The sequence below is a fragment of the Rhamphochromis sp. 'chilingali' genome, assembly GCF_963969265.1.
Source record: "Rhamphochromis sp. 'chilingali' genome assembly, chromosome: 18".
Taxonomy (NCBI): domain Eukaryota; kingdom Metazoa; phylum Chordata; class Actinopteri; order Cichliformes; family Cichlidae; genus Rhamphochromis; species Rhamphochromis sp. 'chilingali'.
In genome coordinates this window covers 4,822,117-5,110,474 of record NC_137945.1, presented here as the reverse complement: position 1 = coordinate 5,110,474, position 288,358 = coordinate 4,822,117, and the positions used below count along the sequence as shown (strand labels likewise).

The window sequence follows — 288,358 nt, the reverse complement described above, 5'->3', positions numbered from 1 at the left end:
TCTTCTTCCTTATCATCCCAGCAGGTCTCTGAGGTTATGTGACCAGGGCCTATGGGCAGAAATCTGTGCCATCAGAAACTGAATTTGAATAAGTTAAATTTGAATTTGAATTCCTCAGATTGAATCTGAATTGTAACTTGAATAAATGCTTTTGAAAACTGAATTTGAATTAGTCTAATTTGAAATTGAATTTATGGTTTGAAAATGATCATCACTAAATTGAAATTGCATTTTATATTTTGAAAATGAATTGATTTGCTTTGAAACTGCATTTTATCCTTTAAAAATTCAGCTCTCGAATAATTTCAGTTTCGTTTCTCACCATTCAGTTTCAGTTCTACAATTCAATTTCAGTTCCAAAATTCAGTTTTTTGGAACTTACATCCGGTTCCGGTTCAAGCGCAGATTAATAGAACAACGTTTTACTAGCGGACCGAAAGTGTTACTGACGGGAATCTACAGCATCTTGAGCTGAATTAAGACTTCAGAAGTCATTCGTCATGTCGAATGACCAGCGGATAAACTCTCAGGTTGGTAATAAATGTATTACATGTATAAGAACAAGCGTCATGTTAACAAATGATAGCCGTAAGGTAACTTTTATGCTTATTGTAGCTGTTAGCTAAAAACGCTAATTTAGCGTAGTTTGCCCTGAATTCAGCTTTGACAACAAATATGATCGACAGTTTCTAGTAGAATTCCAAAGTTGTCAACTTGTACCCTCTCAGAGCTCTGTATGCTTGCAGAGACCCTACAGTAGGGAAACATGCAAAACGGTGTCCAAACCTTTGTATTTTAGCTTTATGTCTTGCACAGCATCCCAAAGAGTGTCAAAAGGACCCCCTGATGATCCTCTACCTAATCACATGAGCCAAGGTGTGAAAACGGGTGTGGGTCACAATCAGCCGAGGTTTTGGGTGATTAGGTAGAGGATGTACATGTCAGTTCCCTGAATTGTTTGTTGTGGAAAATTTAACAATAACCTTCAACACACCCAGTGAGCTTGATTTGAAGTGGGTTTAATAAACACATTGCAATGTGGAGAGAGCATCCCAGTGAAACATCAGGACCACCTCTGAATTGTGGCCACCGTCCTTACATCTTATATACAGAGACACAGACAAAGAACATTCCACAAACTCTTACATGTTGGCCCCTCTCACGGGGGGGCTATACCTCCTCCTCACAGAGAGAATTATGACCTTGTTTTCTGCTTAGCCTTCACCTAAGAATTTACATCCCTGATAAGCAGAAGGAGTCTCACTATCTGTTTAATGTCTCCCATTACATTGGCCTCACTGTGTTAACTTTCCACATGCATGTAAACTAGTGACAGGAGTGCTCTTACTATGGTAAAGTGAGAAAGTGATATTACATAACTAATGTGATATGACAGAGCTGGGCGATAGAACGATAACGATATGTATTGCGATATAACTTTTTCTCGATAGAAAAATTAAACTATCGCGATAGACCTCGCCGCTCTTGTCCTCTTAAAAAAAAAACAAAAAAAACAAAAAACAAACAGCCAATCCAAATTAAGTAGCGCAGAGCCGAACCAATCACAGCCGCAGCGTCACGTCACGTGACTTGTTACGTACAGCACAAGTGCCAAGCCGCACATGTGTATTTGTTTGGGAAGCAGCCAGCCACCGTACCGCCCGGGTAATGGAGGAAATGAGTGTGCCGACTAGAAAAATCAACCGAGCGTGACCGAAGAGAAAACCGATGATGGTTCCAATGCCGGAGAGATTGTCGAACGGAAGAGCCATAGAAGTTCCGTAGTGTGAAGGTATTTCGGCTATTTCAAGTCTGACAAAAAACAGAGTAGCGTGCACTGTAAACTGTGCCGAAAGCAAGTCTGGAAATACAATAAACTGGTGCATGCACTACGTCCACACGTACCCGGGTATTTTTGAAAACGCAGATTTTTCTATGCGTCTGCACCTTTCGTCCACACGTAAACGGCGTTTTTGGTCACTGAAAACGAAGATTTTTAAAAACTCCGTTTTTGCATTTACGTGTTGGACTAGAAAAACGGAGAAAACGCAGCGTGAAAGGTGTGCGCATTTTTTGACGTCACACTGTGCGCCACGTTATTGTGAATTTCTACAATACTGTTAATTCTACTCTCTGCAGTGTTTAAATGCTTACATATACACACAGTTACTGTCCGTCCACACATACGACTCGGTTCTGCTTCTATGACCCAGCTTTGTTTACTTTTTCCCACCGAGGCTTCTAGACTTCTGATTGGCCAACATTTCTGCACGGTTAGGAATCTAGCGCCACCTGCTGCTTTGGCATGTTCATAGCAGCGTTTTCCTTCATTTCTCCCTTTATGTGTGGACGGGATTATTTTTTAAAACGAAAACGGAAAATCTCCGTTTTCAAAAATACCCGTGTACGTGTGGACGTAGCCTCAGTCTCTGACTGGAAGCGCTAATTCGTCATTCGGCTTTTGTCAGACTAAAGTAACTGTTAAAACTGTTTGAAAAGCTCAGCTATACAACAAGGAGAGATTGAGAATTTCCTTTTAGTTCTCAGTTTATTTGATATTGACAAAAGTTAGTCAGTTTTGTCTGTTCTTCTGTAAAACAAACTAAGATTTATTTTTAGAATTAATATTTTGTTTCTAAGTGGAATTGACAATTTAGTCGTCTGTTTCGTTTGTTCTATTTTGAAACTTAAACGCTTTAGCGGCTGCCTTTTGTGTAGTTTGCAATATTTGCCTTTATTTATCTGAAAACGTCTCATGTTCCTTAAGTACATCTACCCTGTTGAACTTATTATGGGAAATAAATATTTAAATAAAAACAAGCTGCTGATTATTTCACATTTTACTTGTGAGCAACAGCAAATTTAAATCTTACAAATTAGTTATTTGGCTTATATCGTGATAGATATCGTTATCGCCTGAAATGAAAAAAACATATCGTGATATGAAAAAAATCTTATATCGCCCAGCTCTAATATGTCATAAAAAGTCCACAACACTGTCATTGATGGCTTTTTTGCATTCAGCAGTTGCCTCATTCTTCTGACAGTGACTGCTGGCGTCACTCCTAAAACTTCCCCATCTTCCTAAACAACCAAATGCCACATGTTGCCATATAGTTTTTTATTGATTGACGTGGTTCACTTTAACACAAATAGGGAAGGGGTGTTCTTTTTATTTATTCATTTCTTTGCCTGCAAGCGGAGAGTGTTTGCTAGTGCCTTCCTTAGAACATGCCGCTTATACCCTTTCTTCGTGCTCTAAATACAATGCTGTTTTATTTCTTTTTTTTTTTTTTTAAATTGCGTGTATTTTTTTTTAAACATAAATCTGGTTTTACATGGCCTGTCAACACAATTTAAAAACTGGTACCGTATTTTCACAACCATAAGGCGCACTTAAAAGTCTTAGATTTTCTTCAAAAAGTGCGGCGCGCCCTATAGCGCAGTGCGCCCTGTGTGTTGTAAGGAGGACGTAGTAGAGAACACCATGAGAACGCTAAAGGGTGAAGTGTGTGCGTTGACTTTATTGCACATACCTGTATAAAAGAACAGGTATGTGCGTTATGCAGGACATCGTTGTTTTAACAACCCTGAAAATGGCAAAGAGACACGCTTACGAAGCACAGTTTAAACTGAAGGCCATCAGCTACGCGGAGGAACATGGAAATCGAGCAGCGGCGAGAGAATTTAAGATTAACGAATCGATGGTTCGCAAGTGGAGGAAGCTGGAAAACAAGCTCCGGCAGGTCAAGAAGACGCAGCTGAGTTTCCGCGGACATAAGGCGATCATCGAGCAAAGAACGAGCGGGAGAAGCGTTTCGACGGTCACCATTCGGCTAAAAGCAGTTTCACTTTCACTTTTTATGAAACGGTGCCATTTTTCCATCCGGACCAGGACTACGGTAGCGCAGCAACTTCCAGCGGATTATAAGGAAAAGCTGGCCATCTTCCGCTCCTACTGCAGCAAACACATCGGCGACAAACACATCCAGCGATGGATGACCGATGGAGACCACAGTTTAACCAAGAGTGGAAACCAGCGCCGGGCGAGTTACGCCACAATTTGCCAATGGATTGTAGATGCTTGGGCTAACATGTCTGCTGGCACTGTTGTTCGAGCTTTCGCAAAAGCCGCCATCGTTTCCGAGGAGCCGCACGGCACGGAAAGTGACTCTGACAGTGAAGAAAGTGAACCTGGCATGTTTGATGAAGATTTAGCGCAGCTGTTCAATTCAGACACAGAGGATGAGGACTTCGATGGGTTTGATTGATGATAAAAATGTGAGTACCAAACTTTGTTTTGCTCCTGCTTTATTTTTAAATACGCACACTTGTATGCTTGTGTGTTGTTGATGATGACGATTACTGGTAATAAAAATGTGAGTAAGGTACCGAACTCAGGTTTGCTCCCGCTTTAATTTTAAATACGCATACGGTACTTGTATGCGCCCTATGGTCCAGTGCGCCTTATGTGTGTGTTAAATACAGTAACGGCACACATAACTGAGACTGCGCCTTTTAGTACAGTGCGCCTTATGGTCGTGAAAATACGGTACATAGTTTGAAGTCCACACTTTCGACTCCAGTTGAAATGGAGACTCTGGGTTACTGCATCTTGTTGCTTTTAAATTGGTCATGTGATTTTGACATGCCGGTGACCCCTGTTACTAGAGGAACATTTTTGTTCACAGCTGTCTCATCAGATTTTTACATCTGAACTCTGTGGAGCCCGATCTCAAGGATTTTAAGTTTGACCCTCAAACTAGAAAAGGATCTTTCTGTCTCTTCAGAGTTACTGTGATCCTGTGATGGGAGTGATTTCAGCCCTGAGTGATCACGTTGATGTTTGCACAGAGCAGATAATGAATTGAATGTTTTGGCACATTGGTAACAGTGAAACAGTTTATTAGTAACGTGGGATCGTTTGTGTTCGGAGTATGAACTGAGATTCCTGAAGCTCTTGTCACACTGGTCACAGCTGTAGTTTCCTTCCATGTGTGTACGTTCATGAATGTTACGATTACCTGAATGTGTGAAGCTTTTGTCACAGTGTCTGCACTTGTATGGTTTCTCTCCTGTGTGGACACGTTTGTGTTTTTTAAGCTGACCTGCAGTAATGAAAGATGACCCACACTGATCACAGACGTGCTTTTTAACCCCACTGTGAATCAGTTCATGTTCTTTTAAGTGATGTGATGTAGGGAAGCTTCTCCCACATTCTTTGCAGTTTTTCAGTTCTTCTCCAGTGTGTCTACGTTGATGTCTTTTTAGGGCGCATCGTTGACTGAAAGTTTTTCCACAAAGGTCACAATGAAACCCTTTCCCACATTGATGACAGGGTTGAGAACTGGATCCATCTGTGTCGCTCTGCTTCTAAACAAAGACACAAAGACAGTGTAAGTCAGTCCTTCAACATTTTTATCCTGAACGTCGCCTGAAATAAAGAGCATCTCTGCAGACGTCCAATTACATTTTACTGTTTCAGTTAACAGTTTACTGGGCTGCAATAACTACAGTACTACCAACATAATACTACAGTAATACTAAAATCATAACTGAAATGAAAATCTGAATAATCACTCAGAGCTGCTTTTCCATGCAGTAGAATTGCTAACATGCTAACACAGTTTAATGAGCAGAGTTGTTCCAAACAGTCAGGCTAAAATGACAAGATAAAAATACAAATACATACCTCACAGTAACTGCACTTGTAGAGTCTCTTTCTGGTGTGGATCTGTTGGTGTCGTCTCAGGTCATGTGGAGATTTAAAAGTCTTCTCACACAGGTCACATTTATAAGGTCTCTCCTCAGTGTGGGTAAACATGTGTTGTTGTAACTTTGTATGTGTTATAAACGGTTTGCCACACTGTTCACAGCAGTACACATCATGTCCGGTGTGAATGCGTAGGTGTCTATTTCGATTCCGTATCTGGCTGAAAGTTTTACCACAGATGTCACAGCTGTATGCCTTAATTCCAGAGTGGGTAACTAGATGCTTCTGTAAGCTGCTACTGTGAGCAAAAGCTCTGCCACACTGATCACAGCTGTGTGCTTTAACTCCACTGTGGATGAGTTGGTGTTGTTTTAGGGAACGCTTCCAGGAAAAAGACTTTCCACACAAGTCACAGCTGAACGGTCTCTCTCCAGTGTGGATGACCTGATGCTGTTTTAGTGTAGACTTCCTAGCAAACTCCTTCCCACACTTGTCACAGGTGTGTTTTTTCTCTCTCTTTCTTCTGTGAGGTTTGTCGGCCTCCTGAGAGCGCTGACTTCTCGCTCCATGTTGGTCCTGCAGTGACAGAGATACAAACAGAGGCAGTGAGTGAAATGCAGTCGTGGAACAAACTCAACCTTCAAACTCCCTCCATTAACACTAGTTTTAAACCTGAAGGTGTAGTGTGGCACCAAACACCTAAAAGGTCTCTTATCCCCACCTGCTGGTAGTTCTAACACATTACATCCAACCTGGTGTTAAAAATAATTCATGACTGTTCAAACCAATGACTGTAGAAAACGTTGTCTCTATCGCTCACTAGTGTCTGGCTAGATCATAAGCCCCGCCTCCTCTATGTTAGCAGACGGGAGTGGGGTCAGACAAAAAATAAAGAAATCTGCTCAGATAACTTTTCAATCATTAACTATAGATTAAAATAGTAAAGCCCAATATTTATGCATGAAACCAGCTACAGCTGTTTGGTAGCTTACGTTAAAATAAAGTTTGTTTCAAATATTCTGGTTAAAAGAAACAGTCTGGATGATTCTTAATAAGTTATTGTTCACAGTTACATGGACATTACTCTGTACAGCTTACATGCTCTGAGAGAAATAATTTGAAGCTTTAATATTTCTTGTCCAATACCCAGGCAACCGCTGAAACACCAGTTATAATGCCTGCGTATGTTGGTGACCACAATGCAGCAGCAGACTGAACAAGGACTGAAACCTGCTCCATCTCATTTTTATCAATTTACATAGCACCTACAACTCAAAGGTAAACATATTGCAAAATCTGTTAGTATATAAGGCTTTGTCCTTATCTAATAAACAGCTCATATGTCAGCTGTCAGCAGAGCTGTAGAAAGGAAAATATGTAAGAGAAGAACTTCAGATCCCGAGTGTGTGAGGACAGAGAGGATCAGCTTTATTTCAGATTTGAGGGATAAACTTTATTTTTCAGTTTGTGATGGTTCTGTTGTCTTTGTGATTCCAGGAGTTGCCCTCAGATTCAGACCTCAGCACCACCCAGTGACAGCAGACAGATCATCCAACATGTTCACATGTTAACTGCAAAATTAATTGATGAAAACAGTACAAAAGTTAAAGTACCACATGATGTGCTGTCAGTGAAAGCTGCAGCTCTTTTATTGATACAAGTAGTGCTGTCAATAGATTAAAAATAATAACCTAATAGATAATCTAATAAATCGCTCAATTTTCTGTATTTAATTGCAATCATTGATCAATATGCCAGAATGCAATTACACTTTTTGAACTTTATAGTTAAGCATGTAACAGACATTCATGCAATATAATGAAATAAATAAAGAATATTTGCGTCAATCTTTTAACACAGGTTCTCTCCTGTGAAATACAACTTTTTAAAAAGCCTATTTACTAATATGTAAGTATACATTAATATATAATATATATGAGTGCTGTCAAACAATTAAAATGTTTAATCATATTCATCACAGGGTTACTGTGGATTCATTTATTCTTTATGTTTCCTTTTATATATTTCCATAAATTTCTAATTTCTTCAATGATAATAAACTCAATGTAACAGTTACTATTTTGGATTAATGAAGTAAAATATCTGTTTGTAACCTGAGGGTTTTTACTTTTACTCCTTACATTTAAAAAACAGATGAGTTACTTTTGGTCTGAGGAATTTAAGGAGAGTTATTTCATCACTGCAGGCATCAAACATCAAACCAATATGAACCTAAACAGTAACACATGAAAGACAATCCTGATCGTGTACTAATCACCAGGGTTTGAAACATAAAAAGAGATGAAAGAGGCAAAACTGTGAGTCATAGTCAGGAGTTAAAGTGAGACGTTGTTCTTCTTTCTTTTTTGCACAGCACCTGAACAAACAGGTAATTTCAAATGCAGCGTTTCTATCAACAAACATCAGCAAACACACAAACTGTTTGTGTGCAGTTTGTCTTACAGTGTGTTGCTGGCTAAAGGTCCAGCTGCTGCACATCACAGGGAGAGAAAAGAAAGAGAGCTAACTTCACTCAGATGGAGAAAGATAAGACACACAGGACAGGAGAGGAAGAAGAGAGGTTAGATTTAAAGGGAAGGACTGCTCAGTGGGATTTGATCAACTGGAGATTAAAGCTTACATGTAAGTCCTCATGTGTTGAAATCAGATATTGGGTCTGTACATGTGACATTGTGTTTTTTCAGGTTGTGAAAGATGCTGCAAAACAATCTGAGGCAGATTAACTGTGTTATTTAAAGACTGCATGAAGATCCTCTGCAGGTTAGTGCAGGATAAACAGGTTCGTTTGTATGGAACGCCAGGACTGCCATAATGAATTAATTAAATACACCATTAAATAATTAATTAAATGTGGCAATAATTAATTAAAATTGGAATTAATTAATTAAATAAATAGTTATGACACATGTAATTAATTAATTATTGACACATTTAATTAATTATTTAATGATATATTTATTTATTTCATTTTGGCAGTCCTGGCGCCTGGCTCTCATCATGAAATAATTTTATCTGTCAGCCTCACCCATCAAACTCAGGGGGCGGGGTTAACGCTGCCCATGCAGCTTCTCTAACATTTGATTGGTTGCCGTGCAAAGTAAGTCAAAACAGGTCGATCCTAGATTGTGATGGACCGCGTTGAAGAACAGGAGGAGCCCAGGAATTATTAGAAAAATATAGTTTCCATTTATTTAACCCCCAAAAATTATATTTACAAGACTAATAAATGTTGAGCTCATAAAAGAGGTCAAAGAAACAAAACTGAACTCAGGCAAAGACTGCAACCTTAACAAACCAAATGACTGCCCAAACGTACATAATTGACCTAAACATGAAATGACATACAAGGGTATATATAATGGCTGATCAGACCATTGTGACACATGAGGGGTAACAAACAAAACACAATCATAAATCACAAACAGCAGTACAATCTAGTTTGTTAATAAACTAAACACTAAAGAAGAAAATCAAAAAACCCCATTAAACCCTAAACTCAAATATTTAATTAAATACAAATACTTTGTTTTTAAAGTAAAGAAAACACACATTCCCCCTTCAGCAGGAAGTGGTGGTGTGGTCCAATTATCTTCCTTCATATTTAATGGTTTCAAACCCTGGCTACCATCTTTTGTCCGGCAACTCCCAGGGATGATGGCAGGTAAGAAATAAAAAGACAAAGGTTAGTCAGAAAGCAAAGAAATGAAGTAGTATGAATACATAAGTAAACTAAATGTGCGCGCTTACAAATAGAACAAATGTATCCAAACCAATCAATGAAGTTATTGGCAACTAAAATGTATTACTATGTTCAAAATGAAGAATGAAAATACAAAAGTTACCGACTTTAGAGTGTGGCCACGGGTTTGGCCATCACATAGATAATCGATTGCTTGTGTAGACTTGGGGCAGCCAGGTATCCCAGAATGCAGATCAAATCACAAGCAGCAATGGTGGTGGTGTAGTTTTAAAATACCCCGTTTTTCTGTCACCAGCTACACTTTTAACAGTGTTTTAGCCGCGAATGTCGCGCCGTATGTCTGGTCAGGTTGTCAACATAGAACATGTTTGCAAAAGTGCTCAGATGTTTTCAGAGATTTCACTAGCTCTGCTAACAGTTAGCATGCAGAGTGCACCGAGGGGGTTACGTTAACCGGTTTGTTTACATATTCCACTCTCCGTGTTCCACATGTTGCATTCGCAGATTCTCATTTTCAACGAACGATCGTCTCTTTCCGCCTGGTCTTGTGTCTCTGTGCTTCTGTAACATAAAGAACGAGCTGACATTTTTCTCACGAAACCAGCGATCAGCTCAACAGACCCTCAGTTTACCTGCATGCATCCTCCTCCTCATCTGTCAGCTGTTTAACACCTGCTGCTAATTCAAGAAACACGCCTACGTTACCTGGTGATAGTCACAGTTTAACTGGGCAGCCGGTGCTCGATATAACGCAATGTCAGCGCATTTTTCTGCACAAGATAAGTAAATATAGTGTTTTCCCCGAGCGCAGAGCTGCTGGAGCTCGTTTCCTTACAGAGCACTTTATAGGCGAACAGCTTTATCAGCGGCTGATGTCCAATCACCGGCACACAGCTTTCAAACCTCAGCTGAGTTTTAGCTCTCAGTGGTTAAACGCTGGACTTCATTCACTCAGGTTCTGTCTGTCGGGTCACGTTTACTTCGCTGTTTTATTTACAACTGAGCAAATCGGTTTGGCTGAGGTTAAAGTTACGTTTCATAACTGCATAGTTTCACAGACGTTTAATGGTTCACTGGCACATGTGTTAGACTGAACTATCATCTAAATATCATCTGTTTTTTAATAGTTATTCAACTGTATTCTAAGCACCAGCTGTCTGTTAGAATGTGATTTTTTCTCTCTCTCTGTTGGCAGAGGTATAAAAATGTGCAGGAAAATCTGACGTGCATGGCAAACTTCACCGACGATATTTAGGGAGGAATAAACACACAAACATAAATGAACCATTTGCCTGTCTCCATAATTGAGAGCATTTTCTCTTCTTATGTCAACTCTCTCTCTCTCTCTCTCTTTTTTTTTCTTTTTTTTTTTCTTTTTCGGTCATGTTATGTTTACCGGTCAAAGGCTTGTTACAAACTATGAAACACATCGTGCAGACTTCTGGATGTTAGAAGAAAACTAATACCGCTCATGAATGAGACTAAAGGCAGGAAGGTGTCCTTTAAAACTAAACATGTTAATAGGACCTCCCTATTTATATCATAGTTTATGATATAGCACGTGTATTTCAGTAATAGCCTGCTGAGGCCACTATACGTGCTGGCCTCATATCAAATGTGAAGGCAGACTGAGTCTATGTTTGACGTTTGTTTATATCTAATCTTCCTTTTCAAACATTTAAACAGCAGCGAGTCTGCAGCTGAGGGAATACAAACTCAAATTGTCGGAACAGGTTTGCTCGTTTCTTGGATTCATTTGGTGATTTATTAAATGTATAACTGTTATTCTAATCTGCTGCTGAGTCTCTTACACTTTTCTTTATGCTGTATATTTTCACGTCTCTGGAATAGTTGGCAGTTAGATAGTCAGCTGTGAAACTCTGTGTTAACTCATGGAGCTGAGGATATCGTGGATATCGTGGATATGCTGACCTCTCTGCGTGGTGTACAGAGCGAGGTCAGCATGATTAATATTCACAATAAAAATATTAGCCGAACATCATGAAGTCTGTATGTGTTTCACAGTGTCGAACAACCTTTGTACAGTTAAAGCCAGCAGTTACTACATGACGGAAACACCAACGTTATCTCTTTTATGCGTTTATACACAGGTCACGCTGATTACTGAACAAAAACCCAAAGATCAGATGTTAAACAGATTTATTTGCTCTCTCTCCTCCTTAAACATGTTTTTAATGTTAGTTATAATTCAGAATTGGCGACTGAAACACGTAGGACACATAAGAACATCAGGAAATAAAACATCGATAAATATAACCTCAGTAAAAGAAGTCAGCGGGGGTTACTACAGCTGTGTACCGGGGCCTGCGCTTTGTCGGTGGGATTGCTTGCGAGGCGAGCGGGTCTATCCCACGCTTTGCCGTGAGACTGGGCAGACATCTCCGAAATCATCGAAGCACTTTTGCAAAGAGGCTGTATCTTGACAAACCGACCAGACACATGAAGATTAAACCACTACATGCTTGGCTAAAAAATATTAAAACGGTATTTGGTGACACACAAACAGGGTTTTTCAAAGTTCAGTTCTGTTAGCTTCCACATGCCGGTTGTTGTGTGCTAGAAACAATGGCCACCAGGCCAAAGCAATGGTTTTGACTCGATCAGCGTTAACCCCGCCCCCTGAGTTTGATGGGTGAGGCTGACAGATAAAATTATTTCATGATGAGAGCCAGGCGCCAGGACTGCCAAAATGAAATAAATAAATATATCATTAAACAATTAATTAAATGTGTCAATAATTAATTAAAATGTGAAATACATAAATAATTAATTACATGTGTCATAACTATTTATTTAATTAATTAATTCCAATTTTAATTAATTATTGCCACATTTAATTAATTATTTAATGGTGTGTTTAATTAATTCATTATGGCAGTCCTGGCGTTCCATACGTTTGCTGAACTGTGATGGATTTAAAGTAAAGGACAGTGTGTGACTGGTGCACAGTGACTGTGGTGCTCATGTCAGAGTTAGATTACATCAAGTGTAGCAGAGATTCATTTAAACTGAAGCTCATGATGCTGACATTCATTCACTGAGTTCCACCTTCATACCAACAGTATAGTGTCTAATATAAAGACAGTGTACTGTCAGTGTAGAGGATGGAAATCAGCCAGGACAGCTCATGAAACATCTGCTGACATCTGGTTGAATTCAGTTGTGTACATCCACAGAGAGCAGCAGGTCAGCTGATCACAGCCTGTACTTGAAGAAAATCTACTGGAGCTCTCAACAGAAATTATTGTGAGCTGTGATTCTTTTCCCCACGCTGAGCCACTACAGCTGATTTTAGGGTTCCCACCTGCTCAATCCCACTTTAACCTCTTCCCTGCTCATGTTCCTGTTTAGAGGCAAAGTCACCCTCTACAATGTAGGCAACAGAAAATACACACATGTTTTATTTTCCTTCATTTTCTACTTAACTGATTCAAACAGAGAACCTTTATTAAAAATAAATAGTTTGCACTTCATTTACTAATCTTATTTTATTATTACATTAATAAAGCACAAGGTTCAGTTAACTTTGGATAAAAACATGTGGTTAAAAAGTTCTTCAAGGAGCTACTTTTACTTTCTTACTCTGATTACATTCCAGAGCCTGTACTTTTTCACTGTTAATTGAGAAAAGAAGGCTCTGTGAGCCTGGTTCTGCTGGAGGTTCCTTCCTGTTAAAAGGGAGTTTTTCCTTCCCACTGTCGCCAAAGTGCTTGCTCATAGGAGGTCATATGATTGTTGGATTCCCCCCCCCCTCTGTATGTATTATTGTAGGGTCTGCCTACAATATAAACCACGTTCAGGCAACTATTGTTGTGATTTGGCACTGTATAAATAACATTGTATTGAGAATTGAATTGATAATAATACTACTAATATTAACGAAGGATAATTGATTGTGATTTCTTTGTGTTTGTAAACATAATTTAAAAATACACAATAATATACAACACAGTCATATAACAGGTTGGGAGGATGAGAGTTTTAGACGTGACTGATTATTTGGTGAAACTGTGATATTTTCCTCACCTCCTGTGTTGAGCTCATTGTTTCCTCTGTAGTGACTCAGCTGAGTCCAGATGGCTGAAAATGTTCCTCTGCTGCTCCGTCAGACTCTTCTCCTCCTGCTGATCAGCTGGGACACAAAACAGATCTTTGTTAGGCTCCACACTGCACTGAAGAGTCAAAGTGTCTCATATGTTCATCTGACAACACAAAGTACAAATTTCACTCTGATTGCTTGTAGAAATCTTGTGAGACGTGTTGTGCTGCAAAGTGAGGAAACTCTCTCACTCACTTATACTTCAGGAGGAACTTTGTGACATTGGCTCTAATATTCTAAGCAGCCCTTTACTATGACAGGGCCAGAAAGTCCTATTTGAAGGTTTGGGAGAAGGACCATGTTAAAGGTGGATTGGGGTTTATACACTTTGTTATGATACAGGTAAGGCTGTAAGAGCCTGAGAAGGTGTCCTGAATGAACCTCTAAAACCAGTTTTCAGCTAACGACTCTGCTTCAGTCTGGAAAACAGCAACTACAAGTTTAAAGACTCCATCAACAATTCACACCCAGCAACAGCCTGAACAGCTCCTCCTGTGGTTTCCACAAACAGGGACAGACCTGTTACTCCCCCACCCCACACTTTCAACTCCTTCAGCCCCCCAGTTCCACCCCCCACCCCGACCATTCATAATAACAGAGGCCCACACCTGATCACCACTTCACAAGTCTCTCCAGCCCCCATGGTGCCGCTCTCCAAACTCCACCATTCCCCAAACTTTGATTCTGTTCATCTGGACGTAGCTTTTTGTGGGAGAAACATTTCGTGACTCATCCAAGTGAATTCTTCAGTCTCAGCTGACTGCAGCTTTCCCCAATCTTCAACAGTGCATTTGCATAATGACTGAAACTAGAACCACTGAAGGAACAATGGGCTGGGAGGTCAGTTATTGAGCATTAATATGCAAATTCTCATGATCATTGATCAACAACCACTGATCCCTTGCAGCGGGAATGGTACTCATTGCCATTGATCAGCAGTCTTTGATTAATGAGCTTTGATCAGTGGTTTCAGTGCTTTCCTTCCTGCTTTGACTGCAGCTGTGTTTGACACAGGAAGACATTTTTACATTCTTCACGATTATACTTTATTCTTTTTGGGGGAAGTGCAGCTTTAAACCTTCACATGATTCAAGTCAACCCAACAAATCAATTTGAACAATCACAAGTGGGACAAACTTCTGTAGATAAAATAAAATAAAAATTCAATCCACAACATGATTAAAAACATGATTTCTCCAAATCACCAAGAGCTGCACATTAACCACCACAATATATTTTTATTCTCTGTGCTTTCAAATATGAACACTGTTTACTTTCATCTCTGTTTCATTAGTTTTTGTTAACATCTTCCTGTGCATCACTTTACAGCAGCCACACTCATTAAAATGAGCCTTTGTAGGAGTTCACTTCCTCTCATGTGTTCATCCACATCCTGGACAATAAAGTTTATTGTGACCCTGATACTGCAGCAGATCGCTCTCATCCATTTCCTGTTATCACTTCAAATAGAAACGAGGCTGTAGAGGTTTGGTGCAGGCAGAAAAACAGCTGCAGGGACAATGAAAAGACTTTTCTGCTCCAACTTCTCCCAGCATGCTGAGCTAATGATTAGTTGGTGTTTTTCTCCAAACACTCTCTCACTCTTCTCTCAACGTGTTCACAATAAACTGTGAACAGACACCGAGGAGAGCAGCAGAAGACCTCATTCAGGAGCTAAACTCAACATGAACTGAACTCACAGTAAAGTTAGCTCGGTGCTTACCTTTAGATGAGCCCACAAACCGAGAGAAACTCCGCGATGAAGCTGCAACTCTTTCCAAACACAGGAAACAGATCAGGGAGCAGAGACCCACGTGGTTCACGCTGATCTCAGCTACGATCCAGGAGACAAGGGTGGGCTGATCGATGCAGATATCGATCCAAACGGTGGTTCTACTTTAGTCTCTTTGAATGAAAAAGCAGCTCTCTCTGCAAACGCCTCCTCTCGTGGAGCGTCCTCACTTTGCTCCGCCCCTTCTTCTTCTTCTTCTTCTTAGAAATTGTATTTGTGGTTGTCAAACAACAAAATGGTGAATTACCGCCACCAACTGGTGTGGAGTGTGAACTGGAACGTCGACCAGCAACTATTTTCTCTTTTAAAAACTGGAATAAGGCCTGATAACTTTCACTTCTTGAGCCCTTTTGCAGTAAATCAATAAGATCCAGTTTCATTTTTATGTTACTGAGGTTTTGGATCAGTTACCTTCTCACAGTGTAATATAACATGTTCTACAGTTTTCTTTTCTCTTTTTTGAATGATTTGAAAAGAGATTATAATCCACCATCACTGAACTGAAGAGATCTCTAAATAAGAATTTATCAATTCAGTTTTTGATCAATTTAAGTGCATTTTATTGTGCTGGCTGAGTTTGATTAGTTGATTTTAGATGATTTTTTATTAATGTATTTCCTTTTATATATAGCACTTAATCACAATAGGACAGAGGTCCCCAACTTTTTTTGTGCCACGGACCGGTTAATGCCTGACAATATTTTCACGGACCGGCCTTTAAGGTGTCGCGGATAAATACAACAAAATAAAACTAGTACCGGTACCGAAAAAAAGAAGAATTATTCATAACACACGTGAAAAGATCCAGGAAAAAACGATAAAAACGATAACAAAATAACGCTGAAAACTGATAAAAACCCTGAAAACCATACATTTCAGATCTGAGCCTCAACTCTCGCAGTCCGGTACCAAACGACTCACGGACCGGTACCGGTCCGAGGCCCGGGGGTTGGGGACCGCTGCAATAGGAGTTTCCAAGGTGTGTTATTGCAAGGTAAAGGTCATTTTCAGCTTTTTGAAAGTATTCTAATAATATCTCATCTTTTAACAGGAGTGACTGATTTTAAAAATGGGATTCTGTATGTCTGTGCAATGTTTCATCAGTCTCTGTTACTCTGTTATTTCTCTCCATACGCACACTTGTTTTGTTTTACATTGGGATTAAAGTTTCAGTTATTTGATATCTAATATGTCAGTTTTATCTGAGGTAGACGTCTCTGGCTGGACACAGACTTTGATGCTCAGCGTTTACGGTACAGAGCAGCTTTTCCTACACAATATACAAAATACTTCTCAAATCACATCTCATGGCTATATTAAGTTTTTTATGTTCTGTTTTGTCAAGATAGTGAAAACACACTAATGAAAACACACTAATGAAAACAAACAGCTGCTTATGTTGATTATGAGGTTAATATCCAGCTGTTGCACTAAATGAAAAACACTTAAAATGAGCAGTGTTACAATTTATGAAACTGATCAAAGATTTTATTACTAAAACATGCAGGAGTGGTTTTTAACTTAAAGGAGCCATAATAAGTCATGATACATTCATACAATATGCATAAGAGGGCAGACCATGTTTCATTCATACATCCTTCTACCAGTAATCTAGTTCATCAGTTTGTAGCTTCACATAACAAAAGTAATTTTTGTTACAGGTTTTTCAATCACGTTTGTTTTTGTGTGAAGACGAACTACACGTACCAGACCTTTCTTATCTGCAAAGGTTGTTATGATTTTTCAGAATACCCAAGACCTTCGAGATTTTTACATTGGGATCTAACCATGACAACATCTTCAGGCACAAAACAACTTTTTATCCATTTCTGTCATTCTTGTAGCAATGGTAAATATTCTCAAATCCACAGTTTCCTTAGAGGTCTGTAATGTACTGGATTTGTTCCCACCTTCTTTTCTGTCAAATAGAACACCTCCCACCTCTGCATGAGACGGTACAAGCACTGAGCAGCTCGTTCAGCAGTACTTTTACACCCACAGTGTAGGAAGGAGCGTTACTGCAGGTCATTCTTACCAGCAGCTGTCAGACTCTAACCAGGGGTGCACATAACTTTTTAGTGAGCTACTCAGGTGAGTCCCAGGACGGTTTTTAGTACGCATTGAAAACGCTCTATTGCAGATATGCTAGGAGCGACTTCTTAGAACGGGCTCATTGAAAGCAGCATGGTTAAGACCTTGGAGACGCTTACAGCTGCCCTGAAGACTCAGAATAACACCTCCGAGTGTATACTGGGTTACATCAAGGAGAGGCGTGCTCAAAATGACACCTTCTAGCAAAAGTTGGATCACATCGCAGAACAGCTCACTCACACTGCAGTTGTGAGTTCTCAGAATCGGCTATCTGAGCAAAAGAATGACAACACCACGGAACGGAAGTTTGATACCATCATGGGGAGGCTCTCCAACGGGAGATTGAGAGACCAGTGTCGGAGTGTTAAAGAACAGCTTTGAAATTCTCCTGAGCTTTTCGCATAAAAGAAAAATCAACATCATAATGCGGCTACCTCCTCGGCGCCAGCTGTGGGCTCAAGGCTGGAGCCGAACAAAAACACCCTGATAACGACTGTGTGTTGACTGTTCTTCCCACTCCATGCAAGGCCACCTGGGTTGGCTGGCAGACTGTTTACTTAGCCTGATAGGGCAGAGGACACTGTCTCAGCTGAACTCTGGACACACATACACTAACACTAATAAGCACTCACTCATTCCCTTTCCAAATGCCTTCGATGCTTGTCCTCTCCTGGAGAACACGGCGGGTCTGGGTCCACGCTGGAATAATAGCGCAGGGCAGGATGACTGCTGTGTTTCCTTCGGATTAGTCCTCACCCTCTACCCAACCCTGTGGCTTGTCATGTGTTCCATAATGTTGTACTGTGGACATTTATGTGCTCTCTGTGCAGAGGAGTTTTTTTGTTTCCTGTTCTCATGCTGTCCTCTATAGGAGCCCAGCACGAGTAGAGGTCTCTTTTTCCTCTTCTACTTTCCCATTGTCGTGTACTTTTTCCGTGTTTTTCTGTAACGCTGCCGATCTCCGACCTGTATTCCCATGTGATGTCTATGTTGTGTGTGTAAGTTGGGGGGGGGGGGGGGGGTTTCTATTCCACTGCGGGGCAACCTGCATGTTGCCAATAAAGCCTTGATTCATTCATTCATTCATCCCTCTGGGCTCCACGCAGCAATACTACACATGAGGGAGGTATGCCCTCAGGTGTCGGTGCGTTGGTGGTTCTTGGTGGTTCTTCGTGTCCGGGGCTGGGCGCTCTGATATATACCAGATCACTCCCGGTGGCTGCTCAGCAGGGCCTGGGTCCGGGGCTTGGTCAGGCCTCTTCTGGGGAGTGCGGGGACCCTTAGGTTTACTCTGGGGCTCTGTTGGCTCTCAGGTGACTGTTTCCTCGCGGCTGCGTGCAGCGGGGCTAGGGGAGGGTCTGTGCTGACGGACGTGGGTTACTGACCTGGTAGCCTGGCTGCCCCTGGGTGGGTCCGGGATGGGCGTGAGGTTCTGGGGGCGCTCCGTCTCTGGGCTGGGACCCGGACCGGGCCTCGGGGGCTTGGGTCCTGGTTGGTGTGTTGCCGGGGTTGTGGGCGGGTGGGTGCATGGGGGCCCAGCCCTGGAGCAGGGTGCCGCCGGTGCGTCGAGCCACCTGGGGGGCTCTTCAACTGGTGGGGGAGATTGTCACATCTTGCAGGAGCTTTCCTCTCCTCAGGAGCTCCCTCTGCAGGAGGGGGAGATACAGGAGAGGTGGAGGAAGATCTCAGCCTGGGCGTTTATTGTCTTATGTAGTCTGGAAGATGAGTGGATGGTGGGGTGGGTGCAGTTTTCTCTGTGGTGGGGTTGGGTGGACTGTCCCGGGCTCTGTGGGGCCGGGCGGCGCTGCTGCACTGGGCCCCGGTCTGGATGGGCCTGGGCCCCCTTTCCCTGGCGGGTCGCGGAGTATGGGGGTGCCTACTGGGGTCAGCGGGGGAGCTGGCCCCAGGGAGGGGTCACTTGCCCCTCCCTTCCTTCCCTCCCCATCTCCAGCTGCCTCCCTCTTCCCGCTCCACCACAACCACCCACACATGCAGGGCCTTGGAGTAGGGGTATGTCACCAGGGTGCAGAGGAGGCTACCCCCCCCCCCTCTGTCCCCTTCTGGCTGCCTCTGCCTCAATTTTATCCCACAACTTAGACATTCACATTACTCACACTCTCATTACACATACATATAGGATCTTGGGGGTGGGCACGATACACGGAGTCCAAAGTACCATCAGGGTGTACACCCCACCCCTGGCATCGTTGCCCACCTCTCAATTTTAAATACACATAGACATTGAGGGCTAGCAGGAGGGATCATGCGCTTACCTGCTGCTCTCTGGCAGGTAGCTCCATGCCCTCCTGGGTTTTAAATGCACCTTAGAACACACATGCATCAACACTACAATGAGCGGGTGGAGGGAGGTTTGGAGTCTTCTCTCACCCCCATTCTCTGCGACCTGCTGGAGCAGGGGGGCTAGGACTAGGAGGAGGAGTTGGCCGTCCGACTGCGGTCTGGAGTGTGGAGCCTTCCTGCTGCTGCGGAGTCGGGGCGGTCTGCCTCCCCCCACCGCAGGGAAAAGGGAAACACCACCTGGGTCTGGGTGCAGTTCCCCCCTCCAGGGGCGGGGGCACCTAGACCCGGTTTGTAGAGTACGCTTGGGGAGTGTGATCGTGTGTACAGCGTCTCTTTATGTCTGTCTCCACGTTGGTTGAGTGTGGAGTAAGTGCATATGAGAGCATGAGGGCGGGAATGGATGTTTGTGTCTGTGTGTGCCTGTATGTCTGTGTCTATATGTCAGGTTGGGTGTCAGGCGCCACCTCTCTGGGGACATCTCAGGCCCTCCAAGGTTTGGAGGCCTATCTCCCCCTACCACCACTTCCCCTGCCAGTGGCGGACCCCCTCAGACATCGGTGCGTTGGTGGTTCTTTGTGTCCGGGGATGGGCGTCCAGGTACACACCGGCTCACTCCTTGGCGGCCGCTTATCGGGGCCTGGAGCCTGGGGCTCGCTCGGGCCACTTCGGAGGTGGGGTGCCCCCGGCCTCTCGGCCTGGGGCTCGGTCACTCAGGCGCAGCTGGCTGCCGGCGGAGCTCATGGGCGCGTCACTGCAACTCCCCCTGGCTTCTGCTCCGCGGCTGCTGAGTGAGCCCTCATCTGGGACTCTCCTCAGCTCTTACTGGAACAGTGGCGCAGCTGCCCCTCTGTTGGTCTTCCTTGGTCTCTTGTGTTCTGGGGGCCTCTGGATGTCTGGAGTTTTGATCTCCTCCACACCTGCTTCATGCCCTGGAGGACGGGGCTGTGGCCCCCCCACACCCTCTAGCAGATTATTACATGAAGGAACCTTTTAAAAAACAAAAAACAAGCGCGTCCATGCTCACAGGTGTACACACGGGTGATCACACCCACAAACTACACCCTTTTTGGCTCCTACCTCAAAGCACACTGTGTTCTGTTGATCTTATGTGCTGCACAATAATGTTTAACATTTAGTATTTACTGTCATATTCCCATATATCATTGTGATGTTGTTTATTCTATTACTCTTGTTCTCTTCTGCTTGCTTTCTTTTTTCTTTCTCAGCAGGTGATCCAGGTGATTGATATATGCATTTTTTTTTCTCTGCCCGTTCTGTTGGTTTTTGTCTTTTGCCCTTCTCCCCCGTCCCTCTTCTCAGCTGTTTCTCTTTCCTTCTTTCTTTCTCCCCTTCTTTCCCCCAGTCAAGTCCGTCCCGTATTCAGTAAGTGAAAATAAAATAAACAATAAAAGGTGAATCAAATGGACCATTACGGCAAGGCTGGGATGGTCAGTTTGGTAAAGTAAATCCGTTGGGCATCTTTCTTTGCCTTTAGACAACAATTCTGATGGCAAAAGAGCCAAACGGGACAGGCCAAAAAAAAAAAAAAAAAAAAAAAAAAAGGTTTACTCTGGCACAGCTGGATGCCGGCAGAGCTGGCGGGCATGCTACTGCAGCCCCTTCTGGCTTCTGTGGCCGCTGGGTGACCCCTCGTCTGGGAATCCTCAGCTCTTCCCAGAGGGTGGCACGGATGCCCCTCCAGTGGTCCTCCTTGGGCTCTCACACTCTGGGGCCTCTGGATGTCTGGGGCCTGGATCTTCTCCATGCCTGGAGAAACCTTTTGAAAACAAGCGCGTTGATCCACACAGGTGTTCACTGTTCATAGACAAACTAAATCTTTCTTGGCTGTTACATCAGGTTGACTGTCACTTCAGTCTTTACTCTGAAATACAGGAAGTGAAATCAAGGCTCAAACTGTTTCTTAATTTAACATTTTAAACTTTTATTTAATTGTTGCAGAATTTCACAACACCAAAAACCTTAACAAGAAAACATCTGCAGAACACGTTTTTAAATACATTCAATAAAAACTTGATAACACGACAAAAGATTTCTTCATTCAACTGCTAGAACAAAGCGAACCACTCGACATGAACACTGAAGCAGAACAGTTTAGAAAGCGTAAAATGTGACGAGCAGAACATTTTCATTCATAGCTGCCTCATCAGAACAATGTTTGTCACAGTTGGATATTCAACTGCAATTTGAAGAATTCTCTCCTTCAGGTTGTTGACCATATCCTTAGGAAAGCAGAGGACTTAAGAGTTCTTACTGCACATGCTTTGTACATCCTTTACGGCAGAGTCACCCACAATCAGAGTTTCAGGCCTAGCCTTTAGCTTTCCCTGTGGTCTTCTACTTTTCAACAGATTTTCAGACCTTACTTCGCTGCTTTTAGATGGATGGTTGTCCGATATAGATCCAGGGTCCTTTGATAGTGGAGCAAATCTGTTCTGCAGTTTCACATTCAGTTGTTTTGGAGGTTTGTTGTTAACCATCCTATTCACGGTTGTCCAGTCCTGTTTCCTCCCGTATACAGGGGTAGAAGAGCTTCTCTGTCTCGTAGGAAGTGAAGGCCAGTCGGTTTCAGAGATTTCAGCTCGCTGTGCCCTGCCTGTGATACGTCCTCCCCCTTTCTTGAGACATGATTTGTGTCTTGGTTTTAAGACGCGCATAAGGGGGGGGATTATCGCTTGAGGATTTATTATAATGCGGTTAGCACCTTTCCAGGCTATTGAGGCTGTTCGGTGCCCAGACGCTGTAATCAGGCTTTAGCTGTGTCTAGGCCACAGACACACGGAGCGCTGAAGATACGGTAACTATAAAAATGTTGCTGTTTCTGTTAAGAACGCTTTAGTCCTAATGATCTATAAGTTTCCAGAAGCTATCGCAGGTAAGCTCATACGGAAAAAAGGGAAAAACCAGCATAAAAATCAATAAAAATCAATAAAAGAAGCAAAGCATTTAAAGAGCAAAGACAGGAAGCGTCCACACTCACAAAAGGGGGAGGAGGAGATTCTATCTGAACTCTGTGGAGCCTGATCTCAAGGGTTCTCAGTCTCTGTTCTTTCTCTCTCTTCTGATTCACTGTGATCCAGTGATGGGAATGATTTCAGCCCTTCATGATCCTGCAGATGTTTGCAGAGAGCAGAATATGAAGTAAATGTTTTAGCACACTGGTAACAGTGAAACCGTTCATTTGCCACATGAGATTCCTGAAGCTCTTGTCACACTGGTCACAGCTATAGTTCTTTTTTTAATGTGTAGCTTCATGAAGGTTACGATTACCTGAATGTGAGAAGCTTTTGTCACAGTGTCTGCACTTGTATGGTTTCTCTCCTGTGTGGACTCGCTTGTGCCTTTTAAGCTGACTTGTACTGATGAACGATGACCCACACTGATCACAGAGGTGCTTTTTAACCCCACTGTGAATGAGTTCATGGCGTTTTAATGTACTTGGAGTGGGGAAGCCTTTCCCACATTTGTTGCAGTAGTTCAGTTTGTGTCTAGTGTGTCTTCGCTGGTGTGTTTTGAGGCTTGTTTGCTGACTGAACATTTTTCCACAAAAGTCACAAAAAAATTCTTTCCCGCCACCACAGCAACGACAGAGTTGAGAACTGCATCCATCTGTGTCGCTCTGCTTCTAAACAAAGACACAAACACAGTGTAAGTCAGTCACTTCAACATTTTTATCCTCAACGTTGCCTGAAATAAAGAGCATCTCTGCAGATGTCCAATTACATTTTACTGTTTAGAGCGCAGGTGTCGAACTCCAGGCCTTAGATGTGTCCTTGATCCAAATCAGGGGAGTTTGACACCCCTGATTTGGATCATAGCACTTACCTTACTGAACTACTATAACTAAAATTATACAAAAAAGTATAAGCACGTCATATTCAAGAGGCACACGCGCTTAACTTAATGTTACCCCAAATTTGTATCCAGAACAGAATTTTGTTTGACTCACTAAATAAAGAATGAAGACTAATATAGTGCTTTAAAGCTGGCAGATGAACAGTGTTGGGCAAATTACTTTGAAAAAGTAATTAATTATAGTTACTAGTTACTTCTTCAAAAAAGTAACTGAGTTAGTAACTGAGTTACAATATTCTAAAAGTAATTAATTACTTGAAAAGTAACTATTGCATTACTTAAACAAACAAACAAAAAAACGTTTAACCCTCTGGGGTCCAGGGTATAATTGGCCATTTTTTCTAACTTTTGATTTTACCTCCACATTTCACCTTGAAAAACTTTGCCTTGTTTGGTATCATCCTTTTCAGCACAACCTCACGTGTCTGAATTTACAGTTATGTTTTCATTTTGACATACTGTATTAACACAACTGATCAAAAATCAGACAAAAAACATAAAATCAGAGTAGAAAAAGTGATTTTTTACTGTAACAACCACAAACATGTTTAATGAATCATATTTCATAACTTTAAATGCAAATATAAATTGTCAATTTTAAAATCATACGCACAAGTTTTGCAAACAACAAAGTTATTTGCATCCATTTACCTTTTATCTTGATTTTTTAAATAACCACTTCAAACTATTTACAGAACAATCAGCTGTTCTTCAATAAGATGCCACACAAATTATTTGTGCCACTCCAAAAATTTCTGTCCACTATAAAGGAAACATCACAGCCTGATACCTGCAGGTCTGACAGCAGGTGTATCACTCCTGTTTCTACCTGGAGACAGTAGTCACCTCATTGTTCTGACACACAACACAAAACTATCCACAACACTACACACTAACTACACAATTCAACACATTAACTACACACTCCAAACACGCTAAACATCACAAATCTCTCACGACTCAAAACTCACTTTCTCTTTTTCTGCTTGTAACGCCGTTATTCCCATCACTGCAGATGACACATTGGAAACTAAAGCAAAAGCTTCTTACTATTTTGTGTCACCTTGACCTTTGACCTAGGACCTTGATGCATTACATACTAAAATTGTGTATTTTATTATCTTTACCATATAATTGGAGAAGTATTGGCTCAAGACTTTTGTCAAGCTGTAAAAACTTCCAGTCTCCCAATAGGATGAGTCCACAGGGTAGGGCTGAACGATATATCGCATTTGCGATAATATCGCGACATGATCAAGTGCAATTTTCTAACCGCAAAGGCTGCGATTATACTCTGGACATGTCCAAATTCATGGGCTGCATCCTCCTGAGGCCGCATTTGTAGACCGATTACGTCACAGCGACGCGCCGAAGGCTGTCCAAATTACTACCATATCCCAGAATTCATAGCGCGGCCCAGCCAAACTCCAGTTTCCAGCAATGGCGGCCGCTACTAAGTTTTAAAATTACTCATACTAATCTTTCTGGGTCACAAAATAAACTTTTAACATATTTTCAGGCGAGAAAGTAGTTGTGTAAACATCAAATATCTGCTCGGTTTATCAAGATATCCCATATTTGCAAAAGTGCTTCGACGTTTTCAGAGGCGTCTGCTACCCACCAGCTCGACAGCTAGCCGGGAGCTCGAGTGTTACTGATGCGGCCGAGAACGGCACAACTCCCGGCACATCATTTTCAGATCACCGCGGAGTTTCGCTGCTCGGGTTAAACGTAATATATAAGTCACTTAGACAACCTAAAAATGTTATTGTTGGGCTTTTTTCAGTGTTTTGTTTGTTCGTGAGTAAATCGGTTTGGCTGAGATTAAAGTTATTAGATTAGATAAAATAAAACTTTATTAATCCCCCGGGTGGGTTCCTCCTTGGTTTTCACACAGCTGACTAAACGTCAAACAGAAAACTTATTAAACAGAAGTATGAGACAGTCGAGAATTTACACCAGTGTCTGGTTATATTTTAGATAGCAAGAAGCAGACGGCCGAGTTTATTAAACTCCACCGAGACAGCGGTGACGCTAATCAGAACTAGCCTTCTGATTCAGAAGGCTAGACCGTCCAATTTCACGCCTTTAAACTTTAAAGGCGTGTTTGTGTGTGTGTTTATACAATTGCTATTATGTTTGCACTTTATGTGTAATGTTACTGACTGCAGAGATCAGTAAGATGTGTGTATTTTTTATTTATTAGTTTTATTTATTTAATATTATTTTTTAATTGAATGACTGTCTAGTAGTTCACAGATGTCGAAAAACTGAGTGTGGTAAAGCCACTGATTTTTTTTATGTATATTTCTGCAATCTGCACATTGTACTGACTTTCATTTTAATGTTTACACCAGGGTTCCTTGTCAGCACTTTATGCTCAGATGTTTGTAAGCTAAAAATAAACTATTGTGTATGTTCAAATATACTGTTGTGATTGAAGAAGTTAAATAAAAATGTCAGTCATCAATTCATGCATCACCTCATGTCATCATAACAGAGGTCTGTCTTCCAGGAAAGAACAGTTTAAAATTAATGTAATATAGTATTGGCCATACTATATGATGTATTGCTTGTCTTTGTTTAATAATACAGAAGACAAATACCTTAAAAAATAATCGCATATCGCATCGCAATCGCAATATTGGGGCAAAAAATCGCAATTAGATTATTTTCCATAATCGTTCAGCCCTACCACAGGGGGAGCACCCTCAAGCACCCCAACCACGGACTCCAAGAAGGCTGAACACTTTAAACCACAGTTGTCGAAATCCAGGGCTCGATGGGTGGTGTCCTGCAGGTTTTAGATGTGTTCTTGATACAAGACAGCTGATTTCAATGGCTAAATTACTTCAACATGTCTTGAAGTGTTTACCGTAACAGTAAACACAGCCGGAATTCATACATAAAGTACACCGGATTATAAGACGCACTGGCGATTTTTGAGAAAATTAAAAAGAATTGTAAGTCTGACTTATAGTGCAGAAAATACGGTAATCACATAATTCATGTTATGGAAAACCTGCAGGGCACCAGCCCTCAAACCCTGGAGTTCGACACCCATGCTTGAAGCTGCCAATCGGCCCATAAGCACAGACGACTGTCGGGACCTATTCAGTGACAAAGGAATAGGGAACAAACCCTCTCATTCTGGAGAAACTCCACCATACCGGCAGCAACCCGAAGGGATACTAAGGTACCCAGCCAAGGCCGACACCTCACACAAAGGGCAAATCCAGACTGGTTCCAAGCCCAAGCCTCACGTTCAGATGAGCCTGACTGTATGTAGCTGGTACCTCTGAACCAAATGCAATAACTAAGGCTCCTTTATAACCAGAGAGGTGTTGTTCAATGTCCCAATCACTAGCCTGGGTAGCCGGGGATCAGTCCACCAGAGTGCACTAAACCCAAATGCAGTGTGGTGCCTCCTGCAGGTGGTGGGCCGTTCTTTGAGCTGTGGCCTGTTGGGTCCCAGCAACTAAGGCAGGGGTGGCCAACTCAAGGCCTCGAGAGCCGGTGTCCTGCAGGTTTTAGATGTGTCCTTGATCCATCACAGCTGATTTAAATGGCTAAATTACCTCCTCAACATTTCTTGAAGTTCTCCAGAGGCCTGGTAATGAACTAATCATTTGATTTAGGTGTGTTGACCCAGGGTGTTATCTAAAACCTGCAGGACACCAGCTCTCAAGACCTGGAGTTGGCCACCCCTGAACTAAGGCTTGGACGCCAGGTGCTAACCCTCAGGTACCCTCCCCAGGCCTCGGCCAGGGTGATGCCCCGGTAACCCTATCCCAGGGCAAGGTGAACTGTTCCCTAGATTTTTCTTTCACACAGATTTTTTTGAATCACTCTTTGCCTGTCCCTCAGTCAAGGACCAATTTGCCATGGGAGACTCTACCAACATAGCACCTGGGATCTCCAGGACACACAAAACCCTTCACCATGATAAGGTAGCAAATCATAGCGAAGGGTTTTCATATAAAAAAAAGAAAAGAAAGTGTGATGTACAGCTCTCTCCATGCCCTAGCATGTGATATAATACTCAATATAGTTTCTTGAAACTTTAACCCTAGGCACAAAGAATGAAGGTCAAGTTCAAATGCTTAGCCAACCTAGACGCTCATGTCCTCCAAGGCCTAGTATTGTGGATAATACAAATTGTGCACAATTTAAAGTTTTCACTGGTTTTCATGTTCGTTGTGACCATGACCCAATTTTTACAAAACTAAAACTTTTCAAGCAGTTATCAGTGTCTACCATCACACAAACTTTGAAAACGACATCATGAAAACTGTGGATGATACATTGGTGACAAAAAAATAACCTGAATTGATTAGATACTCTGTCGCATCGAAAGGAGAGGAGGAGAGGAGAATACAAATACATACCTCACAGTAACTGCACTTGAAGAGTCTCTTTCTGGTGTGGATCTGTTGGTGTGCTTTCAGGGAATATGGAGCGTTAAAAGCTTTATCACACAGGTCACACTTATAGGGTCTCTCATCAGTGTGAGAAAATTTGTGGATTTGTAAATGTTTGTATGCTACAAATCGTTTGCCACACTGATCACAGCAGTACACATCCTGTCCCGTGTGAATCCGCTGGTGTTTGTTTCGATTCTCTATATGGCTGAAGGTTCTCCCACAGATGTCACAGCTGTATGCTTTAATTCCTGAGTGGGAAACTTGATGAATCCTTAAGTGGCTACCTTGAGTAAAACTTCTATCACACTGATCACAAGTGTATGCTTTAACTCCACTGTGGATGAGCTTATGCCTTTCTAAGCCTTGTTTCCATGTGAAACTTTTCCCACACTGATCACAGGTGTGTGCTTTAATTCCACTGTGGAGGCTTTGATGAGTTTTTAGGGCACTCTTTTGAGTAAAAGACTTTCCACACAAGTCACAATTGAATGCTTTAACACCACTGTGGATGAGTTGGTGTGTTTTTAAGTTTCCAGGCCGAGTAAAAGCCTTCCCACACTCGTCACAGGTGTATTTTTTCTCTCCCTTTCTTCTTTGAGGCTTGTCGGCCTCCTGACTGCTCGGACCTCCTGCTCCATGTTGGTCCTGCAATGACAGAGATACAAACAGAGGCAATGAGTGAAATGCAGTCGTGGAACAAAATGAGCCGTAAATTAATACTATTTTAAAATCCGAGGATGAAACAGCACGAAGGCTTGATAAAAAGAAATTATAATTACATTTGAATAAATCTAAACATATGTTATTTGGAAATAGTAGTTTAAATACAAATGCTAAGATTCATATAAAGGGTGTTGATATTGAAAGAGTCAGTGCGAATAAATTTCTGGGGGTAATAATAGATGAAAAACTTAACTGGAGAGCTCACGTAAGATATATTCATTACAAAGTATCACAAAGCATTGCAATAATAAACAAGCTAAAGCAGGTATTAGACAGAACATCACTTCATATTCGCTACTGTTCACCGGTTTCACCATACTTAAGCTATTGTGCAGAGGCCTGGGGCAACAACTATATAACCACACTACATTCACTTTTTACTCTTAAAAAGAAAAAAAAGAAGAAAAAAAAAGCAGCTCAAATCATCCACAATGCAGGTTACAGGAACATACAAACTCACTATTCTTGCAGTCTGAAATATTGAAAGTTGACGATCTAGTGAAATTCCAAACAGCACAAAGTCTATTCAAAGCAAAAAATAAAGAACTGCCACATAATATTCAGAGCATGTTTTTTTTGAAAGAAGGAAGTTATTATTTAAGGGTTTTTTGTAACTTCGAAACAGGGAAGGTACGCACTACAAGAAAAAGCTTTTGTGTTTCCGTGCATGGAGTGAAACTGTGGAACAGTTTGAATATGGAATTAAAGCCATGTCCGAACATAAACCAGTTCAAAAAGAGTTATAAAAATATGATCTTCTCGAACTATAAAGAAAGGGAAAAATATTGAAATTAAGTGAATGTCTCTATTTAAAAAAATGTCATGATGTGATATTAGAGTATATATTATATCAGAAATCTGTTCACTATTTAAGCTGACTAAATATTAACTGATAACTTATGGCAAAGGGGTGGGATTAAATAAGTGTGTACTTCTTCCCACTCCCTTTGAACATGTAAAGGAATCAGAATGATAGCTATATTGAAATATATTGACTTTTATGTAGTATTTTTTCTCTCTCTTATTTTCTTTACTAAAGGTACCTATATATTGTTTACATGTTTGAAATATAGTAACAACAACAACAATATGCAGTCATGTTAGCAACAAGGCTGCTTAATAGAAAAGAGAATTTCAAGCAGATCAATTTTTAGTTCCATTTATTTCAATTTTATTTACACAGCGCCAAATCACAACAACAGCCACCTCAAGGTGCTTTATATTGTAAGGTAGACCCTGCAGTAATACAACCCCCCCCCCGAAAACCTAACAATCATATGACTCCCTATGGGCAAGCACGTTGGTGACAGGTGAAGGAAAAACTGTCTTTAAACAGGAAGAAACCTCCAGGAGAACCACCTGTGAGAGACAGGACGAAATGCATGCTGTGAAAGAGAGACAGAGATTGATAATAATTTATTTATTTATTGGAATATGACTCAATGCAGAGAGGTCTATTAACACATAGTGAATGAAAAAGGTGACTGAAGAAGAAAAACTTGATGCATCATGGGAATCCCCGGCAGCCTACGTCTATTGCAGCATAACTAGGAAAGTTTGAAGCCTAATCTTGAAAGTAGAGATAGTGTCTGTCTCCTGAATCCAAACTGGAAGCTGGTTCCACAGAAGAGGGGCCTGAAAACTGAAGGCTCTGCCTCCCATTCTACTTTTAAATACTCTAGGAACAACAAGTAGTATTTTTAGTATTTTAGTATTTTAGTATTTATTTATTTATTGTCATTGTCAGAGAACAATGAAATTGCATTTGGGGCTTCCGTACAACCCGTAAATAAAATAATGAAGAAAATAATAAATACCCCCTTAAAACCCAAGTGTAAATATTTAACCCAGTGTGACTCCAGTGCAATAAGACAATCCTTAGCAACAACATGAGAACATGACAAGTAAACATGAGAACCTGACGGCCTGCAGAGCGAGAGCGAAGTGCTCTAATAGGGTGATATGGTACTACAAGGTCATTAAGATAAGATGGGGCCTGATTATTTAAGACCTTGTATGTGAGGAGCAGGATTTTGAATTCAATTCTGGATTTAACAGGAAGCCAATAAAGGGAAGCCAAAACAGGAGAAATATGCTCTCTCTTTCTAGTCCCTGTCAGGACTCTTGCTGCAGCATTTTGGATTAACTGAAGGCTTTTAAGGGAGTTTTAAGGACATCCTGATAATAATGAATTACAAAAGTGCAACAAAGAAGTAACAAATGCATGTACTAGTTTTTCAGTCTCACTCTGAGACAACATATTTCTAATTTTAGGAATATTGTACAAGTGGAAGAAGGCAGTCCTAGATATTTGTTTAATATGTAGAAATGTTTAGTATGTGGTAGCAGCACATGAAATCCCACCAAGTGCGAGTGCAAACCAAGACAAAACTTAATGGGCTGAAAATTGAAGCTGGCACAGAAGTGCCAAATCCTGCAGTTCTTCTAGAGGCCACTCGAGGGGTCTTAGACAATTATCTTAACATGACTGAATATAAAAAGGGCATCTTAGATAGGCAGAGTTTCTCAGAAGTAAAGCAAGCAGATGTTCTTCAAAATATCTGCATATACAAATTCTGAACATGACATCATCAAATATTTCAGTAATTATGACAAGTATGCTCAGTGTAAACATCCCATTTCCTTACTTGGAGATAATTGTGGCTGATGCTTCAAAATGTGGAGGTCAAATTCAAAGGGTCGCATCACAATGGATTAGTCCATCTTTTATATTGCTCAAAAAATTGAAAATATATATCTTAGATCAAAAATAGCCAATAAGCCATTTGATTTTTTTAAAAGTAACTCAATGAGTCCTTATACACAAATGTTAATATTAACTCAGAATGGCACTAAATATGTAGCAGGTCTATACTTTTAAGAGATAAGATAAGACTTGGCGACCGTGGCTCAGGGGGTTGGGAATCGTATCTGTAACCGGAAGGTCGCCGGTTCGATCCCTGGGCTCTCTGTCCTGGTCGTTGTGTCCTTGGGCAAGACACTTTACCCTACTTGCCTACTGGTGTTGGCCAGAGGGGCCGATGGCGCGATATGGCAGCCTCACTTCTGTCAGTCTGCCCCAGGGTAGCTGTGGCTACAACTGTAGCTGCCTCCACCAGTGTGTGAATGTGAGAGTGAATGAATAGTGGTATTGTAAAGCGCTTTGGGTGCCTTGAAAAGCGCTATATAAATCCAATCCATCATTATTATTATTATTATTATTATTATTATTATTATTGATCCCACAACGGGGAAATTTTTGCGTCACCTCAGCTCAGGTACAGATATCAGAAGGAAATACAAAAATACAATTGAGTACAATCAATGAAAAAAACTAAGATAATACACTATATACAATGGTAGCATACACAGTATGTAATTATGGATATAGTTGGAAATATGGAAGACAAACTATATAGCTTGGAAGGTCATGGAAGGTCCATTATGCATGAAGTGGTGACCGTGGATGTTCACAGTGTCCACTGACTCATGACATCGTGATTGAGGAGTTATAGAGTCTAACTGCTGTTGGGATGAATGATCTGCGAAAGCGCTCCTTCCTGCAGCAAGGGTGTTTCAGTCTCTGACTAAAGGAGCTGCTCAGCCCACTCACATACTCATGCAGTGGGTGATGTGGGTTGTTCATGATGGATGTCAGCTTTACTAACATCCTCCCCTCACCGACCATCTCCACAGACTCCAGGGGACATCCCAGCATGGAGCTAGACCTCCGCACCAGTTTGTCAATCCTGCTTCTGTCCCTGTCCGTGCATCCACTCCCCCAGCAGGCCACTGCATAGAAAAGGGCAGATGCTACCACAGTGTCATAGAATGTCCTTAACAGAGTCCTGCAGACTCCGAAGGACCTCAGTCTCCTCAACAGGTGGAGTCGACTCTGGCCCTTCTTATACAGGACGTCTGTATTTGTAGTCCAGTCCAGTTTATTGTTGAGGTGAACACCCAGTTACTTATAAGAGTCCACTATCTCAATGTCTTTCCCTTGGATGTTCACCGGTGTTGCAGGGGGGGGACTTCCTCCTGAAGTCTATGATCATCTCCTTTGTCTTGCTGGCGTTGATTTGGAGTACGTTGGTCTCACACCAGCCAACAAAGTCACTGATGACCCCCCTGTATTCCTGATCATTCCCGTCTGATACGCATCCAATGATGGCTGTATCATCTGAGAACTTCTGTATATGGCAATCGTCCGAATTATAACAGAAGTCTGAAGTGTAAAGGCTGAACAGGAAAGGTGAGAGAACCGTGCCCTGTGGTGCCCCCGTGCTGCAGATTACCACCTCGGACACACAGTCATGGAGCCTCACATACTGTGGTCTGTTGGTAAGGTAGTCGATGGTCCATGCAGTCAGCTGTTTGCCTACTCCGGCTCCCTCCAGCTTCCCTCTCAGTAGTGCGGGTTGGATGGTGTTGAAAGCACTGGAGAAGTCAAAAAACATGATCCTCACAGTGCTCCCCGCCTGCTCTAGGTGAGAGAGGGATCGGTGTACCAGGTAGATGACAGCGTCATCCACCCCAATTCGAGAACGGTAGGCGAACTTCCTTGCCTTCGTCCTCTTGAGCTGATTTCTCACCTGATCAGCTGTGAAGTAGATGTGAGGCTGGGCTGGAGTGGGGGGGTGGGGCTTGCTTTGTTGTGGATAGATGTGTGGATAGGGGTGAAGCAGGGTTGTGGTGAGAGGAGAGCTCAGGTGACAATGGCATTGCACCCGGAGGGGGGGGTGGCAAATGGAGGGGGGTTAATGGAACCTGGGGGGTGGGAGAGGTGATAAGTGGGCCATATTCAAATGTCAAAGGAGCTTGCAAAGAAAAGTGTCTGGACTTCTTTAAGTTACTTGAAGACGTTTCACCTCTCATCCGAGAAGCTTCTTCAGTTCTAAGGTCAAATAGTGGAGAGTCCCAGATATAAACCTAGTGGGAGTGACCCCCCACAGAGGGACAAAAGGACCCCCTGATGATCCTCTAATCGCCTAGATTCAGGTCGTTAGCCCACCCCCGGCCAGCAGACACTGTGGCTCCTCCATTGTCCTGGAAATGTCCAGAGATTTGTTTCATGTTCCTTTAGACTTCTCTGACGTTTTTCTGTTGGAGTTGGTTTTCCATCTTCCTCCTGAAGCACTCCTTGCCTTCTCGGATCTTGTATTTAAGATCCTTTTGGACTTTCTTAAGTTCCTCCTTGTCTCCCGACCAGAAAGCACTCTTCTTCTTGTACAGCAGGGCCTTCAGTTCTCGGGTGACCCACGGTTTATTGTTTGAGAAACACTGTATCTTCTTGGTAGGCACAGTGTTCTCAACACAGAAATGTAGTCCGCGATGCAGTGAGTGAGGGCGTCGATGTCCTCACCGTGAGGCTTGCAGAGTTCCTGCCAGTCTGTGCATTCAAAACAGTCTCTTAAGGCCTCAGTGCATTCCTCAGACCACACCCATATCACCTTCTTCGTGGGGGGGTTCCTCTTCACCATAGGAGTGTAGGTGGGGTGGAGAAGGACCAGGTTGTGGTCTTAGTGGCCAAGCGGGGGGAGGGGTGATGCACTGTAAGCCTGCTTTGTGTTGGCAAACAATAGATCCAGGGATTTGCTGTCCCTTGTATGGCAGTCAACGTACTGGAAGAAGTTTGGGAGAGTGACAGATAGTGAGGCATGATTGAAGTCCCCAGAAATAATAATGAGGGACTGCGGATGTGCCATCTGTAGCTGAGAGACAGTGGAGTGAATGTAATCACAGGCTGCTGTAGCGTCGGCCGAGGGTGGGATGTAAACAGTCAGCACAATAACGTGTGAAAATTCCCTGGCCAGGTGGTATGGCCGGACGCTAACTGCCAACAGTTCAATGTCTTTGGTACAGCTCTGTTCCTTCACAGTGATGTGCTCCGAGTTACACCATCTCTCATTGACATACATTGCTAGTCCCCCACCTCTCCTCTTACCACTCTCCATTGCATTCCGGTCCGCTCTAACCAGTTGAAAGCCATCCAGACTTATGACAGAGTCCGGTGTGTGGTCCGTGAGCCATGTCTCAGTGAACAGGAGGAGGCTGCTCTGCTTGAACTCCTACTTTCCATGTTTTCTTTTATTTGTTTGTAACATTTATTAGCACAGCGTGACAGTTCATGATTTAATTACTTTATCTGGTCATCCTAAACATAATTTCAAAGCATTATTTGAACATCCTGATAAGGAATTACACTTTCTTAGGTATACGTTGATAATACAGGGTTAGATTCCTCCTGCCTTCAGAACTCTCTCAGTTCTTGTTATCAAAACGAAATGTCCTGAATACTGCTCACTGAAAAAAATTATTCAATGTATGAAAATGTGTGGTTTTAATTTTAATCTTGATTTTTAAAGACTTTGTTTCAGTGTCCTGTGACCTTTTATTTTGTCTTTTAACATCAGTTTAAAAAAAATGTAACAGCAATATTTTCCTCACCTTCTGTGTTGAGCTCATTGTTTCCTCTGTAGTGACTCAGCTGAGTCCAGACGGCTGAAAATGTTCCTCTGCTGCTCCGTCAGACTCTTCTCCTCCTGCTGATCAGCTGGGACACAAAGCAGATATTCGTTAGGCTCCACACTGCACTGAAGAGTCAAAGTGTCTCACATGTTAAAAGTACAAATTTTACTCTGTGACTCTTTGTAGAAATCATTGTACTGCAAAGTGGGGTAACTCTCTTATTAAGTAACACTTCAGGAGTAACTGTGACATTGGTTCTAAGCAGCCTTTTTACTATGACAGGGCCTTAAACTCATGTCTCAAAGGATGGATTTGGGTTTATACACTTTTGTGGGATATGACTAGTTCTGGCCTATTATGCTAGGGTAGGCATCTAAAACTCTCATTCTAATGTGCACTAAAATATGTATTTTTGAATAAAAACAACATTTATTATATGAATGTCTGTATTTGATCCCTGGAAGAAGAAAAAGGAAGCAGAGCAAACAAAGACCTGAGCAAAGCAACTTTTAGACCATTAATTTGTTCCAGCAGCTGCAGGATGAATAGAAGCAGTCAGTGCATGAATAAACATCTGCACATTGATTTTCTATTAGAGGAACAAAGTGAATGCAGACACTGACAGAGACAAACTCTTTCCAAACCCTCAGAACAAAAGCTGTCCATCTTTGTGTGACTGTCAAAATGCTTTTTACAAATCCTGCTTGAAAAGATCTTCCTCCCCTTGACTGCAGCTACAGCATCTACTCTTGACAATAGATTGCTGTTGCTGACCAATATTAGCCCCTTCCACTACCACCTACTTGGCTCAGCTCGATTCAACCTTCAGCATTCAGGTATTAGCTGGTACCAGGTAGTTAATTTTTTACCTAGTCGATGCGAACACTGTGGTCCAGAGGTGCAGATGCTTACCCTCAGTTCAGCAGCAAGTACCACCGTCTCAATGTTCTCCATTGTTCTGTTGTTTTTGATGTATACGAATTATGTCATGGGACTTTTCTCCGTGTTACTGTAACGGTCCTAAGTACACTGAGTTGGTACTCGACTGTAATGAGTTAAGAATTGAGTCGACTTGACTAGGAACTATTGGAAAAGAGGCATGTGTGGACCCAGTAGAGAAGCCACGGTGCCTTTAGGTGCATCGGAAACTCAAGCCAGAAAAGTTTTTTTAAAACAGTTTCAGGTTTCCTGGTTGACATAAAAACATTCTCATTACTTTCTTATAATTTTTTGTATTATTTTAAGTAATTAAGAGCTAACATTATATCAATATTAAAGTTATCAAAACAACCTCATTTTTATTACTAATTCAACAAAGTGTTTGTTAAACAGGGCCAAAACTAAGGTGACACAAAACATATGCATTGCTTTACAGGCATTTTTTAATAGGTTTCTACTTATTATATTCTACCTCAAAAATATTACGTTGTAACCAGTATACTTCATCATATGCTTGCTCCAAATGTCTCTGTGAAAAAGACAAACTAATTTAACCTTGTGAAATTCTTTAATTATCAGATAAGTCATGCCCATTATGATATCTACATGGAATCATTTAGATTCCAGCAGCACCTTTTCATCAACATGTCACACAGACAGAGATTTTTAATTAGAACTGTAGTAAAGAAATGACCTGAGCATGTAACCACTATTAAAGTGATTACACAGGTACTTGAGGAGCTTTCATTTATTTATTTTTAAATTTGTAACATCTGTTAATGTAGAAGTGAATGGCACATGCTGACTTTAGGATTTAATAACTACATGTCTTCAGTTAAACCAGCTAATCATATAAAAACACACAAATATCGTGGAGGTTTAGTAATCATACCCAAAGTACAGGGCATGTATAATGCACAAGTCTTTGTTATATAATTATTACAAAAGGTTTCATTAATGCGATCAGAGAAAGGGTTAACAACAATCTGGTGGAGCTTGCTGATTAACACGTGGTTAAATATTCAGATCATAAGAATAAGTGGTTTTAATAAATACCTGGAGTGAACTCCTGTGGCTTTTGGAGTGTAGACTGCTGGGTATACGAGATGCACCTAAAGGCACCATGGATTCCTTACTTGTGCCCACTTGAACAGTAAATAAGGATGTTGCAGTGACCGAGTCACTGCTGCATGTCTTTATCTTTTTGTCCTGTGTGTTCTTGTTGGTATCTCCATGCTCCTCTTTTCTCTTTTGCAATCCTTTTACTGCCCAGCTGCTGTCTGCAGATCATTTTAGGAGTTCACTTCCTCTCATGTGTTCATCCACAGCAGCTGGATAATAAAGTTTATTGTGACCCTGATACTGCAGCAGATCGCTCTCATCCATTTCCTGTTATCACTTCAAATAGAAACGAGGCTGTAGAGGTTTGGTGCAGGCAGAAAAACAGCTGCAGGGACAATGAAAAGACTTTTCTGCTCCAACTTCTCCCAGCATGCTGAGCTAATGATTAGTTGGTGTTTTTCTCCAAACACTCTCTCACTCTTCTCTCAACGTGTTCACAATAAACTGTGAACAGACACCGAGGAGAGCAGCAGAAGACCTCATTCAGGAGCTAAACTCAACATGAACTGAACTCACAGTAAAGTTAGCTCGGTGCTTACCTTTAGATGAGCCCACAAACCGAGAGAAACTCCGCGATGAAGCTGCAACTCTTTCCAAACACAGGAAACAGATCAGGGAGCAGAGACCCACGTGATTAACGCTGATCTCGGCTACGATCCAGGAGACAAGGGTAAGAGGATCGATCCAAATGTAGACGTTAACGTAGGTATGATATTGAATCGACGTTTTTTATAATTTCTTTCCTCTAGGTTCAGTACTTTGCCCCCGTTTCACGAAAAAGCTGCTCTGTCAGTGCAAACACTTCCCCTCCTGCAGCGACACTTTGCTCCGCCCCCTTCTTCCTGCTCCACATTGGTTTGTTGCTGCGCGGTCACGTGACTAGGCTTCCTTTAAAAAAAACAAAACGTGAGTTGCCGAGAGTGAGAAATGTACGGAAGCGTAGAGCTGCCACCCAGGCAAAAGAAAAACACAAGTGTATCACGTTATAACGTGAAAAGTTTATTGTTCTAACAATATACCATCACGTTTGTACAATTTAGTATTTAGTATTTTAGTATTTATTTATTTATTGTCATTGTCAAGAACAATGAAATTGCGTTTGGGGCTTCCATACAACCCAAAAAAAAGAAGAAAATAATAAATACCCCTTAAAACCCAAGTGTACATATTTAACCCAGTGTGACTCCAATGCAATAAGACAATCCTTAGCAATAATGTTCGTAGAAATTCAGACAAAGACCTGAGAAACATGACAAAATACAACAATGCAACCCATTCAATATTATTGTACTGTGAGATATGATATCAGATATGATAGTTATCTATTTAAGAAAGAGGGGGGGGGGGGGCAGGAGGGGGAAGAGGATAAAGATATGATGCACCAATGCAGACCAGTTCATTGCTATTAAGAAGTTGGATATGGTTATTGTCCGTGAGAGGGGGGCAGAGAGTTCAGGAGCCTCACAGCCTGTGGATACAGGCTGTTGGCCAGTCTGGATGTTCTGGCCTGTATAGACCTGTACCTTCTCCCTGAGGGCAGCAGATGGAAAAGGTGGCGCGCAGGGTGATGTTGGTCCCGCAGGATACTGTGCACCCTCCTCAGACAGCGAGTGGGGAAGATATTACTGATCTCTGGCAGACTTGTTCCAATAATTCTGCCAGCTTCTTTCACCACCCGCTGGAGTGCTTGCTGATCGGCCTTGGTGCAGCTGGGGAACCACACTAGAAATCCATACGTCAGAACGCTGCTGATGGCACAGTTGTAGAAGTTCAACATCAGAGATCTGGGAATGTGTGCGCTCCGCAGTCTCCTCAGGTAGTAGAGGCGCTGTTGGGCCTTCCGTACAACTGAGGTGATATGGTTGCCCCAGGACAGGTCCTCGGTCACAGTTACCCCCAAGAATTTAAAACTGCTCACCCTCTCCACCGCCTCACTGCCAATGAAGAGAGGCAGATGGTTGTTATGACCCCTCTTCCGGAAATCTACAATGATCTCCTTGGTCTTTTTGGTGTTTAAGACCAAGTTATTGTCGTGGCACCATGACTCTAGTTGTTGCACCTCTGTCCTATAGTTTGTCTCATCATTGTTGGATATAAGTCCGAGCACTGTAGTGTCATCTGCAAACTTAACAATGAGATTGGACGCGCAGGAGGAAATACAGTCATGGGTGAAGAGAGTGTATAGCAGAGGGCTCAGAACACACCCCTGAGGGGCACCGGTGTTGACCACAAGGGTGGAAGAGGTGTTCTTACCCACTCTGACACTCTGTCTACGGTTAGTGAGGAAGTCCACAATCCAGTTGCACAGAGAGGAGTTAAGTCCCAGTTGGTGGAGTTTGGGACGGAGTTTGTATGGCCGGATGGTATTAAAAGCCGAGCTGTAGTCTACAAAGAGGAGCCGTGCATAGGTGTTCCTGTGTTCCAAGTGCTTCAGTAATGTGTGCAGCACTGTGGCGATCGCATCCTCGGTTGACCGGTTCTCCCTGTATGCAAACTGGTGCGAGTCCAGGGATGGTGGAAAAGCAGCTCTGATGTGTTTAATGACCAGTCTCTCCAGGCATTTGGCGGGAATGGGGGTGAGTGCCACAGGTCTGAAATCGTTCAGACATGTGACATTTGACTGTTTTGGGATGGGAACGATGGTTGCTGCTTTGAAACAGGATGGTACCAGTGAACAGGACAACGAGGTGTTATATATAGAGGTGAAGACGTCCGCCAGGTCCGCAGCACAGTCTTTTAGCACCCGGCCCAGCACTCCATCCGGCCCGGCCGCCTTCCTGGTGTTAATGCTCCGGAACACACGCCTCAGCTCATGAGTGCTCAGGACCGGAGCAGGGTCGGTTGAGGGGAGAGGGGACAGGACAGGGTCGGTGTTCTCCCTGTCAAAACGGGCATAAAAGAGATTTAGATCCTCAGCCAGAGTAGAACTGTCGGCTGAGGGTGATGGTGTTCTTCTTTTGTAGTCCGTGATAGCCCTGATGCCCTCCCAGACCTGCCTTGGGTTTGTGTTGTTCTCAAACCTGGCCTCGATACGCCTCCTGTGCTGCTGCTTGGCAGTCTTGATGCCTCTTCTCAGGTTGGCCCTGGCAGCACTGTATGCCTCCTGGTCCCCGGATTTGAAAGCGTTGTTCCTTGTTCGAATAAGTTGTTGAACTCCGTGTGTCATCCAGGGTGGATTATTAGGGAACACACGGAATCGTTTCCAAGTTGTTACATTGTCCACACAGAAACAGATGTAGTCCAAGACAGTGGAGGTGTAACTGTCCAATGCGACACGATTGTCAGTGTCCTGATAATTATGTATATTGTAATAACGTGATATTATGTTGTTCAAACGTGAAAAGTATATTGTACAAACATGATGATATATTGTTAGAACAATAAACTTTTCACGTTATAACGTGATACACTTGTATTTTTCTTTTGCCTGGGTGGCAGCTCTACGCTTCCGTAGTAAAGGGGAGTATATGGAGAGATCTTACGGCTTTAAATTAAAACACTGCAAGTAACAATGCGTGTACATGAGACTTTCTTACAAGGATATCCTGGCCAATAACAACAGCAAAATAATCAATGGAGCTGCATAAACACACTCACATAGGCGAACATCCAAATACACAGGAAAAAATAACAGAGATTATACTAAAATAGAGACGATAAAAATTAGATACCAAAGTAACCAAAACATAATTTTCAGTGTCATTAAAGAATTAATACCTTCATTATAATTATTTTCTTATTCCAGAAACAAGGGTAATAAACATTTGCTTCAACTATCTAAAAGTCTGAAGGACAATATAGAGACAATAGCTGCATTTTACAGCATAAAACAAAGTCCTTGTCATTGTTTAGCAAAATATTAGCAGAATAAACAATACTGTGCAGAAAAGTCAGAATGTATTTGCATTGACTCTTTATTTTGAACATGTGTATAACACGTATTAAAATAGTACGACAACAGAGAAGAAAGGGAGGGACAAACAAACAAAGCAAAACAAAAGAAAAACAAAGCAATAATAATCATAAACAACTTAGAAGCATAAACTCATTTAATCCCACCCCCTTTCCACTGTTTAGTAATTAACATGTATTTTTATTCACACACACACGCATGTACGCACACACACACACACACACACACACACACACACTTTAGTGTTATACAGATACAGGGAAGCTTTAAATTTAATTCCCCCTTCAAATTGTATCCCTGTTCTTTTTTAGAATTTTTTTTTTTTTTTTTAGAATATTGGCAGGAAGTAGGTTGTTTATTGCTTTATACATAATTTGTGCAGTGAGAAAATAAACGTAAAGTCCTCATATGAGGATGTAGGATCTTAGGAGGCCACTACAACTAGATTTATGCACATAAATGTCTTCATTTTAGGGACTATGTTGTGCTATGAGCATGTACATGGCAATAGTGGGAAGGAAAAACTCCCTTTAAAGGAAGAAACTGTTAGTCACAGTTGAAGCGCCCTACTGTCAGATGGCTGCTGTTAAAGCTGCAAACTGTGCAGTAGTTTGGTGGTGGTGGTCAGAGGGCTCGGTGGCGCCAGTGTCCGGCAGCCTCGCCTCTGTCAGTGCGCCCCAGGGCGGCTGTGGCTACACTGTAGCTGCCATCACCAGTGTGTGAATGTGTGTGTGAATGGGTGGATGATTGTGTATAGTGTAAAGCGCTTTGGGGTCCTTAGGACCAAGTAAAGAGCTATACAAATACAGACCATTTATCATTTACCATTTTAGTTTGCGCTTTGGTGGAGCTGAAATGCATTAAGTGCCTTAGAAGCACAGAGATACTTGTTTTAATGTGTAATGCAATTAAACTCACAATGTCTTATAACAGCACTGAAATGACAGGATATACTGTGTCCATCCTTTCTTTCTCATTCAATAACTGAAAAACTATTTTGTAATTAAAACCTTACCCACCAGGGGGCAGCGCTGTTCCAGAAAGTTTTACTTTGGTTGCCAACCCTGCAATAATAAGAAAAGCAGCAAATATTCTGCCACGAGGAATTTGAGGCCCCATAAAAAATATCACTTTGGACCCCAGCACTTTAAATTTGCAAACCATGACAGCCTTAAAAATATTACATTAGACAGACATGGATCCATATTCTGCTTCGTTAAATCAGTGAGTCTTTCATCCTGTGTTCTGTTTTTCTTCCTGTCTCTTTAGGGAGTAATTCATTCCAACTGTGTTCCCACCTGTTGCCCATCCTCTCGTTATCCTTTGTCTTTGCCAGTTTCCCGAATCACCTGAACTGGTTCCTTTCAGTGTAGAAGTTTACTCTGAGCCCGTTTCAGGGCTCAGAGGGGGGCAGGGGGCAGGGATAGCTCAGTAGGTAAAGTGGTCGCCCTATGATCGGAAGGTCGGCGGTTCGAATCCACTTAACGGCTACCCTGAGGTACCCCTGAGCAAGGTACCGTCCCTACACACTGCTCCCTGGGCGCCTGCTTAGTGGGCTGCCCACTGCTTCACTGAGTGAATGGGTCAAATGCAGAGAAAAACAAGTAATTTCCCCATGGGGATCAATAAAGTATCCATTATTATTATTATTATTATTTTCGGATGGCTGAAGTCCTCACCATGTCTGTAAGGGAGAGGCCAGCCAGCCTTCAGAGAAAGTTCATTTATGCTACTTGTCTCCGTCTTTGAGTCACTATTCAGAGCTATGACCATAGGCGAGGGTAGGGACATAGATGGACAGGTGAATCATGACTTCACTTTCATGCTTGACCCTCTCTTCACTAAACCGACAGATGCAGCGTCTGCATCACTTCATCCATGTCCACAATCTCCTGCTGCCCTCACGAGTGAAAAACACCCCGAGATACCTAAACTTCTCCACTTGGTGCAGCAACTTGTTCTTGACCCTGAGTGGACTTGTCACCTCTTTCCAGCTGAGGACCACAGTTTCAGACCTGGAGGAGATGTTAATTATCATTCTGCTGTGTCCACCTGATGTAACCAACATAACCTCATCATCTACAAAAACCAAAGATGAGCTTCTGAGGACACCAAAGTGTAAGACTTTCATGACATGGTTGAAGAAAAAGCCAAATTTACAGTGTGGCACCATCATGACTAGAGATCATCTTCTTAGTGCAGGTCTTTGGTTCTTTTGACACAGGGAACATGAGACTCCTGGGTTCTGGATCAGCTGGTTTGGGGACCTCTGGATACTGAGCCCCTGGATCAGTTGGATAAGGACACTATAGCTCTGGCTGCAAAGGTTCAGGCTCAGGATTTGCAGTCTCAGACATGGTCCTGGTGTTGGTAACACTCTGCGTTGACTGATGAAAAGAAGCAAAATCGCTGCAGTGAAAACAGGTATTGAGTTGCTGCAACGACAAACAGGAGCAGAGCTGCAGTAATGAATAACAAATCAATGACAAACATAAAATAGCTGTTAGATTATAGCATGGTCACAATCATTGTTGTACTGCTGAAATTTACCTTTCACTCTGTGAATCTAACTTAAATGTGTTTAGTAACAGTAGTTCAATAATCATCAACTCCAACATGAACAGCAAAGTTTCCCTCATGATGGCAGAATGATGCAGACAGACTAGCTCAGCGTTTCCCATCTCCTCAGTTACCTAATGTGTAAATATTGTGTAAGTTTCTCACTCTCCTTTGTCTCATTGTCCCTCACAGTTGTGTTCTCCATCAAAGTACATTTTCCCTGCTGAGCTGAAGTTTTAATTTTCCTCGTTTTGTTACTCATGTTATATTGTACTTTGTTTCAGTTTAATAGAGACACCTTTTTATTTTATTCACCTGTGTTTCCGAGTCCTGTGTTTGAGCCCCACTCCAACTACTCAGTCAGCCCATTCAGCTTTACCTTTTCAGTTTCGATGGTGCAAGCTAATAAATTATGAAAAGTGCAATACAGGCCTCTTACCCTTCTCTGTGTGCTGCAGATTGCAGCAGTTGTCAATAGGCCGATCAGTACAATTCCAGACCCCAAAGCTGTGACAATGGCTACAAGGTTAATGTGACGTCCTGAAACAGAAGAGTCAATTTCTACTAATAAATTCCTCAAGGAATCCAGTTCAAATCCAGTATAAAACTTCACATTTAAAATACAGTTTCTATATTTTTTCCTCTTTCTTTAAAACTTTGTAAATACAATCCAGTAATGATGCTGATATTCTACAGTTTCCAGTGCAGAAGACATTTTAAAATCAACAGAACTGTAAAATGCCCTCAAACGGTCATGGTCCCTGTGCGTTTTGTATTCTCTCTCCCTCCTCTCTGCCTGGATTTCCCCTTTCACTGTATATATTCTGCACTGATGTTGTAAATAAACTTTGGAAACGTCAACCTGCTCTGCGCTTGAGTCCCTGCTATCGACCCTGACACAAACTACCTTTGTTCATTAATTAGTTTTGTTAAAAAGCTTGTATACATTTGTATGTATGCACTTAAATGTTGAGTGTTGTTTTTGATTGAACAGACAATATCAGTAAAAATGTGACATTTGCTGCACAAAAAAGAATGGTTGAGATGCTCATAGGGCCCTATTACATTGTTTAACTGAAATACTCAGAAGCATAAAGAGGTTCAATCCAAAAAGAATTGCGAAAGACAGCTCTATTTTTAATAATCTTGAATTTCTCTTTATCAATGATCAGATTTCCTATTTTGAATATTGAAACATTATCATTTCAAAAAAAACTATTAATATTAATGCAAAAATTTTTTTTTATTGTTAATAGTCAAATAGAAGTTTGAAGGTGATATCTTTTCATTAAAAGGTTTTCCCTGCAGTGGGAACTTCCAAAAAACTCACTTAAGAAATAATAATAATAATAATAATAATAATAATAATAATAATAATAATAATAAAACAGATGAATCAAGTGGACCAATATGACATTGCCATATTTTCTCCACTTGAAAAACTAAATCTGTTGGGCATCTTTCCTGGCCTTCAGACAACAATTCTGATTGGTAAAGTACCACACGGGACAGGCAAAAACAAACAAACAAAAAGAACCCCCAGCACTTATTTTCTGACTTTTTAGGTTAACTTAATCTCACCTTTGATTATTCTCAGGTGGATGTGGGTAATGTGAGTCCCCTCAGCATTACTGAGCTTACAGGTGTACATCCCCTCCTGTTTTGTAGATAAGTCCTTTAGCATGAGACTGCCTGACTTGGACACATTCTTCACCTTCTCCCTCCACTCGTCTGACACAGAGTAGGTAAAGTTGGTCCCAGTCTGGTTCACGATGGTCTGAGTCTGGTTGAATTTCCAGACGAGGCTGAAGTTGGTGAGTGAAGCGTTTGGCGAGGTGCAGGTGATTGTTACACCAGTACTGGGACCACTGATATGAGCTGAAAGACAACGAAAACCACAGTAGATACTCCAACTACAAGGAAGCCCTAAGCAATCGGGTCCCCACCAATACTTTAACCCGAACATTCCCACACAATTCAGACCCAGTTACATGTATCCAAGGTAAACATCTGCATGCATATAATCACAGTGAATTTATTACAAGTGATGCCATGTCCTTAACTACACAGCTCTTCTCAGGCAATACTCGAGTTTGTTATTTTAAACCGAAAGCACAAGTGACGTCTTGTGTGTATGTCGTACTGGGCCTGAGTAGCTGATCCACCTACAGTTGCTCTGCACCAAAGTTTGAGAATCTCAGTTGGTTGAAATACTCACATAGTCTCTGCAGAGTGGCTCTCCTCCTGTTCCTGCGAGTGCTGATGGTGCAGATAAAGAGCAGGTCATAAACACCGGCTGAAAGCATCAGAGAACTGCTGATGTTGTAAAGCAGCTGCTCAGTCCTCTCAACTGTGGTGGTGTTAGTGAAGGTGATGTTGGATGGAGGGCTGGTGGACCAGGAGAGCTGAGGTTCAGGGTAGATCCCCTCTGAACGGCAGCTGATCCAGTTTTCAACCTGATCAAGACTGACTTCTTTAACTGGAGCTGAAATAAATGAAGATTACAAGCAGTGAGCAATCTTTATAAATGAGCTGATGTTTACTGCAATTTTCTCATACCGTCCACTTTTAGGTTGACAAATGACTCCTGGTTTCCCATGATGGTGCTGGTGTGGCACTTATATCTGCCCTCATCCTGAACCTCCACACTTGTCAGCTGGAGTGAGGAATTTCCACTGGAGATCTGGTCCTTGAACACTGAAGTCCTGTTTCTGAAGCACTGGTCTTGGTGTCCAAACTGGTTTTTGCTGTGGTAGTACGAGTGGACACGAAGGTCTCTTGGTGTCTTAAACCAGTGGATGACGATTTCTTTCCCAATCTGGGAACTGCATGGTAAGATGCATCTCTCCATAAAATTACAGGATTCCTCAGTATCTGAAACAGACAAACACAAGAAAGGTTCAATTTGGGGAAAAAGCATGCTAGAAGAGCTTCTGCTCTGAGCAAATATATTGGCATGATGCGTCTTAAGAAATGAGACCAAGCATTTATTTATGACTTCATCTAAAAATAGATCTGCCCGTTTTATTTCAAATAAGCATCTTTCTAAATCAGTTTGATAAGCGTCAGTAAACTAAACAGGAGAAGATGAATAAATCTTACATTTCTGTGCAAGGCACTTGAGGGTTGGCACACAGATAATGTACAAGAACTGAAGGGGATGCACAACCAGGATGCCTGAAGAAGGTGAGATCCCTGACTGCTAACATAGCTTATTGCAGTCAGACAGCAACAAAAACATGTAGAACTACAGGAAAAAGGTGCTAAATGAGACAAACTGGCAGAGCAACATCAAAAGGGTCTGTAGCTTCAAATTTAAAATGCAGAAACAACATCCAAGCTATTTTGTATTATTTTGCAAGCAGAATTAACACACCAATTAGAAAATACGTTTAAATGTTTAAATGAAATCAGCTTTCTGAATCTAATAGTATTGCTGGTAAAATTTCACAAATATGTTCAGATCTTCACACTGACAAAGGAAATCCTTTCCTGGTTTGGGAGACATTTCTTTAAAATCTTTCTTTAAAAGGCAAAAGCCTGAACTCATTGTCTCTTCTGCTATAAAACAAAAAAACAAAACAAAACAAAAACAAATGTAAAGTGAACTAAACTAACCTAACACATTTTGCACTTTGTGATTTTGCACACCTGTTGAATTACCTGAAGCAAATATTACTCAGCCAATCAAATCACATGATGGCTACTTTAAATGAGCAACAGCATTCAGGGAGAAAGGTGCTAGACAGGCTGGTCTGAGTGATTCATACAGAGCTGATCTACTGGGATCTTCCCACACAGCCATTACGAGGATTTACAGAGACCTGTCTGAAAATGAGGACATATCAGTGAGTGCACAGTCTCTGGGCGAAAATGCATTGTTGTTGTTGATGCCAGACGCCAGAGGAAAACGACCAGACTGCTTTGAGCTCATAGGACACCAACAGCAACTCAAATAACCACTTTTTTTTTTTACATCCAAGATAGAAGACAATCTGTGAACACACAACCACAAGTGTAGTTCTGGTGGAAGGCAGTGTTAAAGACCTCTTTTTCTCTGCACTGTCAAAAGAGGAAACAAAATGGGTTCAATTTAGTTTTAGTCTTATTTATATGAGAAAACCTCCACAATCAGATGACCCTCCCCCATGAGCAAAAACTCCCCTTTTAACAGAAAGAAGCCTCCAGCAGAACCAGGCTCAGGGATGGGAAGCCATCTGCAGTGACTGATGGAGGAAGACAGGACAAAGACTGTGCAAGAGAGCCATGGATTAATAATGACTAATGTTTAAAAGCAAAATGATGTAGAAACACACAGTGAATAAAGAGAAGAGAGTGAAGAAAAAAAAACTCAGTGCATCATTGTAATGTCTTAGCAGCCTGGACCTATTGCAGCCTAACTGAGGGAGGATTCGGAGTCACCTGATCCAGCCCCAACTATATGCTTTAGACTTAAAACTTTACTTTTTGCTAATCTTAATCAAGGATCAAGGAGACAGAGATAGTGTCTGTCTCCTTGATTCAAACTAGCCTTCTACTCCTGTCTTCTACTTTTAGATACTCAACGAACAACATGTAAGCCTGCAGTGTTAGTACAAAGTGCTCTAATTGGGTAATATGGTACTATAAGATCTTTAAGATAAGATGGGGCCTGATTCAAGACCTTATAGGTGAGGAGAAATTTTACATGTGATTCCTGATTGACAGGGAGCCAATGAAAACAAGCTAAATATGCATTCTTTTTCCTAGTCGCTGTCAGTGCTCTTGCTACAGTATTCCAGATGAACTTTTAGAAGAACGTGACAATGAATTAGTCCTGCATAGAAGTAATAAATGCATAAACTAGTTTTTAGCATTACTCTAAGACAGGATGTTTGTAACTTTAAAGATAGATGTGGGACTGCTCTCTTTGACAAACGCAAGAAAAAGAGTCCCATGTATTTGTTAAATGTGCGCATGAATTACATATTCTCCTCAAAAAGAACTCAAAGACTGCAACAATTTTGCTGGAGGCCAAGATAATGCCATCCAGAGTAAGCATCTGGTTAGACAAAGTGTTTCTGAAATACAATAGCCTCAGTTTTATCTGACTTCAGTGCGAGGACCTAATTTAGAAACAGTCAGTGTCACCGTGTCAAAAAGCTGCTGCCGTGGTTTGCCGAGTAAGCAAACTGCCATTTTAGTTGCTGAACTGTTGGGAATCATTTGAGCAGACTAATGAGTCTGAAAACTTGCAGCGTTTTGCACATGCTTTTCTCTGAAAACAGTGTGGCATACAAGCTAAAGCAGAGGAGACTGAAGATCAATATGTTTCTTTTAGTAAGGGTGAGCTTATCTGTTAGAAATTGTGTTGCTGAGGCATTTATCCAAAGCACAGCTGTGATATCCTGAAAACTGAAGTCTGTGTGTAACAGCTGACCTGTATGATGTAACATCAACCATTACTTTCCGCCTTTTAGTGTTAGACAGACGTCTAAAGATAGTTTTGCTGTGGTGCAGAGTGCTAGGAAATTTGGTCCAAGGACTAAGCTCTTTGTGCAGCTGACCTCATTAAATATGTATGAAGGCTTTCTTTAGTGTTATCGATATATCTGAGGGCTTCTTTATTACGACTAGTCCACCTTCTAAACCTGAAATCTCTGACATAGCTCACTTGTACGGTGTGCAGAACTACACAAGATATACATAAAATATATAATTTACTGTCAGATCCTGACTCATCAATACACTGAAATCTAATAACCTGTCTTTTTATTTTGACCTCTTTCTTTAAGGATCACCACAGCAGCTCACCTGCCTCCATCTTATCCTAGCTTTGTCCTCTATTACCTGATATCCTTGATTCTAATCCTGTCCATCCTCATCACTCTCACTGAAAATCTCATTGGGAGATCTCTTTCTGTCACAAGTCACCCCTCCTCACACTCATCTCTACTCACTACACCCTGCCTGTGCTCTCTTCTTTCACCAAAATAATCTAACGTCCCACCTTGAACCAGTCTGTCACGCCTACTGCACACCTAACCACTGTCTCTCCGTCCTCATACATGTCTTACACCAGCCTCACATTTCTGTCACTCCTGACTTCCTCATGCAGTGCTGCACTTCCTTACTTAACACCCTATTACACACTTTGTCTAGATCCACAAAACACAATGCAAGTCTTTCTGGCCTTCTCTACACAAAGCAAAAATCACATCTGTTGTGCTCCCTCAGCATGAAGCCACACTGCTGCTCCCGGATTCTTTATTGTATACTGCAAGATTCAGACATTGATCTAAAACACTGCTGATCTTCCAGAATCAAATTACTTGCCGTATTTTGACACAGTTTTATGCATCATGGATCTGAGCGGTGTTGAAGAGCTGTAGGACTGCATTTGTGCTCGACATGGACTGATTTGTGGCTAACAATGTCAGAGACTGAGAATACTTGGGGGGGGAATCACATTAGGTTACATATTCACTTCATCTTGTGGTTCCCCTGAGGCGCTCTGAAAGGGAATGCAAATATATTTTTAATTAGGTTAATGGCAGAGATAACTGTGCCCATGGGCCAGATTTACTGATGCTCTGCACCACAACAAAACCTTATTTAGATGTTAACAAGCTTCTGTCAGAGTTTAAATGAGACATGCAGCATGTGTTTGTCAGACTTACTCTTTCACAACGCAAAGGTTTGGCGACAGAATATTATGAGAACAAGCCGCACAAAAGGGTTGCTGCACGCAGTTTAGTGTTAAATGTTACGATGAAAAAAGCAAGTGTTATTTTGGTTAAGAGATTTGTGATTGTTGGAGAGTTTGTATGACGCATAAACACCGTTTTAAATTTACAGGACTCCTCAGAATCTGAAAGTTTAAAACCGTAACACTTGAAAGGTCCAACTCAGGAAAAACAGCTTTTAGCTGAACGAGCTCGTTCTCTGACAGAGATACTGCAACATGACGAGACTTCAGAAATTCGCTCAAACGTTTATTTATGACTTCTTCCTCTGAAAATATGTTCAACCATTTTATTTCAAATATGCATTTTTTCCTTCATCAGTTTTACACACTAACATTTTTTAAAACTAGAAGAACAAGAACACATATCTCTGTGGTGAAGCTGGAGAAGACAAAAGAAACAAGGGATTTCTTTCTCTGAGGCATACTCATCATCAACATCAAGTCAGTGTGTCTCATAGAAACCCTGTCAGACACACAGGTGTGATTTTGAACTGCTGAAAATCATCAATTCATCGTATCATAAAGGAATTCTTTGCACCCAGAAACACTGAGACATAAGAAGTCGAATAAAAACAACCCGTTCTGATAGCAGCTGACACGGAGTCCAGCGGCAGTTATTCAGGTTAAATTATCAGCACCATTAGTTAACGTGGGCGGTTTTTTCAGAATCAGCAGCAAATGTCAAAAAGCTGACAGGGTGACCATGTACGCAGAGAACCCGGAGTTTCCACGGGAGCTGATAGGTTATGCCACAGAAACACGCTGGAATGAATCCAGGCAGATGGCCTTTATTTATTTATTTTTACATGTATTAATGTTACTCTGCATTATTTACAGATAACATTGACACGCATCTGCATGAGCTGTAGAAAAACCATTTCTCTTTCCTTCAGCGAGGCTTTTCGTTTTGTCAGATAATTTGAAACACCGGCAGTGTTAAAACTCCTAGACTAGACACCGGATAAATTACCGGGACAACCGGTAGACCGCGGAGTGGAGCCACCCGCATTGTCTGTGAAAGGCGACAGAGATCGTGTACGAAGTCAAAGCGAATGGACCTGGGCCATAAAACAAAAACGAGCAGAAATTTCTTACCTTCCATTGCGAGAGTCCACAAGCTCAGGAGGGACAGGGCAAGCAGACACCGCTTCATCGTCCCCTCCGCGTTAAAGCTTAAAATCGTTCAAAACTTTATTAAAATAAGAGGAATGTTCACGTTTCTCCATGCATGCATCGCAGCTCTCACAAGAGGTGCCCTGTAAAGTAACCATCCAGTATCCAATAAAAACGACTTCAATCAACTCCGTTAACAATATATCATATGGATACAAGCACGTCCAGGCCTATAAATATGACCCATCACCCGCACTCCCAGCAGTCCCGTGGATTTCTTGAAACCATGCAAGCCATTACGGTGCAGAAGGTCATTGGACTGACGGGGAGCGGCAGACTGCTCCTGTTGTAGTTCTCCCCTGACGACAGCATCCTGGTCAAAGGTCATTTTATTTGCATATTTGATTGAACAGCACTGATAAAACAGAAAATATTTATGCCAGTATCGGGAGAAATGTGGATTTGCATATGCAGTGTGCAGATTGTGTCCACTGTGATTTTCTTACTGCACTTTAATGTAACCTCTTCACCCCACAATCGCCTTGATCTCTGCACGCACACAAACACGCAGACACAGAGGATATGACGATGCCATCTGTCTAAACTAATAGGAAGGTTACACCACGTTATAAGCTCTTACTTGCTGGTGTTAGTTGCAGATGTTTTTCCTTTCAGAAAGCATTTTATCTCATGACAGCAGGAACATTTCGACGGTCATTCATACATAAAAATAGATGACTTTCATATATTAAGACTGAAATGTCAGTTAGTGCAGTTTTTGACATGTCTGGTCAAATGCAGTACAGGCACAGCTAATGCAGATTCAGTTTTGCTTTTATCTGAAAATAAATCAAATTAAAAATCCTCTGAAATGATGACATAGTGAGTTTGGATATTACATTTGTGTTACTGGGGCGATTGTGGCTCAAGAGTTGGCAGTTCGTCTTGTAATCGGAAGGTTGCCGGTTTGAGCCCTGGCTTGGACAGTCTCTGTCGTTGTATCCTTGGGCAAGACCCGTTGACTACTGGTGGTGGTCAGAAGGCCTGGTGGCGCCAGTGTCCGGCAGCCTCGCCTCTGTCAGTGCGCCCCAGGGCGGCTGTGGCTACTATGTAGCTTACAGTCAGTGTGTGACTGGGTGGATGAGTGAATGTGTAAAGCGCTATACAAATACAGGCCATTTACCTAAACTGTGCTGTTTGTCAGGAACACTTGAGGCCAAAATAGATAACTGATTGTCACAGCTGGCAAGAGTTGGTAGTTATATACAGTCTGTGTAAGCTTGGTTAATTTAACAAACATTTTTGAGGAGATAGTTGTTCCAGTAGTTTACAGTAGTTAGTTAGTGATTAGTAATCAGAGCCAGTGTGACTGAGCAGAGCGTGTGAGCGCGAGTGGATTTATGAATGTGAGTGGCTCAGACAGGGCCTGTCCTGGTCTGTTGGGTGGCCTGGCGAACCCTTCCTCTGCCCATAAAGATAAAACTTTATTGATCCCACCGCGGGGAAATTTGTGCGTTACCTCAGCTCAGGTAGAGATAGCAGAAGGAGAATACAAAAAATACAAATAAAATACAACAGATACAAAATAAGTAAAATAATACACTATATATTTTATATAGTGAGAGACAGTATGCAAATAGCAGACAAATCAACAATACATCTCTTCCAATTAATGGCTAATTATTATTATTATTATGTTAAACATGGTCCAAAACATTCAATAAGCCAGCGGTCCCCAATCCCCGGACCGGTTGTTTGGCACCGGGCCACAAGAGTTGAGGCTTGGGTGTGAAATGTGTAGTTTTCAGGGTTTTTATCAGTTTTCAGCGTTATTTTGTTATCGTTTTTAATTGTTAACTCGGTTTTCCTGGGTCTTTTCACGTGTGTTATGAACAAATCTTCTTTTTTCGGTACCAGTACTGGTTTTATTTTGTTGTATTTATCCGCGACACCAAAAAAGCCAGTCAATGAAAATATTGTCGGGCATAAACAGGTCTGTGGCGCAAAAAAGGTTGGGGACCACTGCAATAAGCCACATCAGTGTCAACCATCTGTCTACTGCTTACTCTACCATAGCCAAGTGGCTAACAAAGGTAAAATGAACCCCCAAAAGTTGATTCTGTTCATCCGGATGTAACATTTTCAGTGGGAGAAACATTTTGGCGGTCATTCAAGTCACTTGAATGACCGACGGCTGTCCCGGGCACTGTGGGGCCGGGCAGCGCTGCTGAACTGGGCCCCGGTCCGGATGGGCCTACAGAAAGTAAAAAAATGGTTGTTTTTTTTTAGCTGAAATAATAAAGGATTACTTTTTAATAGACTAATTAATATAGACCAAGGGTGGCAAAAGTACAGACATTCTGCACTTAAAAGCACAGATAATTCTGTTTAAAATACGCTGATAAAAGGTCAAGTACTGATTCAACTTCTTTACTCAAGCAGAGATATTTGAAAGATCTACTTAGGTGAGAAACAAAGTATTTGTACTGCATTTCTTCCCACCTGTGAAATGCACAGAAAGATGTAAAAATATTTTTAACTCAGATTGTTGTATTGGACCGCTAAGGTTACAATAATATGACTGGATGTGCATGTTTTGAGTAGGTGGGTACTTTGTCCCTGGCCTTCTATAGGATTCAAGCTCTGAAGTCATTCAAGGTAAATTAGAAACAATGATGAAACAAGAACAATGAGGTAAACACCAATGTGAAATTAAAACGTTATTTATGTTTATAAAAAAGATGCACATAATATACAATGAAAAAGCATGATTGAAAATTAACAATGCAAAAACAGAATGTAATCAATTTACTAAATTTAGTAAAAACTGTAAAAAAAAAAAAAGTTTCAGTATTAGTTGAGAATGTGAAAGAGACTTTGAGTTAAACATGATTTATATTTCAGAGATTGTCACGGTTCTGGGTCGGTTTGACCCAGCATTTTAAGTTCTTATATTTTGGTTTATTTTTGAATGATGGATCGTATCGTTTCCCTGGTGCCTTGTTGATGATGATGATGATGATTATTATTATTATTAACCTATTTTCAGTGATTCTGGTTTAGGGGTTTGTCTCATGTTTAACATAGTTTGAGTTCCATGTGTTATATTCTGTCTGCCTCTTTGTGTCTGCGTCCTTGTGTGATGTTTTCTTGTTTCCTGTTTTATTGTGAAGGTCTGCGTCTCATTTGAGTGTATTCAGTTTTACCTCCCTTGTCTCGTCTCGTTAGCCTAATTTCCCCCAGCTGTGTCTCCCTCCTGTTGCCCATTCCCTGATTACTTCCCAGTGTAGATTCAACTCAATAGTTTAAAGTGGTTATAACTGCACCTGTAATAAAGGCTAATTGGGTGCCAATATGTTTAAACATCTAACTACAATATCAATACTGTAGATTATATTATTAATGCAATGGTAATGATGATTATTAACAATAGCAGCAAAATAATTTCCCTGTTCTCCACACAAGCCGTGTGGAAATTATTAAGGGACCAGAGATGCAGGCACCCCTGGCCACTGTACCAGTGTATTTCCATTGTGGGGGTGTTTACTGTAGGGGGAGGAGACCAGAGGTTATAACTAACTGTTGTGTGGAATTCTTTAGATCAGCCTTTAGAATAGGACTGCAGTGTGCTGATCTCTGAATCAGAGAGAGACCAGCATTGTCTCCTAACACAAGACTAAGTAGAGAAGTAAAGAATACAATAATCTGAGACACTGACCTTCAAAATATAACAGAAACTCACACATTCAAAGACACAGACTAAGAAATATGGAGTTGACACAGAGGAACACAGGCAGGAATGACTAAACTGAGGAATGGTCCTGGGTCGGTGAGTTTGTTATTTTCTATTTTCTTCTGATTTTGTATTAGTTGTTAGGATTTGGTTCTGGTGTTCAGTGTTTTATTATCCCTATCTGTGTTCTTCCCCCTTGTGCCTTGTCCGTGTCCCTGAGTTTGTGTTTGTAAAACAGTTTGTGAGTTTTCTGTTTTACTTTGAAGTTCTGTGTTTCGTCGTGTCTAATTAGGTTCAGCTGTGTTCCCCTCTGGTGTGTCATTCCTTCATTACCTTGTGTGTATTTATAGTGTGTGCCTGCCTGTGTTCCTCGTCACTCTGTGTGATTTGGTATTCCCCATTTCTATCTACTTTCCTTTCTCCGTGTCTTTCCTGCATGACTCCCCGCGTCCTTATGGTTTCAGGTAGTGATGGCCAAATGAAGCTTTCTGAAGCTTGTATTGAAAAACGGTTCATTAACTCAAAGCTTTTCAACACAGTCCTCTCTGGTGACATCTGGTGGCCAAAAATATGAAGAGCAGCTTGAATCTACAAAATAAAACTAACTGCTTCATTATGATTGCCCACTCACTCTACAGAGTGGAATTCTGTCTGATATTGGGCCGCCGTTGTGTTGCTTTATACATGTATTTTTTGGGGTGACAAAAATGTTGTTTATTACTTTAATAAATAATTTTGACCAGTAAACTTTCCTTGTTTAAGTATGCACCGTGGTTTGGTCTTTCTTTGCTTGTGACTTCTTGATGTTGGTACATACAATAATTGAAAAATACCACGTTACATATAATATACATATAATAATGTACAACACATTATGGAGTATGCTTCTGCTGTGAGGTCCTGCCTCCATGTACTTATGCAGTTAATCGCTAGACAGGTGTATTTATAAATAATATTACATTAGGGAAATTTCCCTATACATATTTTTGACCTGGGGGTAGAATTGATTGTGAACTGGAAAGGGAAAGTGCTTATAAACTTGCAAATTAAAAACATGATGCATTTAAGGTAACCCTTTTCCATTTGTATTTAAGAAGATAATTTGTTCCACTGTGCGATGGCCGAACCTGTTCCTTTTCATGGAGATAATTTCTCCTGCATTAAGGAAAATCCCTTCACATGGAACAGAAGAGGCTGGAGTGCAGAGAAACTGGTAGAGATGCAGTTATACATTCTAACTGGGCCCCACCAACTATCACCTAAAGAGAATAAATAAATTAAATTGCTGCACATTTTGCAGACTAACATTTTAAAATTATTTAAAACATAAAATATATATTTTTATAACATTAAATGTAAAGAGTCAAATAGAAGTCTTTCTAAAGTTATTTAATGATATTTATATTATGAAAAGCAGATTTTTGACATTTGAAGTTTTTCCCGTTGTCAGATAAAATAAACACGCACAAAACAAAAGCAAACAACAAGAACACAAAGCTGGAAAACCCACCGAATGACCAAAATGAACTCAAAATACTCTCACACAACAGAAACTCCTCTCTTCCTCGCTGGTTCCAAATCTCTCAATAGAAATATCAGTGGTTTGCTATCTGTAACCATCAAAACACTCCACAAATCCCGCGAATGGTTCACCTGCTTATAAACCACTGAATCAGATACCGAAGCAGTCACGTTCTAAATGAAGCTTCGGACGTCACTGATCACGTGACTCTGGCCAAACGAATCAAGCTTCGACACAGAGCTTCTGAAGCAGTGTGTTGGTTTTTGTGACACACGCACCGGAGCTTCAGCTTCAAGTGGGCCATCACTAGTTTCAGGTTTGTTTACTAGTTTACCCAGTATAGGCTTTAGTTGCTCCCTGTTCCTCATTTCCTGTTTTGTACTGTGTTGTTGCATTTTGGATTCTTTTCTCACTTCACCACACGACTGCTGCCCCAGCGTGACAAGAACAGAGCCAAAAACCAAAGCGTTAGAAAACCACAACCAAAATACATCACAATAATAGAAAACAACGGTGGGTCAAAAGACCCAGGAGCATGTACAAACACTCCTCATTGTCCAGGTATGCTAGTACTAATCATTTGAATTGAACTGGACTTTTACTTTTGCTTTGTGATGATGTTTTGCCTCCTGGACTATTGTAGACATTGTGTGTGCATCATATTCCAGTGAAATGTTTTTATCCATTATTAATCATTTTGGACTAAAGTGAGGAACTGACTCTTTTTTTTCAGTGTGAACAGCCCGACATCAGTTGGTTCAGAAGTGAATGTCTTGCTTTGTTACTTCTTGAAATTTACAGGAAAGAACGACGATGCTTTCAGACATACGAGAGGGAAAAAAAACTGAACACTGGTGCATTCAGGCAACAGTGCTTTACTTTTGGCAGATTCTTGTCTCCATGATAAGAAAGTCACATGTCACATGACTGTTTCACAATATTATCTTAATTAAAAAAATGTAATTTGTCCTTAGAGAACTGGACCTTTCCTGGGGGTTTCACCTTCACAGCATTGCTGTGGTCATCTCTTTGCCTTGGCCTTCTCTGTCTGGTTCAGAATTTTCTCTGCAAGCAAAAAGGTGCTAACGTTTAGCAAACTCAAACTTTTTCCTTTCATGTGTATTGTTGTTCACTAATCAAAAAAACTCAATGGATCTTTCGTAACAGTTGTTCTGATCTTATCTTGACTTTGCCATACAATTTTTCAGAAGCCCTGCTTCCGAAAAATTTTCAACTTCATTTAGTGAAACTCAGCACATTGCAAGAGGTTTTATGACACCAACATTAGTTTTGAGTCAGCATCTGTAAGCAACTTACCAAGTTTTGAAATAGATCTTTAAATATTTAAAAATATTTGACACTTACATTTAAAAATGATTCTGCAGAAAATAATAATACTCTATATGTTTTTGAAGTTTCAATTCAAGTGATGAAAAAGGCTGCCAAATGACTAATTAGACAGTATATATTGACTTGCTTCAGTGCATTCCAATACAAAAAGAAAAAGGAAAACTGCCGGCTTACATCCGAGTCACTTCTCACCTCTTTGCATTTCTCGCCTCCTTGCCTGTCTTCTGATCTGAAAAAGGAGAAAAACCATCAGTACAAACGGCTTATACATCAAAAGTTAATTCTTAATAAAGTGAAGGGAGAAGATTATTTTACCTTTCGTTTTATAGTACCAGATTAGAAGCACTACTAGTAGTACTACTACTATAGTAATGATAAGCCACACTGGAATGACTCTGTTGTCTGAAGATTGGAAGACAAAAATACATTTAAAACAACAGTACCTAGAGCCCACATGATGCTTGTTTGCTAATGTTTTTATTTTCCACAGATTTTACAGTTAATAACTTTAATACTTACCTTTAATACTGTCTAACTTGAGAAAGGTGTTTGTAATGTGTGTCTCCACAGCGTCACCGATTTCACACGTGTATGTTCCCTCCTGATCTGAGGATAAGTCCTGCAGTGTGAGGCTGCCTGACTCTGACACATCCTTTACATGCTGCTTCCACTCCTCTGAGACTGTGTAGCTGGCATCAGACCCAGTCCAACTCAGGATTATTTGACTGTGGTTGAATCTCCAGACAAGATCGGTTAGTGAAGAGTTTAAGTTGGAGCAGGGAATTGTTGTTGTTTCAGAGTAGGTACCCTTAACTGAAACTGAAAAACACAAGCAAAGACAAAAACAAAGCAAATTAACTGGAAGAAATCAGGGATTCAAGGAGCTTTACTGTCATTTGCATCACATGTTAATATGAGGTGGAACGAAATTATGGACACACGGTCCCGGAGTGAAAAGACGCAAAAAAAATTCTGTTTCTTCATTATTAAATCTAAAGTAATAAGTAATAAATAAAATGAAATGACAAGTAACAAAACAATACATTAAATATTACTATAAATACTACTATAACTAGAGTGCAACAACCTTAATACTAGTATGGAGTATGGGTATAACGTGTATGTATAACTATAGGTGTAGATAAATACTTTAGCACCAAATGGGCATGATGACCAGCACTGATAAAGTGATGGTGTCAGTAAGTGTCAGTAGTGATTAAGGTGCTATAATAGCAGTTCTTGTCCATTTATGCATTCAGAAGTCTCACAGCTTCTGGAATGAAGCCGTTTCTTAGTCTGGTAGTTTTGCATTTGATGCTCCTCAGCCTCCTGCCTGAGGGGAGCGGGACAAAGAGTGTGTCTGCTGGGTGAGTGGGGTACTTAATCATACAGGTGGCCCTCTTCCTGCATTTGGATGTGTGTATGTCGAGGCTGCCTCCGACAACTCTCTGTGTAGCGTTCACCACCCTCTGTAGAGCTTTCCTCTCTGCCACAGTGCAGTGTCCATGCCACACGTTGATGCCAGAGCACAGAATACTCTCCACCACACATCTGTAAATGGACATGAGGACTGAGCGCTTCAGCCTCCTCAGGAAGTAGAGCCTCTGGTGAGCCTTCCTGATCACCTTTTTTTCCCGGGTGAGGTTGCTATCTAAGTATATACCCAGGAACTTGTAGCTGGATACTACTTCGACTGCAGATCCTCCAATGTGCATGGGTTTGTGTGTGTGCACGTCTTCCCCTCCTGAAGTCCACGATCATCTCCTTCGTCTTCTTCTCATTTAAGCAGAGATTGTTTTTCCTGGACCAGTCCTCCAAATGTTCCACCTCCTTCCAGTACATATGCAAATGTACTGTTTATAAGATTGGGGAAACCCACAGTCAGCTGAGACTTAAGAAGTCACTCGTATGAGTGACGAAATGTTTCTCCCATAAAACGCTACGTCCAGATGAACAGAATCAACTTCTGGAGCTTTACTTACCTGGATGATTAAGCATGCATCAAGAAGTGGACATCTATGTCACTGCCTCTGTTCAAAGATGCTCGTTCACAGTGGACAGAGAGGGCAGTTCACAGTTTGACCCTAGAACATTTGACCCTAGAACTGAAGAAGCCTCTCAGATGAGAGATGAAATGTGTTCAAGCAACTTAAAGAGGTTCAGGTGCTTTTCTTTCCAAGCTCCTTAGACCTTTAGCAAAGTTGATGAAAACTTACATAAAGTCCAGAGGGATGAGTCAAAGAAAACAGGAATTCAGAAAAGCACATGAAACGCATAAAGGACAAGGAGCAGAGACAGAAAAAACACATTATGAGAAAGAGAAATATAAATACACGGAATAAACTAGGAGCAGGAATGTGTGGACATAGGTGCACAAAGCTCTGATGACGTATCCAAAGAAAGTGCTGACAGTTTGTAATGGAGGAGCGAGCCTGACATGAGGGTCAAACGCCTCCATTGTTTGTATTCCTCTGCAAGCAGGTGTCCTCAAAGTGTTTCGCTCAGCTGTTTCTGATCTCTCCTCATCAAGGCGCAGTACTGAAGACGCAATCAGTGTAGCAATTCTTCATCAGATGATTATTGTAGCCTTTGTGATCTCAGTAGCACACTAAAACTCTGAAACTTTCAACTTTATTAGTTTAAAGATTTAGCTTTTCAGTTAATTAAGATCTGACACTATCCTATAAACTAAATAAATCCTAAAGAAACCCTAACTTTCCTGTGTGACTTCCATAACATTAGTTCTGCATGTTACATACAGTGGTCCCTTGCTATAACATGGTTCTGTCATGGTCCGGAGTCTGACGACTCAGTGTTTTGTGTTTCTTTATAATATTCTGTGTTCTTGTTTATTCTGTTATGTCTTTGGGTTCCGTTTGCCATTCGTTAGGGTTTTGTTTTGTGCCTGCCTGCTCCTACTGCTCTGAGTTCCCTCTGTCTATGGTGTCACTGTGTCTGCTTGTGAGTCTGTCTGTTCAGTTCAGTGTCTTGTCTGGTTCTCTGTGTCTGTTAGTTTCTGTCACGGCGAGTGAGATGAGCCGTGTGGAAAATAAAGGAGGATCCAAACGCAGGCACTTGTAAAGGTGTGAGGGTGGTTTATTAAACACAAAATTAAAATGGACAAAAGGTGAACGGAACAAAGACTAAACTATACTGGGAACAAACTGACTACAGAACACGAACAGAAACAGCTGGCGGTTGACAGCAGGGAAACACACAGATGAAGCAGGGTTGATACACAGACGGACCAGCAACTACAACGACAGAAGACGCGACTTAAATGCACACAGAGAAACACAGGGAGATTACACACAGGTGGGAGACACAGCTGGGAGTAATCAACGAGACAAGAGGTAAAACTGAACACACTCACATGAGACGCAGACCTTCACAATAAAACAGGAACAAGAAACCATCACACAAAGACGCAGACTCGACACTGAGAGACAGACAGAAAATGACACATGGAACTAGAACTAAACGTGCAAAAAACATGAGAACACAAAACCTACGAACAACTCCCTAAACAAGAATAACTGAAACATAGATTCATAATCATCATCATCATCACCATAAGAAAAGAATCCAAAATGCAAAAACACACCAAAACATGACAACTCAAAATACTGGGTCAAACTGACCCAGAACTGTGACAGTTTCCTGTTTTATTCTGAAGGTCCGTGTCCTTTTGCAGTGAGAGGTTTTACAGCCATAAAACATCAATAGTAATTGTAAAAAATTTAACTACCGCGATAAATGAGGGACCAGAGTATATAAAAAGTTTTCCTTCAGCAGAAAATTTATAACATGCTGAATGTGTTGGAAAAATGAACAAAATGTTTGAAAATACTCACCTTCCAGCTGATGTTAAATTAAATTTGTGAACATAGCATGTTGTGTGTCCAGCCGGGCTAACCACCTTAATAGTGCTGTAAACTCTGACCTTGAGCTAAACTCAGTTAACTAACCCATTAATCTTGGTTTATAGTTGCTCCCATCTGGTTTGCGACGGGTTATTCCACATAATGAAATATAATCTGTTCTTTTTGCATTCTCGAAAGAAAATTTCAGAAGTAAATAGTTTGTGGATTTGGACTCAATACTTACTCAGCTGCCTCCAAGTTGCCCTCCTGTTGTTCCTGTGTGTGCTGACTGTGCAGATGTAGACCAGATCTGTATCAGTGTGTGGAAATATCAGGAAACTGCTGATGTTGTAAAGCTGCTGTTCAATCTGTTGGACTTTTGTGTTCTCGGGGGTGATGCTGGATGGAGGCCTGGTGGACCAGGTGAGCTGAGGTTCAGGGTAGATCCCCTCTGAGCTGCAGGTGAGTCTGTTCCCTACCTGCTGGATAATGATTTGACGCACCAGAGCTGTAAAACAAAAGAGAAACTTGATTCGCCAATAACTGGGGTTTGAGGACAAGGGTGTATGCACCATTCAATAACAGTTGTTGTTTTTAGTTATTAGAAGGCCAAAGTTAGGCCCACTATCTACTCTTCCCAGACTTAAAAGGTGAACTGTAAAGAAAAAGAACGATTCTTTAATTCTGTCACTGCACAGAATAAAATGATGCACAGCTGTAATTAGACTCCATTTTGCAGTTAACTAATGCTTCAGTATAGCCAACGCATGTTGTTCGTGATCAGCTATTTCTTCTATTGCATATTACATTTAAACGTCAGCCTCCTCTGGGAGCTGTTACTGATGTCATTGCTGTAGATCCTGGTGGTGTGGTCTGGATCAGTGAGCTGTTTCTAGCCCTGTATTCTCATCCCTTATGTTCCAGGAGCTTTTCTCAGTGTGTCCTGTCCATGTCAACTGACATGGACCTTGTTAATCTAGGGGACATAACTAGTATTGTTTCAGTTACATATCTCTTCTTATTCCGAGGTAGGCTTCAACGGAATGCACACCCATCATGTGGCCCCACTGCACTATCCACCCATTATTATATATCCACAAAATGCAAGTCCTGAGTATATATTGGTCTGAGGGAGCCTTTTGTGTAATACCTGACTAGATCTAAAAACTTCTTTATGCCTACCTTTTTGACTCTATAGTTTTAAGTTATACTGCATATTTTTCATACCATTCACTTTCAGGTTAACAAATGACTCCTGGTTTCCTTCGATGGTGCTTATGTGGCACTTGTATCTGCCCTGGTCCTGGATTGTAACCCCTGTCACTTGGAGTGAGGCATTTCCAACTGAGATCTGATCCTTGAACAGAGAAGTCCTGTTTCTGAAACGCTGGTCCTGATCTCCAAGTTGGTCTTTGTTGTGGTAGAAGGAGTGGACAAGGATTTTTGCTGTCCCCTGAACCCAGTGGATGAAAACATCAGAACCACTCTGGAAACTGCACGGTAAGACACATCTCTCCATAAAAACACAGGACACCTCAGGATCTGAAACATCTGGTAAGAGGACACAAGTCCACAGCAACCTCTTAATACAATTCAATTTTATTTATATAGCGCCAAATCACAACAGCAGTCGCCTCAAGGTGCTTTATATTGTACAGTAGATTGTACAATAATAGATAAACCCAACAATCATGTGACCCCATATGAGCAAGCACTTTGGTGACAGTGGGAAGGAAAAACTCCCTTTTAACAGGAAGAAACCTCCAGCAGAACCAGGCTCAGGGAGGGGCGGGGCCATCTGCTGCGACCGGTTGGGGTGAGAGAAGGAAGACAGGATAAAAGACATGCTGTGGAAGAGAGACATATTTAAAACAGATATGACTCAATGTAGAGAGGTTTATTAACACATAGTGAGTGAGAAAGGTGACTGGAAAGGAAAAACTCAATGCATCATGGGTAGGGATGGGTACCGGTATTTATGTCAGAACCGGTGCCATCATGGCACCGGTTCTGACATAAACGGTAGTAACCAGACTTTATTTCGGTGCTTTTTTTCCCCCTGAGATGTCATACACTTTGAATTTTAGCCAATCATTTTATCTTTCCGAGGATAGTAGGCGGGCCCAGGTATGTACATTCTTTTAGAGCAGAGCTACAGATTAAAAATGCCCAAGGCGAAGCGGTCAAAAGTCTGGCTGTACTTCACAGCAAAAGATGCAAACTCAGCAGCCTGCAACAAGTGCTTTAAGGTGATACTGTGCAAAAGAGGTAACACCTCGAATCTGATGAAACACCTGGTGATGTATAGCATTTTGTTAAAAGCCGAGAAATTCGCCCTACTTGATAGCTTGCTGCGAGACCTCACATCGAGCACATCTACTGCGGGTGGGTTGCCTGTTATCGGACCCGGAGTTGCAACATCCCCCAAAAACCCAAAGAGTAGAGTCCTGGCCCCTAGCCCTGCCAGTGTAGCAGAAATGATGAGGATGATGATGCAGCAGCAGCCGTTCTTCTCTGCGTGAGTAGCTTAATGTTCCTCGTGTGTAATTTACGTTGAGTAGGCTAACCACGTTATTAAATTAATGCATGTAAGGTGAACTAGCAAACATCATCATAGCTACATGCGGCTGTCTTCTTGTTTGATAGCAGGTACTCCCTTCACCCTGGCCAAAAAGGCTAAAATGACTAAAGAAAAAGAGGGAAACAGCTAAACATGAGAGGTTGTTGGATAAAGTTTGTGTTTTTTTCCATTGTTTAAGCACTGCTTCCAGCCAAGAGTGATACCATATATGCCCTATAGCTGCAGAAAAGGCTAACATTGTTATCTTTTTACAAAAACCAGCTGAACATGAGAGGTTTTTGGACAAAGTGTGTGTTCTCCATTCTTTAAGCACCGGTTCGAGCACCGTTTAAGCACCGGCACCATTTCAAAAGTACCGGTTTGGTACTGGTATCGGATAAAACCTAAACGATACCCATCCCTAATCATGGGAATACCCCAGCCGGACAGATAAAAATGTGACGAAAGTAAAACTTCAGCTCTGAACTTTCAGTTTTAAAATTACCTGCTTTGCCTACTTCTCTTTCTCCACATGAACTGGTATGCAAATTATATGCAAAATCAGAAAAGCCCTGCACCCACATCTCTCTCACTAACCCCACAGTCTCAGTAAGTCCAAGAGTGGCCAGAGCTCTGCTCCAGAAAGCAGATTTACTGAAAACTAAATTTGTCCATCCTGGAGTTTGGAAAATTCAGACAGAAAGCTCATTTAACCTCTGAGCAAGTCACTGGAATAGCAGACTCTGAACCTAACCTACTGACAGGAAGCATCTTTTCAATAGTTCCCCTCCCCCTCCTGCTCCATCCACAGGCCTTTTACTTCCTCATTCAAAGTCAACATGAGTAACAGCTGTTAGATGTTAGTGATCATATTTACAGCACAGTGACAAAAGTCACTGGACATTGTTGGTCACTGATGTATTATCATCCTTATTGTGAAGCTTTAAAATGTAAAGTTTGTATCTTGACACATTTTCCTCTGTGCTGCAACATTTACTGTACATTATTGTCTTAATCATTATTTAAATGAAAAACAAGGCAGGAACAAACTCACCTGCTCTGCCAGGAATGATCATCCACAGAAAAGAAAAGACCCTCAAAAACACGGCACAGTTGTTACGGGTCATGCTCCGGCTGCAAGTCACACATCCGCATAAACAGTCACTAAAAGATGAACTGATACTGAAACAAGTTGTATTTTTATATCCAGTGAGGCAGGATGGACTCAGATGCAGGAGTCATGAAGTGGAAACTATTTACACAATCTTCAGGCAGGGATAAATCCACAGACTTTATTAACAAGGTCCTTGGAAAGTTTGTCAATGAATCCAGAGTTTTAATTTCACAAACAGGAACAGAATCTCCTCCACAGCTCTCTCACACATTTCTCTCTCACATGGGAAAATGGCAGGACTGCTGCACAGAGGAGAGAAACAGGTAAGTCATCATCGAGGCAGCTACAGGAACACAGACTTACTGATGGGAGATTGGATGGGAGGTTTCACTGACGTGGCTGATTCAGCACTCAGGCAAAGACTGAATGTTTGCTCCCAGCATAAACAGTTTCCAACTGATCAGCAGATGATAAAAAGTTGAAGTTGACCGTTTCAGGTGTGGTAGAGAGGAGGGTGGAAGAGAGAGTAGAGTGACTGAAACAAGGTCGCCTCTTTCTTTGTTTGCTTAGCTGGAAAAACAAACACCTGCTAGGAACCTACCAGAGATAAGGGAGGGGCAGGAGGAGGAGCTTTTTCTACCTTATCTATAAGCTGAGGCTGATGAAAAAAAATCCAATTGCAAGGCTCAGTACAATAATTGGTGAAGTCTAGGTGAATTGTAAACATTTAATGAATAAATTGCGATAATGAGTTCTCACATTAAACTGAGATGTCATAAGATGCGTCCTTATGAGGAGCAGCACAGGAAGCTGCTCCTCATAAGGATAGTTCATGCATTCATTACTTCCAGGCTGGACTACTGCAATTCATTATTATCAGGATGTCCAAAAACTCACTGAAAAGCCTTCAGCTGATCCAAAATGCTGCAGCAAGAGTACTGACAGGGACTAGAAAGAGAGAGCATACTTCTCCTGTTTTGGCTTCCCTTCATTGGCTTCCTGTTAAATCCAGAATTGAATTCAAAATCCTGCTCCTCACATATAAAGTCTTAAATAATCAGGCCCCATCTTATCTAATGACCTTGTAGTACCATATCACCCTATTAGAGCACTTTGCTCTCACTCTGCAGGCCTACTTGTTGTTCCTAGAGTATTTAAAAGTAGAATGGGAGGGAGAGCCTTCAGTTTTCAGGCCCCTCTTCTGTGGAACCAGCTTCCAGTTTGGATTCAGGAGACAGACACTATCTACTTTTAAGATTAGGCTTAAAACTTTCCTTTTTGCTAAAGCATATAGTTAGGGCTGGACCAGGTGACCCTGAATCCTCCCTTAGTTATGCTGCAATAGACGTAGGCTGCCGGGGATTCCCATGATGCATTGAGTTTTTCCTTTCCAGTCACCTTTCTCACTCACTATGTATTAATAAACCTCTCTACATTGAGTCATATCTGTTTTAAATATGTCTCTCTTCCACAGCATGTCTTTTATCCTGTCTTCCTTCTCTCACCCCAACCAGGGAGGGGCAGATGGCCCCGCCCCTCCCTGAGCCTGGTTCTGCCGGAGGTTTCTTCCTGTTAAAAGGGAGTTTTTCCTTCCCACTGTCGCCAAAGTGCTTGCACATAGGGGGTCATATGATTGTTGGGTTTTTCTCTGTATCTATGAAGCGCCTTCAGGCGACTTTTGTTGTGATTTGGCGCTATATAAATAAAATTGAATTGAATTGACGAACTGATGAGGAGAGACCAAAGGAGCAGCTGGAAAGGAGAAAACTCAAATTGTACTTCTGTGAAAACCAGCCTCACACCTGATGCACTGTGTCTGTTAATTAATTTAACTGGAAAATGGTTCAACGGTGGAAAAATGTAAAGATTTTCACTTGACTTTCAGGAGCTCCTGACTGAATATATGATCCAGCAGTTAGTCTGTGAAGGTTCTCAGTCATCCAGGCTCCTTCGATCCAGCAGTTACATAAACATGACTCTATTCATCGAGCTCACCTGCTGTGCCTCCGTGTTCAGCAGCCTTTCCTCTGTTTCTTAGGTTTTGTACTTTAAATAGTACCTGCTTCTGGGGTTCATTATGTGTCAGTCATCATATTTGAGCTTATACATTTAAGATGTTGTGAATAAGTATTGTGGTTGTATCCTGTAGTTGTGTGTCTGGATCCTTTCGAGGATCAGCCTGACTCAGCATTCATGCGTTCAAATGTTGTTGTTTCACAACAGCAGAGCGCACACACACTGTAAGTAAAACTGGTTCTATAACTGCAAACACTGAGCTGTGCTGACTGCCATAGTGGAAAGTAAAGAAGTACTAAGTTTAATCAGGTTGGTTGAATATGTTTGTACATTTCTTAATACTTTACTTGAGCATTTTCTTTTATATTCATTTTTATCACTGTACACTTTTTATTGCATTAATTGACAGTTTATTACTTTTCAGATTCTTCATATACAACATTGTGAGCTGTAATGAGACATAAATTATTCACGCTGGACTTAAACCATATAGATGTGATCAGAGTATGAACCATTTCACAATCAGGTTAACCCTCGTGTGACCCTAGTGAAAAATGGGGCCCGTTTGGGTCCCAAGGGCAAAGGATGGGTATAAATTTTGAGGGATGCTCAAGTAACCCTTGAGCATTGTTAACAGGTTTTTACTGTAGATGTGGTGTTATTGTAGTATGTGGTTTCACCACTATGTGAAGCCACTTTACTTTGTGAGGGGTTGGAGCTACAGGTGGGTGTGCAGACTGTAAAATGTCCACCATTTAATGATATTTTTGAAATAAACTCTGGTTTTAAACAAACTGCCCGCTCAAAAGGAGATTTCACTGTCAGCTGTTCCTGATTGTTGCAACATGAAGACAAATTCCATCAACTAAATATGAAAATAAAACTTATAATTTAAAAGTCACTGATTAACCATTTAATATGATCATTTAAAGTCATCATCTTTGCATTTTTTAAAACGTGCTGTACAAACACTACATCCAGTAACTGTATGGAAGACAAATGAATTCTCTGTTATTCAGTGCTCATTAAACCATCATTGTTTCTCATCCTCCGGTTACTACAGTCTTCACCCAGAGATCATGCTTCCTTCCAAATTTGAACAACTTGAGTTATTGCTCAAATATATTTATTTTTGTTGCCACACCTTCATTTTCCACAAAGATTTTATTTTAAAAACACTCCTTAATTTTTTTAATAATAAAATCTTTCATCAGTTTATAAATTGTAACACTGCTCATGTCCAGTCATCAGAGGCATACTGGATTTATGTCACCAGTTATCCTGATAGCGTTATTGTTTTATTATTGTTTTTGGAACTGACCTAAACTGACCTGTAATGTTGCAGGGCTCTAGACTAACTGTTTGCCATGGGTGCACCGGCACAAAAGGCGCACTTAAATTTTTCAACCGCATCGCTTAACACCGCAGTTTTACATGTGCACTTTTTTGGGAGGGGGGGGGAATTGCAGTCCATACAGACAATATTCATTTCTAAATTATTAACTAACAATCTTGTGCTTAAAGTGCTTTGTCAATATTGTAGAAAATGTTAAACTTAATCATCATCTCGGCTCCTCTGACGACCTGTTTGCTGTTGCATGCTGCTGAAAGGCAGTGGGGAGAGGGGACACTTGGGCAGTGCATTTATTGCAGCATATAATGTGTTTTTCTGGATACACTGTGCTTTTTCAGCATTATTCAAAGATTGATGACACCGTGTCAGAGCACTGGCAATGAATTTCAGACGGATCAGGCCTTAACTTAACAGAAAAGTTATCAATAGTTCTTTTCCTATTACAGCTACATCCACTTCTGTTGTGCCTAGGCTGCTCACTAGGGCTGGGTATCATCACTGATTTCTATAATCCATTCGATTCTGGTTCTCAAAGTCCTGATTCGATTCAATTTAGCCTCAGACAGTCAGAAATATTATAATTCTGATCATTTATCAGTACTGATACATGTGAGACTTCATCAGAATTGTGAACATCACAGCAGATGCCTTTGTGTCAAAGCAACTGAGAATAAAACACAGAAAAACATGAAGGAGATTTTCCTGGTCTGGCTTTTTATAGCAGATAACCTTAAAAATATTCTGCAATGTTCTGCATAATTTTAAAAAGTTTTAATTTCTTCTGTATTGAACAACAGCAGAAAAAATAGGCTTTCTTGTCCGAGGTCATTTAAGTGAAAAAAAAGAAAGAAAAGAAAAAGACAGTGCTGTAAACAACGGTAGACTGATGGGTAATAAGCGAATGAAAAATGCAGAAAACAGATTTGAGACGGGAAACTGTTCTTGAAGTACAGAGAGAGAGAGAGAGAGAGAGAGCTCTGCATGAAGTATGATTTTTATCGTGGTGGAAGCAAAACAGCAAAGCTCAGAGGGAATTCATGATGACATTTATCAAATGTGAAGCGCAGTTTGCTGCTTCTTTTGCTGCTGGCTCGGTGAATTTTGGTTGGAGAGACAAAACCTGCAGCTCAGAATCAGCACAAAAAGACGTAAACACAGAGCTCCGACAGCGTGTCCGTCTACGGGCCGTCGGGTGAGAAAGCCGAGAAAGACAAAGCTGATTCTGATGCGTCGGGTCTGTGTTTACGTCTTTGTGTGGAATCCGTGTACCTGCTCTCATTTGCTGGTTGGTGGTTGTTGAAATTGTTTTGTGAGCTTTAATCTGAGAATCTGGTGTTTCTGGCAAAACACAGTTATATTTAAAAGTCGATTCAGGATTTAATGAATCGATATCGCTTTATTCAAGCTACTCACCTCCCACTTCCAACTGCACTTTCAACTGGACCACGGCCAATCAGAGAGGTCCCGCCCCTGACTATCTCTGATTGGTTTAGTCCACGATAGGGGCATAATGTGTGTCTGTTGCTGACCACACAGAGAGTTGCAGAGATTTTTATTTTATTTTTGTTACCCGAACAGTCACACCACTGAAAAATTTGGTCGCATTTGTGACCAAATTGTTCGCACTCTAGAGCCCTGTGTTGTCTGTCATCACTGTCAGTGCTGTATGTTTAATATCACTGTGGCTTCAGTGTATCTGTTCTGTTTTACAGTTCATAAACTTTTGTCTTCTGTTTACAGTCTTTGGTTAGACAAGCGCTTTTAGCAGCTATTCAGAGGAGAATATACTTCCTGAACAACAATGTCGCCTAGAGGCTGAAGACAGTACTGCATATATCATGTTGTTTTTGGTTTTTCGTTTCTGCTCATACATAACAGTAAAAGTTTAGGATGTTGTGGGGATAAAAGCAAACACTTCAGTCAACCCACACTTGGACCCTGAAATGTATGAAGATCTAAATATTTATCAAAGTCAGATTTATAATATGTGATGCATAACTGTGTGTTATAGGGGAAAAACAAAAACAAGGTTGAGTATGGAGAGAAACAACAGAGTAACAGAGACTAAAGAAATATTACACAGACGTAAAAAATCCCTTTTTTAAAACCAGTCACTCCTGTTAAAATATAAGATATTAGTAGAATATTTTTACAAAGTTTAAAATGACCTTTACCTTGCAATAACACACCTTGGAAACTGCTATTGTAAATAAGTGCTATATATAAAAGGAAATGCATACATGCATTAATAAAAAATAAAATCAAAATTGAAGTGAAATGAATATAATTGTCACGGCTGTGGCAGCAGTCGTGTGGTGTTGTAAGGAAAGACCCAAGATGCAGATCAACGCAGAGATGCGAGTGAGTTTTAGTGCAGGATAGGAAAACTGAAACATTGTGGAGGTAAGCACAACGACACAGAGCTCTCAGTTCTCACTCCTTCTTTATTCGTCTCCAACATCAACTGCGCATATCGCGCCACAAAACACAGGAACACACTTCCTATACACTGGGTGTGAGTGGAGCCCTCTAGTGGTCCACCACACATGTCCCCCCCCGAACACCCAGCAGAACTAGTCCAGGACCCGGGGCTTAAGCAAACGGCCGGAACGGCTGAACTGGGGGGGTGGGGAACTGACAGAGGGCAACCCAGCCCGGGAGCGAGGCTGGCACTGGCGGTCAGAAAAAGCTTCAGACGACTTGGACTCCGTTGATTTTGGGTCACTCCTGGGGGAAAAAACAGAATCCATCAGCCCGGTGGCAGGTGGGCGGCCGCGGCGAGGGGCCTGGGCCGGGACCACCTGATCCTCTTGCATAACATGTTCAGGCTTAAGTCTGTCAACAGAGACAACTTCCTGCCGACCGCCAAAGTCCAAAATGAAATGTTTGTTGCCTGGTTTAAGAACCCTGTATGGCCCGTCATGGTGGACGCAGCGGAGTCCTATGGGCATCGTGCCTGACGAAAACGAAACGAGCAGAGTCCAACAAACTCGGAACAAAAGTGTCAGGCAGGCAGTGGTGCACAGGACCAGGAACAGGAAATGAGTCTCTTGGGGGGCGAAAAGGCAACAAAGAGGTATCGAAACATGGGGGAGGGCTCTCAGGTAAGAATTCCCCAGGGACCCGGAGAGGCTGGCCGAGGACCAGTTCAGCCGGGGAAACCCCGAGGTCTTCTTTAACCGCGCTACACAATCCCAGCAAAACCCACGGAAGACGCTTCCTATACACTGGGTGTGAGTGGAGCCCTCTAGTGGTCCACCACAAAATAACCTAAACTGGGGAAAAGTAGTAAACAAACCTGAAATCATACGAACACGGGAAAACCGCATGGAGAATGTTGGGGTTAGAGACACAGCGATACACAGACAAACCAACGACAAGCAGAGATAGACACACTATAAATACACAAGGTAATCTGGAAAAGAACACAAACCTAGACTGAGACCTTCAAAGTAAAACAGAAAAATTCAAAAACAAACTCAGGGACATGAACAGAGCACTGGGGGAGGACATGGGTAGGTATAGAAAACACTAAACACAAAACCCCCAAGAACAAGAAAACAAGAATTAACCCAAAACACAAGATGATACCAATATTAAACACAAAACTCTGGGTCTAAGGACCCCGGACCATGACAATATCCATTAAGAAAAAATTACCTCCTATTAAGGTCGTGTCCAAATTCATGGGCTGCATCCTCCTGAGGACCCGGCCTTCGCGGTATACTTGGGCCGGGTCCTCAGAAGGTCGGGTAGGCTGGAAGTAAACGGCCGTGAAATTGAACGGTCTAGCCTTCTGATTAGCGTCACCGCTGTCTCGGTGGAGTTTAATAAACTCAGCCGTCTGCTCCTTGCTATCTAAAATATAACCAGACACTGGCGTAAATTCTCGACTGTCTCATACTTCTGTTTAATCAGTTTTCTGTTTGACGTTTAGTCACCTGTGTAAAAACCAAGGAGGAACCCACCCGGGGGATTAATACATTTATTTTATCTAATCTAATCTAATAACTTTAATCTCAGCCACACCGATTTACTCACGAACAAACAAAACACTGAAAAAAGCCCAACAATAACATTTTTAGGTTGTCTAAGGGACTTATATATTACGTTTAACCTGAGCAGCGAAAGTCCGCGGTGATCTGAAAATGATGTGCCGGGAGTTGTGCCGTTCTCGGCCGCATCAGTAACCCTCAAGCTCCCGGCTAGCTATCGAGCTGGTGGGTAGCAGAAGCCTCCGAAAACGTCGAAGCACTTTTGCAAATATGCGATATCTTGATAAACCGAGCAGATATTTGATGTTTACACAACTACTTTCCCGCCTGAAAATATGTTAAAAGTTTATTTTGTGACCCAGAAAGATTAGTATGAGTAATTTTAAAACTTAGTAGCGGCCGCCATTGTTGGAAACTGGAGTTTGGCTGGGCTGCGCTATGAATTCTGGGATATGGCAGGCCACGAAGGACACACCCGACCCATCCTTCAAATTTGGGGAAAAGGAGGACGCATTTGTCGGCTGCATTCGGAGGAGTCTACGAATTTGGACAGCCTTCGGCGCGTCGCTGTGACGTAATCGGTCTACAAATGCGACCTCAGGAGGATGCAGCCCATGAATTTGGACACGACATATGAGTTTCATTTTAGTTCAGTGATGGTGGATTATAACCTCCATTCAAAGCATTCAAAAAAGAGAAGAGGAAACTGTAGAACATGTTATATTACACTGTGAGAAGGTAACTGATCCAAAACCTCAGTAACATAAAAATGAAACTGAATCTTATTGATTTACTGCAAAAGGACTCAAGAAGTGAAAGTTATCAGGCCTTATTCCAGTTTTTAAAAGTAAAGTAAATTGTTGCTGGTCGACGTTCCAGTTCACACTCCACACCAGTTGGTGGCGGTAATTCACCATTTTGTTGTTTGACAACGACAAATACAATTTGTAGGAAGACGAAGAAGAAGGGTTGCGAAACAAAGTAAGAATGTTCCATGAGAGGAGGTGTTTGCACAGAGAGCTGCTTTTCCATTCAAAGAGAATAAAGTAGTACCAACGTTTGGATCGATATCTGCATCGATCTGCCCACCCTTGTCTCCTGGATCGTAGCTGAGATCAGCGTGAACCACGTGGGTCTCTGCTCCCTGATCTGTTTCCTGTGTTTGGAAAGAGTTGCAGCTTCATCGCGGAGTTTCTCTCGGTTTGTGGGCTCATCTAAAGGTAAGCACCGAGCTAACTTTACTGTGAGTTCAGTTCATGTTGAGTTTAGCTCCTGAATGAGGTCTTCTGCTGCTCTCCTCGGTGTCTGTTCACAGTTTATTGTGAACACGTTGAGAGAAGAGTGAGAGAGTGTTTGGAGAAAAACACCAGCTAATCATTAGCTCAGCATGCTGGGAGAAGTTGGAGCAGAAAAGTCTTTTCATTGTCCCTGCAGCTGTTTTTCTGCCTGCACCAAACCTCTACAGCCTCATTTCTATTTGAAGTGATAACAGGAAATGGATGAGAGCGATCTGCTGCAGTATCAGGGTCACAATAAACTTTATTGTCCAGCTGCTGTGGATGAACACATGAGAGGAAGTGAAATGGCCTGTATTTGTCACAATGGCTGTGTCCCAATTCAGGGTCTGCACGCTTGAAGTACGCGCACAACGTACGGTGCGTACTATAAGTACGAGAAGTGCGGAAGTGAGAGGCTTGTGAAATGGGACGGTATACGCTTCGTCGCGCTGTTCAGGTTGCCTAGCAACCATGATACTAACCGCGAGACACGTTACATACAGCTTTTTTTGACAGAAATGAAGGAGAAAAATGTTTTGTTAGTCATTCATTTTTGTTATGACATCACTTTGATTAGTTGAGTATCTGAGGCTGAGACCACGGGACTGTAAAACATGATTGTTGGGCTTCATTTCTGTGCTGAACAGTCATTTAAGATTAGTTAGTAAATAACAATTAGCTAATGTTGTTCATGAGACTAAAGTCATCTCACTGCGGTAATGTAAATATAATATGGCCAATATTATAGTATTGTCAGATCATATATATATATATATATATATATATATATATATATATATATATATCACTGACTTTCAGCTTGTTGTGTTTGTGCATATATGACTGACTTTAATTATTAAACATTCGCACATAAATAAGTGACGTCATATTCAGTACTTTTGACAGTTCACTCTTCGGCCGCTCCATCTTATTAGGGAAATTCCACATACATAAATGTAAGTTTCAAAACTCAACCCCATCATTTAATTTGTTTTTGATTGAAATTGAATATTACTCAAACTCTCTTAAATTAACTTCCAATAAAAAAGGTTTATCATTGATTGAAATTCATTCAGAAATGTTTAACGAATGAGCTGTCACAACTTTCAAGTACAAAGTTGTTATGAAGTCTGTCACATATTCCCCCCTTTTTTTTTTCTTTTTTTTTTTGTCCTTTATTTATTTATCCTTCTTATTTCATTGTACTGTATATTGTTACGCTTATTTGCCTTGTATGTCTACTGTACAAACTGAGCTGGAATGACTGACTGTTCACTTTATAATTTCAATAAAGTTTGGAAATAAAAAAGAAACCTCTTCGGCCGCTCCCTTCTGCCGTATTTTGCGGCAAAATTATCCACACTCACCACCGCGCTATGAATTGTGGGATATATGGGACCACGAAGCGTGCTTGATATTTGGGGAAATCGACGGCGCATTTGGAGTATGCATTTGAAGTACACTTCGAATTGGGACAGCCGTCGTCGCGTGGCGGTGACGTAACCGCACTTAAAATGCGTACTTCAAGCGTGAATTGGGACACAGCCAATAAACTTTATTGTCCAGCTGCTGTGGATGAACACATGAGAGGAAGTGAACTCCTACAAAGTCTCATTTTAATGAGTCTGGCTGCTGTAAAGTGATGCACAGGAAGATGTTAACAAAAACTAATGAAACAGAGATGAAAGTAAACAGTGTTCATATTTGAAAGCACAGAGAATAAAATATATTGTGGTGGTTAATGTGCAGCTCTTGGTGATTTGGAGAAATCATATTTTTAATCATGTTGTGGATTGAATGTTGGGTTTTATTTTATCTACAGAAGTTTTTCCCACCTGTGATCGTTCAGATTGATCTGTTGGGTTGATTTGAATCATGTGAAGGTTTAAAGCTGCACTTCCTCCAAAGAGAATAAAGTATAATCATGAAGAATGTAAAAATGTCTTCCTGTGTCAAACACAGCTGCAGTCAAAGCAGGAAGGAAAGCACTGAAACCGCTGATTAAAACTCGTTACTCAAAGATCACTGATCAATTTCCATGAGTACTATTCACAGAGAGTTGGGGAGTCGCTGCAATCACAGCATTTGATCAGTGAGCTTTAATCAGTGGTTGTTCTTCAATGTTCATGAGGATTTGCATATTAATGCTCAATAACTGTCCATTGTTCCTTCAGTGGTGCTAGGGTGCTAACATGCTAAAAGCAGAGTTACTCACCCCTAGGGTTGCCAACCGTCCCTTAAAAAATAAAAACGTCCCGTATTTAGAAACAAAAGTACACGTCCCGTATTGAGCTAATAAGGGACGCACTTTGTCCCGTAATACAGTGATAATCAAAAGTAGTCTATAACTTTTAATGGAATTAATGCTTTGTTTGAAAACATAATTCCCAGCCCCTCTCCTGCTTTGTGACCAATGAGCTGACAGCACACTTATGACAATTCGAGTATGACAAGTCAGATTACCGCTTATCTCATTGGTCGAGGAAAGGTCGCTTACGGAGAAAATACCGGAAGACAACAGATGACCACAACAAGAAGCATGGCCAACAGGGAAACAAACGCCAACACTGCGGTGCAAGTCTCGGACGACAGTACACCTAAAGCTGGACATACACTGTGCGATTTTCAAACTGCACGATTGACTCGCAGGGGTTAGAAGTTGGTAGGTCACGATGCAGGGTCTCACCCGATGCTCTGATGCGACCCGAGTGCTCACACTGTGCCTCCATAAAATGAAGGTTATAACAGAAAATCTGTCGCTCGCTCCCTCTCTGTCTTTCACTCACACAGACACACCACCACCATCAACTTTGCTAAATTGCTAATGAAAACCATTAATCAGGCAGCTGTGATTGAGCAGCAATGTAAATCCAACTATTTTCACGGTTGTTGTGGTCGTGACATTGGCTGGTTGGCAGCCAATGTTAAGGAGCATTACCGCCCCCTGGCACACATCTCAGTGGACATTTAGATGAGAAAATATATATTTGACACATTTTAGGAAAATAATAATAAAATAACAATAAATAAAATGAATGTTCCCTTTAGAAATCTTTTCTTTTTTTGGCTCTATAAAAATAGTTGTTTTTCATTTTCTCAGGCTCTTACAGCCTTACCTGTATCATAACAAAGTGTATAAACCCCAATCCACCTTTAACATGGTCCTTCTCCCAAACCTTCAAATAGGACTTTCTGGCCCTGTCATAGTAAAGGGCTGCTTAGAATATTAGAGCCAATGTCACAAAGTTCCTCCTGAAGTATAAGTGAGTGAGAGAGTTTCCTCACTTTGCAGCACAACACGTCTCACAAGATTTCTACAAGCAATCAGAGTGAAATTTGTACTTTGTGTTGTCAGATGAACATATGAGACACTTTGACTCTTCAGTGCAGTGTGGAGCCTAACAAAGATCTGTTTTGTGTCCCAGCTGATCAGCAGGAGGAGAAGAGTCTGACGGAGCAGCAGAGGAACATTTTCAGCCATCTGGACTCAGCTGAGTCACTACAGAGGAAACAATGAGCTCAACACAGGAGGTGAGGAAAATATCACAGTTTCACCAAATAATCAGTCACGTCTAAAACTCTCATCCTCCCAACCTGTTATATGACTGTGTTGTATATTATGTTGTTTTTTTAGACTATTATGTTTACAAACATTATTAAGTCACAAGCAAAGAAAGACTACACCACAGCACATGTGTAAGGCTTATTCATCGAAATTATTTAATAATCAAATGGACATAACATTTTGTTCTTCACCCCAAAAATACACATTCAAAGCATCACAACAGCAGCCCGAATGAAGGAAAATGAAGGAAAATAAAACATATGTGTATTTTCTGTTGCCTACATTGTAGAGGGTGACTTTGCCTCTAAACAGGAACATGAGCAGGGAAGAGGTTAAAGTGGGATTGAGCAGGTGGGAACCCTAAAATCAGCTGTAGTGGCTCAGCGTGGGGAAAAGAATCACAGCTCACAATAATTTCTGTTGAGAGCTCCAGTAGATTTTCTTAAAGTACAGGCTGTGATCAGCTGACCTGCTCCTCTCTGTGGATGTACACAACTGAATTCAACCAGATGTCAGCAGATGTTTCATGAGCTGTCCTGGCTGATTTCCATCCTCTACACTGACAGTACACTGTCTTTATATTAGACACTATACTGTTGGTATGAAGGTGGAACTCAGTGAATGAATGTCAGCATCATGAGCTTCAGTTTAAATGAATCTCTGCTACACTTAATCTAACTGTGACATGAGCACCACAGTCACTGTGCACCAGTCACACACTGTTCTTTACTTTAAATCACAGTTCAGCAAACGAACCTGTTTATCCTGCACTAACCTGCAGAGGATCTTCATGCAGTCTTTAAATAACACAGTTAATCTGCCTCAGATTGTTTTGCAGCATCTTTCACAACCTGAAAAAACATAATGTCACATGTACAGACCCAATATCTGATTTCAACACATGAGGACTTACATGTAAGCTTTAATCTCCAGTTGATCAAATCCCACTGAGCAGTCCTTCCCTTTAAATCTAACACCTCTTCTTCCTCTCCTGTCCTGTCTGTCTTATCTTTCTCCATCTCTGAGTGAAGTTAGCTCTCTTCCTTTTCTCTCCCTGTGATGTACAGCAGCTGGACCTTTAGCCAGCAACACACTGTGAGACAAACTGCACACAAACAGTTTGTGTGTTTGCTGATGTTTGTTGATAGAAACGCTGCATTTGAAATTACCTGTTTGTTCAGGTGCTGTGCAAAAAAGAAAGAAGAACAACGTCTCACTTTAACTCCTGACTATGACTCACAGTTTTGCCTCTTTCATCTCTTTTTATGTTTCAAACCCTGGTGATTAGTACACGATCAGGATTGTCTTTCATGTGTTTCTTTTCAGGCTCTAATTGGTTTGATGTTTGATGCCCTTAGTGATGAAATGACTCCTCTCAAATTTCTCAAACCAAAAGTAAAAAATCTGTTTTGTAAATACAATGAGTAGAAAGTCCTTTTTTTCTGTGGGGAGTAAAAGTAAAGAAAAAAAGGAAAAATATTTTAGTGTTTGAACAGTCATGAATTATTTTTAACACCAGGTTGGATGTAATGTGTTAGAACTACCAGTAGGTGGTGATAAGAGACCTTTAAGGTGTTTGGTGCCACACTACACCTTCAGGTTTAAAACTAGTGTTAATGGAGGGAGTTTGAAGGTTGAGTTTGTTCCACGACTGCATTTCACTCACTGCCTCTGTTTGTATCTCTGTCACTGCAGGACCAACATGGAGCGAGAAGTCAGCGCTCTCAGGAGGCTGACAAACCTCACAGAAGAAAGGGAGAGAAAAAACACACCTGTGACGAGTGTGGGATGGGTTTTACTGGGAAGGCTAAACTAAAACGTCATCAGGTCATCCACACTGGAGAGAGACCGTTCAGCTGTGACTTGTGTGGAAAGACTTTTTCCTGGAAGAGTGCTCTAAAAAGACACCAACTCATCCACACTGGAGTTAAAGTTTACTGCTGTGATCAGTGTGGCAAACAGTTTACAAACAACACATTGTTACAACGCCACATGTTTACCCACACTGAGGGGAGACCTTACAAATGTGACCTGTGTGAGAAGACTTTTAAAGCTCCACGTTACCTGAGAGAACACCAACAGATCCACACCAGAAAGAGACTCTACAAGTGCAGTTACTGTGAGGTATGTATTTATATTGTTGTCATTTTAGCCTGACTGTTTGGAACAACTCTGCTCATTAAACTGTGTTAGCATGTTAGCAATTCTACTGCATGGAAAAGCAGCTCTGAGTCATTATTCAGATTTTCATTTCAAATTCAAAAATTCAAATTCAAATTTTATTTGTCACGTACACAGTCATACACAGTACGATATGTAGTGAAATGCTTGGACAACTGCTCGTGACCTAAAGAAAACAAAAAAGGAAAGGCTATGAATAAGATAGGAAATAAATATGAAAAATTAAAAAGGGTAAATTTAACTAGGAAGGAATAAAATATAAATTAAGGTTAAAAATGAAATAACTGTACAACACAAATTAGAATGAAGGGTAAATTTAACTGGGAGAATAAGATAAAATATATAAATTAAAGTTGAAAATAAAATAACTGTACAACAAAATACACAATATAGAACTATATAAGAATGTATGAAGAAATATAAATAAATATATACACAATAACAGCAGCGTGATTTAAGTAATGAAGTGATTTCAGTTGTGATTTTTGTTTACAGGATCATGAAAAACTAAAAGTGCTGAAAATTAATATGATGGTGTTATTTAATGTTCAGGCAGTTTCCTGGTATATAATGACATTTTTATTATTTCCACATAAAAGGCCTTTTGTTTACAGAGCCTGATTCCTCTGTTAGGAGTACATGGAATAAAATAAAACACAAATGAAAATAAGTACAAAACCAAACATTCAGTAATCTTCTATTATGGTTAACAAAGTTGTGTTGTTACGTAATAGTATTTTAGTATAGTAGTAGTGTTAAAATACTCATTTAATATTATAATTGCAGTGTCATGGGGGTAGTAGTGTTTTTCTTGTGTCCCATTCAGCTGAGTGTTATAACTACACAGTTAGTGTTATTAATGCAGTATTAAATTAGTATTATTGCAGTGTTACATTAGTAGTTTTGCACTGTGTTGGTACCCTGCAGATATTAGGATAGTAGTACTTTAGTGCAAGTCAGATGTTATTGTAACATATTAGTAGTATCAGTATTAATGCAGCACGGTGGCACGGTGGTTAGCACTGTTGCCGCACAGCAAGAAGGTCCTGAGTTCAATTCCACCATCAGGCCGGGGTCTTTCTGTGTGGAGTTTGCATGTTCTCCCCGTGTTTGCGTGGGTTCCCCCCGGGTACTCCGGCTTCCTCCCACCGTCCAAAGACATGCAACTTGTGGGGATAGGTTAATTGGATAATCCAAATTGCCACTAGGTGTGAATGTGCGAGTGAAAGTGAGTGCGAATGGTTGTCTGTCCCTGTGTGTTGGCCCTGTGACAGACTGGCGACCTGTCCAGGGTGTACCCCGCCTCTCGCCCTATGACAGCTGGGATAGGCTCCAGCGCCCCCTGCGACCCTGAAAAGGATAAGCGGAAGTGAATGGATGGATGGACAGTATTAATGTAGTATTATGATGGTAGTATTGTAGTTTTTACAGCCCACTAAACTGAGTGTGTTAACTGAAACAGTAAAATGTAATTGGACGTCTGCAGAGATGCTCTTTATTTCAGGCGACGTTCAGGATAAAAATGATGAAGGACTAACTTACACTGTGTCTTTGTTTAGAAGCAGAGCGACACAGATGGATCCAGTTCTCAACCCTGTCATTACTGTGGTGGTGGGAAAAACTTCCTCTGTGACCTTTGTGGAAAAACTTTCAGCCATAGAAAAAACCTAAAAACACATCAACGTAAACACACTGGAGACAAACTGGAACACTGCAAAGAATGTGGGAGAAGTTTCACCACATCAAGTAGATTAAAACGCCATGAACTGATTCACAGTGGGGTTAAAGAGCACCTCTGTGATCAGTGTGGGTCATCTTTCACCACTGCAGTCAACCTTAAAGAACACAAACGTGTCCACACAGGAGAGAAACCATACAAGTGCAGGCACTGTGACAAAAGCTTTTCACGCTCATGTCATTGTAACAAGCATGAACGTACACACATGGAAGGAAACTACAGCTGTGACCAGTGTGACAAGAGCTTCAGGAATCTCAGTTCATACACCACACACAAACGATCCCACGTTACTAAAAAACTGTTTCACTGTTACCAATGTCCCAAAACATTCACTAAATTATCTGCTCTGTGCAAACATCACCTTGATCACTCAGGGCTGAAATCGCTCCCATCACAGTGAATCTGCAGAGACAGAAAGATCCTCTTCTGCTTTCAGGGTGAGACTCAAAACTCCTGAGATCAGGCTCCACAGAGTTCAGATGGAATCTCCTGTAAAGATCTGATGAGGCAACTATGAATGAAAATGGTTCCCTAGTTCCATTTTAAGCTTTCTAAACTGTTCTACTTCAGTGTTCATGTCGAGTGGTTTGCTTTGCTTCAGCAGTTGGATGAAAAAATCTGTTTTCATGTTATCAGTGACCTCCTGACCCAGTATGAACCTTCCAGATCCCTCAGGTCATCTGGATCCGGTCTTTTATCAGTTCCCAGAGTCAGAACCAGACACGGAGAAGCTGCATTCAGCTTTTATGCTCCATATATCTGGAACAAACTCCCAGAAAGCCTCACATCAGCTGAAACACTGAGTTTATTTAAATCCAGGTTGAAGATTCACCTGTTCTCAGCTGCATTTGAATAAAACACCAAATCCACACTTTTAAGCTTAAATTTCAAAACTTACATTTTAACTACTGATTTTATCTACTGTTCTGATTTTATCTACTGTTTTTTTTAATCCATTTTAAATCATGCTTTTCATTTTATTTTATTTTTCTAATGTCTCTGTAAAGCACTTTGAATCACCTTGTTGTTGAATTGTGCTATATAAATAATCTTACCTTATCAAGTTTTTATTGAATGTATTTTGAACGTGAAGTCTTGAAAATGTTAAATAAACATTTAAAATGTTAAACAAAGAAATAGTTTGAGCTGTGATTTCGCTTCCTGTTTTTCAGAGTAAAGACTGAAGTGACAAATGGAAACATGTTTACAGTCACAGTCAGATGAACTGTTTTCAGTGGCACAGATGGAGGTTTATCAGAGGAGGAGACTTGGCTGTTCTCCACTCACACTGAACAGGGTTCCTGCAACTTATTAAAAATCTGAAATGTAAGAACCTGAAATGTAAGAAAAATAAAATATTCAAAACCTGACTTCCGGTAATGGCGGCAAAGTGAGGAGACCCGTGCTTCGCGAGCTCAGTTGTCTTTTTCGTTAAATACTCTCTGTAAATCCAAAATAGAACTTACGTTTTGACATAGTTCGTTTGGGAACATATGAGAACGCTAACATGCCTAAAAAACTGAACAAGGACAAACAAAAAACTACGTCTGAGGCACAAGACGAAAGCGGGGTGGAGGAAGGGCAGATGGACGCTATGCATGAACACGAGCAAGAAAAGCAACCTGCAAACCCAGAAATGCCTTCTACCTTGGACCTTTTAAACGCTATTCGATTGTTCAAGCAAGAGTTCCATACTGAAATGGGTGGTATTATGTCAGCAATAGGAGCTGTTCAAGCTGATATACAAAAATGTGGAGGGCGAATTGACGAGGCTGAAAAAAGAATCTCCAACGCGGAGGACGAAATCACCTTATTGAAAAATGATATGGAATGCCTTGAAAGACAGGCCAAATTTCTATCTAAAAAGGTGGAGGATTTGGAAGGAAGAAGTCGGCGTAATAACATCCGAATCCTCGGCATCCCTGAGAAAGAAGAAGGTACAGATCCACGTACTTTCATGGAGAAGTTTATATCGGACATTTTGAAAATTCCCCCTCCTGTCCTGGAGAGAGCGCACAGGATAATCACAAAGCAAAGCTCCATTGCAAACCGATCGAGAACTTTTATAATTAAGTGCTTAAGTTACAGAGATCGAGAAGGCATCATGAAAGCCACTAGGACGACAAAAGAACTGACGTATAAGGACAATAAGATAGCCTTCCTGCCGGACCTGCCTGCAGAGACATATAGACAGCAGCGTCAGTATGATGGTATGAGGAAGAAGCTGCGGGAGATTGGATCGTGGAAACATCGGATCATTTATCCAGCGAGGCTGCTTTTGACCAACGAGGAACGTACGCATGTATTCGATACACCAGCGGACGTGGACGCCTACATTAAGAGCCTCAATCAAGTACAAGATGTTTGATAAGGTATATGATGGTAGATCACTAACTCGTAAATACACTAAGTGTATTTATGAACCATAATGGACAGAACAATTTATTATATTGCCAAAGGGTTGTTATACAATGCTGGGTTAGACATTGGTTGTTTTGTTCTCTTAATAAGAGTTACTAGTAATTTCACTTATTGTGTCAAATGTGTGAGAGTAAAAACTTGACAAGGTGGATTTATTTCTATTGTTATTATCTTTTTTTTTCTTTAGTTAAATTCTTTTAATCAATTGTAATTACTTTAACAACTGTTGCTAAATGCAGGTGAATAGTTCCTCGGTTTAGGGTGGACATGTTCCAAGAAGAGGGCGGAAGTAGTTTTGGGGTTAAGGGATGCCTGTATGTTCTTACACAGGCTGGGGTGTGGGAAGGGTTGCTCTCTCAAATCGGTAAATTCTCAACATGGTACAATACTTTTCTTTTGTGTATATACAGTGGGGCAAAAAAGTATTTAGTCAGCCACCGATTGTGCAAGTTCCCCCACTTAAAATGATGACAGAGGTCAGTAATTTGCACCAGAGGTACACTTCAACTGTGAGAGACAGAATGTGAAAAAAAAAAAAAAAAAAAAAAAATCCATGAATCCACATGGTAGGATTTGTAAAGAATTTATTCGTAAATCAGGGTGGAAAATAAGTATTTGGTCAATAACAAAAATACAACTCAATACTTTGTAACATAACCTTTGTTGGCAATAACAGAGGTCAAACGTTTACTATAGGTCTTTACCAGGTTTGCACACACAGTAGCTGGTATTTTGGCCCATTCCTCCATGCAGATCTTCTCGAGAGCAGTGATGTTTTGGGGCTGTCGCCGAGCAACACGGACTTTCAACTCCCGCCACAGATTTTCTATGGGGTTGAGGTCTGGAGACTGGCTAGGCCACTCCAGGACTTTCAAATGCTTCTTACGGAGCCACTCCTTTGTTGCCCGGGCGGTGTGTTTTGGATCATTGTCATGTTGGAAGACCCAGCCTCGTTTCATCTTCAAAGTTCTCACTGATGGAAGGAGGTTTTGGCTCAAAATCTCACGATACACGGCCCCATTCATTCTGTCCTTAACACGGATCAGTCGTCCTGTCCCCTTGGCAGAAAAACAGCCCCATAGCATGATGTTTCCACCCCCATGCTTCACAGTAGGTATGGTGTTCTTGGGATGCAACTCAGTATTCTTCTTCCTCCAAACACGACGAGTTGAGTTTATACCAAAAAGTTCTACTTTGGTTTCATCTGACCACATGACATTCTCCCAATCCTCTGCTGTATCATCCATGTGCTCTCTGGCAAACTTCAGACGGGCCTGGACATGCACTGGCTTCAGCAGCGGAACACGTCTGGCACTGCGGGATTTGATTCCCTGCCGTTGTAGTGTGTTACTGATGGTGACCTTTGTTACTTTGGTCCCAGCTCTCTGCAGGTCATTCACCAGGTCCCCCCGTGTGGTTCTGGGATCTTTGCTCACCGTTCTCATGATCATTTTGACCCCACGGGATGAGATCTTGCGTGGAGCCCCAGATCGAGGGAGATTATCAGTGGTCTTGTATGTCTTCCATTTTCTGATGATTGCTCCCACAGTTGATTTTTTCACACCAAGCTGCTTGCCTATTGTAGATTCACTCTTCCCAGTCTGGTGCAGGTCTACAATACTTTTCCTGGTGTCCTTCGAAAGCTCTTTGTTCTTGGCCATGGCGGAGTTTGGAGTCTGACTGTTTGAGGCTGTGGACAGGTGTCTTTTATACAGATGATGAGTTCAAACAGGTGCCATTCATACAGGTAACGAGTGGGGGACAGAAAAGCTTCTTACAGAAGACGTTACAGGTCTGTGAGAGCCAGAGATTTTCCTTGTTTGAGGTGACCAAATACTTATTTTCCACCCTAATTTACGAATAAGTTCTTTACAAATCCTACCATGTGAATTCATGGATTTTTTTTTCACATTCTGTCTCTCACAGTTGAAGTGTACCTCTGGTGCAAATTACTGACCTCTGTCATCATTTTAAGTGGGGGAATTTGCACAATCGGTGGCTGACTAAATACTTTTTTGCCCCACTGTATGTAACACCGGTGAAATTGAATAAATATAATAACAGAATTCCAGATACATGTTTTAAATGTGGAGAAGCCCGTGGAACATTTTTCCACTGTATATGGGAATGCAGAATTGTCCGTGCATTTTGACCGGACCAGGCGGAGGAGCCGGTGGTGGCTGAACGGCCTCGCCAGAACCATCAGCAGACACTGGGACGTGCTGGCTGGGTCCTCCCGGACCCCCAGCTGACGAGGCAAGAGGCTGAACGGGCCCCTCGGACCCTCCAGCGGAGACAGGTGGCTGACCAGAAGATTGAGGAGAGGAGCGACGGTGGCGTCGTTTCCTTCTGAAGGAGGGAACTGAAACTGGCGGAGAAACGGAGACCTCCTCCTCGTCCTCCGACCACATGGCCACCAGGAAAAAGGCAGGCGAATGGGCAGGCGAACAAGGTCCCGGCTGGTGTGAGGAAGGAGAGGCAGTCTGAGGTAGCGACGAGGCAGGTGGTGAGTGTGTGTTGTCCTGGAGCGGCGGTAAAGAAGTGGAGGTGGAGGTAGAGAGAGCAAGCTCGCCAGCCCTGACTTGCTCCCTCCAGGCAGCTATGGAGCTGCCCAGCACAGTGTCCATAGAAAGCTGAGTAAGCCAAGGGTTGCTCCGAATGATGGCATCTACAGCGCTTAGCCCAACTGCCATGGTCCTCAAATCATTGGCCTGAGCAATGCGGTCAAGGAGCTTAATCATCCGCTCCATCTCAGCGTTTAATCCAAAAGCTAAAGAGTCTGCGGGGTCCATGTTCTGGTCGTGATCTTCTGTCAGGTTAAGGCTGTGTGCAGGTAGGAGTGGAAGTAGAAGGACCCAAAGTGCAGACACTCGGAGGCAGAAAATGGCTCAAAACTCAGCTTTTATTGCTGGATGGCAAAAAGTAGTGATGGCCCGCTTGAAGCTGACGCTCCGGAGCGTGTGTCGAAAAAAAAACAACACACTGGTTCAGAAGCACTGTGTCGAGGCTTGCTTCGTTTGGCAAAAGTCACGTGACCAGTGACGTCTGAAGCTTCATTACGCACGTAACTGCTTCGGTACCTGATTCAAACGGATATAAGGAAGTGAATCATCCACGGGATTCGTGGAGTGTGTTGATGGTGACAGATAGCGACGAGGTGATCATTCCACTGACAGATATGGAGCCAGCGAGGAAGAGAGGACGTTCTGGCGTGTGGGAATATTTTGAGTTGATTTTGCTCAATTCATTTTATCTGCCGAAGTGAAAAACTTGAAATGTCCAAAATCATGTTTTCATAATGTAAATATCATTACAGCATATGACTTTAGGAACACTTCCATGTGAATTAAAGCTGATGAAGACTACAAAAATGTATTTGACACTATACGTACATGACATTGCTACAGTTTAGAAAATCATTTTGTTTATTGTTTTTAGGTGATAGTCTGCAGGACCCAGGAATACCTGCATATCTACCAGCTTGCAGTGTGGTTCCTGCACTCCACAGCCTCTTCTGTTCCATGCAAGTGGATTTTCTCCAGGGCAGGAGAAACTATTTCTAAGAAAAGAAACAGACTCAGCCAGCGCACAGTAACACTAATCCTCTTTTTAAATGTAAATAACAAAAGGGCTACCTTACATAGATCATGTTTTTACTTTGCAAGTTCTTGATTAGGGGTGGGTTTTGATTATCGCTTTTCTGATTACAATCCATGCTAAATTGAATAAAGTGATATTGATTCATTAAAATCCCGTGTCGATTTGTAAATTAACGTTATTATGCCTGAAACGCCAGCATCTCAGGTTAAACCTCACAACATGTCGTCAAACACCATGCAGCTAAAACAGTAACTGGGAGCAGGTTTACGGATTCTGCATACAAACGTGAACACAGAGCGCGGACCCGACGCGTCAGAATCAGATTTTGGTGTGTCGTTGGGTCCGCGCTGTGTTTGCCTCTTTTTTTCCCGCTGGCTTCTGCAGCTGCAGGTTTCATAACTCTCTGTTTACATCTCTAATTAAGTCTCACATGTGTCAGCTTTCTTTTAATAGATACGAAATTATGGATATATACTGATACATGACCAGAATTGTAATATTTCTGACTGAGGCAAAACTTTCCAGATTCCAATCAAATTGAATCGGATCCTGTATCGAATCAAAATGATTCTACAAATCAGTGACGATGCAGCCGTACTCAGCCCCCTAAGCATTTTCCCTTTCCAGTTCACAATCAATCCCACCCCTAGGTCAAAAATATGTATAGGAATTGGCCTAATCTAATATTTTGTATGAACCTGTCCAGCTGTCCAGTGATTAAACGACAAGTAGATGGAGGCAGGACTTCACAGCAGGGGCATACTCCATAATGTGCTGTGCATTATCATATGTATATTATATATATTGCTCACTTATTGTATTTACCAACATCAAGGAGTTATGAGCAAAGAAAGGCCACACCATAGTGCATGTTTAAATAGGGAAAGTTTATTGATCAAAATGTATTACGCAGATACGCATTACATTTTTTTCAGCCCCCCAATCGAGAAAACAAAACCAATTACATGTTCAAAGCAACGGAACGGTGGCCCAATATCAGAGAGAACTCCACTCTTGAGTGAGCAGTGATAATTGAGCAGTCCGTTTTATTTTGCAGATTCAAGCTGCTCTTCAAAATTTTCACCACCAGATGTCACCGGAGAGGACTGTGTTGAAAAGCTTCGAGTAATGAACCGTTTTTCAATACAAGCTTCAGTGCTTCGGAAAGCTTCATTTGGCCATCACTAGCAAAAAGTAACAGAAATCCAAAATCCAAATAAACTTACATGACCAGGCAAACGGAACACACAGCATAAATGAGAGTAGATCACGACACAGACACAAAGAAACACGGGGCTTAAATACACAAAGGGAGCAATCAGGGAATGGGTAACAGGAGGGAAACACAGCTGGGGCAAATCAGGCCTAACGAGCCAAGGGGAAGCAAAACCAGACACATTAACATCAGACATGGACTTTCAAAGTAAAACAGGAAACATAACACAGACTCACAGGCAGGCACTATAACAAAGGGAACAAAGACGTGGGACTAGGGTAGACACAGACACTGACTGGATGTGGGGATACAGCAGACAGGGGAGACAGCAACTATGGAACACAGACAGAAAACCAGAACACTAAAACTCTAACCAAACCCCACCCAGAGAACCTAAACTAAGAATGATCCTAAAACCCATAAAGCAAAGCTAGAAAATAATGAAATAACAAAATCAAAGAACCAAAAACACAAAACACTGGGTCAACGACCCAGGGACCCTAACAATTTGCCATCATACGGTGATTGTCTAGCAGTATTTGGATTTTACAGACGGAGGGGCAGCAGCCGCAAGTCAGCGCTTTTTGAATGGCTGAAATCCAAACTGTCCAAAAGAAAATTATCTGAAGAGGATGGCAGTAGCACACGGCAAAAAGAACATTTCCAAACAACCCATAAAAGAAATGCTCTGAAGAGAAATAGAAAAATAGAAATAGGATGGATGCATTATGATGAAGACACTGAGGTTTTCAAGCAGGTTAGAGCTAGACGAGGAGGAGGAACAAGAAAAACAGACATTTGCAAGGATGCCAAGAAAAAGGACATATTACAGGTTGCAACAGGCCTGTTCTTTCCAGATGGAGAAAATCATTCAGGGGCCCTTAAGAGCTGGTTTTCACTTCATGACGAGGAAGTGGTTCGGTGTTAATGCTTGGAGGTCATTTGTGTCCTGTGATAGCTTTTCTGATGGTGCATTAATGCATGAGTCAGTATCTAAAAAGTAATCCCCTTCGAGGTGCACGGCTCTGCTTGTTATGCAAGTGAACGCTACTACATACCGTTTTACAATACTGCGCCCTCTTTTCACAACAAGTGGACCAAAATAATCTAGACCAATGTTTCTGAAAGGTTGCAGATCTGGAACCACTCTTTCCTCTGGCAGGTCTGCCATCTGTTGTTGGCTGGGTTTTCCTCCATTCAGTTTACAGAATAAACATTTTGCACAGCTTAAACTCCATTTGTTATCCGAAACTTTCTTTCTAAAACAATATCTGGGAAACATGCTCTTTGGCCAGTCTTCTCGAGAATCTCATTTGCCTTTGTTCTCTATTTTTCTCTCAGTTTAAATGAAAAAGTTTGAATCAGAAGTTTAATGTTAGCTGGCATTATTAACTCCTGCAAATACTGCAGTTCCTCCATAGCATTGCAACACTCCTGAATATATAGTCAAGTCCAGTCAAGTCAAATTTATTTATATAGCACATGGAAAACAGCAACTGTTGACCAAGGTGATGGACATTTAAGATCATAAAAAGAGATAAAAGAGATAAAAGAGATAAAACATAAGAAGACATGAAAGAATCATAAAATTAGAAGATTTGAGTAAGAAGTAAGATAAAAGTAGTACAAACTCATCCTGATTTAAAAGCCAAGGAATATAAGTGGATTTTTTAGACGGGTTTTGAAAGTGTCCAATGTTGGAGAGGTCTTCGTGTGACAGTTTGTTCCACAATTTAAGAGCAGTCACAGCAAAGGCCCGGTCTCCTCTGTGTTTAACCTGGACCTCGGGACAGCTGAGAGCATCCACAGACCTCAGTGATCTTACAGGAGTGTACCAATTTAGAAGATCAGAAAGGTTGTTTTTTCCTGCCTTGCTTTGTATCATTGTTTGTAGCTCAACCTCACGTGTCTGAATTTATTTGTTTTTTTATTGACACACTGTATTAACACAAGATTCCTGAAATCATACAAAAGACTACCCTAGTAGTATTTTTTTACTGTAAAAACCACAGACATGTTAAATAAATTATTTTATAATTTGAAATGGTAAATGGACTGGTTCTTATATAGTGCTTTTCTACTCTTCTGAGCACTCAAAGCGCTTTACACAACTTGTGCATTCATCCATTCACACAAGCACATTGTTCTAGTTGCTTTCTAAGTAACATTCACACACAAGGATATTTGGCATGCAGACTGGGGAAAGCCAGGAATCGAACCACCAACCTTCCGATCAGTAGATGACCTGCTCTACCACCTGAACTACAGCCACTCACATGCAAACCTACAGCCACCTACAGCCATGCAAATATAAATTGTGTATTTTGAAAACTTATGCACACATTGTGTAAATATATACAATTATTTATCAAAAAATGGAGCCAATACACCAGGGTTTCTTTGTTTTTGCTTTTGTTTTGTTTTTTGGCCACAACTAAGGACCTTACACACCTGCAGCTGATCTGACTTGTCAGGGGAGTAACATAGGAGTGTAGCTTAGAGCTCCTCGACGCTGGATCGTTGAGTTACACTCCATAGTTAGTGTGTGTCTAAGTGTAGTGTCATGCTGGTCATGTATGCCCGCGGGAGTTAGTGTTTCCCTGTAGGAGGAGCGTGGACGAAAAAGGAAAGAACACACAGGGAGTTTGGGAAGACGAGAGCAGAGAGCACGAACGTTTGGGTGAAGACATGACATGGGAGTCTAGTGAGCTCACAGGGATTTGTGTTCTTGGTATTTGCTCCACTGTATATAAAATGCACTCATCAAAGAGTCCAGCATTTGGGTCCTTCTTCCCCACAGTTGGCCAGCGCTAACCATGAGAAATTATGGTAAATTGCCACATGGGAAGGACAATGTATCAAAAGGAGGGATTTCAGGTTTACTCTATAACTATCTGGTGATTTTTCTACAGTTTTCTACAATTTTCAGTGATTTTTCTATGATTTGTGTGACTAACAGTTAATGTACAGGTATTAAACCCCTACAGGTGCTATTAGATAAGTTGTTGATAACCTACAAGTTCACTGAACAGAAAGTGGAATGCTGATTGATGATGATTGATATATTTTCAAAACGGTTAGAAGTTTTTCCTTCAAGTAAGGAAATACAGGTGCAGTATCAAGAGTATTGCTGGGAGAAATCATCCCAAGGGTGGAAGCTCCAGACTGAAACTGGGTGCTGATCAGAAATCTTCAGAGAGCGGGAAGCAGGGACCAGTCCAGGCACAGCCGACAGCCCAGACAGCGGTCAAGGGCCCAAGTCATGTCATTTGGGGTCCTGCTGCTCATCACAAGAAGATTCCAGAGCACACAGAAAAAACCGCAAAGGTTAAGAAAGATCCCTGCGTTAAGACGCTGAGGAAGACAACAAGGGTGTACAACGTGCTCTGCCCTTTCAACCCACAGCTGCGTTAGAACGAGAGAGTGAGGGGTGAAAAAGCGCCCTCCTCCAACAAGAGTGTGCCAAGCACCAACTTAGTGACGTGCAGGTTGAGGCTCTGTGTCACTGATGAGGGATCAGCGATGGAACGCAGACAACACCTGATAAAACCGCCAGGCAGTTTTGCCTGAAAAGTTCAGTGTGTGTTCAATAAGGTGGTTATTGGTGTGACTTTTTAATTGCGTCACAAAATATTTAAATTTACATGACTCTCCAATTATCAAAAAAACAGGAAAGGTGTATATGAATTGCTTGGTTTCAAACTTTTCTCTAGTTCTGATGTGATCAAAAATAATATGCAAATTTCACAGCCATTTGACTAACAATGACTTGTGCACGCTCTGCATGGCAGGTAGACTGCTTTGTGGGCTGTGCATTAGATCCTAAATACCACAGTAAATATATCAACAGCAGTTTGTTAAACTGTAGCTCCTTTGACATAGCTAATTTGTCCTGACACATTATCTGACACCCTAAATAGGATTTTGGGGTCATTACACTTTATTAAGGGATTTTACGAGACCTGAAACATGCTTTGAGGATCTCGAGAATGAACTTGTTCTTTCAGAGCTAAATGTGACTGATTGTTTGGAGCACTGACTAGTTAGAATCTAGATCTATCAAACTACTGTAAACCTTAGATCAGAAGTGTTTGATGTATGGTGGTTGTTAGAGTAGGGGGGGGGGGGGGGGGTATTATTTGATTCTTATTTAAAGTATTAGATAAAGCTGTTTTGTTATATACATAATGCGAATGTGCTCATAACTGAGTCGGCGCTCCGTATTTTGAGAGTTAAGAGCTTCATTCAGTGTTACTGTCTGTATTGATATATTGCAGGATGACGTAGAGTGCAGAAGGTTTTTTTTGCAGCATGCTTACACATACACATGATGTACACGAGACAAGGTCAGGACGCGGACAGAAGAGGATTAACTAAAGAGTTCAAGCTCTCATTTAGCAGGTGAACAACTAAAGCTCTTTCATATTTCCACGTGTAATCTGTTGTTTTAAATTTTTTTCCTTATTATTATTACTAATATTTTGCATATAAATTTCAGATGAAGAAGAGACGATAGTGAGAGTAAGGATGACCACTAAGTGTAAAATTGTACCTCTAACACTGTAATGATGCACATAATGAACCTCTCTGAGTATTCATTGTTGTTGATGTTACTTGGTGTTGAAGTAAAACTCTTTTAGTGATTTTTGTATGATAAACAATAATAAAAGTGATGTAATGGGAAAATGATCGTTAATCCTCACATTTAGATTTTGTGTTTAGAATCGCACTGTATGATTTTTGTATAACCTTTGCCTGCTTAAGAAAGTGTACTTTATTGGTCCCCGTGGGGAAAATCCCTCTCTGCATTTAACCCATTCACTCATTCATGAAGCAGTGGGCAGCCACTGGGCGCCCGGGGAGCAGTGTGTAGGGACGGTACCTTGCTCAGGGGTACCTCAGGGTAGCTGTTGAGGGGAATCGAACCCCCGACCACGGGGGTACCACTCTACCTACTGAGCTATCCCTGCCCAGCGATGAAGCAAGTATGTGTGCAGACTTTATTTACAAAATTCAAAGACAGACTGCAGCCATGACAAACAGGCAGCGTGATGCCATTTTGCCAGTCATTGGCATCACTCTGTGAGTCATGAGAGCGACTCATTCATGAAAATCAAAACCGCCATCTTTGAAACCCAGCAGTTTCAACCATATTGCTATAATGACTCCACCCACATTAGTTGGTAGTTAATTATAATGGAAAATGACCAAAACTGAGTAGGTACTAGTGTACCTACATGTATACAATGCTTCCCCCAGGTAGTATCATTAGAAGACATAGCATACATTTTCACTGCTATGCTGATGACACCCAGCTCTATCAATCAATGAAGCCAGGTAACACACACCATTTAGTTAGACTGCAGGAATGTCTTAAAGACATAAAGACCTGGATGGCCGCTAACTTTCTGCTTGTTAATTCAGAACAAACTGAGGTCCTGAAAATCTTAGAAATATGGTATCTAACCAGATTCTGTAAGGAGTAATTTTTGACCAAGACATGTCCTTCAATGTACATATTAAACAAATACGTAAGACTGCTTTCTTCCATTTTCACGACATCTCTAAAATTAGAAATATCCTGTCTCAGGGTGATGCTGAAAAACTAGTTCACGCATTTATTTCTTCCGGGCTGGACTTACTATCAGGATGTCCTTAAAACCCCCTAAAAAGCCTTCAGTTAATCCAAAATGCTGCAGCAAGAGTACAGACAGGGACTAGAAAGAGAGAGCATATTTCTCCTGTTTTGGCTTCCTGTTAAATCCAGAATTGAATTCAAAATCCTGCTCCTCACATACAAGGTCTTAAATAATCAGGCCCCATCTTATCTTAATGACCTTGTAGTACCATATCACCCTATTAGAGCACTTCGCTCTCGCTCTGCAGGCCTACTTGTTGTTCCTAGAGTATTTTTAAAGTAGAATGGAAGGGAGAGCCTTCAGTTTTCAGACTAGAGATAGTCTTGATATGCTAGATAACATGCTTTCTTCCATCTTTAAACAACTTGTGTAATTGCTAAAATATATTTGTTTGTAGCCACAACTTCATTTCCCTAAAGGTTTTAAAAAAAAAAAAACCCACTCCTGCATGTTTTTAGTAATAAAATCCTTCATTACTTTCATAAATTATAACACTGCTCATGTCATGTCATCAGAGACATCCTGGATTTATGCCATTAAAGTCACCAGTTATCTTGATCTTAATGAGGACTCATGTCATGATTTACAGTCGGTATCTTTGTCATGTTTTAGCTTTATTGTTTTTGCAACTGACCTGTAATGTTGTAAAGTATAGGAAAGTAAAATTTAATTTATAGCACCTTTCAAGATAAAAATCACAAAGTGCTTCACAGAAGCAGAAATGGACATACAACCTCAAACAAAATCAACCAAAAGCAAGTATAAACAGATACATTTTTAACTGCTTTTTAAAAGAAATGACTGAGTCCACAGATCTCAAACTCAAAGGGAGCGAGTTCCAGTGTCTGGGAGCCACTGATACAAACGCTCGGTCACCTTTTGTTTTTAAACTTGTATGCTGGACAACCAGCAAGCCCTGATCACGAGACCTCAGGGACCTGCTGGGGCGATAAGGAAGAAGAAGATAACTGATGTAAGTTAGAGCTACACCGTGCCAGGCCCTATAGGTCATGATTATAATCAGTACCAGTACCAGTAACAATGATTGATCTTTACTTTATTTTATTTTTTGCGGGGGAGATGAATACCCAAAAAGAAAATCACACATGGTATGTTAGTGGCCAGAAAGGCAATTTAATGACCAAATAACCATTGAAATGACCACTAAAATGATCAAAATTTATATTCCAGTGTGTGCTTCTGTGTGTATGCTCATTAGCAGCATGATGTGCTAACCACAGTAGAGTGGTTTTTGTACACTTTCTACACCTGGTGCATGGGGCTGCTGTTCCAATCCTGGTGGTGCGCCTTTTGCACCTTCTTCTCATTTCGTTGGTGGAGTGTGGATCACACTCTGGTTCAGACTACTGTATCTTGAGATCAATGGCAGAAGTGGCTGAGAATCAGGGACAAGTGTGTCTTGCAGTTGTTGAGGTCACCAGCATGTGTCCCAGCTCTCCCAGGATCACTCTTCATTTGTAGGCTGTAGAGGACTCCCCCACTTCAGTGAAGTTGTTTCCAGCTGGACAAAGGCATCGTATCCCAAGACATCCAGGAGATTGGAGAAAAGAGCCATCAGCCATCAGTTAGTTTTCCTTCTACAACTCGAGGTGCCAACATCCTCTCTAAGTTATCAATGTGTATTTGTGCCTATTGTAATCCAGGATTGCTTCTTGCTTTCACGCATCCTTTATTCCCCATCACTGACTGGTTCCTTGTGTGCTGCTGTCAAAAGAAGCACATTCCTCTGTTGCTTTGGCATGTGGGATATCGCCGTGGCAGTTTCGGTGAAGCCAAAGACAGACAACAAAATCTTCCTCTGTTGCAACTGGAGGAGCTGGGGAGGAAGCTCTGGGTTGTTTCCCCTGTGCCAGTTTTCATATAAAGAGTTCCTCTTCCAAAGTGACCGAAGTAAAGACATTGTCCTCAGAGCTCCTCCGTCAGTTGGAGTCTGAACCCTATGCCATTTGTTACTTCCTGAGAACTTCCAGTGTTGTCATCCAACATGCTATGTATTGGTTTCTTCTGGTGTAGTCTCCACTTCATCTATAATCCTCCAATCCTTGCACCTTCGCCCCCTGTGCAGGTTTGTGAGGGTGCACAGCAGCTAAATCTCCTTTATTATAAAAAGTTCAAAAGTAGATCTCAGGTGATCCACTCAGTCACCGGCTCCTCGGTCTCAGAAAATGCCCCTATGTTCTTTTCCATCAGCTGCTCAGCCTCCACCTCCATGCCCCCCAACACCAATCCTCCCCCAAAGAAGAGGATTCGGGCACTGGCTAGTACTCATCATCAGTGGTGAATGATGCAGTCAGCCTCTTTGCAGATTCTCCCCTCATCTTCTGGAGAGGAAGTTTCTTCATCTTGGGCAGATGTCTTTTCTTCAAGGGCAGAGGACTGCTTGCTGTCCTTGCTCTCTGACCAGCTCATATAGGCAGTGCTTGAAGCAGTGATGACCTTCTTGCTGTATTGTCAGAATAAATGATCTGGAAGCTGTTAGGCTTACAAAAAGTGTTTGCTGTCATTTGCGCTGCAGCTGCACATTTGAACTCTGTAAAATGTCCTGTGATTGTTGTTTTTTGAGAGTTAATATTTTGGGTACGGTCTCCTTTTTTGAAAAATACACAAGTAGAAGTGCTTTTAGCATGTGCTTCGAAGCTAGGTTTGACTGGGATCCTCAAAGCTCAATACCCTGCACCTAGAAGTAAAAGAAGAAGAAGGGCGGAGCAAAGTGTGGACGCTTCAAGAGAGGTGTTTGCGCAAAAGGAGCTGGATTTTCATTCAAAGCGAATAAAGTAGTACCAACGTTTGGATCGATATCTGCATCGATCTGCCCATCCTTGTCTCCTGCATCGTAGCTGAGATCAGCGTGAACCACGTGGGTCTCTGCTCCCTAATCTGTTTCCTGTGTTTGGAAAGAGTTCCAGCTTCATCGCGATTCAGCTTCATGCATGATTCAAAGGAGAGGAGGAGAGATGAGAAGCACAAGAAGGAGAGGAAAAGAGAGGAGGTGGTCATATCTAGAATAAGATTTGGATATACTGGTTTGAACTCTACACTATTCATGACAGGGAAATATAATACAGGTAAATGTGATTCCTGTGGAGAAGAGGAAACTATAGAACATGATATATTATACGGATCCAAAAACTCAGTAACATAAAAATGGAACTGGATCTTATTGATTTACTGCAAAAAGACTCAAGAAGTGAAAGTGATCAGGCCTTATTCCAGGTTTTAAAAGAGAGTAAACTGTTGCTAGTCGACGTTTCAATTCAATCTCCATACCAGTTGGTGGCGGTAATGCACCATTTTGTTATTTGCCAAACGTATAAAGAAGAAGAAGCATGCTCGGTGGTGACATGCCGTGCGCAGTTTGCACAGACGGAGCTACTTTTTCATCCAAAGCGAGTAAAGTAGTGAACTTAGAGGAGAAAACAAACCAAAGTATCGATCATATACCACTACCAACGTTTGGATCGATATCTGCATCGATCTGCCCACCCTTGTCTCCTGGATCGTAGCTGAGATCAGCGTGAACCACGTGGGTCTCTGCTCCCTGATCTGTTTCCTGTGTTTGGAAAGAGTTGCAGCTTCATCGCGGAGTTTCTCTCGGTTTGTGGGCTCATCTAAAGGTAAGCACCGAGCTAACTTTACTGTGAGTTCAGTTCATGTTGAGTTTAGCTCCTGAATGAGGTCTTCTGCTGCTCTCCTCGGTGTCTGTTCACAGTTTATTGTGAACACGTTGAGAGAAGAGTGAGAGAGTGTTTGGAGAAAAACACCAACTAATCATTAGCTCAGCATGCTGGGAGAAGTTGGAGCAGAAAAGTCTTTTCATTGTCCCTGCAGCTGTTTTTCTGCCTGCACCAAACCTCTACAGCCTCATTTCTATTTGAAGCGATAACAGGAAATGGATGAGAGCGATCTGCTGCAGTATCAGGGTCACAATAAACTTTATTGTCCAGCTGCTGTGGATGAACACATGAGAGGAAGTGAACTCCTACAAAGTCTCATTTTAATGAGTGTGGCTGCTGTAAAGTGATGCACAGGAAGATGTTAACAAAAACTAATGAAACAGAGATGAAAGTAAACAGTGTTCATATTTGAAAGCACAGAGAATAAAAATATATTGTGGTGGTTAATTTCTCCCAATTCTTTCGATCTTTGGGCTGAAGGAAGGACAATACTCGGTGTATAAATGCTCAATCAACAATTACTTCATTTCATACAATTCAACACCTTTGAGCACAAACCATCCGGATGGGGAGACATCAAATCTCCAACTGGTGGAGGGTTACTCAAGCTCTTATAGCCTCTAGTGGCCCCCACCGAGTCGTAAAAGAATGTAAAAATGTCTTCCTGTGTCAAACACAGCTGCAGTCAAAGCAGGAAGGAAAGCACTGAAACCACTGATCAAAGCTCATTAATCAAAGACCGCTGATCAGTGGCGATGATTACCGTTCACAGTGAGTGAGTCACTGCAATCACAGCATTTGATCAATGAGCTTTAATCATTGGTTGTCGGGGAATGGTGGAGGTGGTGGGACTGGGGGGCTGAAGGAGTTGAAAGTGTGGGGTGGGGGAGTAACAGGTCTGTCCCTGTTTGTGGAAACCACAGGAGGAGCTGTTCAGGCTGTTGCTGGGTGTGAATTGTTGATGGAGTCTTTAAACTTGTAGTTGCTGTTTTCCAGACTGAAGCAGAGTCGTTAACTGAAAACTGGTTTTAGAGGTTCATTCAGGACACCTTCTCAGGCTCTTACAGCCTTACCTGTATCATAACAAAGTGTATAAACCCCAATCCACCTTTAACATGGTCCTTCTCCCAAACCTTCAAATAGGACTTTCTGGCCCTGTCATAGTAAAGGGCTGCTTAGAATATTAGAGCCAATGTCACAAAGTTCCTCCTGAAGTATAAGTGAGTGAGAGAGTTTCCTCACTTTGCAGCACAACACGTCTCACAAGATTTCTACAAGCAATCAGAGTGAAATTTGTACTTTGTGTTGTCAGATGAACATATGAGACACTTTGACTCTTCAGTGCAGTGTGGAGCCTAACAAAGATCTGTTTTGTGTCCCAGCTGATCAGCAGGAGGAGAAGAGTCTGACGGAGCAGCAGAGGAACATTTTCAGCCATCTGGACTCAGCTGAGTCACTACAGAGGAAACAATGAGCTCAACACAGAAGGTGAGGAAAATATCACAGTTTCACCAAATAATCAGTCACGTCTAAAACTCTCATCCTCCCAACCTGTTATATGACTGTGTTGCATATTATGTTGTTTTTTAGACTATTATGTTTACAAACATTATTAAGTCACAAGCAAAGAAAGACTACACCACAGCACATGTGTAAGGCTTATTCATCGAAATTATTTATTAATCAAATGGACATAACATTTTGTTCTTCACCCCAAAAATACACATTCAAAGCATCACAACAGCAGCCCGAATGAAGGAAAATGAAGGAAAATAAAACATGTGTGTATTTTCTGTTGCCTACACTGTAGAGGGTGACTTTGCCTCTAAACAGGAACATGAGCAGGGAAGAGGTTAAAGTGGGATTGAGCAGGTGGGAACCCTAAAATCAGCTGTAGTGGCTCAGCGTGGGGAAAAGAATCACAGCTCACAATAATTTCTGTTGAGAGCTCCAGTAGATTTTCTTAAAGTACAGGCTGTGATCAGCTGACCTGCTCCTCTCTGTGGATGTACACAACTGATTTCAACCAGATGTCAGCAGATGTTTCATGAGCTGTCCTGGCTGATTTCCATCCTCTACACTGACAGTACACTGTCTTTATATTAGACACTATACTGTTGGTATGAAGGTGGAACTCAGTGAATGAATGTCAGCATCATGAGCTTCAGTTTAAATGAATCTCTGCTACACTTGATGTAATCTAACTGTGACATGAGCACCACAGTCACTGTGCACCAGTCACACACTGTTCTTTACTTTAAATCCATCACAGTTCAGCAAACGAACCTGTTTATCCTGCACTAACCTGCAGAGGATCTTCATGCAGTCTTTAAATAACACAGTTAATCTGCTTCAGATTGTTTTGCAGCAGCTTTCATAATCTGAAAAAACATAATGTCACATGTACAGACCCAATATCTGATTTCAACACATGAGGACTTACATGTAAGCTTTAATCTCCAGTTGATCAAATCCCACTGAGCAGTCCTTCCCTTTAAATCTAACCTCTCTTCTTCCTCTCCTGTCCTGTGTGTCTTATCTTTCTCCATCTCTGAGTGAAGTTAGCTCTCTTCCTTTTCTCTCCCTGTGATGTACAGCAGCTGGACCTTTAGCCAGCAACACACTGTGAGACAAACTGCACACAAACAGTTTGTGTGTTTGCTGATGTTTGTTGATAGAAACGCTGCATTTGAAATTACCTGTTTGTTCAGGTGCTGTGCAAAAAAGAAAGAAGAACAACGTCTCACTTTAACTCCTGACTATGACTCACAGTTTTGCCTCTTTCATCTCTTTTTATGTTTCATACCCTGGTGATTAGTACACGATCAGGATTATTTCATGTGTTACTTTTTAGGTTCATATTGGTTTGATGTTTGATGCCCTTAGTGATGAAATGACTCCTCTCAAATTTCTCAAACCAAAAGCAAAAAATCTGTTTTGTAAATACAATGAGTAGAAAGTCCTTTTTTTCTGTGGGGAGTAAAAGTAAGGAAAAAAAGGAAAAATATTTTAGAGTGTTTGAACAGTCATGAATTATTTTTAAGACCAGGTTGGATGTAATGTGTTAGAACTACCAGCAGGTGGGGATAAGATGCCTTTAAGGTGCTTGGTGCCACACTCCACCTTCAGGTTTAAAACTAGTGTTAATGGAGGGAATTTGAAGGTTGAGTTTGTTCCACGACTGCATTTCACTCACTGCCTCTGTTTGTATCTCTGTCACTGCAGGACCAACATGGAGCGAGAAGTCAGCGCTCTCAGGAGGCCGACAAACCTCAACCAAGAAAGAGAGAGAAAACATACACCTGTGACAAGTGTGGGAAGGATTTTACTTGGAAGTATGAACTAAAACAGCATCAGGTCATCCACACTGGAGAGAGACAATTCAGCTGTGACTTGTGTGGAAAGTCTTTTTTCTGGAAGAGTGCTCTAAAAAGACACCAACTCATCCACACTGGAGTTAAAGTGTACTGCTGTGATCAGTGTGGCAAACAGTTTATAAACAACACATTGTTACAACGCCACATGTTTACCCACACTGAGGGGAGACCTTACAAATGCGACCTGTGTGAGAAGTCTTTTAAAGCTCCACGTTACCTGAGAGAACACCAACAGATCCACACCAGAAAGAGACTCTACAAGTGCAGTTACTGTGAGGTATGTATTTATATTTGTATTTTGTCATTTTAGCCTGACTGTTTGGAACAACTCTGCTCATTAAACTGTGTTAGCATGTTAGCAATTCTACTGCATGGAAAAGCAGCTCTGAGTGATTATTCAGATTTTCATGTCAGTTTTGATTTTTGTTTACAGGATCATGAAAAACTAAAAGTGCTGAAAATTAATATGATGGTGTTATTTAATGTTCAGGCAGTTTCCTGGTATATAATGACATTGTTATTATTTCCACATAAATGGCCTTTTGTTTACAGAGCCTGATTCCTCTGTTAGGAGTACATGGAATAAAATAAAACACTAATGAAAATAAGTACAAAACCAAACATTCAGTAATCTTCTATTATGGTTAACAAAGTTGTGTTGTTACATAATAGTATTGTAGTATAGTAGTAGTGTTAAAATACTCATTTAATATTATAATTGCAGTGTCATGGGGGTAGTAGTATTTTTCTTGTGTCCCATTCAGCTGAGTGTTATAACTACACAGTTAGTGTTATTAATGCAGTATTAAATTAGTATTATTGCAGTGTTACATTAGTAGTTTTGCACTGTGTTGGTACCCTGCAGATATTAGGATAGTAGTACTTTAGTGCAAGTCAGATGTTATTGTAACATATTAGTAGTATCAGTATTAATGTAGTATTATGGTGGTAGTATTGTAGTTTTTACAGCCCACTAAACTGAGTGTGTTAAATGAAACAGTCAAATGTAATTGGACGTCTGCAGAGATGCTCTTTATTTCAGGCGACGTTCAGGATAAAAATGTTGAAGGACTGACTTACACTGTCTTTGTGTCTTTGTTTAGAAGCAGAGCGACACAGATGGATCCAGTTCTCAACCCTGTCATCACTGTGGTGGTGGGAAAGAGTTTCATTGTGACCTTTGTGGAAAAACTTTCAGCCATAGAAAAAGCCTAAAAACACATCAACGTGAACACACTGGAGACAAACTGGAACACTGCAAAGAATGTGGGCGAAGTTTCACCACATCAAGTAGATTAAAACAACATGAACTGATTCACAGTGGGGTTAAAGAGCACCTCTGTGATCAGTGTGGGTCATCCTTCACCACTGCAGATGGGCTTAAAACACACAAACGAGTCCACACAGGAGAGAAACCATACAAGTGCAGACACTGTGACAAAAGCTTTTCACGCTCATGTCATTGTAACAAGCATGAACGTACACACATGGAAGGAAACTACAGCTGTGACCAGTGTGACAAGAGCTTCAGGAATCTCAGTTCATACACCGAACACAAACGATCCCACGTTACTAAAAAACTGTTTCACTGTTACCAATGTCCCAAAACATTCACTAAATTATCTGCTCTGTGCAAACATCACCTTGATCACTCAGGGCTGAAATCACTCCCATCACAGTGAATCTGCAGAGACAGAAAGATCCTCTTCTGCTTTCAGGGTGAGACTCAAAACTCCTGAGATCAGGCTCCACAGAGTTCAGATGGAATCTCCTGTAAAGATCTGATGAGGCAACTATGAATGAAAATGGTTCCCTAGTTCCATTTTAAGCTTTCTAAACTGTTCTGCTTCAGTGTTCATGTTGAGTGGTTTGCTTTGCTTCAGCAGTTGGATGAAAAAATCTGTTGTCATGTTATCAGTGACCTCCTGACCCAGTATGAACCTTCCAGATCCCTCAGGTCATCTGGATCCGGTCTTTTATCAGTTCCCAGAGTCAGAACCAGACACGGAGAAGCTGCATTCAGCTTTTATGCTCCATATATCTGGAACAAACTCCCAGAAAGCCTCACATCAGCTGAAACACTGAGTTTATTTAAATCCAGGTTGAAGATTCACCTGTTCTCAGCTGCATTTGAATAAAACACCAAATCCACACTTTTAACCCTCCTGCCTTCTTGGGACCTTTTTGTGCCACTGCTATGTGTTAAATGGCTGCCATTTCCACTGTGTTCAGTGGAATATAACCAAACTTGCCACAGGATAGTTTTTACCTGTCAATGTTAATATTCCAGTGTGAATTCCTTAAATCAGCCTAAAATGGCTGAGCAGCAGAAACCCCCACACCCATCACCCTGGGGACCATTTTCTGCCCATTGACTTCCATTATAAACGCTATTTTTCAACCCCAAATTATCATCATATGATTTTATTTTTTCTTCTTTTCTTGGATGTCAATGAAGACTCAGGGCCTTGAAGTTTTAATTTTTAAATTGCAAGAAAAATGCAAAAGAAATAATGGCAGGTCAAAATGTATGTTGGTGCCAATCTTTGGTCCATCTAAAGGCCTACTTATAATGACAATCACATATTACTTAAACTGGTTTTTTGTGGAAATATTTAGTTTCGTTTTTTGGTTTTTGGGGCTTATAACACAGGGCGCTCATGTAATAACACTGGGATTTGAAGGGTTAAAACAACGAAAATATAATTAAAACTTTACATGAATATTTCAGGGAGAAGTAGTTTTACAAGGTTGGCTAATTTAAAGTGGAATAAAATATGGATATATGGTCTTTTTATGCCGTGGCTGAGAATGGTCCCTAGGGTGATGGGTGTGAGTTTTTTAAAGGATGGCAGGAGGGTTAAGCTTAAATTTCAAAACTTACATTTTAACTACTGATTTTATCTACTGTTCTGATTTTATCTACTGTTTTTTAATCCATTTTAAATCATGCTTTTCATTTTATTTTATTTTTTTTAATGTCTCTGTAAAGCACTTTGAATCACCTTGTTGTTGAATTGTGCTATATAAATAATCTTACCTTATCAAGTTTTTATTGAATGTATTTTGAACGTGAAGTCTTGAAAATGTTAAATAAACATTTAAAATGTTAAACAAAGAAATAGTTTGAGCTGTGATTTCGCTTCCTGTTTTTCAGAGTAAAGACTGAAGTGACAAATGGAAACATGTTTACAGTCACAGTCAGATGAACTGTTTTCAGTGGCACAGATGGAGGTTTATCAGAGGAGGAGACTTGGCTGTTCTCCACTCACACTGAACAGTAGTGATGGGCAGATGAAGCTTCATGAAGCACTGAAGCTTTTCATCCAATTGGTTCACCCCAGCACAAAGCTTCTTGAAGCTTCATTTGCTCTAGTAGGACACCTACTGGACATAAAAATATTAGTTGGCAAGAATTTGAAGTGTGGCCTTTTGCACACAGTCAACAACAAAAGGAGTGTGTAAAACATCTATATTGTAGTGATGGCAGCATACTGTGTATATTTATACTGGCAGTATGGAAAATGATCATTTGGAAATGCTTAAAATGGAAATGATCATTTACTGTGAGGTGAGGACAGTGGTTGTGCTTTTGTAACGTTGAGGTATGGACAGCTACACACTGAGGCCTCAGTCCTGCCTGTTCACATTTTATTCTGTAAAAACTAAATTTTTTTATGACCTTTTTGGTGGGGAGAACATAGCTAGGATTTAATGATTTAACAAATCTTTTAAATCCTTTGTCCTCCACAATGCTAAATGGCTGGGAGTCCTCGATCACCATGCTGACCAGGTCTTCATCTATTTGAGATTGTTCTCCTGAGGAAAGACAATAAAGACAAAGCACAAATATAAATATCACACACGTAACTTATTACAGTTGTATAATATTGTTATATCATTTAGTAACATTACTGCATGCTATATTATCATGGCATTTGATGGCTCACCTCTTGCTTCTCAATCGGTGTTCCCCTTATTCTCAGGCAAAGCTCTGTAGTGCCTAAGCATGGATGAGGTGTTGTTGTTATATCCCAGCTCCCTGGCACATAGCAAACACTTCACCTTGTACAAAAGTAAAGACAGCTTAACATATATTGTATTGCACCATCAGTATTATGAAAATACATCTTCTGTAGAAATTTACATACCTTGTTGGGAGGAATAAGATCAAAATGTTACCACACAGGGGAGGACATCCTCCTCTTCTTAGCTGGCTCCATTCTCTCCTGACTTTCTCTCCTCACTCTCATAAACCTCCAAACTGTCTCCAAACTCTCACTAACCGCAACTCTCCATCAAACACCCACATTTTTGAATGAAGTCTGAGGGGTTTATATCGCTGTCATATCTCGCGGCAAAGTTTGAACCACTTCATGAACCAGTCACGTGGTACAGCCGGGCAGCGAGGCTTCGGACGTCATCATTTTCAGCTCCTCCCATAAATGAAGCAAGCCTCGATATGCGCATCGCGGAAACGCCCCCTCCATTACTCGACACAAGCTTCGAAGCCTCGATACAGAACGTCACATCACTACTGAACAGGGTTCCTGCAACTTACAGTAGGGCAAAAAAAGTATTTAGTCAGCCACCGATTGTGCAAGTTCCCCCACTTAAAATGATGACAGCGGTCAGTAATTTGCACCAGAGGTACACTTCAACTGTGAGAGACAGAATGTGAAAAAAAAATCCATGAATCCACATGGTAGGATTTGTAAAGAATTTATTCGTAAATTAGGGTGGAAAATAAGTATTTGGTCACCTCAAACAAGGAAAATCTCTGGCTCTCACAGACCTGTAACGTCTTCTGTAAGAAGCTTTTCTGTCCCCCACTCGTTACCTGTATGAATGGCACCTGTTTGAACTCATCATCTGTATAAAAGACACCTGTCCACAGCCTCAAACAGTCAGACTCCAAACTCCGCCATGGCCAAGAACAAAGAGCTTTCGAAGGACACCAGGAAAAGTATTGTAGACCTGCACCAGACTGGGAAGAGTGAATCTACAATAGGCAAGCAGCTTGGTGTGAAAAAATCAACTGTGGGAGCAATCATCAGAAAATGGAAGACATACAAGACCACTGATAATCTCCCTCGATCTGGGGCTCCACGCAAGATCTCATCCCGTGGGGTCAAAATGATCATGAGAACGGTGAGCAAAGATCCCAGAACCACACGGGGGGACCTGGTGAATGACCTGCAGAGAGCTGGGACCAAAGTAACAAAGGTCACCATCAGTAACACACTACAACGGCAGGGAATCAAATCCCGCAGTGCCAGACGTGTTCCGCTGCTGAAGCCAGTGCATGTCCAGGCCCGTCTGAAGTTTGCCAGAGAGCACATGGATGATACAGCAGAGGATTGGGAGAATGTCATGTGGTCAGATGAAACCAAAGTAGAACTTTTTGGTATAAACTCAACTCGTCGTGTTTGGAGGAAGAAGAATACTGAGTTGCATCCCAAGAACACCATACCTACTGTGAAGCATGGGGGTGGAAACATCATGCTATGGGGCTGTTTTTCTGCCAAGGGGACAGGACGACTGATCCGTGTTAAGGACAGAATGAATGGGGCCGTGTATCGTGAGATTTTGAGCCAAAACCTCCTTCCATCAGTGAGAACTTTGAAGATGAAACGAGGCTGGGTCTTCCAACATGACAATGATCCAAAACACACCGCCCGGGCAACAAAGGAGTGGCTCCGTAAGAAGCATTTGAAAGTCCTGGAGTGGCCTAGCCAGTCTCCAGACCTCAACCCCATAGAAAATCTGTGGCGGGAGTTGAAAGTCCGTGTTGCTCGGCGACAGCCCCAAAACATCACTGCTCTCGAGAAGATCTGCATGGAGGAATGGGCCAAAATACTTTTTTCACATTCTGTCTCTCACAGTTGAAGTGTACCTCTGGTGCAAATTACTGACCTCTGTCATCATTTTAGGTGGGGGAACTTGCACAATCGGTGGCTGACTAAATACTTTTTTGCCCCACTGTATTAAAAATCTGACCTGAAATGTAAGAAAAATAAAATATTCAAAACCTTTTTTTCCTAATCTTTTTATTTAGTGTTAGACAATAAAACATAAAAGGTAATGCACATACACACCCAACACATACACAAAACTCGTTTGGCTCTCGGTGAAGGCGGTCGCACTTTTTCTCCTCTCCTCTCCCTTATCTTCCCTGCTTAGCTTCTTATGTCCTTTTCTTGTCTGGTGTTTTTACTTTTCCCTGGAACACTCTCTCACAGTCTGTTTCTAAACTCAAGGCTGGAGCTGAACAACAACACTCTGATAATGGACTGTGTTTAGACTGTTCTTCCCATTCCATGCAAGGCCACCTGGGTTGTCTGGTAGACTGTTTACTTAGCCTAGCAGGGTGAAGGACACTATCTTAGCTGAACTCTGGACATGCACACACATACATATACACTGATAAGCACACACTCATCCCCCCTCCCTTTCCAAATGCCTTCAATGCTTGTTCCCTCCTGGGGAACACGGCCAGCGGTGAGCCCGCGCTGGAATGGTAGCACTGGGCAGGATGGCTGCTGTGTTTGCTTCGGATTACTCCTCACCCCCTACCCAACCCTGTGGCTTGTCACGTGTTCCATAATGTTGTGCTGTGGACATTTATGTGCTTTTCTGTGCAGAGGATTTTTTTGTTTCCTGTTCTCATGCTGTCCTCCCAGGAGCCCAGCATGAGTAGAGGTCTCTGTTTTTCCTCTTATACCCTCCCATTGTAGTGTATATTTCAGTGTTTTTTCTGTAACGCTACCGATCTCCAACCTGTATCCCTATGTGATGGGGGGGGGGGGTCTCATTTCACTGCAGGGCAACCTGCACATGTCGAATTGATTGATTGATCGACTGACAATGAAAAAAAACTAAAGCAGACAAACTTTCAGTAAGTCACATAGTTAATCCCTCATATAACGGCTACACATACGTATATATATATATGGAAGCCGGTTTCCGCCACTAAATAAAAACCAAAAAAATAGTATCCATAACTCAAAATTTCGAGTTACTTTTCTCAAAATTTCAAGTTACTTTTCTCAAAATTTCGAGTTAGCTCTGCCAATCAAAAATCTACGTGAATGAGGTCGCTTCCTTGTTACCCGGAAGCATATGGCGCAGAGGAACGCGCACTCAAAAATGGATCCCAACAAATTGGTGCTTTCGCGAGTACGTTTGCTGATAGTAACACCATGTGATTCAGCTAATAACACAGGGATTTTATCATTTGTGAAGCCAGGCTGAAAACACTCAGCAATCTGTGCATTCACGACTGGATGTAATACCGGTAGCTTAGCTGTAGCATTTGTAGCTGAGGGCTTCAGCTTCCGGGTAACAAGGAAATGACGTCATTCACGTAGATTACTGATTGGCAGCGCTAACTCGAAATTTTGAGTTACTTTTCTCAAATTTTTGAGTTAATAAATCAAACGGGTGCGCACTCAAAACTAGATTGTGTCGTGAGCTACTGTATAACAACAAATGGCGCCAGGCTCTTCAGCTTTGAATACCTTCCTACAAATGATAACTGGATAAAAGGTATACAAAACAGTGTGACAGCGATTGTTACATACAAAGTTGAATAGAATGCAATGTGAAGGTTAACCAAAGGTACCTATAAGGTTTCTGTTACACGCTAATGACACCTGTTACGTCTGATGAAACAGACGTTTTGCTGAAAGCATACGTAATAAGTGTACAGCACTATATAAAACAAAACCACAAATCACCCAAAACAGGGAATATGACTGAAAACTATATAAATAAGGAACAAAACCAATAAAAATGTAACCAGGCAAATGGGAAAAGGTGGGATTGACTGTATTGTGATGCTGATTGTAGTTACAGTGCAAATGGACACTTAAAAATGCCATTCCCACTTCCCCACCATAGTCAGAGCTCATAATGTAGGTAGGCACAGATACTTTGATGATAACATGGTGGCTTTATAATAGGTAATTTTAATTTACATCCTTCCTTACAGCATGGGAGACTTGACTGAATTCTTGAAACAAAGAGAAGTCTCTGAGGAATTTATACAGACCTTGGAGAATGAGAAGGTACTTAATTCCAACAAGATACTGGTTGAAATGCAACTTTTCCTCATTGTTCTTAAGTTAAAAATAGGATTGTATTTTCAAGGCTGGTTGTTTTAATAAATTAAATTATTTTTCCATCTTTAGATTGATGCCAGTGTCATAAGTCTAATGACAGATGAGGAGCTGAAGACTTATTTGCCATCATACGGTGATTGTCTAGCAGTATTTGGATTTTACAGACGGAGGGGCAGCAGCCGCAAGTCAGCGCTTTTTGAATGGCTGAAATCCAAACTGTCCAAAAGAAAATTATCTGAAGAGGATGGCAGTAGCACACGGCAAAAAGAACATTTCCAAACAACCCATAAAAGAAATGCTCTGAAGAGAAATAGAAAAATAGAAATAGGATGGATGCATTATGATGAAGACACTGAGGTTTTCAAGCAGGTTAGAGCTAGATGAGGAGGAGGAACAAGAAAAATAGACATTTGCAAGGATGCCAAGAAAAAGGACATATTACAGGTTGCAACAGGCCTGTTCTTTCCAGATGGAGAAAATCATTCAGGGGCCCTTAAGAGCTGGTTTTCACTTCATGACGAGGAAGTGGTTCGGTGTTAATGCTTGGAGGTCATTTGTGTCCTGTGATAGCTTTTCTGATGGTGCAATAAAGCATGAGTCAGTATCTAAAAAGTAATCCCCTTCGAGGTGCACGGCTCTGCTTGTTATGCAAGTGAACGCTACTACATACCATCTTACAATACTGCGCCCTCTTTTCACAACAAGTGGACCAAAATAATCTAGACCAACGTTTCTGAAAGGTTGCAGATCTGGAACCACTCTTTCCTCTGGCAGGTCTGCCATCTGTTGTTGGCTGGGTTTTCCTCCATTCAGTTTACAGAATAAACATTTTGCACAGCTTAAACTCCATTTGTTATCCGAAACTTTCTTTCTAAAACAATATCTAGGAAACATGCTCTTTGGCCAGTCTTCTTGAGAATCTCATTTGCCTTTGTTCTCTATTTTTCTCTCAGTTTAAATGGTAAATGGCCTGCATTTGTATAGCGCTTTTCTAGTCCATAGGACCCCAAAGCGCTTTACACTACATTCAGTCATTCACCCATTCACACACACATTCACACACTGGCGATGGAAAGCTACATTGTAGCCACAGCTGCCCTGGGGCGCACTGACAGAGGCGAGGCTGCCGGACACAGGCGCCACCGGGCCCTCTGACCACCACCAGTAGGCAAACATGGGGTTAGTATCTTGCCCAAGGATATTTGGCATGCAAAAGTTTGAATCAGAAATTTAATGTTAGCTGGCATGATTAACTCCTGCAAATACTGCAGTTCCTCCATAGCATTGCAACACTCCTGAATATATAGTCAAGTCTAGTCAAGTCAAATTTATTTATATAGCACATGGAAAACAGCAACTGTTGACCAAGGTGATGGACATTTAAGATCATAAAAAGAGATAAAAGAGATAAAACATAAGAAGACATGAAAGAATCATAAAATTAGAAGATTTGAGTAAGAAGTAAGATAAAAGTAGTACAAACTCATCCTGATTTAAAAGCCAAGGAATATAAGTGGATTTTTTAGACGGGTTTTGAAAGTGTCCAATGTTGGAGAGGTCTTCGTGTGACAGTTTGTTCCACAATTTAAGAGCAGTCACAGCAAAGGCCCGGTCTCCTCTGTCTTTAACCTGGACCTCGGGACAGCTGAGAGCATCCACAGACCTCAGTGATCTTACAGGAGTGTACCAATTTAGAAGATCAGAAAGGTTGTTTTTTCCTGCCTTGCTTTGTATCATTGTTTGTAGCTCAACCTCACGTGTCTGAATTTATTTGTTTTTTCATTGACACACTGTATTAACACAAGATTCCTGAAATCATACAAAAGACTACCCTAGTAGTATTTTTTTACTGTAAAAACCACAGACATGTTAAATTGATTATTTTATAATTTGAAATGGTAAATGGACTGGTTCTTATATAGTGCTTTTCTACTCTTCTGAGCACTCAAAGCGCTTTACACAACTTGTGCATTCACCCATTCGCACAAGCACATTGTTCTAGTTGCTTTCTAAGTAACATTCACACACATTCATACTCCGATGGATGCATCGGAGAGCAATTTGGGGTTAATATCTTGCCCAAGGATATTTGGCATGCAGACTGGGGAAAGCCAGGAATCGAACCACCAACCTTCCGATCAGTAGATGACCTGCTCTACCACCTGAACTACAGCCACTCACATGCAAACCTACAGCCACCTACAGCCATGCAAATATAAATTGTGTATTTTGAAAACTTATGCACACATTGTGTAAATATATACAATTATTTATCAAAAAATGGAGCCAATACACCAGGGTTTCTTTGTTTTTGCTTTTGTTTTGTTTTTTGGCCACAACTAAGGACCTTACACACCTGCAGCTGATCTGACTTGTCAGGGGAGTAACATAGGAGTGTAGCTTAGAGCTCCTCGACGCTGGATCGTTGAGTTACACTCCAAGTTAGTGTGTGTCTAAGTGTAGTGTCATGCTGGTCATGTATGCCCGTGGGAGTTAGTGTTTCCCTGTAGGAGGAGCGTGGACGAAAAAGGAAAGCACACACAGGGAGTTCGGGAAGACGAGAGCAGAGAGCACGAATGTTTGGGTGAAGACATGACATGGGAGTCTAGAGAGCTCACAGGGATTTGTGTTCTTGGTATTTGCTCCACTGTATATAAAATGTAGGGGTGCAACGATACACAAAATTCACGGTTCGGTTCGGTTCGATACTTTGGTGTCACGGTTCGATATTTTTTCGATACAAAAAAAATGTTCATGCCTTTTTAATTTGTCATTTATTAAAATTATAAATATATATTTTAACTCAAAAGTACAGTTTTTAAATTTAACCCTAACCCTTGTGCGTGTTTTTTATTTTGACAGCGAATGCGCACCTGCGGACCACTTATGTGCAGCCCTGGTTATTTAGCTCGTCATATTGCAGCCGTTTTGTGGTAAGCTTTTCTTTGGCTGTCACTTTTTCACCCTGACCTGTCTTATTTGGCTCAGCAGAACTGAAATATATATCTGTCTGTGAAGGTTCTCAGTCATCCAGGTCATCGTAGTCAAATATAAATCCTGCTGCTTTTACACACTCACTCACATAAGCTCAGCGATTCTCTGCGCGATCAACCTCTCACATGTTTAAGCTGCGGGAGATTTCACTTGTCATGTTTGCATAGTAAGCTAACGATTAATAAGACGATGTCAGAGGAATTGGTGCACAAATTATCATCACTCACAGATCAGTGCTGTCGCTCTCTATACACAGTTCGCACGATTGCAAAGTGAAAGCAAAAAAACAAGCGCAAATTCAAACGCGATTTCAATATGTCACATATTGACAGTGGCTCACCGATGCCAATGACATAATTACCCAGCTACATTTCTGAAAGAATGCAAAAGCATTGACATATATTTTTCCTTCCTACAATAGCCCGACGGGCAGGGAAGAGATAGATTTTGGTAGCCCGACTGAAAAAATCGCTAGCCCCAGGACGTCAGGCTAGCGATATTGCAAGCCCTGTATCTGATTGAGGAATCATGCATCTTTGGAAAAGAGAGTTTATTACAGAGAAATGTCTCTTTCCAAAATAAAAGCTATACTATCCGCTTCTTCTGGGCTATATTCTCAGCAGCATAAGGAGAATCATGTGCTAACAGCTGTCTAAATGACTTGGCTAAAGTTAGTAGCATGCTTGTTGTTTTTGTCTTTGCACTAGGATGATGTCGGCGTAAATGTGCAGTCATATTCGTTGTGTTCCCACTAGTGCTTTCAGGTTAATCTCGTTGAAATGACCTTAACGCCACAACACGGCAAATCTCCGTTAACGAGCTACCGCCGATCGCCCCGTGCATGGGGCTAGACGGCCAACACGTTAACGAGCTAACTGCGCTAACACACTAGTTCCCACCCATGTAATTGAGCATTGCATGGCACATCCAACATACTGTTTTACTTTAGTCCATGACTCGCTTACCTTCAGGGTCATACGTCACATGAAAACCAAAATAATTCCAAACGCCAGATCTGAATGAGGGTGGGGGAGGTGCCCTGCGCTCTTCCTTCTGACTATGCTGTCTGTGTGGAGCACTCAGTGGATCTGCGCTCGACAGTGCAGCCTAGGCGGAGTAGTCGAACGCAGATTCACTGAGCGCTCCACACAGACAGCATCGTCAGAAGGAAAGTTGATAAAATAAATTACAAATGTTGTATTGTTCGATACATATGCGTAACGAACCGAAAGCACTGTATCGAACGGTTCAATATCGATACGAATATCGTTGCACCCCTAATATATATATATATATATATATATATATATATATATATATATATATATATATATAAACGGAGCTATTTTTTCATCCAAAGCAAGGGCGTAGATTTGGTTTTGGCATTGGTGGGGACGGATTTTGATTTTAAAAAAAAGGAGAAATATACTTGCCTACATATGCTATTCTACGTGTTTTTAAACCATTTAAAAATACAGTCATGACAATAAAAGAATATGACTTTAAGGACTTAACAACATTACTTCAGTTATAGGACACCAACATCTCTGAATGACCTGCTGGTTTTTGTCCATAAAACTACTCATCTAAGATTACCACAAAGTAACAGATCTCTTAGCAAAATTATGCAACATTTTAGGCACTCTTGCCCCTATCTGTCAGGGTCCTGGGTCTCTTGACCCAGTGTTTTTAGTTCTTTGTGATTTTTGTATTATTGTACTTGTGTGTGTGATTTATTCTATGTCTGTGAAGGTTCTCAGTCATCCAGGTCATCGTAGTCAAAGGAGCTTGCAAAGAAAAGCGTCTGGACTTCTTTAAGTTGCTTGAAGACGTTTCACCTCTCATCCGTGAAGCTTCTTCAGTTCTGAGGTCAAATGGTGGAGAGTCCCAGATATAAACCTAGTGGGAGTAACCCCCCACAGAGGGACAAAAGGACCCCCTGATGATCCTCTAATCGCCTGAGCCAAGGTGTGAAACTGGGTGTGGGTCCCAATCAGCCAGAGTTTCGGGTGTGTTCATTGTGAAACCTGGCCCCACCTTATCATGTGAATTCCTGAGATCAGATGGCCCAGGATGTGAGTGGGCGTTAAGGCGTCTGGGAAGGGATCTCAAAACTGGATTATAGATGGCAGAGAGTTGGTGTCGTAAACCCCCGCCTCTGTTCAAAGATGGTTGCTCACAGTGGACATAGATGGCTTCTTTCACTCCTCTTTCAAACCATCTGTCCTCTCTGTCCAAAATGTGAACATTGGCATCCTCGAAAGAGTGTCCTTTATCCTTAAGATGCAGATGGACTGCTGAGTCTTGTCCTGTGGAGGTGATTTATTCTATGGTTTCTAGTTTTGATCCCTTGCCCTTCATGTCTCTCTGTGTCCCCTCTGTTCTGTGTAAGTCTGTGTCAGCATGTTTGAGTTTCCCTCTGTGTCTTTTGGTTCATCGAGTCCTCTGCCTTACTGGTTATGTCTCTGTGTTTCTTAGTTTCTGTCTCCACCGTGTCAAGTTCGCGTCTCTGTGTCATACTTCCTGTTTTACTTTGAAGGTCCGTGTCTTATGTGAATGTGTTCAGTTTACGCTTCCTTGTCTCGTCAGTTCTTATTTCCCCCAGCTGTGCTCTCCTTCTGTGTCTCATTCCCCTTGTTACTTCCCAGTGTATTTAAACCCTGTGTTTCTCTGAGTCAGTTTTGCGTCGTACTGTCGACAAGCTGTGTTGTTTCCCCTCGGTCTCCCTGCGTCTCGCCGTATGTATTTCCCTGGACCTCCCTGCATCTTGGTTTCTGGTTTGTTTTGTTAGTTTTACCCAGTTTAGCTTCTAGTTTTATGTTCCCAGTGCCATTGTTGTTTGTATTTCCTTTTGGTTTAATAAATACTCACCTGCACCTGAGCTGCCGCATTTTGGGTCCTAATATATTCCACATGTCTGCCACACCGGACGTGACACTATCAAGTCAGTGAGCTGGGATGTTTTACTCTAAACATGAACTACTGTCGCAGCAACAGACATGCACTACTGGTGTCCCACACAACAACTCAATAAGATAAGATAAGATAGAATGTCCACTATGTGAAGCAGCCAAACACATGCCTTCTTCTCTCATTAACTGAGATAAACTGCTGGCATATTTGTTTTACATCTATACTGTCCAGTCTCTCCTGGTGGACATGGCAACACGTTATTCATGGCTACATACAATTTTAGACTGATGTGAGACAAAGCCTAAAACGATGTGCCGGGAGTTTGCTGTTCTCCCCGGTTCAGATATTTGAAGTTTGCACAGCTACATTCTCGCCTGAAATTTTTTTTAAAAGTTTATTTTGCAATCCAGAAAGAGTAATAAGAGAGGCACTGAAATTCGGGATTGTCCGAGAAATCGGGAGGGTTGGCATGTATTGCCTTGCATAGCCTGTAATGTTATTATGATGGACAGATTTTATGAGTGAACTTAACTTTAAATGAATTACAGGTTTCTTTGAAAAATACTAGTGATGGGTCCAGCCAGGGCCGGCCCGTGGCATAGGCTGTATAGGCAAATGCTAAGGGCGCCGTCCATCATTTGTGGCACTGGCGTGGCGCCAGTGCCACAAATGTTGAAAAATAAAAAGTTGGTACTATTATTTCTAAATACAAAAAATAATCCCACGTTAATTAAAATGCAAAGTAAAGCTTATTTAATAGAAATATTATTTGTTACAACATTACACTACACTGCTGATGTAGGGGGGCGCCACCTAAAATCTTGCCTAGGGCGCCAGATTGGTTAGGGCCGTTTCTGGGTCCAGCAACACTGACACACCGACGCATGTATCAAGCTCACCTAGCGATGCCTGTATCGATGCGTGCGTCGCTTTAAGAAAAAGTCACGTGATCGACACAGCTGCTGTATCGTTCATTGCCAACGACCCAATCTGTGTTTAAAAGGTACCGCATCTGCATCTGCCAACGGAATGAGTCGCTACCAAAAAAACACAAAATTACTCTCGCAAAGATTAAAAAAATAATAATAATACACATCTCTCTCCATAACAAAATGGAGCCCGAAAGAAAAAGAAATGTTTCTGCTGTGTGGGATCATTTTGATCTTTTAACTGCAAATAAGGTAATAGTTTGTCTGTCTTTGTTTCAGTGTAATCTATCATTCTTCAAGGTTCTTCAAGGTTCTTTATTTGTCACATGCATAGTTATACAAGTATAACATACAGTGAAATGTAGCCTGACACGCTCCTCGACATGTGCAAAAATTGTATATACTATATACATATAGTATATACATATAGTATATACACTGGGTGAATGTGCAGTAGTAGCAGCAAGCAGGTGAATTCTGTACATTAATATGAATAGACATCTGACTATTTTACAGGATAGACAATATAAACATATTTAAAATTAAAGGAATTGAAATGTACATTGTGCCTTGGTTTAGAGTGTTTGGACGAGAGTCCTGTCTCAGTCAATTATAGATGATGTGAGAGGGCGGGTGTGTGTGTTTAGGGCACGGATGGCTTGGGGATAGAAGCTCCTCTTGAGTCTCTCTGTCCTTGCCCGGAAGATGTGGAACCTTCTACCAGATTGCAGAAGTTGGAACAGTTTGTTGCCAGGATGGGACGGGTCCTTCAGTATCTGCGCTGCTCTAGTCCGGCATCTCCTGGTGTAGGTGTCCTATTTTCCATAATAGGAAAAACAGCAATGTGACTTGAAGTGTAAATTATTTATTTCATTTTATGCAGGTTAAATGTCGCATCTGTTCTGCGGAGCTTTCTTACACAAACAAAAGCACCTCCTCAGTGTTTAGGCATTACAGAGCCAAACATGAAAATGAGGAGACAAACACACCGAGGATGAACACTGGTGGGCCTATATAGACACTGAACATCTTTATCATCATTTGTTTTAATTAATATGTGTTTTATTATTTTCATCTAGGAAGACTGTTCTGGACCAGGCAGTACTGGATTTTATTATAAAGGACTGCCAACCCCTTAGTATTGTGGAGATTGAGTGTAACGTACTGAGGGAATAGGAAGACATATTATCAGAACCTTATCCACCTGGCTTTACAGCTTTTGTGTACCCCAGCTTCATCTGTTCCTGTGAGTTTTCCAAAGCTGGGGAAATGGTGTAAAAAACAAAACAAAAAACGCAATAGACTGAATGCAAATACATTGGATAAACCTAATTTTCTGAATACAAATTTATAATAAACTCTGAGTCAAATGGGTAATATTACATTCACAATACTTTCATTTTAATTTTCACTTAATGTCATTCATAATATGTTTTAAAGATGTCTACAATATTTGTAATATAGATGTAAAATGATTCCATGGAAAGTACAATACCTTACAGTGTATACAGTGTATATAAGTATGACTAGGTCATTGAATCAGTGTCTGTTGTGAGTCTCAAGTCAGTTGCCTGCAATGATATTTAAGGTCCAGCAGGTGCCAGTATGGAGCAAAACAGCAAAACTGTGTCGACACAGCATGGATACAGTTTGTGCTAAAACGCTTCATGAGGCCTCATCTACCCATCATTAAAAAAATACTTTCTTATATCCAGGATCTTTTTGCTGCCATCCTCCTCTCCTCCTCACAGCGCAGGCTTGCCGCTGCTAAAACTAAACAGACCTCCCTGAAAGGCTCAGCCAATCACATTGGCCATATTTGTCACATGACGTAGGACTGCAGTAGAGAACGTAATTTAACTCTTTCTGCACCGCTGGGTGAATGAGACGCTGACAGATCGTTTTTTTTTGTTTGTTTTTTTTTTAATTTCTATCGGTTTTGTTTTTCTTTACTCGAAGAGATCAAATTATTGGTGGGGACATGTCCCTTCCGTCCATCCCAAATCTACGCCCTTGATCCAAAGTGAGTAAAATAGTGAATTTGGATGATAAAACAAACTAAACCACCGTTTGGATCGATATCTGCATCGATCTGCCCACCCTTGTCTCCTGGATCGTAGCTGAGATCAGCGTGAACCACGTGGGTCTCTGCTCCCTGATCTGTTTCCTGTGTTTGGAAAGAGTTGCAGCTTCATCACGGAGTTTCTCTCGGTTTGTGGGCTCATCTAAAGGTAAGCACCGAGCTAACTTTACTGTGAGTTCAGTTCATGTTGAGTTTAGCTCCTGAATGAGGTCTTCTGCTGCTCTCCTCGGTGTCTGTTCACAGTTTATTGTGAACACGTTGAGAGAAGAGTGAGAGAGTGTTTGGAGAAAAACACCAACTAATCATTAGCTCAACATGCTACTGGTGTCAACCCAGCCTCCAGTTTGGGAATTAAAGTCAAGTCAGCCTCCACCATGCTTTGTGTTTCCTTTGTATTCTAAGTATTACGGCAGGATGCGCGGACACCTGATTTCAAAATAGAGACCAGCTTCGACTGAATTAACAGATATGTCAAGAACATAAAAAATATTATTTAGTCTTTAGTCAGCTGCTGTGGATGAACAGGATGTACTCAGGATGTGTCATATACGATCATGGGGCCTCACAACGAGAAACAGGAAACAGATGGAGGTGAGAGAGTGCTGAAACCGTTAGTGAGGAACAAACATCAATACTATAAAAGGAGTTGCAGACAACTGTAACTCACTGGCGCATGTTATGTTATCTGCTTAGGCATGAAGGGGCGTGAACCCTGACATGTAAAACTGTGTATCGAAGTGCTTCCTCTTTGAGATCTACTGGACTACGCTGAGGGTGGTGTCGTGTACATCTCCCACATATGTGCTTAATAAATAATTGTTGTTGACTGGACAAGATCTGAGTAATGTTTTTTTGTTCTCAGCCCAACATCAAAGAATCAGGACAGTACCGTTCACAGACAGTTGGGGAATGGCTGCACAGAATCAAACTTTTAGGAGTGGTGGAGGTGGTGGGACTGGGGGGCTGAAGCAGTTGAAAGTGTGGGGTGGGGGAGTGACAGGTCTGTCCCTGTTTGTGGAAACCACAGGAGGAGCTGTTCAGGCTGTTGCTGGGTGTGAATTGTTGATGGAGTCTTTAAACTTGTAGTTGCTGTTTTCCAGACTGAAGCAGAGTCGTTAGCTGAAAACTGGTTTTAGAGGTTCATTCAGGACACCTTCTCAGGCTCTTACAGCCTTACCTGTATCATAACAAAGTGTATAAACCCCAATCCACCTTTAACATGGTCCTTCTCCCAAACCTTCAAATAGGACTTTCTGGCCCTGTCATAGTAAAGGGCTGCTTAGAATATTAGAGCCAATGTCACAAAGTTCCTCCTGAAGTATAAGTGAGTGAGAGAGTTTCCTCACTTTGCAGCACAACACGTCTCACAAGATTTCTACAAGCAATCAGAGTGAAATTTGTACTTTGTGTTGTCAGATGAACATATGAGACACTTTGACTCTTCAGTGCAGTGTGGAGCCTAACAAAGATCTGTTTTGTGTCCCAGCTGATCAGCAGGAGGAGAAGAGTCTGACGGAGCAGCAGAGGAACATTTTCAGCCATCTGGACTCAGCTGAGTCACTACAGAGGAAACAATGAGCTCAACACAGGAGGTGAGGAAAATATCACAGTTTCACCAAATAATCAGTCACGTCTAAAACTCTCATCCTCCCAACCTGTTATATGACTGTGTTGTATATTATGTTGTTTTTTACAGACCACAGCACATGTTAAAATAAGGAAGGTTTATTCATCAACATTATTAATAATCAAATGGACATTTGTCAGAGTTTTACCCCTGATACTGCTGGATAAACAGAAACTCACTCAGGAACGAGGTCACACAGAGCTCAAGTTTTCACTCGCGAGGGGGAAGCAGTTGTCTCCAACCCACTTCAACTTGCTTTCCCCCTGCAGGTTGTTTTTATTGGTTACACACATGAAGCATAAAGCTTGTTGCTGTATTACCTATGAGAAACTACTATAACTGGTTACGAAGTGATTGTGCTGTGCAAGTGTGATTATACATTGTGTGTGGTTATATGATGAGAGTGCAGCTGTCCCAGATTGTTGTTGGTAGAATCTGTTCTTCTCAAGGCTGCTTGTTCCCCTTATCAATGTCATGCATGTAGTCATATGCGTAGGTTACCTAGATAGCAAACAGAAGCATTCTAGCTTTCTAAATGGCATTGTGTAGCTTTTTAAATGGCAACCTACAACACATACATTAAACCTAACAGTTTTTTCATCACCCCAAAAAATACACGTTCAAAGCACCACAACAGCAGCCCGATATCAGACAGAAGCTCTCAGCTGAGCTCTGTAGAGTGGGCAATTATAATGAAGCTCTATATTATAATTTGTAGATTCAAGCTGCTCTTCACATTTTTGGCCAGCAGATGTCACCAAAGAGGACTGTGTTGAAAAGCTTCGAGTAATGAACCTTTTTCAATACAAGCTTCAGTGTTTCAGAAAGCTTCATTTGGCCATCACTGATATAAATAATATTATAGAAATGATCAGAGGCGGCAAAAGTACATTTACTCTATACTTAAGTAGAAGTACAGATATTAGTGTTATAAATACTTCAGTAAAAGTATTCATTCACCTTCTTTATTTAAGTACCAGTGAAAAAGTACAGGCTCTGAAATGTAATCAGAGTAAACAAGTAAAAGTAGCTCCTTGAAGAACATTTTAACCACATGTTTTTATCCAAAGTTAACTGAACCTTGTGCTTTGTTAATGTAATAATAAAATAAGATTAGTAAATGAAGTAAAAACTATTTATTTCCAATAAAGGTTCTCTGTTTGAATCAGGTGTGAATGTGCGAGTGAATGGTTGTCTGTCCCTGTGTGTTGGCCCTGCGACAGACTGGCGACCTGTCCAGGGTGTACCCCGCCTCTCGCCCTATGACAGCTGGGATAGGCTCCAGCGCCCCCCGCGACCCTGAAAAGGATAAGCGGAAGCGAATGGATGGATGGATGTTTGAATCAGTTAATTAGAAAATGAAGGAAAATAAAACATGTGTGTATTTTCTGTTGCCTACATTGTAGAGGGTGACTTTGCCTCTAAACAGGAACATGAGCAGGGAAGAGGTTAAAGTGGGATTGAGCAGGTGGGAACCCTAAAATCAGCTGTAGTGGCTCAGCGTGGGGAAAAGAATCACAGCTCACAATAATTTCTGTTGAGAGCTCCAGTAGATTTTCTTAAATTACAGGCTGTGATCAGCTGACCTGCTGCTCTCTGTGGATGTACACAACTGAATTCAACCAGATGTCAGCAGATGTTTCATGAGCTGTCCTGGCTGATTTCCATCCTCTACACTGACAGTACACTGTCTTTATATTAGACACTATACTGTTGGTATGAAGGTGGAACTCAGTGAATGAATGTCAGCATCATGAGCTTCAGTTTAAATGAATCTCTGCTACACTTGATGTAATCTAACTGTGACATGAGCACCACAGTCACTGTGCACCAGTCACACACTGTTCTTTACTTTAAATCCATCACAGTTCAGCAAACGAACCTGTTTATCCTGCACTAACCTGCAGAGGATCTTCATGCAGTCTTTAAATAACACAGTTAATCTGCCTCAGATTGTTTTGCAGCATCTTTCACAACCTGAAAAAACACAGTGTCACATGTACAGACCCAATATCTGATTTCAACACATGAGGACTTACATGTAAGCTTTAATGTCCAGTTGATCAAATCCGACTGAGCAGTCCTTCCCTTTGAGGAATTATGGATTTGATCAACTGGTCTGTGAATGCAATTGACACCCCTTCTCAACAAGAAGTCTGGGCTCGGGTGAGCCTGAGTGCTTAAGATATCTACCTATTCGGAACCATGATAACAGGGTTCTTGCTGATCGGAGCTGGCTTGGCCCTGGCTTATCGCAGAATTAAGGAAGTGGAACTGACTGTTCAAACCCCCACAAGGCTGCCCGCCGGGATTGAAATGATGGGACGAGGCGTGAGTTTCTCAAAATGGGCTCATTGAGTGCAGCACGGAGAAGATCTTGGAGAACGCATGGCTGCCGTGAATACTCAGAACAAGACCTCTGAGTGAAAAACTGGATTACATCTGGAGGGGCTAGCTCCAATAACACCTTTGAGCGCAAATTGGATCAAATCTTGGGAAGTGCACTGCGGTCGTGAGTTCTCAGAACCTGCTCTTTGACCACAAGAATGACAACATCACGGAGCGTAAGTTTGGATAACATCATGGAGAAGCTCACGGCTCTCCAACAGGAGATTGAGAGACCAGCGTTGGAACAGCTTTGAAATACATATGAGTTGTTCGCACTAAAGTAAAAACCATCATCACTTCATGCGGCTACCCCTTCGGCGCCAGCTGCGGCCTCAAGGCTGGAGCCGAACAAAACACCCTGATAACGACTGTGTTTAGTCTGTTCCTTCCCATTCCATGCAAGGCCACCTGGGTTGGCTGGAAGACTGTTTACTTAGCCTGATAGGGCGGAGGACACTGTCTCAGCTGAACTCTGGACACGCGCACACACATACACTTACACTGATAAGCACACACTCATCCCCCTCCCTTTCCAAACGCCTTCGATGCTTGTTTCCTGTTTCCTGCTTCCTGCGGGGGAACACGGCGGGTCTGTGTGCTGGAATGGTAGCGCTGTGCAGGGCGGCTGCTGTGTTCGCTTCGGATTACTCCTCACTCCTCACCCAATCCTGTGGCTTGTCATGTCTTTCACAAAGTTGTGCTGTGGACATTTATGTGCTTTTTGTACAGAGAAGTTTTTTGTTTCCTGTTCTCATGCTGTCCTACCATGGAAGCACAGCACGAGTAGAGGTCTCTTTTTTTCCTCTTGTACTTTCCCATTGTAGTGTACATTTAAGTGTTTTTCTGTAACGCTACCGATCTCCAACTTGTATCCCCATGTAATGTCTGTGTTGTGTGTGTAAGGTCGGGGGGGGGTCCCATTTCACTGCAAGGCAACCTGCATGTGGTGAATAAAGCTTTGATTGATTGATTAAATCTAACCTCTCTTCTTCCTCTCCTGTCCTGTGTGTCTTATCTTTCTCCATCTCTGAGTGAAGTTAGCTCTCTTCCTTTTCTCTCCCTGTGATGTACAGCAGCTGGACCTTTAGCCAACAACACACTGTGAGACAAACTGCACACAAACAGTTTGTGTGTTTGCTGATGTTTGTTGATAGAAACGCTGCATTTGAAATTACCTGTTTGTTCAGGTGCTGTGCAAAAAAGAAAGAAGAACAACGTCTCACTTTAACTCCTGACTATGACTCACAGTTTTGCCTCTTTCATCTCTTTTTATGTTTCACACCCTGGTGATTAGTACACGATCAGGATTGTCTTTCATGTGTTACTTTTCAGGCTCAAATCAGTTTGATGCCCTTAGTGATGAAATAACTCCCCTCAAATTCCTCAAACCAAAAGTAAAAAGTCTGTTTTGAAAATGTAATGAGTAGAAAGTCCTTTTTTTAATGTGGGGAGTAAAAGTAAGGAAAATAAGGAAAAATGATTTTAGAGTGTTTGAACAGTCATGAATTATTTTTAACAGCAGGTTGGATGTAATGTGTTAGAACTACCAGCAGGTGGGGATAAGAGACCTTTAAGGTGTTTGGTGCCACACTCCACCTTCAGGTTTAAAACTAGTGTTAATGGAGGGAGTTTGAAGGTTGAGTTTGTTCTACGACTGCATTTCACTCACTGCCTCTGTTTGTATCTCTGTCACTGCAGGACCAACATGGAGCGAGAAGTCAGCACTCTCAGGAGGCCGACAAACCTCACAGAAGAAAGAGAGAGAAAACATACACCTGTGACGAGTGTGGGAAGGATTTTACTGGGAAGGGTTCACTAAAACATCATCAGGTCATCCACACTGGAGAGAGACCGTACAGCTGTGACTTGTGTGGAAAGACTTTTTCCTGGAAGGATGCTCTGAAACAGCACCAAGTCATCCACAGTGGAGTTAAAGCGTACAGCTGTGATCAGTGTGGCAGAGCTTTTACTCACAGTAGCAGCTTACAGAGGCATCTAGTTACCCACTCTGGAATTAAGGCATACAGCTGTGACATTTGTGGGAAAACCTTCAGTCAGATAGGGTACCGAAATATACACCTACGCATTCACACCGGACATGATGTGTACTGCTGTGAAAAGTGTGGCAAACAGTTTACAACCAACACGCAGTTCCAACAACACATGTTTACCCACTCTGAGGAGAGACCTTATAAATGTGACCTGTGTGAGAAGACTTTTAAATCTCCACATGACCTGAGACTACACCAAAAGATCCACACCAGAAAGAGACTCTACAAGTGCAGTTACTGTGAGGTATGTATTTATATTTTTATCTTGTCATTTTAGCCTGACTGTTTGGAACAACTCTGCTCATTAAACTGTCTTAGCTAGGGTTGGGTTTTGATAATCGATTTACCGATTAAAATCGAGTCTGGCATGGATAACGTGATATCGATTCATTAAAATCCTGAATCGATTTTTTATTATAATTTTATTTTTTCCCGAAACGCCCGAATCTCTGGTAAAACCTCATACAATTTCGACAACCACCAAACAGTAAATGAGAGCAGGAACACGGATTCTGCACAAAGACGTAAACACAAAGCGCCGACTCGCAGATCAGAATCAGTGAGATGTCGCCTTTCTCACCCGACAGCACAGACACAGTCGGGGCTGAAAGCTTGCAGCTCACTGATTCTGATGTTTCGGCAATTCTACTGCATGAAAAAGCAGCTCTGAGTGATTATTCAGATTTTCATTTCAGTTATGATTTTTGTTTGTTTTTTATTTGCTCTTTATTTCAGGCGACGTTCAGGATAAAAATGTTGAAGGACTGACTTACACTGTCGTTGTGTCTTTGTTTAGAAGCAGAGCGACACAGATGGATCCAGTTCTCAACCCTGTCATCACTGTGGTGGTGGGAAAGACTTTCATTGTGACCTTTGTCACAAAGCTTTCAGTCGGCAAGAAACCCTGAAAATACATCAACGTAAACACACTGGAGACAAACTGAAATACTGCAATGAATGTGGGAGAAGCTTCAGCACATCAAATGGATTAAAACGACACGAACTCATTCACAGCGGGACAAAAAAGCACATCTGTGATCAGTGTGGGTCATCTTTCATTGCTGCAGGTGGGCTTAAAACACACAAACGAGTCCACACAGGAGAGAAACCATACAAGTGCAGACACTGTGACCAAAGCTTCTCACAATCAGCTAATCGTAACTATCATGAACGTGCACACATGGAAGGAAACTACAGCTGTGACCAGTGTGACAAGAGCTTCAGGAATCTCAGTTCATACTCCAGACACAAACGATCCCACGTTACTAATAAACTGTTTCACTGTTACCAATGTGCCCAAACATTCACTAAATTATCTGCTCTGTGCAAACATCAGTGTCATCACTCGGGGCTGGAATCACTCCCATCACAGTAAATCTAAAGAGACAGAAAGATCCTCTGCTTTCAGGGTCAGACTCAAAACCCTTGAGATCAGGCTCCACAGAGTTCAGAGTGAATCTCCTGTAAAGATCTGATGAGGCAACTATGAATGAAAATGGTTCTCTAGTCTCATTTTAAGCTTTCTAAACTGTTCTGCTTCAGTGTTCATGTCGAGTGGTTCGCTTTGTTCCAGCAGTTGGATGAAGAATTTTGAGCTGTGATTTCATTTCCTGTATTTCAGAGTAAAGGCTGAAGTGACAAATGGAAACATGTTTACAGTCAGTCAGATGAACTGTTTTCAGTGGCACAGATGGAGGTTTATCAGAGGAGGAGACTTGGCTCCTCTCCACTCACACTGAACAGGGTTCCTGCAGCTTATTAAAAATCTGACCTGAAAGTTATGAAAAATTTCCTTGTAACACTGAGTTACAGTAGCGGGGCTGCTCCGTAATCCAGTTCAATAACACATCTCCTGACATTAAACATAAGCTTAATTTAATAATGTGGATCTCTTTTTGTCCAGATTTTTATTCAGAGGCAGCAACTGTGGCAAGAATTGACCCGGATCTTTACAGATCTTACAGTTTAGTATCAAGTTCATTTCCTTGTTGATGCAGAGCCAGAATTTAGATATTTTTAGACAATTCCATAAAAGACGCATGTAAGTTCCATCTGCTGTTTTACATTTGAGAAGAAAAGGTTGAAAGATCTTTAAAATCTTTTATTTTTCCCTAAACTTGCTGTAGGTATTAAAACTTATGATTTTGTGTTTAAGATGTCGAAACAATTAATTTTGGGAATTGATTTTTTTAAAGTTGTGGTTTCATTTGCTCAGAGTTCATCAATGTTTTCCTGATACAAGGTGGGATGGATCCATGCTTTTATGCTGTTTAAGACAAATTCTGAAAGCTGAACGTTGCAGAGATTGAGACCCATTAGACCAGGCAGCATTTTTCAATCTTCTATTGTCCTGAGCTGTGGCCTCAGTTTCACTGGAAGTTGAACCCAAGTACGGTGTTCAGCTGTGGACTGGTCCATGGACCCGCCTGTCCTCCAGGAACACAGGTACACATCCTGGACAGGGAGGAACGCCTGTTTGAGACCAGAGTCAAGGAGACCATTTACATGACAAGGGAAAGACTCTGAATCAAGGAGGGGGCTTAAAGGTGCATTTATTTCCTTTGCAACGTCCATTTAAATTTCCATTTAAACACAGACAACAAGTAACTAGGCTAAGCACAGTAGGAAATGGTTTGCCCCTTCTCATCAGCAACACCTGGACAGAATTACCCTTGACCTTAAATAACCCCGTACCTACCTCTGTTATAACCAGCAAGGTGTTCAAATAGCGCACCACTTCAGTTTTTTTATTATATGATGACTTCTGCATTATTAAGTGATAAGAACAAGTAGTCTGATGTCCTGTAATCATGATGACGCTAAAATTGGAGATACAATAGAAGATACAATAAATAAAATAATTTTTTGTACAAAGTATCAGTATCGGTTCAGTATCATCGATACCAGCCTGAATTTTACTTGGTATCGAATCAGAAATGAAATCAGTGGTATCCCACATTACTAGTCATGATACATCTTTACAATATGCATAAGAGGGCAAACCATGTTTCATTTATAGGCAAGGCAAGTTTATTTATATAGCACAATTCCACAACAAGGTCATTCAAAGTGCTTTACAGAGACATTCAAAAACAAAAACAAATAAAAAGCACGATTTAAAATTGATTAAAAAACAGTCGATAAAATCAGTAGTTAAAATGTAAGTTTTGAAATTTAAGCTTAAAAGTGTGGATTTGGTGCTTTATTCAAATGCAGCTGAGAACAGGTGAGTCTTCAACCTGGATTTAAATAAACTGAGTGTTTCAGCTGATCTGAGGCTTTCTGGGAGTTTGTTCCAGATATAAGGAGCATAAAAGCTGAATGCAGCTTCTCCGTGTCTGGTTCTGACTCTGAGAACTGATTTAAAGAAAAATGGATCCAGATGACCTGAGGGATCTGGAAGGTTCATACTGGGTCACTGATGTATTTTGGTACTAAACCATTCAGAGCGTTATAGACCAGCATCAGGACTTTAAAGTCTATCCTCTGACGGACAGGCAGTCAGTGTAAGGACCTCAGAGCTGGACTGATGTGGTCCACTTTTTTGGTCTTAGTGAGGACTCGAGCAGCAGAGTTCTGAATGAGCTGTAGTTGTCTGACTGATTTTTTAGGTAGACCTGTAAAGATGCTGTTACAGTAATCAAGCATACTAAAGATGAATGCATGGACTAGTTTTTCCAGGTCCTATTGAGACATCAGATCTTTTATCCTTGAAATATTCTTGAGGTGATAGTAAGCTGATTTTGTTATTGTCTTAATGTGTTTTTCTAAGTGTAGGGCTGCATCCATCACTACACCCAAATTTCTCGCCTGGTTGGTGGTTTTTAGGTGTATAGATTGAAGTTCTCTGGTGACCTGTAATCGTTTTTCTTTGGCACCAAAGACTATTACTTCAGTTTTGTTTTTGTTTAGTTGGAGAAAATTGTGGCACAACCAGTCATTAATTTCCTCAATGCATTTACCAAGAGCCTGTACAGGGCCTCGGTCTCCTGGTGACATTGTGATATATATTTGTGTGTCATCTGCATAGCTATGATAGTTTATTTTGTTGTGCTTTATAATCTGTGCCAGTGGGAGCATGTAAATGTTAAACAGAAGGGGTCCCAAGATGGAACCTTGGGGAACTCCACATGTGATACTTGTCTGCTCAGATGTGAAGTTACCTATTGATACAAAGTATTTCCTGTTTTCTAAGTATGTTTTGAACCAGTTTAGTACAGTTCCTGAAAGACCTGTCCAGTTCTCCAGTCATTTGAGTAATATGTTGTGGTCAACTGTATCAAATGCTGAACTGAGATCCAGTAAAACTAAGACTGACATTTTTCCACTGTCTGTGTTCAGACATATGTCATTGAACACTTTGGTCAGAGTGGTTTCAGTGCTGTGGTTCTGTCTAAAACCTGACTGGAAGGCATCATAGCAGTTATTCTGTTTTAAGAAGTAATTGAGCTGTTGAGAAACTGCTTTTCAATGATCTTACTTAAAAATGGGAGATTTGAGATCGGCCTGTAGTTGTTCATTTGTGTCTTGTCAAGATTGTCCTTTTTTAGTATAGGTTTGATTACAGCAGTTTTTAGTGGTTCTGGAAACACACCTGATAATAAAGAAAAGTTGACGATCTGTAACACGTCTGACTCCAAAGTCTTTGAGACCTTTTTGAAAAAACCTGTTGGCAGGACATCTAAACAGCAAGAGGAGGAGTTCAGTTGACCTAAGATGTCCTCCAGGTCTTTGCTGTTAATCGGGTGAAACTGTTTCATGGTGTTTAAACAGTTTTTCGGTGGACACAGTACATATCCTGAATCTGCTGTTGATGTACCAATTGCTTGTCTAATCTTTTGGATTTTTTCTGTGAAGAATTTGGCAAAGTCATTGCAGGTCATGGTCGAATGAAGTTCAGCTGCCACTGACACAGGAGGGTTTGTTAGCCTGTCAACTGTAGAAAAAAACATCATTCTATACATCATTCTACCAGTAATCTAGTTCATCAGTTTGTAGCTTCACAAAACAAAACTAAAAGGAATTTTTGCCACAGGTTTTTCAATGAATTTTGTTAATTTTGTTTCCAGATAAGAGAGGCCAGACCTTTCTTATCCTCTGTGTTTAATCTGGACCTTGGGACAGCTAAGAGCATCTGATCCACAGACTTCAGTGATCTTACAGGAGCGAACCAATTTAAAAGATCAGAAAGGTTTGAGGGTGCTAACCCATGCAACGCCTTAAAAACACATAATAAAATCTTAAAATTAATTCAAAACCTAACTGGCAGCCACTGTAAGGATGCCAGTACGGGAGATATGTAGTCTTGGTTGCATAAAATAAGATAACCTTTATTAATCCTTCGTGTGGGAAATTTTTGTTACAGCAATGGACAGTGCAAAGTTGCATAGAAAATTTTGAGAAAAAACACTGGAATAATACAGTGGGGCAAAAAAGTATTTAGTCAGCCACCGATTGTGCAAGTTCCCCCACTTAAAATGATGACAGAGGTCAGTAATTTGCACCAGATGTACACTTCAACTGTGAGAGACAGAATGTGAAAAAAAAATCCATGAATCCACATGGTAGGATTTGTAAAGAATTTATTCGTAAATCAGGGTGGAAAATAAGTATTTGGTCAATAACAAAAATACAACTCAATACTTTGTAACATAACCTTTGTTGGCAATAACAGAGGTCAAACGTTTACTATAGGTCTTTACCAGGTTTGCACACACAGTAGCTGGTATTTTGGCCCATTCCTCCATGCAGATCTTCTCGAGAGCAGTGATGTTTTGGGGCTGTCGCCGAGCAACACGGACTTTCAACTCCCGCCACAGATTTTCTATGGGGTTGAGGTCTGGAGACTGGCTAGGCCACTCCAGGACTTTCAAATGCTTCTTACGGAGCCACTCCTTTGTTGCCCAGGCGGTGTGTTTTGGATCATTGTCATGTTGGAAGACCCAGCCTCATTTCATCTTCAAAGTTCTCACTGATGGAAGGAGGTTGTGGCTCAAAATCTCACGATACATGGCCCCATTCATTCTGTCCTTAACACGGATCAGAATAGAATGAAATAAAATACTACATACAATCGAATAAAATAGACTACAAATGCTATATAGAATTGAGTATAATACAACGATGCCAGAAAGAGTATTGCACATGTGTGGATGTGTGTGCTTAGTCAGTTGAAGTCTTTCTTGTGCTGTGGAGTCTGATGGCAGTGGGGAGGAAAGACCTGCGAAATCTCTCCGTCCCACATCATAGGTGCCGCAGCCACTGAAGGAGCTGCTCAGAGCTGTCAGAGTCTCCTGCATGGGGTGGGAGATGTTGTCCAACAGGGATGACAGCTTAGCCACCATTCTCCTGTCACTCACCACCTCTAGGTCCAGAGGGCATCCTAGAACAGAACTGAAAGTAGAGATAGTGTCTGTCTCCCAAATCCAACCTGGAAGCTGGTTCCACAGAAGAGGGACCTGAAAACTGAAGGCTCTCCCTCCCATTCTACTTTTAAATACTCTAGGAACAACAAGTAAGCCTGCAGTGCGAGAGCGAAGTGCTCTAATAAGGTGATATGGTACTACAAGGTCATTAAGATAAGATGGAGCCTGATTATTTAAGACCTTGTATGTGAGGAGCAGAATTTTGAATTCATGCCAGTATATGACATCCCCTCATCTCATCTATCACTCTCCACTTGGTGTCCATCTGAGAACAAGGCACAACTTGCTATTGCAATAAACTATTATGTAATTATCCACACCTAACAACTCCTGCACTTAATCTATAATAAAAATTGTGACAGCAGCAAAACATTCCAGTTGTGCTTATTATTATTCTTATACTGGAATACCTCTCCAACAACTGGTCCATGTGTTAATGTTACCTGTGCTCTTTGTAATCCAGCTGCTGAGGAATCCTCTGCCTTTAGTAGCCTCACACAGCTCTGTTTCCTCCCCATGTCCTTACCAGCCATGTCTGGACATGTCATATCATGAATAATAATTTTAAAAATCTATATACATAAAACACACACAGTGACATTTTAGACCTTCTTCAGAATACTGGATATACTTTGGGCATCATGGTGCTGATCCAGAATCCTTCCCTTATTATTTATTACTAGAGCTACAATAATAAGGCAATGAGGGGGGGAAAGTAATAAATATGAAATATTGTATTCATGATGTATTCGTTTCACTATTCACTCTGTGCAGGCAGAAAGCTTATTACATGTTTAAACTGTAGAGATACAATCATTTTACTGCTGTAAAATCAGCATTTTGTCTTATTTAAAATATAAATCTAATATGATCTGCTTCTTAATGTATGTTCTTTAAAATACAGCGTGTGATTTTTAAATATTAATTATATATAATATTAATTATAATCATCCATAATTATGTGGACATGAATATTAGATAGCTTTTAGTGAAATACAAGCCCTCGCGGAAAGGCAGGAGAAGCCCTGTAACTTACTTTAAAACTAAATATGTTCCATAAAACGGTGACAGAGCTACAGACCCATGACAGCCTTACCCAGTTAGCCAGCAGCTACGACCAGCACTACTTGTACAGTTAATAAAAGGACAGGTAATGTGTGTCGCGCTGTTGCACACACAGCACGCTCAATTGTTTCAATTCGTCAGTTGCCACAAGACAACTTACCAACGTGTACGTAATAAGCTAATACTGTGTGCTGTAGACTACAGTGTGCACTGTACACCTACTTACTGGTTTTGTCGCATCAGTCTGTGGCTACGTCCACACGTATACGGGTATTTTTGAAAACGGAGATTTTCCATTTTCGTTTTAAAAAATAATCCCGTCCAGACGTAAAGGCAGAAATGAAGGAAAACGCTGCTATGAACATGCCAAAGCAACAGTGCAAAAATATTCCTAACCGTGCAGAAATGTTGGCCAATCAGAAGTCTGGAAGCCTCAGTGGGAAAAAGTAAACAAAGCTGGGGCATAGAAGCAGAACCCAGTCGTATGTGTGGAGGGACAGTAACTGTGTGTATATGTAAGCATTTAAACACTGCAGAGAGCACAATTAACAGTAATAGTATTGTAGAAATTCATTTCACCGAAACAATAACGTGGCGCACAGTGTGACGTCAAAAAAGGCGCACACCTTTGACGCTGCGTTTTCTCCGTTTTTCTCGTCCACACGTAAATGCAAAAACTGAGTTTTCAAAAATATCCACTCTGGCCGGAGTTTTTAAAAATCTCCGTTTTCAGTGACCAAAAACGCCGTTTTCGTGTGGACGAAAGGTGCAAACACATAGAAAAATCTGCATTTTCAAAAATACCCATTGGTTAATGGCGATCATGTGACTGATGCAAGTCATTTCCTTTTATTTAGCAAAAACTAGGATTGATAGTTAAATATTATTTTTGAGGGGCACAGACAGGACTCCACAAGTACACACACATAAAAAAAATGCCTCAACAAACGGGCACTTTGGGCTCCCATCAGGAAAGGGACGGGTGCTCAAGCCCCTTCCGCCCCACACCCAACCAATCCTTGAAATCTGTGGAAAAGTAGGACACGTTCGTCACCACATTTGGAGGACTCTTCGACTTTGAAAAGCCTTCATCGCATCACTGTGACATAATTGCCTACAAATGCGGCATTTGAAGTATCAATCCCCTGAATTTGGACACAGTCTTCCTCTCCTGGTGCATGCTCACTTTTTTTTCGTGGTTTGCAAATAAGGAGGTGGGGCATTGCCGCCACTAACTAGTGTGGACCAGAATTCACTCTTGCCTGTGTGTGCGCGTACCCGTGTGTATGTGTGTGCACGTGAGTGAGTGTGCATGTGGGTGCGTAACAGTTAAAGCACTGTGTGTGTGTGTCTCTGTGACTTCCTGCCGGTCAAAAGTAATCTCCTCACCAAGCTACATCAGATTACTTTAGACAACACACAAAACAGAGTTAACATATTACAAACACTGAGACCCCCACTCTGCATCCACTGGGCCAGTGGCCTCTTGTTGTCTTACATTTACAGATAAGCATGTGGAGAGTCTCCTTCAAACCTACTTCTAACTTATAACAATTATGAGTTTTTATTAAAGGTACAAGCATCAGCATCAGCAACCCCACACTGTAGCTTCCTGCCTCCATTTATGACAGCAGACCCCCAGTGTCCATAAATTCCTTTCTCTCTAAACAATTACACACTCTCAGGCTACAGCTAAGCCAAACTAAAACACAGACAAATCCTTCCTTATTCCTATAATCTAAACAAGTTTAACACATCATATTATAATAATTTTTTTCTTGTACTCACTCTTAACAAATAATAAAAAATAGATGTTAAAAAAAAAACAACCAGACAGAAAGATGATAAATTCCCCTCTTGCCCGTGCAGGTGGTTTATCATTCAAGCTCAGGTCCTCTAACAGAGGCCTGGGGGCTTGAGGGTCCTGTGCATCCTAGCTGTTCCTAGGACTGCGCTCAAATCTCCAATGTTGTTCCTGGGATAAGCTGGAGCCAAATATTCTGATGTCACAGTAGATTTCACATTACACGAAAAGAAGAACAAGAATAGGGAATTTAATTTAAACTTACATACAGTACAGACTTACATTGATCAGTATTATAATTATGTACAAATATATACAGGTGCATCAAAGAATACAGCCAGTCAAACCGGGGTAGCATTTGTGGTACCTGAAAAGGATCAATGGTGGACCGTCAGTACACACTGGAGAAATGCTTCCAGTACTGTCAGCTGTTCAGTGGGTAGAAGACATGTGACCGTTACAATCAGGCATTTGTTCAGACTGAAGCTCTTCATTGGCCAGTTTACAGTGTAGCCACTCAGAAAGTAGAGCAGATGTACTAACAGAGGTTCAGCAAACATTTAACGAAATACACATGATGGGACTTATAGTTGGCTTTTTATGGATTCCAGCTCACTATGGAGTCAGAGGAAATGAAATGACAGAGTTGTGAAGAAAGCCACAAAACATGGGTTAACTGAACTGGCTATTAACTTCTGTCAGACAGAGATAACGAGTATAATAAGGCGAGAAATAAAGGAAACATGACAAAAACAGTGGGAGGGAGAAAGAAATTTAAGGAGGGTAGGAGAAATGAGAAGCACAGGAAGGAGTAGGAGAGAGGAGGTGGTCATATCTGGAATAAGATTTGGACATACTGGTTTGATCACTACTATTGGTGACTGTCAAACCTTTGAGTCGCCGAGAAGCTGAATAGGGGGATAATGTTGACGCGCCCGCTGTTCAAAACGTAAGTTTACTGCAAAAGGGTTCAAGAAGTGAAAGTTGTCAGGCCTTATTCCAGTTTTTAAAACAGAGTATACATTGAGGGAGGATTCTGGTATCGACGTTTCACTCCACACCAGTTGGTGGCGGTAATGCACCATTTTGGTGTTTGACAACCGCCAATAACCAATACAAAGAAGAAGAAGTCTGTTCCGGGATCACATGCTGGACACAGTTTATGCAGACGGAGTTACCGTTTCATCCTAAGCGAGTAAAATCCTGATTTTGGATGATAAAACAAACTAAACCAGCGTTTGGATCGATATCTGCATCGATCTGCCCACCCTTGTCTCCTGGATCGTAGCTGAGATCAGCGTGAACCACGTGGGTCTCTGCTCCCTGATCTGTTTCCTGTGTTTGGAAAGAGTTGCAGCTTCATCGCGGAGTTTCTCTCGGTTTGTGGGCTCATCTAAAGGTAAGCACCGAGCTAACTTTACTGTGAGTTCAGTTCATGTTGAGTTTAGCTCCTGAATGAGGTCTTCTGCTGCTCTCCTCGGTGTCTGTTCACAGTTTATTGTGAACACGTTGAGAGAAGAGTGAGAGAGTGTTTGGAGAAAAACACCAACTAATCATTAGCTCAGCATGCTGGGAGAAGTTGGAGCAGAAAAGTCTTTTCATTGTCCCTGCAGCTGTTTTTCTGCCTGCACCAAACCTCTACAGCCTCGTTTCTATTTGAAGTGATAACAGGAAATGGATGAGAGCGATCTGCTGCAGTATCAGGGTCACAATAAACTTTATTGTCCAGCTGCTGTGGATGAACACATGAGAGGAAGTGAACTCCTACAAAGTCTCATTTTAATGAGTGTGGCTGCTGTAAAGTGATGCACAGGAAGATGTTAACAAAAACTAATGAAACAGAGATGAAAGTAAACAGTGTTCATATTTGAAAGCACAGAGAATAAAAATATATTGTGGTGGTTAATGTGCAGCTCTTCGTGATTTGGGAGAATCATGTTTTTAATCATGTTGTGGATTGAATGTTGGGTTTGATTTCATTTTGTCTACAGAAGTTTTTCCCACCTGTGATCGTTCAGATTGATTTGTTGGGTTGACTTGAATCATGTGAAGGTTTAAAGCTGCACTTCCCCCAAAAAGAATAAAGTATAATCGTGAAGAATGTAATAATGTCTTCCTGTGTCAAACACAGCTGCAGTCAAAGCAGGAAGGAAAGCACTTAAACCACTGATCAATGACCATGAGTACTGTGGGAAATATAAATGTTGTAATTTAAAATAAGTGCCATACTAATCAAGAGGCGATAGAAGGTTTAAACTGGAAGACATTTAAAGTAGTGTTTTGCTTGTAACTGCATACGTGCCTGCGCAGATTAGAACAGGATGTACTCAGGATGTGTCATATACGATCATGGGGCCTCACAACGAGAAACAGGAAACAGATGGAGGTGAGAGAGTGCTGAAACCATTAGTGAGGAACAAACATCAATACTATAAAAGGAGTTGCAGACAACTGTAACTCACTGGCGCATGTTATGTTATCTGCTTACGCATGAAGGGGCGTGAACCCTGACATGTAAAACTGGTTATCGAAGTGCTTCCTCTTTGAGATCTACTGGACTACGCTGAGGGTGGTGTCGTGTACATCTCCCACATATGTGCTTAATAAATAATTGTTGTTGACTGGACAAGATCTGAGTAATGTTTTTTTGTTCTCAGCCCAACATCAAAGAATCAGGACAGTACCGTTCACAGACAGTTGGGGAATGGCTGCACAGAATCAAACTTTTAGGAGTGGTGGAGGTGGTGGGACTGGGGGGCTGAAGCAGTTGAAAGTGTGGGGTGGGGGAGTAACAGGTCTGTCCCTGTTTGTGGAAACCACAGGAGGAGCTGTTCAGGCTGTTGCTGGGTGTGAATTGTTGATGGAGTCTTTAAACTTGTAGTTGCTGTTTTCCAGACTGAAGCAGAGTCGTTAGCTGAAAACTGGTTTTAGAGGTTCATTCAGGACACCTTCTCAGGCTCTTACAGCCTTACCTGTATCATAACAAAGTGTATAAACCCCAATCCACCTTTAACATGGTCCTTCTCCCAAACCTTCAAATAGGACTTTCTGGCCCTGTCATAGTAAAGGGCTGCTTAGAATATTAGAGCCAATGTCACAAAGTTCCTCCTGAAGTATAAGTGAGTGAGAGAGTTTCCTCACTTTGCAGCACAACACGTCTCACAAGATTTCTACAAGCAATCAGAGTGAAACTTGTACTTTGTGTTGTCAGATGAACATATTAGACACTTTGACTCTTCAGTGCAGTGTGGAGCCTAACAAAGATCTGTTTTGTGTCCCAGCTGATCAGCAGGAGGAGAAGAGTCTGACGGAGCAGCAGAGGAACATTTTCAGCCATCTGGACTCAGCTGAGTCACTACAGAGGAAACAATGAGCTCAACACAGAAGGTGAGGAAAATATCACAGTTTCACCAAATAATCAGTCACGTCTAAAACTCTCATCCTCCCAACCTGTTATATGACTGTGTTGTATATTATGTTGTTTTTTAGAGACCACAGCACATGTTAAAACAAGGAAGGTTTATTCATAAAAAATATTTATTAATCAAATAGACAAAACATTTTTTCATCATCCCCAAAAAGACACGTTCATAGCACCACAACAGCAGCCCGATATCAGACAGAAGCTGTCAGCTGAGCTCTGTAGAGTGGGAAATTATTATGAAACTCTTCAAACTCTCTTTACTCTATACTTAAGTACAGATATTAGTGTTAAAAAATACTTCAGTAAAAGTATTCATTCAACTTCTTTACTTAAGTAACAGTGAAAAAGTACAGGCTCTGAAATGTAATCAGAGTAAGAAAGTAAAAGTAGCTCCTTGAAGAACATTTTAACCACATGTTTTTATCCAAAGTTAACTGAACCTTGTGCTTTATTAATGTAATAATAAAATAAGATTAGTAAATGAAATACAAACTATTTATTTCTAATAAAGGTTCTCTGTTTGAATCAGTTAAGTGGAAAATAAAGGAAAATAAAACATATGTGTATTTTCTGTTGCCTACATTGTAGAGGGTGACTTTGCCTCTAAACAGGAACATGAGCAGGGAAGAGGTTAAAGTGGGATTGAGCAGGTGGGAACCCTAAAATCAGCTGTAGTGGCTCAGCGTGGGGAAAAGAATCACAGCTCACAATAATTTCTGTTGAGAGCTCCAGTAGATTTTATTCAAGTACAGGCTGTGATCAGCTGACCTGCTGCTCTCTGTGGATGTACACAACTGAATTTTGCTGATGTTTGTTGATAGAAACGCTGCATTTGAAATTACCTGTTTGTTCAGGTGCTGTGCAAAAAAGAAAGAAGAACAACGTCTCACTTTAACTCCTGGCTATGACTCACAGTTTTGCGTCTTTCATCTCTTTTTATGTTTCATACCCTGGTGATTAGTACACGATCAGGATTGTCTTTCATGTCTTACTTTTCAGGCTCAAATTGGTTTGATGTTTGAAACCAAAAGTAAAAAGTCTGTTTTGATAATATAATGAGTAGAAAGTGTTTTTTTTTTTCTGTGGGAAGTAAAACTAAGGAAAATAAGGAAAAAATATTTTAGTGTTTGAACAGTCATGAATTATTTTTAACAGCAGGTTGGATGTAATGTGTTTCCACTACCAGCAGGTGGGGATAAGAGACCTTTAAGGTGTTTGGTGCCACACTCCACCTTCAGGTTTAAAACTAGTGTTAATGGAGGGAGTTTGAAGGTTGAGTTTGTTCCACGACTGCATTTCACTCACTGCCTCTGTTTGTATCTCTGTCACTGCAGGACCAACATGGAGCGAGAAGTCAGCGCTCTCAGGAGGCCGACAAACCTCACAGAAGAAAGAGAGAGAAAACATACACCTGTGATGAGTGTGGGATGGGTTTTACTCTGAAGTCTAATCTAAAACATCATCAGATCATCCACACTGGAGAGAAACCGTTCAGCTGTGACTTGTGTGGAAAGACTTTTTCCAGGAAGGGTCACCTAAAAACACACAAAGTCATCCACAGTGGAGTTAAAGCGTACAGCTGTGATCAGTGTGGCACAGCTTTTACTCAAAGTGGCCACTTACAGAGGCATCTAGTTACCCACTCTGGAATTAAGGCATACAGCTGTGACATCTGTGGGAAAACCTTCAGTCAGATAGGGCACCGAAATACACATCTACGCATTCACACCGGACATGATGTGCACTGCTGTGATCAGTGTGGCAAACAGTTTACAGGAGACGCACAGTTACAACGCCACATGTTTACCCACACTGAGGAGAGACCTTATAAATGTGACCTGTGTGAGAAGACTTTTAAATCTCCACATTACCTGAGACGACACCAACAGATCCACACCAGAAAGAGACTCTACAAGCGCAGTTACTGTGAGGTATGTATTTATATTTTTATCTTGTCATTGTAGCCTGAGTGTTTGGAACAACTCCGCAAATTAAACTGTGTTAGCATGTTAGCAATTCTACTGCCTGGAAAAGGCTGCATCTGAGGCGGCACAGTTAATCTGCCTCAGATTGTTTTGCAGCATGTTTCATAATCTGAAAAAAAAAAAACGTGTCACATGTACAGACCCAATATCTGATTTCAACACATGAGGACTTACATGTAAGCTTTAATCTCCAGTTGATCAAATCCCACTGAGCAGTCCTTCCCTTTAAATCTAACCTCTCTTCTTCCTCTCCTGTCCTGTGTGTCTAATCTTTCTCCATCTCTGAGTGAAGTTAGCTCTCTTTCTTTTCTCTCCCTGTGATGTACAGCAGCTGGACCTTTAGCCAGCAACACACTGTGAGACAAACTGCACACAAACAGTTTGTGTGTTTGCTGATGTTTGTTGATAGAAACGCTGCATTTTAAATTACCTGTTTGTTCAGGTGCTGTGCAAAAAAGAAAGAAGAACAACGTCTCACTTTAACTCCTGACTATGACTCACAGTTTTGCCTCTTTCATCTCTTTTTCTGTTTCATACCCTGGTGATTAGTACACGATCAGGATTGTCTTTCATGTGTTACTTTTCAGGCTCAAATCAGTTTGATGTTTGATGCCCTTAGTGATGAAATAACTCCCCTCAAATTTCTCAAACCAAAAGTAAAAAAGACTGTTTTGAAAATGTAATGAGTAGAAAGTCCTTTTTGTTTGAGGAGTAAAAGTAAAAAAAAAAAGTCAAAAATATTTTAGAGTGTTTGAACAGTCATGAATTATTTTAAAACCAGGTTGGATGTAATGTGTTAGAACTACCAGCAGGTGGGGATAAGAGACCTTTAAGGTGTTTGGTGCCACACTCCACCTTCAGGTTTAAAACTAGTGTTAATGGAGGGAGTTTGAAGGTTGAGTTTGTTCCACGACTGCATTTCACTCACTGCCTCTGTTTGTATCTCTGTCACTGCAGGACCAACATGGAGCGAGAAGTCAGCGCTCTCAGGAGGCCGACAAACCTCACAGAAGAAAGGGAGAGAAAAAACACACCTGTGACGATTGTGGGAAGGATTTTACTGTGAAGGATAAACTGAAGCAGCATCAGGTCATCCACACTGGAGTTAAAGCGTACAGCTGTGACTTGTGTGGAAAGACTTTTCCCAGGAAGGATTCCCTAAAGAGACACCAAGTCATCCACAGTGGAGTTAAAGCGTACACCTGTGATCAGTGTGGCAGAGCTTTTACTGACAGTAGCAACTTAAAGGCTCATCTAGTTACCCACTCTGGAATTAAAGCATACAGCTGTGACATCTGTGGAAAAACTTTCAGCCTGATTGTGAGCAGAAATACACACCTACGCATTCACACCGGACATGATGTGTACTGCTGTGATCAGTGTGGTAAACACTTTACAAGAAACCAGCAGTTACAACAACACATGTTTACCCACACTGAGGAGAGACCTCATAAATGTGACCTGTGTGAGAAGACTTTTAAAGCTCCACGTTACCTGAGACGACACCAACAGATCCACACCAGAAAGAGACTCTCGAAGCGCAGTTACTGTGAGGTATGTATTTATGTTTTTATCTTGTCATTTTAGCCTGACTGTTTGGAACAACTCTGCTCATTAAACTGTGTTAGCATGTTAACAATTCTACTGCATGAAAAGGCTGCATCTGAGGCGGCACAGTTAATCTGCCTCAGATTGTTTTGCAGCAAGTTTCATAATCTGAAAAAAAGACATAAAATCATATGTACAGACTAGAGATGGACCAATCCGATATTATGTATCGGTATCTGTCTTATACTGACGTAAATTACTGGATCGGATATCGGAGAGAAATAAAAAATGTAATCTGATCCATTAAATATCAAAAAAGCACTTCACAAAACTTGCGACATGGCGTAACTCGGCTCATAACCGTAGCACGTGGCAGCAGTATGCATCACGTGATAAAGTGGTTGTGGCGTGCGGGACCTGTCTGCAGTCTGTTTGAGCATTTGGAGCCTTGCTACCAATCCGGCATTTCATCTCCGAGGAAGTTATCCCCGAGAGAAGTAAAGCAAGTGTGTAAGTTCATCTCTGAATGTTTGTAAAGCATTCCTGCGTTAAGCTTAACAACCGATATATGGAGCGACTGCCTCTTCTCTCTCTCTCCCTCTCCTGCTGCTACTTCAATCATGAAACTGCTTAATGATCAGCTGATCGGCTTTTCTGTCGCGAGTCCGTCTCTCTTGTTTGTTTTTGGCCCACTTCGCACCAGAAAGAGGAAACCAGCGGCTGAACAACTGCAGCACGTTTAAGCTTGATAAGCTGTTGTTAGAATTTATTTACGTTCCACACCAGGATCTTTTTCTACGTAGCTGACGCTGGTAACTGTGCAGGGGCTGATCTAGCAAAGTTTAGCCAGGGGGGCCGATAGGGCATTAACAGGGAAAAGGGGGCACAAAGACATATTTTTCTTTCATATTCTCATTTAAAATGTCTAGCTTTTAATAAATAATTATACGAAGCTTACACCCAAAGTTTTAATCTGATGTAAAATGTATAGAAGTTCATTACTGTATATAGTAACTGTTAAGTCTAATATACCCTAGTAAGCTATAGTACTTTTTCCTTTGGGAAGATACCATCTGTGCAGTCTGCAAATCTGTTGAAGATGTTGAATCTATTTAAATGTTCTTGAAAAATAATTGATTTCCTTGCAAGTATCATGAGGTGGAGGGTGGGTGGTTCCCATTTTTTTTGGTTTTTTTTGCTGGGAGTTTTAGAGCCCTATTAGTTAGGTTGCTTACTCTTTAAAATACCAGAATAGGGAGGATGGAGTAGGTTTACATTCATTAGATTGGTCAGTATTGCTGAACTATGAAATATTTTGGGTGCAGTGTATTTTTTGCATACAGGTATAACAGAATAGCTTTAGTTTTTTTTTTTTGTTTTTTTGTTGTTGTTTTTACTTGAGCATGAACTTATACAAAAAGCAGCAAGATATTTAAAAAAACAGCTTTATTGATTAAAAACACACTATATGTCAAGAGATGTTTGTTTTCATATAATTTGATCAGCTTCATGAAATGTGCTAAACGTCTATGTGACTTTTCACCCAATAACCTTGTGATGAATTTATCCAGCTACTGAACCATTTCCTGTTTTTTGAGTACAAATGTAGAAAAGGGAAAGAACCCGTTGCTTTTAGTACACTCTGTACAAAGTGTAGACAGGAAACTGCAGGTTTGCAGAGCATGTTTTTTACAGAAGTGAAACTATAATCTTAAGTGTGTATGTGCTGATTCTGTTGCTCTGAGTGACGTTGTTATTTTTGTACACACACACACACACACACACACACACACACACAGACATGTATAAATGTACCACGCAGGCAGATCGCAGATCTCAGAAGTGACTACCCACGCGTGTAAATACGACTGCAGTCTTTGTGTTTTCTAACTCAGGTGTCTTAGCTGAAGAATTACAGGGTGATTTAAAGAAATCCCCTGTCACTATATCAGATTCATATCGACAGATATCCAAATTTATGATATCGGTATCGGACATAACAAAGTGGTATCGTGCCATCTCTAGTACAGACCCAATATCTGATTTCAACACATGAGGACTTACATGTAAGCTTTAATCTCCAGTTGATCAAATCCCACTGAGCAGTCCTTCCCTTTAAATCTAACCTCTCTTCTTCCTCTCCTGTCCTGTGTGTCTTATCTTTCTCCATCTCTGAGTGAAGTTAGCTCTCTTTCTTTTCTCTCCCTGTGATGTGCAGCAGCTGGACCTTTAGCCAGCAACACACTGTGAGACAAACTGCACACAAACAGTTTGTGTGTTTGCTGATGTTTGTTGATAGAAACGCTGCATTTTAAATTACCTGTTTGTTCAGGTGCTGTGCAAAAAAGAAAGAAGAACAACGTCTCACTTTAACTCCTGACTATGACTCACAGTTTTGCCTCTTTCATCTCTTTTTATGTTTCATACCCTGGTGATTAGTACACAATCAGGATTGTCTTTCATGTGTTAATTTTCAGGCTCAAATCAGTTTGAGTTTGAAACCAAAAGTAAAAAGTCTATTTTGAAAATATAATGAGTAGAAAGTCTTTTTTTCTGTGGGGAGTAAAAGTAAGGAAAATAAGGAAAAGATTATTTTAGAGTGTTTGAACAGTCATAAATTATTTTTAAGACCAGGTTGAATGTAATGTGTCAGAACTACCAGCAGGTGGGGATAAGAGACCTTTAAGGTGTTTGGTGCCACACTCCACCTTCAGGTTTAAAACTAGTGTTAATGGAGGGAGTTTGAAGGTTGAGTTTGTTCCACGACTGCATTTCACTCACTGCCTCTGTTTGTATCTCTGTCACTGCAGGACCAACATGGAGCGAGAAGTCAGCGCTCTCAGGAGGCCGACAAACCTCCCAGAAGAAAGGGAGAGAAAACATACACCTGTGATGAGTGTGGGAAGGGTTTTATTTCCAAGTGTCACCTGAAACGTCATCAGGTCATCCACACTGGAGAGAGACCGTTCAGCTGTGACTTGTGTGGAAAGTCTTTTTCCAGGAAGGGTTCCCTAAAAAACCACCAACTCATCCACAGTGGAGTTAAAGCGTACAGCTGTGATCAGTGTGGAAGAGCTTTTGCTCAAAGTGGCCACCTACAGAGTCATCTAGTTACCCACTCTGGAATTAAGGCATACAGCTGTGACATCTGTGGGAAAACCTTCAGCCGGTTAGGGAACCGAAATACACACCTACGCATTCACACCAGACATGATGTGTACTGCTGTGATCAATGTGGCAAACAGTTTATAACCAACAAACAGTTCCAACGCCACATGTTTACCCACACTGAGGAGAGACCTTATAAATGTGACCTGTGTGAGAAGGCTTTTAAAGCTCCACATTACCCGAGAGTACACAAACAGATCCACACCAGAAAGAGACTCTCCAAGTGCAGTTACTGTGAGGTATGTATTTATATTTTTAACTTGTCATTTTAGCCTGACTGTTTGGAACAATTATGCTCATTAAACTGTCTCAGCTAGGGGTGGGTTTTGATAATTAATTTACTGATTAAAATCAATTCTGGCTTGGATAACGTGACATCAATTCATTAAAATTCTGAATCGATTTTTTTAATATAATTTTATTTTGCTCGACATGCCCGAATCTCAGGTGAAACCTCACAAAATTTTGACAACCACCAAACAGTAAATGAGAGCAGGTACACGGATTCTGCACAAAGACGTAAACACAAAGCGCCGACCCGCAGATCAGAATCAGTGAGATGTCGCCTTTCTCACCCGACAGCACGGACACGGTCGGGGCTGAAGGCTTGCAGCTCACTGATTCTGATGTTTCGTCAATTCTACTACATGAAAAAGCAGCTCTGAGTGATTATTCAGATTTTCATTTCAGTTATGATTTTTGTTTGTTTTTTATTTGCTCTTTATTTCAGGCGATGTTCAGGATAAAAGTGTTGAAGGACTGACTTACACTGTCTTTGTGTCTTTGTTTAGAAGCAGAGCGACACAGATGGATCCAGTTCTCAACCCTGTCATCACTGTGGTGGTGGGAAAGACTTTCGTTGTGACCTTTGTGGAAAAAATTGCAGTCAAGTCAAGTCAAGTAGTCAAGTATTTATTTATTGTCATTGTCAAAGAACAATGAATTTGCGTTTGGGGCTTCCGTACACCCGTAAAAAAAAAACAAAAAAAAAAACAAAAAAAAACCCTTAACCCTTTAGAGCCGATCGGAGCGGGAACGCTCTGTTATGCGTAACTATTTTTAAATCCCAGTAGCTCTGCAACCACGTAAGCTAGCGCAAAAATTTTTTTTGCATATGAAACCGGAGGAGTTGTACTTACATATTGTGCCATCAGCTTGTCCTAGGTCACGGTTTCCTTCCACATAAAGCTTAGCAAAAACTGCATAAAAAGCGCTTGCAGGAACAAAAACATAATATTCCAGAAACACGCTTTGCCGGTCTGATCAGCTGTTCAAAACACTTCCTACGTTGGAATAGACGTCAGCGCGAACTTTTGCATTTCCGCCATTACCTGGCCGAAACCGGAAGTGACGTCATTTTCGCGGAAATGTAGTCTTTTTTGCGATCAGGGCCTCAGGGCCTATACTGCTCTTTTTAAAAGTTATCTTTGACTTTATGACTTTCTGTGTCGTTTCTGGGATGCTTAGGACTCATATTGCACTGCTGGAAATAGTTTATTTTGATGCATATGCTGCTTTTTTGCAAATTTGCACTATAATATTTATTTTCGTTTTTCCTGCAGTGTATAAAAATTGGTGTATTTCAAAAATAAAACTATGAAGACACTCAAAATAAATTTCCTGTGGTGGGAAACTATTTTGTGCAACTTTTTTGTATTTACAGTTTTGAGGGATAAGCCTCTTAAATTTCTCTAACTACAAATATATGTTAAAAAATCAAAAACGATTTTCAATTTTTTTGTAGTTTATTGCACTTTTTTTGCAATTTATGTAATTACTATGCACTTAATGAATACATATTATTAAAATCTGGGCTATAATGGTTGTATTGATATATAGCAACTTGAAATGCTCCCAAAAATGGCTCCACAGCATGTAAAAATATAATATAAGCTCTGGCGGACTTGGTTCTATGGTAGGTCTTAAAGGGTTAAAACCCAAGTGTAAATATTTAACCCAGTGTAACTTCAGTGCAATGAGACAATCCTTAGCAACAACATGAGAACAAGACAGGTAATGTTCATAGGACATTCAGACAAAGAACTGAGAAACATGACAAAATGCAACAATGCAACCCGTTCAATATTATTGTACTGTGAGATATGATGGTTGTCTATTTAAGAAAGAAGGGGAGGGGGGGGGGGGAAGAGAGAATAAAGATATAATGCACCAATGCAAACCAGTTCAGTGCTATTAAGAAGTTGGATATGGTTATTGTCCGTGAGAGGGGGGCAGAGAGGGGAGGGGGGCAGAATTCAGGAGCCTCACAGCCTGTGGATACAGGCTGTTGGCCAGTCTGGATGTTCTGGCCTGTATAGACCTGTACCTTCTCCCTGAGGGCAGCAGGTGGAAAAGGTGGCGCGCAGGGTGATGTTGGTCCCGCAGGATACTGTGCACCTTCAGACAGCGAGTGGGGAAGATATTACTAATCTCTGGCAGAATTGTTCCAATAATTCTGCCAGCTTCTTTCACCACCCGCTGGAGTGCTTGCTGGTTGGCCTTGGTGCAGCTGGGGAGCCACACTAGAAATCCATGCGTCAGGACGCTGCTGATGGCACAGTTGTAGAAGTTCAACATCAGAGATCTGGGAATGTGTGCGCTCCGTAGTCTCCTCAGGTAGTAGAGGCGCTGTTGGGCCTTCCGTGCAACTAAGGTGATATGGTTGCCCCAGGACAGGTCCTCGGTCACAGTTACCCCCAAGAATTTAAAACTGCTCACCCTCTCCACCGCCTCACTGCCAATGAAGAGAGGCAGATGGTTGTTATGACCCTTCCTCCGGAAATCTACAATGATCTCCTTGGTCTTTTTGGTGTTTAAGACCAAGTTATTGTCGTGGCACCATGACTCTAGTTGTTGCACCTCTGTCCTGTAGTTTGTCTCATCGTTGTTGGATATAAGTCCGAGCACTGTGGTGTCATCGGCAAACTTAACAATGAGATTGGACGCGCAGGAGGAAATACAGTCATGGGTGAAGAGGGTGTATAGCAGAGGGCTCAGAACACACCCCTGAGGGGCACCAATACACCTTAAAAAGACATCAACGTAGACACACTGGAGAAGAACTGAAATACTGCAAAGAATGTGGGAGAAGCTTCACCACATCAAGTGGATTAAAACGACATGAACTCATTCACAGTGGGACAAAAAAGCACATCTGTGATCAGTGTGGGTCATCTTTCATTACTGCAAGTGGGCTTAAAACACACAAGTCCACACAGGAGAGAAACCATACAAGTGCAGATACTGTGACAAAAGCTTCTCACAATCAGCTAATCGTAACTATCATGAACGTGCACACATGGAAGGAAACTACAGCTGTGACCAGTGTGACAAGAGCTTCAGGAATCTCAGTTCATACTCCGAACACAAACGATCCCACGTTACTAATAAACTGTTTCACTGTTACCAATGTGCCCAAACATTCACCTCATTGTCTGCTCTGTGCAAACATCAGCGTGATCACTCAGGGCTGAAATCACTCCCATCACTGGATCACAGTGAATCTAAAGAGACAGAAAGATCCTCTTCTGGTTTCAGGGTCAGACTCAAAACCCTTGAGATCAGGCTCCACAGAGTTCAGAGTGAATCTCCTGTAAAGATCTGATGAGGCAACTATGAATGAAAATGGTTCTCTAGTCTCATTTTAAGCTTTCTAAACTGTTCTGCTTCAGTGTTCATGTCGAGTGGTTCGCTTTGTTCCAGCAGTTGGATGAAGAATTTTGAGCTGTGATTTCATTTCCTGTATTTCAGAGTAAAGGCTGAAGTGACAAATGGAAACATGTTTACAGTCAGTCAGATGAACTGTTTTCAGTGGCACAGATGGAGGTTTATCAGAGGAGGAGACTTGGCTGCTCTCCACTCACACTGAAGAGGGTTCCTGCAGCTTATTTAAAATCTGACCTGAAAGTTATGAAAAATTTCCTTGTAACACTTGAGTTACAGTAGCGGGGCTGCTCCGTAATCCAGTTCAATAACACATCTCCTGACATTAAACGTAAGCTTATTTAATAATGTGGATCTCTTTTGTCCAGATTTTTATTCAGAGGCAGCAACTGTGGTAAGAATTGACCCGGATCTTTACAGATCTTACAGTTTAGTATCAAGTTCATTTCCTTGTTGATGCAGAGCCAGAATTTAGATATTTTTAGACAATTCCATAAAAGACGCATGTAAGTTCCATCTGCTGTTTTACATTTGAGAAAAAAGTTTGAAAGATCTTTAAAATCTTTTATTTTTTCTTAAACTTGCTGTAGGTATTAAAACTTATGATTTTGTGTTTAAGATGTCGAAACAATTAATTTTGTGAATTCATTTTTTTAAAGTTGTGGTTTCATTTGCTCAGAGTTCATCAACGTTTTTCTGATACAAGGTGGGATGGATCCATGCTTTTATGCTGTTTAAGACAAATTCTGAAAGCCGAACGTTGCAGAGATTGAGACCCATTAGACCAGGCAGCATTTTTCAATCTTCTATTGTCCTGAGCTGTGGCCTCAGTTTCACTGGAAGTTGAACCCAAGTACGGTGTTCAGCTGTGGACTGGTCCGTGGACCCGCCTGTCCTCCAGGAACACAGGTACACATCCTGGACAGGGAGGAACGCCTGTTTGAGACCAGAGTCAAGGAGACCATTTACATGACAAGGGAAAGACTCTGAATCAAGGAGGGGGCCTAAGGGGACTTTTATTTCCTTTGCAACATCCATTTAAATTTCTATTTAAACACAGACAACAAGTAACTGGACTAAGCACAGTAGGAAATGGTTTGCCCCTTCTCATCAGCAACACCTGGACAGAATTACCCTTGACCTTAAATAACCCTGTACCTACCTCTGCCATAACCAGTACATAAAATGAAATACAACCCTCTAGTGGTGATAAGGACAGGGAAACAAGAAAAATGGCTGAGGCAGAGGACATAGGCTGTGTCCCAATTAAGAGACTGCACGCTTGAAGTACGCATTTTAAGTGCGGTTATGTCACCGCCACGCGACGACGGCTGTCCCAATTTGAAGTGTACTTCAAATGCATACTCCAAATGCGCCGTCGATTTCCCCAAATATCAAGCGTGGTCCGGTGCACGCTTCGTGGTCCCATATATCCCACAATTCATAGCGCGGCGGTGGGTGTGGAGAAGTGTGCCGCAAAATACGGCAGAAGGGAGTGGCCGAAGAGGTTTCTTATTTATTTCCAAACTTTATTGAAATCATAAAGCAAACAGTCAGGCATTCCAGTTCAGTTTGTACAGTAGACATACAAGGCAAATAAGAGTAACAATATACAGTACAATGAAATAAGAAGGATAAATAAATAAAGGATAGAAAAGAAAAAAAGGGGGGGATATGTGACAGACTTCATAACAACTTTGTACTTGAAAGTTGTGACAGCTCATTCGTTAAACATTTCTGAATGAATTTCAATCAGTGATAAACCTTTTTTATTGGAAGTTAATTTAAGAGAGTTTAAGTAATATTCAATTTCAATCAAAAACAAATTAAATGATGGGGTTGAGTTTTGAAATTTACATTTATGTATGTGGAATTTCTCTAATAAGATGGAGCGGCCGAAGAGTGAACTGTCAAAAGTACTGAATATGACGTCACTTATTTATGTGCGAATGTTTAATAAGTAAAGTCAGTCATATATCCACAAACACAACAAGCTGAAAGTCAGTGATTATATATACACACATATATATACACTGAACAAAAAATATAAACGCAACACTTTTGTTTTTGCTCCCATTCCCCACAGGATGGACGTAGAGACCTAAAATTCATCCCAGATACACAATATAACCATCCCTCCCAAACAGTGGTCACAAATCAGTCCAAATGTGTGGTAGTGGGCACATCTGCCATATTGAGATAATCCATCCCACCTCACAGGTGTGCCACATCAGGATGCTGATCTGACATCATGAGTAGTGCACAGGTGTACCTCAGACTGCCCACAACAAAAGGCCACCCTGGAATGTGCAGTTTTGTCTCACAGCAAAATGCCACAGATGCCACAAGCAATGAGGGAGTGTGCAATTGGCATGCTGACAGCAGGAATGTCAACCAGATCTGTCGCCCGTGCATTGAATGTTCATTTCTCAACCATAAGCCGTCTCCACAGGCGTTTCAGAGAATATGGCAGCACATCCAACCGGCCTCACAACCGCAGACCTCATGTAACCACACCAGCCCAGGACCTCCACATCCAGCAGGTTCACCTCCAAGATCGTCTGAGACCAGCCACCCAGACAGCTGCTGGAACAATTGGTTTGCACAACCAAACAATTTCTGCACAAACTGTCAGAAACCGTCTCAGGGACGCTCAACTGCATGCCCGTCGTCCTCATCGGGGTCTTGACCTGACTCCAGCTCGTCGCCGTAACAGACTTGTGTGGGCAAATGCTCACATCCGATGGCGTCTGGCACGTTGGAGAGGTGTGCGCTTCACGGATGAATCATGGTTCACATTGTTCAGGGCAGATGGCAGCTGAGAATGTCCCAGTTCTTGCATGGCCAGCATACTCACCGGACATGTCACCCATTGAGCATGTTCGGGATGTGCTTGACCGGCGTATACGACAGCGTGTACCAGTTCCCACGAATATCCAACAACCTCGCACAGCCATTGAAGTGGAGTGGACCAACATTCCACAGGCCACAATTGACAATCTGATAGACTCCATGCGACGATGTGTTGCACTGCATGAGGCAAATGGTGGTCACACCAGATACTGACCGGTTCTGGGTCCCCAGACCCCCAATAGCGCAAAAAACTGCACATTCCAGGGTGGCCTTTTGTTGTGGGCAGTCTGAGGTACACCTGTGCACTACTCATGATGTCAGATCAGCATCCTGATGTGGCACACCTGTGAGGTGGGATGGATTATCTCAATATAGCAGATGTGCCCACTACCACACATTTGGACTGATTTGTGAACCACTGTTTGGGAGGGATGGTTATATTGTGTATCTAGAATGAATTTTAGGTCTCTACGTCCATCCCATGGGGAATGGGAGCAAAAACAAAAGTGTTGCGTTTATATTTTTGTTCAGTGTATATGTATATATATATATATATATATATATATATATACCGTATTTTCACGACCATAAGACGCACTGTGCTAAAAGGTGCAGTCTCAGTTATGTGTGCCGTTACTGTATTTAACACACACATAAGGCGCACTGGATCATAGGGCGCATACAAGTACCGTATGCGTATTTAAAAATAAAGCGGGAGCAAACCTGAGTTCGGTACTCACATTTTTATTACCAGTAATCATCATCATCAACAACACACAAGCATACAAGTGTGCGTATTTAAAAATAAAGCAGGAGCAAAACAAAGTTTGGTACTCACATTTTTATCATCAATCAAACCCATCGAAGTCCTCATCCTCTGTGTCTGAATTGAACAGCTGCGCTAAATCTCCATCAAACATTCCAGGTTCACTTTCTTCACTGTCAGAGTCACTTTCCGTGCCGTGCGGCTCCTCGGAAATGATGCCGGCTTTTGCGAAAGCTCGAACAACAGTGCCAGCAGACATGTTAGCCCAAGCATCTACAATCCATTCGCAAATTGTGGCGTAACTCGCCCGGCGCTGCCTTCCACTCTTTGTGCCAAGCACAACAGTAAAAGAAGACTTTTCATACCCCGTTGTGCGTATCGCTACCGTGCTGGTCCCCTTCTTCTCCACAGTGTGACTCACTGGGATGTCAAAAGTGAGCGGGACCTCGTCCATGTTAGTGATGTGGCTGGGCTGGATGTGTTTGCTGCAATAGGAGCGGAAGATGGCCAGCTTTTCCTTATAATCCGCTGGAAGTTGCTGCGCTACCGTAGTCCTGGTCCGGATGGAAAAATGGCACCATTTCATAAAAAGTGAAAGTGAAACTGCTTTTAGCCGAATGGTGACCGTCGAAACGCTTCTCCTGCTCGTTCTTTGCTCGATGATCCACCGCTCGAGTCTTTCCTCCAACTCGGCCACACTTCACCCTTTAGCGTTCTCATGGTGTTCTCTACTACGTCCTCATTACAACACACAGGGCGCACTGCGCTATAGGGTGCGCCGTACTTTTTGAAGAAAATCTAAGACTTTTAAGTGCGCCTTATGGTCGTGAAAATACGGTACATATATATACATACACATATATATACATACATACATACATACAGTGGGGCAAAAAAGTATTTAGTCAGCCACCGATTGTGCAAGTTCCCCCACCTAAAATGATGACAGAGGTCAGTAATTTGCACCAGAGGTACACTTCAACTGTGAGAGACAGAATGTGAAAAAAAAAAAATCCATGAATCCACATGGTAGGATTTGTAAAGAATTTATTCGTAAATCAGGGTGGAAAATAAGTATTTGGTCAATAACAAAAATACAACCCAATACTTTGTAACATAACCTTTGTTGGCAATAACAGAGGTCAAACGTTTACTATAGGTCTTTACCAGGTTTGCACACACAGTAGCTGGTATTTTGGCCCATTCCTCCATGCAGATCTTCTCGAGAGCAGTGATGTTTGCAACACGGACTTTCAACTCCCGCCACAGATTTTCTATGGGGTTGAGGTCTGGAGACTGGCTAGGCCACTCCAGGACTTTCAAATGCTTCTTACGGAGCCACTCCTTTGTTGCCCGGGCGGTGTGTTTTGGATCATTGTCATGTTGGAAGACCCAGCCTCGTTTCATCTTCAAAGTTCTCACTGATGGAAGGAGGTTTTGGCTCAAAATCTCACGATACACGGCCCCATTCATTCTGTCCTTAACACGGATCAGTCGTCCTGTCCCCTTGGCAGAAAAACAGCCCCATAGCATGATGTTTCCACCCCCATGCTTCACAGTAGGTATGGTGTTCTTGGGATACAACTCAGTATTCATCTTCCTCCAAACACGACGAGTTGAGTTTATACCAAAAAGTTCTACTTTGGTTTCATCTGACCACATGACATTCTCCCAATCCTCTGCTGTATCATCCATGTGCTCTCTGGCAAACTTCAGACGGGCCTGGACATGCACTGGCTTCAGCAGCGGAACACGTCTGGCACTGCGGGATTTGATTCCCTGCCGTTGTAGTGTGTTACTGATGGTGACCTTTGTTACTTTGGTCCCAGCTCTCTGCAGGTCATTCACCAGGTCCCCCCGTGTGGTTCTGGGATCTTTGCTCACCGTTCTCATGATCATTTTGACCCCACGGGATGAGATCTTGCGTGGAGCCCCAGATCGAGGGAGATTATCAGTGGTCTTGTATGTCTTCCATTTTCTGATGATTGCTCCCACAGTTGATTTTTTCACACCAAGCTGCTTGCCTATTGTAGATTCACTCTTCCCAGTCTGGTGCAGGTCTACAATACTTTTCCTGGTGTCCTTCGAAAGCTCTTTGTTCTTGGCCATGGCGGAGTTTGGAGTCTGACTGTTTGAGGCTGTGGACAGGTGTCTTTTATACAGATGATGAGTTCAAACAGGTGCCATTCATACAGGTAACGAGTGGGGGACAGAAAAGCTTCTTACAGAAGACGTTACAGGTCTGTGAGAGCCAGAGATTTTCCTTGTTTGAGGTGACCAAATACTTATTTTCCACCCTAATTTACGAATAAGTTCTTTACAAATCCTACCATGTGAATTCATACTTTTTTGCCCCACTGTATTATGTGGTAAGCCTTGTATGACTGCAGACGAGTCAGAACACTTACAATCTTTGTAACACCAGCTAGATAAGGTGTAGTTGATTAAGGCCTAAAGCCAAGTGGATTGAGCATGGGGGAAAAAATAAATTTTATTTCTATAGTCTAGAGATGAAAGATTTGTTATTTAATGGCTTTTTGGATTGTTTAAAAAATGAAGAACTATCCCCAACAATGAAAACAGGATTAATAACCTTATTGCCCAAACCAAACAAAAATTTACAAGTGCTACACAATTGGAGACCCATAACACTTTTATGTAATGATTACAAATTATTAGCCTTAGTATATGCAAATAGGATTAAGAGCATCTTAAACAAATTAATTGATGAGTGCCAATCAGCGTTTATTAAAGGAAGGCAGATTCATAATAGCATAAGATTAATATTAGATATGATTGACTACCGATCCGTTATTAATTCAGAAAGTTTAATATTATTTATTGACTGTTTTTTTTAAAGCATTTGATTCAATAGACCATAATTTTTAATTTAGATCTTTAGAACTTTTTGGATTTGGAAACAAATTTTGCAAAGTGATCAAACTGTTCTACAAGCAGATTTATAGTTATGTTTCGCTCAATCCAGGCATAACACCTAGGATAGACGTATTCCGTGGAATTCGACGGGGTTGCCCAATTTCTCCAAAATTATTTATTCTTTGCACTCAATTAATGGCTTACCTCATTGTGAACCATTCAGACATCGAAGGAATAAATATTTTTGATATTGAACTTGTTAGAGGATTTTTAAGTTTTATTGTCATGAAATGCAACTGAGTTGTACTGATAAGTGTTTACTATTTCTGCTTATGCAAACGTCTTTCTATCATGAACTCTCTGAACAGTCACATCACAACACCACAATGAGTTGTGAAAACAAGCTGTTATTGTTAGATTAAGTTCCAGAAACTGAATGTAATTAAAATTTTTTCTAAAGCTTCAGGCTTGTGTCTGAATCTAAAGAAGTGTGAACTTTTGCCACTTTATGATTGTTTGGAAAATAGCATGAGGACGATTCCAGTGAAAAATAAAGTCAAATATCTAGGCATTTATTTAAACAAAGACATCAACACTAGAGAATCAAAAAACCTAAAAGACAAAATTGATGGTATGTCCAAAACGCTAAATCATTGGTTAACAAGAGATATTACAATTTTTTCTTTTTTTTTCTTTTTTTTGTCCCATTTGGATCTTTAGCCATCAGAATTGTTGTCTTAAGGCCAAGAAAGATGCCAAGCGGATTTATTTTACCAAGTGGATCATCATGGCCTTGCCATATTGGTCCATTTGATTGACCTTTATTATAATTATGTATTTATTTTAATTTCGGTTGCTACAAACAGGACAGGCATGACTGGGGGATAGGACAGGGAGAAAGAGTGAAAGAAAGAGAGGGAGAGAAAGAAAACCAAAGGGGAGAAGAGACGGTGAGAAAGGGGGAAGAAAGAAAGAAAAACAAGCCAGAGGCCCCAGAGTACGAGGACCCGAGGAGGACCACCAAAAGGGGGGGGAACCGTGCCACCCTCCTGGGAAGAGCCGAGTAGAGTCCCAAACGAGAGGTCACCCAGCAGCTACGGAGCAGAGGCCAGAGGGGGTTGCAGTGGCGTGCCCGCGAGCTCTGCCGGCAGCCAGCTGTGCCAGAGAGGACCGAGCTTCAGGCCCAGAGGCCAGAGGACTGAGGGCACCCCACCCCCCGGTAGGAGCCCAGCCGGGCCACAGGCGCCAGGCCCCGCCAATCGGCCACCAGGAGTGAGCCGGTACATACATGAGCGCCCAGCCCCAGTCGACAAGAACCACCAACACACCAACATCTGAGGGCATCATCCACCGGCAAGGAGTGTGGTGAGGGGAGATAGGCCTCCGTCCTTTAGAGGGCCCAAGATGTACCCAGAGAGGTTGAGTCTAAGACCCAACCTGACATATAGACACAGACGAACAGGCGCACGCGGACACAAACATGCATTCCTACCCCCATATACACAACCAAATACTCGGCACTCACCCAACGTGTAGACAGACACAAGTAGACACTGCACAGACAGTCACACTCCCCAAACATACTCTATATCCCAGGTCCAGGTGCCCCCAGAGGGGCAAGCCGCACCTAGACCCAGGAGATGTTACCCTTGTCTCTGGGGTGGAGGCAAGCGGACCACCTCCTTATCTGCAGTAGCAGGGAGGGCCCGCATCCCAGACCCCAATCTGACGGCCAGCACCTCCTCCCAGCCCCCCAGCCCTGATGGCTAACAGAAGCGGGGTGAGTGAAGACCCCAAAACCTCCCTACGCCCGCTCATATGTAGTGTTGCTGTGTGCTGTTCTAAAGTGCCTTTAAAACACAGGAGAGCACATCCCGGACCCACCCAGGGGCAGCCAGGCTACCAGGCCAGTAACCAACGTCCGCCAGCACAGACCCTGCCCCATCTCCGCTGTACGCAGCCACAAGAAAAACACCATCTAAGAGCCACCAGAGCCCCTAACCAGGTCATGGCCACATCCCCCGGGTTAGGCCCTCCAGGGAAAACGTCCCTAGGGACTCCCCAGACGTCCTAAGGCCGTCCCTACCCCCATATCAACTACAATAGCGAAGGCAGGACCAAACCATGACACCCCACCCCCACTAGGTGATGGAGCCCAAAGGGATTGATCAAATGTGATGGCAGAGGCTGTATCAAGACGAATGTGATCTATTAGAGGGTTTTTATATTGGTTACAATTAAGATTATTTTTATTTTTCCAGTTAATGAGGACCATTTTCTTTGCAATGCATAGGGCTGTAAAAACAACGTGTTTATTTCTGCAGTGACCTCATCCAAGTTGCCCAGCAAGCACACTAAAGGGGAGGCTGGAATGTTACATTTCAGACACTTTGATAAGTCTTCACATATCTCACGCCAAAACTTCTGAACTGGTGGACAGAACCAAAGAGCGTGGATGTAATTGTCCGGTGTATTTGCTGTGCAGTGTGAGCAGTTGTTGGAAGGCGTATAGCCCATCTTGAACATCCTATGACCAGTATAGTGCACTCTGTGTAATATTTTGTATTGTATTAATTGCAAACTGGGATTTCTGATCCATTGAAAGGTTTTTAAGCATATCTGAGACCAAAGGTTTGGGTCTAAGCTGATCGATAAATCTGCTTCCCATTTTGCAATAGGAAGGGATATTGATTCATCTATTTTAGAAAGTGTTCTGTATATTTTAGACAATAATTTGGGGGGTTTTAGACTAAAAAAATTGTACCACACTTGGTGGTGTTTGTAATTCAGCTTCACTGGGATTAAATTTCTTTTTTACTATGGGTTTAATTTGTTGATATTCCAAAAATCGTTTCTTGTTGATCCCATATTTTGTCTGTCAAACGAAATAAAGTCTGTTCCTTCCAATATATGTTCCAAGTATTTAATTCCTTTGCAACTCCAATCTGGAAAGTTTATCATATTATTGTTTTGTAATATGTCCGGATTGTTCCAGATAGGTGTACGTTTGCATGGGATTAATGAAGACTGTCATTTTTAGAAACTCCCACCATGCTGTCAGAGAAGAGCTGATGCTGACGCTTTTGAAGCATTCATGTCGTTGGATGTTTGAGATTTCTAGGTTATTACAGTGTTCTACATCTATCCAAGGTTCATCTAAGAGGGTGTGTTTAAACCATCTAGAGATGAACTGAAGCCTGTTGGCTAAAAACTAGTGATTAAAGTTAGGCAGATCTAATCCTCCTTTATCCTTGGTCTTTTTCAGTGTTTTTAAGCTGATACGTGGGGGTTTATCTTTCCAAAGGAATTTAGAAATATACGAGTCTAGAGATCTGAACCAATCTTGTGATGGCTTATTTGGGATCATTGAAAATAAATAGTTTATTTTTGGCAAGACCATCATTTTTATAGCAGCGACCCTTCCCATGAGTAATATGGGTAAAGATTTCCATCTAGCCAGATTGCCTTCTACTGTCTTTAAAAGTGGGATGTGGTTTAATTTAGTTAATTCTGAAAGCTTAGGAGAGACATTAATACCTAAATATTTTATATTTCCAGATTGCAGTGGGGAAGGAGAGGAATTATGGAAGGAGCAATTAATCGGAAGAACTGTAGATTTTGACCAGTTAATTGAATAATCTGAGACACTTGAGGAAGAATTTATTAATGCAATTACCCCAGAGAGATTGGTTTGTGAATTTTGGAGAAAAAGTAACACATCATCTGCATAAAGGCTGATTTTATGTTCTACATTCTTACATTTTCTGCCCTAAATTGTTGTAGCCTGTCTAATTGCTGCTGCTAGTGGCTCAATAAAAATAGCAAACAGTGAAGGGGAGAGTGGGCATCCCTGCCTGGTGCCCCTCAAGAGACAGAAGCTGGAGGATGTTTGGTCATTTGTTCTGACACAAGCTGTTGGGGAATTATATAATATTTTTAACCAGTTTATGAAAGAGGATCCAAACCCAAATTTGTGTAAAGTTGCAAATAGAAATTTCCAGTTAACTCTGTCAAATGCTTTTTCTGCATCTAAAGAAAATATTACGGTTTCAATGTTTTTACTGCATGAGTAGTCTATTAAATTAAGTAATCTACGTGTATTTGTTGATGAGTGCCTACCTTTTATAAAACCAGTTTGGTCAGGATGAATTAAAAGGGGGGTTATTTTCTCTAATCTTTTTGAGAGAGCTTTGCAGATTATTTTAAGGTCTACATTAATAAGGGATATTGGACGATAGCTTGAAGGAAATACAGGGTCTTTGCCTGGTTTTAGTAAGAGACTGATATTTGCAGAGTTCATATTTGGTGGTAGTCTACCATTTTCTTTGATTTCCTGCAACATCTTGTGAAAAACTGGTGCCAGAATCATCCAGAATTCTTTGTAAAAATCTGTTGAAAAGCCGTCTGGACCTGGAGCCTTATTATTGGGCATACTTATCAGAGCTTCCTGGAGTTCACCTGGTGTCAGTGGCGAATCCAGTGCCATTGTTTGGGTGTCTAATAATTTTGGAAGAGTTATGTTGTCGAGAACTTGATCAATTTCATTTTTAGATGGGTTTATTTGTGGTGTATATAAAGTTTCATAGAAATCCCTAAAAAATTTGTTTATTTTTTTAAGATCATATATTGTGTTCCCAGATAAATCTTTAACAGCACATATAGTGTTTTTTTCTTTATTGATTTTTAACTGGTTAGCAAGAAATTGTCCGGATTTGTTACCGTGTTCATAATTTTGCAGGCGAAGTCTTTGTACTAAGAATTTAGTCTTTTTATTAATAATTTCATTTAATTCTAGTTTTGTCTTGCGTATTTTGTTTAATATTTCTTGATCTTGGTGTGACACATAGGCTTTTTCTAAGAATTTGATGTTTTTTTCTAGTTCCTGAATATTTTTGTTTTCTTCTTTCTTCTTATGTGATGAGAAAGAGATTGTTTTACCTCTCATCACGGCTTTCCCTGCTTCCCAGAGGACAGATGCTGATGTTCCAGGTATGTCATTAAAGCCTAAATATAGAGTCCACTCCTTTTTAAAGTATTTGATAAACTCTTTGTCTTTGAGCAGTGATGTATTAAATCTCCAGTTTTTACTTGGCGTAGTATTATTCATCTGTATTAGTGTTAAAGATACAGGACCATGATCACTGACAGCTATAGGACGAATCTCAGTGTCTGAAATGTTACTCAGCAGTGAGCTGCTGACTAGAAAATAATCCAGACGAGAGTAGGAGTGATGGACATGTGAGAAGAAAGAATATTCCTTACTGTTGGGGTGAAGGAAACTCAGGCGTTTTAAGTTTATTCAAACCTGGGACAGGCATGTGGGTCTCTTGTAATAAAAAAACGTCTGCCTGTAATTTTTTAAGTTGGTTAAGTATTTTTAACCTTTTTTCCCTAGAGCCAGCTCCATGCACATTACATGTGACAAATCTTAGCGTGCCCATAGTTGTGTGTTTGTGGCTAATGATGTACGCTGTGTGTCTCGCTTAGACGGGTGAGGAAAATGGAAACACATAATTTTTTTGTAAATAAAGAGAAGAAAATGCGCGGCGAGAAGCTCCATAGGTCTGACTATGTGTGTGCATAATAACTAAAATGAGCAAATGTGTGCGTGTGTCCTATATCTGTGTGCGCTGTGTGGCTGTTGTAAATGTGTTGCCTTTAAACGCATGTGTGTGCGTGATCGTGCAGAGTGAGCATGTAGAAATAGACAGTGTTGTTTGTGGATGGATAGGGAAACAGGTGATCGACATAGTGATAGAAAAGAGAAGCAAATAAACCAAAGAGCAAGAGAGAGAGAGGGAAAAAGAGATAGAAACGGAAACATTCCAATTAAGGCATTGGCGGAGAGTGACGTTATACTAAATTAGCAAGCTGATATTACATAGTTAAGCAAAAGTTAATACAAGAGAGTGTGAGTGAAGAGAATAGTGCAGCGGATTCTTATTTGGTGTGCAGTCAATACAGCCATGGAGTGGTGCCGGGGTCGCGGTAGAGTTGTCCGTCCACGTAGAGCCGGTCCACGGCGATGACAGCCCGGGAGCCTTTCTGGATAAAACTACGTCGGACTGGGAAGAGGACCCTGCGTCGTTCCAGGATCTCTCTGGGGAACTGATCGTTCATGCTGAAATCCGTTCCTCACAATTTTTGGACGCAATCTATTATCCAAATCAGAGGGCGTCTCAAAGATGGTTTATCCAGCTTACTCATTATACATTACCCCGAAAAGTATTAAAAAGATTAACTCTATAATCTATCAATTCATTTGGCGCAATAGAACACATTACATTAAAAAATCACAACTCGTCAAAGATTACGCTAAAGGTGGTATAAAGACAATTGATTTTCAATTAATGGTTGGAGTATTTAAAATAAACTGGATAAAAGCCTTCCTCTTGAAACCTGACTCCATATGGTTCCATATCCCAAAAAATATTTTCAAAAAGGTGGGAGGGTTGGATTTTCTCCTGAAATGTGATTTTGATATATTGAAGTTGCCTGTGAAACTGTCAGAATATCATAAGCAGGTCTTGTCTTATTGGAAGAAGGTTTTTGCCCATAACTTTTCACCACATTGCTCCACCTTGTGGAATAACAGGACCATTACAATTAATAGGAAGTCATTGTTCATTAAAGAGTGGTATGAAAAAAACATTATCTTTATAACAGATTTACTTGATGAAAGGGGTCAGTTTCTCTCAGTGGGTGTTTTTAATGCAAAGTTTAACATTCAGTGTTCCCTTAGAGAATATGACAAGGTTTGTAAGGCGATCCCCTTACCTCTGTTGAGTTTGATACAAGGCTATTTATATTACTCTAAGGGACAAATTAGTTTACCTTCTCTACAGCTAAATCAGATTCCTTTGACTGATAAAAACTGTAATAATAAAACCATAAACAAAATATTTAAAAATGAATTATTTCACGATTTTAACAGTAACACAAAATTAAAAGGGAGTAATATTAAAATAACGAATAAATATACGCACTTTTTAAAATGGCCTATCCCCCCCCCCCCCCCCCCCCCAAAGTCAAAGAAATGCAATTTAAAATAATTAATGGATATTACCCAGCAGCTGAAATGCTTAGAAAAAGGTTTGGGTTTGAGGTAGAGCCATGTGGATTTTGTTCACAAAATGTGGAAAGTATTGATCATTTGTTTTTTTTCCTGCTCAGTAACAACTGACTTTTGGCAAGATCTAGTAGACTGGTTGAGTATAAGAATAGATGGGATGACCCCACTGACTCTAACACAAGTTTTATATAATAATGGTGATCCATCTAAGGAACTGTCCATGCTACACAAGGTGGTGATAATTATGGGCAAATACCACATACACAAATGCAAATGGCAAAGTAAAAGACCTTCCCTAACTGTATTGAAAATTGAATTAAAATCTTTTTTGTCATCTTTAGAATTACTGAGGGATTCATGTAAAGAGGCTGCTTTGATATGCGACAATGGGACTCAATCTCTATCCTTTTAATGATTGTGTTTTTGGTGTACTAAGTAAGCCACATGTATGTTAAGGTGTTCGCAGAAAGGAAACTGTTATATGTCATAAAAATGGCCTTCATATATTTATGTATATGTATATATGTGGGGTTTTTTTTTTCCTATTTCGTTTGGTTTCTTATTCAACCTTTTCAAGATGTTGTTGCACTAATTTTGTCTCCCAACGAGAGATTGTAATATGTGCATAAATTTAATTAAAGTATGAAAAAAAAACCACGTGTAGATTCATCAGCAAGGTGAAGTGTTTACTGACAATTGACAGTGATAGCGCACATCATCATCACTATTCCAGCAATCCTCTCCTCACAGACAAGCATAAACACACTCGACTATCGCTAAATCAGATTTAACACACGTTTGTAATGACGATAATTCAGTTTATAATAGGGTTTATTCGCACGGTCAGCAGGTGGCGGTATCCTCGTACACTGGGGAGTAAACTGCCATTAAACGAACAAAAGAAGAAGAAAACATCTGCACATGCGCGGTACGGATCGGGTAGAACCGATTTGTACGGTCAGACTTTACACATGCGCAGTAAGGATCGGAGAGTCCTGATCCGTAACGTTCTTTTTATTTTTCGTTTTTGTCTACATTGTACTGAAATGCTTCATTATTGCAAACATTTTAAGATATACTTGTTATTCTTAACATCTTAACAGATACTCTGACCCATAACTATCGAAAAACGCTACGACCGGAAGTAGAAACCTTTTGCGCATGCGGGGTACCGATCGGGTTTCCGGTGTTGTGCCAAAAAGTGATTGTCTGCCAAAAACTGATTTCCGGTATTTGCCAAAAAGCGATTGCTCATATTTAAAGTGCTATAAGTAACTTGTTGGGCTATAATATGTTAAACATATGTCAAATGCATCCCTTATGGATGACATAAAGTCATCTTGAGCCACAAACAACATTCGTGTAGCAAGATACAAGCCGCAATCAGTTTTTGGCAGCGACTTTTATATAACCTTTATTTATGCAGTAAAAAAAATCTCATTAACATTAAAAATGTATTTTGTAAGAGTAAGTTGCCCAACAGGACAGCAGAAATGTCAGCAAATATTACAGTAGTTCTGTAAAAATATTTTAAGTGGGGATAAAGGACCGGATTGGTTATAATGTAAGTACAAGTTGTAAAGATACTTAAAAAACAGATAATTTTTTAATTCTTTATGTAACCCCTTTGTATCCCCTGTTCACCGAAGTCTATTTACGAACATACGTAAAGATATTACACATAAAAAATACACAGAAACACTGGAAATCAGTTTTTGGCAGACAATCACTTTTTGGCACAACACCGGTACGGATCGGGTAGTGACAGTGACAACTCAGACGGAGCTACCGTTTCTTCCTAAGCGAGTAAAAGAGTGAATTTGGATGATAAAACAAACTAAACCAACGTTTGGATCGATATCTGCATCGATCTGCCCACCCTTGTCTCCTGGATCGTAGCCGAGATCAGCGTGAACCACGTGGGTCTCTGCTCCCTGATCTGTTTCCTGTGTTTGGAAAGAGTTGCAGCTTCATCGCGGAGTTTCTCTCGGTTTGTGGGCTCATCTAAAGGTAAGCACCGAGCTAACTTTACTGTGAGTTCAGTTCATGTTGAGTTTAGCTCCTGAATGAGGTCTTCTGCTGCTCTCCTCGGTGTCTGTTCACAGTTTATTGTGAACACGTTGAGAGAAGAGTGAGAGAGTGTTTGGAGAAAAACACCAACTAATCATTAGCTCAGCATGCTGGGAGAAGTTGGAGCAGAAAAGTCTTTTCATTGTCCCTGCAGCTGTTTTTCTGCCTGCACCAAACCTCTACAGCCTCGTTTCTATTTGAAGTGATAACAGGAAATGGATGAGAGCGATCTGCTGCAGTATCAGGGTCACAATAAACTTTATTGTCCAGCTGCTGTGGATGAACACATGAGAGGAAGTGAACTCCTACAAAGTCTCATTTTAATGAGTGTGGCTGCTGTAAAGTGATGCACAGGAAGATGTTAACAAAAACTAATGAAACAGAGATGAAAGTAAACAGTGTTCATATTTGAAAGCACAGAGAATAAAAATATATTGTGGTGGTTAATTTCTCCCAATTCTTTCGATCTTTGGGCTGAAGGAAGGACAATACTCGGTGTATAAATGCTCAATCAACAATTACTTTATTACATACAGTTCAACACCTTTGAGCACAAACCATCCGGATGGGGAGACATGCATGCAGAGGGTCACAGCAAATCTCCAACTGGTGGAGGGTTACTCAAGCTCTTATAGCCTCTAGTGGCCCCCACCAAGTCGTAAAAGCCTAAACATTCACATTCTTTCTCTCTCTCAGTGAGTTATGACCTGTTTATCTGCTTCCAACAAGGGGTGAAGCTCCTGTGGAATGTGCTTTGTGCTCTCTGCACAAGGTATTCTCTTCTTAACTCAGCAGTATGAAATGTCATGAGACAGTGTAGCTCATTCACAGTAAATCAACAGTATAGGATAATACAAACCTATCTGATAAATCTAGTGATTCTCACATTCTTTTTAATTCAGCAGTATAATGCAAACTAGAACTACAGCTACATACTAATTATACTCTCTATAATAAGAAGTATGATGCGGCTTACAGCAGTATAATGATTCACTCATTTCGATTACAGGCATAGGATAACATATGATAGAATAATAATCTCACAGTGGTTAATGTGCAGCTCTTGGTGATTTGGGAGAATCATGTTTTTAATCATGTTGTGGATTGAATGTTGGGTTTTGTTTTATTTTGTCTACAGAAGTTTTTCCCACCTGTGATCGTTCAGATTGATTTGTTGGGTTGACTTGAATCATGTGAAGGTTTAAAGCTGCACTTCCCCCAAAAAGAATAAAGTATAATCGTGAAGAATGTAAAAATGTCTTCCTGTGTCAAACACAGCTGCAGTCAAAGCAGGAAGGAAAGCACTGAAACCACTGATCAAAGCTCATTAATCAAAGACTGCTGATCAATGGCCATGAGTACCATTCACAGAGAGTGAGTCACTGCAATCACAGCATTTGATCAATGAGCTTTAATTAGTGGTTTTTGGGGAATGGTGGAGGTGGTGGGACTGGGGGGCTGAAGGTGTGGAAAGTGTGGGGTGGGGGAGTAACAGGTCTGTCCCTGTTTGTGGAAACCACAGGAGGAGCTGTTCAGGCTGTTGCTGGGTGTGAATTGTTGATGGAGTCTTTAAACTTGTAGTTGCTGTTTTCCAGACTGAAGCAGAGTCGTTAGCTGAAAACTGGTTTTAGAGGTTCATTCAGGACACCTTCTCAGGCTCTTACAGCCTTACCTGTATCATAACAAAGTGTATAAACCCCAATCCACCTTTAACATGGTCCTTCTCCCAAACCTTCAAATAGGACTTTCTGGCCCTGTCATAGTAAAGGGCTGCTTAGAATATTAGAGCCAATGTCACAAAGTTCTTCCTGAAGTATAAGTGAGTGAGAGAGTTTCCTCACTTTGCAGCACAACACGTCTCACAAGATTTCTACAAGCAATCAGAGTGAAATTTGTACTTTGTGTTGTCAGATGAACATATGAGACACTTTGACTCTTCAGTGCAGTGTGGAGCCTAACAAAGATCTGTTTTGTGTCCCAGCTGATCAGCAGGAGGAGAAGAGTCTGACGGAGCAGCAGAGGAACATTTTCAGCCATCTGGACTCAGCTGAGTCACTACAGAGGAAACAATGAGCTCAACACAGGAGGTGAGGAAAATATCACAGTTTCACCAAATAATCAGTCACGTCTAAAACTCTCATCCTCCCAACCTGTTATATGACTGTGTTGTATATTATGTTGTTTTTTAGAGACCACAGCACATGTTAAAATAAGGAAGGTTTATTCATCAACATTATTAATAATCAAATGGACATTTGTCAGAGTTTTACCCCTGATACTGCTGGATAAACAGAAACTCACTCAGGAACGAGGTCACACAGAGCTCAAGTTTTCACTCGCGAGGGGGAAGCAGTTGTCTCCAACCCACTTCAACTTGCTTTCCCCCTGCAGGTTGTTTTTATTGGTTACACACATGAATATTCATAAAGCTTGTTGCTGTATTACCTATGAGAAACTACTATAACTGGTTACAAAGTGATTGTGCTGTGCAAGCGTGATTATACATTGTGTGTGGTTATATGATGAGAGTGCAGCTCTCCCAGATTGTTGTTGGTAGAATCTGTTCTTCTCAAGGCTGCTTGTTCCCCTTATCAATGTCATGCACGTAGTCATATGCGTGGGTTACCTAGATAGCAAACAGAAGCATTCTAGCTTTCTAAATGGCATTGTGTAGCTTTTTAAAGGGCAACCTACAACACATACATTAAACCTAACAGTTTTTTCATCACCCCAAAAAATACACGTTCAAAGCACCACAACAGCAGCCCGATATCAGACAGAAGCTCTCAGCTGAGCTCTGTAGAGTGGGCAATTATAATGAAGCTTCATTATAATTTGTAGATTCAAGCTGCTCTTCATATTTTTGGCCAGCAGATGTCACCAAAGAGGACTGTGTTGAAAAGCTTTGAGTAATGAACCTTTTTCAATACAAGCTTCAGTGTTTCAGAAAGCTTCATTTGGCCATCACTGATATAAATAATATTATAGAAATGATCAGAGGAGGCAAAAGTACATTTACTCTATACTTAAGTAGAAGTACAGATGCTCTATTGACGACTCTGCAATAGTCGGTCTCATCACTGATGGGGATGACAAGGAGTACAGAGAACTGACCAAAGGTTTTGTTGACTGGTGCCAGCAGAACTACCTCCAGATCAACACTAGTAAAACCAAGGAGCTGGTGGTAGACTTCCGCAGGCACAAACATCCCCCACTGCAACCACTCAACATTCAAGGTATGGACATTGAGACTGTGGACAGCTACGGGTACCTTGGTGTTCATCTGAACAATAAACTGGACAGGTCTCATAATTCAGACGCCCTCTACAGGAAAGGGCAGAGCTCTGTTCTAGGATGCCCTCTGGACCCAGTAGTGGTGGTGAGTGACAGGAGAATGGTGGCTAAGCTGTCATTCCTGTTGGACAACATCTCCCACCCCATGCAGGAGACTCTGACGGCACTGAGGAGCTCCTTCAGTGGCTGCGGCACCTACGATGTGGGACGGAGAGATTTCGCAGGTCTTTCCTCCCCACTGCTGTCAGACTCCACAACAAAGACTTTTGCAGCTGATTTGCAGCAGTTGTACTTTTGTATTTTCTTATTCAGTTGTATATAGCATTTGTATTCTATTTTATTCTATTCTATTATTCTATTGTATTTTATTTCATTTTATTGCATTCCAGTGTTTTCTAATTTCTGCTACATAACTTTGCACTTTTGCTGTAACGAAACAAATTTCCCACCTGTGGGACTAATAAAGGTCATCTTATCTTATCTAACTGTGACATGAGCACCACAGTCACTGTGCACCTGTCACACACTGTTCTTTACTTTAAATCCATCACAGTTCAGCAAACTAACCTGTTTATCCTGCTAGAGCTGGGCGATATATCGAGTTTTTAAAACATATCGATATATTTTTATACGAGATATAAGATGTGACAATATCCTTTATATCGATATAGTCTATGTTACGTTATAATTATAGTTGTGGAGCCGCAAGTTTGCCTCTCTTTCGTCCACTTTTGTCTCTACGCAACGTTCCTCCGCCTCGCCTTCACTGAAGACAACTCCCCCTCCTCCCCCATCGCTTCACATGCAGGCAGCGACAAGACGGACACGGCAAATCTCCGTTAACGAGTTACTGCGCATCGCCCCATGCGTGGGGCTGGACGGCGTCAACGTGCTAACGAGCTAAACATGCTAACGAGCTAACACCGCTAACCCTAAAATCCTTTCATTCTCTCAAAAGTTGATAGCGCGCCTTATGTATGAATTCTGGTTGTGCTTGATGGCCGCGAACTGATTTTATGTGGTACACGGCGCTCAGCAATCTGTCAAAAATGTTTGAGTACGACTTTGGTAAGCTACGGAGCTGCACCGCTTGATAGATTGTCGGCGCATTACGGCTACCGAGGAGCTTCGCGGAGTGATACGTACTGTGCATCAACGTAATATTACCGTATTGTGTGTGGATAAGGACCATAAATGGCACCTGTAAGAGACGTGGTTATGAAGCGGATTTCAAACTCCAGGCTATCAGTCACACAGTAAAACTTGGGAACAGAGCAGCTGTGAAATCTGTCTGTCTTTGTTATTACGCTCAGCGTCTTTTAGTTTACATTTTGACTGCACAATTGTGAGCTCTTTGTTTAGCACAAAAACAACCTTGTTTTCTTTTATTTATGGAGCATTATTATTTAATGAATGCTCATAATTTAATTTTGAGTAATTTTTCATGTACATCTGTGCTGTATGTTAATAAAAGTGCCTGTGTGACATCTGGGACACAGCTTTGACTAAGAACTCTCTTTTTGTTCTTACTTTATGGCTTAAAAAAAAAATCGAGATATATATCTTATATCGCCATCCAGCTAAAAAATATCGAGATATGAATTTTGGGTCATATCGCCCAGCCCTATATCCTGCACTAACCTGCAGAGGATCTTCATGCAGTCTTTAAATAACACAGTTAATCTGCCTCAGATTGTTTTGCAGCATCTTTCACAACCTGAAAAAACATAATGTCACATGTACAGACCCAATATCTGATTTCAACACATGAGGACTTACATGTAAGCTTTAATCTCCAGTTGATCAAATCCCACTGAGCAGTCCTTCCCTTTAAATCTAACCTCTCTTCTTCCTCTCCTGTCCTGTGTGTCTTATCTTTCTCCATCTCTGAGTGAAGTTAGCTCTCTTCCTTTTCTCTCCCTGTGATGTACAGCAGCTGGACCTTTAGCCAGCAACACACTGTGAGACAAACTGCACACAAACAGTTTGTGTGTTTGCTGATGTTTGTTGATAGAAACGCTGCATTTGAAATTACCTGTTTGTTCAGGTGCTGTGCAAAAAAGAAGGAAGAACAACGTCTCACTTTAACTCCTGACTATGACTCACAGTTTTGCCTCTTTCATCTCTTTTTATGTTTCATACCCTGGTGATTAGTACACGATCAGGATTGTCTTTCATGTGTTACTTTTCAGGCTCAAATCAGTTTGATATTTGATGCCCTTAGTGATGAAATAACTCCCCTCAAATTCCTAAAAACAAAAGTAAAAAATCTGTTTTGTAAATGCAACAAAATACAGATTTGTTTTGTAATGTGGGGAGTAAAAGTAAGGAAAATAAGGAAAAAATATTTTAAAGTGTTTAAACATTCATAAATTATTTTTAACACCAGGTTGGATGTAATGTGTTAGAACTACCAGCAGGTGGGGATAAGAGACCTTTAAGGTGTTTGGTGCCACGCTCCACCTTCAGGTTTAAAACTAGTGTTAATGGAGGGAGTTTGAAGGTTGAGTTTGTTCCACGACTGCATTTCACTCACTGCCTCTGTTTGTATCTCTGTCACTGCAGGACCAACATGGAGCGAGAAGTCAGCGCTCTCAGGAGGCCGACAAACCTCACAGAAGAAAGGGAGAGAAAACATACACCTGTGATGAGTGTGGGAAGGATTTTACTGAGAAGTCTACACTAAAACGTCATCAGGTCATCCACACTGGAGAGAAACCGTTCAGCTGTGAGTTGTGTGGAAAGTCTTTTTCCTGGAAGCGTTCCCTGAAAAATCACCAACTCATCCACAGTGGAGTTAAAGCGTACAGCTGTGATCAGTGTGGCAGAGCTTTTACTCACAGTAGCAGCTTACAGAATCATCTAGTTACCCACTCTGGAATTAAGGCATACAGCTGTGACTTTTGTGGAAAAACCTTCAGCCAGATAGGGAGCCGAAATATACACCTACGCATTCACACTGGACATGATGTGTACTGCTGTGAACAGTGTGGCAAACAGTTTATAACCAACACGCATTTACAACAACACATGTTGACCCACTCGGAGGAGAGACCTTATAAATGTGACCTGTGTGAGAAGACTTTTAAAGCTCCACATCACCTGAGACGACACCAACAGATCCACACCAGAAAGAGACTCTCCAAGTGCAGTTACTGTGAGGTATGTATGTATATTGTTATCTTGTCATTTTAGCCTGACTGTTTGGAACAACTCTGCTCATTAAACTGTGTTAGCATGTTAGCAATTCTACTGCATGGAAAAGCAGCTCTGAGTGATTATTCAGATTTACATTTCAGTTATGATTTTTGTTTACACGATCATGAAAAACTAAAAGTGCTGAAAATTGATAATTCATGTGTTATTTAACGTTTCCTGGTATATCATAACATGGTTTTTATTTCCGCATAGATGGCATTTTGTTTACAGCGGCTCGTTCCTCTGTCAGGTGTACATGGAATAAAATAAAACACAAATGAAAATAAGTACAAAACCAAACATTCAGTAATCTTCTATTATGGTTAACAAAGTTGTATCGGTTTTGTAATATTGTAGCAGTAGTATCATTGCTTGTTTTTAACTTTAGTACTTTTAGACACTAGTGTTAAAATACTAATTTAATGTTATAATTGCAGTGTCATGGGGGTAGTAGTGTTTTTGTTGTCCCAGTCAGCTGAGTGCTTTAAATGCACAGTTACAGTGTCATTAATGCAGTATTGTCAGAATCAGAATTTATTGATCCTATGGGAAATTATGTTGGTTACAGTGCTCCAGTACAAGCAGTAGCAAAAACAGACAACACAAGAAGAAAGAAATAGCACAATATACACACACACACACACTATTGCCACAAGCAGGAATGACTTTCTGTGCCATTCAGGGGTGCTCTTTGGTAATGTCAGTCTCTCATTGAACGTGCTCCTGTGGCTAGCAAGCATGTCATGGAGTGGGTGGGAGGAATTATCAATTCAATTTCAATTAGATTAATCAGATATTAATAACACATATGATTCAGTGCAGAGAGGTCTATTAATATATAGTGAGTGAGAAAGGGGACTGGAAGGGGAAAACGCAATGCATTATGGGAATCCAACATTGTCTTTATCCTGGATAACATTCACCTCTCCGACACTACCCTAAGGGAGTCCAGCTCCATCCCAACAACATTGCTGGCCTTGCAGCAACTGTAACATGCGCTGGTTGGCGCATGCACACAATTTTTTTTTTTTAAATTTTAAATTAGTATTATTGCAGTGTTACATTAGTAGTTTAGCACTGTGTTGGTAGCCTTTAAATTACCCTGAAAATATTAGTGTGGTAGTACTTCAGTGTAACTCAGATGTTACTGTAACATTAAATAAGTATTACTGTAGTATTATGGTGGTAGTATTGTAGTTATTGCAGCCCAGTAAACTGAGCATGTTAACTGAAACAGTAATTGGACGTCTGCAGAGATGTTCTTTAGTTCAGGCAACGTTCAGGATAAAAATGTTGAAGGACTGACTTACACTGTCTTTGTGTCTTTGTTTAGAAGCAGAGCGACACAGATGGATCCAGTTCTCAACCCTGTCATCACTGTGGTGGTGGGAAAGACTTTTTTTGCGACCTTTGTGGAAAAACTTACATTCGAAAAGACGGGCTTCAAGAACATCAGCGTAAACACACTGGAGATAAAATGATAAAATGCAAAGAATGTGGGAGAAGCTTCACCAGATTAAGGGACTTAAAACATCATGAACTCATTCACAGTGGGGTTAAAAAGCACCTCTGTGATCAGTGTGGGTCATCCTTCATCACTGCAGGCAACCTTAAAACACACAAACGAGTCCACACAGGAGAGAAACCGTACAAGTGCAGATACTGTGACAAAAGCTTCTCACAATCAGCTAATCGTAACTATCCTGAACGTGCACACATGGAAGGAAACTACAGCTGTAACCAGTGTGACAAGAGCTTCAGGAATCTCAGTTCATACTCCAGACACAAACGATCCCACGTTACTAATAAACTGTTTCACTGTTACCAATGTGCCACCACATTCACTAAATTATCTGCTCTGTGCAAACATCAGCGTGATCACTCAGGGCTGAAATCACTCCCATCACTGTGAATCTGCAGAGACAGAAAGATCCTCTTCTAGTTTCAGTGTCAGAGTTAAAACCCTTGAGATCAGGCTCCAAAGAGTTCATCAAAGCTATCCAAGTTACATGGTTTATTAAAATAATCACATTACAGCATTTACATTCATGTTAGACTACTTTTAATTAACTGCTTTAGCCCACAATGAAAAAAAAAACCCATTTTGTTCATGACCTGTGTAGGATCATGAACAAAACTAACTCGGGATCTCGCAAAAGTTTCATACATCTCCGAAAACATCGGAGCACTTTTGCAAGTATGTGATGTCTTGTAAACCGAGCAGATATCTGACGTTTGCACAACTACATTCACGCCTCAAAATATCTTAAAAGTGTATTTTCTGACCCAGAAAGAGTAATATTACAACTAAGTAGCTGCTGCCATTGTTGGAATTCAACTTTTGTTGAAACGTTTCTGAAAGGTTGCAGATCTGGAACCACTCTTTCCTCTGGCAGGTCTGCCATCTGTTGTTGGCTGGGTTTTCCTCCATTCAGTTTACAGAATAAACATTTTGCACAGTTGAAACTCCATTTGTTATCCGAAACTTTCTTTCTAAAACAATATCTGGGAAACATGCTCTTTGGCCATTCTTCTCGAGAATCTCATTTGCCTTTGTTCTCTATTTTTCTCTCAGTTTAAATGAAAAAGTTTGAATCAGAAATTTAATGTTAGCTGGCATGCTTAACTCCTGCAAATACTGCAGTTCCTCCATAGCATTTCAACACTCCTGACTATATAGTCAAGTCCAGTCAAGTCAAATGTATTTATATAGCACATTGAAAACAGCAACTGTTGACCAAGGGGCTGTACATTTAAGATCATCAAAAGAGATAAAAACATAGGACGACATGATAAAAGTTAAAAGGAATCATAAAATTAGAAGATTTGAGTAAGAAGTAAGATAAAAGTAGTACAAACTCATCCTGATTTAAAAGCCAAGGAATAAAAGTGGGTTTTTTAGATGGGTTTAAAAAGTGTCCAGTGTTGGAGAGGTCCTGATGTGAAGTTTGTTCCACAATTTAAAAGCAGTCACAGCAACGGCCCGGTCTCCTCTGTGTTTAATCTGGACCTCGGGACAGCTGAGAGCATCCACAGACCTCAGTGATCTTACAGGAGTGTACCAATTTAAAAGATCAGAAAGGTTGTTTTTTTCCTGCCTTGTTTGGTATCATTGTTTTTAGTTCAAACTCACGTGTCTAAATATAGTTATTGTTGTACTAACACAAGATTCCTGAAATCACATAAAAAAAACATAAAACCTAGCAGTATTTTTTTTTTACTGTAAAAACCACAGACATGTTCAGTAAATTATTTTAGAACTTGAAATGCAAATATAAATTGTACACTTTTAAAACTTATGCACACATTGTGTAAATATATACAGTTATTTATCTAAAAATGCAGCCAATGCACACCTGGCATTTTTTTTATTTTTATTTTGTACAACCATTTAAAAATATTAGTATAACTAAAATGAGAGAACAAACAGGGGCCCGTTCTTCGTACCTCGCTAAGTAGGTTAGCTGGATTAGATTGTTGACGATTTCGCGTGATCTTGGATCGTTCGGTTCCCCGAAGCTCATCCGGGACTTGCTGCCATAGCAACAGAGCCGTAAGCGTAAACCTGCTCGGGAGCAGGTTTACTTTATGTAAACAGGATTAGATCGCGGCCACGCAGGTATGTCCGCTTCATTTATACGAAAGCAACAGCGATATCCCACCACTGTTTCACCATAAATAAATAACATCAATGTAACTAAAGATAGTGCAGCACCTGATCCATTTATTGATTTCACACAGATACATACAGGTCATTTCCTAAAAAAGGGAAATGTACTATTAACATTCTATTACATGTATTTGATTATTACAGATGTAATTCATATTTCAGAGTAGCAATTGCAAATTACTTTGTGTAATCAAGATGAGAGACCACGGCTATAAAAGTGAAGGTGGATTTGGGAAGCCTGTCGCAGCCATGTCCTGTCCGTATACGCGAGCCACCCATTGCGGAAGGTGCAAGATTGATAAGGAGAGTCCTCAGAATTCAGCGTATATTGCGGGATAGACAGGATCCTTTAGCTCAGCGCGACAGTGTGCTCATTGAGAGATATCGATATTCCCGTGAGGGTATTATTTACTTAACCAACTTGTTGACGAGGGGGTGCAGGACCACCACCTGTCTTTTTTTTGCTCTGCCCTTTTCTTGGTTGCTGTTATGAACAAACAAACAGATTATTTCAGGGTCTCTTTTCAAGAGACTACAAGCAATATAAGTGATAAATATTACCATTCTGTAGAATATTCTTATATTTCACTTTTACTTGTTCCCATGTTCTAGTGGGTCCTGTTGTGGCTCTAATGTGTAAGGGGATATAATATAACATAATATAATATAATGTAATATAATATTGGATAATATAGTGTAATATAATAAATCTACCCTACCGCCTACTGGTGTTGGCCAGAGGGGCCAATGGCGCGATATGGCAGCCTGGCTTCTGTCAGTCTGCCCCAGGGCAGCTGTGGCTACAACTGTAGCTGCCTCCACCAGTGTGTGAATGTGAGAGTGACTGAATAGTGGCATTGTAAAGCGCTTTGGGTGCCTTGAAAAGCGCTATATCAATCCACTCCATTATTATTGTTATTATTAAATCACTTACGAGTTTAATTTGTCAGCAACTTTCTGCCAGCCCTCTCTCCTTGCTTTTGCAGCCTTTGCAGTGTTCCCTTGCGTTCTGATTAAACTCTGAAACTCCTGAAATCCCTCACTCAAGAGTTCTTGCTCTGCTGCCGAAAAATACCGAGCGCTCTCCTTCGACATTTTCGCCGACCAATCAGAGGGTTGCCGATCAATGTTTCTACTATCGATGCGTAGCCCCTTTTACGACACCCAGTGATCTCACATTACTTCATCCAGCTGTACTAATCGTCAACAGCAGGTGTGTTCGGGGAACCGGATTAGCGAGCTCACGGTTAGCACGATGATTCGGTCTTGGATGTGTCATTTGATCTTGGATGTAGTAAGCGACGTACGAAGAACGGGCCCCTGGTGTCACAATAAGATGCCCCACAAATTATCTGTGTCTGTCCGCCACAACAAAGAAGAGAACACCACAGGGATAAACTTGCAGGTCTGACAACAGGAGCTTCATCACTTCTCTTTTCCACCTGCAGACTGTGTTTACATTGCCATCTGCCAAAACTACACAACACAACACACCAACTACACACTCCACACTAAACGTCACAAATCTCCCACATCTCAAACCACGTAGTACAAACTCAATTTCTCTGTCTCTCTGGTGTCACTCCCAAAATGTTCCCCTCTTCCTAAACAACCAAATCCCAAATCTATAAAAAATTGGTCGACATAGTACATTTTTCAACCAATAGGAAAGAGGTGGCCTTTTTCTTTCTTTACTGTTTTTCTGCTGTCCTTAGAAAATACTTTTTTAAAAAACATGTGACGAAAGTATTTAGAAAAAGCTTGGCTAATATTTTTTTTTAATCATAACTCTGGTTTTAGTGGCCTGTCATTAACATTTTAAAACCGGTGTATACAATTCACCGGACAATTATATCCACGCTCTTTGGTTCTGTCCACCAGTTCAGAAGTTTTGGCGCGAGATATGTGAAGACTTATCAAAGTGTCTGAAATGTAACATTCCGACTTCCCCCTTAGTGTGTTTGTTGGGCAGCTTAGATAATGTCACTTCAGAAAAGAATATAGCCCATATGGTTTTCACTGCCCTATGCATAGCCAAGAAAACAGTCCTCATGAACTGGAAAAATAAAAATAATCTTAATTCTAACCAATATAGAAATTATCTATTAGATTACATTAGTCTTGATACAGCCTCTGCCACCACATCAGATCAATTGCTCTGGGCTCCTTTGATCAGCTCCATCACCTAGTGGGGGTGGGGGGGTCATAGTTTGGTCCCGCCTTCACTGTTGTGATTGGTGTGGGGGTAGGGACAGGCCTAGGGCGTCGGGGGGTTCCCCGGAGGCATCTTCCTTGGGGGGCTCAACGCGGGGTAGCGGTCATGTCCGGTTAGGGGCTCTGTTGGCTCTCAGGTGACTGTTTCCTCGTGGCTGTATGCAGCGGGGCTAGGGGAGGATCTGTGCTGACGGACGTGGGTTACTGACCTGGTAGCCTGGCTGCCCCTGGGTGGGTCCGGGATGGGCGTGAGGTTCTGGGGGCGCTCCGTCTCTGGGCTGGGGCCCTGGCCGGGCCTCGGGGGCTTGGGTCCTGGTTGGTGTGTTGCCGGGGTTGTGGGCGGGCGGGTGCATGGGGGCCCAGCCCTGGCACAGGGTGCCGCCGGTGCGTCGAGCCACCTGGGGGGCTCTTCAACTGGTGGGGGAGGTTGTCACATCTTGCAGGAGCTTTCCTCTCTTCAGGAACTCTCTCTGCAGGAAGGGGAGATATAGGAGAGGTGGAGGAAGATCTCAGCCTGGGTGTCTATTGTCTTATGTAGTCTGGAAGATGAGTGGATGGTGGGGTGGGTGCAGTTTTCTCTGTGGTGGGGTTGGGTGGACTGTCCCGGGCTCTGTGGGGCCGGGAGGCGCTGCTGCACTGGGCCCCGGTCTGGATGGGCCTGGGCCCCATTTCCCTGGCGGGTCGCGGAGTATGGGGGTGCCTACTGGGGTCAGCGGGGGAGCTGGCCCCAGGGAGGGGTCACTTGCCCCTCCCTTCCTTCCCTCCCCATCTCCAGCTGCCTCCCTCTTCCCGCTCCACCACAACCACCCACACATGCAGGGCCTTGGAGTAGGGGTATATCACCAGGGTGCAGAGGAGGCTAACCCCCCCCCCCCCCCCCCCCCCCCCCCCCCGTCCCCTCTGTCCCCTTCTGGCTGCCTCTGCCTCAATTTTATCCCACAACTTAGACATTCACATCACTCACACTCTCATTACACATACATATAGGATCTTGGGGGTGTGCACGATACACGGAATCCAAGTTACCATCAGGGTGTACACCTCACCCCTGGCGTCATTGCCCACCTCTCAATTTTAAATACACGTAGACATTGAGGGCTAGCAGGAGGGACTATGCGCTTACCTGCTGCTCTCTGGCAGGTAGCTCCATGCCCTCCTGGGTTTTAAATGCACCTTAGAACACACATGCATCAACACTACAATGAGCGGTTGGAGGGAGGTTTGGAGTCTTCTCTCACCCCCATTCTCTGCGACCTGCTGGAGCGGGGGGGCTAGGAGGAGGAGTTGGCCGTCCGACTGCGGTCTAGAGTGTGGGGCCTCCCTGCTGCTGCGGAGTCGGGGCGGTCTGCCTCTCCCCATCGCAGGGAAAAGGGTAACACCACCTGGGTCTGGGTGCAGTTCCCCCCTCCAGGGGCAAGGGTACCTAGACCCGGTTCGTAGAGTACGCTTGGGGAGTGTGATCGTGTGTACAGCGTCTCTTTATGTCTGTCTCCACGTTGGTTGAGTGTGGAGTAAGTGCATATGAGAGCATGAGGGTGGGAATGGATGTTTGTATCTGTGTGTGCCTGTATGTCTGTGTCTATATGTCAGGTTGGGTATCAGACGCCACCTCTCTGGGGACATCTCAGGCCCTCCAAGTTTTGGAGGCCTATCTCCCCCCACCACCACTTCCCCTGCCAGTGGCGACTCCCTCAGACATCGGTGCGTTGGTGGTTCTTTGTGTCTGGGGATGGGCGTCCAGGTACACGCCGGCTCACTCCTTGGCGGCCGCTTATCGGGGCCTGGATCCTGGGGCTCGCTCGGGCCACTTCGGAGGTGGGGTGCCCCCAGCCTCTCGGCCTGGGGCTTGGTCACTCAGGCACAGCTGGCTGCCGGCGGAGCTCACGGGCGCGTCACTGCAACTCCCCCTGGCTTCTGCTCCGCGGCTGCTGAGTGAGCCCTCATCTGGGACTCTCCTCAGCTCTTTCTGGGACAGTGGCGCGGCTGCCCCTCTGTTAGTCTTCCTTGGTCTCTTGTGTTCTGGGGGCCTCTGGATGTCTGGAGTTTTGATCTCCTCCATACCTGCTTCATACAATGGAGGACGGGGCTGTGGCCTCCCCACACCCTCTAGCAGATCATTACATGAAGGAACCTTTTAAAAAAACAAGCGCGTCCATGCTCACAAGTGTACACACGGGTGATCACACCCACAAACTACACCCTTTTTGGCTCCTACCTCAAAGCACACTGTGTTCTGTTGATCTTATGTGCTGCACAATAATGTTTAATATTTAGTATTTACTGTCATATTCCCATATATCATTGTGATGTTGTTTATTCTATTACTCTTGTTCTCTTCTGCTTGTTTTCTTTTTTCTTTCTCAACAGGTGATCCAGGTGATTGATATATGCATTTTCTTTTTCTTTTTTTTTTCCTGCCCATTCTGTTGGTTTTTGTTTTTTGCCCTTCTCCCCCGTCCCTCTTCTCAGCTGTTTCTCTTTCCCTCTTTCTTTCTCCCCTTCTTTCCTCCAGTCAAGTCTGTCCCATATTCAGCAAGTGAAAATAAAATAAACAATAAAAGGTGAATCAAATGGACCATTATGGCAAGGCTGGGATGGTCAATTTGGTAAAGTAAATCCGTTGGGCATCTTTCTTTGCCTTTAGACAATAATTCTGATGGCAAAAGAGCCAAACGGGACAGGCAAAAAAAACAAAAAAAAAAAACAAACAAATGTGTGGAAGTGAATTATAACAACATTGAGGCTTGCCACCCTCTACCCCGAAAAAATGACGGTGACAAACCAGCCATCATTGTGAGATTTGCTAACAGAAAACACAAAACAGCACTGTTAAAACAAGGAAAGAAACTGAAAGGAGCCGATGTCTTCATGAATGAACATCTGATAAAAAGAAATGCGGACATTGCCAGGAAAGCACGTTACTTGAAGAAATAGGGAAAAATTCAGAATACATGGACCACCAACTGTAAAGTATTCATTAAACTCAATGGAACACCGGAACAAGCCAAAGTGTTGGTCAACAGAAATATGGAGGAGCTGGACAAATACTGAGGTTCAACCTACACTGGAGGCATGAACAGTAGCGGTTTTTTATACGGACGACACGGGCGGTTGCCCGGGGCGGCATCGTGGTGGGGGCGGATTCAAAAAAAATAATAATAAATTGCTCGTGCTCATGTTGCCCCGACATCAGACAGCGCATATGGGGAATGTCACAGGCACCGATCGGTTTTCTATCGCCCATTTGCTGGGAGTAAGGGCGCCCTCCGTTTGCGAGGTGCGCCTGCTGCTTGCGGCACAGGGAGGAGAGGGCGGGGCGGCGGGGGAGTCTCTGGCTGGCTAGAGCGGCATTTAATAACCAACTGGCAAAATAAAACAATAAAAAAAACCAACAAACACGAAAACACGAGACATTATGATACAGACTTATAATTTGCACCGATGTTTTTTCGAAATTCTATAGGCGAAAAGTGAGCGCGAGAGCCCTCGGTGCGCCTGCTTGCTGCTGAAGTCAAAGTAAACTTTATTGACAGCTCCGCTACATACAGTCCAGTATATAGAGAGACGAGACGACGAGGCTCCAGTTACAGCAGTGCAAGTAAACAAACAACAAATATAAGAAGAGTAAGAAAATAAATATGCACTTTAGGACCAGGGGTAAAGGGATCAATAACAATTTAAAATTTATAATTTACAGTTTTATGATCTCACACACAACCTGTCGACAGGGGAGGGGGGCCGGCTGCTTCCAGATAGAGCACATTTCATTCATAATGATGCAAATCCAAGCCCATTATGTATTCATGATTTGAATCCTGGGTTGTGTGAAATCCCAGAAATAAAGCCTACACAAAGTGAATCTGAGAACTAAAGTGTAGGTCTGTTAGGTTATGTTGTGGTGATCCTCGGGTTGGGGGATTTGTGTTCATACTAGTGCAAAATTAAAACCAATGGAAGATGTACAAGAAAAGTTCAAAGCCATCAGGTGCTCAGTTTAGAAAAAATAGAAAAGAAGAAGAGAAACGAGCAAAAGATACAGGTAAGCAGATGTGTGATTGGATGATGGCAGCTCATCCTGAAACAATCAGAGTCAGAATACTTTATTAATCCCTAAGGAAATATGTGGGTTACAGTTGCTCCAAAAAGAAATGGTAAAAATATCAACAGTAACAGACTAAACTCCAAACAATACATTATGTTACAGATTTTAATATTAATTAGTCGTTGTCAATCGTTGATTCGTCCAGTTCTCATTGTATGACGAATTATGATGGCTGTTTGGTAGCCGTTTGCATACAATGCATTCTCTCTCTCTCTTCATATGTGTGTCTGTGTGTGTGTGTGTTTCTCTGGCGAAATTCAGTATGGTTCTGACAACAGTTTTATGTTAATGTATAATCCTTAATATGTTTTGTGTCTGTGTGTGTGGGGGGGTGGGGGGTGGGGGCAGAGGGAGTGTTCGCGCCAAACAGGCTAGGACTGCCACTTGGTATGAATACACATTTGACATGACACAACACAACACATGGCACAGTCTAAAAGAACTTCATCTGCATCTGGCAACAATATCACTATAACTCATTGGAATTCTGTTTGTCATAATCTGGAAATAAAATCAACGACATATGTAAGCGGCAATACATGAAAACCACAAGACACACGAAAGCTAGTTTACTGGCACTTTTTACAAAGATTACATTAATTTAAAGATAAACATACGCAGATGCCCAAACCCTAACAACACAAACACTACAAAAATGTATATTAGTACCACCAGATGTTCATATAATTGCATTTAAAAGTGTACAAAAAATTCTCCTGGATGACTGGAAATGAATCCTGGGATATGGTGGGCCACGAAGGATACACCCGACCCATCCTTCAAATCTGGGGAAAAGTAGGACGCATTTGTTGCCACATTTAGACGATGAATTTGGAAAGCCTTCATCACGTCGCTGTGACATAATTGCCTACAAATAGTGCATTGAAGCATCATTCCCCCTGAATTTGGACACAGCCCTCCTCTCCTGGAGCAGCTCACTTTGCTCCGCCCCCTTCTTCTCCATCATTATCTTTTTTGGCATTTGGCAAACAAGGATGTGGTGCTTTGCTGCCACCAACCATCTGGCTTGGAGTGTGGATCAGAATTTGAGCTTATCAAATAATCAAGCCTGGGAGCTTGAGGGTCCTGCACATCCTAGCTGTTCCTAGGACTGCGCTCCTTGGGCAGAGATCTCCGATGTTGTTCCTGGGATCTGCTGGAGCCAAATCTACTGATGCCACAGTAGATTTCACATTACATCAAAAGAATAACAGGGATAGGGCATTTAATTCAAACTCACATAAAGTACAGACTTACATTGATCAGTATTATAATTATGTACAAATATACACAGATGCATCAAAGAATACAGCCAGTCAAACCGGGGTAGCATTTGTTGTCCCTGAAAAGGATCAATGATGGACAGTTTACAGTGTAGCCACTGTGAGTACAAGAAAACAATTATTACAATATAATGTGTTAAATTTGCTTAGATGAGAGTGTCCACCAGTAGATCAGAGAAATAGGGAAGGATTTGTCTGTGTGTTTTAGTTTGGCTTAGCTATAGGCCTGAGAGTGTGTGTAATTTTGTAGAGGCAAAGGAATTTATTGAAACTGGGGGTCTGCCTGTCATAAAAGGAGACAGGAAGCTACAGTGGGGGATGCGGAATCTGATGCTTTAACCTGAATCTAATAAACGGTCATAATTGTTATAAACTTAGAAGTAGGTTTGCAGGAGACTCTCCACCTTATCTGTAAATGTAAGACAACAAGAGGCCAATGGCCCAGTGGATGCAGAGTGGGGGTCTCAGTGTATGTAATATCTTAACTGTGTTTTGTGTGTTGTCTAAAGGAATTTGGTGTAGCTTGGCTGAGGAGATTACTCATATGACCGGCAGGAAGTCACAGATACAGACACACACACAGTGCTTTGACTGTTACGACGCACCCACACCTACACGCACACTCACTCACTTGCACTCACACATACACACAGGTACGTGCACACACAGGCACTCACATGCTCGTGCATACGCACACAGACACAGAGTTTGCACGCGCATTTTTAGCGGTCCGGAGCTGTAGGAGAAACACAAGTTAACTCAGAGACACAAACTGATGCGACAAAACCAGTAAGTAGGTGTACAGCGCACACTGTAGTGTGTAGCACCCAGGAGTATTAGCTTATTACGTACATGTTGGTAAGTTGTCTTGTTGCAACTGACGAACTGAAACAAACGAGCGTGCTGTGTGTGCAACAGCGCGACAAACATTACCTGTCCTTTTATTAACTGCACAAGTAGTGCTGGTCATAGCTGCTGGCTACCTGTGTAAGGCTGTCATGGGTCTGTAGCTCTGTCACCGTTTTAGGGAACATATTTAGTTTTAAAGTATTTAGAAACATATTTAGTTTTAAAGTAAGTTACAGGGCTTTTCCTGCCTTTCTGGAGGGATTATATTTCACTAAAAAACGATCTAATATGCATGTCCACATAATAATTATTATAATTATAATATTTTAAAAAACACGCTGTATTTTAAAGAACATACATTAAGAAGAAGATTATATTAGATTTATATTTTAAATAAGACAAAATTTGGATTTTACAGCAGTAAAATTATTGTATCTCTACAGTTTAAACATGTAATAAGCTTTGCCCTGCACAGAGTGGATAGTGAAACAAATGGAATCATCATAATGACATTATTTCATATTTATTACTTCCCCCTCCTCATTGCTTTATTATTGTAGCTCTAGTAATAAATAATAATGTAAGGATTCTGGATCAGCACCATGATGCCCATAGTATATACAGTATTCTGAAGAAGGTCTAAAATGTCACTGTGTGTGTTTTATTTTGATGGATTTTTAAAAAAAATATTACTCATGATATAACATTGTCCAGACATGGCTGGTAAGGACATGAGGAGGAAACAGTAGAGCTGTGTGAGGCTACTAAAGGCAGGGCTATAACATTTTTCTGTCATCATTTTATTATAGATTAAGTGCAAGAGTTGTTAGGTGTGGATAATTAGCTTATAGTTTATTGCAATAGAAAGTTGTGCCTTGTTCTCACATAGCAAGTGGAGAGTGATATATGAAAAGATGGGATGGAAGGAAGAAGAGAAGCAAAGAGTGAGTCACAGGCAGAGCCTAAATTATTTCTCACAGTTTTTTGTTGCCTTATGGTTCCAAGCGCTGTCACCAATCTTTGCATTTTGTTATTATCTCATGACACTTGTTTAATCAGCTACCATCTCTCCTATGGACTTTTTAATGTCTACAGTCTCAGATCAACACAGCCCTGCCCTTCCCATATTAGATTCTTGATGAATGTGTGTTGCTGTTATTCAGCCTGGTTCAATGTGCCCCTTTTTAACTTTGAGCACCCGCCCCTTTAAACCTCTCTGCACAGCCCTGCGTAACACCACTCAGAAAGTAGAGCAGAAGTACTAACAGAGGTTCAGCAAACATTTTACAAGATACACATGATGGGACTTATAGTTGCCTTTTTATGGATTCCAGCTCATTATGGAGTCAGAGCAAATGAAACAACAGAGAGAGCTGCGAAGGAAGCCACAACACATGGGGTAGTTGACCTGGCTATTAACTTCTGTCAGACAGAAACAAAGAGTATCATAAGGCAAGAAATCAAGAAAAGATGGCAAAAACAGTGGGAGTAAGAAAGGAGGGGACAGTCATATACTGGGTTGCCTGTGTTGAGCGGGTGGGCATTGCGGCTTTACGCCACCCTGACATGCTTTGCTTTGCTAGTCGACGTTTCAATTCAATCTCCATACCAGTTGGTGGCGGTAATGCACCATTTTGTTATTTGCCAACAATATAAAGAAGAAGAAGCATGCTCCGTGGTGACATGCCGTACGCAGTTTGCACAGACGGAGCTACTTTTTCATCCAAAGCGAGTAAACTAGTGAACTTAGAGGAGAAAACAAACTAAAGTATCGATCATAAACCACTACCAGCGTTTGGATCGATATCTGCATCGATCTGCCCACCCTTGTCTCCTGGATCGTAGCTGAGATCAGCGTGAACCACGTGGGTCTCTGCTCCCTGATCTGTTTCCTGTGTTTGGAAAGAGTTGCAGCTTCATCGCGGAGTTTCTCTCGGTTTGTGGGCTCATCTAAAGGTAAGCACCGAGCTAACTTTACTGTGAGTTCAGTTCATGTTGAGTTTAGCTCCTGAATGAGGTCTTCTGCTGCTCTCCTCGGTGTGTGTTCACAGTTTATTGTGAACACGTTGAGAGAAGAGTGAGAGAGTGTTTGGAGAAAAACACCAGCTAATCATTAGCTCAACATGCTACTGGTGTCAACCCAGCCTCCAGTTTGAGAATTACAGTCAAGTCAGCCTCCACCATGTTTTGTGTTTCCTTTGTATTCTAAGTATTACGGCGAGATATGCGGACACCTAATTTCAAAGTAAAAGGTCGTGAAACCTGATTCCAAAGTAGAGACCAGCTTCGACTGAATTAACAAATTTGTCAAGAACATAAAAAATATTATTTAGTCTTTAGTCAGCTGCTGTGGATGAACACATGAGAGGAAGTGAACTCCTACAAAGTCTCATTTTAATGAGTGGCTGCTGTAAAGTGATGCACAGGAAGATGTTAACAAAAACTAATGAAACAGAGATGAAAGTAAACAGTGTTCATATTTGAAAGCACAGAGAATAAAATATATTGTGGTGGTTAATGTGCAGCTCTTGGTGATTTGGTGAAATCATGTTTTAATCATGTTGTGGATTGAATGTTGGGTTTTATTTTATCTACAGAAGTTTTTCCCACTTGTGATCGTTCAGATTGATTTGTTGGGTTGACTTGAATCATGTGAAGGTTTAAAGCTGCACTTCCCCCAAAAAGAATAAAGTATAATCGTGAAGAATGTAAAAATGTCTTCCTGTGTCAAACACAGCTGCAGTCAAAGCAGGAAGGAAAGCACTGAAACCACTGATCAAAGCTCATTAATCAAAGACCATCAGTACTGTGGGAAATATAAATGTTGCAATATTTAAATAAGTGCCATATTAATCAAGAGGCGATAGAAGGTTTAAACTGGAAGTCATTTAAAGTAGTGTTTTGCTTGTAACTGCATACGTGCCTGCGCAGATTAGAACAGGATGTACTCAGGATTAGAGCAGAGCGATATGACCAAAAATATTTATCACGATATACATTTGAAAATTTGCGATAACGATATAACTGACAATATAATTGACACTAGACAAAATGCTTTACAACTCCACAACTTTATTAGTGCAAAAAAAACATCAATGTATTTGCACTTAAACAAGCAGCTGTTTTTTTTATTTTTTTTTTTTATGTGCATTAAAGTTATATAAAAATGTAACAGTGCAAATGCAAATTCCTTGTTGACAGTTTAACCAAAAGGCATTTCCAGTGGAAACTGGCCGACATATCCTCAGCATAACCATGTATAATATCCACAAAACTTAAAAAGAGGTTATACACACACAATACGGTGATATTATGTTGAAGCACAGTACGTATCACTCCGTGAGGCTCCGCCTACGACAGCCGTATTGCTCCGACAATCCATCAAGCGGTGTGGCTTCGTAGCATAGCAAAGTCGTACTGAAACATTTGACAGATTTTCGAGCACCGTGTACATAAAATCGTTTCCAGGTCAGTAAACACAACCAGAATTCCTACATAAGGCACACAGGATTATAATGGACACTGTCGATTTTCAGAAAAATCAAAGGATTGATTTTAAGTGTGCCGTATTTTCCAAACAACACTGTAATAACGGCGGCCCGCTAGCATGCGCTACCAAAAATAGTGCTTTGTTGTGTATCTGACGGACGAAAGCTAAACCAGTTCCACACCACTGAAGTTGCAGCATTTTTACAAACCAATTCTGGTTCATCCATTTCATTTAACGATCCACTTTCGCTCTTCTCATTCTGCGTCGCCGCCATGTGCGTATGTAATCACAGGCACTGCGCATGCGCATTTTACCCATATTCTATCGCGATATTTCATTTTCCTATCGTTGCCCAAAATTACACCGGTATTACCGTGAACGGTATGATATGGCCCGGCCCTACTGAGGATGTGTCATATACGATCATGGGGCCTCACAACGAGAAACAGGAAACAGATGGGGATGAGAGAGTGTTGAAACCGTTAGTGAGGAACGAACATCAATACAATAAAAGGAGTTGCAGACAACTGTAACTCACCATCAAATAGGACTTTCTGGCCCTGTCATAGTAAAGGGCTGCTTAGAATATTAGAGCCAATGTCACAAAGTTCCTCCTGAAGTATAAGTGAGTGAGAGAGTTTCCTCACTTTGCAGCACAACACGTCTCACAAGATTTCTACAAGCAATCAGAGTGAAATTTGTACTTTGTGTTGTCAGATGAACATATGAGACACTTTGACTCTTCAGTGCAGTGTGGAGCCTAACAAAGATCTGTTTTGTGTCCCAGCTGATCAGCAGGAGGAGAAGAGTCTGACGGAGCAGCAGAGGAACATTTTCAGCCATCTGGACTCAGCTGAGTCACTACAGAGGAAACAATGAGCTCAACACAGGAGGTGAGGAAAATATCACAGTTTCACCAAATAATCAGTCACGTCTAAAACTCTCATCCTCCCAACCTGTTATATGACTGTGTTGTATTTTAGTATATATACAATCACACAGTTAGTTTGTCTCAGATTGTTTTGCAGCATCTTTCAGTTTATGAAAAAACATAATGTCACATGTACAGACCCAATATCTGATGTCAACACATGAGGACTTACATGTAAGCTTTAATCTGCAGTTGATCAAATCCCACTGAGCAGTCCTTCCCTTTAAATCTAACCTCTCTTCTTCCTCTCCTGTCCTGTGTGTCTTATCTTTCTCCATCTCTGAGTGAAGTTAGCTCTTTCTTTTCTCTCCCTGTGATGTACAGCAGCTGGACCTTTAGCCAGCAACACACTGTGAGACAAACTGCACACAAACAGTTTGTGTGTTTGCTGATGTTTGTTGATAGAAACGCTGCATTTGAAATTACCTGTTTGTTCAGGTGCTGTGCAAAAAAGAAAGAAGAACAACGTCTCACTTTAACTCCTGACTATGACTCACAGTTTTGCCTCTTTCATCTCTTTTTATGTTTCATACCCTGGTGATTAGTACACGATCAGGATTGTCTTTCATGTCTTACTTTTCAGGCTCAAATCAGTTTGATGTTTGATGCCCTTAGTGATGAAATAACTCCCCTCAAATTTCTCAAACCAAAAGTAAAAAGTCTGTTTTGAAAATATAATGAGTAGAAAGTCTTTTTTTCTGTGGGGAGTAAAAGTAAAGAAAAAATATTCTAGAGTGTTTAAACAGTGATTAATTATTTTAACACCAGGTTGGATGTAATGTGTTAGAACTTCCAGCAGGTGGGGATAAGAGACCTTTAAGGTGTTTGGTGCCACACTCCACCTTCAGGTTTAAAACTAGTGTTAATGGAGGGAGTTTGAAGGTTGAGTTTGTTCCACGACTGCATTTCACTCACTGCCTCTGTTTGTATCTCTGTCACTGCAGGACCAACATGGAGCGAGAAGTCAGCGCTCTCAGGAGGCCGACAAACCTCACAGAAGCAAGAGAGAGAAAAAACACACCTGTGACGAGTGTGGGAAGGATTTTACTGAGAAGTGTTTACTAAAACGTCATCAGGTCATCCACACTGGAGAGAGACCGTTCAGCTGTGACTTGTGTGGAAAGACTTTTTCCTGGAAGAGTGGCCTAAAAGCACACCAACTCATCCACAGTGGAGTTAAAGCGTACAGCTGTGATCAGTGTGGCAGAGCTTTTACTGACAGTAGCAGCTTACAGAGGCATCTAGTTACCCACTCTGGAATTAAGGCATACAGCTGTGACATTTGTGGAAAAACTTTCAGCCTGAAAGAAACTCTAAATACACACCTACGCATTCACACCAGACATTTTGTGTACTGCTGTGATCAGTGTGGCAAACAGTTTATAACCAACACGCAGTTACAACAACACATGTTGACCCACACTGAGGAGAGACCTTATAAATGTGACCTGTGTGAGAAGACTTTTAAATCTCCACATTACCTGAGACGACACCAACAGATCCACACCAGAAAGAGACTCTCGAAGCGCAGTTACTGTGAGGTATGTATTTTTATTTTTATCTTGTCATTTTAGCCTGACTGTTTGGAACAACTCTGCAAATTAAACTGTGTTAGCATGTTACCAATTCTACTGCATGGAAAAGGCTGCATCTGAGGCGGCACAGTCAATCTCCCTCAGATTGTTTTGCAGCATGTTTCATAATCTGAAAGAAAAAACATAATGTCACATGTACAGACCCAATATCTGATTTCAACACATGAGGACTTACATGTAAGCTTTAATCTCCAGTTGATCAAATCCCACTGAGCAGTCCTTCCCTTTAAATCTAACTTCTCTTCTTCCTCTCCTGTCCTGTGTGTCTTATCTTTCTCCATCTCTGAGTGAAGTTAGCTCTCTTTCTTTTCTCTCCCTGTGATGTACAGCAGCTGGACCTTTAGCCAGCAATACACTGTGAGACAAACTGCACACAAACAGTTTGTGTGTTTGCTGATGTTTGTTGATAGAAACGCTGCATTTGAAATTACCTGTTTGTTCAGGTGCTGTGCAAAAAAGAAAGAAGAACAACGTCTCACTTTAACTCCTGACTATGACTCACAGTTTTGCCTCTTTCATCTCTTTTTATGTTTCAAACCCTGGTGATTAGTACACGATCAGGATTGTCTTTCATGTGTTACTTTTCAGGCTCAAATCAGTTTGATGTTTGAAACCAAAAGTAAAAAGTCTGTTTTGAAAATATAATGAGTAGAAAGTCTTTTTTTTCTGTGGGGAGTAAAAGTAAGGAAAACAAGGAAAAAATGATTTTAGAGTGTTTAAACAGTCATAAATTATTTTTAACACCAGGTTGGATGTAATGTGTTAGAACTACCAGCAGGTGGGGATAAGAGACCTTTAAGGTGTTTGGTGCCACACTCCACCTTCAGGTTTAAAACTAGTGTTAATGGAGGGAGTTTGAAGGTTGAGTTTGTTCCACGACTGCATTTCACTCACTGCCTCTGTTTGTATCTCTGTCACTGCAGGACCAACATGGAGCGAGAAGTCAGCGCTCTTAGGAGGCTGACAAACCTCACAGAAGAAAGGGAGAGAAAACATACACCTGTGACGAGTGTGGGAAGGGTTTTATTTCCAAATGTCACCTGAAACTTCATCAGGTCAGCCACACTGGAGAGAGACCGTTCAGCTGTGACTTGTGTGGAAAGAGTTTTTCCAGGAAGGATTCCCTAAAAAACCACCAACTCATCCACAGTGGAGTTAAAGCGTACAGCTGTGATCAGTGTGGAAGAGCTTTTACTCAAAGTGGCCACCTACAGAGTCATCTAGTTACCCACTCTGGAATTAAGGCATACAGCTGTGACATCTGTGGGAAAACCTTCAGCCGGTTAGGGAACCGAAATACACACCTACGCATTCACACCGGACATGATGTGTACTGCTGTGATCAATGTAGCAAACAGTTTATAACCAACAAGCAGTTACAACGCCACATGTTTACCCACACTGAGGAGAGACCTTATAAATGTGACCTGTGTGAGAAGGCTTTTAAAGCTCCACATTACCTGAGACTACACCAACAGATCCACACTAGAAAGAGACTCTCCAAGTGCAGTTACTGTGAGGTATGTATTTATATTTTTATCTTGTCATTTTAGCCTGACTGTTTGGAACAACTCTGCTCATTAAACTGTCTCAGCTAGGGGTGGGTTTTGATAATCAATTTACTGATTAAAATCAATTCTGGCTTGGATAACGTGACATCAATTCATTAAAATCCTGAATCGATTTTTTTAATATAATTTTATTTTGCTCGAAAAGCCCCGAATCTCAGTTGAAACCTTACAAAATTTTGACAACCACCAAACAGTAAATGAGAGCAGGTACACGGATTCTGCACAAAGACGTAAGCACAAAGCGCCGACCCGCGGATCAGAATCAGTGAGTTGTCGCCCTTCTCACCTGACAGCACGGACACGGTCGGGGCTGAAAGCTTGCAGCTCACTGATTCTGTAGTTTCGTCAATTCTACTGCATGAAAAAGCAGCTCTTTTTTTTTTTTTTTTTTTTTTTTTTTTTTTTTTTTTTTTGCCTGTCCCATTTGGTTCTTTAGCCATCAGAATTGTTGTCTGAAGACCAACAAGGATACCCAGTGGATTTACTTTGCCAAATGGATCTTCGTGGCATTGCCGTATTGGTCCATTTGGTCGATCTTTGTTTTTATTATTTATTTTATTTTATTTTCAGATGTTACAGACGGGACAGACATCAGTGAGGGATAGGAAAGGGAGAAAGAAAGAGGAAGGAAAGGAAAAACAGAAGGGGAGAGGGACAGTGAGAAAGGGGGGGAGAAAAAAAATAAAAATCTCCTGGATCACCTGTTGAGAGAAGAATAGAAAACAAGCAAAAAAAGACAAAAAAAACAAAGCAACATACTAAACACAACACCATCGCATTAATCTAGCTAAGTGTAAACAGCAGTAAATACTAAATATTCAATGTTGTTGTGCAGCACGCAGGACAGATGTGCTTCGAAGTAGTAGCCAAGAAAGGTGTAATTTAAGTCTACGAGCAGTGAACACCCGTGTGCATACCTGTGTGGATCAGCGTGCTTGTATTCCAAAGGTTTCTCCATGTAACGATCTGCTAGGGAGTGTGGGGGGGGGGCCACAGCCCCGTCCTCCAGGGTATGAAGCAGGTATGGAGGAGATCAAAACTCCAGACATCCAGAGGCCCCCAGAACACAAGAAACCAAGGAAGACCAACAGAGGGGCAGCCGCGCCACTGTCCCAGAAAGAGCTGAGGAGAGTCCCAGATGAGGGTTCACTCAGCAGCCGCGGAGCAGAAGCCAGGGGGAGTTGCAGTGACGCGCCCGTGAGCTCCGCCGGCAGCCAGCTGTGCCTGAGTGACCGAGCCCCAGGCCGAGAGGCCGGGGGCACCCCACCTCCGAAGTGGTCCAAGCGAGCCCCAGGTTCCAGGCCCCGATAAGCGGCCGCCAAGGAGTGAGCCGGTGTGTACCTGGGCGCCCACCCCCAGACACAAAGAACCACCAACGCACCGACACCTGAGGGAGTCCGCCACCGGCAGGGGAAGTGGTGGTGGGTGGAGATATGCCTCCAAACCTTGGAGGGCCTGAGGTGTCCCCAGAGAGGTGGTGTCTGATACCCAACCTGACATATAGACACAGACATACAGGCACACACAGACACAAACATCCATCCCCCCCCTCATGCTCTCATATGCACTCACTCCACACTCAACCAACGTGGAGACAGACATAAAGAGACGCTGTACACACGATCACACTCCTCAAGCGTACTCTACAAACCGGGTCTAGGTACCCTTGCCCCTGGAGGGGGGAACTGCACCCAGACCCAGGTGGTGTTACCCTTTTCCCTGCGGTGGGGAGAGGCAGACCACCCCGACTCCGTAGCAGCAGGGAGGCCCCACACTCCAGACCGCAGTCGGACGGCCAACTCCTCCTAGCCCTCCCGCTCCAGCAGGCCGCAGAGAATGGGGGTGGGAGAAGACTCCAAACCTCCCTCCACCCGCTCATTGTAGTGTTGATGCATGTGTGTTCTAAGGTGCAATTAAAACCCAGGAGGGCATGGAGCTACCTGCCAGAGAGCAGCAGGTAAGCGCATAGTCCCTCCTGATAGCCCTCAATGTCTAAGTGTATTTAAAATTGAGAGGTGGGCAACGACGCCAGGGGTGAGGTGTACACCCTGATGGTAATATGGACTCCGTGATTGTGCCCACCCCTAAGATCCTATATGTATGTGTAATGAGAGTGTGAATAATGTGAATGTCTAAGTTGTGGGATAAAATTGAGGAAGAGGCAGCCGGAAGGGGACAGAGGGGGGGGTAGCCTCCTCTGCACCCTGGTGACATACCCCTACTCCAAGGCCCTGCATGTGTGGGTGGTTGTGGTGGAGCGGGAAGAGGGAGGCAGCTGGAGATGGGAAGGAAGGGAGGGGCAGGTAACCCCTCCCTGGGGCCAGCTCCCCCGCTGACCCCAGTAGGCACCCCCACACTCCGCGACCCGCCAGAGAAAGAGGGCCCAGGCCCATCCAGACCGGGGCCCAGTGCAGCAGCGCCTCCCGGCCCCACAGAGCCCGGGACAGTTCACCCAACCCCACCACAGAAAAAGCTGCACCCACCCCACCATCCACTCATCTTCCAGACTACATAAGACAGTAAACGCCCAGGCTGAGATCTTCCTCCACCTCTCCTGTATCTCCCCCTCCTGCAGAGAGAGTCCCTGAAGAGAGGAAAGCTCCTGCAGATGTGACCATCTCCCCCACCAATTGAAGAGCCCCCCAGGTGGCTCGACGCACCGGCGGCACCCTGCTCCAGGGCTGGGCCCCCATGCACCCACCCGCCCACAACCCCGGCAAAACACCAACCAGGACCCAAGCCCCCGAGGCCCGGCCCGGGCCCCAGCCCGGAGACGGAGCGCCCCCAGAACCTCACGCCCATCCCGGACCCACCCAGGGGCAGCCAGGCTACCAGGTCAGTAACCCACGTCCGTCAGCACAGATCCTCCCCTAGCCCCGCTGCATACAGCCACGAGGAAACAGTCACCTGAGAGCCAACAGAGCCCTTAACCGGACATGACCGCTACCCCGGGTTGAGCCCCCCAAGGAAGATGCCTTGAAAAAGCAGCTCTGAGTGATTATTCAGATTTTCATTTCAGTTATGATTTTGTTTTTTATTCGCTCTTTATTTCAGGCGACGTTCAGGATAAAAATGGTGAAGGACTGACTTACACTGTCTTTGTGTCTTTGTTTAGAAGCAGAGCGACACAGATGGATCCAGTTCTCAACCCTGTCATCACTGTGTTGGTGGGAAAGACTTTCGTTGTGACCTCTGTGGAAAAAATTTCAGTCACCAATACACCCTAAAAACACATCAACGTAAACACACTGGAGACAAACTGAAATACTGCAAAGAATGTGGAAGAAGCTTCACCACATCAAGTGGATTAAAACGCCATGAACTCATTCACAGTGGGGTTAAAAAGCACATCTGTGATCAGTGTGGGTCATCTTTCATTACTGCAAGTGGGCTTAAAACACACAAACAAGTCCACACAGGAGAGAAACCATACAAGTGCAGATACTGTGCCAAAAGCTTCTCACAATCAGCTAATCGTAACTATCATGAACGTGCACACATGGAAGGAAACTACAGCTGTGACCAGTGTGACAAGAGCTTCAGGAATCTCAGTTCATACTCCGAACACAAACGATCCCACGTTACTAATAAACTGTTTCACTGTTACCAATGTGCCAAAACATTCACCTCATTGTCTGCTCTGTGCAAACATCAGCGTGATCACTCAGGGCTGAAATCACTCCCATCACTGGATCACAGTGAATCTAAAGAGACAGAAAGATCCTCTTCTGGTTTCAGGGTCAGACTCAAAACCCTTGAGATCAGGCTCCACAGAGTTCAGAGTGAATCTCCTGTAAAGATCTGATGAGGCAACTATGAATGAAAATGGTTCCCTAGTCTCATTTTAAGGTTTCTAAAGTGTTCTGCTTCAGTGTTCATGTCGAGTGGTTCGCTTTGTTCCAGCAGTTGGATGAAGAAGTTTGAGCTGTGATTTCATTTCCTGTATTTCAGAGTAAAGGCTGAAGTGACAAATGGAAACATGTTTACAGTCACAGTCAGATGAACTGTTTTCAGTGGCACAGATGGAGGTTTATCAGAGGAGGAGACTTGGCTGTTCTCCACTCACACTGAACAGGGTTCCTGCAGCTTATTAAAAATCTGACCTGAAAGTTATGAAAAATTTCCTTGTAACACTGAGTTACAGTAGGGGGGCTGCTCCGTAATCCAGTTCAATAACACATCTCCTGACATTAAACATAAGCTTATTTAATAATGTGGATCTCTTTTGTCCAGATTTTTATTCAGAGGCAGCAACTGTGGTAAGAATTGACCCGGATCTTTACAGATCTTACAGTTTAGTATCAAGTTCATTTTCTTGTTGATGCAGAGCCAGAATTTAGATATTTTTAGACAATCCCATAGAAGATGCATGTAAGTTCCATCTGCTGTTTTACATTTGAGAAAAATTTGAAACATCTTTAAAATCTTGTATTTTTCCTTAAACTTGCTGTAGGTATTAAAACTTTTGATTTTGTGTTTAAGATGTCGAAACAATTAATTTTGGGAATTCATTTTTTTAAAGTTGTGGTTTCATTTGCTCAGAGTTCATCAACGTTTTCCTGATGCAAGGTAGGATGGATCCATGCTTTTATGGTGTTTAAGACAAATTCTGAAAGCCGAACGTTGCAGAGATTGAGACCCATTAGACCAGGCAGCATTTTTCAATCTTCTATTGTCCTGAGCTGTGGCCTCAGTTTCACTGGAAGTTGAACCCAAGTATGGTGTTCAGCTGTGGACTGGTCCATGGACCCGCCTGTCCTCCAGGAACACAAGTACACATCCTGGACAGGGAGGAACTCCGGTTTGAGACCAGAGTCAAGGAGACCATTTACATGACAAGGGAAAGACTGAATCAAGGAAGGGTCCTAAGGGGACTTTTATTTCCTTTGCAACATCCATTTGAATTTCCATTTAAACACAGACAACAAGTAACTAGACTAAGCACAGTAGGAAATGGTTTGCCCCTTCTCATCAGCAACACCTGGACAGAATTACCCTTGACCTTAAATAACCCCGTACCTACCTCTGCCATAACCAGTACATAAAATGAAATACAACCCTCTAGTGGTGATAAGGACAGGGAAACAAGAAAAATGGCTCCTACACACCAGCTCCTAATTACATGAGGCAGAGGACATAGGCTGTGTCCCAATTAAGAGACTGCACGCTTGAAGTACGCATTTTAAGTGCAGTTACGTCACCGCCACGCGACGACGGCTGTCCCAATTCAAAGTGTACTTCAAATGCATACTCCAAATGCGCCGTCGATTTCCCCAAATATCAAGCGTGGTCCGGTGCACGCTTCGTGGTCCCATATATCCCACAATTCATAGCGCGGCGGTGGGTGTGGAGAAGTGTGCCGCAAAATACGGGAGAAGGGAGCGGCCGAAGAGGTTGTTTTTTTTTTTCCAAACTTCATTGAAATCATAAAGCGAACAGTCAGTCATTCCAGTTCAGTTTGTACAGTAGACATGCAAGGCAAATAAGAGTAACAATATACAGTACAATGAAATAAGAAGGATAAATAAATAAAGGATAGAAAAGAAAAAAAGGGGGGGATATGTGACAGACTTCATAACAACTTTGTACTTGAAAGTTGTGACAGCTCATTCGTTAAACATTTCTGAATGAATTTCAATCAATGATAAACCTTTTTTATTGGAAGTTAATTTAAGAGAGTTTAAGTAATATTCAATTTCAATCAAAAACAAATTAAATGATGGGGTTGAGTTTTGAAATTTACATTTATGTATGTGGAATTTCCCTAATAAGATGGAGCGGCCGAAGAGTGAACTGTCAAAAGTACTGAATATGACGTCACTTATTTATGTGCGAATGTTTAATAAGTAAAGTCAGTCATATATCCACAAACACAACAACCTGAAAGTCAGTGATATATATGTGTGTGTGTATATATATATATATATATATATATATATATATATATATATATATATAATAATCTGACAATACTATAATATTGGCCATATTATATTTACATTACCACAGTGAGATGGCTTTAGTCTCATGAACAACATTAACTAATTGTTATTTACTAACTAATCTTAAATGACTATTCAGCACAGAAATGAAGCCCAACTATCATGTTTTACAGTCCCGTGGTCTCAGCCTCAGATACTCAACTAATCAAAGTGATGTCATGACAAAAATGAATGACCAACAAAACATTTTTCTCCTTCATTTCTGTCAAACAAAGCTGTATGTAACGTGTCTCGCGGTTAGTATTATGGTTGCTAGGCAACCTGAACAGCGCGACGAAGCGTATACCGTCCCATTTCACAAGCCTCTCACTTCCGCACTTCTCGTACTTATAGTACGCACCGTACGTAGTACGCGTAGTGCGCGTACTTCAAACGTGCAGTCTCTTAATTGGGACACAGCCATAGTAATTATTGAACTTAAAGGAGGCATAATAAATCATTATTAGTGATGCGTGGATCGATACTGAAATATTGATTCCTCAAATACCAGTAACTTATGTTCTAGAATCGATTCTCATATTAAAATATCGATATTTTAGTAATTTAGGGTAAATTTGTAGTTCATCATTAAGAGGAACACAGTGGAAAGAAAATAAAGAAATACCATTTGGATCGTCTACACTGGAAGGAACTACTTCCTCTTCCGCCTTTCATAGTCATGTTTGAAATACGGCTGTATAAATGTGTCGCAGAGCCTGGCGTGCGCACTCACAACAATGGCTGAGCATAACTGGGGTCATCTGCGGACGTATTTTATCTCCACAAACAGCCGAGACATGGTTTGCGATTCATGTGGTAAGAAAGTGAGGTGTCATGGCAGCTCCACTAACCTCGTCAAACACCTGAGAGTAAATCATATCGCAGGATATGATGAGTGTATGTTGAGGCGAACTGAAGTGGAGAGGACAGGTGCTGCTAGGGCGAGACAGACGTCTCTCGCGGAGTCCTTTAATGCTGCAGGCAGGCAAAGTGTTCAAATAGCGCACCACTTAAGTTTTTTTATTATATGATGACTTCTGCATTATTAAGTGATAAGAACAAGTAGTCTGATGTCCTGTAATCATGATGACGCTAAAATTGGAGATACAATAGAAGATACAATAAATAAAATAATTTTTTGTACAAAGTATCAGTATCGGTTCAGTATCATCGATACCAGCCTGAATTTTACTTGGTATCGAATCAGAAATGAAATCAGTGGTATCCCACATTACTAGTCATGATACATCTTTACAATATGCATAAGAGGGCAAACCATGTTTCATTTATAGGCAAGGCAAGTTTATTTATATAGCACAATTCCACAACAAGGTGATTCAAAGTGCTTTACAGAGACATTCAAAAACAAAAACAAATAAAAAGAATGATTTAAAATTGATTAAAAAACAGTCGATAAAATCAGAACAGTAGATAAAATCAGTAGTTAAAATGTAAGTTTTGAAATTTAAGCTTAAAAGTGTGGATTTGGTGTTTTATTCAAATGCAGCTGAGAATAGGTGAGTCTTCAACCTGGATTTAAATAAACTGAGTGTTTCAGCTGATCTGAGGCTTTCTGGGAGTTTGTTCCAGATATAAGGAGCATAAAAGCTGAATGCAGCTTCTCCGTGTCTGGTTCTGACTCTGGGAACTGATAAAAAGCCGGATCCAGATGACCTGAGGGATCTGGAAGGTTCATACTGGGTCAGGAGGTCACTGATGTATTTTGGTCCTAAACCATTCAGAGCTTTATAGACCAGCATCAGAACTTTAAAGTCTATCCTCTGACGGACAGGCAGCCAGTGTAAAGACCTCAGAGCTGGACTGATGTGGTCCACTTTTTTGGTCTTAGTGAGGACTCGAGCAGCAGAGTTCTGAATGAGCTGTAGATGTCTGACTGAATTTTTTAGGTAGACCTGTAAAGATGCTGTTACAGTAATCAAGCATACTAAAGATGAATGCATGGACTAGTTTTTCCATGCACTGTTGGGACATTAGATCTTTTATCCTTGAAATATTCTTGAGGTGATAGTAAGCTGATTTTGTTATTGTCTTAATGTGTTTTTCTAAGTTTAGGTCTGCATCCATCACTACAACCAAATTTCTCGCCTGGTTTGTGGTTTTTAGGTGTATAGATTGAAGTTCTCTGGTGACCTGTAATCGTTTTTCTTTGGCACCAAAGACTATTACCTCACTTTTGTTTTTGTTTAGCTGGAGAAAATTGTGGCACAACCAGTCATTAATTTCCTCAATGCATTTACCAAGAGCCTGTACAGGGCCTCAGTCTCCTGGTGACATTGTGATATATATTTGTGTGTCATCTGCATAGCTATGACAGTTTATTTTGTTGTGCTTTATAATCTGTGCCAGTGGGAGCATGTAAATGTTAAACAGAAGGGGTCCCAAGAGGGAACCTTGGGGAACTCCACATGTGATACTTGTCTGCTCAGATGTGAAGTTACCTATTGATACAAAGTATTTCCTGTTTTCTAAGTATGTTTTGAACCAGTTTAGTACAGTCCTGAAAGACCTGCCCAGTTCTCCAGTCGTTTGAGTAATATGTTGTGGTCAACTATATCAAATGCTGCACTGAGATCCAGTAAAACTAAGACTGACATTTTTCCACTGTCTGTATTCAGACATATGTCATTGAACACTTTGGTCAGAGCGGTTTCAGTGCTGTGGTTCTGTCTAAAACCTGACTGGAAGGCATCATAGCAGTTATTCTGTTTTAAGAAGTAATTGAGCTGTTGAGAAACTGCTTTTCAATGATTTTACTTAAAAATGGGAGATTTGAGATCGGCCTGTAGTTGTTCATTTGTGTCTTGTCAAGATTGTCCTTTTTTAGTATAGGTTTAATTACAGCAGTTTTTAGTGGTTCTGGAAACACACCTGACATTAAAGAAAAGTTGACGATATGTAACACATCTGACTCTTTGAGACCTTTTTGAAAAAACCTGTTGGCAGGACATCTAAACAGCAGGAGGAGGAGTTCAGTTGACCTAAGATGTCCTCCAGGTCTTTGCTGTTAATAGGGTGAAACTGTTTGATGGTATTTAATAGGGGTGGGGGAAAAAATCGATACTGTGTAGCATCGTGATATTTTGTTTGCTAATAATGTATCGATACAGGGACAGCAGAAATCGATATTTTGTTACAAAAAAAGTTTTTGTGGACTGGAACATGCTCTTACTTCAGAGCATGTTGATCAGCTCCTTTTTCTGAGCAAGAATCCTGACATTCCTTCACTGTCCAAATGTGTTTAACTTTTTTTTTTGGCAGCAATAAACATGACAGTTTACTTATTTTAATTTAAGACATGTTTTATTTTAATTAAGTTTAAAACTTTTTTACTTAATGTAAAATTATATTTTGTTTTAATTTACTTTCTAATTCTTCAGTTGCTGAATGGGCTGCATAGTTTTCATAAATTGCATAGTTCAGAATAGCTATAATTGTACCAGATTGTTGCATTCAGTTAAGTTGGACTAGACTGTAATACAAACCGTTCAGTTTGTCAACAATAAAACTGACTGAAATGAGAGAAAGACTGAGTGTGAGACTTTGATATTAGATAAAATGAATATTGATAAAGTTTACCTTTATGTACAGAATCTGAATATCGCAAAATATTTTAAAAAATTGCAATAATATCGTATCGTGCGTTAAGTATTGTGATAATATCGTATCGCGGGATGTATGGTGATTCCCACCTCTAGTGTTTAAACAGTTTTTCAGTGGACACAGTACATATCCTGAATCTGCTGTTGATGTACCAATTGCTTGTCTAATCTTTTGGATTTTTTCTGTGAAGAATTTGGCAAAGTCATTACAGGTCATGGTCGAATGAAGTTCAGCTGCCACTGACACAGGAGGGTTTGTTAGCCTGTCAACTGTAGAAAAAACATCATTCTAAATCATTCTATACATCATTCTACCAGTAATCTAGTTCATCAGTTTGTAGCTTCACAAAACAAAACGAAAATGAATTTTTGCAACAGGTTTTTCAATCAATTTTGTTAATTTTGTTTCCAGATAAGAGAGGCCAGAGCTTTCTTATCCTCTGTGTTTAATCTGGACCTTGGGACAGCTAAGAGCATCTGATCCACAGACTTCAGTGATCTTATAGGAGCGAACCAATTTAAAAGATCAGATAGGTATGAGGGTGCTAACCCATGCAACGCCTTAAAAACACATAATAAAATCTTAAAATTAATTCAAAACCTAACTGGCAGCCAGTGTAAGGTTGCCAGTATGGGAGATATGTAGTCTTGGTTGCATAAAATAAGATAACCTTTATTAATCCTACGTGTGGGAAATTTGTTTTGTTACAGCAGTGGACAGTGCAAAGTTGCATAGAAAATTTTGAGAAAAAACACTGGAATAATACATCCATGAGATACTGTACACAATAGAATAGAATGAAATAAAATACTACATACAATCGAATCCACATGTGTGGATGTGTGTGCTTGGTCAGTTGAAGTCTTTCTTGTGGAGTCTGACAGCAGTGGGGAGGAAAGACCTCCGAAATCTCTCCGTCCCACATCGTAGGTGCCGCAGCCACTGAAGGAGCTGCTCAGAGCTGTCAGAGTCTCCTGCATGGGGTTGGAGATGTTGTCCAACAGGGATGACAGCTTAGCCACCATTCTCCTGTCACTCACCACCTCTAGGTCCAGAGGGCATCCTAGAACAGAACTGAAAGTAGAGATAGTGTCTGTCTCCCGAATCCAAACTGGAAGCTGGTTCCACAGAAGAGGGGCCTGAAAACTGAAGGCTCTCCCTCCCATTCTACTTTTAAATACTCTAGGAACAACAAGTAAGCCTGCAGTGCGAGAGCAAAGTGCTCTAATAAGGTGATATGGTACTACAAGGTCATTAAGATAAGACGGGGCCTGATTATTTAAGACCTTGTATGTGAGGAGCAGAATTTTGAATTCATGCCAGTATATGACATCCCCTCATCTCATCTATCACTCTCCACTTGGTGTCCATTTGAGAACAAGGCACAACTTGCTATTGCAATTAACTATTATGTAATTATCCACACCTAACAACTCCTGCACTTAATCTATAATAAATTTCTGACAGCAGCAAAACATTCCAATTGTGCTTATTATTATTTTTATACTGGAATACCTCTCCAACAACTGGTCCATGTAGCAGAACGCTCGTAACCAGAGCGTTTTGCCATCAAGGGCAATCATTGGTTAATGGCGATCATGTGACTGATGCAAGTCAGATCCTTTTATTTAGCAAAAACTATGATTGATAGTTAAATATTATTTTTGAGGGGCACAGACAGGACTCCACAAGTACACACACATAAAAAAAAATGCCTCAACAAACGGGCACTTTGGGCTCCCATCAGGAAAGGGACGGGTGCTCAAGCCCCTTGCGCCCCCCCTCTGAACGTGCCTGGTAAAGATCTTACGTTTCCAGTGATTACAGAAGGGGCAGATGGTCTGTAGCGTCTCCTTCTCTGCCGACAGCGCTCCCTCCCAGCACGACACCCACGTTGTGTCCTTCTCAGCTTGCTGGGAATGTCGTGTTTGTCCACCGGCAGCTCTGCTGCGGGACGCAGCGGTAACAGCTGATACCTACACTAAACAAAGGATCCATATCCATGTGCCGGGTTCCCAAACACGGCCAACAAAAGTTGAAAAAAAAAACAGAGAAAGACAACCAAGACTAGCACAAAACGGTAGTCCATGACTGCAGAATCTAACAGCTGAAACTTTAGATACAAAAAAAAATGGCAAAAGTAAAGAGGAGATAAGAAAGAAGCTGAGAATGAGCGGAGCTGCTGTAACAAGCTGCCACGCACGGGGGCGCCGGTGTTCAAAGTAGTTCCATGTGCCAGTTAGTAACTGTGCTGCAGCGTTTGGACTAGCTGCAGTCGGCTAACTGATGACAGACTAACACCAGAGTAAAGACTATTACATAAGTCGAGGTGAGATGAAATGAAGGCATGAATAGCTATCTCAAAGTCTCTAAAACAGAGAATTGGCTTCACTTTGCAAGTAGCTGAAGATGAAAGAAACTGGTCTTGATGACAGCATTAATATGTTTATCAAATGTTAGATTACTATCAAAGCTCACTCCTAGGTTCCTCCCAAGGGCTCTTTCAAAATAAATTCCTAAGGGCCCAAAGTCGTAGTGGTCACAGGGACCAAACACAATGATCTTTGTTTTCTGTTCGTTTAAACTGAGAACATTTAAAGCCATCCACGCCTTAACATCCTCCAAACAATCCAGCAATCCCTTCAAAGGACTCACAGATTTATGTTTCAGTGGCAGGTAAATCCGTGAGTTGTCTGCATAACAATGGTGTGAGATGCCATGTTTTTTAAAAAATTGAGCGCATAGAGAGGATATAAATTGAAAAGAGAACTGTGCCAAGAATGGACCCCTGGGGAACCCCACAAAAAATTTAGGTTTTTGAGGACAATGTATCCCCTAATCTAGCAGAAGAGCATTCCAATGCTGACAGTTGAAATAGTTTTATTAACTATGGCGAGCCCTCCAGCCTGGCCAGTAGTTCATGGCGACTTCAGATATTCACAGCCTGGAGGGACAACATCCGAAAGCGAGCTTAACTCACCCAAGTTTAGCCAAGTTTCCGTCACCAGAAGAAGATTTAAGCGATGAGTGGTGAAGAAGTCGTTCAAAATAAAGGTTTTATCTTTTTTTAGCACCTCGCATTAACCAGAGTCAATCTAGCTAATACAGGGTTGCTGGCCAATTCCAATAGGTGCACCAATTCCAGGGATCGCCCGTAGATGAACAACTTGATCTCCGGGGCAAATTTGTTCAGAAGAGCGTAAGGATTAGCCGTTGGTGAAGCAGCCATGCAATTTTTGAATTTTACCAATACACTGCCCTGTTGCCCTCGCCTTCTTTGACATTTCTTCCTGGTGGGATGGCATTGTGGATCGCACCGGAGGAACAGTGGTACAGTCTCGAACACAGGTGGGATATGAAAATCTTCACGTCCTTGGGCCAGTCGGAATTGCTCTACCTCAGTGGCTCTGATATTTAGTAGCGATTGGAAGTCATAAACCAGAAGTGTACAGACATTTTTGAAGAAAACAGATGTAAACAAAGCTAGCAAAAACAAAGCAGGTAACAGCTGACGGCAAGCAGCACACACAGGTGCCATCAAATATCTATCCCTAAATCCATCTACAATCTGGACACTGTGGAGCAGGGAAATTATTTTACTGCTATTGTTAAATAATCATCATTATTACCATTGCATTAATAATATAATCTGTAGTTTAGGCCAGACGAGGCCATTTGAATTACTAGGTTATTCAAATTGATCATTGCTTTAACAATGTAACAGATAGCTTTAAGATGGCCTTAAGATGTTTATGATAATGTTAACTTTGTATTCCAGGTGCAGTTCTAACTATTTTATACACAATGCATATCTGTGCTTATTTGAGTTGATGTTCAGGTTCATTAATGGTCTAAAGCTTCACCTAGTGAGAGTGTCTAGATGATCCATGCTGAGGGAAAACTAGAACATAGAAGGAATTGCAATACATGCTTACACAACAGTTCATTTTAATATCTTTTATATGTTCATATTCTTGTATTAAGCTTTTAGTAGGGGTTCTTGATTAAAACATTTATTTAGTAGAGGACACATACATAGTTTCAGTTGTTACATATCAGAGCGGCTTCTGTCTCTCTGTCTGGTTAGAGGTCAGGAGCTAGTCGCGAGGTGAAACAGGGTGCAATTGTGGTTAGCACACAGACACACACACACACACACTCAGTTAGAGAATCATTTATAGGTGAAAGTTTAATCATGTTTTGCTTGGGGTTGCAAAAAGAGCAGTTTGTCGCAGAACTGCTGCTGAGGTGTCAGGATGACAGGCGAGCATCCGGCAGTGACAGGAAGCACCTGTTATGAAGATAGAAGACAATTGTTCTTTTAAACGGTGTCAAAAGTCATTGTGGTTTTGATTTGATCTATGTATAAAATGTATCTGTGACGTTGAAGGGGCGTCATTAAATTTAAGCCCTGACGGTATAAATATCTGTTTATGCTTTGATTAAGTTGAAGATCAATTGCTGTTTCTAGTGATCTTCCCACGTGTGAATTAAAAATCATTGTTTGACCAAGAGCTTCTGGACCAAGGGTGGTTTGTACTCTCCTTCCTCAATTTTGAACCTTAACAACACCACAGGTTCTGTACAGCATGAGGGTTAATAAATTGTACCCAAATCAATATGATGTGTAAATTGATTTATTCTTGTACCTCCATGCCACAGTGGCTGGATTCTTCACCCCAGTGAAGAGGTGATTGTTATTGCCTGATTTTAATAAATTGAGCCGTTTGCTCTTTGGTACCAAAGCATATCACAAAAAGGTTAATTCTAAAAATCAAAATCAGCTGTGTGTTAGCGGCAATACATGAAAAATCACAAGACCCACCATACAAGCTAGTTTACGAGCAGTTTTTACAAAGATTATATTAATTTTGTAAAAACCATATGCAAATGCCCAAAGTCTAACAACACAACCACTACAAAAATGTAACTTTTATACAACCAGATTTTCATATACTTAATTTAATAGTGTATTCCTCTCCAGCATTAACTCCTACTTCGTTTGGTATTCTTATGAGAAAAATTCTCCTGTATGACTCGCAGTGAATCCTCGGATATGGTGGGCCACAAAGGATACACCAGACCCATCCTTGAAATGTGTGGAAAAGTAGGACACGTTCGTCACCACATTCGGAGGACTCTTCGACTTTGGAAAGCCTTCATCGCATCGCTGTGACATAATTGCCTACAAATACGGCATTTGAAGTATCAATCCCCTGAATTTGGACACAGTCTTCCTCTCCTGGTGCATGCTCACTTTTTTTTGACGTTTTGCAAATAAGGAGGTGGGGCATTGCCACCACTAACTAGTGTGGACCAGAATTCACTCTTACCAAATAATAAAAAATAGATGCTAAAAAAAAAAAACCCAACCAGACAGAAAGATGATAAATTCCCCTGGAGCCAAATATACTGATGCCACAGTAGATTTCACATTACATGAGAAGAAGAACAGGAATAGGGAATTTAATTTAAACTTACATACAGTACAGACTTACATTGATCAGTATTATAATTATGTACAAATATATACAGATGCATCAAAGAATACAGCCAGTCAAACCGGGGTAGCATTTGTGGTACCTGAAAAGGATCAATGGTGGACCGTCAGTACACACTGGAGAAATGCTTCCAGTACTGTCAGCTGTTCAGTGGGTAGAAGACATGTGACCGTTACAATCAGGCATTTGTTCAGACTGAAGCTCTTCATTGGCCAGTTTACAGTGTAGCCACTCAGAAAGTAGAGCAGATGTACTAACAGAGGTTCAGCAAACATTTAACGAAATACACATGATGGGACTTATAGTTGGCTTTTTATGGATTCCAGCTCACTATGGAGTCAGAGGAAATGAAACGACAGAGTTGTGAAGAAAGCCACAAAACATGGGTTAACTGAACTGGCTTTTAACTTCTGTCAGACAGATAACGAGTATAATAAGGCGAGAAATAAAGGAAACATGACAAAAACAGTGGGAGGGAGAAAGAAATTTAAGGAGGGTAGGAGAAATGAGAAGCACAGGAAGGAGTAGGAGAGAGGAGGTGGTCATATCTGGAATAAGATTTGGACATATTGGTTTGATCACCACTATTGGTGACTGTCAAACCTTTGAGTCGCCGAGAAGCTGAATAGGGGGATAATGTTGACGCGCCTGCTGTTCAAAATGTAAGTTTAATGCAAAAGGGTTCAAGAAGTGAAAGTTGTCAGGCCTTATTCCAGTTTTTAAAACAGAGTATACATTGAGGGAGGATTCTGGTATCGACGTTTCACTCCACACCAGTTGGTGGCGGTAAGGCACCATTTTGGTGTTTGACAACCGCCAATTACCAATACAAAGAAGAAGAAGTCTGTTCCGGGATCACATGCTGGACACAGTTTACGCAGACGGAGTTACCGTTTCATCCTAAGCGAGTAAAATCCTGATTTTGGATGATAAAACAAACTAAACCACCGTTTGGATCGATATCTGCATCGATCTGCCCACCCTTGTCTCCTGGATCGTAGCTGAGATCAGCGTGAACCACGTGGGTCTCTGCTCCCTGATCTGTTTCCTGTGTTTGGAAAGAGTTGCAGCTTCATCGCGGAGTTTCTCTCGGTTTGTGGGCTCATCTAAAGGTAAGCACCGAGCTAACTTTACTGTGAGTTCAGTTCATGTTGAGTTTAGCTCCTGAATGAGGTCTTCTGCTGCTCTCCTCGGTGTCTGTTCACAGTTTATTGTGAACACGTTGAGAGAAGAGTGAGAGTGTGTTTGGAGAAAAACACCAACTAATCATTAGCTCAGCATGCTGGGAGAAGTTGGAGCAGAAAAGTCTTTTCATTGTCCCTGCAGCTGTTTTTCTGCCTGCACCAAACCTCTACAACCTCATTTCTATTTGAAGTGATAACAGGAAATGGATGAGAGCGATCTGCTGCAGTATCAGGGTCACAATAAACTTTATTGTCCAGCTGCTGTGGATGAACACATGAGAGGAAGTGAACTCCTACAAAGTCTCATTTTAATGAGTCTGGCTGCTGTAAAGTGATGCACAGGAAGATGTTAACAAAAACTAATGAAACAGAGATGAAAGTAAACAGTGTTCATATTTGAAAGCACAGAGAATAAAATATATTGTGGTGGTTAATGTGCAGCTCTTGGTGATTTGGGAGAATCATGTTTTTAATCATGTTGTGGATTGAATGTTGGGTTTTATTTCATTTTGTCTACAGAAGTTTTTCCCACCTGTGATCGTTCAGATTGATTTGTTGGGTTGACTTGAATCATGTGAAGGTTTAAAGCTGCACTTCCCCCAAAAAGAATAAAGTATAATCGTGAAGAATGTAAAAATGTCTTCCTGTGTCAAACACAGCTGCAGTCAAAGCAGGAAGGAAAGCACTGAAACCACTGATCAAAGCTCATTAATCAATGGCCATGATTACCGTTCACAGTGAGTGAGTCGCTGCAATCACAGCATTTGATCAATGAGCTTTAATCATTGGTTGTTGGGGAATGGTGGAGGTGGTGGGACTGGGGGGCTGAAGGAGTTGAAAGTGTGGGGTGGGGGAGTAACAGGTCTGTCCCTGTTTGTGGAAACCACAGGAGGAGCTGTTCAGGCTGTTGCTGGGTGTGAATTGTTGATGGAGTCTTTAAACTTGTAGTTGCTGTTTTCCAGACTGAAGCAGAGTCGTTAGCTGAAAACTGGTTTTAGAGGTTCATTCAGGACACCTTCTCAGGCTCTTACAGCCTTACCTGTATCATAACAAAGTGTATAAACCCCAATCCACCTTTAACATGGTCCTTCTCCCAAACCTTCAAATAGGACTTTCTGGCCCTGTCATAGTAAAGGGCTGCTTAGAATATTAGAGCCAATGTCACAAAGTTCCTCCTGAAGTATAAGTGAGTGAGAGAGTTTCCTCACTTTGCAGCACAACACGTCTCACAAGATTTCTACAAGCAATCAGAGTGAAATTTGTACTTTGTGTTGTCAGATGAACATATGAGACACTTTGACTCTTCAGTGCAGTGTGGAGCCTAACAAAGATCTGTTTTGTGTCCCAGCTGATCAGCAGGAGGAGAAGAGTCTGACGGAGCAGCAGAGGAACATTTTCAGCCATCTGGACTCAGCTGAGTCACTACAGAGGAAACAATGAGCTCAACACAGGAGGTGAGGAAAATATCACAGTTTCACCAAATAATCAGTCACGTCTAAAACTCTCATCCTCCCAACCTGTTATATGACTGTGTTGTATATTATGTTGTTTTTTAGAGACCACAGCACATGTTAAAATCAGGAAGGTTTATTCATCAAAATTATTAATAATCAAATAGACAAAACATTTTTTTCATCATCCCCAAAAATACACGTTCAAAGCACCACAACAGCAGCCCGATATCAGACAGAAGCTGTCAGCTGAGCTCTGTAGAGTGGGCAATTATTATGAAACTCTATATTATAATTTGTAGATTCAAGCTGCTCTTCATATTTTTGGCCAGCAGATGTCACCAAAGAGGACTGTGTTGAAAAGCTTTGAGTAATGAACCTTTTTCAATACAAGCTTCAGTGTTTCAGAAAGCTTCATTTGGCCATCACTGATATAAATAATATTATAGAAATGATCAGAGGAGGCAAAAGTACATTTACTCTATACTTAACTAGAAGTACAGATATTAGTGTTAAAAATACTTCAGTAAAAGTATTCATTCACCTTCTTTACTTAAGTAACAGTGAAAAAGTACAGGCTCTGAAATGTAATCAGAGTAAAAAACTAAAAGTAGCTCCTTGAAGAACATTTTAACCACATGTTTTTATCCAAAGTTAACTGAACCTTGTGCTTTATTAATGTAATAATAAAATAAGATTAGTAAATGAAGTACAAACTATTTATTTCTAATAAAGGTTCTCTGTTTGAATCAGTTAAGTAGAAAATGAAGGAAAATAAAACATATGTGTATTTTCTGTTGCCTACACTGTAGAGGGTGACTTTGCCTCTAAACAGGAACATGTGTGTGAATGGGTGAATGACTGAATGTAGTGTGAAGCGCTTTGGGGTCCTTAGGGACTAGAAAAGCGCTATACAAATGCAGGCCATTTACCATTTATTTAACATGAGCAGGGAAGAGGTTAAAGTGGGATTGAGCAGGTGGGAACCCTAAAATCAGCTGTAGTGGCTCAGCGTGGGGAAAAGAATCACAGCTCACAATAATTTCTGTTGAGAGCTCCAGTAGATTTTCTTAAAGTACAGGCTCTAGACTAACTTTTTGCCATGGGCGTACCGGTACGCCTAACTTTAAAAAGTTAGGCGTACCGGCACAAAAGTTAGGCGCACACAAATTATATAATAATTGATATAATATAATGTGTTTTTCTGGATACACTGTGCTTTTTCAGCTTTCAAAGATTGATGACACCATGTCAGAGCACTGGGTATGAATTTCAGAAGGATCAGGCCTTAACTTAACAGAAAAGTTATCAATACTTCTTTTCCTATTACAGCTACATCCACTTCTGTCGTGCCTAGGCTGCTCACTAGGGCTGGGTATCATCACTGATTTCTATAATCCGTTCGATTCCGGTTTTCAAAGTCCCAATTCGATTCAACTTAGCCTCAGACAGTCAGAAATATTATAATTCTGATCATTTATCAGTACTGATACATGTGAGACTTCATCAGAAGTGTGAACATCACAGCAGATGCCTTTGTGTCAAAGTAACTGAGAATAAAACACAGAAAAACATGAAGGAGATTTTCCTGGTCTGGCTTTTTATAGCAGATAACCTTAAAAACATTCTGCAATATTCTGCCTATAAAGTTTAAATTACTTCAGTATTGAACAACAGAAAAATTAGGCTTTCTTGTCCAAGGTCATTTAAGTGAAAAAAAAGAAAAAGACAGCGCTGTAAACAACGGTAGACTGCTGGGTAATAAGCAAATGAATAATACAGAAAACAGAGATTGGAGACGTGAAACTGTTCTTGAAGTACAGAGAGAGAGAGAGAGAGAGCTGTGCATGAAGTGTGATTTTAATAGTCGTGGAAGCAAAACAGCAAAATTCATGATGACATTGATCAAATGTGAAGCGCAGTTTGCTGCTTCTTTTGCTACTGGCTCGGTGAATTTTGGTTGGAGAGAGACAAAACCTGCAGCTCAGAATCAGCGCAAAAAGACGTAAACACAGAGCTCCGACAGCGTGTCCGTCTACGGGTCGTCGGGTGAGAAAGCCGAGAAAGACGAAGGTGATTCTGATGCGTCGGGTCTGTGTTTACGTCTTTGTGCGGAATCCGTGTACCTGCTCTCATTTGCTGTTTGGTTGTTGTTGAAATTGTTTTGTGAGCTTTAATCTGAGAATCTGGCGTTTCTGGCAAAACACAGTTATATTTAAAAGTCGATTCAGGATTTAATGAATCGATATCGCTTTATTCAAGCTACTCACCTCCCACTTCCACCTGCACTTTCAACTGGACCACGGCCAATCAGAGAAGTCCCGCCCCTTACTATCTCTGATTGGTTTAGTCTAGAGATGGCACGATACCACTTTTTTATGTCCGATACCGATACCGATATCATAAATTTGGATATCTGCCGATACCGATATGAATCCGATACAGTGTTTTTTAATCAACAAAACTGGTTTTTTTTAAATATCTTGCTGCATTTTGTATAAGTTCATACTCAAGTTTAAAACAACAACTACACTAAAGCTATTCTGTTATACCTGTATGCAAAAAAAAATATTTCATAGTTCAGCAATACTGATCAATCTAATAAACTTAAACCTACACCATCCTCCCTATTCTGGTATTTTAAACAGTACTTAGCGTAAATATTAAGCAACCTAACTAATAGGGTTCCAACTCCCAGCAACAACAAAAATAAATAAATAAAAAATAGGGAACCACCCCTCACGCTCCACCTCATGATGCTTAATCGACGTAATCAACCTTAATTTGATGCAGTGTGAAAAAAAATGCACAGAAATCAATTATTTTTCAAGAAATATTAAATAGATTCAACATCTTTCTTCAACAAAATTGCAGACTGCACAGATGGTACCTTCCCACATTTCACTGTGTGTTATACTTGTATAACTATGCATGTGACAAATAAAGAACCTTGAACCTTGAACCCAAAGGAAAAAGTACTATAGCTTACTAGGGTATATATATTAGACTTAATAGTTACTATATACAGTAATTGACTTCTATTCATTTTACATCAAATTAAAACTTTGGGTGTCAGATAATTATTTATTAAAAGCTCGACATTTTAAATGAGAATAAGAAAGAAAAGTATGTCTTTGTGCCCCCTTTTCCCTGTTAATGCCCTATCGGCCCCCCTGGCTAAACTTTGCTAGATCCGCCCCTGCACAGTTACCAGCGTCAGCTACGTAGAAAAAGATCCTGGTGTAGAAAGTAATATTAAATAAATTCTAACAAAAGCTTATCAAGCTTAAACGTGCTGCTGTTGTTCAGCCGCTGGTTTCCTCTTTCTGGTGCAAAGTGGGCCAAAAACAAACAAGAGAGACGGACTCGCAACAGAAAAGCCAATCAGCTGATTATTAAGCAGTTTCATGATTGAAGTAGCAGCAAGAAGAGGCAGTCGCTTGTTAAGCTTAACGCAGGAATGCTTTACAAACATTCAGAGATGGACTTACACACTTGCTTTACTTCTCTCGGGATAACTTTGTCGGAGATGAAATGCCAGGTTGCTAGCGAAGCTCCAAATGCTATCCAGACCACCGACAGGTCCCGCATGCCACAGCCGCTCTATCACGTGATGCATACTGCTCCAACGTGCTAACGTTCTGAGGTGAGTTACGGCGTGTTGCAAGTTTTGTGAGGTGCTTTCGTGATATTTAATGGATCGGATTACATTTTTTATTTTTCTCCGATATCCGATCCAGTAATTTAGGTCAGTATCGGACCGATACCGATACGTAATATCGGATCGATCCATCTCTAGTTTAGTCCACGATAGGGGCATAATGTGTGTCTGTTGTTGACCACACAGAGAGTTGCAGAGATTTTTATTTTATTTTTGTTACCCGAACAGTTGGTCGCACAGGTGCAACCAAATATTTTTTTTAGTCGCACCACTGAAAAATTTGGTCGCATTTGCGACCAGATTGGTCGCACTCTAGAGCCCTGTTAAAGTACAGGCTGTGATCAGCTGACCTGCTGCTCTCTGTGGATGTACACAACTGAATTCAACCAGATGTCAGCAGATGTTTCATGAGCTGTCCTGGCTGATTTCCATCCTCTACACTGACAGTACACTGTCTTTATATTAGACACTATACTGTTGGTATGAAGGTGGAACTCAGTGAATGAATGTCAGCATCATGAGCTTCAGTTTAAATGAATCTCTGCTACACTTGATGTAATCTAACTCTGACATGAGCACCACAGTCACTGTGCACCAGTCACACTGTTCTTTACTTTAAATCCATCACGGTTCAGCAAACGAACCTGTTTATCCTGCACTAACCTGCAGAGGATCTTCATGCAGTCTTTAAATAACACAGTTAGTGATGAAATAACTCTCCTCAAATTCCTCCAACCAAAAGTAAAAAGACTGTTTTGAAAATACAATGAGTAGAAAGTCCTTTTTTTTTTAATGTGGGGAGTAAAAGTAAGGAAAAAATGATTTTACTGTTTGAACAGTCATGAATTATTTTTAACACCAGGTTGGATGTAATTTGTTTCTACTACCAGCAGGTGGGGATAAGAGACCTTTAAGGTGTTTGGTGCCACACTCCACCTTCAGGTTTAAAACTAGTGTTAATGGAGGGAGTTTGAAGGTTGAGTTTGTTCCACGACTGCATTTCACTCACTGCCTCTGTTTGTATCTCTGTCACTGCAGGACCAACATGGAGCGAGAAGTCAGCGCTCTCAGGAGGCCGACAAACCTCACAGAAGAAAGGGAGAGAAAACATACACCTGTGACGAGTGTGGAATGGGTTTTATTTCCAAGTGTCACCTGAAACGTCATCAGGTCATCCACACTGGAGAGAGACCGTTCAGCTGTGACTTGTGTGGAAAGTCTTTTTCCTGGAAGGGTTCCCTAAAAGCACACCAACTCATCCACAGTGGAGTTAAAGCATACAGCTGTGATCAGTGTGGCACAGCTTTTACTCAAAGTGGCCACTTACAGAGGCATCTAGTTACCCACTCTGGAATTAAGGCATACAGCTGTGACATCTGTGGGAAAACTTTCAGCCGGATTGAGAGCAGAAATACACACCTACGCATTCACACCAGACATCTTGTGTACTGCTGTGATCAGTGTGGCAAACAGTTTACAACAGACTCAAGCTTGCAACAACACATGTTTACCCACACTGAGGAGAAACCTTATAAATGTGACCTGTGTGAGAAGACTTTTAAAGCTCCACATCACCTGAGACGACACCAACAGATCCACACCAGAAAGAGACTCTCCAAGCGCAGTTACTGTGAGGTATGTATTTATATTTTTATCTTGTCATTTTAGCCTGACTGTTTGGAACAACTCTGCAGATTAAACTGTGTTAGCATGTTAGCAATTCTACTGCATGGAAAAGGCTGCATCTGAGGCGGCACAGTTAATCTGCCTCAGATTGTTTTGCAGCATGTTTCATAATCTGAAAAAAAAACCCCATAATGTAACATGTACAGACCCAATATTTGATTTCAACACATGAGGACTTACATGTAAGCTTTAATCTCCAGTTGATCAAATCCCACTGAGCAGTCCTTCCCTTTAAATCTAACCTCTCTTCTTCCTCTCCTGTCCTGTGTGTCTTATCTTTCTCCATCTCTGAGTGAAGTTAGCTCTCTTTCTTTTCTCTCCCTGTGATGTACAGCAGCTGGACCTTTAGCCAGCAACACACTGTGAGACAAACTGCACACAAACAGTTTGTGTGTTTGCTGATGTTTGTTGATAGAAACGCTGCATTTGAAATTACCTGTTTGTTCAGGTGCTGTGCAAAAAAGAAAGAAGAACAACGTCTCACTTTAACTCCTGACTATGACTCACAGTTTTGCCTCTTTCATCTCTTTTTATGTTTCAAACCCTGGTGATTAGTACGCGATCAGGATTGTCTTTCATGTCTTACTTTTCAGGCTCAAATCAGTTTGATGCCTTTAGTGATGAAATAACTCCCCTCAAATTCCTCAAACCAAAAGTAAAAAGTCTGTTTTGAAAATATAATGAGTAGAAAGTCTTTTTTTCTGTGGGGAGTAAAAGTAAGGAAAAAAAGGAAAAATATTTTAGTGTTTGAACAGTCATGAATTATTTTTAACACCAGGTTGGATGTAATGTGTTAGAACTTCCAGCAGGTGGGGATAAGAGACCTTTAAGGTGTTTGGTGCCACACTCCACCTTCAGGTTTAAAACTAGTGTTAATGGAGGGAGTTTGAAGGTTGAGTTTGTTCCACGACTGCATTTCACTCACTGCCTCTGTTTGTATCTCTGTCACTGCAGGACCAACATGGAGCGAGAAGTCAGCGCTCTCAGGAGGCCGACAAACCTCACAGAAGAAAGAGAGAGAAAAAACACACCTGTGATGAGTGTGGGATGGGTTTTATTGGGAAGGATTCACTAAAACAGCATCAGGTCATCCACACTGGAGAGAGACCGTTCAGCTGTGACTTGTGTGGAAAGTCTTTTTCCTGGAAGCTTTCCCTAAAAGCACACCAACTCATCCACAGTGGAGTTAAAGTGTACAACTGTGATCAGTGTGGGAGAGCTTTTACTCACAGTAGCAACTTACAGAGGCATCTAGTTACCCACTCTGGAATTAAGGCATACAGCTGTGACATCTGTGGGAAAACTTTCAGCCGGATTGAGAGCAGAAATACACACCTACGCATTCACACCAGACATGATGTGTACTGCTGTGAACAGTGTGGCAAACAGTTTATAACCAACACGCAGTTACAACAACACATGTTTACCCACACTGAGGAGAGACCTTATAAATGTGACCTGTGTGAGAAGACTTTTAAATCTCCACATGACCTGAGAAAACACCAACAGATCCACACCAGAAAGAGACTCTCCAAGTGCAGTTACTGTGAGGTATGTTTTTATATTATATTTTTATCTTGTCATTTTAGCCTGACTGTTTGGAACAACTCTGCTCATTAAACTGTCTCAGCTAGAGGTGGGTTTTGATAATCGATTTACCAATTAAAATCGAGTCTGGCTTGGATAACGTGACATCAATTCATTAAAATCCTGAATCGAGTTTTTTAATATAATTTTATTTTTCCCAAAACGCCCGAATCTCAGGTGAAACCTCACAAAATTTTGACAACCACCAAACAGTTCAAACAGTAAACTAGAGGAGGTACACGGATTCTGCACAAAGCGCAGACCTGCGGATTAGAATCAGTGAGTTGTCGCCTTTCTCACCCGACAGCACAGACACAGTCGGGGCTGAAAGTTTGCAGCTCACTGATTCTGATGTTTTGGCAATTCTACTGCATGAAAAAGCAGCTCTGAGTGATTATTCAGATTTTCATTTCAGTTATGATTTTGTTTGTTTTTTATTTGCTCTTTATTTCAGGCGACGTTCAGGATAAAAATGTTGAAGGACTGACTTACACTGTCTTTGTGTCTTTGTTTAGAAGCAGAGCGACACAGATGGATCCAGTTCTCAACCCTGTCATCACCGTGGTGGTGGGAAAGACTTTCGTTGTGACCTTTGTGGAAAAGCTTTCAGTCGAAAAGACAGTCTAAAAGTACATCAGCGTAAACACACTGGAGAAGAACTGAAATACTGCAAAGAATGTGGGAGAAGCTTCAGCACATTAAGTGGATTAAAACAACATGAACTGATTCACAGTGGGGTTAAAAAGCACGTCTGTGATCAGTGTGGGTCATCTTTCATTACTGCAACCAACCTTAAAAGACACAAACGAGGCCACACAGGAGAGAAACCATACAAGTGCAGACACTGTGACAAAAGCTTTGCACATTCAGCTAATCGTAACCTTCATGAACATACACACATGGAAGAAAACTACAGCTGTGACCAGTGTGACAAGAGCTTCAAGAATCTCAGTTCATACTCCAAACACAAACGATCCCACGTTACTAATAAACTCTTTCACTGTTACCAATGTGCCAAAACATTCACTTCATTGTCTGCTCTGTGCAAACATCAGCGTGATCACTCAGGGCTGAAATCACTCCCATCATAGTAAGATGCATGTCAGTGTCATCAGCTGTTTTATATTTGAGAAAAAAGGTTGAAAGATCTTTAAAAAAAAATTATTTTTCCTTAAACTTGCTGTAGGTATTAAAACTTATGATTTTGTGTTTAAGATGTCGAAACAATTAATTTTGGGAATTCATTTTTTAAAGTTGTGGTTTCATTTGCTCAAAGTTCAATGTTTTCCTGATGCAAGGTGGGATGGATCCATGCTTTTATGCTGTTTAAGACAAATTCTGAAAGCTGAACGTTGCAGAGATTGAGACCCATTAGACCAGGCAGCATTTTTCAATCTTCTATTGTCCTAAGCTGTGGCCTCAGTTTCACTGGAAGTTTAACCCAAGTACGGTGTTCAGCTGTGGACTGGTCCATGGACCCGCCTGTCCTCCAGGAACACAGGTACACATCCTGGACAGCGAGGAACGCCGGTTTGAGACCAGAGTCAAGGAGACCATTTACGTCAAAAGGGAAAGACTCTGAATCAAGGAGGGGGCCTAAGGGGACTTTTATTTCCTTTGCAACGTCCATTTAAAGTTCCATTTAAACACAGACAACAAGTAACTAGACTAAGCACAGTAGGAAATGGTTTGCCCCTTCTCATCAGCAACACCTGGACAGAATTACCCTTGACCTTAAATAACCCTGTACCTACCACTGCCATAACCAGTACATAAAATGAAATGCAACCTTCTAGTAGTGTTAAAGACAGGGAAATAAGAAAAATGGCTCCTACACACCAACTCCTAATTACATGAGGCAGAGGACATAGTAATTACTGAACTTAAAGGAGCCATGATGAATTCAGCTTTATTATGTGATAAGAACAAGTAGTCTGATGTCCTGTAATCATGATGACGCTAAAATTTGAGATACAATAAAAAAAAAATATACGTTTTTCTACTAGGTATTGGTTCAGTATCGTCGATACCACCCTGAATTTTACTTGGTATTGGATCAGAAAGGAAATCAGTGGTATTGCACATCACTGGTCATGATACATCAATACAATATGCATAAGACGGCAAATCATGTTTAATTTATACATCATTCTACCAGTAATCTAGTTCATCAGTTTGTAGCTTCACAAAACAAAATAAAAAGGAATTTTTGCAACAGGTTTTTCAATCAATTTTGTTAATTTTGTTTCCAGATAAGAGAGGCCAGAGCTTTCTTATCCTCTGTGTTTAATCTGGACCTTGGGACAGCTAAGAGCATCTGATCCACAGACTTCAGTGATCTTATAGGAGTGAACAAATTTAAAAGATCAGAAAGGTTTGAGGGTCCTAACCTATGCAACGCCTTAAAAACACATAATAAAATCTTAAAATGAATTCAAAACCTAACTCGCAGCCAGTGTAAGGATGCCAGTACGGGAGATATGTAGTCTTGGTTGCATAAAATAAGATAACCTTTATTAGTCCCACGCGTAGGAAATTTGTTTTGTTACAGCAGTGGACAGTGCAAAGTTGCATAGAAAATTTTAAGAAAAAACACTGGAATAATATATCCATGAGATACTGTACACAATAGAATAGAATGAAATAATACATGCAATTGAATAAAATAGAATACAAATACTATTTACAATTGAGTATAATACAACGATGCCAGAAAGAGTATTGCACATGTGTGGATGTGTGTGCTTAGTCAGTTGAAGTCTTTGTTGTGGAGTCTGACAGCAGTGGGGAGGAAAGACCTGCGAAATCTCTCCGTCCCACATCGTAGGTGCCGCAGCCACTGAAGGAGCTCCTCAGTGCCGTCAGAGTCTCCTGCATTGGGTGGGAGATGTTGTCCAACAGGGATGACAGCTTAGCCACCATTCTCCTGTCACTCACCACCTCCACTGGGTCCAGAGGGCATCCTAGAACAGAGCTGGCCCTTCTGATCAACCTGTTCAGTCTCTTCCTGTCCCCAGCAGAGATGCTGCCGCCCCAGCAGACCACACCGTAAAAGATGGCTGAGGCGACCACAGAGTCATAGAAGGTCTTCAGGAGTGGGCCCTTCACTCCAAAAGACCTGAGTCTCTGCAGCAGGTACAGCCTGCTCTGCCCTTTCCTGTAGAGGGCGTCTGAGTTATGAGTCCAGTCCAGTTTATTGTTCAGATGAACACCAAGGTACCTGTAGATGTCCAGTCTCAATGTCCATACCTTGGACCTCAGTGGTTGCAGTGGGGGATGTTAGTGCCTGCGGAAGTCTACCAGCAGCTCTTTGGTTTTACTAGTGTTGATCTGGAGGTAGTTCTGCTGGCACCAGTCCACAAAGCCTTGAGTCACTCCTCTTTTATAATAATAATAATAATAATACATTTCATTTATAGGCGCCTTTCAGACCATCAAGGTCAACTTACAGTAACATGTAAACAATACCATAAAAAACATAAGAAAAATGTATATATAGCAAACATGGCAGATAAAATTTAGACATAAACAGTCATAAAAGTATAAAAGCAAATATAAGAACTGAGCAGATCAGGTGTATGCAATTCTAAATAGATGAGTTTTGAGTAGTGATTAGGGCCCCAGAGAGCAGCCAGTTGGCTTTTCTACCTTTAAAACCCTCCTACCAGCCAAATGGCTTTTAGCTAGGCTTTAGCTTCAGCCAAGTGGAAGCTAGGCTAGTCATTCATATGTAAATTAGGTTGTTACCTGGGAATTCTGGAGGGAGGGGAGTGGGGGTGTGTGAATGAGGGGGTGGGGGAGCTGCTAAAAGCTGTGAACTTCCTTTTGTGTTCACTTTGATGCATTCTCAATCATCCAGGGAAATAAATCTCCAAAAGTCACCAACTTGGAGTGTTTCAGTTTGCCATCTTAGGGAGAAATCAACACACATGGGTGTATTTCCTTTGTTGCTGCGATTTATTGATAAAAACAGTACAAAAAACCAACCATTTGTACACATATTTACAAATAATAATAAAAAGTGAGTGAGTACATTTCAACATTTTTAGCAATCACTCACAATTCTGGCACTGCCATGGTATCTGTAGTCTGCATTTACCACATGTGTATCTGTAGCAGTGAACACATCGCACAGTGGCATGATTGTTCTTGCATTTGTGTTTGACCTGACACATGGCTCTTTTTCAATTCAATTCAATTCAATTTTATTTATATAGCGCCAAATCACAACAAAAGTCGCCTCAAGGCGCTTCATAGATACAGAGAAAAACCCAACAATCATATGACCCCCTATGAGCAAGCACTTTGGCGACAGTGGGAAGGAAAAACTCCCTTTTAACAGGAAGAAACCTCCGGCAGAACCAGGCTCAGGGAGGGGCGGGGCCATCTCCTGCGACCGGTTGGGGTGAGAGAAGGAAGACAGGATAAAGACATGCTGTGGAAGAGAGACAGAGGTTAATAACAGATATGATTCAATGCAGAGACGTATATTAATACATAATGAGTGAGAAAGGTGACTGGAAAGGAAACACTCAATGCATCATGGGAATCCCCCGGCAGCCTACATCTATTGCAGCATAACTAAGGGAGGATTCAGGGTCACCAGGTCCAGCCCTAACTATATGCTTTAGCAAAAAGGAAAGTTTTAAGCCTAATCTTAAAAGTAGAGATAGAGATAGAGATAGAGATAGTTTTTCCAGGGCTAGGTGTGGAGGGTTGTGTCCAAAGCAACTGTTCTTTTCTTGCCTTCTTCTCAGCTACATGAGAGTGAGCCAACTCTCTTGCAAGCTCCACCAGGAAGTCCACCCGTCTTTCCTTCGTCCCGGTGCATGCTTGATACAGCACATGTGCATTCAGTGCTGCCATGTCAATCATGTTATAAAACACGGCAACTGGCCAGCGCCGTGTTCCTCTGCGGACAGTGTACTCCCGAACCATCTGGTCCATCACATCCACGCCACACTTTGTTTTGTTGTAAAGGGTGACAGTGTTTGGCTTCCTTTTGGTAGTGTTATCAGTCTGAACCACGCTGTGCATGCTGCTAAGAATATAGACTGTCTTCTTCCGTTTGGCCGCATACGCCGTCAGCGTGGCAGCAGAGGTTGAAAACACCTAAGAAATAAGATAAATTGTTATTTCCATAGCCCTTTTACACACAATGAAACACATAAACATAGAACCACAAAAGACCTGCAACATACCTGAGTGGTAAATTCATTGCGATCTGTCTGTCTAGTGGATTGAGGAATTTCCCTGCGAATCTTGTTGACTGTGCCGAGGATGGTGGTTTTCCGTCTAAGAAGTTTTTGCGCAAGTGAAAGCGATGTGAAAAAATTGTCCGTGGTAACATTTCTGCCCTTGTCTAGGAATAGTTCCATCAGCCTCATTACTACATTTTCAGAAAGTCTCTCCCCAGTGGGACGATTGGGGTCCTTGCCAAGATATGGGAAGACATTGCAAATGTACTTGGATTTTAGGTCGCAAGCCACCCAAAACTTGATCCCAAACTTGTCAGGTTTACTTGCAATATACTGCAGGAAACAGCACCGAGTCTTTGATGGGAAAAGCTGTTCATCAACGGTGATATGTAGACCAGGGTTGTAGCACGTGATGCTGTTGGTGACAAATGATCCCCACACACTGGAAATTGCAGCGAACTTATCAGTCTTTGCTCGATCACTGCGGGTGGACTTGTCATCAAAGCGTAGGTGTTGCATGATGTCTTGGAAGTGGTTTCGTGCCATAGTTCCAATTATCTGTGGGTTTCCCAGGTTTGCTGACCAGCAGTCACGTAGAGATGGAACCCTGTTAACCCCCCGCAAGATGACAATTGCAATAAATGCCATTAGTTCAGGGAGGTCCATGAACCAATGAACATGCTCCGTTTGCTGTGCATGTTGAATAGTCCATTCTTGAATGCTATGAAGCATGTCAAGAGTGATGAAACACAGGAAGCTCTGAAGGCGACTCGAGATACTTCTCCTGGCCTTAGCCGTTGGCTCTCCATCTGCAGCGTACGCTTCTATTGGGGTGAAAGGGAGACAGGTCCCCACCTGTTCTTCACGCCACACTGTGCCATGTTTCGCTGTCTCAGTCCCCAAACAAGCTCTCTTTTTAGGTGGAGAAGCAGTCTCCTCATCTGCAGTGTGAACAAATTCAAATTGTGAGCAATGGGAAGGTCAAACAAAATCACAAATGCATGCATAGATACTAGGGATGGGTATTGATAAGATTTTCACAATTCCGATTCCATTTTCGATTCTGTTTAACGATTCGATTCTTTATCGATTCTCTTATCGATTCTTTTTAAAAAAAAAAAAAAAAAAGGAGAACACTAAGGTCGATTAGCTTAGAACTTTGTTTTATATCTTCTCTTTGAACAAGGTAGACATTTAGGAGTAACATGGCCTTACAAACCCAACAGTGAGATCGTAAGAGATCCAGCCTACGGCTCTTCAATGGGGTGTCACAGGGTCCCCAGGAAAAAAAATTGTAAATGTAAAATAATAAAATAAATATTCGTCTGCAGCAATAACAAAGTATAACATAAATTGTTCTGTGGCAATTACACAAGAATATCCAGTAATGTCCCTGCCTACAATTAAACACATTCACTTACCGATAATCGGGGGCATCTGCTGTGGCAAATGGGTTAAAGCCTTTTACCACAAACTTAGTCACTGCTCGGTGACATTCGTCTATCCTGGCCTGAAAGGAGACGCTACCGGTAGACTGCAGCGAGAACTGGCAGCATCTGAGCCAGACTCTGTCTGTCTCTCTCATCACGGTCACCTAAATGCACAGTAATGGCAGGTTTTGTAATAAGGCAGATCGCGCTAACATAATATGCACTGTTAGTTGATTATTTACCTGCCGCATTAACGGGAGAGGACGTGCAAACGTTACCGCTGCTGCTGGGTTGAGATTCACGAGTCCGGAGCGGAATTAAAAACACGACATTCATTTAAGGTCATCGCGTGTTTTGTGAGGAAATGCTTTTGCATATTCGTAGTGTTTCCTCCCTTAAATGAAATATCTACTTTGCAAGTATTGCAAGTTGCCCTGTTGTCATCCGTTCTCGTAAAGTATAATCAAACTTTTTAGCGTTTGAGCCGCCATGTTTCCTGCCAGGTAAATGACGCTCCGCAACGTGGTGACGTCATTCGGGGCGACTGGAATCGATAAGGGAATCGTTTGCAAAAATGGCAAACAATTCCAAGGAATTGAAACAGTGGGAACCGGTTCTCAACAAGAACCGGTTTTCGATACCCATCCCTAATAGATACTAATTATAATTCCAGTATCTCCTCCTCCTCTGTATCAGAATAATGTCTGAAATATCTTACTTACTAACTACATCCACTTACTTGTTTGAAATGTATTAGGAAATAACATGAAATGAAACTAACCGGAAGACTGATCAGACAGCTCTGAGTCCGAATCCGACTGAACTTCTAGGTCTTCTCCATCCGAGTCACAAGGGTCGACTTCCCTCAGGATCATTTCCAAGGCCTGCTGAGTGGTGAGTCTTCTCTGCATTTTCTTTCCTTGGAGAGGAGGTCCGTACACCACAGAATTCTTCAGGGCAATCCATTGTGGCATCAATCAGACCACTGGTATAATGTTGAAAATGTTGAAATGTACTCACTCACCTTTTATTATTATTTGTAAATATGTGTATAAATGGTTGGTTTTTTGTACTGTTTTTATCAATAAATCTCAGCAACAAAGGACATACACCCATGTGTGTTGATTTCTCCCTAAGATGGCAAACTGAAACACTCCAAGTTGGTGACTTTTGGAGATTTATTTCCATGGATGATTGAGAATGCATCAAAGTGAACACAAAAGGAAGTTCACAGCTTTTAGCAGCTCCCCCACCCCCTCAATCACACACCCCCACTCCCCTCCCTCCAGAATTCCCAGGTAACAACCTAATTTACATATGAATGACTAGCCAATTTAGCTTCCACTTGGCTGAAGCTAAAGCTTAGCTAAAAGCCTACCAGCCATTTGGCTGGAAGGCGGGTTTTAAAGGTAGAAAGGTAGAAGCCTGGGACTCCTAGTGATGGGGTGATGCACTTTTGTACTGTACTCCTTGTCGTCCCCATCAGTGATGAGGCCGACTATTGCAGAGTCGTCAGAGAACTTCTGCAGGAAGCACTGGGTGGAGTTGTGGGAGAAGTCTGCAGTGTAGATGGTGAAGAGGAACAGAGCCAGAACGGTTCCCTGTGGGGCCCCCGTACTGCAGACGACCCTCTCCGACACACAGCCCTGAGTTCTCACATACTGTGGTCGGTCAGTGAGGTAGTCTAAAATCCAGGTGACTGACGATATCATTGACACGAGACAAAATACTTTACAACTTTATTAGTGCAAAAAACCCCATCAATGTATTTTCACATAAACAAGCAGCTGTTTTTATGTGCATTACAGTTATATAAAAATTAACAGTGCAAATGCTAATTCCTTGCTGACAGTTTAACCAAAAGGCATTTCCAGTGGAAAATGGCCAACATATCTTCAGCATAACCATGTAGAATATCCACAAAACTTAAAAGGAGGTTATACACACACAATACGGTAATATTATGTTGAAGCACAGTTTTTATCACCCCGCGAGGCTCCTGCCTACGATAGCCGTAATGCTCCAACAATCCATCAAGCGGTGCGGATTCGTAGCTTAGAAAAGTCATACTAAAACCTTTTCGAGCGCCGTGTACTACATAAAATCGTTTCCAGGTCAGTAAACACAACCAGAATTCATACATAAGACACACAGGATTATAAGTGGCACTGTTGATTTTCAGAAAAATCAAAGGATTGATTTTAAGTGTGCCGTATTTTCCAAAAAAACACGGTAATAACGACGGCCCGCTAGCATGTGCTACCAAAAATAGTGCTTTGTTGTGTATCTGACGGAACAAAGCCACACCACTGAAGTTGCAGCCTTTTTGCAAACCAGTTTTTGCTGCTAGGCAAACTGAAGTGGGTCCAGTGATGAGCTCACCAGGCGCCGAAGCTGAGCCAGGACCAGCCACTCCAGGGTCTTCATCAAGTTGGATGTCAGAGCCACCAGCCCATAGCTGTTGAGGTCTTTGGCACTGGTACAACACAGGAGGTTTTCCAGAGCTGCCTCAGGCTCTGGTTGAGGAGGTGCTCCATCACCCCACACAGTTGGTCTGCGCAGGACATGACAACCCTTGAGCTGATGCCATCTAGACCTGCAGCTTTCCTGGCTTTAATCCTCCTCACTTCCCTCCTAAGCTAGGTGGTTGAGAGAGGCAGGCTGGAGCCTTGTGTTAAGTGTGTATTGGATGCTGTTGTTGGGGGTGGGGAGGAGTGACCAGGGTGAGTAGAGGAGGTGTTAAGTATCTGAGGTGTCAGAGGTGGAACAGCAGCAGTGGGTGTGGGTGAGTCTGCAGCCGATGTTGGGAGACTGCCTCATGGATGAATCAAACCTGTTGAAGAAATGATGCAGTTCATTTGCCCACCTCACATCCCTGCCAGGCAGAGAGTTCTGACGTTTTTTACCCTGAGATGGTTCTGAGGCCTCTCCAGACTTTGCCAACATTGTTTTGTTGTAATGCATGTCCCCAGGCTGTCGATGTCCTCTCCGTGGTTTCACAGACCACCTCCCACACAGTAGACTCAAAACAGTCATTAAGAGCCTCCTCGCTTTCCTCTGACCATCTCTGCACTGTGCGGGTGGCTGGTGGCTCCCTGTGCACTAAGGGCTTATACACAGGGACAAGGTGCACCAGGTTGTGATCAGATCAACCTCACTTTCCTCAATTACTTTGTAAATAAGGTGATGGACTTGAGATCCAAAATCTCCTCAAGTGCCTCCCCTTATGAAGATGCCCCTTGTTGTCCCGGGTCATTTACTTCTTTTTCTCCAAACACACTCAATGACTTAATTGCAGTAATAGGTAAAATGAAATCCTCATCATGCTCCTTAGATATATTACCTCCCTCTGTCCTGTCTGGGACTCTCACCAGCAATGGTCCCACACTACTATCCATCATCAACAATTCACTGAGGCAAGGCTGTGTTCCGTCCTATTTTAAACATGCTGAGGTAACCCCTCTGTTAAAAACACAGAATCTAGATCCTACCTCCCCTAGTAGTTCCTACAGAGTCTAGTTATTATCGAGTATTTCCAAGCACATTTTGACGTTTTTTTGGGTTTTTTTGATATATCAACTGTTTTGTATAGTTCCGAGACAAGAATGTTTTTGCTTTTTGCGTTTAGAATGTCGCGTAAGGTTAATAAGAGCGCAAACACCTCTCAGTCAAACTTGCGGCTTGCTGCTAACACTGCATCCCCGCCTCATGGTAAAACTTCGCCACTGCCTGGGTCGCCCAACACGCTGCTCGTCGATACGGAGACGTTCACGAAGGCTGAACTCTTCTCTGAACTTCGTAAAGAAATTTCAGCACTGTTTAAAAAGGAACTGACGGCAGCATTTGCAGAGAATCTCACGTCTATCAGGTCCAACATACAGCAACTAAAAACTGACCTTTCCTCAGACATAATGACCATGCAGCAGGAATTCGCTGGCCTCAGAAGCACAGTTACGGAGATGGAACAGTCCCCGCGCTATGATTGTGAAGCTGCACTATTACGCGGACTGTGCTAGGATTCTCCAGAAGGCCAGGGAGCTGCAGACGGTTCAGATAAATAATATGACCATTTCTGTGTTCACCAACCACACTGCTAAGACAGCGCGGGCCCGTGTGGCTTTCAATGAGGTCCTTCGCCATCTTTTAATATTGGGTGGTTACTTAAACTGTGTTATTGATCCTGCCTTAGATCGCACGAATCCTCGGACCCTGACCCAATCCTCTATGTCCAAGTCTATTGGACTTCACACACAGGTGCCATCAAATATCTATCCCTAAATCCATCTACAATCTGGACACCACAGGTTCTGTACAGCATGAGGGTTAATAAACCGTACCCAAATCAATATGATGTGTAAATTGATTTATTCTTGTACCTCCATGCCACAGTGGCTGGATTCTTCACCCCAGTGAAGAGGTTATTGTTATTGCCTGATTTTAATAAATTGAGCCGTTTGCTCTTTGGTACCAAAGCATATCACAAAAAGGTTAATTCTAAAAATCTAAATCAGCTGTGTGTTAGCGGCAATACATGAAAAATCACAGGACCCACCATACAAGCTAGTTTACGAGCAGTTTTTACAAAGATTATATTAATTTTTTAAAAAAAACCATATGCAAATGCCCAAAGTCTAACAACACAACCGCTACAAAAATGTAACTTTTATACGACCAGATTTTCGTATACTTCATTTAATAGTGTATTCCTCTCCAGCAGTAACTCCTACTTTGTCTGCTATTCTTATGAGGAAAAATTCTCCTGTATGACTCGCAGTGAATCCTGGGATATGGTGGGCCACAAAGGATACACCAGACCCATCCTTGAAATGTGTGGAAAAGTAGGACACGTTCGTCACCACATTCGGAGGACTCTTCGACTTTGGAAAGCCTTCATCGCATCACTGTGACATAATTGCCTACAAATACGGCATTTCAAGTATCAGTCCCCTGAATTTGGACACAGTCTTCCTCTCCTGGTGCATGCTCACTTTTTTTGACGGTTTGCAAATAAGGAGGTGGGGCATTGCCACCACTAACTAGTGTGGACCAGAATTCACTCTTACCAAATAATAAAAAATAGATGCTAAAAAACCCCCCAACCAGACAGAAAGATGATAAATTCCCCTCTCGCCCGTGCAGGTGGTTTATCATTCAAGCTCAGGTCCTCTACCAGAGGCCTGGGGGCTGGCATCAAAGAATACAGCCAGTCAAACCGGGGTAGCATTTGTAGTCCCTGAAAAGGATCAATGGTGGACCGTCAGTACACACTGGAGAAATGCTTCCAGTACTGTCAGCTGTTCAGTGGGTAGAAGACATGTGACCGTTACAATCAGGCATTTGTTCAGACTGAAGCTCTTCATTGGCCAGTTTACAGTGTAGCCACTCAGAAAGTAGAGATGTACTAACAGAGGTTCAGCAAACATTTAACGAAATACACATGATGGGACTTATAGTTGGCTTTTTATGGATTCCAGCTCACTATGGAGTCAGAGGAAATGAAACGACAGAGTTGTGAAGAAAGCCACAAAACATGGGTTAACTGAACTGGCTATTAACTTCTGTCAGACAGAGATAACGAGTATAATAAGGCAAGAAATAAAGGAAACATGACAAAAACAGTGGGAGGGAGAAAGAAATTTAAGGAGGGTAGGAGAAATGAGAAGCACAGGAACGAGTAGGAGAGAGGAGGTGGTCATATCTGGAATAAGATTTGGAAATATTGGTTTGATCACTACTATTGGTGACTGTCAAACCTTTGAGTCGCCGAGAAGCTGAATAGGGGGATAATGTTGACGCGCCTGCTGTTCAAAATGTAAGTTTACTGCAAAAGGGTTCAAGAAGTGAACGTTTTAAGGTCTTATTCCAGTTTTTAAAACAGAGTATACATTTAGGGAGGATTTGTGTGTCGACGTTCCACTCCACAGCAGTTGGTGGCGGTAATGCACCATTTTGTTGTTTAACAACCGCCAAACAACAAAATGGTGCAAACAATATAAAGAAGAAGAATCCTGTTCCGGGATCATATGCCGTACACAGTTTGCACAGACGGAGCTACCGTTTCGTCCTAAGCGAGTAAAGTAGGGAATTTGGATGATAAAACAAACTAAACCACCGTTTGGATCGATATCTGCATCGATCTGCCCACCCTTGTCTCCTGGATCGTAGCTGAGATCAGCGTGAACCACGTGGGTCTCTGCTCCCTGATCTGTTTCCTGTGTTTGGAAAGAGTTCCAGCTTCATCACGGAGTTTCTCTCGGTTTGTGGGCTCATCTAAAGGTAAGCACCGAGCTAACTTTACTGTGAGTTCAGTTCATGTTGAGTTTAGCTCCTGAATGAGGTCTTCTGCTGCTCTCCTCGGTGTCTGTTCACAGTTTATTGTGAACACGTTGAGAGAAGAGTCCAGCTGCTGTGGATGACCACATGAGAGGAAGTGAACTCCTACAAAGTCTCATTTTAATGAGTCTGGCTGCTGTAAAGTGATGCACAGGAAGATGTTAACAAAAACTAATGAAACAGAGATGAAAGTAAACAGTGTTCATATTTGAAAGCACAGAGAATAAAATATATTGTGGTGGTTAATGTGCAGCTCTTGGTGATTTGGGAGAATCATGTTTTTAATCATGTTGTGGATTGAATGTTGGGTTTGATTTCATTTTGTCTACAGAAGTTTTTCCCACTTGTGATCGTTCAGATTGATTTGTTGGATTTACTTGAATCATGTGAAGGTTTAAAGCTGCACTTCCCCCAAAAAGAATAAAGTATAATCATGAAGAATGTAAAAATGTCTTCCTGTGTCAAACACAGCTGCAGTCAAAGCAGGAAGGAAAGCACTTAAACCACTGATCAAAGCTCATTAATCAATGGCCATGATTACCGTTCAGTGTTGTGGTTCGAATTTGAGAAGAGACATACGACTGAAAGTCCATAGTGGGTCAACACAAATGATTTTATTAAAACACATATATGTGGTGAAGATGGGCTCTGCAAAACATCAGCCTCGATCTCCCGCGAACAATAGGTGGGTGTGATATTTATACTTGTAATATGCGTCACCGCAGATGCATGTTCCAGTAACTCCAGCGAGGACATATTCTAAAAAAGAACAGCTACTTCCTCTGTTCCTCCAGATGCTGCCTGTTATTCCACTCCCTCTGCACTTCAGAACAGAACATGAGCATGCCGTTTACAAGCAACACAAGTCTACTATGTGTGCAGGCCGACTTCTGTCTGTGTTTTAACCTCAGTACATGACCTCACTCAACAAACAAAGACATTTTAGAAGTATCCGGTTGTTCAGTGATGACACGACGAATCCTACTTCCGGGCCTAAAGTAGTCTGCGTTTAATATGGCTTTTGTGTTCTTAACATGTTTAATGTTATGTATTTTCTTCTATTTGATCTCAAAAAGCTCCTAAAACAGTCAGTGATCCCTGTTGACCTCCCTCGGCTTTTATTACCGCTAATCATTTATTTAAGCTCAGTTTTTAAAACCTTAGGATGTAACTACAGCCCAGCCCATGCAGCAGTATATGAACGACTAACCTCGTATTGTGGATGGATTATCTCAGTTGTTCTCCTGGCTGAAGTTTGGTCCTTTTACAGCATCCTGCCATGCGATTACATTTGTTCCTGACCACCGAGAACACTCACGTTAACTTTTATCGAGTGGAAAAAAAGTTAGCTTGTTTATATTATGCTAACATAGCTGTGTCGCTAGCGGTCACGTAGCACATCATTATATATCAGCTAGCCAAACTTCAGTAATCCTACAAACGTCACTGCTGTTTAGTTTTCTGTCTTCATTTATGTTGGAAGTGATAGCAGAGCTGTACGTTTTAATTTGTTTCCAAAACCCCGCAGTCAGGACATGCTATATTGTATTTAGATAGAAGCTAGCGAGCTAAGTCCCTGCTAACTTCTAACTCCGTTAAATGTCATAAATTCCGTTTTCATGGATGCCTGGATGTTAAACTCAATTGTTACACCTGGTAGAGCAGAACGCTGATCATTTTATTAAAGATGAAAGACTTTAGACAGTTTTTCAACTCTCAGTAATGCCATAGTGATCGTTTGATATATGGACCTGCAGCGGAGTTTAGGCCCAGACACGGCTAGTGACGTCAGACTGAACAACCGGATACTTCCTGACTCCGTTTGAGTCATCTATTACCAGGCAAACTTCAATGCAGCAGGCTGCTGAGCATACACACCAGCCTTCAATATGTGGTAAATTGTACTGTAAACATGTAGGGCAATTCTTTCAACTTGAACTTTGCTCCATAGATCAGTCGAACTCGCGCCAGCTGTAGCTTCAAACCATTAATTAACTTGACCGAGCTTATATGTGTATATAAGATTATAATGTAGTTATACTAACACCTGAAATACAGACTTTAACATAACATCAACAGTTTCAATAAATGTGTCAATGAAGTGATAATGATAAATCATAAATGATGCAACAATAATAACAATGGCCTGTAAATGGTAAATGGCCTGTATTTTTATATAGCGCTTTACTAATGATTATGAATAGTAACAGTAAATAATATTTCATCCCGACAACAGTGAGTGAGTCGCTGCAATCACAGCATTTGATCAATGAGCTTTAATCAGTGGTTGTTGGGGAATAGTGGAGGTGGTGGGACTGGGGGGCTGAAGGAGTTGAAAGTGTGGGGTGGGGGAGTAACAGGTCTGTCCCTGTTTGTGGAAACCACAGGAGGAGCTGTTCAGGCTGTTGCTGGGTGTGAATTGTTGATGGAGTCTTTAAACTTGTAGTTGCTGTTTTCCAGACTGAAGCAGAGTCGTTAGCTGAAAACTGGTTTTAGAGGTTCATTCAGGACACCTTCTCAGGCTCTTACAGCCTTACCTGTATCATAACAAAGTGTATAAACCCCAATCCACCTTTAACATGGTCCTTCTCCCAAACCTTCAAATAGGACTTTCTGGCCCTGTCATAGTAAAGGGCTGCTTAGAATATTAGAGCCAATGTCACAAAGTTCCTCCTGAAGTATAAGTGAGTGAGAGAGTTTCCTCACTTTGCAGCACAACACGTCTCACAAGATTTCTACAAGCAATCAGAGTGAAATTTGTACTTTGTGTTGTCAGATGAACATATGAGACACTTTGACTCTTCAGTGCAGTGTGGAGCCTAACAAAGATCTGTTTTGTGTCCCAGCTGATCAGCAGGAGGAGAAGAGTCTGACGGAGCAGCAGAGGAACATTTTCAGCCATCTGGACTCAGCTGAGTCACTACAGAGGAAACAATGAGCTCAACACAGGAGGTGAGGAAAATATCACAGTTTCACCAAATAATCAGTCACGTCTAAAACTCTCATCCTCCCAACCTGTTATATGACTGTGTTGTATATTATGTTGTTTTTTAGAGACCACAGCACATGTTAAAATAAGGAAGGTTTATTCATCAACATTATTAATAATCAAATGGACATTTGTCAGAGTTTTACCCCTGATACTGCTGGATAAACAGAAACTCACTCAGGAACGAGGTCACACAGAGCTCAAGTTTTCACTCGCGAGGGGGAAGCAGTTGTCTCCAACCCACTTCAACTTGCTTTCCCCCTGCAGGTTGTTTTTATTGGTTACACACATGAATATTCATAAAGCTTGTTGCTGTATTACCTATGAGAAACTACTATAACTGGTTACGAAGTGATTGTGCTGTGCAAACGTGATTATACATTGTGTGTGGTTATATGATGGGAGTGCAGCTCTCCCAGATTGTTGTTGGTAGAATCTGTTCTTCTCAAGGCTGCTTGTTCCCCTTATCAATGTCATGCACGTAGTCATATGCGTGGGTTACCTAGATAGCAAACAGAAGCATTCTAGCTTTCTAAATGGCATTGTGTAGCTTTTTAAATGGCAACCTACAACACATACATTAAACCTAACAGTTTTTTCATCACCCCAAAAAATACACGTTCAAAGCACCACAACAGCAGCCCGATATCAGACAGAAGCTCTCAGCTGAGCTCTGTAGAGTGGGCAATTATAATGAAGCTTCATTATAATTTGTAGATTCAAGCTGCTCTTCATATTTTTGGCCAGCAGATGTCACCAAAGAGGACTGTGTTGAAAAGCTTCGAGTAATGAACCTTTTTCAATACAAGCTTCAGTGTTTCAGAAAGCTTCATTTGGCCATCACTGATATAAATAATATTATAGAAATGATCAGAGGAGGCAAAAGTACATTTACTCTATACTTAAGTAGAAGTACAGATATTAGTGTTAAAAATACTTCAGTAAAAATATTCATTCACCTTCTTTACTTAAGTAACAGTGAAAAAGAAAAAATGCTCTGAAATGTAATCAGAGTAAAAAAGTAAAAGTAGCTCCTTGAAGAACTTTTTAACCACATGTTTTTATCCAAAGTTAACTGAACCTTGTGCTTTGTTAATGTAATAATAAAATAAGATTAGTAAATGAAGTACAAACTATTTATTTCTAATAAAGGTTCTCTGTTTGAATCAGTTAAGTAGAAAATGAAGGAAAATAAAACATATGTGTATTTTCTGTTGCCTACACTGTAGAGGGTGACTTTGCCTCTAAACAGGAACATGAGCAGGGAAGAGGTTAAAGTGGGATTGAGCAGGTGGGAACCCTAAAATCAGCTGTAGTGGCTCAGCGTGGGGAAAAGAATCACAGCTCACAATAATTTCTGTTGAGAGCTCCAGTAGATTTTCTTAAAGTACAGGCTGTGATCAGCTGACCTGCTGCTCTCTGTGGATGTACACAACTGAATTCAACCAGATGTCAGCAGATGTTTCATGAGCTGTCCTGGCTGATTTCCATCCTCTACACTGACAGTACACTGTCTTTATATTAGACACTATACTGTTGGTATGAAGGTGGAACTCAGTGAATGAATGTCAGCATCATGAGCTTCAGTTTAAATGAATCTCTGCTACACTTGATGTAATCTAACTGTGACATGAGCACCACAGTCACTGTGCACCAGTCACACACTGTTCTTTACTTTAAATCCATCACAGTTCAGCAAACGAACCTGTTTATCCTGCACTAACCTGCAGAGGATCTTCATGCAGTCTTTAAATAACACAGTTAGTGATGAAATGGATGCTTCTCTGGTGTCCTGGATTGTTGATTACCTGACAGGAAGACCACAATATGTACGTCTCCCACAGTGTGTGTCTGACAAGGTGATCAGCAACACAGGGGCACCACAGGGGACTGTCCTCTCCCCCTTCCTCTTCACCCTCTACACCACAGACTTCAGCCACTGCACAGAGACCTGCCATCTTCAGAAGTCTTCTGATGACTCTGCGGTGGTTGGATGCATCAGCAGGGATGATGAGACAGAGTACCGGGCTGTGATCGACTCCTTTGTCACGTGGTGTGAGCAGAATCATCTGCAGCTCAACGTGGCAAAGACCAAGGAACTGATCGTGGACTTCAGGAAGACCAGGAAACACTTGACCCCCGTTTCAATCCAGGGGGTCAGTGTTGACATTGTGGAGGACTATAAATACCTTGGAGTAAACATTGACAATAAACTGGACTGGGCTAAAAACACCACAGCACTTTACAGGAAGGGCCAGAGTCGTCTCTAGTTTTTTGAGGCGACTGAGGTCCTTCAACATCTGCCAGAAAATGCTGAGGATTTTCTATGAGTCTGTTGTGGCCAGTGCGATCCTCTATGCTGTTGCATGCTGGGGGAGCAGGCTGAGGGTCGCAGATGCCAACAGACTTAATAAACTAATCCGTAAGGCCAGCAATGTTGTGGGGATGGAGCTGGACTCCCTCAAGGTGGTGTCGGAGAGGCGGATGCTGTCCAAGATAAAGACAATGTTGGATAACACCTCCCACCCACTCCATGACATGTTGGTCAGTCACAGGAGCTCGTTCAGTGAGAGACTGAGATTACCGAAAAGCACCACTGAACGACACAGGAAATCTTTCCTGCCTGTGGCCATCTCCCTGTACAACGCATCCACTTAACACACTGGTTACTGCTACAACTACACGCTTCTTTTCCAGCTATTTATTTATGAGTGACTTATGTATGTATGTATGTATGTATGTATATGTATATATTGTACTATTCTTAGTTAGCATATTGTCTGTCTTGTCTTAATGTTGGTTTATAATGGAGCACTGTAACAAAAAATAATTTCCCCCAGGGATCAATAAAGTATTCTGATTCTGAAATAACTCTCCTCAAATTCCTCCAACCAAAAGTAAAAAGACTGTTTTGAAAATACAATGAGTAGAAAGTCCTTTTTTTTTAATGTGGGGAGTAAAAGTAAGGAAAAAATTATTTTACTGTTTGAACAGTCATGAATTATTTTTAACACCAGGTTGGATGTAATGTGTTTCTACTACTAGCAGGTGGGGATAAGAGACCTTTAATGTGTTTGGTGCCACACTCCACCTTCAGGTTTAAAACTAGTGTTAATGGAGGGAGTTTGAAGGTTGAGTTTGTTCCACGACTGCATTTCACTCACTGCCTCTGTTTGTATCTCTGTCACTGCAGGACCAACATGGAGCGAGAAGTCAGCGCTCTCAGGAGGCCGACAAACCTCACAGAAGAAAGGGAGAGAAAACATACAGCTGTGACAAGTGTGGGAAGAAGTTTACTCTGAAGGAGTCACTAAAATATCATCAGGTCATCCACACTGGAGAGAAACCGTTCAGCTGTGACTTGTGTGGAAAGACTTTTTCCTGGAAGGTTGCTCTAAAAAGACACCAACTCATCCACAGTGGAGTTAAAGCGTACAGCTGTGATCAGTGTGGCAGAGCTTTTACTCACAGTAGCCACTTACAGAATCATCTAGTTACCCACTCTGGAATTAAGGCATACAGCTGTGACATCTGTGGGAAAACTTTCAGCCGGAAAGGGTACCGAAATACACACCTACGCATTCACACCAGAGAAGATGTGTACTGCTGTGATCAGTGTGGCAAACAGTTTACAACAGGCTCACAGTTACAACAACACATGTTTACCCACACCGAGGAGAGACCTTATAAATGTGACCTGTGTGAGAAGACTTTTAAATCTCCACATTACCTGAGACTACACCAACAGATCCACACCAGAAAGAGACTCTACAAGTGCAGTTACTGTGAGGTATGTATTTATATTGTTATCTTGTCATTTTAGCCTGACTGTTTGGAACAACTCTGCTCATTAAACTGTGTTAGCATGTTAGCAATTCTACTGCCTGGAAAAGGCTGCATCTGAGGCGGCACAGTTAATCTGCCTCAGATTGTTTTGCAGCATGTTTCATAATCTGAAAAAAAAGACATAATGACACATGTACAGACCCAAGATCTGATTTCAACACATGAGGACTTACATGCTTTTCTTTCTTATTCTCATTTAAAATGTCTATCTTTTAATAAATAATTATACGAAGCTTACACCCAAAGTTTTAATCTGATGTAAAATGTATAGAAGTTCATTACTGTATATCGTAACTATCAAGTCTAATATACCCTAGTAAGCTATACTACTTTTTCCTTTGGGAAGGTCCCATCTGTGCAGTCTGCAAATCTGTTGAAGATGTTGAATCTATTTAAATGTTCTTGAAAAATAATTGATTTCCTTGCAAGTATCATGAGGTGGAGGGTGGGTGGTTGCCTTTTGTTTTTGTTTTTTTTTGCTGGGAGTTTTAGAGCCCTATTAGTTAGGTTGCTTACTCTTTAAAATACCAGAATAGGGAGGATGGAGTAGGTTTACATTCATTAGATTGGTCAGTATTGCTGAACTATGAAATATTTTGGGTGCAGTGTATTTTTTGCATACAGGTATAACAGAATACATTTAGTGTTTTTTTTTTGTTTTTTTTTTACTTGAGCATGATATTAAAAAATGTAAATGGTAAATGGTCTGTATTTGTATAGCGCTTTTCTAGTCCATAGGACCCCAAAGCGCTTTACACTACATTCAGTCATTCACCCATTCACACACACATTCACACACTGGCGATGGCAGCTACATTGTAGCCACAGCCACCCTGGGGCGCACTGACAGAGGCGAGGCTGCCGGACACTGGTGCCACCGGGCCCTCTGACCACCACCAGTGGTGGTCAGTTTTATTGATTAAAAACACACAGTATCAGATTCATATTGGTATTGGCAGATATCCAAATTTATGATATTGGTATCGGACATAACAAAGTGGTATCGTGCCATCTCTAGTACAGACCCAATATCTGATTTCAACACATGAGGACTTACATGTAAGCTTTAATCTCCAGTTGATCAAATCCCACTGAGCAGTCCTTCCCTTTAAATCTAACCTCTCTTCTTCCTCTCCTGTCCTGTGTTTTTTTTCTTTCTCCATCTCTGAGTGAAGTTAGCTCTCTTTCTTTTCTCTCCCTGTGATGTACAGCAGCTGGACCTTTAGCCAGCAATACACTGTGAGACAAACTGCACACAAACAGTTTGTGTGTTTGCTGATGTTTGTTGATAGAAACGCTGCATTTGAAATTACCTGTTTGTTCAGGTGCTGTGCAAAAAAGAAAGAAGAACAACGTCTCATAGGGCTGCACGATTTTGCATAAAATGAGAATCACAATTTTTTTGCTTAGAATTGAGATTACGATTCTCTCACGATTTTCTTTTCTAATATAAATATTTATTACACTTATTAACTGCACATCAACTTCGTAATAGTTGAGACTGAACATAAGAACAATTTCGTCTCCACCGTTGCTCGACACTGCGTGTATACAGCAGGTAGTGCAACATTTGAAAAATAGTTGCAGGATGGCACTGTGTAGCGTTTGTCTAGGGTAGGGGTCAGCAACCTTTAACACCCAAAGAGCCATTTGGACCCGGGTTCCACGCAAAAGAAAACGATGGGGGCGCAAATACTTTTTGACATCTCAAATGAAGATAACCCTGTATATATTGTTTTTACCTTTATGCTTTGTGTGAACAACTAAGGTGTGTTGCTTATGAAGTCCATGAAGTGCTACAGAGAAAATTACATTTTATTTCTGTAATTAACACATTTTGAACTCTTAAAGAAATATAACAAAAGGAAAGACACCCAGCTGAACTAAAATGATCCATGTAGCAAAGAAAAACTGTTGTGAGCCGCCACCCTTATATCGCCTTTGGGCTTTTGGAGCCTTGACCTGACTTTAAAAAAAAATAACTGGAAAAAAGCACTATGCTGCTAAAAGATGAAAAATAGATATTTGCAAAATTCTGCCTAAATATGTATTTTACCTGGTTAATGTGTGTGGCGGGGCGTGGTCTGCAGCGCTGCTGCAGGGGAGGCAGATGCATCTGAGCGGGACCCGCAATCACGCCTCGCCGCCTTAAAGTCTGTGCTCTCTATGCTGTTGTGTTGGTGTGTGTCGGGCTGTGAGCTGAAAAGCTACAGCCGGCTGTATACGTACAGCAACCGTGTGTGAAAAGTGGTCAATAAAGAGATGCTGAAAAGTATGTTCATACACTGAACAAAAATATAAACGCAACACCTTTGTTACTGCTCCCATTCCCCATGGGATGGACGTAGAGACCTAAAATTCATTCCAGATACACAATATAACCATCCCTCCCAAACAGTGGTCACAAATCAGTCCAAATGTGTGGTAGTGGGCACATCTGCTATATTGAGATAATCCATCCCACCTCACAGGTGTGCCACATCAGGATGCTGATCTGACATCATGAGTAGTGCACAGGTGTACCTCAGACTGCCCACAACAAAAGGCCACCCTGGAATGTGCAGTTTTGTCTCACAGCAAAATGCCACAGATGCCACAAGCAATGAGGGAGCGTGCAATTGGCATGCTGACAGCAGGAATGTCAACCAGATCTGTCGCCCGTGCATTGAATGTTCATTTCTCAACCATAAGCCGTCTCCACAGGCGTTTCAGAGAATATGGCAGCACATCCAACCGGCCTCACAACCGCAGACCTCGTGTAACCACACCAGCCCAGGACCTCCACATCCAGCAGGTTCACCTCCAAGATCGTCTGAGACCAGCCACCCAGACAGCTGCTGGAACAATTGGTTTGCACAACCAAACAATTTCTGCACAAACTGTCAGAAACCGTCTCAGGGACGCTCAACTGCATGCCCGTCGTCCTCATCGGGGTCTTGACCTGACTCCAGCTCGTCGCCGTAACAGACTTGTGTGGGCAAATGCTCACATCCGATGGCGTCTGGCACGTTGGAGAGGTGTGCGCTTCACGGATGAATCATGGTTCACATTGTTCAGGGCAGATGGCAGCTGAGAATGTCCCAGTTCTTGCATGGCCAGCATACTCACCGGACATGTCACCCATTGAGCATGTTCGGGATGTGCTTGACCGGCGTATACGACAGCGTGTACCAGTTCCCACGAATATCCAACAACCTCGCACAGCCATTGAAGTGGAGTGGACCAACATTCCACAGGCCACAATTGACAATCTGATAGACTCCATGCGACGATGTGTTGCACTGCATGAGGCAAATGGTGGTCACACCAGAGACTGACCGGTTCTGGGTCCCCAGACCCCCAATAGCGCAAAGAACTGCACATTCCAGGGTGGCCTTTTGTTGTGGGCAGTCTGAGGTACACCTGTGCGCTACTCATGATGTCAGATCAGCATCCTGATGTGGCACACCTGTGAGGTGGGATGGATTATCTCAATATGGCAGATGTGCCCACTACCACATATTTGGACTGATTTGTGACCACTGTTTGGGAGGGATGGTTATATTGTGTATCTGGAATGAATTTTAGGTCTCTACGTCCATCCCATGGGGAATGGGAGCAAAAACAAAAGTGTTGCGTTTATATTTTTGTTGAGTGTACAAACATCGTCGGGTCTGCCCTGATATGTTTACAATGGGACTTCTGCTCCTTAACCTCTGCGCACAGCGTCTGCAGATCGGGATTGTACGAAGTCACTTTCATCTGAGCGGTGTTTGTTTTTAACATAGTTCACGGTGGAGAACAGCTGCTGACATAATGTGGATCCGAAGATCCATAATTGTCCTACATGGGGTTGAAAGTCTCGATAAATTGCACGGCGTTTCGGGGGGTATATCGGCTTCCGCCAGTGTGACGCTTATTTTGAGCGGAAAAAAAAAATAGAATATAATTTTATTTTTATATTTCAATATCACAATAATCTTCCAATTTAGAACTACAAGTTAACAAAGAACTAACATAAATAAAATACACTTCAGCTAAATACTTCTAATTTATTTCCCAAACCACGCGGAGCCGCACTGTAAGGACTAAAGAGCCACATGCGGCTCCGGAGCCGCAGGTTGCCGACCCCTGGTCTAGGGTGTTGATCATTTTCCTAAATCCCTCGTTTTGCACAGTGTTGATGGGAGCCATATCTTTAGCCAGGTGATAAGTGAAAGCCTCCATAATTTCTTTGTGCCTGCGGGAGTTCGACGGCGCTGTATAAGGTTCCCGTTATTGATGTTTGGGTGGTTGACCGGGACGGATTTTCTCCTGTCACTTTCTTGACCTTTACAGCTTCGTCATCTCTCACATGCTCTCCGTTGTTTTTTCCCCTGCATCAGCAAGCTGGCTTCTGTATCACGTGGTATAAGGCTCCGCCCTTGTCATTTGTTGAGCAGGAAGAGTGAGCGCTTGTTTTCATGTCCCGGATCAAAATGCGGTACAATCGTCATCTTTTGTTTCTTCTTTTTTTTTTAATCGTTGTCATTTGTAAATGAGATCGCACATAAGTATGAATTGAGATCGCGATTTTCTAACGATTAATTGTGCAGCCCTAACGTCTCACTTTAACTCCTGACTATGACTCACAGTTTTGCCTCTTTCATCTCTTTTTATGTTTCATACCCTGGTGATTAGTACACGATCAGGATTGTCTTTCATGTGTTACTTTTCAGGCTCAAATTGGTTTGATGTTTGATGCCCTTAGTGATGAAATAACTCCTCTCAAATTTCTCAAACCAAAAGTAAAAAAGTCTGTTTTGAAAATACAATGAGTAGAAAGTCCTTTTTGTGTGGGGAGTAAAAGTAAGGAAAATAAGGAAAAAATATTTTAGAGTGTTTGAAAAGTCATGAATTATTTTTAACACCAGGTTGGATGTAATGTGTCAGAACTACCAGCAGGTGGGGATAAGAGACCTTTAAGGTGTTCAGTGCCACACTCCACCTTCAGGTTTAAAACTAGTGTTAATGGAGGGAGTTTGAAGGTTGAGTTTGTTCCACGACTGCATTTCACTCACTGCCTCTGTTTGTATCTCTGTCACTGCAGGACCAACATGGAGCGAGAAGTCAGCGCTCTCAGGAGGCCGACAAACCTCACAGAAGAAAGGGAGAGAAAACACACACCTGTGATGATTGTGGGAAGGATTTTCCTGCTAAGTCTACACTAAAATGTCATCAGGTCATCCACACTGGAGAGAAACCGTACAGCTGTGACTTGTGTGAAAAGACTTTTTCCTGGAAGCGTTCCCTAAAAACACACCAACTCATCCACAGTGGAGTTAAAGCGTACAGCTGTGATCAGTGTGACAAAGCTTTTACTCACAGTAGCCACTTACAGAATCATCTAGTTACCCACTCTGGAATTAAGGCATACAGCTGTGACATCTGTGGGAAAACCTTCAGCCGGTTAGGGAACCGAAATACACACCTACGCATTCACACCGGACATGATGTGTACTGCTGTGATCAGTGTGGCAAACAGTTTGTCACAGACAGAGACTTACAACAACACATGTTTACCCACACTGAGGAGAGACCTTATAAATGTGACCTGTGTGAGAAGACTTTTAAATCTCCACGTTACCTGAGACGACACCAACAGATCCACACCAGAAAGAGACTCTACAAGTGCAGTTACTGTGAGGTATGTATTTATATTGTTATCTTGTCATTTTAGCCTGACTGTTTGGAACAACTCTGCTCATTAAATTGTCTCAGCTAGGGGTGGGTTTTGATAATCGATTTACGATTAAAATCGATTCTGGCTTGGATAACATGACATCAATTCATTAAAATCCTGAATCGAGTTTTTTAATATAATTTTATTTTGCTCGAAATGCCCGAATCTCAGCAGCTCTGAGTGATTATTCAGATTTTCATTTCAGTTATGATTTTGTTTGTTTTTTATTTGCTCTTTATTTCAGGCGACATTCAGGATAAAAATGGTGAAGGACTGACTTACACTGTCTTTGTGTCTTTGTTTAGAAGCAGAGCGACACAGATGGATCCAGTTCTCAACCCTGTCATCACTGTGGTGGTGGGAAAGACTTTCATTGTGACCTCTCTGGAAAAACTTTCAGTTGGAAAGCTGACCTAAAAACACATCAACGTAGACACACTGGAGAAGAACTGAAATACTGCAAAGAATGTGGGAGAAGCTTCACCACATTAAGGGGATTAAAACGACATGAACTCATTCACAGTGGGACAAAAAACCACCTCTGTGATCAGTGTGGGTCATCTTTCATTACTGCAAGTGAGCTTAAAAGACACAAACGAGTCCACACAGGGGAGAAACCATACAAGTGCAGACACTGTGACAAAAGCTTCTCACAATCAGCTAATCGTAACAAGCATGAATGTGCACACATGGAAGGAAACTACAGCTGTGACCAGTGTGACAAGAGCTTCAGGAATCTCAGTTCATACTCCAAACACAAACGATCCCACGTTACTAAAAAACTGTTTCACTGTTACCAATGTGCCAAAACATTCACTAAATTATCTGCTCTGTGCAAACATCAGCGTGATCACTCAGGGCTGAAATCACTCCCATCACAGTGAATATGAAGAGACAGAAAGATCCTCTTCTGCTTTCAGGGTCAGACTCAAAACCCTTGAGATCAGGCTCCACAGAGTTCAGAGTGAATCTCCTGTAAAGATCTGATGAGGCAACTATGAATGAAAATGGTTCCCTAGTCTCATTTTAATGTTTCTAAACTGTTCTGCTTCAGTGTTCATGTCGAGTGGTTCGCTTTGTTCCAGCAGTTGGATGAAGAAGTTTGAGCTGTGATTTCATTTCCTGTATTTCAGAGTAAAGGCTGAAGTGACAAATGGAAACATGTTTACAGTCAGTCAGATGAACTGTTTTCAGTGGCACAGATGGAGGTTTATCAGAGGAGGAGACTTGGCTGTTCTCCACTCACACTGAACAGGGTTCCTGCAGCTTATTAAAAATCTGACCTGAAAGTTATGAAGTTTCCTTGTAACACTGAGTTACAGTAGGGGGGCTGCTCCATAATCCAGTTCAATAACACATCTCCTGACATTAAACATAAGCTTATTTAATAATGTGGATCCCTTTTTGTCCAGATTTTTATTCAGAGGCAGCAACTGTGGTAAGAATTGACCCGGATGTTTATATATCTTAAAGTTTAGTATCAAGTTCATTTCCTTGTTGATGCAGAGCCAGAATTTAGATATTTTTAGACAATCCCATAGAAGATGCATGTAAGTTCCATCTGCTGTTTTATATTTGAGAAAAATTTGAAACATCTTTAAAATCTTTTATTTTTCCTTAAACTTGCTGTAGGTATTAAAACTTATGATTTTGTGTTTAAGATGTCGAAACAATTAATTTTGGGAGCTCATTTTTTTAAAGTTGTGGTTTCATTTGTTCAGAGTTCATCAACGTTTTCCTGATACAAGGTGGGATGGATCCATGCTTTTATGCTGTTTAAGACAAATTCTGAAAGCCGAACGTTGCAGAGATTATAGCAATTCTTGAACTTAAAGGTGCCATGATGAATTCAGCTTTATTATGTGATAAGAACAAGTAGTCTGATGTCCTGTTATCATGATGACACTAAAATTTGAGATACAATAAATAAAATAAGTTTTTGTACTAGGTATCGTCGATACCACCCTGAAGTTTACTTGGTATCGGATCCGAAAGTAAATCAGTGGTATTGCACATCACTAGTCATGATACATCAATACAATATGCATAAGAGGGCAAACCATGTTTAATTTATACATCATTCTACCAGTAATCTAGTTCATCAGTTAGTAGCTTCACAAAACTAAACAAAAAGGAATTTTTGCAACAGGTTTTTCAATCAATTTTGTTAATTTTGTTTCCAGATAAGAGAGGCCAGACCTTTCTTATCCTCTGTGTTTAATCTGGACGTTGGGACAGCTAAGAGCTTTTAAACCACAGACTTCAGTGATCTTACAGGAGCGAACCAATTTAAAAGATCAGAAAGGTTTGAGGGTCCTAACCCATGCAACGCCTTAAAAACACATAATAAAATCTTAAAATGAATTCAAAACCTAACTCGCAGCCAGTGTAAGGATGCCAGTATGGGATAAGATAAGATAACCTTTATTAGTCCCGAGCGTGGGAAATTTATTTTGTTACAGCAGTAGACAGTGCAAATGTATAAAAGGCTCTGGGGTTTTATGTCTATGTTCTGCAATATTGTGTGGCAATAAAACAGCTGGCGGTGACAATCCAGCAAAGTGGAAGCCTGTTGTCCTCCTGTATCCTGACCGATACACCATCTTGTTAGCTGCTGAACCTAAAAGAACTAGCCCTCACCAAGTACTCCTCAACAGCAAAGTTTCATAGAAAACTTTGAGAAAAAACACTGGAGTAATATATCCATAAGATACTGTACACCAGGGGTCGGCAACCCTAGGCACGCGTGCCACAGTTGGCAGGCTGAGAAAGAAGACGTAAGGGGAAAGGTGACTGTGATATGCCAGTCTGTTCTGCCAGAACAAAATCATAGGCTGCCTGACGTCATCGACACCGTACACCGACTCGGAGCCAAGCGACAAGGTAGCACCAGACCTAGAGGCATCATCGTGCAGTTCACCTCCCGAATCTACAGAGATGCTGTATGGAAAGCAGCCAAAACATCCTCCTACCTGCAGGACAATCATTTGAGGTTCGCTGAAGATCTGTCCAGGGAGGACAGAGAACGTCGTGACAAACTGTGGCCGATGATAGACAAAGCCCGTAAGGAGGGTAAGCCGGCTTATTTCGTGGGAGGCCGAGGATTCATCAGTGGATCAGAAGTTTTCCCTCCTTCATAGAGACGCTTATTCAGTCTCCGAAATGACATTTCTGTAAGCTTGTTTACATGGTGAACTTGATATTTTCACCCTCAGGTTAAAGCTTTATTTTGTGTTGAAGAGTGTGTTTATCTATGAAAAGCTATATTTAAACCATAGTACAGTAGATAGTTAAATACTGTGTTTTTATAAGCTTAGTCACTCAGGGTTTTTACTGTTCTACTACCTAAATTGTGCAGCACCCGGTCCCCTTATCCTATAGATCTGTTCTTAGCTGTAGAAGTTTAGAACTTACTTTTTCTCTTTCTTTTTTCTAATAACTTTGTCTTTTTCATTTGTTTCTCTTAATACCAGGGGTTTAAGACAAACATGTAAACGCAAAGCTTTGTTTTTATTTGCCAAACAATTTAAAACAGATTTTTGCTTTTTCCAAGAGAGTCATTCCACACCTGCTGATACAAATTTTTGGAAATCACAATGGGGTAATGAAGTCTGGTTGTCCCATGGCTCTGAGCATTCTGCTGGAGTTGTCACGCTTAAAAATTCTTTTTCTGGAGATGTGTTACACTCTGACTGTGACACCTTAGGACACTACCTCTGCTCACTAATCAGACACAATAACAGTACTTTCATTGCAGTAAATATATATGGTTACAATAATAAAACTGAAAATGATAAATTACTTGACTCCTTAGAAGAAAGAATTAATTTCTGGCTCTCCAAATACCCAAATTCAGTCCTCTTAATTGGTGGAGACTTTAACATTGCTTTAGACAATACGGTTGATAGGTGGCCTCCAGGGCAGCAGTCTTCATACAGTGCAAACTTTAATCTTGTGGATATTTGGAGAGAAAAATTTCCAGATGATAGACTCTTTACTTGGAGCAATAAGACAGGATCCAGGCAATCACGTGTTGACTTTTGGCTTGTTTCTGACTGTATTGATAAAGATAATATTACCGTTAATATACTTGCCACCCCCCTCACTGATCATAGAGCAATTCACATTAACATCCAAATGTTTACACTGGATACTATACCTCATAAATTCTCTTACTGGAAGTTAAATAATTCTTTACTAAAAGATAAAATAGTTAACATGCAGATTAATAAAGTAATTGTTTATTATTGGAACAAAGCTAACAGAGAGAAGTCCTTTTGTACCAATTGGGAACTTTTTAAATTTGAAGCATGCAAATTCTTGAGAAGATACGGGAGTCAAATTGCTAAATTAAGGAAAGCTGAAGAACAAGAAGTAATAAGCAGAATTGCCTCTTATTACCAGAAGTCCCCAGAAGAAATCTCAGAGGAAGATAAATTAAGTTTACTAGAACTTCAAAATAAACTGGACGGTTTATATCGACGTAAGGCTGAGGGTGCTTTCATAAGATCCAGGAAGAGGTGGCTGGAGGAGGGCGAACAAAATTCTGCTTACTTTTTCAGACTTGAAAAATACAGATCAAAAACAAACTCTATTCATCAACTAAATATTAATGGCATTGTCTCTGACAATCCTAGAGAAATTTCACATTTCTGTGCCGAATTCTATACTAAACTATACGACTCAAAATATAATGAGGCTGTCTCAACAGGATTTTTCAATAATATTAAAAACCTAAAATCTATTGTTGTGGAAGATAGAAGTTATTGTGACAGCCCTCTGACTGTGGAGGAAGTTTGTAATTCCATTTCTGCACTTAAGGCCAATAAATCTCCCGGCACAGATGGTTTGACTGCAGAGTTTTATAAATCATTTTCTAATCTCCTGGCTCCATTTTTACTGCAGGTTTTTACAGAAAGTATAGAGAATAACATCCTCCCTCCTTCTCTTACTCAAGGTCTCATAACACTTATTCCAAAACCAAACAAAGACTTACTCTTTATTGATAATTGGAGACCCATCTCCCTGCTTAATAATGACAAGGTTAATAAGGTTATGGCTTTAATACTTGCTAACAGAATTAAAGAGTTTTTGGACACAATTATCGATGAGACACAATCAGGCTTTATGAGAAACAGACACATTTCTAATAACATTAGACTGGTTTTGGATTTACTTGATTACTCTGATTTGGTACCTGACAATAGCTTCATTCTCTTCCTGGATTTTTATAAGGCTTTTGATACAATTGAACATCAATTTATTTTCCACTCTTTGGAAAAATTTGGCTTCGGCAAGTTTTTCTGTAAAGCTGTCAAAACCTTATACACAAATGGCAATAGTTCTATTAAAATGATTAACGGCTCCACCCCGAGATTTGACCTGAAACGTGGTATTCGCCAAGGATGTCCTATTTCACCATATTTATTTTTACTTTGTACACAAATTCTTGCAACTAATATTTCAAACAGTGTTGTACAAGGAATCACCATAGCTGATAAGGAGCTCGTCATCAGCCAGTTAGCCGATGACACCACACTCTTCTTGAAGAATGCAAACCAAATCCCACCAGCTCTTACTGTGATTAGTGATTTCTCTGAGGCCTCTGGTTTATGCCTAAATCTTAAAAAGTGTGAGTTACTAGCAATTAAAGACTGCCCTGCAAATACTATCTGTAATATCTCTGTTAAACAAGAAGTCACATACTTGGGACTGTTAATATCCAAAGACCAAAAATCAAGATGCTCGTCAAACTTCACTCCAATTAACCCTAAAAAGGTTCAACCAGTGGCTGCAAAGGGACTTGTCTTTGAAAGGTAGAGTGTTACTTACTAAAGCTGAAGGGATATCCCGATTAACATATGCTGCTCTCTCCTTACATCTGGATAAGAAAATTAGTAAAGATATTGACCGTATGCTCTTTAATTTTATATGGAAAAACCGTACGCACTATATTAGAAAAACTGTTGTGATGAATACGTACGAATCAGGTGGGCTTAACGTCTTAGACTTTTCTACTTTAAATAACACTTTCAAAATTAACTGGGCTAAACATTTTCTTAAAACCCTATCTCTATCTGGAACTTTATACCATATCATATTTTCTCTCGTTTTGGTGGCTTTAATTTTATTTTAAATTGTAATTACAATGTTGAGAAACTCCCTGTAAAGCTTTCATCCTTCCATAAGCAGGTCCTCTTAGCGTGGACCCTCATTTATAAACACAACTTCTCACCTCACAAATACCTCATCTGGAACAACAGAGATATTTTATAGAAAAATAAATCACTTTTCCTGGAAACTTGGATCCAAAATGGGATCCTATTGGTGGCTCAGCTGGTTAGTAAAGAGGGACAACTACTTACATACGACGACTTTCTTGCACTATATAATTTTCCAATCAGTGTTCAGGAATTCTCAATGGTGCTTGGTGCCATACCCTCAGGGACTTTAATGTTATATAAAAACACTGACAGCTCGATCTCTACCTCAGTCACTCTCCCTGATCCAGCTGAGTCACCAATAGGAAAAATCTGCTTTTCACAGGAACTTGGTAACAGCAATAAGAGAATACGTAGTTTATTCCAAGAAGATATCGTCTCTCTCCCATATATAATATCTTATTGGAACCGATTTGTTCCAGATATCAAGTGGAAGACAGTCTGGATGGTCCCCCATAAATATTTGATTGTAAATAAGGTGAAAGAAGTCTCATTTAAAATTCTACATAAATGTTATCCAGCCAGTCACTACATGGTAAAATTTAAAAGGGACATAAATACTAATTGTACTTCTGTGGGGATCATCCAGAAACTGTGACACATCTTTTTTGGTACTGTTCTTTTACACAGAGATTCTGGAAGGAATTTAGCAGCTTTGTTATTGTCCATATTTTAAGGGAGTTTTCTTTACGATGGGAAAATGTTTTATTCTGTTTCTTTAAGTTCCCCAAGAAGTATGAGAAATGTTTTTTTATGATAAATTTGTTAATACTTTTAGCGAAATTCTTTATCCATAAATGTAAGTTTACTAACAAAACACCATATTTCTGTCATTATTTTAAGGATGTGGAACTGTACATACAATCAATATCAGACTCCACCAACAAAAAGGCTCTCACAACAATATATGTATGTGAATTTTTGCGTGTATTCTTATAATTGTTACCTTCGTCTTTTACCCCTGGCTTTGTGTGTTCATGTTCTGTTGTTTTGTATACTTCATCTGTTCGTATGTTGTATACTCATTGTTTGTTAAATAAAGTTTTAAAAAAAAGATACTCTGACCCGTAACTATCGTAAAACGCTTCGACCGGAAGTAGACACCTTTCGCGCATGCGGGGTACCGATCGGTAGTGATGGGCAGATGAAGCCCCATGAAGCACTGAAGCTTTTCATCCAATTGGTTCACCCCAACGCGAAGCTTCATGAAGCTTCATTTGCTCTAGTAGGACACCTACTGGACGTAAAAAATAATAGCTGGCATGAATTTGAAGAGTGTGGCATTTTGCACACAGCCTGTAAATGTCAACAACAAAAGGAGTGTGTAAAACATGTATATTGTAGTGATGGCAGTATACTGTGTATATTTATAGTGGCAGTATGGAAAATGATTATTTGGAAATGCTTGAAATGGAAATGATCATTTACTGTGAGGTGAGGTGTGGTTGGGGTGTGGACAGTAGTTGTGCTTTTGTAACGTTGAGGTATGGACAGCTACACACTGAGGCCTCAGTCCTGCCTGTTCACATTTTATTCTGTAAAAACTAAATTTTCACTGCTTTTATGACCTTTTTAGTGGGGAGAACATAGCTGGGATTTAATGATTTAACAAATCTTTTAAATCTTTTGTCCTCCACAATGCTAAATGGCTGTGAGTCCTCAATCACCATGCTGACCAGGTCTTCATCTATTTGAGATTGTTCTCCTGAGGAAAGACAATAAAGATAAAGCACAAATATAAATATCACACACGTAACTTATAACAGTTGTATAATATTGTTATATCATTTAGTAACATTACTGCATCCTATATTATCATTGCATTTGATGGCTCACCTGGTCTTGCTCCACAATCGGTGTCCCCCTTATTCTCATGCAAAGCTCTGTAGTGCCTAAGCATGGATGAGGTGTTGTTGTTATATCCCAGCTCCCTGGCACATAGCAAACACTTCACCTTGTACAAAAGTACAGACAGCTTAACATAAATTGTATTGCACCATCAGTATCATGAAAATACATCTTCTGTAGAAATTTACATACCTTGTTGGGAGGAATAAGATCAAAATGTTCCCACACAGGGGAGGACATCCTCCTCTTCTTAGCTGGCTCCATTCTCTCCTGACTTTCTCTCCTCACTCTCATAAACCTCCAAACTGTCTCCAAACTCTCACTAACCGCAACTCTCCATCAAACACCCACATTTTTGAATGAAGTCTGAGGGGTTTATATCGCTGTCATATCTCGCGGCAAAGTTCGAACCACTTCATGAACCAGTCACGTGGTACAGCCGGGCAGCGAGGCTTCGGACGTCATCATTTTCAGCTCCTCCCATAAATGAAGCAAGCCTCGATACGCGCTTCGCGGAAACGCCCCCTCCATTACTCGACACACGCTCCGAAGCCTCGATACAGAACGTCACATCACTACCGATCGGGTTTCCGGTACGGATCGGGTAGTGATAACTCAGACGGAGCTACCGTTTCTTCCTAAGCGAGTAAAAGAGTGAATTTGGATGATAAAACAAACTAAACCAGCGTTTGGATCGATATCTGCATCGATCTGCCCACCCTTGTCTCCTGGATCGTAGCTGAGATCAGCGTGAACCACGTGGGTCTCTGCTCCCTGATCTGTTTCCTGTGTTTGGAAAGAGTTGCAGCTTCATCGCGGAGTTTCTCTCGGTTTGTGGGCTCATCTAAAGGTAAGCACCGAGCTAACTTTACTGTGAGTTCAGTTCATGTTGAGTTTAGCTCCTGAATGAGGTCTTCTGCTGCTCTCCTCGGTGTCTGTTCACAGTTTATTGTGAACACGTTGAGAGAAGAGTGAGAGAGTGTTTGGAGAAAAACACCAACTAATCATTAGCTCAGCATGCTGGGAGAAGTTGGAGCAGAAAAGTCTTTTCATTGTCCCTGCAGCTGTTTTTCTGCCTGCACCAAACCTCTACAGCCTCGTTTCTATTTGAAGTGATAACAGGAAATGGATGAGAGCGATCTGCTGCAGTATCAGGGTCACAATAAACTTTATTGTCCAGCTGCTGTGGATGAACACATGAGAGGAAGTGAACTCCTACAAAGTCTCATTTTAATGAGTGTGGCTGCTGTAAAGTGATGCACAGGAAGATGTTAACAAAAACTAATGAAACAGAGATGAAAGTAAACAGTGTTCATATTTGAAAGCACAGAGAATAAAATATATTGTGGTGGTTAATGTGCAGGAGAGTGTGAAGAATGTAATAATGTCTTCCTGTGTCAAACACAGCTGCAGTCAAAGCAGGAAGGAAAGCACTGAAACCACTGATCAAAGCTCATTAATCAAAGACCGCTGATCAATGGCCATGAGTACCATTCACAGAGAGTTGGGGAGTCGCTGCAATCACAGCATTTGATCAGTGGTTGTTGATCAATGATCATGAGAATTTGCATATTAATGCTCAATAACTGACCTCCCAGCCCATTGTTCCTTCAGTGGTGCTCGTTTCAGTCATTATGCAAATGCACTGTTGAAGATTGGGGAAAGCTGCAGTCAGCTGAGACTGAAGAAGTCACTTGGATGAGGGCCGAAACGTTTTTCCTACTGCAAAAGCTACGTCAAGATGAACAGAATCAAAGTTTGGGGAATGGTGGAGGTGGTGGGACTGGGGGGCTGAAGGAGTTGAAAGTGTGGGGTGGGGGAGTGACAGGTCTGTCCCTGTTTGTGGAAACCACAGGAGGAGCTGTTCAGGCTGTTGCTGGGTGTGAATTGTTGATGGAGTCTTTAAACTTGTAGTTGCTGTTTTCCAGACTGAAGCAGAGTCGTTAGCTGAAAACTGGTTTTAGAGCTTCATTCAGGACACCTTCTCAGGCTCTTACAGCCTTACCTGTATCATAACAAAGTGTATAAACCCCAATCCACCTTTAACATGGTCCTTCTCCCAAACCTTCAAATAGGACTTTCTGGCCCTGTCATAGTAAAGGGCTGCTTAGAATATTAGAGCCAATGTCACAAAGTTCCTCCTGAAGTATAAGTGAGTGAGAGAGTTTCCTCACTTTGCAGCACAACACGTCTCACAAGATTTCTACAAGCAATCAGAGTGAAATTTGTACTTTGTGTTGTCAGATGAACATATGAGACACTTTGACTCTTCAGTGCAGTGTGGAGCCTAACAAAGATCTGTTTTGTGTCCCAGCTGATCAGCAGGAGGAGAAGAGTCTGACGGAGCAGCAGAGGAACATTTTCAGCCATCTGGACTCAGCTGAGTCACTACAGAGGAAACAATGAGCTCAACACAGGAGGTGAGGAAAATATCACAGTTTCACCAAATAATCAGTCACGTCTAAAACTCTCATCCTCCCAACCTGTTATATGACTGTGTTGTATATTATGTTGTTTTTTAGAGACCACAGCACATGTTAAAATAAGGAAGGTTTATTCATCAACATTATTAATAATCAAATAGACAAAACATTTTTTTCATCATCCCCAAAAATACACGTTCAAAGCACCACAACAGCAGCCCGATATCAGACAGAAGCTGTCAGCTGAGCTCTGTAGAGTGGGCAATTATAATGAAGCTCTATATTATAATTTGTAGATTCAAGCTGCTCTTCATATTTTTGGCCAGCAGATGTCACCAAAGAGGACTGTGTTGAAAAGCTTTGAGTAATGAACCTTTTTCAATACAAGCTTCAGTGTTTCAGAAAGCTTCATTTGGCCATCACTGATATAAATAATATTATAGAAATGATCAGAGGAGGCAAAAGTACATTTACTCTATACTTAAGTAGAAGTACAGATATTAGTGTTATAAATACTTCAGTAAAAGTATTCATTCACCTTCTTTACTTAAGTAACAGTGAAAAAGTACAGGCTCTGAAATGTAATCAGAGTAAAAAAGTAAAATTGCTCCTTGAAGAACTTTTTAACCACATGTTTTTTATCCAAAGTTAACTGAACCTTGTGCTTTATTAATGTAATAATAAAATAAGATTAGTAAATGAAATAAGAACTATTTCTTTCTAATAAAGGTTCTCTGTTTGAATCAGTTAATTAGAAAATGAAGGAAAATAAAACATATGTGTATTTTCTGTTGCCTACATTGTAGAGGGTGACTTTGCCTCTAAACAGGAACATGAGCAGGGAAGAGGTTAAAGTGGGATTGAGCAGGTGGGAACCCTAAAATCAGCTGTAGTGGCTCAGCGTGGGGAAAAGAATCACAGCTCACAATAATTTCTGTTGAGAGCTCCAGTAGATTTTCTTAAAGTACAGGCTCTAGACTAACTTTTTGCCATGGGCGTACCGGTACGCCTAACTTTAAAAAGAATTTCAGAAGGATCAGGCCTTAACTTAACAGAAAAGTTATCAATAGTTCTTTTCCTATTACAGCTACATCCACTTCTGTCGTGCCTAGGCTGCTCACTATGGCTGGGTATCATCACTGATTTCTATAATCCATTCGATTCCGGTTTTCAAAGTCCCGATTCGGTTCAACTTAGCCTCAGACAGTCAGAAATATTATAATTCTGATCATTTATCAGTACTGATACATGTGAGACTTCATCAGAAGTGTGAACATCACAGCAGATGCCTTTGTGTCAAAGCAACTGAGAATAAAACACAGAAAAACATGAAGGAGATTTTTCTGGTCTGGCTTTTTATAGCAGATAACCTTAAAAACATTCTGCAATATTCTGCATATAAAGTTTAAATTACTTCAGTATTGAACAACAGAAAAATTAGGCTTTCTTGTCCGAGGTCATTTAAGTGAAAAAAAAGAAAAAGACAGCGCTGTAAACAACGGTAGACTGCTGGGTAATAAACGAATGAATAATACAGAAAACAGAGATTGGAGACGTGAAACTGTTCTTGAAGTACAGAGAGAGAGAGAGAGAGAGCTGTGCATGAAGTGTGATTTTAATAGTCGTGGATAGGGATGGGTATCGAAAACCGGTTCTTGTTGAGAACCGGTTCCCACTGTTTCAATTCCTTGGAATCGTTTGCCACTTTTAAAAACGATTCCCTTATCGATTCCAGTCGCCCCGAATGACGTCATCACGTTGAGTAGCGTCTTTTACCCAGTAGGAAACACGGCGCCTGAGCGGCACAAACGCTCAAAAGTTTGGTTACACTTTATGAGAAAGGATGACAACAGGGCAACGTGCAATACTTGCAAAGTAGAGATTTCATCAAAGGGAGGAAACACTACGAACATGCAAAAGCATTTGCTCAAAAAACACGCGATTGCGTTCAACGAATGTCGTGTTTTTGATCCGCTCCGGACTAGCGAAGCTCAACCCAGCAGCAGCGGTAGCGTTTCCACGTCCTCTCCCGTTAATACTGCAGGTAACTAATCAATTAGCATTGCATATTATGTTAGCGCGATTTACCTTATTACAAAACCTGCTATTACTGTGCATTTAGATAACCATTATGAGAGAGACAGAGTCTGGCTCAGATGCTGGCAGTTCTCGCTGCAGTCTACCGGTAGCGTCTCCTTTCAGGCCAGGATAGACGAATGTCACCCAGCAGTGTCTAAGTTTGTGGTCAAAGGCTTGCACCCATTTGCCACAGCAGATGCCCCCGATTTCACTTTGGTAAGTGAATGTGTTTAAGTGTAGGCAGGGACATTACTGGATATTCTTGTGTAATTGCTACAGAATAATTTATGTTAAACTTTGTTATTGCTACAGGAGAATATTTATTTTATTATTTTACATATACATTTTTTTTCCTGGGGACCCTGTGACACCCCATTGAAGAGCCGTAGGCTGTGGATCTCTTAAGATCTCACTGTTGGGTTTGTAAGGCCATGTTACTCCTAAATTTCTATCTTGTTCAAAGAGAAGATATAAAACACAGTTCTAAGCTAATCGACCTTAGTGTTCTCCTTTTTTTTAAAAAGAATCGATAAGGAATCGAATCGTTAAACAGAATCGAAAATGGAATCGGAATCGTTAAAATCTTATCAATACCCATCCCTAGTCGTGGAAGCAAAACAGCAAAATTCATGATGACATTGATCAAATGTGAAGCGCAGTTTGCTGCTTCTTTTGCTGCTGGCTCGGTGAATTTTGGTTGGAGAGACAAAACCTGCAGCTCAGAATCGGCGCAAAAGACGTAAACACAGAGCTCTGACAGCGTGTCCGTCTACGGGTCGTCGGGTGAGAAAGCTGAGAAAGACAAAGCTGATTCTGATGCGTCGGTCCGCTCTGTGTTTACGTCTTTGTGTGGAATCCGTGTACCTGCTCTCATTTGCTGTTTGGTTGTTGTTGAAATGGTTTTGTGAGCTTTAATCTGAGAATCTGGTGTTTCTGGCAAAACACAGTTATATTTAAAAGTCGATTCAGGATTTAATGAATTGATATCGCTTTATTCAAGCTACTCACCTCCCACTTCCACCTGCACTTTCAACTGGACCATGGCCAATCAGAGAGGTCCCGCCCCTTACTATCTCTGATTGGTTTAGTCCACGATAGGGGCATAATGTGTCTGTTGTTGACCACAGGGAAGGTTGCAGAGATTTTTATTTTATTTTTGTTACCCGAACAGTTGGTCGCACAGGTGCAACCAAATTTTTTTTTTTTTGTCGCACCACTGAAAAATTTGGTCGCATTTGCGACCAAATTGGTCGCACTCTAGAGCCCTGTTAAAGTACAGGCTGCTGCTCTCTGTGGATGTACACAACTGAATTCAACCAGATGTCAGCAGATGTTTCATGAGCTGTCCTGGCTGATTTCCATCCTCTACACTGACAGTACACTGTCTTTATATTAGACACTATACTGTTGGTATGAAGGTGGAACTCAGTGAATGAATGTCAGCATCATGAGCTTCAGTTTAAATGAATCTCTGCTACACTTGATGTAATCTAACTCTGACATGAGCACCACAGTCACTGTGCACCAGTCACACACTGTTCTTTACTTTAAATCCATCACAGTTCAGCAAACTAACCTGTTTATCCTGCACTAACCTGCAGAGGATCTTCATGCAGTCTTTAAATAACACAGTTAATCTGCTTCAGATTGTTTTGCAGCATCTTTCACTATCTGGAAAAACACAATGTCACATGTACAGACCCAATATCTGATTTCAACACATGAGGACTTACATGTAAACTTTAATCTCCAGTTGATCAAATCCCACTGAGCAGTCCTTCCCTTTAAATCTAACCTCTCTTCTTCCTCTCCTGTCCTGTGTGTCTTATCTTTCTCCATCTGAGTGAAGTTAGCTCTCTTTCTTTTCTCTCCCTGTGATGTGCAGCAGCTCGACCTTTAGCCAGCAACACACTGTGAGACAAACTGCACACAAACAGTTTGTGTGTTTGCTGATGTTTGTTGATAGAAACGCTGCATTTGAAATTACCTGTTTGTTCAGGTGCTGTGCAAAAAAGAAAGAAGAACAACGTCTCACTTTAACTCCTGACTATGACTCACAGTTTTGCCTCTTTCATCTCTTTTTATGTTTCAAACCCTGGTGATTAGTACACGATCAGGATTGTCTTTCATGTGTTACTTTTCAGGCTCAAATCGGTTTGATGTTTGATGCCTGCAGTGATGAAATAACTCCCCTCAAATTCCTCAAATCAAAATTAAAAAGTCTGTTTTGAAAATGTAATGAGTAGAAAGTCTTTTTTTTCTGTGGGGAGTAAAAGTAAGGAAAAAAAGGAAAAATATTTTAGAGTGTTTGAACAGTCATGAATTATTTTTAACAGCAGGTTGGATGTAATGTGTTAGAACTACCAGCAGGTGGGGATAAGAGACCTTTAAGGTGTTTGGTGCCACACTCCACCTTCATGTTTAAAACTAGTGTTAATGGAGGGAGTTTGAAGGTTGAGTTTGTTCCACGACTGCATTTCACTCACTGCCTCTGTATCTCTGTCACTGCAGGACCAACATGGAGCGAGAAGTCAGCGCTCTCAGGAGGCCGACAAACCTCACAGAAGAAAGGGAGAGAAAACATACAGCTGTGACAAGTGTGGGAAGAAGTTTACTCTGAAGGAGTCACTAAAACATCATCAGGTCATCCACACTGGAGAGAGACCGTTCACCTGTGACTTGTGTGGAAAGTCTTTTTCCTGGAGGCTTTCCCTAAAAGCACACCAACTCATCCACAGTGGAGTTAAAGCGTACAGCTGTGATCAGTGTGGCAGAGCTTTTACTCACAGTAGCCACTTACAGAGTCATCTAGTTACCCACTCTGGAATTAAGGCATACAGCTGTGACATCTGTGGGAAAACTTTCAGCCGGATTGAGAGCAGAAATACACACCTACGCATTCACACCAGACATGATGTGTACTGCTGTGAACAGTGTGGCAAACAGTTTATAACCAACACGCAGTTACAACAACACATGTTTACCCACACTGAGGAGAGACCTTATAAATGTGACCTGTGTGAGAAGACTTTTAAAACTCCATATCACCTGAGACGACACCAACAGATCCACACCAGAAAGAGACTCTCCAAGTGCAGTTACTGTGAGGTATGTTTTTATATTATATTTTTATCTTGTCATTTTAGCCTGACTGTTTGGAAGAACTCTGCTCATTAACCCTTTAGAGCCGATCGGAGCGGGAACGCTCTATTATGCGTAACTATTTTTAAATCCCGGTAGCACTGCAACCACGTAAGCTAGCGCAAAAAATTTTTTTGCATATGAAACCGGAGGAGTTGTACTTACATCTGATGCCATCAGCTTGTCCTAGGTCACGGTTTCCTTCCACATAAAGCTTTGCAAAAACTGCATAAAAAGCGCTTGCAGGAACAAAAACATAATATTCCAGAAACACGCTTTGCCGGTCCGATCAGCTGTTCAAAACACTTCCTACGTTGGAATAGACGTCAGCGCGAACTTTTGCATTTCCGCCATTACCTGGCCGAAACCGGAAGTGACATCATTTTCGCGGAAATGTAGTCTTTTTTGCGATCAGGGCCTCAGGGCCTATACTGCTCTTTTTAAAAGTTATCTTTGACTTTATGACTTTCTGTGTCGTTTCTGGGATGCTTAGGACTCATATTGCACTGCTGGAAATAGTTTATTTTGATGCATATGCTGCTTTTTTGCAAATTTGCACTATAATATTTATTTTCGTTTTTCCTGCAGTGTATAAAAATTGGTGTATTTCAAAAATAAAACTATGAAGACACTCAAAATAAATTTCCTGTGGTGGGAAACTATTTTGTGCAACTTTTTTGTATTTACAGTTTTGAGGGATAAGCCTCTTAAATTTCTCTAACTACAAATATATGTTAAAAAATCAAAAACAATTTTCAATTTTTTTGTAGTTTATTGCACTTTTTTGCAATTTATGTAATTACTATGCACTTAATGAATACATATTATTAAAATCTGGGCTATAATGGTTGTATTGATGTATAGCAACTTGAAATGCTCCCAAAAATGGCTCCACAGCATGTAAAAATATAATATAAGCTCTGGCGGACTTGGTTCTATGGTAGGTCTTAAAGGGTTAAACTGTCTCAGCTAGAGGTGGGTTTTGATAATCGATTTACCGATTAAAATCGAGTCTGGCTTGGATAACGTGACATCAATTCATTAAAATCCTGAATTGAGTTTTTTAATATAATTTTATTTTTCCCAAAACGCCCGAATCTCAGGTGAAACCTCACAAAATTTTGACAACCACCAAACAGCTCAAACAGTAAACTAGAGGAGGTACACGGATTATGCACAAACCGCAGACCTGCCGATTAGAATCAGTGAGTTGTCGCCTTTCTCACCTGACAGCACGGACACAGTCGGGGCTGAAAGTTTGCAGCTCACTGATTCTGATGTTTCGGCAATTCTACTGCATGAAAAAGCAGCTCTGAGTGATTATTCAGATTTTCATTTCAGTTATGATTTTTGTTTGTTTTTTATTTGCTCTTTATTTCAGGCGATGTTCAGGATAAAAATGTTGAAGGACTGACTTACACTGTCTTTGTGTCTTTGTTTAGAAGCAGAGCGACACAGATGGATCCAGTTCTCAACCCTGTCATCACTGTGGTGGTGGGAAAGACTTTCGTTGTGACCTTTGTGGAAAAACTTTCAGTCACCAATACACCCTAAAAACACATCAACGTAGACACACTGGAGAGGAACTGAAATACTGCAAAGAATGTGGGAGAAGCTTCCCCACATTAAGTGGATTAAAACAACATGAACGGATTCACAGTGGGAAAAAAAAGCACCTCTGTGATCAGTGTGGGTCATCTTTCATTACTGCAATCGACCTTAAAAGACACAAACGAGTCCACACAGGAGAGAAACCATACAAGTGCAGACACTGTGACAAAAGCTTCTCACAATCAGGTAATCAAAACAAGCATGAACGTACACACATGGAAGGAAACTACAGCTGTGACCAGTGTGACAAGAGCTTCAGGAATCTCAGTTCATACTCCGACCACAAACGATCCCACGTTACTAATAAACTGTTTCACTGTTACCAATGTGCCAAAACATTCACCTCATTGTCTGCTCTGTGCAAACATCAGCGTGATCACTCAGGGCTGAAATCACTCCCATCATAGTAAGATGCATGTCAGTGTCATCAGCTGTTTTATATTTGAGAAAAAAGGTTGAAAGATCTTTAAAATCTTTTATTTTTCCTTAAACTTGTTGTAGGTATTAAAACTTATGATTTTGTGTTTAAGATGTCGAAACAATTAATTTTGTGAATTCATTTTTTAAAGTTGTGGTTTCATTTGCTCAAAGTTCATCAATGTTTTCCTGATGCAAGGTGGGATGGATCCATGCTTTTATGCTGTTTAAGACAAATTCTGAAAGCTGAACGTTGCAGAGATTGAGACCCATTAGACCAGGCAGCATTTTTCAATCTTCTATTGTCCTGAGCTGTGGCCTCAGTTTCACTGGAAGTTTAACCTAAGTACGGTGTCCAGCTGTGGACTGGTCCATGGACCCGCCTGTCCTCCAGGAACACAGGTACACATCCTGGACAGGGAGGAACGCCGGTTTGAGACCAGAGTCAAGGAGACCATTTACGTCAAAAGGGAAAGACTGAATCAAGGAGGGGGCCTAAGGGGACTTTTATTTCCTTTGCAACATCCATTTAAACACAGACAAGTAACTGGACTAAGCACAGTAGGAAATGGTTTTCCCCTTCTCATCAGCAACACCTGGACAGAATTACCCTTGACCTTAAATAACCCTGTACCTACCACTGCCATAACCAGTACATAAAATGAAATACAACCTTCTAGTAGTGTTAAAGACAGGGAAATAAGAAAAATGGCTCCTACACACCAACTCCTAATTACATGAGGCAGAGGACATAGTAATTACTGAACTTAAAGGAGCCATGATGAATTCAGCTTTATTATGTGATAAGAACAAGTAGTCTGATGTCCTGTAATCATGATGACGCTAAAATTTGAGATACAATAAAAAAAAATATACGTTTTTCTACTAGGTATTGGTTCAGTATCGTCGATACCACCCTGAATTTTACTTGGTATTGGATCAGAAAGGAAATCAGTGGTATTGCACATCACTGGTCATGATACATCAATACAATATGCATAAGACGGCAAATCATGTTTTATTTATACATCATTCTACCAGTAATCTAGTTCATCAGTTTGTAGCTTCACAAAACAAAACTAAAAGGAATTTTTGCAACAGGTTTTTCAATCAATTTTGTTAATTTTGTTTCCAGATAAGAGAGGCCAGAGCTTTCTTATCCTCTGTGTTTAATCTGGACCTTGGGACAGCTAAGAGCATCTGATCCACAGACTTCAGTGATCTTATAGGAGTGAACAAATTTAAAAGATCAGAAAGGTTTGAGGGTCCTAACCTATGCAACGCCTTAAAAACACATAATAAAATCTTAAAATGAATTCAAAACCTAACTCGCAGCCAGTGTAAGGATGCCAGTACGGGAGATATGTAGTCTTGGTTGCATAAAATAAGATAACCTTTATTAGTCCCACGCGTAGGGAATTTGTTTTGTTACAGCAGTGGACAGTGCAAAGTTGCATAGAAAATTTTAAGAAAAAACACTGGAATAATATATCCATGAGATACTGTACACAATAGAATAGAATGAAATAATACATGCAATTGAATAAAATAGAATACAAATACTATTTACAATTGAGTATAATACAACGATGCCAGAAAGAGTATTGCACATGTGTGGATGTGTGTGCTTAGTCAGTTGAAGTCTTTGTTGTGGAGTCTGACAGCAGTGGGGAGGAAAGACCTGCGAAATCTCTCCGTCCCACATCGTAGGTGCCGCAGCCACTGAAGGAGCTCCTCAGTGCCGTCAGAGTCTCCTGCATTGGGTGGGAGATGTTGTCCAACAGGGATGACAGCTTAGCCACCATTCTCCTGTCACTCACCACCTCCACTGGGTCCAGAGGGCATCCTAGAACAGAGCTGGCCCTTCTGATCAACCTGTTCAGTCTCTTCCTGTCCCCAGCAGAGATGCTGCCGCCCCAGCAGACCACACCGTAAAAGATGGCTGAGGCGACCACAGAGTCATAGAAGGTCTTCAGGAGTGGGCCCTTCACTCCAAAAGACCTGAGTCTCTGCAGCAGGTACAGCCTGCTCTGCCCTTTCCTGTAGAGGGCGTCTGAGTTATGAGTCCAGTCCAGTTTATTGTTCAGATGAACACCAAGGTACTTGTAGATGTCCAGTCTCAATGTCCATACCTTGGACCTCAGTGGTTGCAGTGGGGGATGTTAGTGCCTGCGGAAGTCTACCAGCAGCTCTTTGGTTTTACTAGTGTTGATCTGGAGGTAGTTCTGCTGGCACCAGTCCACAAAGCCTTGAGTCACTCCTCTTTTATAATAATAATAATAATACATTTCATTTATAGGCGCCTTTCAGACCATCAAGGTCAACTTACAGTAACATGTGAACAATACCATAAAAAACATAAGAAAAATGTATATATAGCAAACATGGCAGATAAAATTTAGACATAAACAGTCATAAAAGTATAAAAGCAAATATAAGAACTGAGCAGATCAGGTGTATGCAATTCTAAATAGATGAGTTTTGAGTAGTGATTAGGGCCCCAGAGAGCAGCCAGTTGGCTTTTCTACCTTTAAAACCCTCCTACCAGCCAAATGGCTTTTAGCTAGGCTTTAGCTTCAGCCAAGTGGAAGCTAGGCTAGTCATTCATATGTAAATTAGGTTGTTACCTGGGAATTCTGGAGGGAGGGGAGTGGGGGTGTGTGAATGAGGGGGTGGGGGAGCTGCTAAAAGCTGTGAACTTCCTTTTGTGTTCACTTTGATGCATTCTCAATCATCCAGGGAAATAAATCTCCAAAAGTCACCAACTTGGAGTGTTTCAGTTTGCCATCTTAGGGAGAAATCAACACACATGGGTGTATTTCCTTTGTTGCTGCGATTTATTGATAAAAACAGTACCAAAAACCAACCATTTGTACACATATTTACAAATAATAATAAAAAGTGAGTGAGTACATTTCAACATTTTCAGCAATCACTCACAATTCTGGCACTGCCATGGTATCTGTAGTCTGCATTTACCACATGTGTATCTGTAGCAGTGAACACATCGCACAGTGGCATGATTGTTCTTGCATTTGTGTTTGACCTGACACATGGCTCTTTTTCAATTCAATTCAATTCAATTTTATTTATATAGCGCCAAATCACAACAAAAGTCGCCTCAAGGCGCTTCATAGATACAGAGAAAAACCCAACAATCATATGACCCCCTATGAGCAAGCACTTTGGCGACAGTGGGAAGGAAAAACTCCCTTTTAACAGGAAGAAACCTCCGGCAGAACCAGGCTCAGGGAGGGGCGGCCATCTGCTGCGACCGGTTGGGGTGAAAGAAGGAAGACAGGATAAAGACATGCTGTGGAAGAGAGACAGAGGTTAATAACAGATATGATTCAATGCAGAGAGGTCTATTAATACATAATGAGTGAGAAAGGTGACTGGAAAGGAAACACTCAATGCATCATGGGAATCCCCCGGCAGCCTACATCTATTGCAGCATAACTAAGGGAGGATTCAGGGTCACCAGGTCCAGCCCTAACTATATGCTTTAGCAAAAAGGAAAGTTTTAAGCCTAATCTTAAAAGTAGAGATAGAGATAGAGATAGTTTTTCCGGGGCTAGGTGTGGAGGGTTGTGTCCAAAGCAACTGTTCTTTTCTTGCCTTCTTCTCAGCTACATGAGAGTGAGCCAACTCTCTTGCAAGCTCCACCAGGAAGTCCACCCGTCTTTCCTTCGTCCCGGTGCATGCTTGATACAGCACATGTGCATTCAGTGCTGCCATGTCAATCATGTTATAAAACACGGCAACTGGCCAGCGCCGTGTTCCTCTGCGGACAGTGTACTCCCGAACCATCTGGTCCATCACATCCACGCCACACTTTGTTTTGTTGTAAAGGGTGACAGTGTTTGGCTTCCTTTTGGTAGTGTTATCAGTCTGAACCACGCTGTGCATGCTGCTAAGAATATAGACTGTCTTCTTCCGTTTGGCCGCATACGCCGTCAGCGTGGCAGCAGAGGTTGAAAACACCTAAGAAATAAGATAAATTGTTATTTCCATAGCCCTTTTACACACAATGAAACACATAAACATAGAACCACAAAAGACCTGCAACATACCTGAGTGGTGAATTCATTGCGATCTGTCTGTCTAGTGGATTGAGGAATTTCCCTGCGAATCTTGTTGACTGTGCCGAGGATGGTGGTTTTCCGTCTAAGAAGTTTTTGCGCAAGTGAAAGCGATGTGAAAAAATTGTCCGTGGTAACATTTCTGCCCTTGTCTAGGAATGGTTCCATCAGCCTCATTACTACATTTTCAGAAAGTCTCTCCCCAGTGGGACGATTGGGGTCCTTGCCAAGATATGGGAAGACATTGCAAATGTACTTGGATTTTAGGTCGCAAGCCACCCAAAACTTGATCCCAAACTTGTCAGGTTTACTTGCAATATACTGCAGGAAACAGCACCGAGTCTTTGATGGGAAAAGCTGTTCATCAACGGTGATATGTAGACCAGGGTTGTAGCACGTGATGCTGTTGGTGACAAATGATCCCCACACACTGGAAATTGCAGCGAACTTATCAGTCTTTGCTCGATCACTGCGGGTGGACTTGTCATCAAAGCGTAGGTGTTGCATGATGTCTTGGAAGTGGTTTCGTGCCATAGTTCCAATTATCTGTGGGTTTCCCAGGTTTGCTGACCAGCAGTCACGTAGAGATGGAACCCTGTTAACCCCCCGCAAGATGACAATTGCAATAAATGCCATTAGTTCAGGGAGGTCCATGAACCAATGAACATGCTCCGTTTGCTGTGCATGTTGAATAGTCCATTCTTGAATGCTATGAAGCATGTCAAGAGTGATGAAACACAGGAAGCTCTGAAGGCGACTCGAGATACTTCTCCTGGCCTTAGCCGTTGGCTCTCCATCTGCAGCGTACGCTTCTATTGGGGTGAAAGGGAGACAGGTCCCCACCTGTTCTTCACGCCACACTGTGCCATGTTTCGCTGTCTCAGTCCCCAAACAAGCTCTCTTTTTAGGTGGAGAAGCAGTCTCCTCATCTGCAGTGTGAACAAATTCAAATTGTGAGCAATGGGAAGGTCAAACAAAATCACAAATGCATGCATAGATACTAGGGATGGGTATTGATAAGATTTTCACAATTCCGATTCCATTTTCGATTCTGTTTAACGATTCGATTCTTTATCGATTCTCTTATCGATTCTTTTTAAAAAAAAAAAAAAAAAGGAGAACACTAAGGTCGATTAGCTTAGAACTTTGTTTTATATCTTCTCTTTGAACAAGGTAGACATTTAGGAGTAACATGGCCTTACAAACCCAACAGTGAGATCGTAAGAGATCCAGCCTACGGCTCTTCAATGGGGTGTCACAGGGTCCCCAGGAAAAAAAATTGTAAATGTAAAATAATAAAATAAATATTCGTCTGCAGCAATAACAAAGTATAACATAAATTGTTCTGTGGCAATTACACAAGAATATCCAGTAATGTCCCTGCCTACAATTAAACACATTCACTTACCGATAATCGGGGGCATCTGCTGTGGCAAATGGGTGCAAGCCTTTTACCACAAACTTAGTCACTGCTCGGTGACATTCGTCTATCCTGGCCTGAAAGGAGACGCTACCGGTAGACTGCAGCGAGAACTGGCAGCATCTGAGCCAGACTCTGTCTGTCTCTCTCATCACGGTCACCTAAATGCACAGTAATGGCAGGTTTTGTAATAAGGCAGATCGCGCTAACATAATATGCACTGTTAGTTGATTATTTACCTGCCGCATTAACGGGAGAGGACGTGCAAACGTTACCGCTGCTGCTGGGTTGAGATTCACGAGTCCGGAGCGGAATTAAAAACACGACATTCATTTAAGGTCATCGCGTGTTTTGTGAGGAAATGCTTTTGCATATTCGTAGTGTTTCCTCCCTTAAATGAAATATCTACTTTGCAAGTATTGCAAGTTGCCCTGTTGTCATCTCGTAAAGTATAATCAAACTTTTTAGCGTTTGAGCCGCCATGTTTCCTGCCAGGTAAATGACGCTCCGCAACGTGGTGACGTCATTCGGGGCGACTGGAATCGATAAGGGAATCGTTTGCAAAAATGGCAAACGATTCCAAGGAATTGAAACAGTGGGAACCGGTTCTCAACAAGAACCGGTTTTCGATACCCATCCCTAATAGATACTAATTATAATTCCAGTATCTCCTCCTCCTCTGTATCAGAATAATGTCTGAAATATCTTACTTACTAACTACATCCACTTACTTGTTTGAAATGTATTAGGAAATAACATGAAATGAAACTAACCGGAAGACTGATCAGACAGCTCTGAGTCCGAATCCGACTGAACTTCTAGGTCTTCTCCATCCGAGTCACAAGGGTCGACTTCCCTCAGGATCATTTCCAAGGCCTGCTGAGTGGTGAGTCTTCTCTGCATTTTCTTTCCTTGGAGAGGAGGTCCGTACACCACAGAATTCTTCAGGGCAATCCATTGTGGCATCAATCAGACCACTGGTATAATGTTGAAAATGTTGAAATGTACTCACTCACCTTTTATTATTATTTGTAAATATGTGTATAAATGGTTGGTTTTTTGTACTGTTTTTATCAATAAATCTCAGCAACAAAGGACATACACCCATGTGTGTTGATTTCTCCCTAAGATGGCAAACTGAAACACTCCAAGTTGGTGACTTTTGGAGATTTATTTCCATGGATGATTGAGAATGCATCAAAGTGAACACAAAAGGAAGTTCACAGCTTTTAGCAGCTCCCCCACCCCCTCAATCACACACCCCCACTCCCCTCCCTCCAGAATTCCCAGGTAACAACCTAATTTACATATGAATGACTAGCCAATTTAGCTTCCACTTGGCTGAAGCTAAAGCTTAGCTAAAAGCCTTCCAGCCATTTGGCTGGAAGGCAGGTTTTAAAGGTAGAAAGGTAGAAGCCTGGGACTCCTAGTGATGGGGTGATGCACTTTTGTACTGTACTCCTTGTCGTCCCCATCAGTGATGAGGCCGACTATTGCAGAGTCGTCAGAGAACTTCTGCAGGAAGCACTGGGTGGAGTTGTGGGAGAAGTCTGCAGTGTAGATGGTGAAGAGGAACAGAGCCAGAACGGTTCCCTGTGGGGCCCCCGTACTGCAGACGACCCTCTCCGACACACAGCCCTGAGTTCTCACATACTGTGGTCGGTCAGTGAGGTAGTCTAAAATCCAGGTGACTGACGATATCATTGACACGAGACAAAATACTTTACAACTTTATTAGTGCAAAAAACCCCATCAATGTATTTTCACATAAACAAGCAGCTGTTTTTATGTGCATTACAGTTATATAAAAATTAACAGTGCAAATGCTAATTCCTTGCTGACAGTTTAACCAAAAGGCATTTCCAGTGGAAAATGGCCAACATATCTTCAGCATAACCATGTAGAATATCCACAAAACTTAAAAGGAGGTTATACACACACAATACGGTAATATTATGTTGAAGCACAGTTTTTATCACCCCGCGAGGCTCCTGCCTCGTTGGAGCCGTAATGCTCCAACAATCCATCAAGCGGTGCGGATTCGTAGCTTAGAAAAGTCATACTAAAACCTTTTCGAGCGCCGTGTACTACATAAAATCGTTTCCAGGTCAGTAAACACAACCAGAATTCATACATAAGACACACAGGATTATAAGTGGCACTGTTGATTTTCAGAAAAATCAAAGGATTGATTTTAAGTGTGCCGTATTTTCCAAAAAAACACGGTAATAACGACGGCCCGCTAGCATGTGCTACCAAAAATAGTGCTTTGTTGTGTATCTGACGGAACAAAGCCACACCACTGAAGTTGCAGCCTTTTTGCAAACCAGTTTTTGCTGCTAGGCAAACTGAAGTGGGTCCAGTGATGAGCTCACCAGGCGCCGAAGCTGAGCCAGGACCAGCCGCTCCAGGGTCTTCATCAAGTGGGATGTCAGAGCCACCGGCCCATAGCTGTTGAGGTCTTTGGCACTGGTACAACACAGGAGGTTTTCCAGAGCTGCCTCAGGCTCTGGTTGAGGAGGTGCTCCATCACCCCACACAGTTGGTCTGCGCAGGACATGACAACCCTTGAGCTGATGCCATCTAGACCTGCAGCTTTCCTGGCTTTAATCCTCCTCACTTCCCTCCTAAGCTGGGTGGTTGAGAGAGGCAGGCTGGAGCCTTGTGTTAAGTGTGTATTGGATGCTGTTGTTGGGGGTGGGGAGGAGTGACCAGGGTGAGTAGAGGAGGTGTTAAGTATCTGAGGTGTCAGAGGTGGAACAGCAGCAGTGGGTGTGGGTGAGTCTGCAGCCGATGTTGGGAGACTGCCTCATGGATGAATCAAACCTGTTGAAGAAATGATGCAGTTCATTTGCCCACCTCACATCCCTGCCAGGCAGAGAGTTCTGACGTTTGTGCCCTTAGATGGTTCTGAGGCCTCTCCAGACTTCGCCAACATTGTTTTGTTGTAATGCATGTCCCCAGGCTGTCGATGTCCTCTCCGTGGTTTCACAGACCACCTCCCACACAGTAGACTCAAAACAGTCATTAAGAGCCTCCTCGCTTTCCTCTGACCATCTCTGCACTGTGCGGGTGGCTGGTGGCTCCCTGTGCACTAAGGGCTTATACACAGGGACAAGGTGCACCAGGTTGTGATCAGATCTACCCAGGGAAGGGAGAAGTGATGAACTGTATGCCTCTTCTGCACTGACGTACAGTAAGTCCAGTGTTTTATTGTCTCTGGTTGAGCATGTCACATACTGTGTGAAGGTGGGCAGTGTGGAGTTCAGAGAGACATGATTAAAGTCTCCTGATATTAAACGGCTAAAGGCTCAATGTCTCTGCTGCAGAGTGGTTCTTTTACAGTGATGTGCCCGGGTTTACACCATCTGTCATTCACAAACACTGCCAGCCCCCGTCCTTTCCTCTTACCGTTGTCTCTTGTCCTGTCCACTCGCAGTAGCTGGAATCTCAGTAACGTCACGCTCGTGTCTGGAGTTAGCGGTGTTAGCCAAGAATCCATTAGAATCATGATACTACATTGCTGGTATCCCCTCTGTGACCAGGTTAGCGACGTGAACTCATCTATCTTATTGCGTGAAGATCTTATGTTTCCAATGATTACAGAAGGGAGAGATGGTCTATAGCGAGCTTAACTCACCCAAGTTTAGCCAAGTTGCTGTCATCAGAAGAAAATTAAAGCGACGAGTGGTGAAGAAGTCATTCAAAATAAAGGTTTTATATTTTTTAGCACCTCGCATTAACCAGAGCCAATCTAGCTAACACAGGGTTGCTGGCCAATTCCAATAGGTGCACCAATTCCAGGGATCGCCCAGAGATGAACAACTTCATGGGCAAATTTGTTCAGAAGAGCGTAAGGATTAGCCGTTGGTGAAGCAGCCATGAAATTTTTGAATTTTACCAATACACTGCCCCGTTTCTCTCGCCTTCTTTGGCATTTCTTCCTGGTGGGATGGCATTGTGGATCGCACCGGAGGAACAGTGGTACAGTCTCGAACACAGGTGGGATATGAAAATCTTCACGTCCTTGGGCCAGTCGGGATTGCTCTACAACAGTGGCTCTGATATTTAGTAGCAATTGGAAGTCATAAACCAGAAATGTAGAGACCTTTTTTAATTTTAAACCTTCTTCTGACGAGGTTGACATTCTTATTAATTATTTTAATGAACACTGTCTTGCCATTCTTAATCAGATTGCTCCTTTGAAAACTAGTCATTGCACTGTTAGTTCCTGCACACCATGGTTAAATAATCAAACCCGTGGTCTTCGATGCTCCTGTCGAAAAGCAGAGCGTCTCTGGAAGTCCACTGGGCTGGTTGTCCATCGGGAACACTTCAAAGAACTTCTTCACTTATATAATGAGTCAGTTAAAGAGGCCAGATCCACTTACTTCAATAATCTCATAAATCGTCATTAAAAATAACCCAAGAATTCTATTTGATACTATCAATTGTATTGTTTCTCCTCCAACTCAGCATGCTGTGTTTCTTTCTGACGAAGACTGTAGCACTTTCCTCAATTACTTTGTAAATAAGGTGATGGACTTGAGATCCAAAATCTCCTCAAGTGCCTCCCCTTATGAAGATGCCCCTTGTTGTCCCGGGTCATTTACTTCTTTTTCTCCAATCACACTCAATGACTTAATTGCAGTAATAGGTAAAATGAAATCCTCATCATGCTCCTTAGATATATTACCTCCCTCTGTCCTGTCTGGGACAGAGGGAGGTCCCACACTACTATCCATCATCAACAATTCACTGAGGCAAGGCTGTGTTCCGTCCTATTTTAAACATGCTGAGGTAACCCCTCTGTTAAAAACACAGAATCTAGATCCTACCTCCCCTAGTAGTTCCTACAGAGTCTAGTTATTAACGAGTATTTCCAAGCACATTTTTGACGTGTTTTTTTTTTTATATATCAACTGTTTTGTATAGTTCCGAGACAAGAATGTTTTTGCTTTTTGCGTTTAGAATGTCGCGTAAGGTTAATAAGAGCGCAAACACCTCTCAGTCAAACTTGCGGCTTGCTGCTAACACTGCATCCCCGCCTCATGGTAAAACTTCGCCACTGCCTGGGTCGCCCAACACGCTGCCTACAAATACGGCATTTGAAGTATCAATCCCCTGAATTTGGACACAGTCTTCCTCTCCTGGTGCATGCTCACTTTTTTTGGTGGTTTGCAAATAAGGAGGTGGGGCATTGCCACCACTAACTAGTGTGGACCAGAATTCACTCTTACTAAATAATAAAAAACTAGATGCTAAAAAAAAAACCCAACCAGACAGAAAGATGATAAATTCCCCTCTCGCCCGTACAGGTGGTTTTTAATAATAATGGATGGATTTAAATAGCGCTTTTCAAGGCATCCAAAGCGCTTTACAATGCCACTATTCATTCACTCTCACATTCACACACTGGTGGAGGTAAGCTACGGTTGTAGCCACAGCTGCCCTGGGGCAGACTGACAGAAGCGAGGTTGCCATATTGCGCCATCGGCCCCTCTGGCCAACACCAGTAGGGTAGAGTGCCTTGCCCAAGGACACAACGACCAGGACAGAGAGCCCAGGGATCGAACCGGCAACCTTCCGGTTACAGATACGCTTCCCAACCCCCTGAGCCACGGTCATCATTCAAGCTCAGATCCTCTACCAGAGGCCTGGGGGCTGGCATCAAAGAATACAGCCAGTCAAACCGGGGTAGCATTTGTGGTCCCTGAAAAGGATCAATGGTGGACCGTCAGTACACACTGGAGAAATGCTTCCAGTACTGTCAGCTGTTCAGTGGGTAGAAGACATGTGACCGTTACAATCAGGCATTTGTTCAGACTGAAGCTCTTCATTGGCCAGTTTACAGTGTAGCCACTCAGAAAGTAGAGCAGATGTACTAACAGAGGTTCAGCAAACATTTAACGAAATACACATGATGGGACTTATAGTTGGCTTTTTATGGATCCAGCTCACTATGGAGTCAGAGGAAATGAAACGACAGAGTTGTGAAGAAAGCCACAAAACATGGGTTAACTGAACTGGCTATTAACTTCTGTCAGACAGAGATAATGAGTATAATAAGGCAAGAAATAAAGGAAACATGACAAAAACAGTGGGAGGAAGAAAGGAGGGGACGATGGTTGTATAAAAATTTAAGGAGGGTAGGAGAAATGAGAAGCACAGGAAGGAGTAGGAGAGAGGAGGTGGTCATATCTGGAATAAGATTTGGACATACTGGTTTGATCACTACTATTGGTGACTGTCAAACCTTTGAGTCGCCGAGAAGCTGAATAGGGGGATAATGTTGACGCGCCCGCTGTTCAAAACGTAAGTTTACTGCAAAAGGGTTCAAGAAGTGAAAGTTGTCAGGCCTTATTCCAGTTTTTAAAACAGAGTATACATTGAGGGAGGATTCTGGTGTCGACGTTTCACTCCACACCAGTTGGTGGCGGTAATGCACCATTTTGGTGTTTGACAACCGCCAATAACCAATACAAAGAAGAAGAAGTCTGTTCCGGGATCACATGCTGGACACAGTTTATGCAGACGGAGTTACCGTTTCATCCTAAGCGAGTAAAATCCTGATTTTGGATGATAAAACAAACTAAACCAGCGTTTGGATCGATATCTGCATCGATCTGCCCACCCTTGTCTCCTGGATCGTAGCTGAGATCAGCGTGAACCACGTGGGTCTCTGCTCCCTGATCTGTTTCCTGTGTTTGGAAAGAGTTGCAGCTTCATCGCGGAGTTTCTCTCGGTTTGTGGGCTCATCTAAAGGTAAGCACCGAGCTAACTTTACTGTGAGTTCAGTTCATGTTGAGTTTAGCTCCTGAATGAGGTCTTCTGCTGCTCTCCTCGGTGTCTGTTCACAGTTTATTGTGAACACGTTGAGGGAAGAGTGAGAGAGTGTTTGGAGAAAAACACCAACTAATCATTAGCACTGCATGCTGGGAGAAGTTGGAGCAGAAAAGTCTTTTCATTGTCCCTGCAGCTGTTTTTCTGCCTGCACCAAACCTCTACAGCCTCATTTCTATTTGAAGTGATAACAGGAAATGGATGAGAGCGATCCGCTGCAGTATCAGGGTCACAATAAACTTTATTGTCCAGCTGCTGTGGATGAACACATGAGAGGAAGTGAACTCCTACAAAGTCTCATTTTAATGAGTGTGGCTGCTGTAAAGTGATGCACAGGAAGATGTTAACAAAAACTAATGAAACAGATGAAAGTAAACAGTGTTCATATTTGAAAGCACAGAGAATAAAATATATTGTGGTGGTTAATGTGCAGCTCCTGGTGATTTGGTAGAAGAATAGGACTTTCTGGCCCTGTCATAGTAAAGGGCTGCTTAGAATATTAGAGCCAATGTCACAAAGTTCCTCCTGAAGTATAAGTGAGTGAGAGAGTTTCCTCACTTTGCAGCACAACACGTCTCACAAGATTTCTACAAGCAATCAGAGTGAAATTTGTACTTTGTGTTGTCAGATGAACATATGAGACACTTTGACTCTTCAGTGCAGTGTGGAGCCTAACAAAGATCTGTTTTGTGTCCCAGCTGATCAGCAGGAGGAGAAGAGTCTGACGGAGCAGCAGAGGAACATTTTCAGCCATCTGGACTCAGCTGAGTCACTACAGAGGAAACAATGAGCTCAACACAGAAGGTGAGGAATCTATGGCCCTTTCTCAAATCTCAAGTATGATTTGTACAATTGGAACACCAGTGTACTTGATGCGATTTTTACTGAGTTTTTACCATTATAGCAGTTACATAATAGGTCCCCTATTATGTAACTGTGCTATAATATGTTATGAGGCTTAACTTTAATCTCAGCCAAACTGATTTACTCAGGAACAATAAAACAATGAAATAAATCTAGACACTTATATATTATGTTTAACCTGCGGGGGTCTGAAAATGGTTTGTGGGAGTCCGCTGTTCTTGCCGGGCTCAAATGATCCTCGTCTGCTATCGAGCTGGTGGGTAACAGACGTGTTCGAAAACATCTGAGCACTTTTGTAAATATGTGATGTCTTCTCGCCTAAAGAACACATATAAGTTTATTAGTAAAAGTTGAAGTACTGATTTAACTTCTTTACTCAAGATAAAGTGAAAAAGTACAGGCTCTGAAATGTAATCAGAGTAAGAAAGTAAAAGTAGCTCCTTGAAGAACATTTTTACCACCTGTTTTTCTCCAAAGCTAACTGAACCATGTGCTACATTAATGTAATAATAAAATAAGATTAGTAGATGAAATAAGAACTATTTATTTCTAATAAAGGTTCTCTGTTTGAATCAGTTAAGTGGAAAATAAAGGAAAATAAAACATATGTGTATTTTCTGTTGCCTACACTGTAGAGGGTGACTTTGCCTCTAAACAGGAACATGAGCAGGGAAGAGGTTAAAGTGGGATTGAGCAGGTGGGAACCCTAAAATCAGCTGTAGTGGCTCAGCGTGGGGAAAAGAATCACAGCCCCTCCCATGATTTTAATGAACAGCACACAGAAACACTACATATGAGTGGGTGGCGAGAGGTATGGGGTCTTCACACCCCTGTTCTCTGTTCACCATGAGGGGCCAGGAGGAGTCGCCCATCTAGTCGGGGTCTGGGATGCTGGGCCTCTCTGCTGCTGCAGGACTGGGGACGGTCTGCTTGTCTCCACCCCAGAGCACAGGGCAGCATCTCCTGGGTCTGGGAGCAGATTGCCCCTCCGTGGGTGATGGCACCTGGACCTGGGGATACAGAGTGGGGGAGTGTTAGTGTGTGCACAGTGTATATTTGTGTTTGTCTTCACGTTGGGCGAGTGCTGAGTATTTTTATGGGTGTGCATGAAGGTGGGGATGCATGATTGTGCCTGTTTGTCTATGCTTATATGTCAAGTCTGGTCTTAACTCCACCTCTCTGGGAACATCTCAGACCCCCCCCAGGTGTGGCGGTTTAGGCGCTCAGCTGTGTACTGGCTCACTCCTGGTGGCTGCTTGGTGGTGCCTGGCACCTGTGGCTCAGTCGAGCCCCTTCCAAACATTTTCTTTGGCCTTCAGACAATAAATCTTATTGTTACGGTGCCAAACTGGACAGGGGCAAAAAACCCTCAGGAAATCACATGATAGGGTGGAGTTAAGTTTCATAATAGATTCACCTGAAACCTTGGCTGACTGTGACCCACACCTGTTTTTACACCATGGCTGGTGTGATCAGGTAGAGGATCAATAGGGGTCCATGACCCTTTTTGGGGGAAACTCCCATTAAGTTTAAAATCTGGGACTCTCCACCATTTGACCCTAGCACTGAAGAAGATTCTGGGATGAGAGATGAAACGTCTTCAAGCAAGCTTGAACATGCTTGCCTTCCAAGCTCCTTAGAGTACGATGACCTGAATGACTAAGAACCTGTTAACTATTACAATGGATCTGTTGTCATTGAACAAACTAATATCAGGAACGGGAAATATTAAAAAAAAGCATAGACCTGTAAACAAGTGTTTTAGCATGTTAGCATTAATATTTGTGTATAAGTAGGAGGGATGGGCATGATTTTACTGTTTGAACAGTCATCCAACCTGGTCTTAATTATTTTTAACACCAGGTTGGATGTAATGTGTTAGAACTACCAGCAGGTGGGGATAAGATGCCTTTAAGGTGTTTGGTGCCACAGGTTTAAAACTAGTGTTAATGGAGGGAGTTTGAAGGTTGAGTTTGTTCCACGACTGCATTTCACTCACTGCCTCTGTTTGTATCTCTGTCACTGCAGGACCAACATGGAGCGAGAAGTCAGCGCTCTCAGGAGGCCGACAAACCTCACAGAAGAAAGGGAGAGAAAACATACACCTGTGACGAGTGTGGGAAGGATTTTACTGAGAAGTCTACACTAAAACGTCATCAGGTCATCCACACTGGAGAGAAACCGTTCAGCTGTGAGTTGTGTGGAAAGTCTTTTTCCTGGAAGCGTTCCCTGAAAAATCACCAACTCATCCACAGTGGAGTTAAAGCGTACAGCTGTGATCAGTGTGGCAGAGCTTTTTCTCGCAAGAGCAGCTTACAGCGGCATCTAGTTAGTCACTCTGGAATTAAGGCATACAGCTGTGAGATTTGTGGAAAAACCTTCAGCCGGCCGTTCAGCCGAACCATACACCTACGCATTCACACCAGACATGATGTGTACTGGTGTGATCAGTGTGGCAAACAGTTTATAACAGACACACAATTACATGGCCACATGTTTACCCACACTGAGGAGAGACCTCATAAATGTGACCTGTGTGCGAAGACTTTTAAAACTATACATTACCTGAGACGACACCAACAGATCCACACCAGAAAGAGACTCTCCAAGTGCAGTTACTGTGAGGTATGTATTTATATTGTTGTCTTGTCATTTTAGCCTGACTGTTTGGAACAACTCTGCTCGTTAAACTGTGTTAGCATGTTAGCAATTCTACTGCATGGAAAAGCAGCTCTGAGTGATTATTCAGATTTTCATTTCAGTTATGATTTTTGTTTACACGATCATGAAAAACTAAAAGTGCTGAAAATAGATATGATGGCGTTATTTAATGTTCAGGTAGTTTCGTGCCTTATCGTGGCATTAGGGCGGGACAATATGGCCCAAAAATATTTTTCACGATATATATATATATATATATTTGAAAATTTGCAATAGCAACTAGAGATGGCACGATACCACTTTTTTATGTCCGATACCGATATCATAAATTTGGATATCTGCCGATACCGATATGAATCCGATATAGTGTTTTTTAATCAACAAAACTGTTTTTTAAATATCTTGCTGCATTTTGTATAAGTTCATACTCAAGTTTAAAACAACAACTACACTAAAGCTATTCTGTTATACCTGTATGCAAAAAAAAAATATTTCATAGTTCAGCAATACTGATCAATCTAATAAACTTAAACCTGCACCATCCTCCCTATTCTGGAATTTTAAAGAGTACTTAGCATAAATATTAAGCAACCTAACTAATAGGGTTCCAACTCCCAGCAACAACAAAAATAAATAAATAAAAAATAGGGAACCACCTCTCACGCTCCACCTCATGATGCTTAATCGACGTAATCAACCTTAATTTGATGCAGTGTGAAAAAAATGCACAGAAATCAATTATTTTTCAAGAAATATTAAATAGATTCAACATCTTTCTTCAACAAAATTGCAGACTGCACAGATTGTACCTTCCCAAAGGAAAAAGTACTATAGCTTACTAGGGTATATATATTAGACTTAATAGTTACTCTATACAGTAATGGACTTCTATTCATTTTGCATCAAATTAAAACTTTGGGTGTCAGATAATTATTTATTAAAAGCTTGACATTTTAAATGAGAATAAGAAAGAAAAGTATGTCTTTGTGCCCCCTTTTCCCTGTTCATGCCCTATCGGCCCCCCTGGCTAAACTTTGCTAGATCCGCCCCTGCACAGTTACCAGCGTCAGCTACGTAGAAAAAGATCCTGGTGTAGAAAGTAATATTAAATAAATTCTAACAACAGCTGATCAAGCTTAAACGTGCTGCTGTTGTTCAGCCGCTGGTTTCCTCTTTCTGGTGCAAAGTGGGCCAAAAGCAAACTAGAGACACGGACTCGTGACAGAAAAGCCGATCAGCTGATCGTTAAGCAGTTTCATGATTGAAGTAGCAGCAAGAAGAGGCAGTCGCTTGTTAAGCTTAACGCAGGAATGCTTTACAAACATTCAGAGATGGACTTACACACTTGCTTTACTTCTCTCGGGATAACTTTGTCGGAGATGAAATGCCGGGTTGCTAGCGAAGCTCCAAATGCTATCCAGACCACCGACAGGTCCCACATGCCACAGCTGCTCTATCACGTGATGCATACTGCTCCGACGTGCTAACGTTCTGAGGTGAGTTACGGTGTGTTGCAAGTTTTGTGAGGTGCTTTCGTGATATTTAATGGATCGGATTACATTTTTTATTTTTCTCCGATATCCGATCCAGTAATTTAGGTCAGTATTGGACCGATACCGATACGTAATATCGGATCGGTCCATCTCTAATAGCAACATAACTGATGATATAATTGACGTGAGACAAAATACTTTACAACTCCACAACATTATTAGTGAAAAAAAAGACATGAATTTATTTTGTATATAAAAATTTAACAGTGCAAATGCAAATTCCTTGCTAACATTTTAACCAAATGGCATTTCTAGTGGAAATTGGCTGACATATCCTCAGCATAACCATGCATAATATCCACAAAACTTTGTATCATAAAACTGAAGTGTCCCGTATTCTCTGGACCATAAGGTGCATTAAGCAAAACAAAACGGTCAGATAAGTCAAGCTTTACTCAACTCATTCTTCTTGCTTCCTCCACTTCCGTACCATTGATTCATTAATGTTGAATTCTCTTGCAGCTGCTCTATTCCCATGTTCTAATGCGTGGCTGACAGCCTTGACTTTGAAATCAGTTTCATAAGCATGTCTCTTAACAGGTGCCATTTTGGGGTCCTTATACACACAACATATGGCAATATTATGTTAAAGCACTGTACGTATCACTCTGCAAGGCTCCTGACTACAGTAGCCCGTAGTGCTCCAACAATCCATCAAGGATGTGGCTTCGTACTGACTTACACTGTCTTTGTGTCTTTGTTTAGAAGCAGAGCGACACAGGTGGATCCAGTTCTCAACCCTGTCATCACTGTGGTGGTGGGAAAGACTTCCTCTGTGACCTTTGTGGGAGAACTTTCATTCTTCAGCGAAGCCTAATACTACATCAACGTAGACACACTGGAGAAAAACTGAACTACTGCAAAGAATGTGGGAGAGGCTTCCCCAAACCAAGTGACTTAAAACAACATGAACTGATTCACAGTGGGGTTAAAAATCACCTCTGTGATCAGTGTGGGTCATCCTTCATTAGTGCCAGTAGCCTTAAAATACACAAACGTGTCCACACAGGAGAGAAACCATACAAGTGCAGACACTGTGACAGAAGCTTCTCATGTTCATCTGCTTGTAACTATCATGAACGTACACACATGGAAGGAAACTACAGCTGTGACCAGTGTGACAAGAGCTTCAGGAATCTCAGTTCATACTCCAAACACAAACGATCCCACGTTACTAATAAACTGTTTCACTGTTACCAATGTGCCAAAACATTCACTTCATTATCTGCTCTGTGCAAACATCAGCGTGATCACTCAGGGCTGAAATCACTCCCATCACTGGATCACAATGAATCTGCAGAGACAGAAAGATCCTCTGGTTTCAGGGTCAGACTCAAAACCCTTGAGATCAGGCTCCACAGAGTTCAGATGGAATCTCCTGTAAAGATCTAATCAGGTAACTTTGAATGAAAATGTTCTGCTACTTAAATTTTAAGCTTTCTACACTGTTCTGCGTCAGTGTTCGTGGCGAATGGTTAGCTTTGTTCCAGCAGTTGGATGAACAAAACTGTTGTCATGTTATCAAGTTTTTATTGCATGTGTTTTAAAACATGTTCTGCAGATGTTTTCTTGTTCAGGCTGTGCTCTGAAATTCTGGAACGGTAAAATAAAAAATTAAAATAAACTGTTTGAGCCGTGATTTCACTTCCTGTATTTCAGAGTGAAGACTGAATTGACAAATGGAAACAGGTTTACAGTCAGATGAACTGTTTTCACTAGCACAGATGGAGGTTTATTAGAGGAGACTTGGCTGTTCTCTACTCGCACTGAACAGGGTTCCTGCAGCTTATTAAAAATCTGACCTAAAATAAGATCTTTAAAATCATCACTTTTTTATTTAGTTTTAGACTATAGAACAAAGAAAAAAGGTAATGCTCATACACACCCAGCACACTGAGCAAACAAAATTTCAGTAACTTAATCTCTGATTTAACAGCTATACACTGTTGCAGTCAAATTGTTAAATGTTGCCATTATTGTACTTAAACTTGTAAGTCTTGGTTCAAACTAGAGATGGCACGATACCACTTTTTTATGTCCGATACCGATATCATAAATTTGGATATCTACCGATACCGATATGAATCCGATATAGTGTTTTTTAATCAACAAAACTGTTTTTTTAAATATCTTGCTGCATTTTGTATAAGTTCATACTCAAGTTTAAAACAACAACTACACTAAAGCTATTCTGTTATACCTGTATGCAAAAAAAAATATTTCATAGTTCAGCAATACTGATCAATCTAATAAACTTAAACCTGCACCATCCTCCCTATTCTGGTATTTTAAAGAGCACTTAGCGTAAATATTAAGCAACCTAACTAATAGGGTTAAGCTTAACGCAGGAATGCTTTACAAACATTCAGAGATGAACTTACACACTTGCTTTACTTCTCTCGGGGATAACTTTGTCGGAGATGAAATGCCGGGTTGCTAGCGAAGCTCCAAATGCTATCCAGACCACCGACAGGTCCCGCATGCCACAGCCGCTCTATCACGTGATGCATACTGCTCCGACGTGTTAACGTTCTGAGGTGAGTTACGGCGTGTTGCAAGTTTTGTGAGGTGCTTTCGTGATATTTAATGGATCGGATTACATTTTTTATTTTTCTCCGATATCCGATCCAGTAATTTAGGTCAGTATCGGACCGATACCGATACGTAATATCGGATCGGTCCATCTCTAATGCATACATTTGAATGCTTGTATACTCCATACATGCATGTATACATATGCATGTAGGAACATAATTTCTTTATAGTTTTCCATTACTTAACAGCATAAATTGATATTTTGTTGTTCATACCAGTTTTGTTTTGAGGTTCAAATCCTGAAAATTGGGCCTTCAATTGCATTTTAAAATCTTTGTAAGGTCGTCTCATTAAAAAGTGTTTCAGAGGCAAAGAAGCTAAAAAAAAATTGACAGCACCTTATAAAAACACATTAAATTACATTGTAAATGTAAGTAATTTATGTAGTTTGTAACTTCTAAATAAGTACAAACACTGGGTCACCCTCAGTACCATGCCATAACCTTACCATCTATTATAATAATTTACTATATTATAGAGTTGCTTGCATCATAACTGTGATTTATTTTGGTGTGCACAATGAATTTTCCACTGCTTAAATATCAAATAACAGAATTTGTAACATTTTCCACCACTATTATGAGCCTGAAGGATTAGATGCAAACAACTTCGTTACCTAACTCAGCATACCTGTTTTCAGTGACGCAGGGTGAGGTTTATCAAATGAGGCGACTTGGCTATTTTCCAGATTGAAATTCCTCTTCGTGCAGGTGTTCTATAGGAGTGGCAAAGTTAACTTGGCAAATGATCAAAAATCTCAAGTGTCAAAGAACCAGTTGAAAAGAGCAGAAAACTGAGGACATTTCTGATTTGGCTTTGGGATGTCGGAGGAGAAGCTGAAATCCAAACTACAACTGAGGGTAAGTGCTGACAATAGTGCAGTCAGAGCGGTATCACAGTGTGTTTGTGTAAAGTTTGCTTCCTGTGATTCTCTTCTTTATCAGGAACCATTTTTGAAAGAAGAATGAAACTGTTATTATTAGTTTTATTGCCAGATTTACTAAAACTCTATCATCAGCCACACTTCAAATCCCAGAAAGGCCCAAAAGCCTGAGCTCATAAGTATGTATGAGATGGTTTATGTTACACAATTTGAAACTGGCAAAGTTCAAACCTACTGAAACAGACTTTGGAGTATCAAAATGTTCTATAGTTAAATTACAGGATCAGAGATTCAAGATTTTTATTTGCCATTTGCGCAGAGCTCTCCGGGTCAAGTTACATTTTTACAAGATAAAAACAAAGCAACTAATGGATCAATCATCATGTTTACTATATACAAAAACACTGTACAGAGAGGATGGTAATGCACTTCTTAGTACTGCAAACATAACATTGCACATTTACACAAATCTGTTTCAGTGAGTATACTGCAACATCAGTCAGTGACTTAATCCCAATGTACATTTGAAGTGAGGTAGTGTTGTGTTATTTTAAGTGTTCAGTGTTTTTTGTTTTGCCATCAGTCGTACAGTGCCGGGGAGGAAGCTGAAAAACCTTGTTCTGTGTGTGACGATGCTGACCGATCTGTTGTGTCTCATGTTGTATGTGCCGTTTTTGTGTCGGAGCAGAGGGTGAGCTGGATGGTGTGAGGAAGAAAGAAAGTAATAATTTCAGCAAATCTCATGTTTTCCAGCTAAATCTGTGACTTTTAACATCTTACGCACTAATGTGCATCAGTTTCTGTGGTGCAACAAATGGGTGAAGTTTGTGAACCACAGTTTTGCTTTGTCTGTTTTGCCGTTATTTGTGTTGGGCATTGTGGATCAGCACCTGCCCTCTTTGCTTAAATAAGATCAAATCTCTTTATCTCTGGCTCTTTATAGCCTGATCCCACTTTCAGAGTCCAGAGTACAATGAAGCAAATTTAACTTTTCCAAGGTTTCTTTTAATAATAATAATGGATTGCATTTATATAGCACTTTTCGAGACCCTAAAAGCACTTTACAGTTGCACTATTCATTCACACACTGGTGGAGGTAAGTTACAGTTGCCACAGGACAAATTGACAGAAGCGAGGCTGCCATATCACACCATCAGCCCCTCTGGCCAACACCAGTGGGCAGTAGGTGAAATGTCTTGCCCAAGGACACAACAACCAAGACAAACACAGCTGGGGATCGAACCAGCAACATTCTGGTTACAAGAGGAGCATATCAACCCCTGAACCACTTTTCCATAGATGGCTTTACTGACCTACCTTAGTTTTGCTGTGCAGCTCCTTTTGTAATCTAGCTAACTCAGTTTTGTCTGCTGCTCAGTGGGAACACTAAATTACAGCAGTTCAACGAGCTTTTCGTGACCTGTGGTGCACTCCCACGCTTCTCTTATTTCTTTAAAAGTAAAACCTACACAGGTGCACATCCACTCAAAATTTGTACTTAGGAATAAAGTTGCTTCTAAGAGAGTTTTGTATCGGTGAAAGACAAAAACCTACAACCAGGCGTTCGTGTTACCTGTGCAAAAGATGGTGACGACAACTTTTTCCAGCAATGCGATTGGAAAATATAAATGCTGGGAAAAAAGTAGAAATTCTTGTGGCTATAGGAAAATCATTATTGATTTCTAAAGCTGGACAAACATGAGGAATTCAAATGAGAGCAGAGGAAAGAAAGGCAAGCTGCGCTTAATTGTTCAGCACCTTTCAGACACGAGCTCGACATTCTTTACATAACCTGAGGTGGAAAATAATGATCTTATCTAGAAGAAGCACGAATGGGATGGATGGAATTTATGTGAGAGTTTAGGCTTGAGTTTCCGTGACAGCCTTCGCTTTAAGAGTATTATTTGTTTTGTTTTGTTCTTTTTTTTTACTTCTCTGTCTGGAAAGTGAAGTTAGGGGCGTGGCCAATTGGATTAACACTTGTCCTAACCAGACCTGGACTGGCACCTTTTTAATGTGATCTTTTAGTTTATTAGGGCCCGAGCAGTGAGAGTGCGAATTTTGCACACATGTCAGGTCTGGTGAAATATTTTGTATTTTAATGGTTTTACATATGAGCATTGGAAAATGGCTCTGGAGCGCCACCTATGCATTGTTAAATGCAGCCCTACGAAAACATTGATTGAGCTACATGAATGTATTTTGGCACACACGTGTATCATGCTGTGACGGACAAAAAGTCAGTGGGACCACTGACGCAAACACAACAGGAAGTCCGCCATGTTGGATTGAAGGTGACATTTTGGCTCCGTTTTTCCCATTTCCACGTCTCGTACTTTTGCGAACTCCTCCTTGGGATTTGATCGTATAAGCTTCATATTTGGTCAGTGTCAACTACACACCTGGGCCATGTTAAATTGCGGAGCTTTTGAGTTTTTGGGATACGGCGTGATCGTGGCGCCACAGCGAATTTCGATGATTTGCCATCAAAATCTTATTGCCTCTCATTCTTTCATACATTGTGCGATCTGGACCAAAGAGCACACATATGATAAGGCTCCAGCCCTGAACAAATTTCAACTGCCATATTTGACATCAAGTAGAGCGCCACCTATTGGGAACAGGAAGTGTCATGTTTTACACTTTGGGGTACAGTATATTGATGGGTAACATCTGCAGCCTCAAATTTTTCCAGGAAAGCCTTAAGGAGTTGGTCTTGGGTTACAATGAAAACTGTGAGTTTTTGTGAAAGGGTGTGAACCCTGCAGCATGGCGAACTTTGATGTCACGCCATGAAAAACAAATTAGTATAACTCAATAAAATCCAGGCTGATCAGTACCAGACTTTACAGGCATGATGTCAGACCCGCCCTGAACAGATTGATGTGCCCATTGTCAGGAATACGCAGAACGCCACCTAGTGGCAACAGGAAATATCATGTCTTTTATTTTGTTGCACTGATTTTTACAGGTTCATCAGGTCCACCTCAAAAGCGGTGGATATTAACATCAGTTCCTCGTGATGCTTCAGTGAGAAAATTGTGACTTTAAACTGAACAACGCACCCTGGTGGCAACGCAGTTCATGATGAAAGATGAAGTAGCTTTAGAGGGGCTTGGAAAGTTTAAAAGCTCTTGAAATTTGATGCACACCTCCAATGTGATGAAGTCTTCCTTGTTATGTGATCATTTTCATGGAATATTGGAAAATGGCTCCACAGCGCCCCTTACAAAATTTCAAAACATCAGCCCCTGCTCTGTGTTTCATCTATGAGTCTGAGACCTGGTAAGCTTATTGAAGATATCAAGATGTACAAAAAAAGTCTCTTGGAGCAATATCCCAAATCCAACAGGAAGTCAGCCATTTTAAAATTAAAGTGTCATTTTCGCGACATTTTCCCCTCTTTTCAGGCCTTATACTTAGACGAACTCCTCCAAGGGATTTCATCAAAATGACGTGATCTCCGGTGCAGGGACTCTAAAGACCTTTGTGATATTAAATTGCGACGCTTTTTACGTTTAGGGAAACGGGGTGGTCATGGCGGCACGTGGAGTTTCAATCACTCGCCAAAGAGCAGTAATCTGCTGTCACTCAAAAACACAATGCCCAGTATCTCCCAGACATCGCAGGCTGATTTCTCGATTTCTCAGTAATAGTTAGAGCGCCACCTAGTGGGACGACTATAATCATCATTGAACAAGATGAAATTTTAGCTCGTGGTTCTATGCATGAATTCCATCAATGTGACATCAGATCAGACGTGATGGGTGTAGGTGTTGGGTGTGGCTCGATGCGCCGGGGTGCGAGGGCCCTCATAACGCCTCTTGCAGCTTTAATTATAAATGTAACGGAGAAAAATGGAGCATCTAAGAAATAACAATTTGCAACTGATGAAAATATAAAAGTATAAATATAAAAATATCAAATGAATATAAAATTGCTTTTGTATGGGCTCGTGTTTACTGACAGTCATGTTTCCGACCACCTGTTTAAATTTTGTGTCTGAAGAAAACGTTGTCCAGGGTGAAAGCAGGTGTGGGAACTTAATTGTGCTGTCAGTGAAAATGAAACAGTTTCTACTTGTTTCTACCTGATGCATGACCAAAGAACTCTGCTCTTCATTCATCTGTGTAAAATGAAACGGACATTTTGTGTGTTGACTTTTTTTTAAATGTTTTTTTCGTTTGTTTGTTTAGTTTGCTTGTAGTCTCTCGTAGAGCAGTTCTGGCCTCCGCAGCCCATATTTAACACCCCTGCTCTGAATCATTGCAGTCAGTGAGTGTGACGCTATCAGTGTGAAGTACTTAGCTGCCTTTACTCAGTTACTCCTCTGTTTTTTTTTCTATTTTTTACATTTAATATGTTAAATGCAAAAAATAGAAGAAGAAAAAAGAAGATAAAAAATACAGTTGTTGTTTCGGCAGGCAGCACGGTGCTGTGGTGGTTAGCACTGTTGTCTCACAGCAGGAATGTCCTGAGTGTGACTCCACTGGCTGGGTCCTCCTGTGTGGAGATGGCATGTTCTCCCCATGTGTCCAAAAACATGCATTTAGTGGGGTTAGGTTAATTGGTGATTCTAAATAATAATGAAAGGGCATGCATATAAAAAATATTATTAATAAACCAACAAAATGTTTTTTTTTTTAAATGAATAACTACATGGATGAGAATGAATGGTTGTCTCTTTCTATGCGACGGACGCAGCTTTATCTCAGAAATACTTAGATGCTATGCTGTAACTATAATTATTCGTGGAGCTCATAAGATGTAATGAATGTTTGAAGTGGTTCCACATTCTTACAGACTAAACCATCTGCCTACTTTCTCTAACAGTGAACAGTTTTGCTCAGTTGTTTATCTTCCTGATCTCATTCAGGTGCTTTGAACCAGTCAAAATGGCGCCCCGTGAAGGATACCAGGATGGAAACATCGCAGAGAAGCACATAGCAGAGACTGGAGCGACCAGCTGGTCCACATTCACAAAGCGTCCCATCAGTCGGTGCTTCAGTTATTACCACAAACATACAGAGTGAGACAACATTTAACATTCAGCTGTTACAGTGACACGAGAAGCTGGCTGTTCCGAACGTGGATCCGTACATGTGTAAAATCACTTAATACCAACCAGTCTTGAGAATAAATGCACTAAATGTAAAGGATGATTAAGAGCTGGTGGTCACAGTGCCCGTGCACGATATTCTTGACTTTCTATTTGAAACTATCTGCAACTGACTATAGATTGATGCCAGCTGTATGTAGAAAATGTCCCAAAGAAGTAACATGGTGCAAACTGTTAAATATAGCTTATAACTTCTAAGTAATAAAACACAAACTTGTTTCAGTTCAGCACACTCCGAGGGCAGCTGCTAAATCCTCAACCCTCGAATGACTGACTTTATTGATCTTCTGTACTTTTACTGCAGCCAGGCTACATTTTTCTCTTTTAGCCAAAGTGACTGAGTGAATCTGTCTTTCAGTGATGAGCTACAGATGGACGCACCGAAGTTTCCCACAGCCAAGTTTCTGCTGATGAAACACAACTGCAACCAGGAGCTGATCGGATCTAAATTGGAGAATGAAAATGTGAAGTAAGCATGATTAAAGGTGCCTTAATTCCCTGTCTTTGTCTTGCTTTCTGATACCTTTATTAAGAAAATGCTAGCTGGTCTAAAATTAGAGGTAACTCCAAGTGTACAAAGTTCATGAAGCAAAACAACAACCAAACTCCAGCAAACACCAGGATCAAACAGGCACAAAGTCAAAGTAAAATAGGACGTGACCTAAAAAGGGTTTGAGGACAAGATTCAGTGTGACTCTGTGGGGAGACTAAAACATAATACAAAGAAAGAGATATAAATACAAATCTCAACCACTCTTAACTAATACAACAACTCAGTGCTGATGGCTGCTCCTCCCTGAGCCTGGTTCTATTGGAGGTTTCTTCCTGTTAAAAGGCAGCTTTTCCTTCCCCGCTGTCGCCAAGTGCTTGCTGTGATTTTCTTTAGGATAAATTACCTTTTAGTAGAAAGTCCTGTTGTGATTTAGCGCTGTATAAATAAACCTGTACTGAACTGAACTTTCTTCACTGTTTGCTTAGTTCACGTGTTTCCCTGTTGTTTTCAGATTTTGTGCAAGGCTAAGCTAACCGGCTTCTAGCTGGAACGTCATATTGACAAACTGCGTTGTGTAACAGTTTCAGTGCACTGTTTATAAATGCATGACTTCTTCTTTTTACAGAACTCCGTGTGTGAGGACAAACAGTAGATGTTTTCCCCCCGATTTATAGAGTCCAACCTGAACCTTTGAAAAGACACGTAAGTTTACTTCCTCCTGATCACATTAAACCATGTTGTCTTTTTAATCATATATGCATAATGGAAATATATTTCACAGGTCATGCCTAAGATGAGGAATGAAATCCTTGAGAAGCTCGATCGATTCTTGTAAATCTCCTGCCAAACTCAGAGGGGCATGAAAAGCGAGACTGCCGTTACAGTTGCTGTAAAAAGTAACTAGAAAAAGACGTAAATGCCAACAAAAACAGAGGTGATGCTGTTCAGTTTTGATTGTGTAGATTGTATTTTTCTACATCTGTATTCTCAAGTGTCAAACGTGCATTTGAAACACATCCAAGAATTGGGCCTTAAAGGTTTATTTAACACTGTGAATGCAAAGATAGAACTGGACCAACATGCAGATGACCTGTAGTTATTTAAAGCCTCTGTGGTTTATTTCCATAAAATATGTAAAAACCTGTGAAGTACTGCAGGTGTCTCTTTATGGTGGATAGTCTTTGATACCAGGGTCACGGTTTCCTACCAACAGATTGATTTCCATCATCTTTCCTTATAAGGCAGTGTTGGATGTTTGTTTGTTATGTGTTTTTCATTTCATGTCAACAAATTCCATAAGAAGATTTCTTTAATACTTCAGGTGATTGCTGTGAGTTTTATCAAACAGGGAGAATTTGTCAGTGCTCACTTTCACATCTGGAGTAATCCACATCTGAGTTTTTTGACAATGATCAGCCCAGCGTCACAGAGGAGTGAGTGTTTATGGGCTTCTTATGGAATTTAAATTGTAGCCATCTGAACGTTTCCACTCGATTTCACTGATATGCCGTTTTTCTTTCATAGAGTTTGTTTGTTCTTGTTGTGGATTCAGTTCAACTGATGTTTGTATTGCGCATCACAGTTTTGTTCCATTTGACGGGAGATTTTTAAAAAGTAGTCATGTAAATAAAAACATTTAAACTGGTGTGTGTCACAGTAGATTTGAGTAAAAAGAAACTAAAGCATTGGTTTGTAACAGGGACTCAATCTTAAATGAGCTGTGGGTCCCTGCTGGCCACTTTAGTGCTAAAGTAGTACAAATAAATAAGAAAACATCCAGAAATCCAAAAATGTAGTGTTTTTCTTTTTTCTTTTCGCCGTTTCTTTCATTTTAAACTGCAAATGTAAACTTGTATTTTGCCTTCATATTAAATCATTTTTTGCTTTTTAAAGAAGAACAACAAACAAATCCCCCTAACAAAAAAAGCAGCTTCAAGGGCCAGATTGCATTGTATTCCTTCACATACACGAGCCACAAGTAGGGGTGATTTTCTTTAGGATAAATTACCTTTCAGTAGAAAGTCCTGTTGTGATTTAGTGCTGTATAAATAAACCTGTACTGAACTGAACTTGTGTGTTTTCCTGGTGCTTTCAAATTTTGTGCAATGCTAAGCTAACCGGCGTCTAGCTGGAGTTTCAGACCCCTGGTTTGAAAGAAAGGATTTTTTTTTTTTAAGTAACACTTCCATCATGTGACAAAAGAAAGGCAGGGAAACAGAATGAAATGATTAATATTTAAACAAGTTTCCAAACATTTACCAATAAATGAAGACATAAAACTACTCACATTAATCACATTAATTTCAGCATTTCATGTTATGAATTTAGCATTTTTGTCAGTTTTAAAGACATTTGTGCATTTTATAACTTTGAGAAATAGATGATGAGAATTTAAAAATGTATACCATGTTATTAAGAAATAAAAGGTGTTTTTAAAATTTATTTAAAATGTATTTTTCTACAGTGGATTCTTAGCTGGACGTTCCTATTTCACAAACTTTAAACTTTCCATTTTAATTACAGGAAATTTTTTTTAATCTTTTATGAATAAAAAGAAATTTTGAATTTCATTCAACAAAAAAGAACAATTGTGATATCATGAAAAAATATGTATTTCCATACAAGGGTTTAAATCCTAAAGAATTAGACTTTGATAATGAAAACATTTTAATATTTAACATCGTAGGTGCTGAACAGCCCATATAGATCCAGCACAGTGAGTGCTTGTGCCTCTGTGTAGATTGACAGAAAACTCTAAAGAAGATGCTACTGAGCGTCTCAGTATAAGTCTGAGTTGAACTGAACTAAGGAATCACTGAACAACACGATCAGATGCTTTTCAATGACTTGTTAACACCTCATTTATTTAATCCATCATTTCAAAAAGCAACACATGATGTGCAGATCACTTTAAGGGGCTGCCACAAAGAAACAAACTGTGCAAATAGTGCATTTTTATAGAGATACAGCAAAAACAAAGGCAGACGAGAGAAAAGCTGAGATTCAAAGAACACGAGCAAACAGTCAGATTTCAGATATATTTCTGTGTTTAAGTTGATTGATTTGAGCTCAGCCTTTTATATTTTAAGCTTCTGATTTAGATTTAATCTGATATCACAAAAGCTGAAAAGGTGAGGAGCTGAGAAAGCGCTGGACCAGGAGGTAGAAACACAGGAAGGTAGCGAGGAAGACTAAACAGAAAGAGCACACTTAAGGTCCAATTTCCAACAACATTAAAGTATCAGGTCTATCTTACAGACAGACACACGATTAGCTTCAACAATGGCTTTAAAGAAAACTGTTCAGCTTATAAAGTTCACACGTTTGTCCGTGACGGTTTAATGGCAACGAGCTGCTGTCATGCTGTCAGCTGCAGTCAGTAAAGATCCTTACATTTCAAATTTACAGCACAAAACAGCATCATGCAGAGGAACAGACCAACGAGGAAGACACTAATAGTGATGCTGCGTTCCAGATGTGTTAGAAGATCAGAAGATTCTGATGCATGAGGCTTCATGCATCAGAATCTGGTTAATCAGAAGGTATTTAACTGTAAATATTCCAAACCTGCAATAATATCTTTTGGCAACTTGAGGGGAGCAGAAACAAAGTACAAAGACAAAGCTGGTGTAATATCTTCTTGATAACGCACTTAAAGACATATTTTCCACAAGGTGAAGCCATGTTTGCATCCACAAAAGTCCTCTTTTAATCACCAGAAGTTAGGGCTGATTTGAGCAATAAAAAGGTTAAAACTGAAATTGTCTATTTTGACATTGACATGGTCACGGTGATATTTACCCAAATTTTGACATAAATCAGTCAAAGTCCACAAAGTCAATATGAAATCATGAAAGTCTTGTGGTCTGACTTCGTCGCACTTTACACCAAAGTGCAGTTCTGTTCCAAATAGGACCAACACTTAATCCAATTTCAAAGGAACGCCACAAGCATTGAAGGCTTTTGTTTGTTGGATTCTCCTCAACTCTACACAGACTATCCAAGTAGCCGATCAGTATAGTGTTACATGTAGCAGCTGAACTGTAAGAGGCAATTCTTAGAGTAGGTGGAGACCAAATATGCAGCTGAAAGAGTG

At 41.4% G+C, this 288,358-nt stretch overlaps 11 protein-coding genes and 2 long non-coding RNA genes across 32 annotated transcripts; 8 read left to right on the top strand and 5 right to left on the bottom strand.

The window, feature by feature from the left end:
• Positions 1–1,019: 1,019 nt before the first annotated feature.
• Positions 1,020–15,790, bottom strand: LOC308385624 (uncharacterized protein). 2 transcript variants are annotated; one of them, XM_080864670.1, is made up of 4 exons: positions 15,278–15,790; positions 13,482–13,587; positions 5,693–6,289; positions 1,020–5,373 (listed from the first exon to the last, which is right to left on the bottom strand). In XM_080864670.1, exons 2-4 carry the CDS (start codon positions 13,497–13,499, stop codon positions 4,708–4,710), a joined length of 1,281 nt encoding a protein of 426 aa, XP_080720796.1. In that variant the 5' UTR covers positions 13,500–13,587; positions 15,278–15,790; the 3' UTR covers positions 1,020–4,707. The 2 variants fall into 2 exon arrangements, with proteins under 2 accessions (XP_080720796.1, XP_080720795.1); XM_080864669.1 differs by lacking the exon at positions 15,278–15,790 and adding an exon at positions 14,163–14,884.
• A 2,682-nt stretch (positions 15,791–18,472) lies between these two features.
• Positions 18,473–38,122, bottom strand: LOC308385629 (uncharacterized protein). Of its 3 annotated transcripts, none has more exons than XM_080864688.1 (5): positions 37,827–38,122; positions 37,222–37,563; positions 35,206–35,311; positions 28,000–28,680; positions 18,473–23,381 (listed from the first exon to the last, which is right to left on the bottom strand). In XM_080864688.1, exons 3-5 carry the CDS (start codon positions 35,221–35,223, stop codon positions 22,995–22,997), a joined length of 1,086 nt encoding a protein of 361 aa, XP_080720814.1. In that variant the 5' UTR covers positions 35,224–35,311; positions 37,222–37,563; positions 37,827–38,122; the 3' UTR covers positions 18,473–22,994. The 3 variants fall into 3 exon arrangements, with proteins under 3 accessions (XP_080720814.1, XP_080720815.1, XP_080720813.1); XM_080864689.1 differs by lacking the exon at positions 37,222–37,563 and having other exon boundaries at positions 18,473–22,866; positions 23,027–23,381; XM_080864687.1 differs by lacking the exon at positions 37,222–37,563.
• Positions 38,123–42,575: 4,453 nt separating this feature from the next.
• On the bottom strand, positions 42,576–51,939 carry LOC308386199 (CD276 antigen-like). 2 transcript variants are annotated; one of them, XM_080865562.1, is made up of 6 exons: positions 51,582–51,939; positions 46,319–46,633; positions 45,978–46,244; positions 45,341–45,637; positions 44,199–44,299; positions 42,576–43,635 (listed from the first exon to the last, which is right to left on the bottom strand). In XM_080865562.1, exons 1-6 carry the CDS (start codon positions 51,637–51,639, stop codon positions 43,507–43,509), a joined length of 1,167 nt encoding a protein of 388 aa, XP_080721688.1. In that variant the 5' UTR covers positions 51,640–51,939; the 3' UTR covers positions 42,576–43,506. The 2 variants fall into 2 exon arrangements, with proteins under 2 accessions (XP_080721688.1, XP_080721689.1); XM_080865563.1 differs by having other exon boundaries at positions 42,576–43,587.
• Positions 51,940–74,067: 22,128 nt separating this feature from the next.
• LOC308385693 (uncharacterized protein) lies at positions 74,068–83,001 on the top strand. Of its 3 annotated transcripts, XM_080864800.1 has the most exons (4): positions 74,068–74,326; positions 77,809–77,914; positions 79,644–80,072; positions 81,689–83,000. In XM_080864800.1, exons 2-4 carry the CDS (start codon positions 77,897–77,899, stop codon positions 82,265–82,267), a joined length of 1,026 nt encoding a protein of 341 aa, XP_080720926.1. In that variant the 5' UTR covers positions 74,068–74,326; positions 77,809–77,896; the 3' UTR covers positions 82,268–83,000. The 3 variants fall into 3 exon arrangements, with proteins under 3 accessions (XP_080720926.1, XP_080720927.1, XP_080720925.1); XM_080864801.1 differs by lacking the exon at positions 74,068–74,326 and having other exon boundaries at positions 76,822–77,914; positions 81,692–83,001; XM_080864799.1 differs by lacking the exon at positions 74,068–74,326 and having other exon boundaries at positions 76,831–77,914.
• A 15,087-nt stretch (positions 83,002–98,088) lies between these two features.
• LOC308386426 (uncharacterized protein) lies at positions 98,089–104,939 on the top strand. 2 transcript variants are annotated; one of them, XM_080865941.1, is made up of 4 exons: positions 98,089–98,378; positions 99,821–99,926; positions 101,664–102,092; positions 102,919–104,939. In XM_080865941.1, the coding sequence occupies exons 2-4, from the start codon at positions 99,909–99,911 to the stop codon at positions 103,495–103,497; spliced, it is 1,026 nt and encodes a 341-aa protein (XP_080722067.1). In that variant the 5' UTR covers positions 98,089–98,378; positions 99,821–99,908; the 3' UTR covers positions 103,498–104,939. The 2 variants fall into 2 exon arrangements, with proteins under 2 accessions (XP_080722067.1, XP_080722068.1); XM_080865942.1 differs by lacking the exon at positions 98,089–98,378 and having other exon boundaries at positions 99,334–99,926; positions 102,922–104,939.
• A 13,714-nt stretch (positions 104,940–118,653) lies between these two features.
• On the top strand, positions 118,654–218,259 carry LOC308386423 (uncharacterized protein). Of its 8 annotated transcripts, XM_080865936.1 has the most exons (9): positions 118,654–119,005; positions 120,344–120,449; positions 138,976–139,572; positions 140,584–141,180; positions 169,503–170,099; positions 211,058–211,224; positions 212,278–212,874; positions 213,880–214,476; positions 214,967–218,259. In XM_080865936.1, the coding sequence occupies exons 2-6, from the start codon at positions 120,432–120,434 to the stop codon at positions 211,094–211,096; spliced, it is 1,848 nt and encodes a 615-aa protein (XP_080722062.1). In that variant the 5' UTR covers positions 118,654–119,005; positions 120,344–120,431; the 3' UTR covers positions 211,097–211,224; positions 212,278–212,874; positions 213,880–214,476; positions 214,967–218,259. The 8 variants fall into 8 exon arrangements, with proteins under 8 accessions (XP_080722062.1, XP_080722059.1, XP_080722056.1 ...); XM_080865933.1 differs by lacking the exons at positions 211,058–211,224; positions 212,278–212,874; positions 213,880–214,476; positions 214,967–218,259 and adding an exon at positions 171,472–172,670; XM_080865930.1 differs by lacking the exons at positions 211,058–211,224; positions 212,278–212,874; positions 213,880–214,476; positions 214,967–218,259 and adding an exon at positions 171,469–172,668.
• On the top strand, positions 183,703–194,321 carry LOC308386427. The gene is made up of 5 exons (XR_013969797.1): positions 183,703–184,209; positions 186,531–186,636; positions 187,619–188,215; positions 189,193–189,789; positions 192,956–194,321. It is a non-coding gene; the product is annotated as an uncharacterized lncRNA (long non-coding RNA).
• A 316-nt stretch (positions 218,260–218,575) lies between the features above and the next one.
• Positions 218,576–222,150, bottom strand: LOC308386257 (piggyBac transposable element-derived protein 4-like). Its single transcript, XM_080865673.1, has 2 exons — positions 221,922–222,150; positions 218,576–220,651 (listed from the first exon to the last, which is right to left on the bottom strand). The coding sequence occupies exons 1-2, from the start codon at positions 222,112–222,114 to the stop codon at positions 219,645–219,647; spliced, it is 1,200 nt and encodes a 399-aa protein (XP_080721799.1). The 5' UTR covers positions 222,115–222,150; the 3' UTR covers positions 218,576–219,644.
• Positions 222,151–227,131: 4,981 nt separating this feature from the next.
• On the top strand, positions 227,132–247,110 carry LOC308385500 (uncharacterized protein). 3 transcript variants are annotated; one of them, XM_080864458.1, is made up of 5 exons: positions 227,132–227,416; positions 230,320–230,425; positions 233,656–234,252; positions 239,377–239,973; positions 240,318–247,110. In XM_080864458.1, exons 2-5 carry the CDS (start codon positions 230,408–230,410, stop codon positions 240,891–240,893), a joined length of 1,788 nt encoding a protein of 595 aa, XP_080720584.1. In that variant the 5' UTR covers positions 227,132–227,416; positions 230,320–230,407; the 3' UTR covers positions 240,894–247,110. The 3 variants fall into 3 exon arrangements, with proteins under 3 accessions (XP_080720584.1, XP_080720582.1, XP_080720583.1); XM_080864456.1 differs by having other exon boundaries at positions 240,315–247,110; XM_080864457.1 differs by lacking the exon at positions 227,132–227,416 and having other exon boundaries at positions 229,795–230,425; positions 240,315–247,110.
• A 1,112-nt stretch (positions 247,111–248,222) lies between these two features.
• On the top strand, positions 248,223–260,376 carry LOC308385923 (uncharacterized protein). 3 transcript variants are annotated; one of them, XM_080865133.1, is made up of 4 exons: positions 248,223–248,928; positions 250,393–250,498; positions 255,092–255,688; positions 257,164–260,376. In XM_080865133.1, exons 2-4 carry the CDS (start codon positions 250,481–250,483, stop codon positions 257,737–257,739), a joined length of 1,191 nt encoding a protein of 396 aa, XP_080721259.1. In that variant the 5' UTR covers positions 248,223–248,928; positions 250,393–250,480; the 3' UTR covers positions 257,740–260,376. The 3 variants fall into 3 exon arrangements, with proteins under 3 accessions (XP_080721259.1, XP_080721260.1, XP_080721258.1); XM_080865134.1 differs by lacking the exon at positions 248,223–248,928 and having other exon boundaries at positions 250,027–250,498; positions 257,167–260,376; XM_080865132.1 differs by lacking the exon at positions 248,223–248,928 and having other exon boundaries at positions 250,027–250,498.
• A 77-nt stretch (positions 260,377–260,453) lies between these two features.
• Positions 260,454–264,253, bottom strand: LOC308386143 (piggyBac transposable element-derived protein 4-like). Its single transcript, XM_080865462.1, has 3 exons — positions 264,025–264,253; positions 261,823–262,760; positions 260,454–261,733 (listed from the first exon to the last, which is right to left on the bottom strand). Exons 1-3 carry the CDS (start codon positions 264,215–264,217, stop codon positions 261,242–261,244), a joined length of 1,623 nt encoding a protein of 540 aa, XP_080721588.1. The 5' UTR covers positions 264,218–264,253; the 3' UTR covers positions 260,454–261,241.
• Positions 264,254–269,727: 5,474 nt separating this feature from the next.
• On the top strand, positions 269,728–276,796 carry LOC308386425 (uncharacterized protein). Of its 2 annotated transcripts, XM_080865940.1 has the most exons (4): positions 269,728–270,016; positions 270,793–270,898; positions 272,987–273,583; positions 275,878–276,796. In XM_080865940.1, exons 2-4 carry the CDS (start codon positions 270,881–270,883, stop codon positions 276,562–276,564), a joined length of 1,302 nt encoding a protein of 433 aa, XP_080722066.1. In that variant the 5' UTR covers positions 269,728–270,016; positions 270,793–270,880; the 3' UTR covers positions 276,565–276,796. The 2 variants fall into 2 exon arrangements, with proteins under 2 accessions (XP_080722066.1, XP_080722065.1); XM_080865939.1 differs by lacking the exon at positions 269,728–270,016 and having other exon boundaries at positions 270,558–270,898.
• Positions 276,797–283,532: 6,736 nt separating this feature from the next.
• Positions 283,533–286,235, top strand: LOC308386405. The gene is made up of 4 exons (XR_013969790.1): positions 283,533–283,679; positions 284,128–284,238; positions 284,888–284,964; positions 285,044–286,235. It is a non-coding gene; the product is annotated as an uncharacterized lncRNA (long non-coding RNA).
• Positions 286,236–288,358: the final 2,123 nt, after the last annotated feature.

Bases quoted from the DNA above. Each gene is read 5' to 3' on its own strand.
- LOC308385624 (XM_080864670.1), bottom strand. The intron at 5,374-5,692 runs GTATGTATTTGT...GTCTTTGTTTAG, and splicing joins ACAAGTGCAGTTACTGTGAG to AAGCAGAGCGACACAGATGG.
- LOC308386426 (XM_080865941.1), top strand. The intron at 102,093-102,918 runs GTATGTATTTAT...GTCTTTGTTTAG, and splicing joins ACAAGTGCAGTTACTGTGAG to AAGCAGAGCGACACAGATGG.
- LOC308386423 (XM_080865930.1), top strand. The intron at 139,573-140,583 runs GTATGTATTTAT...CTGTCACTGCAG, and splicing joins ACAAGCGCAGTTACTGTGAG to GACCAACATGGAGCGAGAAG. The intron at 141,181-169,502 runs GTATGTATTTAT...CTGTCACTGCAG, and splicing joins CGAAGCGCAGTTACTGTGAG to GACCAACATGGAGCGAGAAG.
- LOC308385629 (XM_080864688.1), bottom strand. The intron at 23,382-27,999 runs GTATGTATTTGT...GTCTTTGTTTAG, and splicing joins TCAAGTGCAGTTACTGTGAG to AAGCAGAGCGACACAGATGG.
- LOC308385693 (XM_080864800.1), top strand. The intron at 80,073-81,688 runs GTATGTATTTAT...GTCTTTGTTTAG, and splicing joins ACAAGTGCAGTTACTGTGAG to AAGCAGAGCGACACAGATGG.
- LOC308385923 (XM_080865133.1), top strand. The intron at 255,689-257,163 runs GTATGTTTTTAT...GTCTTTGTTTAG, and splicing joins CCAAGTGCAGTTACTGTGAG to AAGCAGAGCGACACAGATGG.
- LOC308386257 (XM_080865673.1), bottom strand. From the start codon at position 222,114: ATGCCACAATGGATTGCCCTGAAGAATTCTGTGGTGTACGGACCTCCT. The intron at 220,652-221,921 runs GTTAGTTTCATT...TTCACACTGCAG, and splicing joins GCTGTCTGATCAGTCTTCCG to ATGAGGAGACTGCTTCTCCA.
- LOC308386143 (XM_080865462.1), bottom strand. From the start codon at position 264,217: ATGCCACAATGGATTGCCCTGAAGAATTCTGTGGTGTACGGACCTCCT. The intron at 262,761-264,024 runs GTTAGTTTCATT...TTCACACTGCAG, and splicing joins GCTGTCTGATCAGTCTTCCG to ATGAGGAGACTGCTTCTCCA. The intron at 261,734-261,822 runs GTATGTTGCAGG...CTTATTTCTTAG, and splicing joins GCAATGAATTCACCACTCAG to GTGTTTTCAACCTCTGCTGC.
- LOC308386425 (XM_080865940.1), top strand. The intron at 273,584-275,877 runs GTATGTATTTAT...GTCTTTGTTTAG, and splicing joins CCAAGTGCAGTTACTGTGAG to AAGCAGAGCGACACAGGTGG.
- LOC308386199 (XM_080865562.1), bottom strand. From the start codon at position 51,639: ATGAAGCGGTGTCTGCTTGCCCTGTCCCTCCTGAGCTTGTGGACTCTC. The intron at 46,245-46,318 runs GTATGAGAAAAT...CATTTATTTCAG, and splicing joins TGTCAACCTAAAAGTGGACG to CTCCAGTTAAAGAAGTCAGT. The intron at 45,638-45,977 runs GTGAGTATTTCA...GTTGTCTTTCAG, and splicing joins AGCCACTCTGCAGAGACTAT to CTCATATCAGTGGTCCCAGT.
- LOC308385500 (XM_080864456.1), top strand. The intron at 234,253-239,376 runs GTATGTATTTAT...CTGTCACTGCAG, and splicing joins ACAAGTGCAGTTACTGTGAG to GACCAACATGGAGCGAGAAG. The intron at 239,974-240,314 runs GTATGTATTTAT...GTCTTTGTTTAG, and splicing joins ACAAGTGCAGTTACTGTGAG to AAGCAGAGCGACACAGATGG.